We start from the raw sequence: 288,358 nt of genomic DNA, 5'->3' as shown, positions 1-288,358 counted from the left end.
ACATTTCAAAGATTTTATTTATTATATATAATTATAAAATTATAGCTTATCTCCATAAAAGGACCTAGATACAAAATTTTCAAAAGTTCCTAACACATTGAGTGTGTCAAAGTCAAATAGCACAAGCAAATTAAGCATATTGCAACATCATAAAATGATAATGCAAACTACCACATTAATAGATTACATGGCAATACCCAATAATAATACTAATAAGCATAAAATTAAAGGGAGACACCAAAAAATTAGGGAGAAAATTTTCCAACCAGACATCATATGCTACCAAGTAAATCCTCACTGCCAGAAGTGGGTTACATCATAGACCTCCGTAAATATCACAGGTTATTGACAAGTCTGTTGCTTACATCTATAATTTAATTGTAGGCCCTAGTGTTGAAGACACTATTTACTTATATCATTGAACATGTAGAAACTGAGATGGCACATATCAGAAGCTTCAGACCTCATTGACAAGCATTCATTGTGCTGGGAGCTATGCTATATGCCACTAGAGCACAAAAATTATCATCAATATTCCCTGGTTCCAAACAGTAGCCTGCCTGCAATATAGATTAGTGTAATAGTGATACAGCTGTTGTGGCAGTAACCAGCCACTCCTAAAAACTGGATATTTTCCTTTTATTTATTTGTTTTTAAAAAAGAAAACAAATTATCTTTTTTATTAAACATATCAATCCAAGTTTCCAATCCCTCTCCTCTTCCTATTCCCTTCAAATACCCTCCCACCCCACCCCCATCCAATCCTCAGAGAGGGTAAGGCATATCACCTTCAGAAAGGTTCAAGGCCCTCCCTACTATATCTATGCTGAGCAAGGTATCATTCAAAAAAGATTAGGTTCCCAAAAAGCCAGTACGTGCAGTAGTGGTAAATCGTGGTGCCACTGCCAGTGGCCCCCTGTCTGCCCGAGCCATAACAACTGTCAACCACATTCAGGGGGACTAGTTTGGTTCTATGTTTGCTCCTTCCAGTCCAGCTGGTGTTGGTGAGCTCCAACTAGCCCAGATTGCAGTGGCTAAAGCCTCATGATCTTGACCCCTTTGCTAATATTCTCATTCCTCCCACTCTTCAACTGGACTTTGGGAGCTTGGTTTAGTGCATCCATGAAGGTCTCTGCCTCTGTTTCTATCAGTTGCTGGATGAAGGTTCAATGGTGATATTTAAAATATACATCAGTCTGACCACAGGGCGAGTCAAGATCGGGATCTCTCTCCTCTATTGCTTAGGATTCTAGCTGGGGTCATCCTTGTGGATTCCTGGGAATTTCTCTAGAGCCAGATTTTCTGCTAACCCTATAATGGCTCCCTCAATCAAGATATCTCTTTCCTTGCTCTCATCTCTGTCCTTCCTCCTTCTCAACTATCTCATTCCCTCAAGTTCTCCTCACCACTCTTTTGCTCCCCTCCTCTTCTTCTTCCACCTTCCCTTCTTCCCCCACTATTTTGTCAGGAGATCTTGTCTGTTTAGACTTCCAAGTGGATCTATATATATTTTTCTTTGGGTTCGCCTTATTACTTAGCTTCTCTAGGATCATGAACTATAGACTCAATATTGTTTATTTATAGCTAATATCCACTTATGAGTGAGTACATACCATATTCATATTGTTGGGTCTGGGTTACCTCACTCAGGGTAGTCCTTTCTAATTCAACCACTTACATGCAAAATTCAAGATGTCATTGTCTTTTACCACTGAGTAGTACTCAAATGTGTAAATGCACCACATTTTCTTTATCCATTCTTCAGTTGAGGGGTATCTAGGTTGTTTCCAGGTTCTGGCTATTACAAATAATACTGCTATGAACATAGTTGAGCAAATGCCTTTGTAGTATGATTGAGTATCTTTTGGGTATATACTCAAGAGTAATATTGCTGGATCCTGAAGTAGGTTGATTCCTAATTTTTTGAGAAACCACAATACTGTTTTCAAAAGTGGTTGTACAAGTTTGCTCTTCCACCAGCAATGGATGAGTGTTCCCCTTACTCCATATCCTTTCCAGCATAAGCTATCATTGGTTTTTTTGATCTTAGCCATTCTGACAGGTGTAAGATGGTATCTCAAAGTTGTTTTGATTTGCATTTATGCATTTCTCTGATGGTTAAGGATGTTGAACAATTTTTTAAAGTATCTTTTGGCAATTTGAGATTCTTCTGTTGAGATTTTTTGTTTAGTTTTGTACCCCATTTTTTAGTTGAGTTATTTAGATTTTGATGTCTAATTTCTTGAGTTCTTTATATATTTTGGAGATCAGTCCTTTTTCTGATGTGGGGTTGGTGAAGATCTTTTCCCATTCAGTAGCGTGTCTTTTGTCTTATTGACTGTGTCCTTTGGTTTACAGAAGCGTCTCAGTTTCAGGAGGTCCCATTTATTTATTGTTGCTTTCAGTGTCTGTGGCACTAGGGTTATATTTTGGAAGTAGTCTCCTGTGCCCAAGTATTGCAGGCTACTTCCCACTTTCCTCTCTATCAGGCTCAGTGTGGTCAGATTTTTATTGAGGTCTTTAATCCATTTGGACTTGAGTTTTGTGCATGGTGATAAATATGGATCTATATTCATTCTTCTACATGTTGACATCCAGTTATGCTGGCACCATTTGTTGAAGATACTTTCTTTTTTTCATTGTATAATTTTAGCTTCTTTGTCAAAAATCAGGTGTTCCTAGGTGTGTGGATTAATATCTGGGTTTTTGATTTGATTACATTGGTCGACGTCTCTGTTTTTATGCTAGTGCCAAGCTCTTTCATTACTGTAGCTCTGTAATATAGATTGAAGTCAGGAATGTGTAATGCCTCTGGAAGTTCCTTTATTGTACAGGATCATTTTGGCTATCCTGGGTTTTTTTGTTTTTTCATATGAAACTGAGTATTGTTCTTTCAAGGTCTGTGAAAAATTCTGTAAGGATTTTGATGGGGATTGCATTGAATCTGTAGATTGCTTTTGATAGGACTGCCATTTTTGCTATATTGATCCTACCTATCCAAGAGTATGGGAGATATTTCTATTTTCTTATAACTTCTTCAATTTCTTTCTTAAAAGACTTAAAGATCTTGTCAAATAGATCTTTCACTTCTTTGATTAGTGTTATCCCAAGATACTTTCTGTTATTTGTGGCTATTGTGAAAGGTGATGTTTCTCTGATTTCCCTCCCAACTTCTTTATCATTTGTATATAGGTGGGCTACTGATTTTTTTTAGTTGATCTTGTATCCTGTCACATCAATGAAGGTAATTATCAGCTGTAGAAATTCTCTGGTAAAGTTTTTGGGGTCACTTATACATATTATCATATTGTCTGCAAATAACAAAAATTTGACTTCTTCCTTTTCAATTTGAACCCTTTGATCTCCTTTTGTTTTCTTATAGCTACAGCCAGGAAGAACTTCAAGAACTATGATGAAGAGATATAAAGAGAGTGATCAGCCTTGTCTTGTTCCTGATTTTAGTGGAATAGCTTTGAGTTTCTCTCCATTTAATTTGATGTTGGCTGCCAGATTGCTGTATATTGCTTTCATTATTTTTAGATATGTTCCTTGTATCCCTGATCTCTCCAAGACCTTTATCACGAGAGGGTGTTGCATTTTGTCAAATGCTTTTTCAGCATCTAATGAAATGATTATATTTTTTTTTCTTTCAGTTTATTTATATGATGAATTACATTGATAGATTTTCATATGATGAACCAGGCCTGCATCTTTGAGATAAAGCCAACTTGATCATGTTGGATGAGTTTTTTGATGTGTTCATAAATTCGATTTGCCAGTATTTTACTGAGTATTTTTGCATCCCTGTTCATGAATGAGACTGGTCTGTAATTATCTTTCTCAGTTGAGTCTTTGCTTAATTTTGGTGTCAGAGTAATTATAGCCTCATAAAAGAGTTTGGCAATTTTTTTCTATTAAGTGGAACACTTGAGGAGTATAGGTATTAGCTCTTTTTGGAAGTTCTGGAAGAATTCTACACTAAAACCGGCCCTGGGCTTTTTTGGTTGGAAAGTTTTTGATAACAACTTCTATTTCCTTGCAGTTTAAAGTTCTATTTAAATGGTTCACCTGGCCTTGAATTAAATTTGTTATATGGTCAATCTAGAAAATTGTGCATTTCTTTGATATTTTCAAATGTTATGTAGTAAAGGTTTTTATAGTATGTCCTTACGATTCTCTGAATTTCCTCAATGTCTGTTGTCATGTTCCCCTTTTAATTTCTGATTTTGTTAATTTGGATGGTCTCTCTTTGCCTTTAGGTTAGTTTTGATAAGGGTTTGCCTCTCTTGTTAATTTTCTCAAAGAACTAGCTCTTTGTTTCATTGATTCTTTGTATAGTTTTCTTCATTTCTATTTTGCTGATTTCAGCCCTCAATTTGATTATTTCCTGTCTTCTACTCCTCCTGGGTGATTCTCCTTCTTTTTGTTCTAGAGTTATCAGGTGTGCTGTTAAGTCATTGATGTGAGCTTTCTTCGTTTTCTTTATGTGAGCACTTGGTGCTATGAACTTTCCACTTTGCACTGCTTTCATAGTTTCCCATAGGTTTAGATACATTGCGCCTTCATTTTTAATGAATTTTAGGAGATCTTTAATTTCTTTCTTTCTTTCTTGACCCAGGGGTGGTTCAGTAGTTTATTGTTCAGTTTCCATGAGCTTGTAGACTTTCTAACAGTAGTACTGTTGTCAAATTCTAACTTTAATACATGGTGATCTGATAAGACACAGGGGTTACTCCAATTATTTTGTTACCGAGTATATGATCTATTTTAGAGAAGGTTCCATAAAGTGGTGAGAAGAAGGTATATTCATTTGTGTTTGGGTGAATGTCTTTTAAGTCCATTTGATTCATTATATCTGTTAGTTCTGTTATTTCTTTGTTAAGTTTCTGTCTGGTTGACCCGTCCCTTGGAGAGAGTTGAGTGTTGAAGTCTCCTACTATTGGTTTGTGGGATTTGATGCGGGATTTAAGTTTTAGTAATGTTTCCTTTATATATGTGAGTGCTCTTGTATTAGGGGCATAGATGTTCAGGATTAAGAATACATCTTAATGGATTGTCCCTGTTATGAGAATAAAGTGTCCTTTTGCATTTCTTCTAATTGATTTTAGTTTGACATCTACTTTGTTAGATATTAGGATAACTATACCTGCTTGTTTCTTAGCTCCAATTTGATTGGAAAATCTTTTCCCAACCCTTTACTCTGAGGTAGTCTCTGTCTTTGAGGATTAAAGTGTGTTTCTTGTATATAGCAGATGGTTGGATCCTCTCTTCATATCTACTCTCTTAGCCCGTGTCTTTTTATAGGTGAATTGAGTCCATAGATATTAAGAGCTTTTCATGACCAGTCGTTGCTAATTTCTGTTATTTTTAGTAGTAGTAGTGTTTGTGTGTTTCCCTTCTTTGGGTTGTGCTGGTGGGGGTTATCTGTTACCTGTGTTTTTGTGGGTGTAGTTAGCTTCCTTGGGTTGGGGTTTTCCTTCTAGTGCTTTCTGTAGGGCTGTGTTTGTGGATCTATATTGTTTAAATCTGTTTTTGTCATGCACTGCAATCCTTATTCTTTGGATTAGCCCAAAATTTATTGAAAATAAAACAAAAAGCATTTTTACAATAAAAAGTATCAATACCCAAATTTTATTAAAATTATTACAAATATCTTCTTTCAAATACACAATATTTCAAATAATATATACAAATTATAAAATCCCATATGACAGAGAGTATTTTTAATTCATATAATCCATTAAGAATATCTATTAAAAAGATACTTTGAAAATTCTCATAGATTATTAAGATATTAAACATTTTTTTATTTTTTAACTTTTTAGTTTTAATATAATTACATATGTATCCTGGTTCTTTTTTTGTCTCCATCCCCTCCTATGGAACTTCTACTCCTGTGTTCTCTTTCAAATTCGTGGTGTACCTTTCTTAAATTTTAATTATATTATATGTTTTTAAATATATAAATACAACCTCCTTAGTCCATACAATTTTACTTTCTTTCATGTATGTTTTCATGGTTGTCTATTTGGTATTAAGTTTGTGTCTCCTAGAAATGTCAGAGAAGCTACACTCAAAGTCTCTCCAACATGACTGCCTAAACATGATTAACGCGACCTCCTAAACATGATCAGCATGACCGCCTACACATGACCTGAAAGAGAGTGACAACAGCAGTCACACTAACATGAAAGGAGAAAATTCAGGAGGCTTCAGCCCTAGACAAGAAACTACTAACAAGAAAGGAATGCTGAGGTCAGGGGAAGTAGTCTTCCCTAGGGAAAAGCACAGAAATTAGTGACCCAATACCAAATCATTTTTAATTATGCAAAACTAGTTGTAAGATGGTATGCACAGAATATAAGCATATGAAACCATGTTCCCTGTCAAACATCATAAGGAAACCACAAACTTGTACCAAAGCATGCTGCTCGAATGCAGAATTCATAAAAAACGTAAAATGCTCACTGCATACAGCGCTGGGAAGGAGGTGAAAGAATCGAAATTTCCATTACTTCCTATGAACTACTTCTGGACAGGATTCTAAACTCGTTCATCTCTGCATCACCAGCAGGTGGCATAATGACCAGGTAAGGGCATTTACCCCACTTACATCTGCTTTTATCTTAATCATAGATAAGCACTGATTTTCATTATAATCAGAAAATAAATATTCAATTTCCTATGCTCAAATAAAAGTTTTTTTATTATTTAATGTGAATTGTGGTAAACATTAAGTTCTTAAACAAGATTTGATACTAGATGAACAAATTTTATTCAAATGTGAAAACATGTGAATACTACAAGAAAAAAATGTTGAATGAAATTAATACAGTAGAATTCATACCATTCTTAAATTTGATTGACTTGACTCACCACTGGTATCTTTGGAGCTCATTATGAGTTAAGACTCAAGCAACCTGAGGACTTTTTATTCATAAATATTTTTTCTTTTCTTCTTTTGAAGGCTACACCACTTTTTAAAGCAAATTGCAAAATGAAACAGGTCATTTCATCACTGCATATATTATATCCCTGAAGTAAAACAAATTGAGCTTTTAATATAGATGTGCTGCAACAACTAATAATCTTAACACACAACATAAATAAAGTGTATGAAGTGGAATGAAACAAAATGCTTACTTCACCCAGTTTGCATAATGCATTGCTAAGGTAACCTTTGGCTTATTGATTTGTTATCTGGACTAAAGAAAAAGTACATAGTGCCACCTCCTGGCAGACAGGATGTCCCAGCTTCTTATAACATCCAAGTAAGCCCCTTACTTACTAAGATATGTATACACACACACACACACACACAGATACACAAACATATATACAGACACACATATAAATAACACACACACATATGTCGAAATGTTAGGGTATGTGAAAAGACACCTTTATTTTTCCCTTAATAGCAATATTATTTCTGAAGCAAAATAAAGAATAATTTAGTCTACATAAGATTATTACATTTCTACTGCTTATCACATTGTCTCAACTTGCATTGTGAATTATTTCAATTTTAATATATACTTGAAGAATTTATCTCTATATAATGCTACTTATACTTAAATATAAATCATAAACTTATTTATATTAATTATGAATCTATTTCAGAGTTAATATAGTCAATTTATATTAGATTTACTGAGGATTCAGAATGTACTAAGCTTACAGGAATATATTCATGGATTTTTCTCATGGTAAAATACTTACCTCCTGTCTAAGCCAATAACAAAAATCCGTATGTCTTGAACGGATTAAGCTTTTCTTAATCTATGTAGTATCTAGGATTTGGAAAGTATTGGAAGGGAAGATGTGAGAATTGCTACTGAAGCTCTGGAATCCTTAAACCTAACTTTTCTATGCCTCTTTAAAATTTTTCCAGTGGAAAACTCTTAATGCTATCTTTACAAACACATTTTAATGGTTCTGATTTCTTTGAGGTTGATAGTGATGATGAGCCCTGTGGCCCTACAGGCTCAAATTAATGCACTGGGCTCTGTTATATGGGAGGATTCCAAATTATCTTGACCTACAGCTTCACCCTTTCTTCTGTGTTCTGAATCCTTCATTTTCTAGTGAAACAAACTTTTTTTTGTTTGTTTCACTAGAAACAAACATCCTCTCACATACATTCCATTCTCTGCCATTTGCCCAGGTGAAATCCTTATCCAACCATGTCCTTCACTTTAGCTCCTATCTCTTCTCACCACATCACCTCTTCTCTGAATTATCTTCTGATTCTTGTTGTGAGTTTTAATTATCCGAGAATAGTAGACATATATGTAGCTTGAGCAAAATACCAGTTTGCTGTTTCAAGCAAATAAAAGTGTGGGCACAGTTCCCAACTTAAGGTAGATTCGGTGAACTGAGTTGATCCAGAGGAGTCTATCTGGGAACTCCCAGTTAGACGTTGTTCAGCACGGGACCAGTTATTGTATCACCCAGAAACTGGTTTCCTTATTTATATACTCAGAACAATAGGACAAAAACACAGAGTTCATTGAGCATTGACTGATAGCAGAAAAGTGATTTGACTAATGCTTATTCCTGCTATCCATCACTATTATTAAAATAATTCTTCATCACCAAGTGAATAAAAACCAGTTCTCTCAATCTTCTATGCTAATCCAATTGACATGTCCCTGAAAAATGTATAGCTCAATAAAATCAAAAAAAAGAAAAAAAATCAACTTTGAAATTTTAATGTGGTCTAAAATTCACCATTTTAATGGAAATATGAAAACTGAAGGAAATAATAGATTAATGGATATTAATGTCCAACAAGCTATAGGTACTAATATTTTTATTGGTTTTTTTATTGAGCTCTACAGTTTTCTCTGCTCCACTCAACACCTCTCCCATCCCCTCTTCAACCCTCCCCCAAGGTCCCCATGCTCCCAATATACTCAGGAGATCTTGTCTTTTTCTACTTCCCATGTAGATTAGATCTATGGAAGCCTCTCTTAGTGTCCTCGTTGTTGTCTAAGTTCTCTGGAATTGTGGTTTGTAGGCTGGCTTTCTTTGCTTTATGTTTATAAACAACCTATGACTGAGTACATGTGATAATTGTCTTTCTGAGTCTAGGTTACCTCACTCAAAATAATGTTTTCAAGCTCCATGCATTTTCCTGCAAAATTCAAGATGTTGTTATTTTTTCTGCTGTGTAGTACTCCATTGTGTAAATGTACCACATTTTCCCTATCCATTCTTCGGTTGAGGGGCATTTAGGTTGTTTCCAGTTTCTGGCTACGACAAACAATGCTGCCATGAATCAAATGGACCTAAGAAACAAGCGGGTGTAGCTATCCTAATATCCAACAAAATAGACTTCAAGCTAAAATCAGTCAAAAGAGACAAAAAAGGAGTCATTTTATATTAGTTACAGGAAAATCCATCAAGAGGAAATCTCGATAATGAACATCTATGCCCCAAATACAAGGGCACCCTCGTATGTAAAAGAAACACTTCAAAAGCTTAAATCATATATTAAACACCACTCACTAATAGTGGGAGAATTTAACACTCCCCTCTCACCACTGGACAAGTCAGTCAGACAAAAAAAAAAAAAGAACAGAGAAATAAGAGAACTAACCGATGTTATGACTCAAACGGACTTAGCAAACATCTATAGTATATTCCATCCAAACAGAAAAGAATATACCTTCTTCTCAGCACCTCATGGAACCTTCTCAAAAATTGACAAAATACTTGGTAACAAAACTAACCTCAACAAGTACTAATATCTTACAAACAGAGATGGTCTTAAGTTTCTATTTTCACCTGATGGGCCTCTAAGTTTATTTGATGATAGAAATGGAATTTTACATTTTATCTGATGTAAAATGTCACTGAAATTTTCCATTGGATTCTCTTTATGTTGCTGTGAGTGCCAAATATCAAATGACAAAGGAGCAGACCGAGCATGAGTGGACAGAAAACGCTAATGCATGAACCTAAACATTTTTTGAAAAAAAATTAAAAAGATTAATTTACTACTTAAAAGTACTTGAAACATGAGAATTCCAAATAATAATAATTAAGCATAAAATCTTCACATTGGACAAGGTGAATGACACCACAAATACACCACCACTTTTCTTTAATTGTTTGAGTTCATGAATGTAAATTGTCAACCACTCTTAAAATGTGAATGTTTGTGAATAGAAATAAATGTTCACTTCCAAGATTTAAATGTTTCAAAGACACATCTTCACTGTGACAGCTACACATAGGTGTCTCTTATACTGATTACAGATATGTTAAAATATTAAAACTAAAAAAGGTGCCTAGTGCAGATCATTTCTCATTGTTTATACTTTTGAGAGGAGATAGTTTACAGCTGTATTAATTTCCATCACCATATTCAATAAATCTGAAATGGGAATGGATAATTGAGAGTGATTAAAGCATATTTGATAATATGGGATGATCTGAAGAAAAAGATAAACCAAAATTGATGTATTTTTTGTTATTGAGATAAACAATCTTGAAAAAATAATTTTAATTTCACAATTCCTCAAACTATCATTTACTAGTTAGTGGAATATATATACATAGGTGTATGTGTAAACACATAATATATATTTGTGTAAATATATATATAATGTATGTGTAAACATATGAGGTTTTACTTAAGTTTTACATGAGTAGTCTTATGTAGGGGCATTTCATTTGTATTTTAATAAATAAATCTTTGCTGAAGATCAGAGAGTAAAACAGTCTCAATGGTCAGACTTACAGACAAGATAGTAAAACATGCCTTTAATCCCATTAGCCACACTAGTTGCCATAGAAACTGGGCAGTGCATGTCTTTAATCCCAGTGGTGTATGCCTTTAATCCCAACCCTAGAAAGGATTTTAAAATGAGAGGAGAGAGTTCTCACTCTCATTCTGAGATTCCTGGAGGCAAGGATCACCATTTTCAGACTGAGGTTGAGGTAAGAACCAGTGGCTGGCTGTTTTGTTTTTGGATCTTCGGGTTGAATTCCAATTTCTATCTCTGAGTATTTATTAATCATGCTTCAGTCTTATACTTAAGGAATTCTTCTGCAAACTTCCTTCTGTTCTAGTGAGCTATTAGCAGTAGCAGTGGACAGCTGCTGGGAGAGGGAGAATCATTCCTTATTTAGGATATGGACACTGATGTGTTTCCATGCTCCCCTGGATGGCCTTATATTCATGAGCATGTGTGGCATATGGGCCACAAAACTGAAGTTAGGAGGGGAGCTGGAAGAGGAGATATCAGGAGTTGGTGCAGGAAGTGGGAAGTAGATCTGATCATCTTCATTATATACATGGATAAAATTCTCAAAATGAAAAATAATTTTAAAAAGGTTGGAGTCTACAGTACTTTTTCCTGTAGTCTGACTGGAAATCCTTGTAATCATATGAAAGCATATATCTGGGCTACAGAGATAACTTAAAGGTTAAAAGCACTTGTTGCTCTTACAAAGGAGGCAGGTTCCATTCCCATTACCAATATGGCTGCTCAGAACAGTGTATACCTCCAGTTCCCAGGGATGTGACACCCTCTTCTTGCTTCTGTGGGTACCAGGGACATACGTGGTGCACTTATATAGCTGCAGATAAACAAGCATACATAGGAAATAAAATTAAATCTTTTTAAAATGATGTTTCCACTGTAACTTCACTAAGACAGCAACATAATTTGAATTTGTTTGTCATTTTAATACTTTTGGAGCATCTCTACAATGATCTACATGAATTTTCTGTATCAAAATATTAAATTTTGATTCACATGAGGTTTACTGTTTTATATATTCGGTTATTAATAATTTTTAGAAAGACATGCTAAGCAAATATTCATCTCTATAAACAGAACAAAATATTTAAATTTATGCTCATTCCACCTAGAATTTCCTTGACGTATGTTCATTTATGGAAGTGGGACTCTGAAGAAACTAACTTTTTCAATATCATTTGAATAATAGGTGGAAACTGTCTTTCTCCTTTAATAGATGAGTTTCTCTCCATTCCATACAAATTTGTAATTTCCTTGGAAGAAAACCTACAACCTCTATGCCAATAGATGAATCAATTTGATCCATAAGATACTCAATGCTTCTGAAAATCATATGAACATTATGTTTATTCTATGGACTCTGAGCCAACCACAGAAAGCCAAATGAAGACTTTCTCTAAGCCAACCGAGCCTGGGGTCCTGCTTCTGGATCAGCATACTTCCAAATTCCTGATGCCAGCAACCTTCAATCACAGCACCCCTGGAACCCCCTCCTTCCACTTTTAATTTTCTCACTTCCTGCTTGCTTTTGGGTTTCGTTTAAGCTCAAGCAATTGCATTTTTCTTTTTGCCTATATTTTACTTCTTTGATCATAATTTTCAGAACCTTAATGTCTTTTAATTCTCTAGAGAATCATCTTTTTATGCTGCTCCTTTGTTTCTCTACAGAATGAATATAAACTTGAACATCGCAGAACCCTCAAATATATGGGTGTATAAATTTTTTCCTAAGAATCAATACTAAGTCAAGAAGTAGATGTTCCAGTGTGGAAACAGTGTTTTTCAAGTCTTGTTGGTCTCATGCTGAGCACCAGTCATTGGACATAAACACACTCCACACTGTTTAATAATGCTATGTATTTCATCTTCAACATACAACACAATCAGGTCAGTAAGAAATTGTTCTTCTACAACAAATTCTGAGGGTCAAGGGTACCCTACTTAAGTGGTAAATATTATAGCTGAACATAATGTTTGATAGTCTTCAGGGAAATTATTGCTACAGAACCAAGAAAATGAAAACTCTTCACAAGTCAAGACATGTCAACGGTATGAGCTTCAACTAACAATGCAGATACTCACTAAGGTATATCCTTCTTTCTGACAAGACGATGCTCCCCCTTGGTAGTGAAGACAGATTGGAGAGGGAAATAAGGGAAGATAAATTCTCTGTGTCTCTATCAGTACAAATGAGAAGGACTCAGGTAACAAAGGTAAAAACATTTAATTGAAAGCCCTGGAGACAAAGAGCGAAATAAAATATCAATCAAGTTTTGTTTTGTCCTTTGAAGAAATTCTGTAGTGCTAAACTACAAAAATAAATACAAATGATCTCTCTGTGTTGCCTAGAAGATGCCTTGAGCTAAACTTCCAGAATGTCTATCATGATTCTTTAACATAACTTGGAAAAGTGTTGTAACAATGAATTGTTGGGATTGACATTAAGTCCATTCTTTTTCTTATTAAAAAGTGTCATTAGGAAAATGTTAATTCAAACATATGTGGGACTAGGCACAAATTAGGGACCTCCACCCAAGTCAGAGACTTCTGCAAGACCCAGTGCAAGTCAAGGACCTCCAACAGAACAGGACCAAGCAAGAGACCTCTGCCAGATCAGGGCCAAGCCAGGGACATCTGTGGGATGTCCTTCAGAGCAGGCCTGAGCCAATGATCTCCACAGGAGCAAGGACAAGGGAGTCACTGCTGAGGGTGCACTTCTAAACCAGAGACCTCTGTGGGAAGGATATGATACAAATCAGGAACCTCTGAGGGAGCAGGCCTGAGCCAGCGACCTCTGCCAAAGCAGGCCCAAGGCATCAACCTCAACAGGAGCAGCCCCAAGCAAGCAACCATTATAGGAGTAGGCCCAAAGGACAAGGGGATTGCAAAGCAAACCCCTGGAGCACTGAGCAACCTCTATGAACACAGAGTGACCTCCATGGTAACTGGAACCATGGCCTTGACTGCACCATGAGGAAAATCATCTTGAGCCTTGGATCCACTGGCACCTGGAAGATTGACCACCAGAGACACAAAACTAGCTACATCAGAGGAAAAGTTGGATAGTCAAGATAAGAACACACTCAACACCATAAAGAGTAACATGACACCAACAAAAATTAGTGGCCCTACAACAGCAAGACTTGAATACCCAGATATAGATGAAGCAGAAGAAAATGACCTAAAAAAATAACTTTAGGATAATTTTTAAGGCTTTTAAAGAGAATTTAAAAATTCACTGACAGAAATGGAGGAAAAGGAAACAAAAAATTGGGAGAAATCGACAAATTCCTTAAAGAAAACCAAGAAAAAGACAATCAAACAAATGAAAGAAACAATTCAAGACTTGAAAACTGAAAAAGAGACAATAAAGAAACCACAAACCAAATGATTTATAGAAATGAAAATTATGATAAAATAATCAGGAACCAAAAAATTCAAGCATAAATAGCAAAATAAAAAAGAAGGAAGAGAGAATCTCAAGTGCGGAAGATACAACAGAGAAAATAGGCCCATTAGTCAAAGAAAAGATTAAATCTAACAAAAGCTTAACACAAAATATCCAGGAAATATGGGACACCATGAAAAGATCAAACATATGAATAATAGGGATAGAAAACGGAGAAGTACAACTCAAAAGCAAAGAAAATATATTCAACAAAATTATAGAAGAAAACTTCCCCAATCTAAAGAAAAAATGTGCATATAAAAGTACAAGAAGCTTACATAATACCAAATAGACTGGATCTAAAAAAATGTTTCCTCACCATTTAATAATCAAAACGCTAAACATACAGAAAAAAGAAAGAATAGGAGCTGCAAAGAAAAAAGAACAAGTAACATATAAATGCAGACCTATCAGAATTATACCTGACTTTTCAATGGAAACAACGAAAGACAAAAGATTCTGGTCAAGCATTATGAAGACATTAAGAGACCAGGGATGCCAGCTCAGACTACTATATCTAGCAAAACTTTCCATCATCATAGATAGACAAACAAGATAGTCCATGACAGAACCAGATTTAACCAATACCTAGCCACAAACACAACCCAACATAAAGTACTAGAAGTAAAACTCCAACTCAAGAAAGTTAGCTACATCCACAAAAACACAGACAATAGATGATCACACAGCAGCAAATCCTAAAGAAGGGGAAGTACACACAATAACATCACCAACATTTAAAATTAAAATATCAGGAACTAGCAGTCAGTGGTCACTAATACACCTTAAAATAAATGAACTCAGCTTACCTATAATAAGACACAATCTAACAGAATGAATATGAAAACAGAATACATTTTGCTGCTGCATACAAGAAACACATCTCAACCTCAAAGGTAGACATGGCCTCAGAGTAAAGCGTTGGAAAAAAATTTTCAATCAAATGGACCTAAGAAACAAGCTGGTGTAGCTATCCTAATACTTAAAAAATAGACTTCAAAAAACTCAATCAAAAGAGATAAAGAAGGCCATTTCATATTAATCACAGGAAAATTTATCAAATGGAAATCTTAATACTGAACATTTGTGCACCAAATGGAAGAATGTAAAAGAAACACTACTAAAGCTTAAATCACACATTAAACCCCATACACTAGTAGTGGAAAACTTCAATACCCCACTCTCACCTCTTGACAAATTTGTCAGACAGAAAATTAACAAAGAAATAAGGGAACTAACAAATGTTATGACTCAAGTGGACTTAACAGACATCTATAGAACAATCCATCCAAACATAAAAGAATAATATACTTGCTTCTCAGCACCTCATGGAACCTTCTCAAAAATTGATCACGTACTAGATAACTAAGCAAACCTCAACAGATAAAAAAAATGGAATAACCCCCTGTATCTTATCGATCACGGTCATGGCTTAAAATTAGAATTCAATAGCAACACTAACTCCAGAAAACCCACAAACACATGGAAACTAAACAGTACTCTCCTAAAGCATCAATGGGTCAAGGAAGAGATAAAAAAATAAATTAAAGACTTCCTAAAAGTCAATGAAAATGGCCACACAATGTACCCAAATTTATGGAACGCAATGAAAGATGTGTTAAGAAGAAAGTTCATAGCATTAAATGCCTACATAAAGAAGTTCGAAAAAAATCCCACACTTCTGAGTTAACAGAACATTTGAAAACACTAGAACAAAAAGAAGCAAATTCACTAAAGAGGACTAGAAAGCAGAAAATAATCAAATTGAGAGCTGAAATCAATAAAATAGACACAAAAAACAATAAAAAGAGTCAATGAGATAAAGAGTTGGTTCTTTGAGAAAAATCAACAAAATAGACAACCCTTTATTCAAACTAAACAAAAGGCAGAGAAAGAATATCCAAATCAACAAAATCAGAAATGAAAAGTGAGACAAAACAACAAACATAGGAAATACAGAGGATCATCAGGTCATTTTCAAAAATCTGTACCCCACAAAATTGTAAACTTAAAGGAAATTGACAACTTTCTGGATAAATAACACTTTACTTACCATCATAAAATCAAGACCATATATGCAAATGAAATAGACCTATAACTGCTATCATCAAAAGTCTCCCAACCAAAAATAGCCTAGGGACAGGTGGTTTCATTGCAGAATTATACATGATTTTCAAAGAAGAACTAATACCAATGCTCCTCAAATTGTTCCACACAAAAGAAACAGAAGGAACATTGCCATACTCTTTCTATGAGGCTATAATTACCTTGTTACCCAAACCACTGATCTCTAAAATATACAAAGAACTCAAGAAATTTGTCATCAAAAGAACAAATAATCCAATAAAAATTGGGGTAGTAACCTAAACAGAGAACTCTCAACACAGAAATCTAAAATGGCTGAAAGACACTTAAGCAAATGTTCAACATCCTTAGCCATGCAAATTAAAACAACTCTGAGATTCCACCTCACACCTGTAAGATCAAAACAATAATGACAGTTTATGCTGGAGAGGATGTGGGGTAAAGGGGACACTCCTGCATTGCTGGTGGGGAGTGTAGACTGGTACAGCTGCTTTGGATATGAGCATGGTGATTTCTCAGAAAATTAGGAAACAATCTACCTCAAGAGCCAGCTATACCACTTTTGGGTTTATACCCAAAGGATGCTCAGTTGTACCACAAGGACATATGCTCAACTATGTTCATATCAGCATTAGACAGAACCTAGAAACAACCTAAATGCCCCACAACTGATGAATGGATAAGGAAAATATAGTATATTTACACAATGGAGTACTACACAGCAGAAAAAAATAATGACATCTTGAAATTTGCAGGCAAATGGGTGGATCTAGAAAACATCATATTGAGTGAGGCAACCAAGACTCAGAAAGAAAAATATCAAATATACTCACTCATAAGTGGTTTTTAGATATAAATCAAAGAAAAACTAACCTGCATTTCACAATCCTAGAGAACCTAGACAACAATGAGGACCCTAAGAGAGACATACATGGATCTAATCTACATGGGAAGGCAAGATCTCCTGAGTGAATTGAGAGCATGGGAGAAGGTTGAAGGGGAGGAGAGAGGAAGTAAAGAAAGCAAAAAAAAAAAAAAATACATAGCTCAATTAAAACAATTAAAAAAAGAAGAAAATAAAAAATAACTCTTTTATAAAAGGAAAGTATTATTAGAGTCAAGTAGAAGTTATTGATTTTTATCTTCTAAAAGTGCTATGAATTTCTAATTTATACAAATTATATATATATATACATATATATATATATATATATATAAAATAACACACTCATTAACTTAGACCATGAAACCCAAAATAATAAAAAATATGAAATTTAAGCTACTTCTTTGAGGAAAATAATTGTGTTTCTCAGACAGTTGAATTTTTAGCAAAAAGAAAAAGAGTGGAAAAAAAATTCACGTAGGCAACAAGAAACAATGCTAGGGGCTATACAGCCTAGCAGAATAATTGTTAGCATCAGACCCTAGGGGAATGTGGACTTAGCTGGAAGAGGCATGGTAGAGTTCCAGAAAGGAAATGGCCATGCAAAAAACAGAGCTACAGATACCAGTGTGCAGACTCTCTTGAGTGTTCGCTCAGTATCAACAAGACTTACCTGGAGTTAAGCTCACCAAATGAACAAAATGCCGGTGTTAACTGTATAAATCCCACACAGTCTACCTCTCTGACTGCCAGAATGAAATCTACCCTTCTTCCCCAAGGACATTAGAATATCCACTATAATCCCAGTAAGATCAAAGAAAGATGCACTAATTACATTGAATTATATTAGTATATGCATATAAACATATCATGCTATGGTAAACTCATTTATACAAATAAAATGTTATATGTAATATATATATATATATATATATATATATATATATATGGACAGTATATGAATTTGGTATGTATATGTGTCTACACATGGACATTGGGGAGAGAGAGAGAGAGAGAGAGAGAGAGAGAGAGAGAGAGAGAGAGAGAGAGAGAAACAGAAAATGAGTAGTTTTCGATTTAATCCAGTATTCAAAACTTCTCTAGATTGCTGACTTCCTTCTCATTTCACAGTTGTGTTTATAGTTTCCTTATTTCTAACAAAAGCTCCCCTGGGAAGTACTATGTAGTCATTGACTCCATGGCTTACATGAACTTCTATGATGGTGGAGAAGGACTCTAGAGATTCTGGATCCAGCCAGTGATTACCCTAAGATTCAGTGAGGATTAATCTCCCCAGTTCCAGAATATCTCTCTTCAAAGCATAGGTTTAGCTGTACAAATGTGCTTAAATTACACTCATTACTAATGAAGAGACTCTAAGAATTTCAAAGTGCCACATAATCAATTGCTAATTTCTAAATGGAGTTTTAACAGCATGCAGTCATTAAGATTTTATAGTTCTTAAATTAGCTGAAAAGTGAACAAGTCATCTCATGGCTATTTTTAATGTGTGAATGCCAGTCAGGCAGACTGATAGTTTTGGAAACAAATAACAATTGTTTTGGGTTTCTCCCAAAGAAGTATTTCTTGTCTCTCGCCATCTAGTGTAATCACCCTGGCTTGAAAAGAGAATGGAGACCATTTTCTAGGAGCTGATAAAGTGATTATAAGTCATACAAATGTTCACTGCAATTCAAGTCTAAGTTTAAAATGACATTTTCTAAACAAATATTTACAAAGCATTTGCTTACAAGTTAATAATTACATTAAATGAAACAACTGACTAATTACATTATTTGTTGAGTATGTTGAGTGACTGGCACAATTCTAACTCAATTACAGTATTCTAAAAAAATTATGTTTTCTAAGTGGGGAAACTAAGATGAGAAGATTTTTAAATAACGCTGGTCATTATCACTTTGCACTGAGTACTCGAGGATGTATCTGTGGCATTTTGATTTCTCGGCATTTGCAGGATTTTTTTTTTTTATTCTGATAGAATCCTCAGTCTAGAAATGGATAGCTTTTAGTTCTGTTAGAAGATAGATAGCATCTAACCTACAGCTAATCAAATTTAAAAGTGGAAACCACAGCGTGGTGTTTTTTAAATCGGCTTTCTATAAGTCAATCCCAGGCTGCTTTTCACCCTCAGGAAACCCGCAGTACAAGGCATTCATCATAACTATGCAGGGAACTTTTGCAGGAAGTAAAGTCTCCCTGGCTACTCCTTAGGTTAGAAACACTTCAGGAAAGGCTACCCCGCCTCTGCCTCAGGAAAAAAACAAAACAAAACAAACAAACAAAAAAAAAAAACGCCTGACTAATGAATCCTAACCCTAACCCTAAATGCCCTTACCCACCCCCATGGAAGGGGCCTTTTAAAATTTTATTAAGACAGTTTCTACCAAATATAGTCCTACCTATTTTTCGTACGTGTCTTTATTTGTGTATCAATAACAGCATAATTTAGAGAAAACAAATTTTGTAAGCACCATAGTAAATCTGAAAATTTTTCATTAATTTCCGTGCAATCAAGCAACAGCCATGTAGCTAGTTAAATTCTGGATGCTTATTTTCCTTTTGTTTGTTGTTTGTTTGTTTATTTTTCTCAAAGTCTCAGATAACAGACCGCCTTTCTTAATAAACATCGTTATAAACAAAAGTAAAATAAAACTCACGTACTATAAGCAAGTTTCTGATATTGCCATGAAAATTTTTGTGACAGGGTTTTAGCAACTAGCTTCAATATTTAGCTTATACTTAAATATTAGGCAATTTTTTCCTAATTTTTTGGGACTCGAGTTCCAGACTGACTTGAAAGAGCCTACAACTTGTGCATGTTATGGGCACTGTTCAAATTATAAAGTAATCCTTCTCCATCTCACTGTCAAAGCAAAGACGATGTGGTGGTACAAAAGAGAATGGCCGCATAGGCTCAAAGGGAATACCACTCATTATTAGGAAGGGTGGCCTTGCTGGAATAAGTGTGGCTTTGTGGAGGAAGTGTGTCGCTGGGGGCAGGCTTTGAGGTCTCAGAAACTCAAGCCAGACCAGGACTCACAATTTCACTTCCTGCTGCCTCAGGATCCCAATGTAGAACTCTCAGTTCCCTGTCCAGAACCGTGTCTGCCTGCATGCTGCCATGCTTCCCACCATAATGAAAATGGACTAAACCTCTGAAATGTAAACCACCCCTTACTAAATGTTTTCCTTTAGAAGAGTTGCTGTGGTCATGGTTTCTCTTCACAGCAATAAAACCCTAACTAAGACTGATGACTTAGTCCAAATGCCACTTTAAGGGCTGGCTTACTACTGACATGCCACAGCTGATCTGAATTGCATCTGATGAAACTATGAGGAAAGAGGAAAGACAATCTAATTAGCTTGTCAAAGCCTTCCTCGCAGAAAGCCTGGGAGAAAGCAAATATCACTTGTAAACGGCAATCCCCCTTGCACAAAGTAGTTCCTCTTTATATCAAGGGTCCATTTTCTTGCTTCTGATTCTGTTTCTGAAGCTGTTGATAATAATGCCAACTGTCTGGAAATACTAATGTTACAATAGAATTTTTTCATAGGGAAATGGTCTTATAAGCAGTTCTGATATATCTATTGGAGAATTCAAGATAACATACAGTACTATCCAGATATAAGTATGGAATGCCTACTAAACACTGATAAACTGTGATCTTTATGTTCAAATAAATTAATTTCCAATTGGTAATATCCAGAATTACTTGCTATGAACTATTATAGACAATTAAGACTATAAAATTTCAATCAGACTGCAAGTTATCAATAACCTTTTGTTTAACTTAGTGTTTTTTTAATCATTTTACCTGAAGTCTTCAAAAGTATTAAGAAAATTAAGCACTGGAAAAGTTTTAAAAAGAACATTTGCATGACCATGAAAAGACAAGCTTACCAACCAAATAATTTATAAATGTATACTAATAGAGATCATATTTTTGCCATTATTCTTCAAGCTATAGTCTCTATTAAATGACAATTTTAACAAATTGGACAACATTCTTTGAGATATTCAACTTTCTGTTTAGCTTTAAATCATGGTCCAAGCAAAATTAAACCTCAAGAAAATCAATTATTTAAATTTCTAATCCACTCTCTCCTATGTCAAAAAATCTAAATTGAAAGAATACAGCAGAAAAAATTAAGCAAGTAGACATCTTTCTGAAAAAGATATACAAAGAACAAACAAGAGCGCACATACGCACACACACACACACACAAATGTTCAACTTCACTATTTATTAGAGAAGTATAAAGTAAAATCATATTGAAATGTCATCTTAACCCAATTAGAACATATATTTCAAAAACATAGCCATTGCAAATCAGAATGTGAAAGAGTGGTCTTACACAGTATCAGTGAGAATGCAAATTAAAAGATGTGTAACTAAGCTATAGAGCCTGATAAGTGTGTAAATTATAGACATTATGAAGTGTTACTCCCCCAATAAAGCAAAAACATTCAATCTAGAGCTGCTATATCATGTCCCAATTCTACTCCTGAGTACAAACTAGAGGGTTTGAAGTTCATGTTAAGGAAACTCTACCCTTCCCATGTGTTTTATAACACTCTTACCAATAATCAGGTATGGAATGTTCTCATTTACTAGTAGACATAATGTGGTATAAATGCACATTCAAATATTATTCAGTCATAAAAAATAAATGTTAACGTTTTCAGCAACATAGATGAAACTAGAAATCATTATAATATTACAAATACGAAACAGCATATTTTCATTTGTAAATGGAAGCTAAAAATCAAACTTCAACAGAAGCAGACAATAGAATAGTAGTTTTCAGAGCCTGTGAAGGGTCAGGAGAAGGGAAAGGAAGACACAACAGGCAGTGGATACAGTAGTACTGATGGACCAGAGGACTAACCTCTAATAAGCTATACTTATATCTGACAATAATTAACCAAATAAGCCACTAGAGAAATTCAAAATGTTTCTAATCTGAAGAAATCATTGCTGGCTGTTTGAGATGGTAGCCATCATCCACATTTATGGTGGTTGATGTACAGGTTATGTGCATGCTATGTACATTTATTGAATTACCACACTGAAACCTAAAAATAGACACAGATACTGTATGTTGATTTAAATTTTCAAACGCTTTTTTTTTGAAAAAATGGAAGTAGACAGGCATGGAGGCCTATACCTATAATCCCAGTAATCAGGAGGCTGAGGCAGGAAGATTACCAAAAGTTTAAAAGCAGTCTGAGGTAAAGTGTGAAATCTTGTCTAATTTTTTTTTTAAAAAAAGGCAGAAACAACAATAAAAGAAGCAGCCATAGAATAGTGAAGAAATAAAGTGGACAACCAAAATAGTATGAGGACACATAATGCAACTTCACAAGTGTGTGTTCTAGCTAGTATTAAATTCTTTGACGGTTTAAACAAGTGCTTTTATGGTGTATAGAATATTCCACGTTAAGTGGGTTTGCATGTTGTGGTTCTCTCACTAAAGGTACCAATACTGCAAAAAGTCACTAAACGTGTGGTAGGCTGGGGGCTTAAGAGGTGACAACGAAGAATGCCGTGCATCTGAAGGAATCCCAGGGAGGTGAAGGGCAGTGAAGAGAAAAGAACTCAGAAGAAAACAGACAGAAGGATATGTCACCTAATGGAGGACCCTAAACTTGAAGTCAACCGTGTCCGCAACTCTCTTTTCCACAAAGATGCCCGTGAACATCTGTGAGCGACTCAGTAGATTTCCACGCAAGAAAGTTTTGTCTCTCCACCACACCCGTGCACAGTGCTCAGCTCCTGTACCTGTTAGTCTACATTCTAATCTCTACAAGAACACTGAGAGAGCGGGATAGGGTTGGTTATGATTCAGATTTCTATGCCCACCATATATGCCAGTTGCTAAATATTTCCTACTAAATGAGAAAAATAGACTTGGCTGAAAAACTATCCTTCACATTCGCTCAGCCCTCAACTTTATCTGAATGTGTAAAATAGAAATAGGGTTAATAATGTCCAGTTCAGTTGTTCAGGAAACAGTAAAAGAAAGGGATAGCAAGAGGGAAGGGAACTGAACAGAGCAAAAAGCAATCTAGCAGTTCAAGTGACTTTCAAAATTGGAAAGCTCATACAACACCGGCTTCTCAGCCACACTCACAAGGTTCTGATTCAGTACATCCAGTACATCCTCTTAGGCAAGCATTCTCATTTCCAACAAGCTCCAAGTTAGCCTTGATATTTCTAGCCAAGGAATTCTATAGAAAAGCATGACCTTAAGGGAGTGGAAGGTTGGTCTAAGGTGAGGGGGAAGATTACACCAGGAGAATTATAATTTTACTGTAGGTAAAGAGGCATTGCCTTATAACTGGTGCCAAATATATCATGATTAATAAGAAAACAGAAACTGATTTTTGGGTTCAACCTGAATGTCAGAAAAGCAAAACAGCCAGCTACTGGCTCTTATTACTACCTCAGTCCAAAAGGCAATCTGGTGTCCAGGAATCTCAGAATGAGGCTGACTGAGAGTTGTCTTTTCCTATTTTATATTCCTCTTTAGTGTTGGGATGAAAAGTGAGTACCACTACCACCTAATTTCTATGGCAAACTAGTGTGGCTACTGGGATTAAAGGTGTGTGTCATTGCTGCCTGGTCTGTAAGGCTGACCATGGTGCCTGTTTTACTCTCTGATCTTCAGGCAAGGTTTGCTTATTAAAATACAAATGAAATGTCACTACAATATACTCTTGGAATGATGGAGACAATGTATTGTTACTTTGAAATTGTCTAGTATGTGTTCCTGCCTCTATTTTTTAAAGCAAGTAATTAAGATGAATATATGTCTAGATATTTCTGGGAAAGTGTTATTTTTTTTCTTGTAATAGCACAGAATTGATAGTATTCTTGTTCTTAGTCTCTCTCTCTCTCTCTCTCTCTCTCTCTCTCTCTCTCTCTCTCTCTCCCAAATGTCCCAATTAGAACACTAAATATATATGATCCATTTTACTTGTAAGAATGAAATACAAAGGATTTGCAAGCAAAGAAATGTTTGTTCTTCTGTTCTGAGCAAAAGCGAGACAGTGAATGAACTGGTAAAAGAAACAATGAATATCTGCATCTGCTTTATAACTTTTCAAAAGACCTTTGGAAAGTACTGAACACCAGACACTGTCAGCACAGAGTGACAGTGCTCTGTAAACTAGGCAGAGAGGGAAGCAGGTGCCAAGTCGGCAGCCAGGGCAGTTAATGGTTCTTAGCCCAGAGAAAATGTGTGACTGTCAGTGGTGAGGCTTTCTAAGGACATGCCTGTAGGGATGAATAAATATTAATGCCCAGAGACTCTGACTAAAGATGACGCAGAATGAAATTTTCTTTCTGCAGGCATCTTGGGAAATTCAGATACAAGCTATTTATTGACTACAATTTGAAAAATACTTTAGGATGAACAGGCTAGATTTTTACATGTTACCATTTCTGCTGGCAAAGACATTTCAAATCGTAACAAGGAATATTTTATAATGAAATATGAGACTTAGCAGTGAAGGGCATAGCACTACTCTTACGAAGGACCCAAGTTCAGTTCACAGCACCCAAGTTCAGCCAGTCACTACCATCTGTAACCCCAGATGTTGGGCTTCTGATACTTTTCCTGATCTCTGCCAACACACACCCATACACACACTCTCTCACACACACATACACACACTCACACACATATACACACACCCATACACACACTCACACACACATACACACACCCATACACACACTCACACACACAGTTTTAAGAAATAAAGCAATTCTTATACTGAAGAGGTACAAAAAGCTTCTGAGTCCACAGTGTTTCTCTTATTCACAGAGAAAGTCCTACAATACAGTTCAAGATGTCAATTTAGTGTTTCCTGTGCTTGACAGAAGTGCTTCAGATGTGCTGAAGCAAAGGCCTGAGACCTTAACCAGTTTAATAATTTTAACTTCATCAAAAAACTAAAAGTTCCCTGATAGTATCAGCAAGTCATGATAGAACCTGTAAATTACCCCTTCAGTTTCAAAGGCATGATGTTTTGTCAATGAAACTGGGGAGAGCTGTCTTGGGATGTAGAACATGGAGAACATCCTACAGTCTGAAGGAAACTTGCCTGTTGTAACTTGGAAATTTCCTTTATTTAGTAGAATTTTCAAAACCTGTACCAAAAGAAAATTATGATTCTATTCATTTCCTCTTATGCATATGCATTTCTCATAATTTATGACATAGTTGTACTGAGTGTATCCTTGACATTGTATCACCTTCTTGGTCTTGCCTTGACATTATAATGCTATTTACTAAAAAGAAATGCATTGACATCATCTAAGTAGTGTGGCAGTATTTTGGTTGTCATCAGAGTGAAAGATGAAAGCAAATACTGACATATAACACTTGCATAAAAAAGTAAGATTTTTAACATAATCACCATAGACCACAGATACCTTTCTAACTATGAGTATACTAGTTAGCAGTTTATTCCAGATAAATGACAGATTAGGAGATGAATTTCTTTCTCACACATTATAGGAAGAAGATTTAGCTATCTCATAAAGTAGCGGATGCCATAAAACAGCCATGCTAATCAGGAATGCTGGATGCGAAAAAGAATTTGCATATGACAAGAACGTTAAGAAATGGGATCACTCTTTGCAGTCTACAGATGAGGAAACTAATCCTGGAAAATAAGAATAACATTTCTAAAGACATTTGCTCATCAAGTTATGAGGTAGTATATGAACGAGGCTGGTTCCAGTGACTATGGTCTATTTTCAAAAGAAAAAAGAAGCAATACCAGGTGAATGTATATGTAAATGCATATTGCATGCATGTGTGTGACAGCTATCTGCAGATGCTTTATCCTACACTATGTTGCCCACTCTCCTCAACCAGATGAAACTGGGGTGGATGTTGAGCATTTCCTTAAGCGTCTTTCAGTCATTTTAGATTACACTGTTGAGAGTTCTCTGTTTAGATCTGTATTCTATTTTTATTGGATTATTTGATGTGGGATTCCCCCTTCTGTATACTGTGATTACCATTAATGAATAAAGAAAACTGCTTTGAGCCTATGGCAGGGCAGAACAGAGCTAGGTGGGGAAAACTAAACTGAATGCTGGGAGAAAGAAAGCAGAGTCAAGGAGACACCATATAGCCCTGCTGGAGATGGAACTTTGCCTGGTAAGCCACACATTTTAATGGAGATGGGCTAGTTTAGGATATGAGTTAGCCAGAAATTCGCTTAAGCTATTGGCCAAACAATATTTCAAAAAAAGTATGGTTTCTGTTTGATTATTTCTGGAGTCTGGGTAATCGGGGAAGAAATAAGCAACTCCTTACAACAGATTGGCTCCCTACATGGTGACTACCTTCACACAAAACCTGAGAAAGCTTGAAAGGAATTCTAGAGATAAAAAAACAAAGTTTAGCTACATTTTTTTTTCAGTTGGCTGTGTAATTTCCTTAAGGGAGATTTTCCTGATTCAGTGGTAGCAAATAATAATAATAATAATAATAATAATAATAATAATAATAATAATAATAATAAACCATGACAGCATCCTGCTTCACCAGCACAAATGGCTCTGACTCCAGGGTGGTCTGGCTACAGAGCATTTCAATGGGTTCAGTGAGCAGAGTGCTACAACTTGCTTAATGGCAGCATAGACCCACTGTGTGCCTAAAAATGAGGCAATGTACATAGGTCTCAGAAGCAGCAAACATGCCTCCACCCTGCTGGACTGGGCAAAGCAAGCAGGCAGGGCCATGTTGGCCCTAGCCAAGGTTACTTAGCATCAAAAAAAGGTGCTTCCGACCAGAAAATAATTACAAAAACACAATTAAGACAGATTCAGGTTTTAAAAAAAGACCTTTAAATGGGTGACAGTTTTTGATAAATGTAAATAAGCTTGGGAGAGAGAAGAAAAAGAGTATAGAGAGTTGTAAAAAGAAGTAAACTGTTTTAAAAAAATAATAAATCTTTAAAGAGACAGTGTACAGACAGTCATAGTTTGAAAAAATAAAGAAAAATAACCACATAAAGATCGAAAAGACACAAAGAGTCAGGATTATGTCTGAATTATGTATATTATTGTGTTTTCTTTAAATTTTTTGACTATGAAGGACCTAAGAGCAGAGAGGCATTTCATTGTACAGGCTGCTAAACTAAACCAACATATATATCTTAAAGGTTTCTTGACTTCAAAATATGGGTCTAAGGATATGTTGCTTTGGAAAAGAGGTTCTTGTGTTTCCACAGAAGATGTGAACATGTGGGATCCTTCCAGACTATGTGGTTTGATGGACCAAGACCCCCAAGAAAGGTCACCATGAACACACCCAAAAATTACTTCACCTAACGAAAAGCAGGAAGCATTTTAAAGAGAACTACACCCAATTTCCCAAATATTGTTTATAAATGTTTGCATACATTTAAAGAGGGATATTGAAAGACTCCCGTGGGCGTCTTCCCTCAGGAGAGGCCCCCCATGCCCAAAGATCAGTCGAAAACACGCAGCCGGATGCAAGCAGCAAGAGGTTTATTGGGAATACACGGATACCCGGGGCGACCAAGTCTCTCGGAGGACTTGCGCGCCTGCAGGTTGGGGGTGAGGGGTATTTATAGGAGAGCAAAAAGCGAGGTTTACAGAAGCAAGATGCAGGGTGGTAAATTCTTAACCTAGATAACAATGAGGGGACTACTCAGTGATTTACTGTTTCTCTCATCCTGCCCCCCCCTTTCCTGGCTGGCGACCAGATGTCTGATGGCACAGCCCCTGACTCGTGACGAGCCCCGCTGTATACGTGACTCAGGCCTCGCAATCCTTTCTTTCTTTGTTTCTACGACCATTCTATAAATCTCCTGTCTCGCAGCCAGATAAGGCTGTCTTTGCTCAGGTGTATCCCGGAGGCACTGAATTCCGGAGGTCTTTAATGGAGCTTGTTATTTGTTCAGCGCCCTGAACTCCGGAGGCCCTGGGCTTGTTATCTGTGAACCTTTGCAAAACGGTATAACTGTGGTTAAATCGAGTTAGGGTCCTTCAATATGATATAGAGAGGAATACTTTGCATTGGTATAGATCTTGGCCTATTCACACAAATTTAAAGTTAACTTTGTTGTATTTATATTTCTGCTCTTAATTAAGGTATTGTGTTTGTGCAGCTTATTTAAAATGTAATGCATAGTTAATAAATATAAGCTAATAGAGAGGCAACTATAATAGTCAAACTTGTAGTCATGTTAGTTAGATTTTCTAGATGTACAGAGATATATTTCAGATGAATAGTTATTCTTCAAACCTTTCAAAGACTAACAGAATATGACATTTAAAATGTTTTAAGAAATTAGGACTTTTCATGACATCAGACACATCTGCTCCTAGCAGCACCAATCTACTTCAAGAGGATGATGGGCATCAAAGAGGCTTCTTATGGAGTTTGTTAGCCACTTGGACAAGAAACTGCTCTTGTCTGGACTGCTTGATGTTATGCTGTATGAACTGGACATGCAGAACCCACAGAGAAATGACTGCTGAAATTTGCTCTAAAGGTGAGATGGTCCTTCAGGGTTCCTGCTTCATGAAAAAGTCTACTAGACATTCTGTAGGACACAGAAGAGAGTGACTGACAAATTGCCAATATAAGCATAACTGTCTTTGAAATTTCCTGCTTCATAGAAAAGTCAGCTAGATACTATGGGCCTGTAGGCTAAAGATGGATGTTCCAATGATTCATAAGATACAACAATACAGAAGAACTTGGGTGACTGTCCAGGCAGCGAGATTTTAAAGTTTTGGAAGTTGCTTACAATGCAATTCTTGTTTACTTAGGTGATGTTATATTCTTCTGGAGTCTTAGATGGAATTGAAGAATAGATGGTTAAAATTATAGTTTTCCTTCATTATGATAAAAAATAAAGTAGATATAAATATGGTAACTATAAATCTTGTTCAATACCTGTTTTGTTATATGTAATTTTACTATGTTAAAATTAAACCTTCCTTTTCATTTAGACAGAAAATAGGAGGTGATATGGAATTCTCCTCTGTGTGCTGTGATACCATTAATGAACAAACAAAAAACTGCTTCGAGTTTACAGCATGGCGGAACAGAGCTAGATGGGCAAAACTAAACTGAATGCTGGGAGAAAGAAGGCAGATTCAAGGAGACACTGTATAGCCCTGCCAGAGATGGAACTTTTTCCCAGTAAGCCACAGCCACGTGGTGATATACAGATTAATGAAGATGGCTAGTTCAGGATATAAGAGTTAACCTCAAATATGCTTAAGCTACTGGCCAAACAGTATTTCAAATAATAACGTTTCTGTGTAATTATTTGTGGCATCTGGGTGGCCAGGAACAAATAAGCAGCTCCTTACAACAATTATTTGTTCTTTTGATGGCTAATTTCTTGAGTTCTTTGTATATTTTAGAGATAAATCTTCTGTGTGATGTGGGATTGGTGAAGATATTTTCCCATTCTGTAGGCTGCTGTATTGTCTTGTTGACCTTGCCCTTTGGTTTACAGAAGCTTCTCAGTTTCAGGAGGTCCCATTTATTAATTGTTTCTCTCAGTGTCTGTGCTACTGGGGTTGCATTTAGGAAGTGGTCTCCTATGCCAATGTGTTCAAGTGTACTTCCTACTTTCTCTTTTATAAGATTCAGTGTGGTTGGCTTTATGTTGAAGCCTTTGATCCATTTAGACTTGAGTTTTCAGAGAAATGCAAATCAAAATAACTCTGAGATTCATCTTATACCTGTAAGAATGGCCCAGATCAATTCAAAAATATTGATTACAATTTATGCTGGAGAGGATGTGGGATAGAGGGAACACTCCTGCATTGCTTGTGGGAGTGCAAGCTGGTATACACCCTTTGGATATCAGTATGATGATTTCTTAGAAAATTAGAAAACAACCTTCCTCAAGCCCCAGCAATGCTACCTTTGGTTCTATACCTAAAGGATGTTCAATTAAACCACAAGGACATATGCTCAACTATATTCATAGCAGCATTTGTTATAAGTAGAACATGGAAACAACCTAAATGTTCCACAACTGAAAAACGGATAAGGAAAATTCTGTACATTTACACATGGAGTACTACACAGCAGAAAGAAATTATGACATCTTGAAATTTGCAGGCAAATGGATGGATCTAGAAAACTTCATACTGAATGAAATAACACAGACACAGAAAGACAAATACATGTACTCACTCATAAGTGGCTTTTAGACATAAAGTGAAGAAAACCAGCCTACAATTCACAATCCCAGAAAAACTAGACAACAATGAGGACCCTAAGAGAGACATACATGGATCTAATCTACATGAGAAGTAGAAAAAGATAAGATCTCCTGAGTATAATGGGAGTATGGGGACCATGGGAGAGGGTTGAAGGGGAGGGGAGAGGAAAGGGGGAGAAGAGAAAAATGTATAGCTCAATAAAATCAATTTTTAAGAAAGATGCATTAAAAAAGGAAAGAAACAAAGAAAGAAAGAAAAAAATTGGGGTGGAATTTACCAGTCCACTTCTAAAAGGAACTGCATACATGTACATGTCAGACAGCACCAGCCAGGCTTTCCAGGTTGGATCACAATGAGTCACACAGATTTACTTAATGCTTGATTATGTGCAGCTGTCTTGGTTTCTATTCCCGTGGATGTGACAAAATCCCCAGACAAAGACAACTTAAGGAAGCGTTCAGTTTGGCTCTCAATTCACTTCACTGTATGTTATGATGAGAAGTAAGAATATCAAGAGCTCAAAGCAAATGGTCACACTATGTACTGATTGAGACAGAGAGCAATGAATGCCTTTGTGAAGCTCACTGTTTCCATTTAATACATTAAAGGATTATACCCAGAAAGCTGTTCCACCCACAGTTGGTAATTATTCTTACCTCAACAAACGCAATCAAGGAAATCCTCCATCATCATGTCTAAAGCCCTTCTCCCAAAAGATCCTTGAGTCCTTCAGGTTGACTGTGTTAACCATTACGGCGGCTGTATTATCCCAAGGATTCTAAAAAATGGAAGAGAGCCATGAGTCTATATGTTTATGGCATTCAAAAGTATTTGTAAGAATCTTTTGTACTAAATGAAATTCATCCAAATGGTTTTTAAGTTGTTCTTTGAACACCAATTACTTCGTTTCCGTCAAAAAATTGTTATTTGCTGAGTGGCCAAGGGATATATTAACAAGTATTTTACCTGAACTTATTCACCAAATTCATGCTAACTTGGTTCTTTTTAAATAATTCCATACTATGATATAACTTCCTCAATACATTTAATCTGCTCAATATTGGCCTAAGGAAATTGATGTGAGCTTTTGGCATACCAAAAGAATTACACTATTGGCTTTCAAGGCAAATTGTTCCAAACATTTACTTACTAGATATCTCCTCCTAAAAGAATCACTCATTTGCATTATTTTTCAATTACAAATTAAGGGGGTTCAATAAAACAAGTGGTTCTCATGGCACTTTGAGCTAAATGAATTTAATAGTTTTGTTGAAGTAAGCAATATACGTGAGGGTTGGGTAATTCTCAATTTAAGAAAATGTGCTACCAATTTGTTGCTTTTAATTTAGTGGGTGAATGTCATTTCTTAAATAATTAACTTAAAGACAGCTGTCATTTAAATCCCTAAATCTACTACTTGAAATAGTCCTGGTAATTTATGTGTACACTTAATATAATAAGCATATATGTCTATAACTATATGTAAAATAAAATAAAGATAAAAGATTTTTCTGTGTTACATATAACTTTACAAATGTAGCAGTTTTCATGTTAGCAGAATATAGAATAATCAAAATACTTATATATATATATATATATATATATATATATATATAAACATGTGGCTAAAGGGCACAGAAAACATTAAAGTAAAAGATAACATGTCATGCCTTGGAATTCCCCTTGTCTCTGATCATTCATCTGCCTTCTTCAAAATTTTTCTAATTTTTTTTAGTTCTTTGAGTGATTAAATTCCTTTTCTAAACAATTTTGTTTTAATGACATTTTATTGTGTTATCAATTTTATAAATTAAATATTGAATTTCTAATATGATAAATAAGAGCAATCTCTTGTAAGTTTCTCCTCATTTTCTTCTGCTGAAATTATTTTTTCACTGACCTAGTTGGTCAACTGTGCACATTTAAATAATGCATTTATAGAATCTTTTAACCCACAAGCCACAGAGAGTATCTCTTGACTTCTCATTTATTAAGATGGCATGGTGCCTCCAAGGGTCAAGTAGAAATTAAGCACATAAATTACTTCCCTATAAAAGAGAGCTTGAATTATACTTCCTACTTATAGTGCCAGTGTATAATGACTGTATTCCACAAAGGGGAAATCTTAAAAATCATCTAGTTTAGTGGATTTAGTCTACCACCATTTTGCCTCTAAGTTCTCAATCCTGAAATAATCCAATGAATCTTCTTCTGTCCCAGGACTTCTCTATCTATCTATCTGTCTGTCTGTCTGTCTGTTTGTATGTTTATCTCTCTCTAGATGGATGGATGGATGGATAGATAGATATTTATATCTATATAAATATATAGATATTTCTGATCTCCTACTTGAATCTCATTTTTCTAATATTTATGACAGCGTTTATTTCTTAGATTTTTGGTCTTTTTTCAAATTGTATCATTTTAAAGGCTTTTTGAGGTATAATTGGTATATAATTACACACACAGTTAAGGGTTTTAGTTTTGGAGTAATTTTCACCTACAGAAGAATTGAGATACAATGTAGGATCTTGCTATTATTTCACCTAGGGTTCTCTAATGTTAAATTAAGACTACAATTAAGAAATTAGCATTGATACAAGACTAAATTAGCCAGGGTTCTCCAGAGAGATAAAGTATATATCACATAACTGACAGCACAATAACAGAGGCCGAGAAGTCCCACAAGTTAACACATCTGATCTGGAGAACCAAGAAATCAAAATACAGTGCAAGTACAGAGGAGGTGATGCATTTCTCAGGGAAGGACTTGAGTACTTAGAATCTTCTGCTGTGAGTCTCAGTGCGTGAAGTCTTATTGTTGATGAGTACAGGCATGCAAAGACAAAAGATGGAGCTCAAAGGAAAAGGTAATTCACTGTCTGCCACTGGTTAGTTTATTTTGTTTTGTTTTGCTTGCAGTCTCAGTGAATTGGATGAATCTCACACATTGATGACTATCTTTGATGCTAATTTATTGATTCGCGCTAATCCCTTTGAGCAAAATACCTAAGTGTCACACCCAAGATAATGTGTCATCTGGTGTCTGAGCATGCTTTAGTTCAGTGAAGCCCAACAAAAAGAATTGTTGACAGACTTCAATTCCAACTCCTGCCCTTTTCTTTTTGAAATGTTAATATATTGTTTAGTTAGGCAACAAGGAGACTGTCATGGAGTGTGGGGAGAGGACAGAGGACAACTTGCAGAAGTTGGGCTTCTCTTTACATCCTATAGGTCTGAGATATTGAGCTAAGGTCACAAGGATTGACAGTCAACATCTTTACCTGCTAAGCCATCTCACCTTCCCTAATGTGTTTTTTGTATTCCAGCTCACACAGTGTCTCTAATTACTGCCTTTCTCCCACAAAAAAATGTTGGCTTCTGAGAATTACCTTGTCCTCTATGATTTAAACACATTTAAAGAGCAGTCGTCTGGGATTCTGTAGGCAGGTCTTCAGTTTGGGATTTCTTGGGATAGCTCTGTGGTTAGAATTGGGTTATATATCTTGAAAGAAATGAATATTACTTTGGGTAGAATATTCACGGAAATATTTTGAAACAGAAATGTACTAAAATATACAACAGTGCTGGTGATATTAAAATTGGTATTGATGGTGGCAGTTGTTAGAATTTTATATGTCTGCTCAGATCTTTAGCAAATTCAAAAATAACCTGAGTTGTTTGTTTTCAAAGTTTTGAGGATAGTACTAAGTCAAGGTAAAATTTTTTAATGGATATTTGATTTGAAATATTTATTGAGCCTTTGGTTTACCTTTTTGTTTTAATACAGTATCTAACAAAGAGTTTTAAATTTTGATAAAGTAAAATAATTGAAGTTTTACTTTGTAGATAGCATTTTTTTCTTCACTACGCTGGATATGCTTTTGATGTTTTATCCAAAATTCTTTCTCTACTCCAGCAAAATCCAAACTTCAACTAAGGTTACTTCTAGAAGTTTTACAGTATTTATTTAACATTTAGATCAATATTCATTTGTAATTAAATTCTTTGAAAGTGACAATCCTTGTGTTGATTGTGAAAAGTTTGTAAGTGCTCTTCAATTGGGGTATTACCATTTTAGTTATTGCTATGCATAAGAATCTTTTCTCACATAAAGTGTGCTTCCTTTGTTAAATATATACAATACAATGCAATATGTATATCCTCTCTCTCTCTCTCTTTCTTTTTCTCTCTCTCTCAGTTTCACTCTTGCCAAAAGGAGTGAGACAAGGTTCATGCTGAGCCACATATGATTATTACAGATAAGGATTTAGGGTGCCCTGAATAACATGCTTCAACTTGAAGAAGGTGCATGAATTTGTATTACTTATGGAATAAAATAAACAAATCAAGACATAAAAAAGTACATACATGAAGACCACAGTTGGGTAGGACAGCACATCAGGGGAATCTCTGTTGCAGTTTCCAAATGTTCTTTGAGGAAATTCTTAGCTTTTAGTTGGTGAAAGCTAGTAGCCTGCTAAATAAATATTTGTCTCTGACATAGAACTGGGTGGGTGGCTATTAAAAAAATTAAAGACATCTTAAGATGCTTTGGATAAACAACATTCCAAGTCATCTATAACCACAAAGTTGTAATCTGACTATTAACCAAACAATCTCAAAGAACCTTTACCATGAGTGTGATTTTTGAGAAAATAGCCAGAACTTCAGTTTTAATTCTGTAATTCAAAATTACTTTATCTCACTCGGTGCAGTTCTTGCTAGCCTGAATGTTCCTGTTGCTCTCTCCTGAAGCTAAGGTTATGGCTCTTAATGAAGAAATGGAGATTGTGTTAGAACAAAAGATTACTTCAAGTACTTTTCTCCACATCCAATAAACCTTTCTCACACCTTGAAAATAAATCAACACATGTAAGTGAGAGAGTAAGTCAAATTAAAATGTTTCCTAGAACTTATAATTTTGCACTTATTCTAAAGCATTGAATACATTAAAACTTCCAACATACTACTGGTGTGAAAATAGGCAGGCTAATAAATGACTGACAAACTGTAGAATGCCCTACTTAATTATAATGTAGTGGGCTTAATTTGGTTACACTTCTGTGTTTTACACACACACACACACACACACACACAATGAGAGAGACAGACAGACAGACAGACAGGGAAAAAGAGAGTGAGAAAGCATTGCATTATGAAATACATGCATTTATTGAGATTTCAGTATGAGCAAATTCCTGAAGGAAGAAACTTGACATTTTTCCATAAAAGAATGCAGAATATGACATCTCAAAATATGACACTTTAATAGTGGGATTATTTTCAACTGAAAGCATTTGAAAAGAAGTTGCCTACATTCATCCCCATATAAATAGGAATAGAATTCCCAATCACTGGGAATAATCCTAGACTCATCAGACTAGAGAAGAGCCAGTGAAAGTCACATATTCCTTAATAAACTAAGCCATATTTTCCCTTAATTTTCTCATCTATTTAACCTCCCAAATCATGATGGTGGCTATTGGTTTGTCATATATAGCTATTATTGAGTTGAGATATGTCCCCTAATCTCTCATCATGAAAGAATGTTGGATTTTGTGAAAGACATTTTCTGACTCAACTATTAAAACCCTAAGATTTCTGTCAATTTATATACGTTAAATGATATCTATATCCTTAGAATGAAGCCAGTTTTATCATGAAAATGGTCTTTATACCTTCCAGAATTCAGTTTTCAAGTATTTTGTTGAGAACTCTTGGAACTATTGGTCAGTGGTATATTGTAGACCCCCAAAATAACATAGGCTATGACCATTGCTTTGGCTTCCCTCTTCCCAGATGACCCAGGGAAGTATCAAATTGACAAAAGCTTACTGCTCAGAAGCAATCACCTATTTTCTGGTAGATTTTAAGGTCCACTACACAGGAGAAAACATATGCCTAGTATTTTAAATGGGAGATGAACTCATGGTTGCAGAGCTCTGGACCTCAGGGATGAACTTGCTGTCATATTGCTAAAACTACATAGTGTCAAAACCACCCTCTACGTTTTTATCTCTATATCTAGGTTACGCAACTCTTGAAACCTCTGTAAAATTGTTTCTTTGTGTAGCGGATGTTGCTTCACAGAGAAGATTACAAATGAAGAGAATAAATGTCTGAAGAGCGCTCAGCCAGAAATGAGACATTTGTTACTCAAGGTCCCCTGATGGACAAGAGACCAGAAAGGCTCCAAGAGTCAGAAGTCAGAGAAAACCAGGCCAGAGCAGTATCTTTTGCATACAACAGAACCACTGAAGTCATAAACTCACAACAATTTTGATTCCTACTCAATGCTTGTACAAGACCAAGGCAGCCAATAGTCTAGCATTGAAGGCAAGGGAATAAGGAGTGGAAAGTTGGTGGCTCTAAAGGAAGGAGAGTCAGTTTTATTTAAAGGTGTGGTCACTGGCTGGTAGAACCTTCTCCAGAGGAGGACAGTCAAACACTTATGAGTACATTAACAATACAAATTGAAGTGTGCTGATTGCTTTGTTTTTGTTTTTGTTCTTTTAAGTTTGAGGAGATGGGAAGGTGGGAGAGAGTGGAGCTAGATCTGGGTGGGGGTAGAAGGACTAGTAAGGGTAAATATGATCAAAATACCTTGTATATAGGTATAAATTTTTCAAAAATGATGAAAATAATGTTTTAAAATGTAGGGAGCCAAAGACTTCTTCTCATAAGTCTGTGCCTACTCCTCTGCCTATATTGTTCTGTCCTCTGATACAGTCAGCCATAATCTAGACTCAGGAGATGGCCAACTAGGTAAGGTCCCAGCTTAAAGAGAAAGAAATTCAGAATTTCATCATCTTTAAAGCTGTGTCCTTTTAGAGACAGATGTTGGACAGCATCAACCTTCAAGGTTGATTCTGGTGATTATACATTTGTGCACCTGAAGTTGTTCAAAGTTCTCCCTCATGAAAATAAGTCCTTGACCTTGTCTCCCATCCGTCCCAACAAAGACCAACAAGACAGGTTGGCTCCTGTGTCAAACACTTCATCCTTTCATCTGTCTTGGTGGCCATGAAATAAATTTCCCTTTGATGTGCCGTCAGGATGGAAGGAATACAGCTGAGCACTTCTCTTGTGATTCAAAAACTGCACCGTGTTTTTCCTTCCGGACAACTATTTTCAGAATGTAAATATGATCTATTGCTAACCATATTGTTTTAGAATCTATGCAAAAAAAAATCAGTCTTGGGTTGAAATTATTAGCCCTGGGCAAGGGAAAAAGCTTAGCGAGTAAAAGTGCTTGCTGCGCAAACACAAGAAAACTGAGATTGAATCCTCAGCATCCATGTAAAAAGCTAAGCAAGATTATGCAAGATACCCATGGCAAGGAAAGCAGAAACAAAAGGATCAGTGGGCATGCTGACAGTAAATCTAGCTCCTCGGGGAATGAAAAACACTGCTTCAAGGAAATAAGGCAGAGAATGTTAGAACAAGATTCTATCATCATCCCCTGAGCTCTACGTGGATACACACACACACAGACACACAGACACACACACACACACACAAACATACACAACACACACATATACATACACACACACACACACAAATACACATACATACCTACAAATACACACAAAGTACACACACAAAATCTTGAATAGCATTGCAAGTATAACTTTTACTTTTAATTATTTGATTTATATATAGTACTTGTATATATTATGACACATAATATGATACTCTGATCTGGATAATAATAGAGACACCTTACTAAAAAACAAGGAATTCCCAAGGGCAGAAGTGGGCTATTGTATTGGAAAAAGAAAATAAATCAAATGTTTAACTCTTCTTACACACCAGAATACGAATTATTATGTCAACTGAAATAGCAACTCATCTGCTGGTATCTTGGCTGAATAACAGAGAGCATATAGAAAATCAGCTATTTCACAACAATAGCAAAAGGACTCAGAAAGAGGGATAAAAATATCCATACAATTCTATTCAAAATTTGTATTAATAAAATCATTTTCTGCAAATCTCATGAACTGCTCTATTCATGTTTGTATGAAAGCTCATACAAAATACAAAGAAGAATTTCAAATTTATTCTGCCACCCTTAAATTCCAGAAGCTGTTCAATTTGCTTTATATTTCCTGATAAATGGTTCTGCATTTTAACTATGAGTGGACACTCATTCTACAAAAACCAGAAAAAGATACTTTGCAAATATATGAGGGCAAAAGAAATTTGAAGTCACAATTACTATAGACATTTTTGTTTGATGATAAACAACTTACCCTGTTTTCTCATCTTTGTCTCTTACACTTTTAAAGATATTACTGCTTTTGATTTTGGCAAGATTGTCCCCAAATTAAGGACTATCATTAATCTTGAAACAATCAGGTACTACCACATAGATCTATTTATCATGCATGTATTTCCATTTGACATTTTGCTGTGAAGAAATATTAGTCATAGACAAGTAAGGTGGCTCAGTAGGTACAGACACCTGCTCCCAAACCTGATAACCTGAATTCAAATTCTGGATCCAACATATTAGAAATATCAAACAAAGGAACTCCTGAAAACTGATTTCTGACCTTCATATGCACCCACATCACACACACCACACACACACACACACAAAACACATATGCAACCTGCATAAAAATTAAAAATAAATATAATTTTAAAATGTTTAGTATCACACATACCTTGACAGTAAACAATAAAAATTCAGAATAATTGAGTCCAGTCCCAATGGACGAATCCACAAAATACTCCTGTATCTAGGGCTCAGAGAACATTGTAAAAGTTAAGGCAGAAAGATTGTAAGAGTCAGAGGATCAGAGAGTTTACTTTAAGATTATGTTTCCTAGGAATGTCAGAAGCTACACACATGAAGACTCACCAACAAGACTGCCCAATTTGAACTGAGCAGGGATGACACCAATGGATATGCTAAAGTAGACACGAAAAACCTACAGGGCCTCAACCCAGCATAAAGAACTATAGGCTACTTAGAAAAGCTACCAGTGGGGCTGGAGAGATGGCTCAGCCATTAAAGGCTGGACTCACAAGCAAAAATATAAACAAGAAAAGCTATCAGTGGGAGAGTTGGTCTTCCCCGGGGAATCACATTCCAATTAATTGTTGAATGACAATTGATTAGGCTTAAAACATACATACAAGCAACATTATATGGACTGAGTAGGTATACTTAAGAATATATATGAATATATTAAATATATTCAACATGTAATATGAAATACCAATGAGTGAGAAAGGAGGTCACATATTTGAAGACGAGAAAGGGAGAGCATATGAGAAGGCTTGTAAGGTGGGAAGGGTGATGGGAAAATTCTATCAACGAATCACATCTAGGTAGGGTGTGGCTTCCTGAGGCCCAGGTAGAAAAACTGGGAGGAACCAGGTTCATGCTCTCTCTGCACGGTGCCCGTTGGACAGATAGGACGTCAGACCTCCCACTCTTGTAGCATGAGTTTCCCCTTTTTAACCATTAAAATATAACTGTTATTCTTGAGCTGGCCTGGTTATTTATCATACCAACCTAATTCACAACAGAAGGGAATGAATAAAGGTTGGACATTTTATTATAATCTCAAAAATAAAAACATAGTCAAAATATCTCAAAATCAGGAGAAGAGTAACAAATGAATTCTTCAGAATGATGGTTTAATATACTGATTACACCATTTAATAGTAATTAGCACACTGCCAAACAAACTAAAATATTTGACTGTATGCAGAACCTTAGAATATTACTTTACTTGGAATTTGAGTCTTTGCTGATAAAATTATTTAGTGTGAGGCCATGCTAAATTTGAGTGAGGCTGAATTCAAGACTGTGCTCATAAAAAACGAAGAATGAAGGTGATTTGCGCAGAGTTGGGAGTGTGGGATGCAGAACATCATGTTAATAGATGTTGATGGAGGTGATACACACCTGAAAGGCTAGCAATGCAAGGGACAGTTGGTGAGCAGAAGCTTCAATACATAGGTTACATTCTGTCTCTCGAAGCTCTAAGGCAAAACCAACCTTCCGCCATATTGATCAGAGACTTCTAGCGTCCAAAGTCAAAAGAAGAAACATTTCTGTTGCTTAAGCCTCGTTCTGTATGGATCTTTGTTACCTGCATCTCAGGACATTAGTACACTGATTACAAATCATTTCACTCTAGTAGTAAGGACATATTTTATGCCTGATCACCTGATTTGATATGGCTTAATCTTCCATTTTTGCATAGATTTTACAATTCTGCATTTCTTTTATTCTGATCAGTGTTCTATCAATTATTCATGTTAGTAAGGTTCTATTAATAGTTTCAGTTTTTAATACAGCATTTTTTTCTGGTGATATGGTGATATGGTTTCTATTATTTCAACACTTGTCTCCTGGTCCCCTTATTAGTCTATTGATTGTATATTTTGATTTTTGTTTTGTGGGGTTTTGTGAGTGTAAGTGTGTGGCAGTTTCTTGGTTTTGTGCATTTATTTTTCAAAAAGAGAGAAAAAAGGAGTGGAGTTGATTGGGCAAGAGATAGGAAAGATCTGGGAGTAGTTGTGGGAGGTGATCAGAGTATACTGAATGAAACAAGTATTTTTCAATAAAAAGATAAAAATATTCTCATCCAAAAAATTATCATTCATTTGTTAAGGTGGAAAAAAAGGAAAGAAGAAATGAATGAAAAAAGGAAGGAAGGAAGGAAAGAAGGAAATAAGGAAGGAAGGAAGGAAGGAAGGAAGGAAGGGAGGGAGGGACGGAGGGAGGGACGGAGGGAGGGAAGGAGGGAAGGAGGGAAGGAAGGAAGCAAAGTCAAGACTTCATAGCAAGAAGCTCTTGCCTACTTATCTTTCTGGAACTGTTTCATTTCTGCATTACTCATCCTGAAAGAGCTCTGTAAATCTCTGCTTTAGTTACCTAACGAGTCTCTTAGGATAACAGCTTTGACACAGAGTCATGTGTGTGTGTCTGAGTCTATGTGTCTGAGTGTGTGTGTGAGTGTGTGTGTGTGTGTGTGTGTGTGTGTGTGTGAATGTATATGTGAGTGTGTGGCTGAGTGCCCGTAAGTCTGAGTGTGTATGTGTATCTGTGTGTACCTGTGTGTGTTTGTATATTGCATGCATATGTGGCTCTATGTGTGTCTGTGTATGTGCATATATATGTGTGTATGTGTATGTGTGTATCTGTGTATGCTTATGTGTATGTGTACATATGTATGTGCATGTCTGGGGGGAGTGTGCATGCATGCACATTATTTCTTCCTGTGATTTTAATACGACAACAGGGAAGGTAAGGGCTGTTCTCTAGAAATACAATCACTTCCTTTCTCTGTGTAGTTGGTTGACTTTAAAGAGTCTTGTTAAAGATCACATTGAATTTATTCCAGGAAAATGAAAAACCAAATCATTCATCAACCTTATTATTTAATTAATCATTTTCCTGGAGACTATCAGTGTAGGGAAAATCACACAATTCTTAAAGCATAAAGTTAAAAAGTTACTAGTCAGATACTTTTAAATCTCAGAGGTCGTGAATCTGAAGGAGAGCAAAGGGGTGTATGGAAAGGCTAGGTGGGAGAAAGTGGAAGAGAGAGATAGAGTAATCTATTATAATCTTCAAAAAGAAAAAAAAATAAAAGCTGTAAGAAAACATAGAAAAGGTACACTTTCAAAACTGTGGCTGAATCTTTCACACAAAAACAGCAGAAGGATGGGTTTGGACTAAGCTGTCCCATCAAGAGTAGGAGGGAACTCACTGGCTTTTGAGGACATTTGCATTGTAACTTTATGTAAGCACCTCAAAATCTATAAGCTAAAAGATAATTCCCTCTCCCTTAATTCTAACATTTGTTTATTTAATAGAATTATTTGATACCTATAAATCATATGCATTCGATATGACCATCTCCATACAATTTGCCTTTTATTTTATTTTTTAAAAAATAATATTAAAAATTGTTAATCAAGAAATCACACACCAAAATTAACAAGAGCCAAGGTCTGTATCTCCCACTGAACCTCGATCTAGATGGAACAGCCTTTTAGAACAGAAGTTAGCAAGCAAATTGTTTCTCCAGGTCTGATACGGATGTTTAGGTAGGAGTGTAAAACAATATTTATTTAATAGTGAAACTGTAAAATCCAGCATAAAACCGGTTTTACTTTTAACTTACTACATACTTGGTAAACAAGAAAGCCCCAGGTAGACATATATTCCAAAAGACCATAGGGCATAAATATTATGGCATTTGGAGACACAGAAAATCTATTACACGGTTTATAAATAAAATATACTAATCACAAAGATCTTAAACCCATCTTTCATGAGCATCCCAAAACCCTGACAGAGATGCAGCCACTATAGAAAGAACTCTGCAGAGTTACAGATTGTACAGCTAAGTATTTGTACCCAGAGTCATGTGGTTTTAATGTATTCTCTTATTAATCTCCCTTCCTCACAGAGGAAAGTGATCGCTTACTCACCATATTTATTTAATTCTTCTAATGATATGGACTATGTCTATTAATTAAGCAGAAAATGATTGAAGAAGATGTGGAAGTGTTGGATTTTAAAATTAGATGAAAAATTAGGTAATGAAATTCTAAAATATAATGAAAAGCAATTAAAGATTCCCATTGCTTAAAAAATAATAATAAATTCCTATAGACTCATTCTCCCAAGACAAAGCATGTGCTGTTCTTCTAGAGGACTCAACCTTGGTTGCCAGTCAGATGGCTCACAACTGCTTGTAAACTTAGTTTCAGGGGAATTCATTGCCTCTATTGCCTCTAACTTCTGAGGACACCTGTACTCGTGTGCTCACACCCATACATAGTCACATAGTCACAAGTCTCTCCCTCTCTCTCTCTCTCTCTCTCTCTCACACACACACACACACACACACACACAATATTAAAAATAATAAACCTTTAAAATTAAATTTAAAAGCCCTAAAGATAATGTTTTCTAACAAACACGAGTTTTAATAAATATGCTCCTGAGGGAAAGAATCATAAAGAATATATTGATAAGAATTATTTTTTGTTAGTATAGTTTTATTCTGTTTTGACAGCAGACCTCTCTAAGTAGTCCAGGCTTGTCTTCAATTCACCATCTCACAACCTCCCCTCCCCTCCCACATAGTAGGATTACAGCATGTGCCACCACACCTACTTTAAAAATTCTTTACAATCAAAAATGATACGCCTTTAATTCTCAAGCCGTTGGCTTCCAGTTTCATCAAAAACAAAACGAATATCATTTAGAGAATGAGAGAGAAACAAACTGTTCTTTACTCAAAAGCTATTAGGACAAAACAAAAACTGATAGCATAAAATTAATATAGCTAAAATAAGCAAAATAATTTGGTAAATTGGTCATTTGGTAAACTGGTTTTTGGCTCATTGGTATAAATGCATTTGTGTATAAACCTGACTCTTTTAAAGTGACGGTAGTCAAAATTTTAATAGAAGTCGGTAGAGCCAAGTCATGCTTCAATTATATAAATAATTACCTTCTCATCTACTCCCCCATTACAATATATTATGATGTAAGCCTCATTTAAACTTTTTTATGTATTTCTCTTTCTTTTTCTTTTTGCCACTTAATCATCAACTAATATTCTTCTAAGAATAAACTTACAGGCAGAATTGTATCAATAATCTTTCTATCCATACATCCAGGAAATTTATGTCATTTATTCTATCATTTCACATTCTTTGAGCATAGTAGGCTCCACCCACTAGTCATATAGATCATTGTTAACATGACTAACTTCATTTTTGTCATTTGCAAGTTTTCATTACCCATTTTCTAAATTCAGTTTGCTCAAAATTTATTTCTTATTTGTTCAGCAGGAATTGTGCTAACTCTTCATTACAAAATGTATCCTGGTTATTGAAACATTTGGGCACATTCATCTTTATCTTCTCATTTCTACCACTCTGCTACACATTGCAATCCTAATAGGAATTCCTAAAGAGGAATCTGTCTCCAATTAGGTTCTTAGACACATGAGCTAGCTTTATCAAAGACAATACACTGCCTAGGTTCTCCAGTTAATGTTTTAACAATAAATTGGTTTTATTTTTTCTCTATGTCTTCAGGAGCCGTATTTCAAGAGCAAATTATAAGATCATATTAGCTGTCCACCATCATTGTTTTGAAGATACAGTGAAATTTTTCAAATAACTTCTCAATTTTCAGATGAAAGTGATAATATTACAGAATATAATTTTTGGATTGGGGATATGGCACAATTGGTATAATATTATCCTTAATAGCATACAGACATGAGATGGGTCTCCCACACACAGTAACCTTAACCTACAGCAACAGCATTCACCTACAATCCCAGCAACAGAAAGTGGAGACAAGAGGATCCTTAGGGCTTCCTGATCAACCAGTCTAGCTGAATTGTCAGGCTCTGGGTCCTCTAAATTCAGTGCAAGACTCTGCCTAAAGCAATAAGTTGGAGAACTGAAGGAGACACCTGCATCTGATCTCTGTATATATAAACACCCACATGCACATGTCCTCAAACATACACACGAAAAATTAGTTTCCATAGAAAAAGAAAAACTAGATACAGTCAAGGTTTTTGTTTAGAAACCAACTAGGTAGTTGCACAAGAAGTGACAGCAATAAGAATGGCACCAATAAATAAATGTCATCAATGAACTGTGAAAAATGCTTAATTTGCTGTTAATTATTTCTAACAGTCTAGTAGATAACATTTCCAAGCATCTGGAGGAGGAAATAGCTCAGGCAGTTACACCAAGGGATAACTCCCTGCTTTGCAAGCATGAAAACTGGAGTTCAAACCCCAGAAATCAAAAATTTTGAGAAAATTCAAATACGATGTCACACGCATGTATTTGCAGCTACGGGGAGACAAACATCTCAATATATACATAACTTATATGCACTGTTTAAAATGTTTAGCACTGGGATTTCAAGGTGCTTTTATTCGTTTAGTGCCAAGGGTGCAAGTATTTCTGAAATAAAAACAGGGAAATGTAAGTAGCTTCTCCACACTGTGAGCCTACGCAGCACAGCTCCCTGTGAAGCACCCCAAATTCTCTAGGGCGTTTTCTCAGGTTGTGGAAATGAGGTGTTACGTATTGCAGCATCCTGCACATCTCCCGGGACTTGGTCTGACTGGGGTGGTCTGACAGAGAAAGCTGGATTCTAGTGGTATGGGCTCTCTGATGGAAGAACTTCAGCACACCAAAAGCTCAGAGTATGTGCTTCTGCGCAGATGAATTGGAGGTGGGGTTATCACATACACCTGAACAAGGAGATGGACTTAGCCAGCCTCGGTAGGAACAGTCTATATAACGGATCAGGCTTATCAATGGGAAGTGATGGTGAACTCTTTCTGCACACACTATCAATATCCACACTTGGACCAAAAGAAGACGTGGCCATCCATTTGAGACTCATGGGAAGGGTGTGAGGTTCTCACCACTTTGATGCGTCTAAGGCTATGGATCCTCAACACGGACGTGGCAATGTTAACAGCACACATTCACTCAATATATCATTAACACAGTGTTTTCTCCGTTCCCCACAAATTATAGACTTCAATAGGGTTAAACACATTCTCCATGCTTTCTTTTCTCCAATGTACACGTAGAAAACATGTAACCAAAAATTTGGGACTTATTTACTACAATATGTATACTATAATATCTTAAAGAAATTACCTTTAATTCAAGCTGAAAAGTATTTTTTTCTTCAGTGTCTGCAATGACAAAAGTAGTATTTGATGCTAAGACTCTTGAGATTGTAAGTAAAATAAGTAGAATTATGTAGATGAACTAAAATTATGGAATATGGATTCAAAATCTACTAGCACAGACTTTAACATCATTGAAAATATTGGAAGTGATTTAGTTTCCATCACCAGCTTTTCAGTTCCTTGTACACCAGAGAATTGGCAGGTCCCTTAGAACCAAACCAGTGTTGGCAGATGGTTTTCTCTATGGAAGAGACTTACTCTGACACCAAGAAATAAGAGGTAGTGTAGTGTCCTGAATGGAGGAACTTAACATGTTTTACATAACTTGCCATGCTTTACACCTACTGGTGGTCTTAGAAAATTCTATTTGTTATCTAAGCTCAGACTTATGTAACCGCACGTGGAATAGTTTCACTGCCGGGGAGATAGCCCAGTGGTTAAGAGCACTGGGTGCTCTTCCCGAGGTCTTCAGTTTAATTCTCAGCAACCTCATGGTGGCTCACAACCATTTATAAGGGGACCTGGTGCCCTCTTCGGGCATACAGATGGACATGAAGACAGAGCACTCATGGGCACTAAAAATACATAGATAAATGAATCTTAGATAACTAAGTAAATAAATGCAGCTGTGTGCTGGGCATGATAGCATACACCAATATTCCCAGCACTAGGAGACAGAGATAGTTGGATCTCTGCGAACTCCAGACCAGCCTACACTACGTGTGAATTCCAGACCAACCAAGGGTACATAGTGAGACCTTGCCTCACAAAAAAAGAAAAAGAGATGCTGTGTTGTACATAAGGCCTGCCATCATGCCATTTACTAGAGACCAATAATCCCCCCATCCCAAATCTTCTGAAAGTTCTGTATCTACGCCTTGTATATAGTTTTTAAAGGGGGTGGCACTTATCTGTCATACTGTATGTCCTCAAGATTGGGACACTCTAAATATGTATTAATGACCATCACATTTAGGCAAAAATTAGGCAAAAAAAAATGACATAGCTTCTCACCTTCCCTCATAACAACACTTTCTGAGGTCTTCAGAAGGTCTGGCATTTTACCTTGCATCTCAGTGTGTTCTCTGGCTTCCTGCTCTCAGGAGTCCTATTTGGCTCTATCTGGCCTTGACTCACACTCTACAGCCTGAAAATATTTTCTGCTATAAAATATTCATTAGATTGAGGAAGAAAAATTTCCCCTATGGTTTTCTTTTCCCAAAAACATTGAAGCAGAAAGCTGTCTTCTCTGGAGAATTTAATCACCTTCCTTTAGAGAGGAGCAAAGTACAAAACCAAAGTAACTTACTTCCCCCAATTTCCTGGGGAATGTTTTAGGCATCGGGAAAGTAACAGTGACTTCAAATCAGAACGCACGGCCTTGAATCCGAAAGCTTACACTTGCTTGTTGAAGATGCTTCATTTTTTTAGCCCAGGTTTGGGTTTTATTCACTTTGACATGTAAAAAGGAAATTTACCCCCATTATTGTGATAAAATCAAATTATGTAAAAATAAGGTCTCTAAGTGAAGTATCAAGTTAAGAGATATAATTTTCCTGATTGAGGCTATTGACTTTCTAATTCCACAGAGTTCCAAGCATGTAGTAAAGTTCATTCAAAGTACTGAATATCTAGAGAAATAAAAGTCAATATGGTAACTGGTAATTGGAAACTCTCTGTTGAGTATATTAAACATATGCTGCTTATAGCACTTTATATATGGAAAACTTAGCAGAAATTATCAGAGAAGTGTTATTTCCAAAAAAAAGATTTTAAAAAGCTAAAAAGATTTATTTTCAAAATTCCCTATTTTATATTTCCTCAATTAGAAACAGGCACAAAATTCTTAGCAGTAAAATTTAACAATTACATATTTTTTTACCTGTAAGCTACAAAGAACTTGAACCTCATTAGAATTTTTTTTTTTATCTCTTGTTCTCTCGGCAGACCCCATAATTTCCTTCCTGATGACCCCAATCATCTTTAGTCTTCATGGTTATGAAATGGCACGAATCAGGTCTAACTTTTGATGATGAGGTGGCCATATATTTTTAATGTAGATATAAAATGTTCTTGATAGTAAGAGATGCCTGCTTTATCTTTCTTAAAGGAAATATAGTCCCCTACAATTATACCACTAAAGTGCACAGATGGGGGAAAGTAGGTGACTGATTTATTCACTAAACTAACAAACTGTTTCAATAAGATGATACTTCTTATGAAGTTGTCTTTTACATATATGAGTATTTATGTTAGCATTTCAATAACAGTATAAAGAAAAAAGTATTTTCCATTGAAAATTCTAGATAGAACAATTTCTGTATCCAGATCTATCAATTCTGGAGAAGCCATGGCTCTTAAGTGTGGCCAGCTTAATGAAGCTGAAAAGGGCACTAAGGACTTTCATGGGTAAAATTTAAATAATGGACGACACAGGAATCCTTTAGTGCACTTACATATTTATAAAATGAATGTATTGGCAGTAGAGATTCTTTTTCATTATTAATGCAAACTGTTTTTCTCTTGCGGAATAAGTAATAAAGCTCCTAGAGAGTTAGAGGACTCTGAAAATACTCACAGTGAATTGAACACAATACTGGGCCCAATCTAAAAGGATACTACATAAACTTTGCAAATATAAAGCCCAGAAAAGAGGGACCAAGAGACTGAAACCTAAAGGTGATGTAGAAAACAGATAACTGGGAAAAGTCATCCAATGTGAATTTTGTATGTCATTATCTCGGTCTATCAGCATCTGTCTGGGAGGCCCTAGTATATTTACATGAAGAACAAAGTAAAATCATTATTCTACCTTAACTGGAAATTTCCTTCAAATTTGAAAATAATTATTTTTTTATTCTAAGAAAATGTGATGCTACTTCTGTATTGGCTGTGAGTGATGTAGTTCATCACTCGCCTACGGAGTCTTCCAGAGAACGCTCTTCTGTTACCATGTCCACCTGGCATCTGTCCACAATGTATGCTCATATTACCTGGACAGATACTTACCAAACCCTCATCAAGTGTATATGGTGACAGAGACAGGCCTAGATGGCTATCGTGAAAACAGAAAACCTTTCACAGGTGAAAAACACTAAGTTCAAGATTATCTAACCAGTCATGTTTTGCTAACTTGATGCAAATATGGCCACTTAAAATCAATAGTCTATAAGTTAGGTCTTTCTGGAGACTAAACCAAATTGCCTAACAATGTTCAGCAGAAGCCAGAAAATACCCATTCCCTTGATGAATTGTAAAATGGGTTTTTGTGTTTCAAGTCTGGTATAGCACTCTCCAAACAACCTTAATCAAAAGATTAAAAATAAACTATTTGCCGATTACTCAGCATATGGTACCCATCCCCACATCCTACTAAACATAAAGAGATTTTATTTACTTCTTTCTTGTGTTTATTTAGTTCCCGTTAAACCAACCCGACTATGGATAACTGCCAAAACTGGAAAGGATGCAGAGAGTGCTTGAACACCCAGAAAGCTGACCATCCACAGACTCTAATGGTAGCATGAAATATAGAGATGCAATTACTAAAACAACTTTAAACTTAATAAAAAACACAATTTATAAATTTGACAAATATTAAGATTTCCATCATCAAAATTATGAAGTGAGAAGTCCCCCATATTTTTCCTATGATGTACATTTCAGTGAAGCAACACACGGAGAGTATTACTTTCTTCTGAGAAATCTAGAAAGCATTTGATAGGCTCCCTTGCCCCAAATAACTATAAACACAGCCACATTGGCACTGGGAGGAAAAATCGAAGCATTTTCCATGTTCCTACCACAATAACTCAGAATCGAAAGGGAATGAAAAGCTTCTCCAGTGTCTAACTTTTCTCAGAGCAGCTAAGAAGTTGGAGTACCCTTGTAGCATCTTAACTCCTGTGGGTGATACATGAAGGACTGACTTCTAGTTTGCCATTCTCAAAGGGACCCAGACTCCTTCCTTGGGATCTACAAAATCAAAACTTTCAATTCTAGCTTATGCCTGCAGAGGGAGAGAAAAAGCTGTACTAAGAACTCAGTGAACTGACTTTTCATGATATTATAATGCTAAGGAGTAGGTACCGTCTCTCCTTTCTTGGAGCACAAATGAAACTTAACATATATGAGACCACCAGCCCTCTAGGGAACAAAGTGTTATTTTGATTAAATACGCTGACACTCACCTCAGGTCCTTCACTAAGCTTAACACATAAAAAGTGTGTGTGTGTGTGTGTGTGTGTGTGTGTGTGTGTGTGTGTGTGTGTGTGTCGCGATAAAGAGGGAGAGGGAATCAGAGGAAGAAGGGACAGTTGATGGGAGGGGAAGAGAGGAGAAGGAGTAGAAAAGAGACATAAGGCTAGATGATGAATCTTTACTCCCATTCTCTATGGAGAAATAGAAGATTTAAGACAGTACATTCAATGCTCAGCAATGTGAAAGTTTACCCACTTTAAAGTAGACTGATATCCCCAAATTGAGGAATTCACTCATAACTCCATAACAAGAATCTTACACCTAGCATTAATCAGTGCTTTTTTTAAACTTGAATTTAGGATCATATAGAAGGTTATTAGCCTTATAGAAGAAGTCCTTGCTAAGAAGGCCATCTTGTGAGCTCAATTTCATATACCAAGGTGGCAGATCTGAAGAATTTGCTCCTGGCTCCACACCTGGAAAAGGTCTTACTCCTCGAAGAGTAAGACAGCCTCGTTTGACCTTCAGCCTGCTCTCAAAACAGTCTGCCAAGGGATCTGGGGAGAATCACACTGTTATCTCGGCAACCAGGCCTGCCAACACTGTTCTTAAAGTGGACCTGAAAATCCTGTCACTCCTTTCCAGCTCTCTGATCGCCAGTCTCAAACTAGTGATGTCACACAAGGAGTCTGGTCATCTAGCTCGCAAGTTGTCTTGAGAACTTCCAACTCACAGTAAATACCAGAGGGTCCTTTTCTCTTGACTCCAGCACCCCTCTGCCATAAAACCAGAATCATTCCAGCCATGAATATCATTCTTAGGAAATAAATCTATCTAAACACTTAGAGCAGGTTTGCTCCTTCTGACACATAGAAGATTCTGAACAGACCCAATTTTCATTTGCGTGTGCTCTGGAGCAATGTGCCTATATAAGGGACTTGGCTGGCATCTCCCTGACAGGCATAATAAAATCAGTTTTGTAAACAACACTCCCAAGGCAGATTCTGAAAAGCCCTGGAGCTCAGCTTCAAGCCCTCTCTGGACTGGTTTAAAAGTCTGCCAAGTCCTTCAGGGAGTTACATAGTCTGAGTTTCTGTTACAACAATGAGCACCCCTGTTCAGTAACAGATCCCCAAGAAGATCTTGATCTCAGTCTTGAGTCCACTTTGATGTACACTAGGAATAGCTCTGTCTTGCTGGGAACCCAGAGGCAAGGTATATATAGCAAAAGTCCTCAGACAGAGACTCAACTCAGTCCTGCTGTTACTCTTGAACAATCCCTTCATAGTGGCTGTAACCTTATAAAAGACCTTCTAATCAAGATGTCACCGTGAAACTGTGGTCTGTTGTTCAAATTTAGATTCACCAGTATATGGATCAAATTATATTATCTAAAATTTTGTAGGTAGCCAGATAAGACCAGGGACCTAACCACGAAAAGACTTCAACTTGTAGAGGCTGTTTTTTTTCAATACTGAAAGAGGTTCTCATGCCTGCAAATGGCCAACCCAAGACTACACAGAAAAGGAAGAACTTGGACAATGTGATGCCACCATAACAACCCAACAAAGGTCTAATCATTCTTCTAAAAGGGCCCGGGTAGTGAACTAGTGGCTGCAACTTTGTGAGTCATTAAGGGGAGAGTCATGAAAAAAAAAAAGAAAAAAAGAAAAAACCAAACCAGTATAACTCAAGGAGTTTCCAAAATCCACAAGGAAGTTGAAAAAAACAGGAAAAAAACCCCACACACATCACAGAGAAGCCAAATGGTCTCAGCCGCGTACAGTTCTCTGGTTGGAGTGGGGATGTGGGGAGCAGAAGTGACTTCTGGGGGCAATTCAAATGAAAACTGAGCAGTCCAATTCTCTAGCAAGCCCATCATGTTCACATGCTGAAATCTACTTGCAGGTTTCAGAGAGAGAGAAAGTGATTTCTCCGGTGGACAGGTCAGTGGTGGAGAGAAATTCCATTTTGTCATGCTGTATGAGAGAGGGCAGCAGCCAGGCAGAACCTTAGAATCTATTGTAAAACCTTCAACTTCCGTGGGAGCCTGAGATCAGGAAACAACCACAGGTCAGGGAGCCTCAATTTTGCCTGTCCAGAGATGCTGTTGTGAGGAGCAATAAGGTCAGATGCTGAGGAACCAGATGGTATAAACAACACAGGGAGAGATAGACCTGTCTTAGAGGGCCAGGAAAGATTTTTATCAAGCAAGAATAACCCTGAAGTTTGATAACTCTTCATCTGTAATAACTTGCTTTCCATCCCGGTGCACTTGGGAGATACTACAGCTAAGACGGCCACCCTTGGGGGCATAACCTGAGAGGTCTCTGGCAGGTAGAGACCAGAGCAGAAGATAAAATACAAAGTAAATGGCATCTGAGACAGCCTTGAGGAACATGAGCGACTTGTCTCAGACAGACTCAGTACCAGCACAGCACGGAAAAGATGTGAGCACCTAAGTTCACTGAACCACACCCATTCCATGCACAGAGCTGGGTATTAGTCAAGGACCCAGAAGTGCCACACAGGTTTTTTTTTTCTGTGTTAATACACATATATATGAATGTTATATATATTTATATAATTATTTATATATATTTATATATAAAAAACAATCTAACTCACTTACACTGGGTATTTTGTTGTGGCTGCTATTGTTTCTCTTTTGTTTCTGTTTTCCATTTGTGGAAAAATTTTCTTTCATTAGTTTATGTTTTTTTCATTTTCTGAAAACAGTTTTTTGTAAATATATTCTGATTATGATTCCCACCCGCCTACTCCTCTCAGTTCCTCCAAAATTTCCCACCCATCCACACCCATACCCATTCTGCTGTCCTTCCTTATAAAATGAACAGACATTTAAAGAATAATAATAAAATAAAATGAATAAAAAACAAGCAAATCAGAATATGACAAAAAAACAACCAAATAAGAGAGAGAAAGAGCCACAGGAAAAGCACAAGAAATACATATGGATACAGAGACACACATGTAGTACACGCAAGAATCTCCTAAAATTTATAATCTTGAAGCCATAGTTATATACTTAATGAATTTGTCAGATTTAAAAAAATAGGAATAAGTAAAAAGTCCTGGCTTAACAGTCTGAAAAAAAAGAACCTTCAAGTTACCGTTGAATTCTTCTGTATTTGATGTCTTCTGCTGAACATGGGTTCTACCATTAAGAGTGGTTTGTTTATCCAGTGAGACTCCTTTGGTTAAAACCAATTTTTCATTTGCAAGTAGCTGCCAGTTGGAGGTAGCTTCTGGTGTAGGGTGGGAGCATGTCTCCACTTCTCTCAGCTCTAGGACCCCTCCTGATGTAGAGCCATGCAGACCTTGTGGATGCTGCAACCGTTTCTGTGAGTTCATACGTGTGCCAGCCCTGATGTGTTTAGAGGTCTTAATTCCTAGCGGTCCTCATTCCCTTCTGGCTCTTACACCCTTTCTACTTCCTCTTCCCTGAGGCCTGAGGGGATGAACTCAATGGAGAACCCTTTTAGGGCTGAGTGTTATACCTTTCTCACTCTCTGCCATTGTCTGACTGTGCGTCTCTGTATTTGTTCTCATCTGTCGCAGGAGGAAGCTTCTTTGATGATGGCTCAGGCTCTGCTTTTTCTTTTTGCCTTCTGTATTTTCTCTGTGTACTATTGGACTGGGACTAAAGCATGACCTGTGACTGATAAAAAGTCAGCACCATAGAAATGAGACATCCGGTGTTTCATTGGAAAAACAGGAAAATATTTCCTCAGTTAACATACAGAAACTGATAGAGTGCCGGGCTAAAGGAGCCAGGCTACAGCTCAGAGCTTGGTGATGAAGGTATCCACATGGTCGTACTTTTCAAGTCCTAAACTGTCATGGAAAACAAACCAAGCAACATGTGACGGTTTCATTTTCTTCAAGAGACTGAGCAACTCTTAGTGAAGGTGACGTCTAAGTGACAGTACAATACCTAGACGTTTTGAGATAAGTGTACCATGAGACATCTGTCAAAGTCAGCTGCAAGTATGGAATGGAGCTGAAACAAGAGGGAAGCCTTGTGTCTTACTAAAGATGGCAGAGCTGGAGACATGGGACCACCTAAGGCCTTTGAAACCCATAAGATTATTATCCCATGTAGAACTTTGAGATGCAGAATTTGGGTTTCTACTGATGGAGTTTGGTTTTGTTTCAGAGTGATTGTTTTATATGCTGTGCATCCTGTGTGGAATTAATATGCTTAAGGATGCAACTTTTTTTTTAGACCCACATTTAAGAGGCTTTGGACTTTTAAAGAAACTGTTGACTTTTAGAGTGTTGGAGTTTTTAAGATTTTTGGGAGCTGTACTGTGTTCTATATTATGAAAGAAAAGTTAGTCTTTGGAGACAAAGGGTAAAAAGCTATGGCTTGAAGTGGCATGATTGTGGGTCAGGGTGACGAGGGATGGCTTGTGCTCCTTAGTTTTCCCTGTCAGTTAACACAATCTGGAATACCTGGGCTGAAAGTCTGAGAGGTTTTTAGCAGGTTGGCCTCTGAGCATGTCTATGGGGAATTGTCTTGATTGTTATTTGATTTGAGCAGACCCAACCGGTAATTGAAGGCAATATTCTCTTGGCAGGGGGTCCTGAACACTGCAAGAAAGGAGAAAGCTTCTGAGAGCAACCAATAAGCAAAGGTATATATATATATATATATATATATATATATATATATATATATATATACACACATTCCCTCTCTTTCTTTGCTCTTCTTGTCTATGACTTTGGTGTCACCAGCCTCTTGCCCAGACACTCCCAAGATGATGGCCTATAGTGAGTCCTAGAAACCTAAACCACACCAAACATTTATTCCCTGAGAGTCCTATTTCCCAGAGTATTTGTCACAGCAATGAATTGAAACTAGGACATTATCTGAGCCGCATAAGGGGAACCTCTGCAGGTTTTCAGGATTGAACTACACTGCACTACAGTTTGGTAGATTAATTTTTGTGTGTTTATTAATTTCATGTTTAAGCACATTACCTGATGTTCCCTCACACAGACGCTTTTCCCACAAGCCCTTTATTCTAAAAGTCATTAATTTAATTTCTTTTTCTCCTTTTTTATTTGCATAAATGGACAGAGAGACAGAATACAACTATAGATTGGTAGAGAGAAATTAATTTTTTATTCATAGTTTCCCAAATTAAGTGCTCAGTAACTGAAACAACAGAATATTGCGTATAACTACTTCTGTGTATCACTAACATCTAAGAAGCTATGTTTTAACTTTGAGATGGTATCTTATGTTTAAATTGTTTAGTGTCATGAAGCATATAATGGATATTTTTTAATTTGTCTATCACTTCCCAATGCTTTGTGTTTTGCTACATATTTTCTGTTAATTATCTTTCATTTGATATCACTAGCTATAATACAACTTAGAGGAAAATATCCTCAGACTAGTCTTTGCTTCAAATATAGTTCCCAAAAGTTTAGCAGTGCAAAAAGAACAAGCACTGAGCATCATTTCATTTTATAAAACGTCGGGAAAGGAAAGGTGACAGGCAGCAGCAAATTTCTCGAAGACAGCTCCTTCCAAAAGCAAAGTTCCTGTGTCGATGTGTTTGCGACAGCCACTCTCTGTGAAGCATGTGTCTGTGTCCTCGGGACAGCACTCGGAGATAATACTGCCACTTGTGCGTTTTTCTTTTTAGCATCTTGTTGTCTTTTCTTCCTGCCTCCTCATTTGCTGCCTGCTGAGCAGAATCTTTCATGTTTGCTCCTCACGGCTTGTAACAACATGTGTGCTCCAAGTGATTTATGATTTAGTTCAGTTCATATTACCAATCTCATTACCACTCTGATCCCCCCTAATATGTGCTCAACCTTAAGACAACCAGGAAACTACAGGCCCTCTTTCCCACATATTTTATAAATGATGGCCTTTGGGCTGATCCCTTCTGTGACCCAGCTTTGCACATCTAAGGCTTTCCAAATGTCAGGGCTTGTGCTCAGATGTTCTCATATTTTCACCATGTCCAACAGCACTGCACATGCGATGACCGCTTCCTTCCCTTCTGAACATTTTATAAAACCTTGCTCCTAGTCGTTCATAAGTACCCAGCTACCACAATCCCTTCTGTCAACATTTGGTGCCATTCAAGTTTCAGATCACTTTATATTACTCTTTATATTACTTCCTTATTCTACTGTTCTTGCTATTGCCATCCAGAAACACGTGCTTAATCCTGAGCAGTTTCACAAAATTACCTGTGAGTTCCATTAGCACTCCTTTCCTCGCTTCAGGAAAACTGTTTCTAATGGAATTCTAGGCATAGTGTAGTTTGCGAGCAGAGCAGATTTTTCGAATCTCAAATGTGCATGAACGCTTACATGGGCACAGTTTACAATAGTCGATGATTGTAAAGGGATAAATATACTTCAGTGAGTTAATAGACAGACTGACAGATCCACACAAAAGTATGTTCTTTAATAAAAATAATGCTATATATAAATTGATTTACAGGCATTTTATGACTGAAAAGCCTAAGTCTCAGAAGCTTGTACGACTTGTAGCTTTGTTAATATTATATTCTGGAGGGGACTAAAACAAGGGATGAAAATAGAGAACAAATCATTAGTTACACAGGAGGAAAAGTCTGATGAAAAGGTCAATGTGAGGGAATTCTCCAGGATGTTGCCCTTGTTTGGTTTCCAGGTGGAAGAATGTTAACAAAAATTAATGTTGATCTTAAAAATAATAAAAGCTTTAAGGTAAAAAAGTGAGCTTTACTCATCTGCGGAGCATTTGTATTAAGACTGTAGAAATACAAGGGGAAGCCAGCTTCAAGGCTGCTCACCATCATCAGGTAGCATGAGACAGCTCACGTGCTAGCAAATGGAATGCTCCCCACCCAGTTAAGCAATTTGTGTATCTTTTGCCTAAATCAAATATCCTGATGATAGTCACTATTCTCACAATAATTTATGAAATGACAGTAACTTTAGAATGGTATGTATCATCATTACTAATTATTTAATCCATCAGCCAAAGCTGTATATTCTTTGCAAAGTTGTCGTGTTCGACCTACTTCAGCTGTATCTACTATATTCAATGTATGTATTCCAAAAAGTCAATATCTCATTTTTATTATTTAGTTCACTAAATTAGAAAATACTAAATTCTTACTGTAATAATGCTGAACAAAATCTAAGAACTCTGTACGTATTCACTATTTGGTGATTTATTATGGTTTTCTTTGGCCATTAGAAAATTCAGATTTTGAAGAACCTTGTCCTGAGATAGATTATCACTTAACTCATAATACAGATTAAAGGGTTCTTTCAGGTTCAAAGGTTGTTGTTGCTGTTGTTTGCTTGTTTATTTGTTTGTGTTATTGCTGTTTTTCTTTGTCCTTACTATTTAAATTTAAATAGTTGTCTCAGCTTTTCTACATAGTTTAGTGATTTTCCTTATTCTTATAAAGCAGGGAGGAGCAACACAGCAACTTAATTAATAGAATGGTGGTCAAACTTTACTCATAAATAATTATTTTGGTCAAATGTTTATAGAAATATATAGGTATATATCAATAAATGAATACCTAATAATGGGTAATGAGTTAAGTCATTATTAAGTGTTGATAATCCAGACTCTAAACTATGCTGGAAAAGCCATTTTGTTCTGATGTTGTTGCTATAATAACAATTTGTTTCCTTTCTCCAAAAAGTATAGAAAATTGAGCCTTCAAGAGAAGGCTGCTTACTAAGAGGAATCAAATGTAAAACCAAGCCAGTGAATGTGTGGACCACAGCATAGAACCACAAGAAGTATGAAAAGGTCAAGCACCATTATTTTCACAACAGTTAATGAATCTAATAAACAAATTCAAAGATGCTAAGTTAGATAAAATACCAAGGAATATGCATATCTAGATTTAAAAATTATTGAAGACCTCACAAGAACTCAAATACAAAAACAGCTGTTGCGAAGACATTAATTCAAGACTCTGAATTCAGTCCTGAGATGGGATAGTCTACAAAGCTAAAGAACATCAGTAGGGGTGGGGTGGGGAATAAAAATCATGAGAATAAAAACTCAATTAAATAACCAATGGAAGCTGACAAATTTGAGGAAAATCAGCATCATAAATCATAGATGATATGAAGGGACTTTCATGTTAAGGTGCCAATAAAGAAAAATAGCCATTGTGAACTCTGAAACATGATTATGTGAACAATCACGGTATTCTTTGTGGTGGAGGCAGAAGTCAAGAAGCAAACTGAAGACACGGACACACACACACACACACAGACACACACACACACACACACACACACACTATTCAATGAAATCATATCAGAAATGTTCCCTAATCCTGGTAAAGTTATTAACATCTAAGTATGGGAGACATTTCTAATTGTAACCATGGTTACCATTTCTACAAAACTTATCCTTTAAACTCAAGGAAGAAATAAAGTCAGTCCTTGACAATCAGAAACAAACAAACAAAAAAAAAAATGTATGACCTCTAAGTAAGCATTGCAGAAGATGGAGTAATAGCACTGAGATAAAAAGAAAAAAAAGATACACAGAATCATGAGTACTTGGGAAAGAATAAATCATATTAAAATATGTAAACAAAGCACACAATAAACCATTATTAATTCAATAAACAAGCAAAACTCTAAGCCGAAGGAAAAAGAACCACATAACCGTCAATAATCACTCTCAATATATTTAGTTTTGATCTCCAATTAGAAAACACAGACCAGCTAAATGGATAAGCTATTTTAATCCATCATAATTCAAATATTTGCTGCCTTTAACAGACTCTCCTCCATGACAAAAGAAAACAGAGACTTAAAGCAAAAATATGAGAAACAGAATTACAATACAAGCGGCAGCAGCTTTATTCATATGTAACAAAACAAATTTCAAGCCGAAATTAGACCAAGGGAATAAAGTGGGCCACCACATAATAACTATGAAACATGCTATACAAAGCTACAGTCATAGCAAATATTTGCATCTTGAATGATAATGTGTTCAATTTTTTTCAAGAAACACTACTAGACATAAATAAAGAAAAATAATACTCCCCAAATTAGATCCTTCTAAAACACACCTTAGGAAAAAATGACCTCTACAATTAGACTATCAAAAAAATCTATGAAAATGTTTAATAATAGTACCAAAAATGAAAAAATATACTATGCTTATAGGTTGATAAAATTAATATTATGACAATTGACTTATTATTAAAAATTATCTACAGATTTGGTGTTACCCTTTCAAAAATCCAATAACATTCTTTGTAAAAATAGGTAAAGTATTCTTAAGAATCCATAGGAAACCACAAAACATACTGAATACCCAAACAGACATGAACAGAAAGATCAATACTGGGAATAACACAATACCTTTCTTAATAGTACAGAGACATAATAACAAAGCCTGCATGGCATAGACATATAAAACACAAGAGTAGGGCAATAAATTAGGAAAGGAGAGGACCCTGAAATAATTCCACAACCATCTGATCCTGACAAAGATGCCAAAAACAGACAGTAGAAGAAAGTTGGCTTTTCAGTGATGCAGAGGAAACTGATTATACCTTTTTAGCAAAGGAATATTGTATTCCTACATCTCAAGATGCACAATAATCATCTTGACATGAATGGAAGACCTTACTGTCAGACTTAAAACTTTGCACATGCTAGAAAAAAAGCATGCAAAGCCTTCTAGATACAGATACAGATAAAGACTCTCTAAAAAGAAATTCAATATCTCAAGAACTAATATCAAGAATTAATAAATGAATCTGAAGAGATTGAGTCAGACGCCGAAAACACATGTGAAAAACTGACTGTGGTAGCTGGCCTGTAATCCTAGTTCCAGTAAGACAGAGACAGAAGGATGTCTGGGGCTGGCTGGCCAGTCTACCTAGCTGAGTCAGTGAGCTTCAAAGCCGGTGAAAGTTCTGCCCTAGAAAAGAGTAATATAGACACTTGATATTAACATCTGGCCTCCACATACTTGTTCATACACATACATAAGAACATGAATACACACACATCCTATATATGCATGTGCATTCAGAAAACGGAACAAAGTCTTGACATTTGTGAGAAATGAATAGAACCGGAGATCATCATATTAAGAAAGCTCTGCCTCCAAAGTCAAATACAGCCAGTTGTCTCTCTTATGTTAGATGGTGATAAGTTTTAAGACGTGAAAACAGGATAAGGATTATTGAGAAAAAGGGAGAGGAAGGAGATAAGAGAGATTAGGTGAGTGTAAATATGCCCAAGTACATTATATGCATGCATGAAAAGGGCACGGTGAAGCACACTAATAAAATGGGGAGGGAATTATCCTGTAGCTAATAGTTTCAACTGAGATCTACATCATATTAAAAGTAGGATTTCCAGGTAGAATATAAACCAAGGAGATGCCCTATCTAATATAGTAGATGCTAATAACATGCAACTTTTTAATTCAAATTAACCAAAGGTAAACAGTTTGAAAATTCATTTCTCTGTTCACATTCACGCTAACCACATGAATCTAAATGTAGAATATTTATTTCCATGATTACAGGAAGTTCTTTTGGAGTGCTAAAGATAAGTGACCCTGAGAATCTCTAAGTGAACATGCTCTTCTTTCTAGGAAATCTATTACTTATTTCATAAATTGCTTACTTTTGGATATTTATTCATAATATTTTACTAAATATTTACAACAAAAAAGTATATAAGAACTAAAACTAAAATTGACTTCTACAGCATTTTTCCATCACATATTGAATAGCTTATGACTAAAATTTTTTCAAGGAAATACATTAAGAACTCAAGAGCTTCCAGTGATTTTCTTTATTTCACTTATTAGCTCTGTGTGTGTGTGTGTGTGTGTGTGTGTGTGTGCACATGTGTACACTGTGGCATGCATGTAAAGATGAGAAAATACCCTACAGGCATTGGTCCTCATCTTCTAAGACCATGTGGGCCTGAGACTGAAGTCAGGGCATGAGTCTTTGAGGAAAGTGCTTTCACACAGTGGGCCATCCCTGGCCCCTGAGTTTCCAGTATTTTTGAAAATATTTTTTACTGCAGTTTTAGTTTAGTCCAATGTCCTTTTATCATGCACACTTGACAAAAGGTATTATGATCAAAACTGCCCTAATCAATGCCAATAAAGACAAACTAGAAGAGAAATCATACATATTTTTTTTCAGTTAGGAAGAATAACTTGCTTTTTCTAGATTACTTTTACATGGTAAATTGTCCATTATTTCTTTGTCTTTCAGTTTTTTGTGCTAGAATTTGAATCCATGGCTTGAGCCAGCAGAACAAGTGCTCTACAACAGGGTCAACCTCTACCTCCTCTATCCTTCTTTGTTATGGTGACTTTTTCCATATCAAGAATTATAACAAAAATACACACATACATACACACATTTATGTACACACACACACACACACACTTGGAATATACATATATATAATCTTGGAAATTTTTATTTGAATATTGAGTAATGAAACATCATCTTGAATTCTTGGTAATTGGAATAGAAATAAACTGGAACATCCATTTCAACTCTATATAAATAATGCAACTATTAATCAGATTGATTTCCCCAATGAAAAGTAATTTTCAAAGCTAGTTTCAGCGTGTAAAGTTCTAAATCTGGTTCAACCTTTTCAAGAAATGTGTTTTATGAACTTTCAAAAGGTTTAAAGCATTACCTAACCTAGATGAAAGTATTTACAAATGTAGTCCATCATCCATCCACTGAAGTAAATCTCATGGGGTTTCTACCTAGAATTATCTTACTAGTTAAAAGGTACACATGCCCTTGAATCCTACAGTGTTCATTTTTATATGCTTTCTAAAATTTTATGTTTCATTTCAGTGTAAAAAAATTAACCTGTCCAGCTCCAACACAAAATTATGAGTTTTACTGTAGTATTGCACAAACTGAATAAATGCTAAGGAGGGTGATCATAATGGGAAATACAAAGTATATCATGCTAATAAATTCATAAAGCCATTTTTCAGATATGACAAGACAGATATGGCATCCCAAATGACTAGTGGCTATTTTTTAAATCATCATGATTTTTTGTTGTTTATTACAAATGTGAGTATTGACAAAGTTATACGATTTTTCCAATTGAGGATGATAAATACACCCAAAGAGAATGAAGGCTTAGACGTGATTATGAAGCAAAGTTTGGACGTTGCTAATCACAAACTTTTTAAAACTATCTTACATCATCAAAATAGCCAATTGTTCACTATGCACATATATTTACAGAAGGATTTCTTTGGTTTGTTTGTTTCTTTGGGGCTACTTCTTAGTAATAATACACTAAAATCATAATAGCATCATTATTGGAGTTTTATATTTATATATTTACTATTTTCAGATCTTACCAACAGCTCCTTGCAGTTAATAACCCTAATTAGGAAAGTTCAAATCCTAGAAGCACTTACCTCCATAGGTCACCAGGGAACTCTTTTCAGAATCCTAATGTTTCTCTGTACCTTTATCTCACTATAATAAGATGTTTTACAAACATATAGTTCACTATAAATATTTGGTCTCCCTTACATTTCTAAGACATGCTGTATTCATGTGGTCCAAATATGGCTTATTCATTATAGAAAGTATATTTCTTCGTGTAGAACAAACAAAAATACTTATCATCATACTTCTGAGCAATACCTGACTAAATTATCTTATATTGAAATAACTGTACAGAGCCAGTTAGGAAAGTATAAACAAGTGAATGAATGAACAAGATAGCAAGACTCCAATTTTAAGACTAACACGATTCGGAGTTCTAAAGACCTCTGGATACAAGGAAAAATATCTGTGGTCAATCATTCGTGGAGCCAAAATACAACACCCTGTGACCTCTTATCTCAAATTCACTTAATCATCTGAAAAATGGGGCTCATTTGGGCATTTAACTTTCATCTGTTTCAAATTAAATAAAATTGAAATCTTTACAATAGAGATGCATAAGAAATGATGCAAGTTCGTGACTAGGGAGGATAAAAGTAGAAAAACAACATATTCCAGGGTTTTCACCATCTGGTCCCAATGTAGCTTCTAATTATTTTCCATTAGTGCCCAATCTATGCTGTAATAAAAATGACCCATGGCTGTGTTTTAAACACCCTCTTTTTGTAAGTTCTTTTGTAACCCTCTCCATCTGTAAAATAATCAGTCTGACTTGTTTATTGTGAGCATAGCCTAGTATAATAATGTATATAAGGATATATAATACATACAAATCAGTGAGCACAGTGATGGGAATGTAGAAGTAACTCTTTAAGGCAGGAAAAGTCACTACCACTATTATTGTTGTTGGTTTGGTTTATATTGCTATATAGTAACTTGAGTGTTCATAAAACCTTCCTTATTACCAGAAAGGAAAAAAAAAGGTCTTCTCACTCAGATTTTAGTGAAAACATGAGTCTCATTCCACAAAGCATGTTTGAAGGTTACTTATCTTACAATATTGTCTCGGGGTTTTTCCTTTTTTATTTCGTTATTTTTAATTGTGATTTTATTTTATTTATATTCCTTTTTTCTCCATTTTTTACCTTACAGGTCCTTTGCATATATATTATGGCTTTCAGTTTAATGTTTTCATGAGATTCCTGAGTGTTCAAATGAATGAGTCTCCATTTCTTGTGCCTTCTCTTGAACTCTTTCTTTTTGTTTTCTCAAATTCCAATGTGTTCATTTTTATTTTACTGTATTATATTATGTTTTATTATTGCCCTTTAGAAGCATGTTAGTTTTCTAATGAGCCACAGAAAGGAAGTAGATCTGGAAGGGAGGGAAGTGGAGAGGAACTAGAAAGTATAGAGGGAGAAGTAACTATAATCAAGATATATTGTATGAGAAAAATATATATTTTTAATAAGAAGAAAAGAAGGGACAGAAAAGGTAAAGATCTATGTTTATTCAATACAAAATACAGTCTCATCATTTTTAAAACCACAGACAGGGGATAGTAAAATATATTAAATGGTGAAATTAGTAGGTAAATATAGAAATTAAATGCAATATACACTTCCAGCAAAGTATTTTTCCATCCAAATTCTCCATTGTATAAGTCATACATTTTATTATTAAACAAAAATCATCATATATCAATGACTTAGGATCTTGAATATAATTCTTCTACATTTTCATACCTCATTGTAAAAGGGTTGAAGAACCACATAGAGCTATTTTAAAAAAATGTTCAATACATATATTCAAAAAATTGAACATAGTCTAATTTAGTACTTGGAAGCCCACCCTATTTTGGCTGCCGGTGGGGTACAGTATCAATTCTCCAACTCTCATGGTCTCAGAGCTAACTATCTCACATACCACAGGTCACAAGGAGCAGAGGAGGGGGGAAGTCATCTCGTGTGGCACAGTCCACCCTATGACAGATCAAGGGCAGGACCAAATTTTCCATGTATCAGCTGTATCACCTGGGCCTTTGTCAGTGGGGTCAGCTCTACCATGCTGCCCAGACTAGGTGCAGGCCCACTCTCTCGAGTGCTGCAGGCAGTGAAGAACAGAATTAACTCTCCCATTCTTGTGAGCCCTGGACCAGCTTTTCTGACACTGCAAGATGGCAAGGGGCAAAGGGTGAGGAGCAAGGGGGTTATTGCTACCTCTTCCATGGCACTGTGTGAAATACCATGGGGCTAACTCTCCCATTCTTGCATATTCATTCAGGGTTAGCTCACCTGAAGCCCCATCAGCAGGGACAACTTTACTGTGCTGCTCTGGGAAGGTGCAGGACTTACTCTCCAGAGAGGTGCAATTGGTGAAAGGCAGGACCAGCCCTATCCTCATTTCTTTGGGTGGTAATAGGAGTTATGAACATTAACACAAGACTGCAGCTGCAGCAGGACCAGGGACACAAACATGGCCCCTGGCAGCAGCCCAAGCTCAGATGTCAATATGGTCCCTGTTGGTAGCACATGTCATTTAAATCAGCATTGACTCAACAACAGTGAGGTCCTGAAACCCTGACATGACACCAAGTATGGGCCCAGATCCCAGGCTTCCATACTGCCATCTGTAGGTGGAGGCTATTCATTTATTACCAGTCACCAAGACTTGAAATAACCACACAGAAACTGTACTAATTGCAATACTGCTTGGCCAGTGACGCTAGTGTATTCCTAGAAAGCTCTTACATCTTAAATTCCTATTATTTTATATTTTACCATGAGGTTCATGGCCTACCAGTTCCAGGTGACTCACGTCTTTCTCCTCTGGCAGCTATATGGTGTCTCTCTGGCATCTCCCTGACTCTGCCTACTCTCTGTGTATATATCTCTTCCAGCCTGGCTATATTCTATTAAGTCATTGGCCAAAAGCAGCTTCTTTATTAACCAATAAAAGCCACACATATACAGGACTTCCCAGACCAGCCTTCAATGATGACAGGCGCCCCAGATATCAGCACAGGTCCTATCTGTGGCAGAGCCCCTAAACCACTCTGGCCCCGGGTGGCAATACAAGTTACTTAGGTCTGTATGAGCCCAGCAACAGCTCAGCCCCCAGAAACCATGGGAGGGGCAGATCCTGAAAATCAGTGTGACCTTTGGTGGCAGACATAGGCCAAGATATCAGCAAAGACTCAGGCTGCAGTTGAAATATGGACCCAGACATGATCCTTGGCAACAGCCCAGGCCCAGAAGTCAACGTGACCCTAGTTTGTATTGCAGATTGCTCAGATTTGCATCGCCAAAGTGGCAACATGGTCCCCAAATGCCAACATGTCCCATGGTGGCATTCCAGACCTCGGGTATCTGCTCAGCCTTCCATGGTAACAGGATCCACGGAAATTGACACCGACCTGACTGTGGTAGAGACACAGACATGGCCTATGTATACAGTTCAGGACTGGACAACCTCATTGCCCCAAGTAGAAGTATGGGCCACCCAGTTCTGTAAGGTTCCCGTGACCGCTTAACCCTCTAAAATCAACATGGCTTCACATGTTGGCCGGTAATTCAGGCCTCTGCATGGCTTTCAGGGTCAACAAAAGCTGTGGACATCAACTATGAGCCCAGCTCAGCAAAGCCACAGCCCCAGGCATGGTCCCTCGCAGCAGTCCAAGCCTGATGCCCCCATAGTCCTGGGTAGGAGTGCAGGAATTCTGGATTGTCATGGCCCCCGTGGAGTCACATCCCTTAGATATCAACTTGATCACAGGTAGTGGCCCAGACTTCAGGTGTCCACAGGGACCTTGGTGGCAACAGGAGCCACAGACATCAACACAGACCCCCTCAGCTGCATTGGGGTCACAGATCAAGTCACGACCTTTAGCAGTAGCCTGGCACCAGAAGTACTAGACAGTCTCTTGGGTAAAATTCTTCCGACTTCAACTCTAAAGACCTGGGATGGAATTGCTCTTGTCCTCCAGAGTTCACCAGGCCCAGAAACGTACATTTCCTTTTAGAGAATGTTAATTAACATGTACTTAGTTGCAAAATGCAAAAGATGAAATTAAGTAGAATGTAGAAGACATTGAAGTCATTGAGCCTTTTGTTCTTTTACTTGTCTTTGGCAGACAATGTGTCAAGGGATTGTGGGTGCATTGGTTGGAAGCAGTCACCTTTTAGCCTTAGTATTTTTTTTCTTAGCTCACTGCAAATGGACAAAAAAAATGGTATTTGAAAATTTTCCTGAATAAGTTAAGAGTGAGGTTCTCTGTTTGGAGCAATCATTCTCGAGTTAGGGTGAGCCTTTAAGCATAAAATCTCACATCTCGTAATTGTTCCCATGCAAACGAGGTCAGTGTTTGATCCTGGGTGGAGACTTTTCACAGGGCAAGAACTCTGTGCTACTACTGAACTGTGGCTGGTCTCGGTTGGTGTGCCACAGCAAGAGACCTTTTGCAGTTTTCTCTCAAAAGAGCCCAGTTTTTCTGTCCAAAGATCCTTTCTGGAGCAGGTTTGCCTTTCTGATCTTTCAGACATGGCCTCCACAGTAACTATATATAGGTATCATAGATTCTGTCTATAAGTGTGGTCATAGGTGTCCCAGGAGAACTTTGAATATGACCCAACACATTTGTAGATTACAATGGCGTTTCATAATATCAGTTCGGGTAGCTATCAAGTGGGATCTTTTGTCTGTCTCTGATGTCTGACATTTTTATCCACCGTATTGCAGAAATTTAGGTCCTATGAGCTATTACTTAGAAAGCACTTGGAGGAAAAATTCCAACAGCAGTAGTGCTTACAGCTTCAGTCCATCTCATGGTACACAAGGTTGCTTCCACATGTCTAGGTGCTTCGGAGGCTACCCATAGGAACCAATAGTCCATCTGGCTACTCTGACTGCTGATGGGCATCACGTGTTTCCTCTAGTAAACTCTGATTCACGAACTCATTTTCCCTTGTATTCAGGTTCTGGGATGGAAAACAAACCATTGTAACCTGTAACTTGCCATATAATTTTTATGAACTCAACAGTTAAACAAATAGAATTCTGTTGTGTCCAAAAGGAAACGTCAAATGTTCACAAGAGGAAAAAATGACTTAGAACGACAGCGTCTTGGTGTGTGCGATTCATTGCCATGTGTACATCAACTCCTCAGGACACGGGTGATGGAGCAGCTGGAGCCCAGGGACCTCCCAAGGGCATTGTCAACCCCCAGTGGGATTTCTTGCTGGACACCCTTCACTAAACATGATCTACCAATTTCACTTCAAATTCAGAACTCTTTCTACGTGTCTTTCTTCTGATCTAGAAAGTAAAAATAATTAGGGTATCCTCATTTGATAAAAATAAGGTGATCAAAGAAATAAAAGTTACATTTTATGATTATCAAAAAGTAAAAAGAAGTGTGGTGATTGGAAATCAGGAAAAATATCGATAATAATAATTTACCTGTATTCGGGACCAGGAGCAAGGCATCCTAAAGATGAGAATCTGCAGGGATTTTTTTTTCTGACATGAAAATGGCAGGACAAGGAGTTTGCCATTGAGATGGTAATGCATGACTTTGTAACAGGAAGGAAGAAATGTGGCTTTAACTGAAGAGCATTTATGCCAAGAGAAAAGCAGTCACTCAGCCCTCAAGGTGAGAAAAAGTAAAAACCCTGTTCTAAATAGTACAGGAAGAAATAACCTCGGATGTTTGTGTAACTAAAAGAAAATGGCAAGCAAAGTAATTTTTAATCTTCTTCTTATCCCTCCCCGCACAGAAAACACGTGTTTAAGGACTGAAGGCTGCTTATTCTGATTCCATGCCTAAATGCTTATTAAGTTACAATTATGGTTGTTCACTAATTTGAAGAAAATCTTACTAATTCCTCCTTAGGTTAAAAAAAATCTATTGAAAGATTATAGATTTAATTACTACTCCAGTTATGAAATCATTTATCCTAATTAATCTCTAAATGATAGAAAGGTGTGAAAGAAGTGTAAAAATATATCCAACCTAAAAATAAACAGAAAATTAAATGAAAGTGTAAATTTGTAGTGATTAATTTCATAGAATAGTATAAATTATGCTTTGGTCCAAATGACATAGTCTTTACCAATGTTTTTCCAAGTGTTGGTGTTGTGAACTGGAAACAATTTTTTTCTAGAATACAGAAAAGATAAAATATACTTTTAATACTGACTGTTAGAGCAACATCGACTACCTTACCAGGGATTTACCAAATCTGTAAAGCTGACTGGCAGACATAATAGAACATTTGCCCACATAAAGGCAGGCCTTCTGAAATTCAACATACCCAAAGTGTACAGTCAGAACAGAGATAAGAATTTAGAAGTTATAAAGAAATTGTATTAAACACAGACATAAAATTTCAATGACTGCATCCAGTGACAGGAAGCTCTGCAGACCTAATTTATAGGATAAAGCACTCTTTTTAGTTATTCAGGGGGACTGGCTGATTTTACCTGTCTCTCATCAATTTATCTTTGTCTCCTACAATTCTCACACACAGGTCCCCAAACTCCATGGGTACCTGTCCACCTTCCAATTCTTAACACTTTACCTCTCAAACAGGAATCAGGTTTCCTTCCACTTCCCACTAGGTAAGTCTACATTTAACTAAAAGTTGAGAAACCATTAGCCCATAGTAGAAAAACGTACTCCAAACCTGGGAAGATAATTCAGTTTATATAGTCTCTTCCATGTAAGCATGGCTACCTAAGTTCCAACCTTGGCATCTATGAAAGCAACCCAGGTACTGAAACATAGACCTATAATCCCAACCTAGAGAAACAGAGACAGGAAGTTCCCTGAGGCTTGCTGACCTGTCAGTCTAGTTGAATTGTGAGCATCAATTTCGGCGAGAGATACTGTCTCAAAGAATAAGGTCAAGAGGAAAATATTTGACATCTACCTTCAGCCTACACACCCAGGTACCAATGCATCCACACACTTACGTGCATGTGCATGCATGCATGCATATACATACACCAAAAGCTACCGTTGCATTTTTCAAAATGATAATAAAAGAATTTTATAGCATGTAGCAGACCAAAGAGATAAAATGTTCATAACAGAGGAAATTTAAGGAAAAGTACTCAAGATCAAAAAGTGTTAGAAGAAAGCTTTGCTTTGTTTTTGTTTTCAATACATCTGGACCACAGTTTCTCCTCCATCCACACTTCCTGGTCTTCATGCCCTACCACTACTCTGATTCATCCTCCTCTGTATATCAACAGAATACAGATTAACAGGTTATAATGAGTTTAAGGCTGAACAAGGCAACCTCGTAGGAGGAAAAGGCTCCCAAGAGCATATGAAAGAGTCAGAGACATCCCCACTTCCAGTATTAGAAATCCCACAAACACACCAAGAAAACAACCATAACTTATTTGCAGAGGACCTAGATCTGAGCCATGCAGGCTCTGTGGTTGGCACTTCAGTCTCTGTGAGGCCCAATGAGCCCTGCTTAGCTGATGTCTGTTGGCTGTGTTCTTCTGGTTTTCCCCACCCCTCCGGCTCCTATAATTCTTCCTCCTCCTTTTTCGGATGGTTCCCTGAGCTCCAAGTGGAAGAACCCAATGGAAATCTCCAATATTGGCTCTGTCTAATGTTTTCCAGGGGAAACCTCTCTGACGACTGAAAAAGGCATCAATCTATGAGCATAGCAGAATATCATTAGGAATCATTTTACTGATTTTTTTTTATATCCTAGGACTCTGGGCTTTCTAGCCTCCAGCTCCTGGTCATCCAGGCAGGGTAAAGTACAGACTTCTTCTGTCATTCACCAGTTAGCCACTTCCACAAGTTTTGTGTCTCCATTGCCCCAGCAAATTTAGCAGGCAGAATAGATTGTAAGTTGAAGGTTTTATAGCTGGGTTTGACCAAGTCTCACCACCTGAAGTCTTGCCAGGTTATAGAGGATGGTTAGTTCAGACTTCATATCCTCCATGACTAGAAGTCCTCACTAGGATCTTTCTCAAAGAATCTGAGGAGTTTCTACTACATTAAGTCTCCATATCAACCCACAAAATGCCCTCCAATTCCAGTCTTCTCTCCCCATACTTTCTCACTTCATTGCTTCCCCACAACCCCCACCACCTGATTAGTACAGTAGGTGGCACATCAGCTTTATTCCCATGGAATTCAAGCTTTTAAATTTCACTTTGAAATCTCTTTCTTCTCCCTGCCTTCTATCTCATTACATTCATAAATTCTATTATAGATTCGTTCTATAGACTTCCTTTAGCTCTTCTCCTTGTCTTTGATATTCTTTTCTATCCTTCACAATGCAGAGAGGATCAAATATTCTAACAAAACTAGGCTACATATTCCTCTACATTCCCACTTGATTCTTCATTTAACATCTTCATTGGTTTCCCCATTATGTTTTTAAGCCAAGCAATCAAATTCTAGACATAACAGCTGTGGCCTTGTATCCTCTGGTCCAACTGAAGTAGCAAATCTCACAACATTAACAGTCTCACATCCACATTCCACCAGGCAAGCTACCTGCTCAGAAACACTGGGTACTTCTGGTGATTCATCCTCTGCCATTGTAAGTTCTAGCCCTACAGAAGAATATATTTTTACCTTTCAAGAGTGCCTCACACAATGGTGTTGTCAACCTGATTTTACTTTTTATAGGCATCCTTATGACAGCATTTTACCAAAATTTAAGGGCAAGCAGTGTTCAGTATGGTACCATTTGAGGCCATTTGATGATGCTCTTACCATCTTCAACCTGAACTCCTTTCTATTTTGATTCGCAAATATTTTAAGTCAAATGTTTTCCTAGTGCTTTCATGCACTTTTCTCATTAGATATTGTCTGCTTATTTAGCTGGTCATGACATGTGGACTGTTTTTGTCATTTTACCAATCATACAATCCATCTCCATCCATTCCAAAAATATATACCACTCATTTTCCGCTTCAGAATCCTCAAGTCCAAGTCTCAGGAGAAGGTGTCATTCTTAATAGTATTTTCCCTTAGGAAAATCTGCATTTACAAAATTTTTATAATCTTAGGGAATAGTATGGACTCTTCCCTGCAAAAAAGAGTATCAAGACTTTCAGTAAGAATACAGTTAACTTAATCCTCCAACGTACAAATCAGTACTTTATTTGAATATTAAGTTAAATTTTAAAATAAAAAATTGAGACGCATCTAAGCACTGTCAGGCTAAAGGACTGAACACACAAAGGGGCATCCTCTTGGCTCGTGCACCATTGTGTTACACTGAAAGAGGAAGAGAAAGACACATTGACTTCCGGAGATTAGCGGATTCCCTCGCTGCTTCTGATGCACCTGCTGCCTGTTAGTACATCAGTGATTTCTGCTGCTATGGTTATCTTCTTCATCCCTGAAAGGTGAAAGCACCTGGTGGCACATTTGTAGTCATCCAAAGCGGAGGGCTAGATGCAGTCTTTATATTTTGTGCTCAGGGATAGGATGGATGGCCAAGCACTGCTGCCGAGACCTTGTCTGTCATGCTACTACTTAAAGCAGTCTGGAACAATATTTTATATCTTGACAGATTATTCCATAAGCTTTCTTTCTCAAAACAATGTATACATTTTAGCACATAGAGAAATAATTAATAGAATAGACTAGTAAGCTAATATAGAGAAAAATACCGCAGTAAAAAATATTTACTATAAAAGGCAGCAAAGATTGTATTACTACTAAGACAAACAATGATAGATGAAAAGCAAATACTATTTTAATTTCACTAGAAATGGATGGATGAAGTACTCTAATTAAGAGACCAGAAATTACCTGAAAAACAGTCACAAAACAAATTTAAAAAGGAATTTTCTTAAATCGTAAATGTAAGTAAAAATGAAAGGACTAACGCTAGGTGGCCAAGAGGAAAATTTATGAGTGGTTGTTTGCAAAAATCAGAGCAGTCTCAAATAAAGAACAGAGTAATGCTTATTTTTGTAATAAGAACACAACAAACCACAATGTAGGAGATTGAAAGAAAAAAACAGAAAAGATCAAGACAGAAACTAATGAAGTCAATGATAACTAATTGGATTTCCTACGTTTTCTATAGAGATTCTCTGAATAGTTTTACTATTGAAAATTTGAAAATCTCTCATATAAACATGTTATGTTAAACTATAACAATTAAACTCACTAATATTGTATGTGCTTAAAGTATCTGTCTATGTAAAGACAGTTTGCCAGGAAACTATTTAGTCTTATAAGCCTACTCAGTTTACTGCATACTATCTTTAAAAATCACAGGAGACTTACCACAACCTCCAGCAAAACAAAAGATTATTTATCAATCTTCAGAACTTTTCTTCTCAAAGCTATTTTAAGACTTTTACACTTTATTTGGGGTGGGGGACTAACATGTGTGGAGGACAACATTTGGAATTCTGGTCTCTGTTTCTACCATGTGGTTCCGGGATCAAATTCAAGTCATTACCTTTCCCCAAAGAGCTATCTCACTGGTTCAGGGCTATTTCAAACAAAGGAATCTTTAGGAAAGAACACTGATGCCATGAGCAAATCTTAAGCCTTGGGAAATAAAATTAATTTTTAAAATTAAAATTTCAAATTAGAATACAAAGTAATGGGCTTCATTATGAAATTTTCATACATATGCATCATCATATTTTGTTCTCATTTATTTCCACTTTCATATTCCCAAAACTAAACAAAAAAAATAATGTCAACAAATTTTTAAGAAAAGTCCATCAGATTCAAAATTGGGGAACTTAAAAAAAATACTTTTGCTCATTCACTGTACAATTCACAAGCCTTCCCAGTAAGAAATCGTTCCGCACACTTAGAGATTAATAAAGCAAGAAGCTCTTTAAGAATGTGTGTCCTACTCTGGCTAGTTCTTGAAGAGGAACCAATCACAAATAAAATATTTTACTACATGTCCCTCAAGTCTATGCATTCCATATAAGGGTATTATCCTTAAATCTCTTAGGTCCCAGTCCCACATCACAGTGGACAATTTAACAGACAGGAAACTGCAAGTTTGACCACTGGGCAGAAAGGTGAGGTACACAACAGAGAGAGTATCAGAAAAATTTCCCAGGTAGACCAGAGTTGCTATTTTCCAATAGATGTTACCCAGAGTCATCCTGCACACCCAGGAGAATTACGCTTTTCCTGATTAGAGCACACGGTAGTTAAGGGCAGACAAGGACTTATTGATAATAAGGACCCTGTGCTGCCCCTTTAAGCCTTCTGTGTAAGGCCTCTTCTTGGGAATGGGGAGGAATCAAATGGTTGAATGCAGACCAGGGTTGTCTCTTAGTTATGGGAATGGAGTCTGATATTGGTAGATAAACATTAGCAGAGACTCTCTCAGCAACCATAAACTTCAACTATGCTGCAAAATTTTCTTTCTTACAGTTGCTAACAAGCCCAGCTCGTTATATAACTAGTATATGCTTCTCTTCTAGTCATATTGGTGGCAGCCCCCCTACAGCCAAATTCTAGGGTACATAACTTAATATTACCTAAGCAAGTTGGCTAGTAAATCCTTTGTAGTACCAATTTCATTACTTCAAGGGTGTGTCACATTCACTTTGAAAACCTAAGAACACAGTGGTTGCTCACAACTCTATTGAGTGAGATTACATGAAAATACTTGCTTCATGCCTTGTCATCACCATCACTACCATCAATTATAACTCATTACACTCGTTCTAAGGAAAAAAAAAACCCTGCTCTGAATGCCGACACAGCTGGGAAACACTGGGTGGATTTGGCATGCCAAACACAGACCTCATTTCTGTTGCCTTCTATTGAAGAAGTTTTATAGCAAGATGTAATGTAATAGATGTACTTAACATAGCCATAAAGAAGACTTAAATTGGAGTTTTCTTGTCTTTTGGAATGAAGTCTTTTGGGAATTAAAAAAGTACTTTTTATAGTAGGTTTTTAAGAAATTTCTTTAGAATGAATAGTTTTTTTATTAGCAAACTAAATGTGTTAGATACAAAGTTTATTGTCTCTAAATGCAGGAAAATCTGTTTGGATACATCTTTTAAAATATTAGCTTTTGAAGAACTCATAGTTGCTTCCATTTAAGAAAATTACTTTAAAATGCTGATATTTCAAATTTTAAACTTTAACTTTTTTACACTTAAAAATTGAAAATATTCAACTTCCCAAACTTATTCTTAAACTCTGTTAACTCATTTGAATTCTCAGGTGTGATAGAACAGGAACATTACATATGAAAATATTCACAAAGAGCAGATACATGAATAAACTAAGTCTGTAATCATTTCTGTTTAATCTAACATTTGCTCTCTTGTTGGTGGAGGCTGCTTGTTTGTACCCGGCTGCCCATACCATGAAATAATCACTCAGAAACTATATTGATTGAATCACTGCTTGGTCAATCACTTAAGCATCATTCTCGCTAACTCTTACATCCTAATCTAACCTATTTCCATTAATCTGTGTATTGCATGTGGCTGTGTAAAATTCCATCCAGCATTCAACATGGCTTCTATAGTGGAGTTACATGGCTTCTCCTTGACTCCACCTTCTCTCTCTCTCTCTCTCTCTCTCTCTCTCTCTCTCTCTCTTTCTCTCTCTCTCTCTCTCTCTCTCCATACATACATACATACATACATACATATATATTCCAGCCTGGCTACATTCAGTTAAGCCATTGGCTGAAAGCAGCTTATTTATTCATTATCAACAAAAGCAACACATATACAGAACTACTTCCCATACCATTTCCCCTTTTCTGTTTAAGTAAAAAGGAAGGCTTTAACTTAACAATGTAAAATTACATATAACAAAACAGCTATCAAACAAGAATTACAGTTACAATATTTATATCTACTTTATCTTTTATCATAACTAAGGAAAACTACAATTATCTATTCTTCAACTCCATCAAAGACTCCAAAAGGATATATTACATCTATATAATGTATATTACATCTATATAAGTAAACAGGAAGTATATTGTAAGCTACTTCCAAAACTCTAGAACTGACAGAGTCATCTTGCTGCCTGGACAGTCACCCAAGTTCCTCTGTAATGTTGAAGCACCCATCTTCAGCCCACAGGCCCATAGTATCTGGCAGACTTTTCCATGAAGCAGGAAATGTCAAAGACAGCTCCACCTATCTTGGCAGTTTGTCAGGCACTTTCTTCTGTGGCCTGCAGAATGTCTGGCAGTCTCTTTCATGAAGCAGAACCCTGAAAGACTGTCTCACCCTTAGGCAACTTTAACAATCATTGTTCTGTTGGTTGTGCATATCCAGTTCATACAGCATAACATCAAGCAGTCCAGGCAAGAGCAGTTTCTTGCCCAAATGGATAGCAAACTCCATGAGGAGCCTCTGCAATGTCCATCATCCTCTTGAAGTGATGCTGCCAGGAGCAGATGTGTCTCGTTTTCATGAAAAATCTTAAGATCTTAAACATTTTAAGATCATATTCTGAAGGTCCCTGAAAGATTTGACGACTATCTAGCTTACTGAAAAATATCGTTATGTATCTAGAAAACCTAACTAACATGACTGCAGACTTGACTATTATAGATGATTATCTATTAACCTATATTTCTTAATTATACATTACATTTTTAAATGAACTACACAATTGCAATACCTTCATCAAGAACAGAAATATACAAAAAACAAAATTGACCTTAAATTTGTATCAATAAACCAAGACCCATGCCAATGCAAAGTATTGATATCTATACTATATCTTTTTAAAAATGTAAATGAATAAACAATTATTTAGTGAATTTGGGTGTAGTTTTCTCCAAGCTGTTTCCTGCTTTTTGTTGGGTAAAATATTTTTGGTGGTGTTCCTGGTGACCTATCAAGGGGGGATATTGGTCCATCAAACCACATTAGTCTAGAAGGATTCCACAGGTTCTCTTCTTCTGTGTAAACAAAAGAAGAATCTCTTTTCCAAAGCAACAAATCCTTAGACCGAATTCTGAAGTCATGATACTTTTAAAATATATATGCTGGTTTAGCTTAGCAGCCCACACAATGAAATGTCTCTCTGTATTTTGCTCCTTCACAGTCAAAAAAAAAAAGAAAACACAATAATATACATAATCCAGACTGTATATATGCCATTTTATGTGACTTATTTTTTTTAATCTATTACTTTTTCTACAAGTTTAAAATTTATTATCTTTACTTCTTTAATCTATAGCTGACTCTATGTTTACTGTCTCTCTATTCCTTTTCTTCTCTCTCCCAAGTCATGTATAATTTTTTAAACACATTGTGTCTCATTTAGAGGCCTTCTATGTCTGAATCTGTCTTATCATGTATCTGTACTCCTTTTCTGTCCAGGAGCACTACTTAAAATGGTAAGTGGCCTTACTAGGACTAAGGCTGCTTTGCCTTTTGGCTCCAACCAGTCAAACATGGTGGAGGCATGTTCACCACCTCTGGAAGCCACATAAACCACCCCACTTCCAAGTATGTAGTGGGTCTATGTAGAACCATTAAGCAGTTTGTTACATGCTGCTTATAAATCCCATTCATGTGTTTGCCTCCTAACAGAGCTAGAGTTCATGCTGGCAGTGCAGCCCAGAAAGCCGTTTTGAAACCACACAGGGTTTGGGGGTTTTTGTTTGTTTGTTTGTTTGTTTGTTTGTTTGTTCTGCTACCGCTGAATCAGAAAGACCTCTCTTAAAGGAGCAGCTTTAAAAGAATCTCCCTCAAGATCTGTTCCATGGAGCTAAAGAGAAATTGTTATATTATACTTCCTAATTGTAGAGAAATCCATTGGTGCCTTTTTACAGTGTTGAATGAGTTTCTGTATAAATATGACAAAGCAGAAACATAGAACTTTCACTATGTGTGAACAGGAAAATATTAACAGTATACCTTACTTTTACTATGATATCATAGCAGCCTATTTTAGAACATTTCTCTAAATGTTCTCTAAATAGCCAGAGGTTATTTTCTGCATCTTTGAAACAAGTGGCACCACCTAAAGACAATTTTTGTTTCTTGATAGGAAAAAGAAGTTATTCACTGGAATACAAAGAGCACAGACTGAGAATGCCATCAGAAAACATCAGTGCACTGTGTGGCCTCCCAAAGCAAAACATCAGACATCCTATATACAGATCATGTTGCAGATAAGAAACTTTGTTCCAGAGTAAGAAAAGTCAAACTCCAAAGCCAACTTAATCTATTATTTATAAGCAATAAAACTTTTGATAAGATGATGATATAAACAACAACCAACACCCAAAAGTGTGATAATGGAAGCTGCAATAAACCATTCCAGGCATATGGATTCGTAGGCTTTCTCAAGCCTATGAAACAAGAAAATAAGTTATGCTTTATATATAAAAAAAAGTTAATACTCTTAACAAGAAGACAGAGTATGCCAGCAAGAAGACTATAGAGATTGTCATTGCTAAGGATCAAATTAGGAGTGCACTTTTATTACCAAAAGAATTTAGAAGTTGCATCACAGGACTTTCATGATTTGGGCACAAAAGAACTGAGGAGCAAGAGCTACCCTGTGGGTCCTGTGTCCAGCCAGATGAGAAACATTTTTGAGGTTACCTCACAGATTCTATACAGGCTAGTAGCTGGTATGGTGGTTCACTCATTCAAAAAGTAAAACACCTTTCTTCGGTCCATAAGATCCTAGGTCCTAGGATCAAGAATGAGGCTAATAGATAGATGTGAGGAAATGGGTGAAATGACACCAAGATGAAGTAGACTGGCGCTTTCATTTAAAGAATGTAACCATTTCTAGTGTATCTCTGTTTTCAGATAAACAACCTAAAATTGCTTATTACCAAAGAGAAAATTCAAAGGATTTTCTTTGAAAGCAAATCAAACAGGTAAGAAGCACGGTGAGGACCAGCGAGGAATAGAGAGAGAGAGGGGTGTGAGCGTGTTGAGAAGGCAGGTCCCGAGCAAACAAAAAGGTGATTCAGAGACTGCTTTGTGATCAGTCAAATTTTGCACCCAAAAGCAAACCCAGTCTACACATTAAACAATGCAACAACAGTTCAGCATTTTCAATAGACTCACTTAATTATAATTTTGGATCCCCATTGTCCACACTGCTAAAAAAAAATTCAGCCAGTCCCTCTTTGGGTTCCTCACTACCCAATAAAAGTTGCCCATGGATAAAATTCGCTGTGGTTACTGGCTACTTCTCTGAATCTGACCAGACACTCTTTTAGTCTTTTCCTCTATACTTTGTACATTCTATACTTGAGGCATTAAAACATTTATGGAAAATAACAGTTTGGCACCTACTACCTCCCTGAAATACCGATTTTGCTCAAAGACTTCCACCCTCCACCCAGTCTCTCGGATCTTTACTTATACCATTGTATTCAATCACTTTATCCTTCAGTACATCTCCTTTGTATATCGCCTTCAAAGGGTTTAGATTTTTGTCAAAGGAAATAATATTTGAGTTCAGGACCTTTCACTTTCCACGTACGCTAATCTATGAGATAAGGAACGGCCAAACCTAAGAGACTACTAATTCTGAGAGCAAAGAACATGTTAGCGAAGACATGTACATAATAATTTCAGAGATTTTTCTTTTACTTATTGTGTGTTTAGAAACGTACTTAATGAGTTTCACATGTAGCTATAACTTCAGTATGTGAGCTCCACCAGGTGGTAAAAGCAGATATAGTCACAATATTCGAATTTCAGTGTTCCAGTCACTGACATGCTGAACTGCAGTATGTTCAGATCTGTGACTTCCTCTCAAATCATCAGTGTAATTTTGCTCCCTTAAGAGGAATTGTTGACCTCCAGAGGGCCAGTCTGGATGTCACTAAATCAAATTAGTGATTAACTGACAACTGTTATTTTTGATGACACTGTATTAAGTCTTCTCAAGTGAAACTGGAAATCATAGTTAACAAAATACTCACTGCTTTTCAGATCATTGAGGATGTGACTCTGGAGTAGGAAATGTGTATAATTTCTTTGGGAAAAAGTAAAGAAAACGAGTCTTCTGTGCAATATCCAGGAGAGATAGAAAAATGGATTTCTGGGTTTCTCGTAATTAGAAATACAGCTTTGTCATTGGTCACCCAGGTAACCATCCTGGGATTTCAGAAGAAGTACTTCCACTGCTAGGCCACCTACTTCTTCCAACTCCACAATAACCAGCAGCCCTTAAGCCCTGTTCCACAAAGACTTTCAGGTTAACGTGTGGGTGGAAAGTAGGAAAACTCCTCTGAGAGTATTATACAGTTTTATGTATACTTCCCTGCTAGACCATGCTCGATTACCACATTGATACCATTTCTCCTGATCCCTGCAAGCAACCTCCTCAAGGAGCAATCTCCATAACCATCACATTGTTAGACTCTCTCTGACTACAAAGGTCAAAAGCTTTTACTTCCAAAGCTACAATGCCACCATGAACTTTAGAAGATGTAAATAGGTGTTTGAGAATTGAAGCACCATGCAAGCAAACTTACTAGAAGTACCTAGCATCCACTGTAAATCTCTCCCCCACAAACCACCAAGCCTAGCTCACTACATTCTGGTTTGAAGAACCTCTTTAAGTATTGCAACGTGGAAATGCCTCACAACTGAAAATGTATTTGAAGATCATACTATAAAAAATCATATAAAAATATTACAGGCTATTATATTAAAAATTTATTTTCTGGGTTTAGTCCATCTACCCTATCTCAAATTCACTTTCAGCCCTTCTGTATGCCCTGACTCATAGCCTACACTTAGGAGACCTGCAGGTTGCACTTTTCCAAACAGTTCCTTTATGCATTCAGGATACCCAAGGTATCACCATAATAGGAGAAAAATAGGTATGGATTCCTCTCTCTGTCTTTGAGTGGTTTCCCATAAATTTCTACAGTTTTCATTCTGCACCTCTAGTTTAAGGAATCCATCTCTCTTTGAGCTGGTAAATGCATGTAGATAGGATTAGTTCTCTGCTTCCTTATTGTTTCTTTAATCTTATTTAAGTCTCTACATTCAATTTTCATTGAAGACTCGTCTGTGAGTTTTTTTTTTCTTTCGAGAATTTAGATTGTTACAAAGAGTATGCTACATATTATTCATACACAGGTGCATTTAGTCCCAGCACTGATGTAACAACTTGGTTTCCTCAAGCCAGAGTAGTAGCTGAAATGCACCATAATAACCCATTTCAGAAAAGGGCCTGTCTAAGAACAGCACTCTGATACCCTCCACCATCACAGTAGCTATAAATTAACATTTAAAGCACCAGCTTACACATTACTAAGATTAATAAGACACACGGCTTACAAGATCTCTTAAAACTTTTTACAACATAAAACACTCACCAACAGCAATAACATTAAACTAATCTTTAGTAGTAGATCATCTCACATTAACAATCATTCCTTCATCTGATGTGTCTGTCATATTGCTGTGTTGTTTTTGATGTATTGCTGGACTGAGATTCATTACAGAGTTTACAGCATGGGCAGGTTATGCTGGACTGGCAGTTTTACCAAGCAAAAAATATTACATGAAGGCAGCATTTGTATTTTAAACAAAAAGCCATGCATATTTCCCTCTTACTTAAATTTGCTCACGAAACCATTTTCCACACATAAATGAGCAGTAAAAGAGTTTGGAATATGCTACTCCATTCTTATCCAGTGCAAACAAAATGAGAACTGTGTTTTCATAAATAAAATGCAACAGACCATGCCCTGGCCTTCCCTTTCCCGTGAGTGTAATGTGTGGTAGTATAAGTCTGTTTACACGGGGCAGAGAAATTGAATATTGATGGAATTTACTGTCACTTTAGTGATGGAATGTTGCAGCATAGAATACAAAAGCCATGTTCCTCCTGAACTTAGTAGGCTTAATTTGATCTGATCAGTTAAGTATAAATATAGTAATCACAAGAATAAGTCAACTAAGAAGAAAAATAGAATAGAAGAAACCCATATGATATTTATTTTTCAGCCATATTCTTTCCCAGGAGAGACTTTATCAGAATCACCAATGAGTTAATTATACAAGGCCTTTCATATTGAATTCAAATTTTAAAATAATTTAATTTATCATATTTTTAAGAATATAAATATATTGTTTGAACAGTTTCAAATGTTTTGATAACTTATGGATGTCATAAGGTTAGAAATAAAAGAAATATTGTTGAGGTAATTCTAAGACTACATAATAAATGGTTGGGTTATCTCTACTGTTCAAGAACTTTCTCCCTCACTTGTTTCAAATGTTAATGACTTAGGAAAAACATTTTCATGCATTAATTGGAAATAGTACCTATAGATACAGTTCATTTTCTTTTCATTTGTGTGGGATTATGGAATATGTGTGTATGTGTGTTTTACATACATGTGTCCAGTATACATGTCTACAGAGCCTGCATAACACAGAGGATGTAAGGTGTCCTACGAAATAACTTCACCTTATTTCCTTGAGGCAGTCTATATCCATGAACCTAGACCTAGGTCAGTATTACTTGTAAATACAACTGACTGAATGCATTTAGCATTGCTCTTAATTACCCATGTCCAGGGTTGACCACTTGAGATGAGATAACCTGTGAAATATTCCACTTGTTCCTAGAGGAAATTAATTCTAGTTCTCTAACAGTTACCGATCACCTATAGTTCTTTACCTAAGGGTAGGACCTCATGGAACTTCTCCTGTCTACGTTGTCATGTCAACTGACAGCGTTATGATTGTCACAATCAAGCAGCCATGTTATTGAGATTTCATGGGTGCGTTTTCCCTGTCATTTCTAATGAACACTCTCTAGCAGGTGGTGCCCTAGTCTTCTGGTTCTTAAAATCTTTCTGACCCCTCTTCCAAAATTCTCCCTGATCCTTGGATGTAGAGATTACATTGGAGATGTATCAGCTGAGGTTGGGCAACCCATGGTCACTTAACCTCTGCATTTTGACCAGTCATGGATCTCTGTGACTGTTTCCTTCTGCTGCATAAAGAAGCTTCTTTGATGAGGACTACATTTAGCTATGCATATAAAGTTAAGTTTTATAATCCAGTGAGAGATTGCCTTCATTTAGAATAATTGTATCAGTGGCTTCTTCTCTGGTGTCTATGACCTTTGCAGACACAGGCTGTTATCTGGGTTTTCAGTACTAAGCATGAATTCTCTCCCAGTGAGTGGGCCTCAAGTCCAATCGTTATTGGTCACCCCCAAGGTAAAAGCAGCACTATTTCACCACTGGGGATATCTTACCAAGCCAGTCGCTATTGTTCATAGGATTCATGACTGGGCAGGATGACCATTTTGCTCCCCTCTCTAAAGAGCTTGTATAGTACCTTCTGATCCTATTAGAGCAATTTTTAAAGGAATTGGCTTCCAAAGACATTCCAGATGTATTCCTCAAAGTTCTGTGTCTGAAGTGTGTGGTCTCTTCATCACTAGTGTCTAAGCTTCAAGTTCTGGAAGGCAACCAAGTACAATAGCAATAGTTTATACTGTTTAGGGAAACTGACATGAAGGGAGCATTCCCCTGCCAGACTCTTGAGATTTTTGTAGATGGTAAAAAGATGACTCTTGGAGGAGCTCCTTTACCCAACATAAAATAACTTTATATATGTATGCATGCTCACACATTATATTTTAAGTAAGCTTATTAAATAATGTTTCCCTTAGGTTCTTTCAAACATCTTCAGTGTTATTATTTCCCCCTTTCTCTTCTTCTGGATTCCCTTTCCTCTCCACTTGCCAGTTAAAGTATCTTCCTAGTTTTCCCATTACTCCCTTCATGCTACCTATTTCTTACTATTGTCCTCTCCAGAATTCCTTTTCCATTTCTAATTTCCTGATTTCTGTATTTACTTTAAATTATATGCTAAAATCTAAAGTTAGGATCCACAATTAAGAGAAAAGAAGTAGTATTTCTCTTTCTGGGTTTGGTCTACTTCACTCAGTACAATAGTTTCCAGTTCGATTCATTTACTTACAGATTTCATGGTTTCATTTTTCTTTATTCCTGAGTAGTATTCCATGGTATTTAGTTACCACACTTTCATTATCCATTCATCAGTTGAAGGATATTTAGATTGTTTCCATGTTCTAGCTATTGTGAATAGAACAGGAGTGAATATGACTGAGCAAAAGTATGGAGTAGGATGTCAAGTTTTTTGGGCATATGCTCAGAAGTGATGTAACTGAATCATATGGCCAATCTTTAGCTTTGCTGAGATTCTTCCACTCTGATTTCCAGAGTGACTATACCAATTTGCAATCACATTATTCTTGCCAGTCTTTTTTATCAGATGTTTCCTTGATTTTAGCCATTTTGACAAAGGTCAAATGAGAACACAGAGCAGATTTAATTAGTTTTTCTCTAATTGCTAAAAGTACTGTATACTTTTAAATATGTCTCTCACCATTTTATGTATTCTTTTGAGAACTCTCTGTTCAGAGAAATAGCACATTTTTAAATTGGGTTGCTTTCTTGATTCTTAAGTTATTTTGATTTTTGTGATTATTTGTTGTAGGTCTCTTTCTGGAATAAACACTCCAACATCAATGAGAGTGGAAGAGAGGAGATGGAGATCAAATAAAATAGTTTCTGAAAAACCTTGGTATTTGGTCTAGTTTGCCTTCCCGTTTATACTTTAAAACCACATATAAAACCACAAACTGGGGCAAGCCAGCAAGCTAGTTGTTCAGGTTGTTAAGGGCAATGATGGCTTTTTTCAGCTAATTCTCCAGGTCATTCTGTTCCAGTACAAATGAAATCATGCTTGGCAACAGACAGGGCAACCAGGTATTTACATGAATCACTAAATAGATCAATAAGTCACGATCTAATGCTTTATCCTTGTTACTTTATTCTACTTCATATTATTAATCTTCTATCAAATGAATAGCTGACAAAAATTCTCTCCCACTCTGTGGGCTTCCTCTTTAGTCTACTGTTTGTCTCATTTACTGTTCAGGAATACTTTAATCTCATGAGAGCCTCCCTAAGAAAATGGAGTCCTGTATATAAAGTCCTCTCCCTGTACCTTGAGGGTATTCTTTTAATAACAGTAGATTTACATTTGATTCATTTAATACTTTCTTTCACAATCTCATACATGTACACTATATATTCTGGTTTTTCTCTCCTATTGTCTCTCATATCTTTCCCACACACCCCTGCACCCACCACACAGTAAATCACTTTAACTTATTTGTAAGTTTGGGTTTTGTTTCGTGTCCCACAGAGTTTAGTAATAGCTCTCTGTGTGAGCCTGAGTTTGCAACTATCAGAACTGGGTGGGAACACCATGAAATACAATTTTTAACCCTTTCTTGGAATAAATAGGTTCACAACAGTTATGTAGTAAGTGGCAGAGTGCACTAAGTTATTTGCCTTCTGTACCTGACTGTTAGGAGGGACCAACTCTGGTGGACCTACTGCCAGCTAGCACTTGGTTTTACCTTATGTCAATGCAACTAAGCAGCTTTAAAAGATGTATTAGTAAATCCACATTTTATTGCCACGTATTTCCAAAGGGTGCCAAAATCTTTGTGTTAACTTTAGGATGATATATATCCCTTTAGTTAATCAATACTTATAAAGTACACTATGACAAATATTATATAAATTAAATTTTAGATTGGCTTGAAACATCCATTTCCTAATACAGGAGTATGAATCATCAACTGTATTTTTGAAACTTGGATGCCACCTATTGTTCAGAGAAATCAATGCATCATCTTTCATGCATGTCTCTAGGCAAAGATGAACAGTTTCTGTGTAGAACAGAGCTCTGTTTTCTAATTAAGGAAGGCAATGAGCAATTTCAAGGACATAAGACTATCAAGTGAAGCTGTTTGAAGCTTGTATTGTTATATGACAAGGTAATCTATCCTTCAAAACTCACAACTTCTCTACGCTGATTTTTGTACTCATAGGACAGGGGCGATGGTTCAGCAGATAAAGCATTTGATGCACAAGGGTGAGGAATAGCAGACAAATCTCAAGAACCCACATAAGGCTAGTATAGCAGTCCATGTCTGTAACCCCAGTATTAGTGAGGAGCCATGATACAGACAGGAGAATCCAAAAACTCACATACAACTTAGTCTCAAACAAGATAAAAGGCTCAGACCAAACTCAGCACACTGTTTTACCTCACTCACTCAGGAACACGCATATAAGTAACACACACACACACACACACACACACACACACACACACTCAATAAAATAAAATATGAGTATAGGTTTTAATTAAATTTTTATTATCATTGTCAATTACCACATTGTTGCAAAAAATAATACAGAGACATTTTTCTTCTTTACCCCAATTTTCCTATTAAATAATCCAGATATTGAAATTGCTATAATCAAGAAATAGAAAGTTTTCATCAGTGAGACACTATGAAGCTGCTGAAGAAGGAAGACACTGGAACCTTACTGGTGGGCCACAGCCTCATGATCATATACAGATTAATAGAAATGGATTAATTTAAGATGGAAGAGCTAGCTGGGAATACACCTAAGCTATTGGCCACACAGTGTTGCAATTTGAAAAAAATTAAGAAGGCTTAAGAAAGAAAGAGGGCTTTTAAACACACAAAACCAAGTAACCAAGCTCAGCTTCTTGGTAGCCACATTATTTTCACATAAGCTCTGTGTGCTGGTGGTGAGCAGTAGCATAGTTTCTTTAAGAGCCAGCTTCCTGCTTTGTCCTGACAGCATGAAAGATTCTGGCTCTTTCAGGAGGTCCAGCTATGGAACATTAAAATAGGGTTTTTGAGCAGAGTGCTACAAGTCGCTTAATGGTGATAGAGACCCCCTATGTGTAGATAGCTGCGCTGGCTTCTGCCTTCCACCTTCCCTCTTCCCGAAGGTGAGTGCTCTCAGTCATAAACAACTCCATATATGGTTAACACTAAGGATCTGGCTGGCTTCCGCATTTCTGGACCTATCTGCATTTCCCACATGGCTTGCTGGGGTTGACTACCCCGAGGTTATTTAAGCTGTGGGCTGGCTTTCCCCGGTGGCAAGAGGTCAGAAGGTTGTTCAAGGTTTCCGAATAAACCACAGAAAGAAGAGTCAGTGTCGCATCTTCCTTGCTGGTCGCGGTGGGGCGCGACACCTAGGTACCTAGAGCTGGGGCAATAAGCATACCTCCACCATGTTGAATGGGGCAGAGCCAAGAGGCAGGGCAGCTAAATTGTTTAGCTACATCTGCTTAGCATTAAAAATAAAAGAGGGTGCTGCTGGTCAGAAAATGATTACAGATATGCAATAAAGACAGATTCAGACAAAAATCAACCCCTGAACAGGTCACAGTTTATTTTTAAAATGTTCATAGGCTTGGATGAGAGAGGAAAAAGAGTATAGACAAGAATACAGACAGTCATAGATTAAAAGAATTAAGATAATAAAATAGACATTAAAAAAGCAGTAGAGTTAAAAATAAGCCATATAAAGATGTACTGTATACAGAGAATCTGGATTATGCATATTATTGTGTTTTCTCTGAATTTTTGACTGTGAATGAAGTAAGTATAGAGAGGTATTTCCTTCCTTTTTAACTAGACAGAAGAGGAGAGATGATATGGATGTTCCTTTGTATATGTATTGCTTTTATTAGTTTATGAATAAAACTCATTCAGCCAATGGCTTACAGACTAAAGCCAGGTGGGAAATTTGAACAAAGATATACAGAAAGAGTAGGCAAAGTCAGGGAGATGCTATGTAGATGCCAAAGGAGGAAGATGTCAGAATCTTACTGGTAGGCCACAGTCTCGTGGTGATACAGAGATTAATAGAAAAGGATTAATTGAAGATCTAAGAGTTAGCTAGGAATATGCCTAAGCTATAGGCCAAACAGTATTGCAATTAAAAGAAAAGAAAATTTCATCATGAGAAGTCCTTTAAATTTCTTCTTCATAGACATTTCCAGTCTCTCATGCTTCCCACCTCTTTAACCCCTAGCACCACTAACCGGTTATCTATGTCTGCTTACATCATTTCATGAATATCCATAAATGGATTCATTTAGTACATGACCTTTAAAAACTTGTTTTTTCTTTCACATAGACTAACTCTAGAGAAATTCACCTAATGATGGTACATATCAGTGATCCATTCTGCTTCATTACAGATCAATATCCTACATTATTCATATGCCTTATTTACCACTTGAGGTCCATCTGATTTGTTTCCAGTTTGGGGCTATTACAAGTAAAGCTTCTGGGCCACTAATGACCAGGTTTTTGTATGAATATTGAGGATATTTTGTTGCCAAGGCAAAGTTGGTATTTATTAAGAAAGGTTTCAGTGAAGATTTAAGCATGGGCCTCAATGTCAAAATATAATAGAGCTGGTATCTTCAAACAGTTTTAAAACTTATCAGACTACCAGAGTACCTGTGGTGACTTGAATAGGAATGACCCCTATAAGCTCATATATTTGCATGCTTGTTCGTAAGGAGTAGTGTTTCTTGACAGGGATTAGGAGCTGTGGTCTTGGTGGGGAACTGTATAACTGGGGATGAGTTTTGGAGTTTCAAATGCTCAAACCAGTCCAAGTGGCTCACTCTCCCTGTTGCTGCCTAGTCCAAAGTGGAACTCTCAGCTCTTTCTACTGCACCATTTCTGCCTGCATGCCACCATGCTCCCTGCCGTAATGACAATGGATTAAACCTCTGAACAGTAAGCCAGCCCCAATTTAGTATTTTCCTTTATAGGCATTGCAATCATAAAGGCATTTCTTCATAGTAATAAAAATCTTAACTAAGACACCACCTTACAGGTGAGAATGAAACCTAAACAAAGATGGGTCAATGGTGGGCAGTACCACACCATGATCAGAATTGCTTAGATGTGTCTATCCTTGGTGCTCTATTTAAACTTTGCTCTCTCTTCAGGACTTGGAAGATGAACTTAAGGAGTCTTTTTAGGAGATCTTTGTCCCTCTTACCAATGTGACCACACTAGACAAATCTTTTTTTGCTTTCTACTATCAGAAAAGAAATATGATTGCATCTAAGTGTTGTAACAATAATAATAAATAGGCATATGGGTAGGTTTATAGATACATAGGTAGATTATCAATAGATATGTAGATAGTTTACGTTAGATAACAATATACACATAGGTGTGCTCTTTTCATTTTTTGGCTTTTGAAGTTAAAAGTCAGCCTTTTTGTATTTCTCTGGAGTAAGTTCCTACTAGTGTAATTATTGGTTTCCATGGCAGTTGAATTCATTAGTTCAACAACAACCTAAGCTAATTAATTTTGACTTCCTAAATTATAGGAATACTTGTGAAAATATTCTTGTACTTTAGATATATATCAATGGTATATTTGATTTTCTTTATTCAAATTATAGTAAATAATGGATTTTCTATCTTAAAGTATTGAATAATTATTCTGTAAATTGCAGCATTTTACATGTGCATCAGCAATATATGACAGCAATTTTTTTAAAATTTTTTTGTGATTGTGAATTCTTTTTTTTTCAAAGTTTATTAAATTATAAAAGTTTCCATTTCCGCCCCTCCTCCCAACACCCTCCCACTCCCCCCACTCCCTCCCCTCCTCCCTCTCCATCCCTAAGAGCAGTCAGGGTTTCCTGCACTGTGGGAAGTTCAAGTTCCTCCCCCCTCCCTCCAGGTCCAGGAAGGTGATCATCCAAACAGACTGGATCCCAAAAATCCAGAATATGCAAAGGAAACAAGTCCCAGTGTCATTGTCAATGGCTTTTCAGAAAGACTCCGGGCCAGCCACATTCAGAAAATCCGGCCTCATTCAGAGAATCTGGTTGGATCACGTGCTCGCTCAGTCCCAGTCCAACTGGCCTTGGTGAACTCTCATTAGATCAGTCCCCTTGTATCAGTGGGTGATCGCACCCCTCGCGGTCCTGATTTCCTTTTTCATGTTCTTCCTCCTTCTGCTCCTCATTTGGACCTTGGGGGGGGCTCAGTCCCGTGCTCCAATGTGGGTCTCCGTCTGTATCGCCATCTATCGTCGGATGAAGGTTCCCTCTGGTCTTGCCTTCTTTGCTCATGTTCCCTTTCCTTCTGCTTCTCCTTTGGACCTAGGGAGTTAAGTCCAGTGTTCCAATGTGGGTCTCTGTCTCTATCTCCATCCATCGCCAGATGAAGGTTCTATGGTGATAAGCAAAATATTTATCAGTATGGTTATGGGCCAAGGCCGGTTCAGGCACCCTCTCCTCTGTCCAGAGAACAATCTGGGGATCTCTCCTTGGACCTGGGATCCCATTTATAATCAAGTCTCTTGTAAACCCTAAAATGACTCCCTTAGTTGAGATATATTCTTCCCTGATCCCATATCCATCCTTCCTCCCTCCCCCCATCCCAGTCCCCCGAGTTTTCCCCATTCCTCCCCTACTCCCTTCTCTCTAACCCTCTCCCCTTCCAACAACCCTCCCACCCCTCCATGCACCCGAGGTTACCTGGCCCTCTTGTCTATTTCCAATCTCCAGGAGGATAACTACATGATTTTCTTCCGGTTCACCTTCTTATTTAGCTTCTCTAGGATCACGAATAATAGGCTCAAAGACCTTTAATTATGGCTAGAATCCACTTATGAGTGAATATATACCATATTCCTCTTTTTGGGTCTGGCTTACCTCACTCAGTAAAGCGTTTTCTATTTCCATCCATTTACATGCAAAATTCAAGATGCCATTGTTTTTTACCGCTGAGTAAAACTCTAATGTGTATATGTTCCACACTTTTTTTAACCATTCTTCTATTGAGGGGCACCTAGGTTGTTTCCATGTTCTGACTATTACAAATAGTGCTGCTATGAACATAGTTGAACAAATGCTTTTATGGTATGATAGGGCATCTCTTGGGTAGGCCTGATCTCCAAAATATACAAAGAACTCAAGAAACTAGACACTAAAACTCTTATTAACCCAATTAAAAAAATGGGGTGCTGATCTGAACAGAGAATTCTCAACAGAAGAACTTCGAATGGCCAAAAGACACTTAAGGTCATGCTCAACATCCTTAGCGATCAGGGAAATGCAAATCAAAACAACTATGAGATATCATTTTACATCGGTCAGATTAGCTAAAGTCAAAAACACCAATGATAGCCTATACTGGAGAGGATGTGGAGAGAGGGGAACTCTCATCCATTGTTGATGGGAATGCAAACTTGTGCAACCACTGTGGAAATCAGTGTGGCGGTTTCTCAGGAAACTGGGAGTCAACCTCCCTTATGACAGCAATTTAACACTGCATGTTCACTAGGAAAAACCACTGTATATCTTTTTTGCTTTGTTTCAAGAGAAATTTTTAATTCTTTTCTTTGTATTGAAATTGACTGTTTCAAAAATGACAGCTCATGTTATGAAGGATATAGTGCAAGGGGAACACTCCTCCATTGCTGATGGAAGTGGAAATTGGTATAGCCACTATGAAAATCAATATGGTGATCCCTCAGAAAATTGGGAATCAATCAATCCACCTCAAGACCCACTCAGTCATACCACTCTTGGGCATATACCCAAAGAATGTGTCATCTTACCACAAAGACACTTGCTCAACTATATTCATAGCAGCTTTACTCACAATAGCCAGAATGTGGGAAAGACCTAGATGTCCCTCACAAAAGAATGGATAAAGAAAATGTGGTACATTTACACAGCAGTAGTAGTCAAATGACGTTATTCATTAAAAAGAAATGACACCATAAAAATTTCAGACTAGTGGATGGAACTGGAAAAATCATCCTGAACGAGGCAACCTAGACCTAGAAAAGCAAACATGGTATGCATGTACTTACAAGTGGATATTAACTATTAAGTAAATGATAATTATAGTGCAATCCACAGATCCAGAGAAACTAAATAGCAATGAAGGTTCTAGGGTGGACACATGAATGTCCCTGGGAAGTGGATTTCATCTGATTCTGCAGGTGGGCTGGGGGCAAGTAGGGATGGAAACAGGAGGGATCATGTGGAGGGGGAGGGATGGAGGGAGAGAATATGGGGAAAGATAGCTTGTATTGGAGGGCATTTGAAGAGGCTGCTATGGAAATCTAGTGTAGTGGAAACTACTAGAATAACCCTAGTGAAGACTCCTAGTAATGGAGGATACTGAGAAAAAAAATGTCCATCTTCTATAACCAGGCAAGGTTTCTAATGGTGGGACTGGGAAAGCAATTCAGTCACAAAACCTTCTCCCTATAGTCTATCCCAGCCACAAAACCTTCTTTCTGCAATAGATCCTGCCTACAAGATGTGCTGGGGGGAAAGTGGCACAGAACTTGGCACAGAATTGTTTGACCAACCAATAGGTCCACATCACAAGAGAGAGTTCATGCCCTATACTGCCTGGATGACCAGGATCCAGAGTCTGGATAGCCCAAAGACTTAAGGCAGAACTGAATATAACTGACCAAAGAAATAAATAATAAGTGAAATGGTTCCTAATGTTATCTTTATGTACTCACAGATCAGTGCCTAGCCCAGTCATTATCGGAGAGGCTCCCTCCAGTGGCTGATAGGAGCAGATGTAGAAACCCACAGCAAAACATTAGTCAGAGAAACAGTCCAGGTTGGAAGTTTCCACCAGGTTCCTACCCTTGGAGCTCTTGGAGTTTGGGTACACTGTGGAGAAAGGAGAGGAGGAATTGTGGGAGTCACAGGGGTCGAGGATACCAGGAGAGCATGGCTGTTCAAATAAACTAAGCAGAGTTCAAGGGGGCTCACAGAGACTGAAGCAAAAATCACCAAGCCCGTATGCTCTTCACTAGGTTCTCAGCATATGTATTATGGTTATTGACTTGTTGTTTTGTAAGACTTCTGACAGTAGGACTGGGGATGTCTCTGACTCTTTTCCCTGCTCTTGGTACCACTTTCTTCCCTCCCCAGCCTTGATGTGAGAGTTTGTGTTTTCTTTTTCCATGCTATATTTGTTTTGTGTCCCTAGGAGGGCTGTCTTTTTCACCCCTGGGGGCAGATGTGGAGGGAGGGACTAGATATGGGAGGAAGAAATTGGGAAGAGTGGAGGGAGAGGAAGCTATTGTTAGGATGTATTGTATGAGATATAAATAAACAAGAATAAAAATGACAATTTTACATCCATCTTTGATACATATTAAACAGATGTATAATTCTAGTTTGACTTTTTCTTTCAAAAGTTGAATTATTTTCTAGGGGAAATTTCTTCATTCCCAGGGCATCTTCTGCCTTTTGATACTCAAAGACTTAATTCGAAGACTATTTATGATCTTTAAATTTGAACAAATGTATAGTTATTGATATCATTTACAAGTGGTTCATGTATCATGGCTATGGTGGTATACAAATAAGATTTTTACCACAACAAATACAGATAGGAAGATAACTACAGACACATTTGCAGTACAACTCTTCAGAAAATATACCTCTTGCTAGCAATTCCAGATAACGTGAAAAAGAATGAATTATTGTGGGGCTAGAAAAATAACTCAGCATGCTTTGAAAGCATGAGGAGCTGAGTTTTAATCCAAGCATTCACATAGAAATATGGGCAGTGTTGCCGGGCGGTAGTGGCGCACGCCTTTAATCCCAGCACTCGGGAGGCAGAGGCGGGCGGATCTTTGTGAGTTCGAGGCCAGCCTGGTCTACAAGAGCTAGCTCCAGGACAAGTACCAAAGCTACAGAGAAACCCTGTCTCGAAAAACCAAAAAAAAAAAGAAATATGGGCAGTGTCACACATGTACCTGTAAGCCCAGCAGTGTTGGGGACAAGGACAGGAGGAAGACTGGAGCTTGCCATGGTCACCAGTCCTGCTGCTCAAACAAATAAGCTGAAAGGCTGCAGAGTGGTAACAGGACATAAGATGTCCTCTGCTGGCCTACACACACACACACACACACACACACACACACACACACACACACACATGTGCATTTGCACACAATGCATCTATACCACACATTCATATATACACATTCAATGGTTTTTCTTTTTCTCTTTACATAGGTTTCTAATTATCAATTTAATTAGTTATTTGAAAATGATAGAAACTGACTCCCTTCATGATATTAAATCTTACTTCTCATTCACTATAAGTGTCCCTAAAATGAAGGAGGAACCAAGATGTATATTTTTGCCATACATGTACACCTTTGATTTTACTCATACAAAGTTTAGGGTAATATACAAGTTATTAAGATAAATATTATTAAAAATAATATTATTTTATTATCTATTTTATTTTATGAATTTCAGCAGTTAAAATTCAATATCTACTTATATGCGCCCATTATGTCCACTGTAGGTTGGCTTAATACTTCATTCCATATCCTGTACCCCAAAATCAAAGTCAGAAGCAAAGACACAGCAAAGCATACTATCAAACATAGTGCTGCCTAGTTTTTGAAGCTTTGACAAAGAAATAGAAAGAACAAAAATCTGTATCATGAGGGAGAACTTGTTGGAGTTTATGGTCCTGCCTGGTCCCCACAGTCCTTAGGTCCCAAAGAATCACACAGAAGGTCTACATAAGTTATAAAACTGATTGACTGTTGGGTCCCTAGAGGACAGGCCTTTGAACCCCACTTGATCGGTTTTGCACTCTTGCACTTTGTTGAAAACTGGAACAAAAACAGGAACAATCTGTTGTTTTCAGCAATGTTTCTAAGGATGTTTACCCCTAAGCCATTGAGTTACGGTGGTGAGCTTCCTGCTTTTGCCGTCTTAGCCTCCCCTGCTGAGGGCTAGATATACTGTGTGAGAAAGTGGAATAAAGGTTTGTCTGCAGAACCTGAAGTTGTGTTGCGTGTTAATCCCAGCATCCCTCGCTCAGAAGAACAAAAATTGCCGTGCTGGGTCGGCAATTGACCCATTAGCTCAGGCTTTGTATTAGCTCTTATAATATATATTAACCCATTATTCTTATCTATGTTAGCCAAATGGCTCGGTACCTTTTTCAGCAGGGAAGGTTACATCCTGCTTCTATGGTCTGGGAAGGACAGGGGGAAGAGCTTCCTTCTTCCCAGAATACTCCTGTTCTCATTGCCCCACCTCTACTTCCTGTCTGGCTAACAGCCAATCAGCATTTATTCAAAACATTATTGACAGAATACAGATAATTCTCCAGCACCAAAAATCTTCCAGTTAATTAAACACCAACTACTCTTTAGAAATTCTATGAAACAGATAATGAGAATGCTGCTAAGAATATAATTAAAATGAGAATTTATAAATATTTATGGACTTCAATTACCTACAACTTCACAGATTTCTTTCAAAGTATATTAGTTAGGTATATTTGAGCCATGAAATGTCTGGTGTGGTGGTTCATTGCTTGCTTACAGTACAAGAACATGGAAGGGATAGGCAAGACAATAGAGTCTGAGGCCAGCCTGAGCTATATATTGAATTTCAGACCAACTGTATGGCAAAACTCTGTCCAATAAAATAAAATAAAATGAGTGTGAGAACATATAACTTTTATCATTCAAAACCAAAGCAGAAATTATATGCAATAAACACAGCAATGTATTGTTTCCTTCTATAAGAATCTCAGCTGTAACTTTTTTAAAAAATCATGTTGATTTAGATGTATGGGTGTGTTGTCTGCATATATATTTTCACTCACCTGCCTGGTGTCTGAGGAGGTCAGGAGCCCCTAAAGCTATAGTTGCAGACAGTTATGAGCTACCAAGTGGGTTCTTGGATTCTAACCCTGCTCCTGTAGAAGGGCAACTAGTGCTCTTAAGTGCTGAGCCATTTTTCTAGTGCTCAGTTGTAACTTTTAAAATACACTGCAGAAACTTTTAGACTGCTTAATTTTCAAAAAAAAAATCTACGTAATTTTTTTTAAATTCTGCCTCAGCTTCCTTTTTCAAGGCTGGATGTAAATCCAGACCTTGTGTATCCTAGACAAAGATGACACCATCGCAGGAGAGACTCCTCCTCCAGTGTAAGCAAGGGAAGGGTTTGCCTTTGTCATGGAAAGTCGGACCATGACAGTAAGACACTCAGGCAGCCAGGAGATCATGGAGAGAACAGCTGCCTTGCTAAACTATGTTTGGTGGCACGAATATGTTAAATACAGTTTTAGATTATGGCATTTTAATCTGTTTTCAGAACATAGCTCCACTTTAAGCAAGGAATAAAACTGAGCAAATTAGTTTTCAACTGTGGATCTTAAACGCCACATGGCTAGGAGCAGGATGATTTATCTATGATAAAGTTATCTCATGTCTCTAATGTTAGTCTGTAAGAAATAATCAAAATAGAGATGAAGTAATTTAATACTATGTAAGGTAATCTGGCACACACTGACTGAGGCTATGTCTTAGTTTACTTTCAATCTGTCTCTGTGACTTCTACAGGGTCCTCTGCACTCCACGTGAAGCAGCACTGGGCTTGTCCACTAGATGGCGAACAGTTTTTTTTTCTCAAAGTTTATTAAAATACAAAAGTCTCCATTTCCGCCAATCCTCCCAACACCCTCCCACTCCCCTCACTCCCTCTCATCCTCCCTCTCCATTCCCAAGAGCAGTCAGGGTCTCCCGCCCTGTGGGTAGTTCAAGCTCCTCCCTCCTCCCTCCAGGTCCAGGAAGGTGAGCATCCAAACAGACTGAATCTCAGAAATCCAGTATATGCAGAGGAAACCAGTCCCAGTGTCATTGTCAATGGCTTTTCAGAAAGACTCCGGGCCAGCCACATTCAGAAAATCCGGCCTTATTCAGAGAATCTGGCTGGATCACGTGCTCGCTCAGTCCCAGTCCAACTGGCCTTAGTGAACTCTCATTAGATCAGTCCCCTTGTATCAGTGGGTGATCACACCCCTCGCGGTCCTGATTTCCTTTTTCATGTTCTTCCTCCTTCTGCTCCTCATTTGGACCTTGGGGGACTCCGTCCGGTGCTCCAATGTGGGTCTCCATCTGTATTGCCATCCATCATTGGATGAAGGTTCCCTCTGATCTTGCCTTCCTTGCTCACGTTCTCTTTCCTTCTGCTTCTCATTTGGACCTAGGGAGTTAAGTCCAGTGTTCCAATGTGGGTCTCCGTCTCTATCTCCATCCATCGCCAGATGAAGGATCTATGGTGATAAGCAAAATATCCATCAGTATGGTTATGGACCAAGGCCAGTTCAGGCACCCTCTCCTCTGTCCAGAGAACAATCTGGGGATCTCTCCTTGGACCTGGGATTCCCTTTATAATCAAGTCTCTTGTAAACCCTAAACTGACTCCCTTAGTTGAGATATATTCTTCCCTGATCCCATATCTATCCTTCCTCCCTCCCCCCCTCCCAGTCCCCCGAGCATTCCCCATTCCTCCCCTGCTCCCTTCTCTCTAACCCTCTCCCCTTCCAACAACCGTCCTACCCCCCCCCATGCACCCGAGGTTACCTGGGACTCTTGTCTATTTCCAATCTCCAGGAGGAAAACTACCTGAATTTTCTTCAGGTTCACCCTCCTATCCAGCTTCTCTAGGATCACGAATAATAGGCTCAAAGACCTGTAATTATGGCTAGAATCCATTTATGAGTGAATACATACCATATTCCTCTTTTTGGGTCTGGCTTACCTGACTCAGTAAAGCGACGATAGCCTATGCTGGAGAGGATGTGGGGTGAGGGGAACACTCATCCATTGTTGGTGGGAATGCAAACTTGTGAAGCCACTGTGGAAATCAGTGTGGCGGTTTCTCAGGAAACTGGGAGTCAACCTCCCTCAGGACCTAGCAATTCCACTCTTGGGAATATACCCAAGAGATGCCCTAACATACTACAAAAGTATTTGTTCAACTATGTTCATAGTTGCACTATTTGTAATATCCAGAACATGGAAACAACCTAGGTGCCCCTCAATAGAAGAATGGTTAAAGAAAATGTGGAACATATATTCATTAGATTTTTACTCAGCGGTGAAAAACAATGACATCTTGAATTTTGCATGCAAATGGATGGAAATAGAAAACGCTTTACTGAGTGAGGTAAGCCAGACCCAAAAAGAGGAATATGGTAGGTACTCACTCATAAGTGGATTCTAGCCATAGTTAAAGGTCTTTGAGTCTATAATTTGTGGTCCTAGAGAAGCTAAATAAGAAGGTGAACCTGAAGAAAATCATGTAGTTATCCTCCTGGATAGTGGAACTAGACAAGATTGCCAGGCAAACTCGGGTGCATGGGAGGTGGGGGGTGGAAATAAGGGAAGATGGTCAGGGAGAGGGGAGAGGGGAGAGGGGGAGGATTGGGGAAGGCTTGTGGGAATGGGAGGGGGGGAGGGAGGAAGGATGGTGGGGGGAGCTGGGAGGTTTATATCTCAGCTAAGGGAGCCATTTTAGTGTTTGTAAGAGGCTTGATTCTGGAGGGGTTCCCAGTAAAAATTAAATAAAAAAATAAAAAATAAATAAATAAATAAAAATTAAAAAAAAAGAAAAGAAAACGCTTTACTGAGTCAGGTAAGCGAACAGTTTTTGACAAAATGTTTTTTTTTTCAATTTTATTATAAAGAAAAGATAGGGTTTTTTATTTAACAAATCAAATAAAATATCCTTAGGCACCTCAAATCTTTATCTTTCCCATTACTGTCACCTTATAGTGTTTATGAACCAGAAACTTGACAAAAGAAAGCTGGGCAGAGAAGGGATGGAAGAAGTATGAAGGGAAAAAAGTGGGAGATAAAGGAAATCCTTCTCGGGCTATCTCAGTAAAAATAGAGAACAAAAGCAAAGGTTTAATATATGGCCTGAGAACAACTGCCCAAGCTAGAGACAAGGAGTGTCAGCTACCACAGGGTATTGTACTTCTCTCCCCACAAATAAGCATGGTGAATAAACAAAGGTTGAAGTCAGCAGGTGAAAGGACAATTAGTATGAACACTTTTTAAAGAACAAACACAACAGAGGCAGATATTCCTCACGTTAATCCTACTACTGAATAAGGACAAAATTCCAAGTGTCAAGCAAAACAATTCCTCAAAACCAGTTCCAAGAACTGAAACTTCTACCATTGTAGATTTTACATAAGATCAAAATAGCAGGACTTAGAGTACACATTTCAGAACACTGACTTGACAGCACTGAGAAGTGGCTGCAGTACATAATAATTAAAAACAGGAACAAAGAAAAATTAACTCCAAAACTACAGAAAATATCTAAATATGAAAATACAAGAAAAGTGCTCTAGACACAAATGTCCCTAAAAAAAATAATCCAGTAATATTTCCATACATGTAAAGCTTTAATATAAAACTATCCTACACAATTGATAGAAGAGCTGAACCTGTGGGTTAAAGCTGCACAACCTCTACCTAATGAATGGAATATAAAAGGCACTTCTCGGGGCTGGAGAGATGGCTCAGAAGTTAAGAGCATTGCCTGCTCTTCCAAAGGTCCTGAGTTCGATTCCCAGCAACCACATGGTGGCTCACAACCATCTGTAATGGGGTCTGGTGCCCTCTTCTGGCCTGTGGGCATAAACACAGACAGAATATTGTATACATAATAAAAGGGGAAAAAGGGACTTCTCAAAGAGCAGAGAAGCAAAGATCCATGAGGACATGACTCTATTCATAATCTACAAAATGCTATTTGACCTATTTATTCCATTAACTCACAAGACATTAAACTATGGCAAATGAATATGTGGGTGTGCATTTCTGGGATGCGGATTCAGAAACACATAAATGAATTCAGGAAAACATAATACTGATAACATATGGCAGCAAAGTCACACAATAAAGATGTAATCACAGGGCACAATTAAACTCAATTTCAAAGACTTTCTATCCAACAACAGAACCATCATTTGCCAAAAAGAATCCACCAGAAAGTAGAAACTGAAAACCCGTGACAAACACGAGCAACATCTGATCACTTTGCTATAAAAGATAAGGAAGACAGGATAAATAAAGTGCAAGACATTAGTAAAGCTTTTGGAAGAATGTGAATGAACTCTGAATGTTCTATGTCAACATGACACTAGCATTAACTCAATGATTTATATGGCTTTGCTGTGGATATACCTGGTAAAACTATATGCGAATGTCTCAAATGTAAGGTTGGCTTTCACAGTTAATTCAGAAAAATACAGGTATTTGTGCTGTAACTTTTCTGTAAGATTGAGATTACCTCAAATTATTTTTCACCTGACAAATAATTCCCCCCAAGAGATACCTTGGGGTGGTTTGAATAAGAATGGTTCCATAGGTACATTTATTTGAATGTTTGATCCCCAGTCAGTAGAACTGTTTTGGAAAGATTAGGAGGTATGGCCTTGTTGGAGGAGGTGAGTTGCTGAAGAATGTCTTATAGATTTCAAAAAACTCATCAAAAGATGGGGTCAACCCTAATGTTCTCCTTTCTTCTCTTCTCCTCACCTCCCTTCTTGTCTCCTCTTCTAACCTCTCCCCTCCTCTCCGCTCCCTTCCTCTCCTCTTCCCTTCCCTCCCGTTCCCTTCTCTCCTCTCCCCTCCCCTCTCCTCTCTCTTCCCCTCCCTCCTCTCCTCTCTTTGCCCCTCCCCTCTCCTGTCCTCTTCCCTCCCCTCCCCTCCTCTCCCCTCATCTCACTTGGTCTTCTCAGCTGTCTATCTGCCTCTTACTTTCAGATCAGGATGTTAGATCTCAAATGTTCCTGACACCATGCTGTTACTCAATCATATAGTCCTCTAAAACCATATTAGCCTAAATAAATTTTTGCTTTTATAAGTTGCTTTAGTCAAGGTGCTTTGTTATAGCAATATAAACCCTAACTAATACACTTCTACTGTAGGAAAAATAATCCCAAATACATCCACATACTAATGTCCTAATGCTGTTTTTCCTGATGAAAGGGGCTTAATAATGAAACATGAAGAGTCTTTGGATTCGGGGTAATCCACGTGGATCTAATATTGGGACAGCCTCTTGAAAGTGAAGTGGGGTGTAAGAGAGCCAAAGAAGATCTGTCCACATAAGCTCAGATCACAGATGTGATTTTTAGGGTCAACGGGCAAGAAACATTTTTCAGACTTTTTCTAAGAAGACATGAACAAATGTCTTCCAGGTAAGGGAACTACTAATGACAATAGAAATGGTGCCACCTGAGTCCAGCTTGGTGAACAAATTGTATTACTGAATTTGCTTGCAGGAGTACAGGCAAGTGACTACCTAAGGAAGCACAAGTGAATCAAAAGCAGTTGCATCACCATAAAGTCCATACCAGCATGAGTACTCACAAAACATGTATCCTTTTAGAAGCAGGCACAATTGTAAGTAGAAAGTCTAGAAGATAATTAATTTGTGTTGCTCAAAACCACTATATTTTGCTACCGGGACCAGGCAAACTCCTCAGTTATACAACTCCTTTAGAAGGTGATACTTTTAAGACCAAAAGGTGATAATATGCACAAGAATCATTTGCTTCCCAGAAAAGACAACAGAATAAAAGCTATTATGTAACACATATTGTGTATATGTTATGAAATGCATATATTATATAACATGTTATAGAAGTTTCTTCCTCTTGCTCTATTAAAAGTATCTTTGTGAGGGGGGTCCTTGTTTCACCAGGCATGGGCAATGCACTGCAAGTGAGATGCATGTGGTAGCCCTGACAAGCTCTCGCAAGTTTCCATCTCGTGGTAAAGGACACTGGCAAAGATACAAGACAGAGAAACTGTGTGACAGATTCATGAAGAGAAGGATCTGAAACCCTGGTAGGGAACAAGGAGTGTCTCTCTTCTCAGTGCTGTGTTGCTGCACAATCAAACAGTAGGATAGCTCTGAATACCACATGCTCTGACTCTCTCCTTCAGTTATTACTTAGCTTACTGTCACAGCGATAAACAATAAACTAAGTTGGTGCGAAGCAAAAAGAGGTCAGGAGAGAAAGTAAGTGTTTGCTAAGCCACATGCAACTTTTATTCTCATAAAACTTTAATCTGGAGAAGGACAAACCTAGTACTGTGTGAATTGTGGAGAGAGCTGGTGAGGTGAGTTTTGATTTAAACCCAGAGATAAATAAAAATGATGAACTCTATAAATAAAAATAAGAGCAAAGGAGAAAAATGGGTTATGATGTCATTTCTACTCAGAGAAGTCATTATTGATAATCAGTGTTTTCTCTGCCAATTTCTCTGAAATTATTCTGTGAATAATTTCATTCAAATTTACTTTCAGAAGCTTTTTGAAATAGGATAAAAGATTCAGGAGAATTATATTTTCCCTCCTAGTCTCCTATATTTTGTATTCCAAGACAGAAATTCTAAAATGTATCTATTGGAGAGCTGGAAAGGGATTCTGCATAGAATAAGCTAGCAGAACACGTAACTCATAATACAAATGAGGGCACCCAACCTTCAAGTTAGGGAAGTGGCTTAGTTTGTGTTTCTCTTGCTGTGATGAAACAACATGACTAAAAAGAAAGGATTTATTTGCCTTATACTTCCATATCCTTGTTCATCATTGAAGGAAGTCAGTAAAGAATCTGGAGGCAGGACCTGATGCAGAAGCCATTTAAGAGTCCTGCTTACTGGCTTGCACAATTCACAAGGCTAGGTGTATTCGCTAGTCTTCAGTATACACAGGAATCCTGAAATAGGACACCTCTGATGTCAATGAAGTACCGGAGATGCTAGCAAGGTGAGGGCAAGCAGGCAAAGAGCAAAAGCTTCCTTCTTCTGTGTCCTTATATAGGTTTCTAGCAGAAGGTTTGATCCAGATTAAAGGTGTTTCTTCCTGCCTCAAGAGCCGTATTAAAATCCTGTCTTTTCCCAGTTTGAACCTAGAATAAGGTGTGTCTTCCTAACTCAGAGGTCAAGATTAGAAGTGGACCTTTCTACTTCAAGTTTAACAGAAAAGAATTCCTCACAGGTGTGTCTTCCATTTTGGGATTTTGTTTTTTATTAATTTTTTATTATACATATCAATCACAGTTTTCCTTTCCTTTTCTCATCCCATTCCCTCCCCCGCCTCCTTTCTATGCCCCCCATCTACTCCTCAAAAAGGGTAAGGCCTCCCATGGGAATCAACAAAGCAAGGCATATCAAGTTGAGACAGGGCCAAGCTCCTCCCTACTGCATCAAGGTTTAGTGAGGCATCCCACCATAGGAGAAAGGTTCCAAAATGCCAGTTCATGTGCCAGAGACAGATACTGGTCCCACTGCTAGGAGTCCCCCAAACAGACTAAGCTACACAACTGTAACCCACATTCAGAGGCATAGATAGATCCCATGCAGGCTCCCTAGCTGTCTGTCCAAAGACCATGAATGAGTTTGGATAAACTGTCTCTGTGAATTTCTCCATCATGATCTTGCCCCCACTTGCTCACATACTCCCTCCTCCCCCTCTTCCACTGGACTCCCCGAGCTTGGCCCAGTGATTAGCTGTGGGTCTCTGCATCTGCCTCCATCAGGATGAAGGTTCTATGATAACAATTAGATGGATCGCCCTGAGAAGGGGAACTAGATGAGATCTCCTGGTTAAACTGGTGGGGGAAAAGAGGGTGGTTGGTTGAGGAGGGGATGGGGGATATGAACCTGAGGGATAAAGATAGTCAAGTCAGGGGATGGATGGAGAGGGATATCAATTAAAGATATATCTTGATATGGGGGTCCATTAAAGGGTTAGGGAGAAACCTGGTGCCAGGAAAACTCCCAGGAATCAACAAGAATGATCCCAGAGAAGACTCCTAGCAATAGTGGAATGGGTACCTGAACTGGATTCTCCTGTAATCAGTTTGGTGACTACCCATTTTGAGGTTTTAGTTCCAGATGTAGTCAACTTGAAAACCAAGAACGCCCATCACAGGAAGGATTAGATTATGTGGAAATAAGAGTTAAAACAAACTAGGTAGGTTTCAGTGAGGTAAACAACAGATGCTGGGTCAATAGCCTATGTGACAGAGCTAGACAGAGCCACCACCTGCTCACAGAATGTCTTTGAAAATCAGAAAAATAGGACCTCTGTTTCTTCCACAGACCTGAGTCAAGGCTTGTGATTTATCCAGCCCTAACCAACACCTCCAAAAAAGGGCTATAAATTTACGATAATTGTGCAGGCACAGATTAGGGAGGGAAAGAGGGAAAGCTGATGGCTAAGATGGAAACAGAGGCAGAGACCCACATTGGAGCACTGGACTGAGCTCCCAAACTCCAGCTGAAGAGTGGGAGGAATGAGAATATGAGCAAAGAGGTCAACACCGTGATGAGGACACCCACTGAAACAGTTTACCTGAGCTAATGGGAGCTCACCAACTCTAGCTGGACAGGGAAGGAACAGCATAGGTCCAAACTAGTCCCTCTAAATGTGGCTGAGAGTTACATGGTTAGGGTAGACTGATGGGCCACTGGAAATGACACCAAGATTTATCCCTACTGCATGTACTAGCTTTTTGGGAACCTATTCTCTTTGGATCGATACCTTGCTCAGCCTACATATAGTAGGGAGAGCCTTGGACATTCCCCAAAGCAATGTGTGTTACCCTCTCTGAGGAGTGGATGGGGGTGGGGTGGGAAGGACTGGGAGGAGGGGAGGGAGCAGAAACTTGGATTGCTATTTTTTTTAAATCTAATAAAAAAATAGTGTATTTTCTGGCTAATTTGAATAATGCTGCCACAAACAAAGTTGTTCAAAAATCCTTGTAATATGGGCTCACATTCTTTGTATATATGTCCAAGAATTCTTGGGTCTTGAAGTAGTTTGGTTCCAAATTTTCTGAGAAACTGCCTGGAGTTCAGTCATAGAGAGGAAAGAGCTATATTACGAGCAAAGGGGCCAATACCATGATGGGGAAACTCACAGAAACAATTAACCTGAGCAAGTGGGAGCTCACTGACTCCAGACAGACAGCTGGGAAACCTGCATAACACCAAATTAGGCCCTCTGAATGTGGTTGATAATTGTGTGACTTGGGAAGTTTGTGGGGCCCCTAGCAGTGGAACCAGTGTTTATCCTTAGTGCATAAACTGACTCTTTGGAGCCCACTCCATGTGGAGGGGTACCTTGCTCAGTTTCGTTCTTGTTTTCATTGTTGTCAACTATCTGATGGTACCTGCTCATAAACAGAACATACATAAACTGCAAAATTCATAAAGATTTCAATTCATGTTATCAAATTCAACCCCTCTCCAGGATTCCTGCCCTCAGTATCTTTCTGACATCACCTCTGATAATAGGCACCATTTCATTTCGTATGGTCTCAGGCTCTACCACCCCAATCACAAACATGATTTTTAAAAGTGGTCCAGAAAGTAGAAACAGCACTAAGGCTGCAAATCATCATTTGTGTGCTCATTGGATTGGGTTGCGCAGCAAAGCACCAGCCATGGTGCTTAAACGGGAGGTTTGATTGCATTTGCTTTGGTCGGGTCTTGTTTGGTTTGGATTTTTTTTCAGCTGTCTACTCAGGACCAAGAGTAGATGTCAGTTTTTATGCCATGAATCACAAAGAAGCAATGAGATGTTTTAAAAATATTTAATTAGTAAACAATAAATACCTGATTGTTCTCCACAGTGATTTTACAAAAGTTACTAAAATGTTAATATAGGGCTGAGTAGGTAACTCAGTCAGTAAAAGTGTTTGCCTTACAAGCACAAAGACCAGAGGTCAATTCCTAGAACCCATCTAAGAAAAGTAGCAGGTTGAACAGCTGGGAGACAGAAATGAGTAGACCTAGAGCTCTCCTTGGTCAGCAAGTCTAGCCTTATTGGTTAGCACCAGGCCAATGACAGACCCTGTGTGAAGGAGGTAATATCAGTCCTAAGAAGGGCACTGAAAACTGTAAGTCTGTTTTGGCTTACACACACACACACACACACACACACACACACACACACACACACACAATAAACTAGATGAAAGAAGACAGCACAAACCTATAGTCTACCACTGGGGAGGATGTGCAATAGGAATCAGAAGCCCACAATCAGCTTGGACTAAGCCTGAGTTACATAGAGAGAGAAACAGAAAGACACAGAGAGAAGATAAATAAGAAAAGAGAGAGCAAGAACAAAGAACACAGAAAAATGAGAGGAGAGGGAGGGAAAGGAGAGATCAAGAAGAGGGAGAAAAATATGTATTATCTAAATTTTTCTCTAAAGTAAATGGCTATACTTATAGCTAAAAAAAATACTTTACTATGTGAAATCTCAGTGTAGTAAATCTCAGTATTTTGTATCCTATTGTATCATTGACTATTAGAAATCAGAATGCACATTTTCACCTGGGAATGTTTGATAAGTGTAATGAGAATATACTCCAGAATTCTGAGACATCAGATTGAAGTTACATAGTATAAAAGTAATGGTAAATATTCCTAACATACAGTCTTTTCATTATTAAAGATAGATATCATGAAAGGAAATTAGTATGTTCATCATCTGTTCTTTAGCTGTACTAATTAAATATTTTATTAATGATTAACAGAAACCCTGTCCTGGCATATTTTATTTTACTATGCCACTGTAGTTCTGTCATGCATCCAACACATAAATCTTACACTGATTCTATAAATGTGGAAATGAAGGATCTCTGGGAACATAATTCCAGGGTTTATACGTGATTTTTATTATTAGTCTATAAAGCTGTGTTTGGGGGATTCATTCTGTATACTTCATACAGTTACTAAAAGGCATAAAGTATCACTTACATAGTGAAGCCATTACAAGAAGCATATTCCTCGCTATAAATCCATGAGCATTTGCAAGGTAAGTCCATACCTTGCTGAAGAAGAAGTTTTATGGAACTTGTTGGTTCAACAATGAGAGCAAAATCATAACAGCTGTTCTGAAACAAGACATAAACAAATTTAATCTTTTGAACTTACCATTCAAGCATAAGGCCTCTACTCTTACAGAATCAGGAAGAGAACAGGAAATGTTGGGTTGGTTTGCTCAAAATTGCACAGCAGCCAGAGATCATGGGACGGCACCTAAACACAGACAGGAAGAGCTAATTTATTGGCTTTCACTCTCTGCTTCCTGGAAGCCTCCAACTTTCAAGATGTCTCAAAATTTCATGAGAGGGACTATTGGAAGCCCTAGGTCTTCTCTCCAGTTAACTACAACATTAGCTTCTGTGTAAGATTCCAAAGTTATAAATGATGATAAAAACTTAAAGCTACTTATATGATTAAGCAGTTAGATTTTATACTATACATTGAAAAAAAGGACATTTGAGAAGTATAGGTAATTTGCCCAAAATCATATCATATGGCTAAGATATATTAATATCTTAATAACTGAGATATATTAATAACTTAAGATATATTAATAACTATGTGCATTTACATGGTCTTATGAGGCAATTGCAATTATGTGGCATCTTACTTAGCTTTGCTTATTATGCCTCTGCCTGTGATTGTTAGCTGATGTATTTACATCTGCTCCTTTCTTTAGGAGGAATTTTACTATATTTTCAGTTTTTTTCAGCAATGGCAAGTAAAAGCAGAGTGTAGCCAACCTGTGAAGGTTATTTCAAAATAGTTAAACAATTTTTACTTCTGTGCCTTTTAGGTTTAAGTGCAATTTTTAAAGTATGCTCATAAGAAACACCTGAATGTATTCTCTAACTTTTGACATATTTTAATATCTAACATAAATCTCTGACTCTGAATGTAGATGGGCTGCTACATTTTTAAAAGCCAAATGGTATTCTAGGCTTCATTCAAAACATAGGTATAAAGTGACTAAGTTATGAATACCTATCACTTAATGTAAGTTTTCTATACCATTAATTCATATGTACCTAAAATTATATACAATTGTGTTTCTATAGTTTTATTTAATAATTTCCAAGACTATAGTATACACAAAATATCAACAAATGAAGCGACTAGATGCTTTTTCAAAATTTTTTTAGTTATTTACTACATTTCAAAAGAATAATTAGGTTTAGCATAATAACTAATCTTTAATTCAGTTCTATTATTATTACTGAGAAATAAAAACTTCAAATGACATTTATTATTCTATACTATCATTAGTTTGTGAAGAACTCAACCTGGCTTTACTTTGCTGATCATTGGCTGAAATAGCTTTATTCATTAGCCAATGAAAGGAACACATACAGTTATAAATCTATAACAATTTATAGAAATACTTTATATCTAATAGTTTTTCAGGGCTTTTTACCTCTCTTTCCCTCTGTATGTCCTAATCTATGTCTAGCTGGCTGGCAATTGCTTGGCTGGCTCCAGAAGTCACCTTCTCTTCTTTCCCCGTTTTTTCTCCTCTCCCCTAAAAGCAACAAAAGCACATAAATCCTCTGTGAATCACCTTTGAATATTTATTGCTCGTGCTTTTAGGAATTGTGCTCTGTTTAATTGAAATTAATATCTTTGCAGCCCACATAAATGATAATAAAGAGTTAACCTTCGTGGTTAAGGTTTGTTGTTAAATTAGTCATTTTTCTGTCTTGTACAATTCTCATTTCTAATACTTGATATTTATTTTTAAAATTTTTAATTTAAAAAATTATATGTGTAATCTTGTATGTATGTGTGTGTTTTTGTGTGTATGCGTGTCTGTGTAGGTTATTTGATAGCTTAAGGTCAGACTCGGGTTATCAGGCTCGCCAAGAACTGTCTTTAGCCCCTGAGCTATCTTTCTCTGCTTATTCAGATTTTTTAAATATAAAAATCAGTTTATTGTAATGAACTCACAAAAAAGATTATACAGCTAGATTAATATAGCCATTCAGACAAATACTTGCCCAAACCAAACTCTGTGCATCTCTTCTAGGAACTTGTATTCTGTTAGAATGACCATTCTGAGCCACGGAACTTTGTTTAGTGTTTAACACTTTTACCCTCAACCACATTTTTATGCACTTACCTACCAACACTACCACTACACACACACACACAGAGAGAGAGAGAGAGAGAGAGAGAGAGAGAGAGAGAGGCAGGGAGAGAGAGGGAGAGAGAGAAGGAGGGAGGGAGGGAAAAGTTCATGACTTGATTAAAAGTAGAAAAAGCATTAACTTTATTCCTTCGTTTATGACTCCTGTTCTTGTTTACATTCCATCATCTTTCATTACCACTAATTTACCTTTTCTTGTCTCCTTTCTATGTGTCACATTGTAGCTACACATCTGTTTGTTTGCATAAGTAAATGCATAAATTATAAACAGTATCTTTAGGGAGGAGAGCACATGGAATTTTTTTTCTTTCTAATATTGGGTCTCCTTAGTTATTATTACATGTTTCCATCAGAATTTGAACAACAAAAGAATTGAGATGCATTACTTCTAGAAATAGAGGTAGTCTACCTCTCTTGATTGAAAGCATCATTTTAGTGTTGTGGTAAAATCCTGAGGTAGTTTTTTACTGGAATCCTAAAATGGTCTTACTTATAATTGTTTCCCTTTCTTTGTTTTCTATTTGGTTTTGAGTCGTTGATTCTTTGAGCCTTTATTGTTTGCCTTTTCTTTAATCCTATTTGTCTCTCTCCCTTTGGTCTTCTTTCCCTTAGCATTTAATATTTTCATAGTTTATTTATATAGCATGTTTTATTATACATTTTGCAGCTAAATAGTATTCCTTTACATTCGTTCATATATTCATATCTTGGTAGAGGCATTTGAAATCTGTCTTAGATCGTGGTGAACAGTGATGCTCTGAACTTTTATGCACAAATACTTATTATTAGCACTGGTTTTCATTTCATTGGAGTGTATGCTTGGGAATATTAGAGTAATTAGTTTTCAATTTTTTGATGAATGGCCAGATTGATTTTTTTATGTTGTGTTAATTGTTGAACGGTCACAGTGATAAGTTTTTGAGGATAAGTAAAACCAAGCACTAGTAATATTTTTTTTCCTAAAAGCCACAGGTGTCAAATTCTCATAACCCCACGTCAACAGAAGAACAGCAGCTGTATTGGGCCAAAGGTTCTGGCTTTGGCACAGGTTCCACAGCATCAGAATGGGACGTAGAACAAGCCTTAACCAAACAGAGGCTAGAAGAGGAGCGTGTGACTTGTCTTCTGCAGGTGTGTTTGCTAATTTGTTAAACTGTCAATGATCATCATTAAATTATTTTTATTTGGTCTGTTTTTTAAATATTGATGACTTAATCAATCATTCTTAAGTACATTTTTTTCTCCTTTTGTTGAGATGTTTCGTGTAGTTTAGGCTGTCCTTGAACTGCAAATCTTCCATTTCTTCACCTTTGGAGTTTAGTCATGACTGGTGTTCACCAGCATTCTTATCTATTTCATGCTCACTTTTGTTTTCTTCTCTAAATACATTATAAAAGCCATGGGTTAAAAAATGGTCTTTCATCCATGCTTGTATTCTAAATACCTTCCCTCTTAATTAGCTTCTCACCTGAAAGAAACATGAGGGGAGGCAATTACCCTGTGACTTCAAGATGCTATCTGCCTGCTAGTCACCCCTTTGTCTCATCATAGAGTCTCTGCCCTCCTGTGTTAAAAAATTAGCATTTATGTTCATTCTGTGCTGGAACTGAACCCAAGACTTTATACCTGTTAACTATATACTTAACCACTGAATTGTACCTATAGCTCATTTTCAATTCTCTTTTCTAAATTGTGTTATACTGTTTCCAGAATGAAGCAAGTTTAAGGTTGGAGAGAACATTTATATCATATAAACAAGAAGTTGCTCGCCTAAATTGGTATCGTTTTTTAAGTGTTATTTTCCATAGTTCGAGGATGGTATGCTCATAATAGTACAGAATTCTAAGATTGCAGCACTCTCAAAGTGAATCCATCCAACGAAACTCAACAGTAAGGACTGTGAATGTAAATCAGTGTAATGTTTGCCTAGCATTCCTGGAACCCCTTGATTTGGTCCTCAGTACTACTTAAAATATAAAGAATGGTAATTAATGCTTGTAATCCCAGCCCTAAGGAGGTGGAGGCAGGAAGGTCAGAAGTCAAGTTCAGTCTCAACTACAGAGCAAAGTAGAGGCCAGAAGAACTACTTGAGACTCTAAAAATGGTAAAGAAAGCCAAAGGAAATGATCAGTAATGTTTGAGTTGCTGGCAGTGGTGTAGTCACTAGCACCAGTGTGTGAAGAGTCAAACTAAAATGTCCCTTTTTAGCCAGGTTTGATACCTCAAGCTTGTAGACCTAAACTCAACTCAGGATCACTGAAAAATCCAACGGCATCCAGTTAGAAAACCTGACTTTGAGGTTTGCCAGGGCCACATAGGGAAAAGCTGTCCCCAAAATAAAAAGTAAATAGTCAGAATATATTGTATGAAGAAAAAACAATCTATATTCAGTTAGAAAAAATAGGGTCTTCTATTCAGAATGTGGTTAAGTAGAAAATACATGTCTTGAGTGTGCTAAGATTAAATACCTAATTATAAAACATCATTGAAGTATATGAAACTGAACTCCAATGTGTTTTCAACAATTTAGGTTCTTGCAAGTTATATAAACCCAATGAGTGGTTCTATAAATGGCGAAGCCCAGACGTCTCATGAGAGCCAAGGACAGAACAGTAGCGCTCTGCCTTCTGTGCTTCTGGAGCTTCTCAGTCAGTCCTGCCTCATCCCCGCCATGTCCTCCTACCTGCGAAATGACTCTGGTAAATCACCTTATATGATAGACTTACAATCTTTATTATGATGCGCTGGTGTGAATATGGTAGGATTCTCTTTGCTCTACTTTCAGGAAAGTATAAAATTACATACAATGGTAGCTTGAAAATAAGTTAATGAAAAATTTAAGTCCATGATACTTGCTATAATAAGGTGATGAACTTTTTGAAATTAGTTAAAATGTACCATAGGCACTTATTTTGTCAATATGCAACAGATTAAGGATTGTTTATCATGGGCTTTCATATTGTTACATCCCTCTCTTGTCTCATTCCTGTCTCGCTCACACTGCTCCCAGTTCTTCCCAAATTGCCCTTTTTCTATCTCCATGTCTTTTTTCCTCTACATAAAAAAGAAAAAAAGATTTATTTACTTGTGGATGCATGAAGTCATATGTTTGTACATGTGTGCACAAATATACATACATGCCAAAGTGCACCTTTGAAAGTCAGACCAGGAGTCAGTTCTTTTCCCCATGTAGGTCTCGGGTAGGTTTTTAGGACCTTATCCATTGAACCATCTCCCTTTGTAGTCTTTTGATTTCTACTTCCTTGATGGCTAATCATGGGGAAAATTGTGTATTTGTTGACCATTTATGCCTCTCTTTTAGTATTGATTCAGTTAAGTTGTTCATTCGTTGGCTGGATTCTTTGAATTTTGAGTTTAACTTTACCAGTTCTTTATATTCTTTATATTAATATTGTGTCAGAAGGATAGCTGAGAGCCTGGTGTTAGAGGAAGCCATTGTTAAATTTGTGTTATAATCATTAATCATCTCTCAGATCTTTTTACTTGTAGTGTAATACTGGATATGCTAATGTTGACCCAATTTAATTTTAGATTTTAACTTTTATTTAAGAAATTTAAGGTTAGTAAATGGGTTTTAAAAAACATGGAAATTTATGCAGATTTAGTTTTGTTCAGTTAGATTCTGAACAGTTCATCTTCTTTAGCAGGAATGCTTAAGGAATTAATTTTTTCCTATTAAAGCCCTTTAATACGTTGGTTCTTTTTTGCCTAGCCCTGTAGTAGGTATAAAGGAAAATTTATTTTTATCATATGTAAGTAGAACCATACTTCTAAGTGTTTGGTTTCTGTTCATCTCAACAGCAAATATAAGTCACAATATTTAGCAAATCTCACTGAAATGAGGCAGCCACTCATTTTGGTTTTATTTGTATTCTGATGATGTTCAGGTTACTTATTTATGCTCAGAATATTGTTTGTTACTGAGTTTTAAATATTACTGGCCCTTTTATATTTACTCTTACAAAATGTCTTTTTTTAAAAAAAATTGGATCACTTGGATTTTTTGCATTGAGTTTACGTTTTATAGTTATTAAATTGTTTGCGGAAGTTTTGCTTTCTGTACTTTGCCTCTTGATCTTTTGGTAGTTTGTTTTGCTGTCCATAGGCCTCTTGGTTTGATGTATAGTACATTCATTATGTAGGCTTCTTATATATGAAGGGAGAGATGGCTCTGCAGTTAAAAAAGTACTTATCGCTCCTGCAAGGCACTCGGGTTTGGTTCCCAGCACCCACACGGAGGCTCACAGCAACCTGTAGCTCCAATTCTAGGGTATCTGACACCCTCTTTGGTCCTCTAAATGCGTCAAGCATCTATGTGGTGCACATATATGCATACATGCAAAATAAGATAAATCTATTCTTAAAATCTCTAAGAAATTACTCTATGATCTAGAAATCTCACTAATAGCCAGGATACAACTTAAATAAGATAGGTATATAAAAACAAATACTACACGTTCTCATTCATTTGTAAACGTTAAAAACATGGAGCACTTGATGCTAGAGAAATGACTTAAGGGTTAAAAAGCACTACTGGCTCTTGCAGAGGCCCTGGGTTCGATTTCAAACACCCTTGTGGCTACTCAGAACCATCTGTTACCCTAGTCTCTATTGATCTGATACCGTTTTCTGGCCTCTGAGGATACCTGGCACCCGCATTTGTTCTGGGAGAATTGTAGTGTTTCATAACACTTGGCCAACCTAGTCTGCAGCAGTTAAATTACAAATTTTAGACTAAACAAAAGAATTTGAAAGATCCCAACATGTATAGCTAATTCATATTTTGGAAATACAAATGATAATTGCTCAGCCAGTGAAATGGTTCAGCAGGTAAAGACACATGCTACCAAAATGGAAGAGCCAAGTGCAATCCCTCAGACCTACAGGTGGAAAAAGAAAACTGACTTCTGTATGTTGCTCTCTGACCTCTAAGCACGCGCTTTCCCTCTCACCTCATAAATGAATAAATGTTTTTTAAAAAGAAAAGTGCTAATTGTCTTCATTTTTAACACCATCTATTGTATATACTCATTATGATACTGTACATAGTAAATTGGAGTGCCATATGATAAAAATCTAATAAAGAGCTGGGTGGTGGCGTTGCACACCTTTAATCCCAACACTCAGGAGGCAGAAGCAGGCAGGTTCCTATGAGTTCAAAGCCAGCCTATGTTACAGAGCTAGTTCCAGGACAGTCAAAACTACACAAAGAATCCTGTCTCAAAAAGCAAATAATCAAGCAAAAATACAATGAACAGAAAAGACAGTTATTTTTGCTAGAAATTTCTTTTTTTTCTTTTCTTTTCTTTTTTTTCTCAAAGTTTATTAAAATACAAAAGTATCCATTTCTGCCCCTCCTCCCAACCCCCTCCCACTCCCCCCCACTCCCTCTCCTCCTCCCTCTCCATCCCTAAGAGCAGTCAGGGTCTCTGGCCCTGTGGGTAGTTCAAGCTCCTCCCCACTCCCTCCAGGTTCAGGAAGGTGAGCATCCAAAAAGACTGGATCCCAGAAATCCAGTATATGCAGAGGAAGCAAGTCCCAGTGTTATTGTCAATGGCTTTTCAGAAAGACTCCGGCCAGCCACATTCAGAGAATCCAGCCTCATTCAGAGAATCTGGCTGGATCACGTGCTCGCTCAGTCCCAGTCCAACTGGCCTTGGTGAACTCTCATTAGATCAGTCCCCTTGTATCAGTGGGTGATCGCACCCCTCGCGGTCCTGATTTCCTTTTGCATGTTCTTCCTCCTTCTGCTCCTCATTTGGACCTTGGGGGACTCCGTCCGGTGCTCCAATGTGGGTCTCCATCTGTATCGCCATCCATCGTCGGATGAAGGTTCCCTCTGGTCTTGCCTTCTTTGCTCACGTTCTCTTTCCTTCTGCTACTCGTTTGGACCTAGGAAGTTAAGTCCAGTGTTCCAATGTGGGTCTCCGTCTCCATCTCCATCCATCGCCAGATGAAGGATCTCTCTGGATAGAACTTCTCAGCACTGCAGCAGGGCTACCTGGTGTTTCCAGGACCCAGGAGACAAAAGGGCGGCCTAGAAATTTCTTAGGTAGATAGGAGAATCTTGTACGAAGAATATGTTCATGTTCACTCATGCATTTTATACAATGCCAAAATGCATTTGTTGGCCAGTATCATTTTAACAGGTAACGTTTAGTTAGCCTGCAGTTACCTCACTTGCCACCAGATGGAAGTACAGTGTCACTTTTAGTGATGTTTGTAAAAAGTCTACAAGCAGAAGACTTTCTTATCCTTAAGATTACTCTCATTTGGGGGGGGGGGGAGGAAACCAACATTGTCATGTCCCCTTCCTCCTGAAAATAATATAGTAAGTCTTGTAGCACATTACGTTACTTGATATTCACTTAGTGGGGCATGCACCTTTTAGTTCTGGTTTCGAAACATGATTTTTTTTTTTTTTTTTTTAGAGTTGAAAGATAAATTAGAGCTCTTCTAAGACGTATTTGTGTTTGTGTCCAGGAAACAGAGAAGAGGGTCTCCCCCAAGGAGATTACCCCACAGAATATGGGTAATCATCTCAAGTGAAAAATTGCACAGGGGGGTTGGAGAGATGGCTCAGCGGTTAAGAGCATTTCCTGCTCTTCCAAAGGTCCTGAGTTCAATTCCCGGCAACCACATGGTGGCTCACAACCATCTGTAATGAGGTCTGGTGCCCTCTTCTGGCCTGCGGGCATACACACGGACAGAATATTGTATACATAATAAGTAAATAAATAAATATTTTTAATAAAAGAAAAATTGCAGAGGTATTTATGTAATCCATTCATGAGGTTGATCTTTCACTAAGAAATTTTAACCCAATTCTTGTATAGAATCTAACTTTATAGGCTAGCTAGTCATAGTCCCATGCTCCCCCGTCTTTAATGTCTTCATTCTTGGGACAGCAGTGTGCGCAACCATCTAGGCTCCTTGCTTGGGGTTTTATTAAGCCTAACACTCAGCTGCACATCCATGTCACAGATAATGAAATTTAGAAGGAGATTTTGAAAATTAAGAATTAAGTTGTGAAAAAAGCTAGAATTTAGCCGGGCGGTGGTGGCGCACGCCTTTAATCCCAGCACTCGGGAGGGAGAGGCAGGCGGATCTCTGTGAGTTCGAGGCCAGCCTGGTCTACAAGAGCTAGTTCCAGGACAGGCACAAAAAACTACAGAGAAACCCTGTCTCAAAAATAAAAAAAAAATAAAATAAAAAAAATTTTAAAAAAAAGCTAGAATTTAATATAACTAGGGTTTATTTTGCCTTTAACTTTACAATAATGTTCAATTTATAGCATAGTTGTAAAGCAGTGTAGTCTTACCCATCAACCATTTCTCCAGGAATGCTGCCATTTTTGTTTTGTTTTGTTTTGTTTTTCAAGACAGGGTTTCTCTGTAGTTTTGGAGCCTGTCCTGGAACTAGCTTTTGTAGACCAGGCTGGCCTCGAACTCACAAAGATCTGCCTGCCTCTGCCTCCCAAGTGCTGGGATTAAAGGCGTGTGCCACCACTGCCCCACCATGCCATCTTTTATAGCTATAACAAGTTATCAAAATGAAAGATTTGACATTAGTTCAGTGGTTAACATATATAGGACCTTCTATCTTCTCTCTCTTCTTTTTCTCCATGACTGATTTCTATCTTGGTATCCCATCTGGAATAGCTTGTTGCTTTTATTCATTTTCTCCCATTCTCCAGTGTCTATTTCCTTCTGATGTCTTAGTATTATTTTGTTTATTGTGATCCCCTCACTCTTTAAGAGAACTGGTTTGTTTCTTTCAAGACTTTCCAATTTCGAGAATCCTTTTATCCTGATTAGACTAGGATTATGGGTTTGGATAGAAAATACAACAAAAGTAATAGTTATACACTCAAAGAAAAATCAGTTCCTCTTCCTAACACCCAATAGTTGCTATGAGCTCCTCAATAGGGGAGAAGTCTCATCGACTTCTCCTATATAAATCTTGGAATGTTAAGTGACTGTCTTGTGCAGGTGACCATACCTGTTGTGCACTTCTGAGTACAATGAACATGTCATCTCAAAAGACAGCTCATAGTTCTCCCTTCTTGTGACTCTTACATTCTTCCTTTCCTTCTTTCATGATGTTACCTAAACCATGGGAGAGTTAGTGAAGATATACCATTTAGAACAGTCACTTATTCTCAGTACTTTAGCCACTTATGAATCTTTTTTTAAATTTACTTATTTATTTATTTATAAGAATTTCCACCTCCTCCCCTCATCCCAATACCCTCCCGCTGCCTCCACTCCCTCTCCTCCTCCCTCTCCAGTCCCAAGAGCAGTCAGGGTTTCCCGCCCTGTGTGAAGTCCAAGTTCCTCCCCCCTCCCTCCAGGTCTAGGAAGATGAGCATCCAAACAGACTAGGATCCCTAAAAGCCAGTACATGCAGACGAGACAAGACCCAGTGCCATTGTCAATGGCAAAAGTTTAACTTCATCCTTTCCAATTCAAATCCCCTTGATCCCCTTATGTTGTCTTGTTGCTATTGCTAGAACTTCAAGCACTATATTGAAGAGGTTTGGAGAGAGTGGACAGCCTTGTCGTGTTCCTGATTTTAGTGGAATGGCTTTGAGTTTCTCTCCATTCAATTTGATGTTAGCTGTCGGCTTGCTGTATATTGCTTTTATTATATTTAGGTATGATCCTGTATCCCCAATCTCTCCAACACCTTTATCATAAATGGGTGTTGAATTTTGTCAAAAGCTTTTTCAGCGTCCAGTGAAATGATCATATGGTTTTTTTCTTTCAGTTTATTTATATGATGGATTACATTGATAGATTTGTATATGTTGAACCAGCCCTGCATCTCTGGGATGAAGCCCACTTGATCATAATGGATGATTTTTCTAATGTGTTCTTGGATTGGGTTTGCCAATATTTTATTGAGAATTTTTGCATCGATGTTCATGAGTGAGATTGGCCTGTAATTTTCTCTCTTGGTTGTGTCTTTGTGTGGTTTTGGTATTAGGGTAACTATAGCTTCATAAAAAGAGTTTGGCAATGACTCTTCTGTTTCTATATTGTGAAATACATTAAGGAGTGTAGGTATTAGCTCTTCTTGGAAGTTCTGGTAGAATTCTGCATTGAAACCATCTGGTCCTGGGCTTTTTTTGGTAGGGAAATTTTTGATAACAGCTTCTAGTTCTTCACGACTGACAGGTCTATTTAGATTTTTCACCTGGTCTTGGTTCAACTTTGGTATATGGTACTTACCTAAAAAATGTCCATTTCTTTTACATATTCCAATTTGTGGCATACAGGCTTTTGTAGAAAGATCTAATGATTCTCTGAATGTCCTCTGTGCCTGTGGTTATGTCCCCCTTTTCATTTCTGATCTTATTAATTTGCATGTTCTCTCTCTGCCGTTTGATTAGTTTGGATAGGGGTTTGTCAATCTTGTTGATTTTCTCCAAGAACCAGCTTTTTAGTTTCATTGATTCTTTGGATTGTTTTCTGTGTTTCTATTTTGTTGATTTCAGCCCTCACTTTGATTATTTCCAGTCTTCTACTCCTCCTGGGTGAATCAGCTTCTTTTTTTTCTAGAGCTTTCAAGTGTGCTGTTAAGTCTCCAATGTGTGCTTTCTCCGTTTTCTTTAATTGGGCACTGAGTGCTATGAACTTTCCTCTTAGCACTGCTTTCATAGTGTCCCATAGATTTTAGTATGTTGTGTCTTTATTTTCATTAAATTCAAGGAAGACTTTAATTTCTTTCTTTATTTCTTCCTTGACCCAGGGGTGATTTAGTAGTTGACTGTTCAACTTCCATGAGTTTGTTGGCTTCCTGGGGGTAGCATTTTTGTTGAATTCTAACTTTAATCCATGGTGATCTGACAAGACACAGGTGGTTACTAATATATTTTTGTATCTGTAGAAGTTTGCTTTGTTACCGAGTATGTGGTCAATTTTTGAGAAGGTTCCATGAGCTGCAAAGAAGAAGGTATATTCTTTCCTATTTGGGTGGAGTGTTCTATAGATGTCTGTTAAGTCCATTTGATTCAATACCTCCAATAATTCTCTTATTTCTTGTTTCTTTTGGCATTTAGCTAGTGAATCATTCAGGCTGGCATTAGCCCTCGGTCAGCAGTAGCCTAGTTGATTTCTGGTTGTAAAGCAATCATGTGGATAAATTCCTGACCATGTCCTCAAATTTGACAAGGTGTGCGCTTTAACACTGCACCTTGATGCTTTCTGCAGTGGCCAATGAAACGAGTACCTGAGAGGAAAGCAGGAATAGCGGACTCTGAGAGAGGTCTGGATTTGAATTCTAATCCTTCTGTTTGCTTTGTGTGCGACATTGAGTCACTTGGTCTTGCTGGCCTTTAGTTTTGTATTTATAAAATGGAAACAATAGTCATTAAGAAACTGCTTGTGTGGGGGGAGGAGAGTGGAAAGCTGCCCAGAAAGGTGAGTAATAGCTCATGTGTGAGGTTTAGAATGTGCTAGTTTTGTTTCTACTTCTTAAGAAATCTGAGGTAAAATGATAGGTACTGTGGGGAAAAAATCATGACAAAAATCATTTGTTGTCATGAGAGATCTTTCTGTTTGCTTCTACCAGATGGCTATTCCTGTGGCATAAATAAGATCCCCTTCAGGAACTGTGACATTGGTGGGAAGAAATCAGATAGAAGCACTGCAGAGTTTAGAAAGAAAAGTCTTGACGTCAAGGTGATGGTAAATTATTCAAAAAACAATTACCCATGTCATCTGGGAAATGGGAATTAGAAACCGGCCTTAGACGGGCTATGGGTGGCAACACCACATGTAGAAGTGCTTTAGGAGTGATGCGATGCTATGAAATGTATATTCTTCTATGGTAGATAGTACAGCAGAGGAAGCATGTACTCTTATTTGTGATGATGTATTAGAATGGTATTGGGAAGGCATCTACCAAGGAGTTAGGAAAGAATCATTTGAAACTCAAGTATGTGATATAAAGCTTAACCATTTCAGAAATATTTCTGATGGCACCATGGTGTCACCATGGTATTTTTTGGAAAGAGCTCTATAGTCATTCCTTTATTGCTATCCAAAAATAATAAAACAAGTATTCAATTTAGCAGAGCTTGTAAGTCCTTATGTGCCACAGTGTGTAGAATCTAGAACCAAAACAGCAGGTACTCATAATTGTAACTGGGTGGAAATTAATTAGCTCTCAATGTGGGATTAACCTTTCAGTTTGAGAAAGACAACGATCATTTGAATTGACTTATTCACCTCTAAAGTAGCAGCTTTCATTTAGAAGTCTATTAGGAATTCATGCACTCTCTCCTCCAGCTCCTTTAATATCCAGGTAGAGTTGATGTGATTTGTTGCTATGTATTTGTGGTGTAGCACCTCAAAAATCAAAGACCAAAAAGACCCAATTACTTTTTGGTGCTTAGTATCTAGACAGGAGTATGTTTTTATAATTTAAGTGTTAAGTACATTTTTTTTGCTTCACTTATTCCTCAGATTCTACTGTCTTTATTCCCCTGTCATTTTTGGATATGTGTGTGTGTGATATATTTATGTGTCTGTGTATAATGTGTATGTGTGTGTACATGTGTGTGTGTGTGGGTGTGTGTGCATGGCATATTTGTGTGTATATGTAAGGTGTGTGTGTGTGTGTGCATGGCATATTTGTGTGTATATGTATAGTGTATGTGTGTGTGCGTGGTATATTTATATGTGTGTGTGCTTGGTGTATTTGTGTGTGTATATGTATAGTGTATGTGTGTACATGGTATATATGTATAGTGTCTATGTCTGCTGCAAGCCCGAGTGCTGGGTTACATATGTGTGTCTCTGGGTCAGGCCTTTATGTGGTTGCCACGGATCTGAACTCATGCATGTTCATACATGCTTACCAAGCATTTTACTCACTGACCCATTTCCCCAGGTGTCCCTCACCCTATCAGTTTTTGAGGGTATATTCTCTCCATCCCTAAATATTTTTCCAGCTTTGCTCCCCTTAATCATTTATTTAAAATACGTTTGAGTTTATTTTTTATTAAACCTATTATTTGAGGCCATATTCTGAGCATGGGTCTCATGTATAGACCTGACCAGTATCCATGGTCCTGACCAGTAGTTAATAAAGCTTACTTCAAATTTGGCTAAAAATCTATTATTTGAACTTACCACTTAATTTATTTATTATTAAAATGTTACTGAATACTAAGCATATGTTGAATGCATTTATTAATGTGAGACTTTTACGTTTTAGTCTTGTTGGGGAGAGTTCATGTATACAGGTAATTACAGTCCACCATGGAAGGACTTATTAAGAAAGGGATTCAGCCATAAATGATGTCTAGTAAGTAATACTTGGTTGTGTTTGCTTTAGAGTTTGTTGTTGCCCATCAAGAACTTTGTCCTCATGGGGACTGGATAGAGGGCTTCCTAACTCAGCTGTATGTGTTTTGTGTGTTACTAGGAAGGAATGTTAGGGAAAGCTTCCCTGTCATTAAATACCATAATGGCTGGTTTCATGTCAACATGGTACAAACTGGCATCATTTTGGAAGAGATTGCCCTGTCTAGATTGCCCTGTGGACAAGTCTGTGCTGAGTTTTTTTTTTTAATTTTTAATTTAATTTTATTTTATTTTGGTTTTTCGAGACAGGGTTTCTCTGTGTAGCCCTGACTGTCCTAGAACTCACTCTGTAGACCAGACTGGCCTTGAACTCAGAGATCTACCCGCCTCTGCCTCCAAAGTGCTGGGATTACAGGGGTGTGCCACCATGCCCAGCTACATTTTCTTAATTGATGATTGATATGGGAAGGTCCAGCTCACTGTGGGTGATGCCACCCATGGACTGGTGGTTTCAAGTGGTACAAGAAGGCAGGATGAGCAAGCCATGAAAGCAAGACAGTAAGCAGGGTTCCTCCACGACATTTGTATTAGCTGCTGCCTCCTGGATCCATCTTGCCCTGAGATCCTACCATGACTTCCCTCAGCAATGGAGTGTAACCTGAGAACTGTAAGCTGAAACAAACCCTGTCCCACTAAGTTTGTGGTCACCGTGTTTCAGCACAACAGTGGAAATCCTAGCTGCGACACCATCTTAACCGTAAATGTTATATGTAAAATCCTGGGACTTTTACTTCGTTTACTGTGATAGCAATTGCCTCCTTCCTAAATTACTTCCTATTCTTATTGGCTGGCTTACTGGTACTTTATTAATACCACTTCAGTTCCACTGACATCTCCTTTTGTGTTCAGTATTTCAGGACTTCCTATGGGCTGGAACCAGGACTATGTATTCTGGTCAATAGACAGGAGTCTTCAACGGATCTTCCAACATTTGGAAAATGCAAGGTCAGGAAACAGAGTTTCTCGGTAGGGGAGAGAGAGGGAGTAAAAGGAGGGAGGTAAAAGAAATGTGAGTTTGAGCAATGGAGAACAATATTTTGAGCTTTATTTATTCCATGTTTTATATGGGTATTTTACTTGGATGTGTGTTTGTGCACCACATGCATGCCTGATGCCCACAGAGGCCAGAAGAGGGCATTGGATCCCCTGGCACTGGAGTTACAAATGTTTGTAGACTACCATGCGGGTGTTGGTAAGCAAACTTGGGTCCTCTATAAGAGCAGACACTACTCTTAACTGCTGAGACATCTCTCTAGGCCCCACAGTGTATGTACATATGTGTGTGTGTGTGTGTGTGTGTGTGTGTGTATTTTTGTGCATATGTGCACATGTGTACCACATGTACATGGTGGTCAGCATACAAGCCACAGGAGTCAGTGCTTTCCTTCTAACATATGGTTCTTAGGGATCGAGCGCAGGTCTTCTGGCTTAATGGCAAGCACAGGTTGTGTGTGTGCGTGTGTGTGTGTGTGTGTGTGTGTGTCTGTGTGTCTGTGTGTCTGCAAAACTTGGGTGTCATTTCTGCGGAGCCATTCACCTGGATTTTTGAGATAATGTCTCTCACTCGGACTCACTAATTAGCCTTGGCTGTCCAGTGAGCCCCAGGGGACCCACTTTTCTCTGCTTCCCCAGCACTGGGGCACTATGTCCCTTTATTTTCATGTGGGTCCTGGGGATGGAACTCAGCTTCTCTCTTTGAATAGCATGTACTTTATTGACTGACTCACACATTTTGCTCTTGGTGGAGGGATTCTTTACACAAACAACTGATGTTTGTAAATGCAACCCCTCCTTTCATCTCTCCCTTAGACCAAAAGTGTTTTAGAATTGAAACAACCACTCTCTCTCTTCTTACTGATTTTGTGCCTACTGATTCCAAAGAAAATGAAGACATTTCTTTTTGTCAGGTCAACACTTATGGAAATGAGTTTACAAGAGTCCCAAAATTTTTCTTCCTCCTCTGTCTCTGACATTGTGGATCGGGAGGCTAGCCCATCTTCTTGCTACTGTAAGATGGGAAACAGTTCTTCTGACTCCAGTATGTCTGTATCATCCAGCGACAGCTCAAACCCGTCTTATCTTCCAAAGTGGAAATTCCGGAGCCGTAGTTTACTTGCTTTCTCCCAAAAGGAACTGTCCACATCCACTCCCAGAAGCCAGGGCTCATCCCTGCCTACTTTTCAGCTCTCTCCTTTAGTCAGAGGAGAACTGGAAGGACACATTGTAACATGATGGGCCGGGCCTGCTTGTTGGGGGTTTTTCTGTCCTGCCCACCCTCAGATGTTTAGTCCCAGAGAAAATCACACACAGGACTCCGAAAGTTATAAAGCTGATTGGCCCATTAGGTCAGGCTACTTATTAGCTAACTCTTACATCTTGATTAACCCATTTTTCTGATCTATTTTAGCCATGTGGCTCAGTACCTTTTTCAATGGAGCAGCTCACATCCTGCTGCTTCGGTGATCTGCGCAGGAGTGGGAGGAATCAACTTCCTCCTCCCCAGAATTCTCCTGCTCTCCTTGCATCATTTCCACTTCCTGTCTGGTTTTCCCACCTACACCTCCTGCCTGGCCAATCAGCATTTATTTAAAACATGATTGACAGAATACAGACAATTCTCCCGCACCAACACATATGTCAGAATGTTTCTATTTTGAGGGCACAAGTGGTGCCTCTGCCCGGGAAGAAATCCTGGGAAATACTCAATCATTTAATGGATGTACAAGGAGCCCCTGAACAAGGGCTCCCCAAAACCCAGTTACCTAAACTCATCCCTCAGAGTGCTGAGCAAAATACCAACCGATCTCCAGATGTTCCATCGTTTCATGTCCATGTGAACATTGGGGTGAATTCTGAATTAAGCAGGACAGAAGTGGCACAGCCGCTTACCTCAAACAAGCAGTTACAGTCTGAGAATGACCGCCAGGTTCTTAGATACAACCCTTTAGTTATATCAATGGGCACTCCATCTCCCATTAACATAGTTCAGGAAGAAAACACTGTACTGAAAAAAGGATTCAAAGCATGTGTTAGAGCTGAATATAGATCAGAGGGTCCTAGGTCTTCCAGAAAAAAGGATTCAGCCACAAAGGGCACAAGTAACTGATGTGGAACTGACAGCCCAGGTACCATGCTCAGCGATGGACAGTGTAAAGGTCACTCCAGTGGCATTGCTTCAGGTTATGGGCTTGATGGGAATGATCCCAGAATCACACGCTCAGGTGAGAGATGACATGGGGTTTCCCCCGCAGCCATCAAATCAAGCAGAAACAGCGAGTATAACTCCTGGGCCATTAAATCAAGTAATTGAACCAAAAACAATAACAAGTGTTCTGCATCCAGCTATGGAATCAAAGAGTATGGCCTCGGTACTTGTGGCCTAGATGCCGGCGACTCTGGTCCCTCCTCCTTTCACTTCCTCCTGCCCCTTGGGACTCCCGTGGGACCCCGTTTTGGGTACAGTGATGCCGGGAGGGATGTGGACGCAGGAATTGGCGCTTCTGAGAGGCTTCTCCATGGAGGCAGAGTGGTTGTCCTTGAAGCAGGCGGGCCTCTGTGGCTCAGGTGGGAGAGGGGCACCCTGGGGGAGTTAGGTTGGCGCCAGAGTGGGGAGGGTAAGGGGTGGCGGCCCTGGATACAGAGGGGGTGTCTGGAGGGAGGAAGTTTTGTTTAATGATCTGAGATCCAGTGCTTTGGGAAAGTTCCCGAGGGACAGACTTCATCTGATGTTTAATTTAGGACTGACAGGTAAAGACAATTCATCAGAAAAAAAAAATCGCGGTTGTAAAGTGTTGAGGCAAGTATGAACTAGGGAATCATGAGAGAACCGGTGTGTTTGGATTGGCCTCCTGCAGGGAATATTGAACGTGGGACTTCAGCAAAGGAAACTTTTCTTTGTCAGCTAAAATTTTTGTGGCTTTCCCGAAGAAGGGTGATATGCCTGTTGTTATTATTATCCTCAGTGTTTCTGTGTGTGACCTCTCCTTTGCTACTCATCGTCACTGTAGGTACCCTGTAACTCTAGATGTTGGTAGAATGAGAAGGATTTGCTCAATACTTAGTGATTAATGTATAGTCAGCATTCTAAGTTTATACTGTTTTGCATATTGAAATATTTATGTAATGGATTAACATTTACACTTAAATTACCGGACCGATTTTTTTCTATTACAGATGTTGGAGTTTTCTTGGACTTGCTGTTAGAAGGGAGCTATGAGACCATGTTCTTACATTCAGTGACACAAAATATTTTAAATTCAACAACGGTGGCTGAAGAAAAGATTGACAGCTACCTGGAGAAACAGATAGTAAATTTCTTGGATTGCGCTACGGATTTGGAAGAAATTGAAAGGTAGAATTGTATTTGAAATTTTCTCAGAGAAACACACTTTTGCAGGAGGGCTGGAGAGAGATGGTTCAGTGATTAAGAGCAGGTTTAGAGGACCCAGGTTCAATTCCCAGCAGCCACTTGGCGGCTCACAACTGTACAACTCCAATTTCAGGGGATCCAACACCTTCTTCTGACACCCATGTGCACCAGGCACACATGTAGTACACATATATACATCCAGGCAAATCACTCATATGCATCTAGTAAGTAAATAAACTTTTTAATTAATTTCTATTTTTTATTTTTTAAAAGATTTTATTTATTTATTATGTATTCAGTGTTCTGCCTGCATGACAGAAGAAGGCTTCAGGTCTCATAATAGATGGTTGTGAGCTATCATGTGGTTACTGGGAACTGAACTCAGGATCTCTGGAAGAACAGCCAGTGTTCTATACCTCTGAGCCATCTCTCCAGCCCCCACAAATTTTGAATACTTTTATGGCACCTTGGCACCACCATAAGCCCTGCTATTTAGCAGTTGATAAACCTGGACTCATGATATGACAAGTAATGTAACACAAGGTCTCTAGCCCAGAAGATCTTCCAGAATGAAAAATGACAGTGATGTAGGATCAAAATGAGTTTTGTATTTGAGAATAACACTTGCTTGGTAGTCGCTGCGAAAATTCCCAAAGCTTAGGTTTGATAGCTTAGCTATCAGCTTGTTCCCTTTTATGTTTCTTCTTGTTTTTTGTTTCACTTTGTAGCCTTGTCCTAGAACTCACCATGTAGACCAGGCTGCCCTCAAACTCACAGAGATCCATCTGCGTCTCTGCCTCCGAAGGGCTAAGATGAAAGAGGCGCATGCTTTAAAAGGTGGCTCATTTTCTTTAACGTGTAGACATAACTTGACTCCTGCTGTTTCCAGGCTACTGAGAGATGCTTGCATTTTCATTTACTCTGTTTCAGATTGTTATCTCTGAAGAGATTAGAGAACTGCATGTGTTAATCGTGGAACCCTCAGTTTACCTTTCTTCAATTAGGATGCCTGCACACTAGTTAAATCTAAACCTTCTAGAGGCTGCTCTTTTACTGTCCTGTGTTTGTTAGCATGCTTCCTCTTCTCATCCATCCATGACATCTGTCCAGAATTTTTAACCAGCTCCAAAAGTCATACAGTTTCATTCTGTCCTGTTTTTTAGAGAATAATTTCATACAGTCGTTTGAGGAATAAACCAATTACCTTGTTAGGCTGTGAAGATAAATAAGACAACACATATTCATAACTAGTTCACTGATGAGCATTATTATTTATTATTCTTTTCTTTTCTTTCTTTCTTTCTTTCTTTTTTTTCTTTTTGGTTTTTTGAGATGGGGTTTCACTGTAGTTTTTAGAGCCTGTCCTGGAACTAGCTCTTGTAGACCAGGCTGGCCTCAAACTCACAGAGATCCGCCTGCCTCTGCCTCCCGAGTTCTGGGATTAAAGGCGTGCACTACCACCGTTCGGCTAGTATTTATTTTTCAAGCTAATATAATTCCGTTTCATTTTTTTCTAATTTCCAATAGTGTCAGTCTTGCTTTTGTTATTGTTGTTGTTTGTGACTATGTCTTGTATTACACATTTGGCCAGGGCTTGCAGTAACCTCCAGATTGACCTCAAACACATAAACCTTTTGCCTTAGCTCCCCAAATTTGGGGATTGCAGTTATATATCACCATGCCCAGGTCATTTTTGAGTCTTTTTTTTTCCTTCTTCTCTTCTTTTGTCACTTGGGATTGAGTTTAGGGCTTCTCACTTACTGGGCACACATTCTACCATTGAATTGTATATCTAACCCTTTTTTATACTTTTTATTTTGAGGCAGGGTCTTACTAAGCTGTCCAGGGTATCTTTGAACTTGTGATCCTCTTGTGTCAGCCTCCTGAGTAGCTGGGATTGCAGGCTTTGGTCTTGATTCTTATTTGCTGGCTGATATGTTTGTACTATAGTAAAATTAGCCTTGTGGTACCCATTCCCATCTCTCCTCTTCCTTCCCCAGCGCCACTTGCATGCACACAAATGCACTGTTCATAGGCGGACCAGAATTGTAGTTTAAAAGAGGCACTTTGTTTGGCCTGTTTTAGGACACACTCTCCAGGAGACTATTTTGATGATGGGCATATTCTGTGTCTCATGTGGTCAGTAGGGTAGTCACTTTTCATACTGAGCTATTGAGTACTTGAAATATGGAGTTTAAGCCTAAAGAATACAGTTTACATTTAAGTTAGCTTAGATTTACATTTATGTTAAATTTTTAAAAAGATTTATCTGTTTTTATTTTGTATGTCTGGTTATTTTGCCTATACCAAAGCACACCGTGTGCTTGGTCAGAAGCACATGTGGAGGTCAGAAGAGGACGGGAGATCCCCTGGAAATGGAGTTACAGACAGTTGTTAGCAGCCTTGTGCATGCTGGAAATATAACGTAAGTACACTGGAAGGGCAGACAGTGCTCTTATCTTCTGTGCCATCTCTACAGCCCTAGGTTAAATTCAATTTAAAACTACATGTGGCTGGCTAATGGATTTATTAAACATTACAGATATAAATTGTACTGTATTAGGATAGTTTCAACTATTACTTGGTGGTTTCTTTTTTTCTTTGTTTTTTTTTTTCCAGACAGGTTTTAGCTGTGTAGCTCTGACTGCCCTAGAACTCATTCTGTGGACTAGACTGGCCTCAAATTCAGATCTGCCTGCCTTTGCCTTCTGAGTGCTGGGATTAAAGATGTGCACCACCACCACTCGGCCTAGTTCTTTCTTTTTAATTAAACTGAAATTAAGTAACATGCATGCAAGTATATGGTGATAGTAGTTGATATTTGTTCATTTTCTGTGCTGGTTACTTTCTGTCAGCTTGACACAAACCTAGATATATCTGAGAACAGGGACTATTAATTGAGAAAACGCCTCCATAAGATTGGCCTAAGCAAATCTGTAGGGCATTTTCTTGATTAATGATTGAAGTAAAAGGGTGCAGCTCACCATGGCCACATCTGGGTGGATAGTCCTGAATGGTATTAGAAAACAGGCTGAGGAAAACCATGGAGAGCAGGCAAGTAAGCAGCATTCCTCCCTGGCCTCTGCTTTAGTTCCTACCTTCGTGTTCCTGACTTAAGTTCTTCTTGATTGATCTCACTGCTGGCTTGTGACCTGAGGACTGTAAGCTGAAGCCAACCTTTCCCTCCCCAACTTGCTTTTGGTTGTGGTATTTTTTTTAAATCACAACATAGAATCCCTAACTAAGACATTTACCATTCTTGTTTTCAGACAGCAGCTGGTATTCCTACTTGGTGTGAACAGCTTGCCGCTTTTTGTTCAGAGTAACTGGACTGGGCCTCTTGTGGACTTGCACACTCAGGATTTCTTGCCACCTGTTCTGCTTGAGCAGTTTAGTGAGGTATGCTTCTTGAAAATGTCATATACAGTTTCTTTTTTTTCTAAATGCGATTCTTTTCAAACTGGTGTTTGTAAATTGGAGTTAACAGTAAGGAGGAAATAGATGACATTGTAGTTTGCACAAACTACTGAGAATGTTCATTGCTCTTCTGACCCCCACATGTATGCTGTGGCATTTACATTGATTGATCCATATATATTGCACACTTTGTAACACATGTACATCACATGCATGCACATTTGCATGCACACCAACAAAGAACATGCCTCCGTTGCACTCAGTATCTAGTTAAGAGAGTAAACATGATCATTGTCATAGAATAGAGCTTCTGATGGCTTTCCCTAGACCTTGATTCCTGTCTTGATTTGGTGGTTATATATGGTGGGGCCAGTGAGGTCCTCTCAGCTCTTTTCTTGTGGGCTTGCAGCCTCCTCGATTTGCCGTTGAGTTCTATGAACAGTTGTATCCTCTTTCCTATTTCAGTTGTACTGGGAATTGAACCCATGGCTCAGCATGGTAGGCACATATTCTACCGCTGAGTTAAACTCCCATCTGATTTCAACAAGCCTGGGCATACTGCATTGGAAGCCCCCATGCGCATCCCAGTAGTACCTTCTGACACCCACTTTGCTGCAGCACTTGACACATTTCCTATTGCTCATTCTGTGCTCTTCTTCATGTTCACGTTTCCTTAGGTTACATGCTCTTTAGTGTTGCCTGGTTATGCCCAAAAGTCAATGAATGTATGGATTATTTTTTGACTTCTCTTATTTGTGATAATATTTGAAATTATACTTCTTATTATTGTTGTTATTTTTGAAATTGAGACAGGCTCTTACTATGTAGCCATGGCTAGTCTGGAACTCATTATGTAGACCAGGCTGATCTTGAACTCATAATGATTGTCCTGTCTGTGCCTCCCAAGTGCTGGGGTTAAAGGTGTTGTCACTACACTTGGCCTTGTTAATTTTTTTAAAAAAGAAATTTTATATGTGTGTGTTTGTATATGGAAACGAGGCTGCACATGTGCATACGGAGACCAGAAGACAACCTTGGGTGTTGGTGCTTGCCTCTCACCTTGTGCGGGACGGGATCTTGGGATCTCCTGTGGTTTGTGCTGTGTATGCCAGGCTAGCTGGCCTTTGAACTTCCCAGAGTTCTTCTGTCTCCACTTCCCTTCTCGCTTTTGAATACTGGAGTTACAGATGTTTGCTACTGCAGCCAGCTTTCCCATGGATTCTGGGATCCAAACTCAGTTCCTCTGACTTGTTCTACAAGTGCTTTACTTTTTTGTTGTTGTTGTTGTTGTTGTTCAAGAACTGGTTTATTGCTTTCAATTTCACTGCTAAAATGTTAAGTCTTATTATGCGACTGCTTGAAGTCAAAAGTATTTCCCAAGCCTGGCCCCTGAGTTCCAGCCCTGAAAACTCCAAGACTGTACACACACACACACAGAGAGAGAGAGAGAGAGAGAGAGAGAGAGAGAGAGAGAGAGAGAGAGAGAGAGAGAGAAAGAGAGAGAGAGAATTAGTAAATAAGAATAAAAAGTACCAAGTGTTGAACCCAAGGCCCTGGGCATGGAAAGCAAGCACTCTGGTACTGATCTACACCCCTAACCTCTTGGGAGGCATTTTTATAAGTAGTAGGTAACCTCCGAGGCAAATAAGCTGGCAGTCAGACAGAATAAACCATAAAATCTCAAATCAGGCCGGCATGTCTAAAAAGGCTCACCATAACTCTCTCCCCCTCCCGCCCGCATTTGGCTCTAGCAGACTGACCTCCAGTCTGGTTCCCCAACATTCCACACACATTCGGTCCTGAGTCCCTCTTCTGGTCTTGCTGTTCCTGCTGTCTGGAGCGCTCTCAGACACCCTAACTCACATGATACCAGCCTTCGCTTGAGGCCACTGCTTGAAAATGACTTTTGAAGTAGCCTCTCTCTGCAAGTGCTCTACTTGTTAAGTGGTCTTCTCAGCTGGGTTGAAACTTTGATCTGGGGACCAGTGCTTCAGTATCTTATTGCTGTTATTTGCCTAGGTTGATTTATGTTTAAATATTTGCAAGTATGCTTTGTTATAGATAGTTCCCAAAGCAAAGTTAATTTCCCCTGCTTTCATGTATGATTTTGTCATTGGTAGAACTGTTTTCTATCCACTCATTGGTGCTAATCAGCCCCAGAGGGATAGTACTGAAAGCTCATGTCAGATCAGGGGTCGCCTCTGACACTGGAAGGTCGCCCCTCACACTGGAAGGTCAACTTTTTGCACACTGGGAGCCATCCTGCACACTGGGAGCCATCCTGCACACTGGGAGGCCATCCTGCACACCGGGAGGCCATCTTTCACACTAGAAGGTTATTCCTAGCACTAGAAGGCTGTCCTTTGTACTTGAAGGTGTCCCTTCATAGTGGAAGGCGACCCCTCACACTGGGAGGTTTCCCTTCACAGGGGAGCTTGTCCTCATGTAATCTGGCTTTATAAATTTAGCTCATAATCCCAGATGTTACGTTTCCTGTGCTAATGAATGTATATTTTCTGTCTTTCTTGGGGAATTGTTTTGTTTTGTTTTCCCCTTTACTTTGTCTTTTACTTATTTTTTTTCGAGACAGGGTTTCTCTGTGTATCGCCAGCTGTCCTGGAACTCACTCTGTTAGACCAGGCTGGCCTTGAACTCACAGAGCTCTGCCGGACTCTGTCCCTGCGTGCTGGGATTAAAGGCGTGCACCACCCCCTGCCTGCCTTGTTTTGTCTATTTTTATTGAAAATATAAGTAATTCTTTTAAAAATGGGCTATTTCTCCCCTCCCCCACTCTTGAAGCATCACAGTTAGAATCCTGCTGTGAAGCCTGTATTGTGTACAGGGGTGAGAGCTATGGGCAGCACTTCCCACACTGTGATCTAGGGTAAGAGAGGACAAAAACTTATCATTAACATGGCCATTCATTCATTAATTCACTGTATGCCTGAGAGTTGGGCATTTGGTGTGGGAAGTCCTTCTGTCTGTCTTTTACTTTTATTGGTTAATGAATAAAGCTGTTCTGGCCAGTGGCTTAGCAGAATAGGGCAAGGTGGGAATTCCAAGCAGATAGAGGAGAGAGTAGGTGGAATGAGTGAGAAGCCACGTAGCTGTCTGCAGGAGACAGACACTCTGCTGGAGCCCACCGAAACTTTGCCAGTAGGCCCTGACCTCATGGTGATATACAGATTAATGGAGATGGGTTAGTTTAGTATATAACAGCTAGCTAGAAATAAGCTTAAGCTATTGGTCAAACAGTATTGCAAATAATATAGTTTCTGTGTGATTATTTCGAGTCTGGGCAGCCGGGAATGAACGAACAGCCTCCGTTAACAGGCATTGAATTGTAGGCCTGGGAATTGCTATCAAGACAATGATATCATGGCTGTCTTGTCTTGTTACCTTATTAAACTGGTTGCTTGTTATTTGTATGTAGGGGTTTTAGGTAGAAGACAGAGATAGAACTTCTCATCTCAAAGTGAGTGGATGATTCCCCTTAGAGCCTGTCTTACATCTTCTTGCTCTTCATCAGAGTGACTTGGGCCTTAGGAAATATGTCCTGGTAAGACATGAGCTCTGGTCTGATGTGAGGAGCACAGGTTAACCACTTGAGTTCCTGTCTGATCTAAGAAGAACAGGTTAGCCACTTGAGCCAGTCTGGTCGGAGGAGAACAGGTTAGCCACCGAGTTCCAGTCCGATGTGAGAAGCCTAATCTAGTCTGAGGAGCACAGGTTTGAGTTTCTCTCCAATGATATGGGATTCCCCCTCTATGCTGTGAATACCATTAGTTAATAAAGAAACTGGCTTAGCCTGATAGGGTAGAACAGAGTTAGGAGGGGAAAACTAAACTGAATGCTGGGAGAACGAAGGCAGAGTCAAAGAGAAGCCATGGAACTGTCACCAGAGACAGACATGCTGCAGCCTTGCTGGTAGGCCATGAGCCTCATGGTAAAATATAATATAATGGAGATGGGTTAATTCTACATGTAAGAGTTAGCCAATAAGAAGCTAGAACTAATGGGCCAAGCAGTAATTTAAATAATGTAGTTTCTGTGTGATTATTTTTGGAAGTCTGGGTGACCAGGAAAAAGAACGAGCGGCCTCTAACAACATTTCAATTTATCTATCCCTCCATCCATCCATCTATCCATCCATTTATCTATTTATTTGGCATGGATTTTGCTATGTTGCTCAGACTGGTGTTGATTCTGAACTCCTGGACTCCAGCCACCTTTCTGCATCAGTCTCCTAGAGAGCTGGGACTACTTCAAGCACCATCATGGCTGTCTTGACTTTTATGGATCTGTTTCCTCACTTTCTAAAATTTATATTTTTACTTATATTGTTTGTGCATCCTCTTCTGTGTATATGTTTGTTTGTTTGTATGTGCCTGTATGGTGCACATCTTATCAAAGCCTGAGGTTTACTTTGAGTGCTTTCCTCTCTTCTACCTTATCATTTTTATTGTTTCAGTTTTTAAACTTTGTGTGTGAGTGTTTTCCTTGCATGTATGCTTGTGTAGTATATGCATGCTGAGTTGGTCAGGAAGGGTTGAATTTCTTGGAACTACAGATGTAGATGGCTGTGAGACATGATACGGATACTGGGACCCCCCCCCCCAGGTCTTCTGCAGGAACAAGTGCGCTTAGCTCTTAGCTGCCAGCCATCCCTTTAGCCCTTCTCACCTATTTTTTTTTTTGCAGCAGTCTTTCACTGAGAGCTCATTTTCTGGAACTCATTGACTTGACTAAAATGACTGACCAGGAAGCTAGTTGGGTCCTCCTGGCTCTGCACCCTCCGCACTGGGATTACAGATACTTTCCACTAAGCTGAGGGCTTATTATTTTTCCTAGGTGGGTGCTGGGATCTGAACTTAGGTTCTTATGTTTGTGCAGAAAGCACTTTACCCACTGAGCCTTCTCTGCAACCCCAAGCCTTCCTCTTTGGGGATCCTTCTATTAACTATAGCCTGTACTAGGCTCACCGTTTGATGTGACCAACCTGGTTGTTAATTGTTGGAAATTAGGGAATGGATGTGCTGCATAATAACCTTTGCCATGGAGTGAATTTTAACTGAAGATACATATATAATACATATTTTATATAATACATATAGTACTTATATTTTAAATAAACAGTATACTCTTCGTGGAGGGTTACTTCATGTTTTGAGACTGTCTGGAACCCACTATATGGACAAGCCTCAAAGTCAGAGATCTGCCTGCTTCTGCCTCCTGAGTACTAGGAAGGGCATGTGCTCTACTTACATACTTACTTACTTAGGATTACTTACTGAAGTGGTATTTTGAAGGACATGTGAAGTAATAATACTCATCCATCGCTAGCATTTTCAAAATTCCCCTTTCCTTCTGTTCTTTGTTGACACAGGGTCTTATTGTATTGCTTAGGGTTTGCCATCAACCTTTGACCTTAAAATCTAACCATGCTTTCTTTCCTTTAACAAATATAAAAGAGACCCTGTCCCTAACCACATGCATACACCTGTTTACGGCTCTGGAGGCAGGGACTGGGAGAATGGAGTTGATAAATGAGGTGGGCCAAAGTCTTTTGCAATAGCTGACTTTATTCAGAGCATCAGACAGTTTATACTCTAAAGGTTAAGAAGAGTCACGTGAGTAATACATCCAATCACAAGGGCGAGCTGCACATGGTGAACAAGTCACATGTGACTGAAACCTGTTTTTCCATAGACATAGAAACAAACAACAGCCCGTTGTAATTAATAATAATCTGAAGCAAACTCACTCCCATCCGCTACAGAGTGGTTTGAAAACACATTCCAAGAACAACTCTGTGTCTTAAAGAAACAGGTCACAAGATTCTTGTTTTCTTGAAGTTTTCTCACAAGTACTCGGAATTCTCCTCACATGAGTCCCTTCTTAGACCATGTTTGGATATACATTCATTTAAACTTCTGGACTCAAGTGAGCCTCTTGCCTCAGCATCTTGGGTATTTGGGTTTATTGATGCACCATATGTACCCAATCAATTAAAACCTTTCTTTAACATTTTGATTGAGTTTCTGTATCTTTGAATTTAGAGCATTTGTGTGGCTGTCTGACAGGGCAGGATGGATTTGTAGGTCTCTAGTGACATTTATAAGGGTGTAGACACTTCTGGTGTCTATTACTGTGTAATTAATGAAGGTTCTAATTTCTTAGCTGAATTAATGGAAACATCTGTGTATTATTATGACATGCAACAGTGACTATTTTGTTAAATTGTGTAATCTTGCACACCTTTTTCAGGTCAAAGGACTGGATGCTATTATTCTGGGCCTGCTCATTCAAGATGGTGAATCTGTCTACAGTCTGACCTCAAAGCCCATACTGCTGTTAATAGCACACATTATCCTAGTGAACGTCAGACATAAGTTAACAGCTCTCCAGGGAAGGCAAGGGAAGGCTCTGAGCATTCCACACAGGTCCCTTCTGTGCCTTTTAACGTCAGACTGATTTTGTTTTCTGTATCTTCTTTGAGAGACTTAGAAGTCTCATGAAAATAAGAAAAAATATTTTCTTGTGAGATAAATCTTGTATAAGATCAGTGTGTATGGAGCCTCTTTAGTAGGAGTGTGTGTGTGTGTGTGTGTGTGTGTGTGTGTGTGTGTGTGTTTTCATTCTTTGAATTTTAAATAAAGCTTCTAAAGTTCATTCGTGATCTGTTACAGATTTGAGCTAATGATAGCCAATAGCAGTGGGAATGGAAGGGATCTGAATTACTAGCTTCTGGTTTCTTCTTTCTTTTTTCCCACCCTGAGACAGGGTTTCTCTGTAGCTTTGGAGCCTGTCCTGAAACTAGCTCTTGTAGACCAGGCTGACCTAGAACTCACAGAGATCCTCCTGCTTCTACCTCCCGAGAACTGGGATTCAAGGTGTGTGCTGCCTCTGGTCGGCAGGCTTCTGGTTTCTTTGTGTTGAATGTAGTAGAGCTATCTGTTGTGTGGCTTCTTTGGGTTGTATACACCAGTGAGGAGAAGCAATCATGCAGGAAGTTGGTAGTGCAAAGGTCTCAGGTTTAGGTGGAGGTTGTCAGCTGTAGAACGTGTAGTCGTCTTGGTGACTGCTTAGCTCTAATGTATGGAAGTATAAAGAAGCAGAGAGGGAAATCAGAGAAACATCACCTTTCACGATAGCCACAAATAGCATAAAATATCTTGGGGTTACTCTAAGGAAGTGAAAGACCTATTTGACAAAAACTTTAAGTCTTTGAAGAAAGAAATAGAGGAGGATACCAGAAAATGGAAAGACCTCCCCTGCTCTTGGATTGGAAGAATCAACATAGGAAAAATGGCAATTCTGCCAAAAGCAATCTATAGATTCAATGCAACTCCCATCAAACTTCTTCACAGACCTTGAGAGAACAATAATCAAGTTTATATGGCAAAACAAAAAACCCAGGATAGCCAAAACAATCTTATACAATAAAAGAACTTCTGGAGGCATTACCATCCCTGACTTCAAACTCTATTACACAGCTACAGTATTGAAAACAGCTTGGTATTGGCATAACAACAGAGAAGTCGACCTATGGAATCGAATAGAAGACACGGATATTAACCCACAAACCTATGAACACCTAATTTTTGACAGGGGAGCTAAAGGTATACAATGGAAGAAGGAAAGCATCTTTAACAAATGGTGCTGGCATAACTGGATGTCAACCTGTAGAAGAATGAAAGTAGATTCATATCTATCACCATGCACAAAACTCAAGTCCAAATGGATTAAAGACATCAACATTAATCTGTCCACTTTGAACCTGATAGAAGAGAAAGTGGGAAGTAGTCTACAAGATATAGGCACAGGAGGCCACTTCCTAAGTAGAACCCCAGTAGCACAGACAATAAGAGAATCAATGAATAAATGGGACCTCCTGAAACTGAGAAGCTTCTGTAAAGCAAAGGACACTGTCACTAAGACAAAAAGGCTACCTTCCGACTGGGAGAAGATCTTCACCAACCTCTCATCAGACAAAGGTCTGATCTCCAAAATAGACAAAGAACTCAAGAAACTAGACACTAAAACTCTAATTAAGCCAATTAAAAAATGGGGTACTGAACTGAACAGAGAATTCACAACAAATGAACTTCAAATGGCCAGAAGACACTTAAGGACATGCTCAACCTCCTTAGCGATCAGGGAAATACAAATCAAAACCACTTTGAGATACCATCTTACACCTGTTAGAATAGCTAAACTCAAAAACACCAATGATAGCCTATGCTGGAGAGGATGTGGAGTGAGGGAAACACTCATCCATTGTTGGTGGGAATGCAAACTTGTGCAGCCACTGTGGAAATCAGTGTGGCGGTTTCTCAGGAAACTGGGAGTCAACCTCCCTCAGGACCCAACAATTCCACTCTTGGGAATATACCCAAGAGATGCCCTATCATTACTACAAAAGTATTTGTTCAACTATGTTCATAGCTGCACTATTTGTAATAGCCAGAACATGGAAACAACCTAGATGCCCCTCAATAGAAGAATGGTTAAAAAAGGTGTGGAAGATATACACATTAGAGTTTTACTCAGCGGTAAAAAGCAATGACATCTTGAATTTTGCATGCAAATGGATGGAAATAGAAAATGCTTTACTGAGTGAGGTTACCCAGACCCAAAAAGAGGAATACGGTAGGTACTCACTCATAAGTGGATTCTAACCATAATTAAAGGTCTTTGAGCCTATAATTCGTGATCCCAGAGAAGCTAAATAAGAAGGTGAACCTGAAGAAAATCATGTAGTTATCCTCCTGGATATTAGAAGTAGGCAAGATTGCCAGTCAAACTTGGGTGCACGGGGGCGGGGGGGGGGGTGGGGGGGGGTGGAGGGGTGGAAGTAAGGGGAGATGGTTAGGGAGAGGGGAGAGGGGGAGGATTGGGGATGGCTTGGGGGAATGGGAGGGGGGAGGGAGAAAGGATGATTATGGGAGCAGGAAAGTTTATATCTCAACTAAGGGAGCCATTTTAGGGTTTGCAAGAGACTTGATTCTGGAGGAGTTCCCAGGCCCAAGGAGAGGTCCCCAGATTGTACTCTGGGCAGCAGAGGAGAGGGTGCCTGAACTGGCCTTGTCCCATAACCATACTGATGAATATTTTGCATGTCACCACAGAACCTTCATATGGCGATGGATGGAGATAGAGACAGAGACACATATTGGAACACTGGACTTAACTCCCTAGGTCCAAATAAGAAGCAGAGGGAGGGAGATCGTGAGCCGTGAGCAAGGAAAGCAAAATCAGAGGGGGCCTTCATCCGACGATGGATAGAGATAGAGATGGAGACCCACATTGGAGCACTGGAAGTCAGGACCGCGAAGGGTGTGTTCACCCACTGATACAAGGGGACTGATCGAATGAGAGCTCACCAAGTCCAGCTGGACTGGGACTGAACAAGCATGTGATCAAACCGAATTCTCTGAATGTGGCTGACATGGGGGCTGACTGAGCCCCCAAGGTCCAAATGAAGACTGAGAAGCCATTGACAAAGGCACTGGGTCTTGTTTCTTCTACATGAACTGGCTTTTTGGGATCCTGGCCTGTTTGGATGCTCACCTTCCTGGACCTGGAGGGAGCGGGGAGGAACTTGGATTTCCCACAGGGCAGGAAACCCTGACTGCTCTTGGGAATGGTGAGGGAGGAGGAGAGGGAGTGGTGGGAACGGGAGGGTATTGGGAGGAGGGGAGGAAGTGGAAAGAGTGTTTTCGGATACTTGAATAAACAAGTCTAACGGAAAAAAAAAAAAAGAAAAGAAAAGAAAAACCAAAAATCGAGAGAAGGACTCGTGGCTACGGGGCTCGCGCCTTTGTCAGTGCGGCGGGGCGCGCGAGCGGCGCGGGGCGCGGAGCCAAGGGAAGCCGAGGGGGCGGAAGCGGTGGCGAATGTAGCGCGTGTGCTCAGGGCTCCTCACGAGGCGGCTGGGGCCCGCCTCCTTCCGCCCGCCCGCTCGCTCGCTCGCCCTCCGCGAGCGGCCGCGCAGTCGCCTTCCTCACCGCGCGGCTTCCTCCAGACCTAGGCGCGGGTGAGCCCTGGTTCTAGAGACCGTTGCTGCTGACCCTGTAACCCTAAGGACAAAATAACTGGCTAAACTTATTGATACAGGTGGATACCATGTCCTTGAAGATTCAGACCAGCAATGTAACCAACAAGAATGACCCCAAGTCCATCAACCCTCGGGTCTTCATTGGAAACCTAAACACGGCTGTGGTAAAGAAGTCAGATGTGGAAACCATCTTTTCCAAGCATGGCCGTGTGGCTGGCTGTTCTGGGCACAAAGGCTATGCTTTTGTCCAGTATGCAAATGAGCGCCGAGCGCCATGCCCGAGCAGCAGTGCTGGGAGAGAATGGACGGGTGCTGTCTGGACAGACTCTGGACATCAACATGGCCGGAGAGCCTAAGCCCAATAGACCCAACGGGCTAAAGAGAGCAGCAACTGCCATATACGAGGCCGCCTTTCTCCAGTGCCTGTGCCCAGGGCAGTCCCAGTGAAGCGACCTCGTGTTAAGGTTCCTTTGGTTCGCCTTGTCAAAACTACAAGACCTGTCAAGCTCTTTGCCCGTTCCACAGCCATCACTACTGGCTCAGCCAAGATCAAGTTAAAGAGCAGCGAGCTACAGACCATCAAAACAGAATTGACACAGATCAAGTCCAACATCGATGCCCTCTTGGGTCCCTTGGAACAGATCGCTGAGGAACAAAAGGCCAACCCAGATGGCAAGAAGAAGGGCGACAGCAGCAGTGGTGGTGGAGGTGACAGCAGTGGTGGAGGCAGCAGTGGCAATGCTGGTGGTGGCAGTGGTAGCTGCAGTAGCAGCAGCCGGCCACAAGCCCCACAAGAAGACACAGCTTCTGAGACAGGCACACCCCAAGGAGAAGTCCAAACTCGAGATGACACTGATGAGGAGGGACTGCTAACACATAGTGAGGAGGAACTGGAGCACAGCCAGGACACAGATGCAGAAGATGGGGCTTTGCGGTAAGCAGGAGAAATGGCCACCAGCAGAAGAGCATCACTGTCTCAGGCCTCGAGACAGGCACCCATCTCTGGATGCCAGTTTGTAGCGGGTACCTGAGGAAAGCTGACAGTGGGCACTCCTCTCCCCATGCATCCCAGCCAGTGAGTGCTACATCCTTTGCAAGTGGAGTTACTGGCCTACCCCTTACCCCATGCACTCTTCCTGTCTGCACTGCCTGGGCAAAGAGGCAGAACACATTCTGCCCTTTTTCCCCAGGGCATTCCCAGGCTTGGGGTTTTTCTATAGGTTTGAAAGTAGGGGTGGGGGGTTGGGATGGGTGGGGGGAACCTGAGAATAAAGAGATTGAATCCAAATATACTCTGGGAAAAAAAAAAAAGAAAAACCAAAAATCAAAAACAAGCAAATTCATCTTTTTCCATGTATGGATATTTTGCCTGGCTTCATGCTGTACCACTTGAAGCTGCAGCCCTCTGGAAGCTCCGTGTATTTATTTTGTGCAGCTGAACAGGAGGCGGGGCTATTGCATACAGTTGAGCAAGGAAACTGTTCAGCTAATATTGGTAGGAGCAGTCTCTGTAGGGAAAGCAACCTTCAGGCTGTAAACGTGGGTATGGGTGGGAGGTGTGGGAGTTGTGGGAAGGTTGCCATGGACATTTTCTGCACATAGTGTCAACATCTTCACACAGACTAGGGAAGCCATTTCTCTGAGCCTCACCTGGGCTTGCCAGTTTCCAGAGGTCTAAGGCATTGGGGTTCCTGATAGGGCTATGGCCTTGTCAAACAATACACATTCCCTCAGATTCTACATGCTCCCTATGTGAGTGTGTACCACATGCATGCTGGGTGCCTGCAGAGGCCAGAAGAGGGTGTCAGATCTGGAGCTGGAGTCACAGATGCCTCTTAGCTGCCATATGGGTGCTGGGAATCGAACTCAGGTCCTCCAGAAGAGCAGCTAGTTCTCTTCTTGATCTTGGAGCCCTCTCTCTGCCCTTCCCCCATTTTTTAGTGTCATGGTGAATATTTACAATACCCTCTCTTTTTATAGACTTTATTTTTAATTATGTGTCTGTGTCTCTGGGTGGGTCAGGCAGGTGAGTACACATGCCAAAGGAGGCCAGAGGTCTGAGTCCCTTTGCCGTATTTGTGGATCCGTGTGAAATACACACTCTCCCCTCTTCCCACCCTGTCTGCTCAGTCTGTAGACGGGAATTAATAGCACGTACATGCTGAGTAAGTCTCAGCTTTGACATCAGACCACAGTTCTCTTGTCTTTCCTCAGTTGTGTGACCTGAGGCCAGGTGTTCTCTCTAGCTGACAATTGCCTAGCCTGGTGAGACTCTAGGATCAGTGACCAGCACTGGGGGAAGAAAAGAGGAAACCTCAAACAGAATGAGTTCCTTTTTGACTGTTTTACTGAGCCTCCTTGGAGAAGGTTTTTTACTAAGTCTGTGTCGACTGGTCAGTGCCTTAACAGGAGGTAAGGCTGTCGGTTTCCATTTTTCAACACCTCAGCTTTTCTGCTATGTACTTCTTAGCAGATGAAACAGGCCTTTGCATTTCCCCGTAGAGCGAAAGGGAAAGCCCCTGATGGACTCTGCACTCCTACCTGTCACAGACCCTCACTTCAGGGTTAAAATCATAGACCCCATCTTAGCGAGCTCAGCGCCTTAGGTCATGTTTTCTTAACAGCTCAGTCCTTTTGACTGGAGGCAGCTGAATTCCCTTGTCTGGAAAGGAAAAGAGCAAACTGCCAGGCCTGACTCATCGTCCTGGTGGCAGATAAGGGAGGGGGTGAAGTGTAGACCGACTTCACTAGCCTCGGTGACTGGAAAGAGGAAAGTAAGGCAGCGCCTCACCAAATTCCGCTAAAGTAAACTGATTTGAACTTCCTTCCTCTTAGATAATCCCGTTTTCCTTCTCTGGACTGAAAAGCAGCATTAGTAATGTAAAAGGATTTCGCTGTAAAGTCAGAAATTCACGTGTAACTTCAGTTATACTCGTTGCATGTAGCTGGTCGGAAGGGGACCCTTGCCCTTGTCTGTGGTATTAAGGATTGAACCGAGGGCCTGGGTCGTGCTGGGCAAGTGCTCTGCTCTTGAGTTGTTGATTCTCCAGCCCTCTCTCCAAGCTTTGATCCTTCTGTTTCAGTGTCCCAAGTTCAGTCTGGGAGAAAGGCACTCCTTAATCAAATGACATATTAAATTCAAGTAAAAAAATGCTTTTGATAATTAAGCGTGATCTGTTAGTAACTATTGCTACTGAAAAATAAAAATTAGTTTCTTACACAGTCATGTAATATAATTCAGGGTAGCAGTTGTTTTTGAGATGAGATCACAAGGTAGCTGAGGCTGACTATCTTAACTGCCTGATTGAGATTGCGATTCTCATGCTTCTGCTTCCTGAGCGCTGAGCCTGTGGGTATGAACCCTTTGCCTGCCTAACTTTAATTTAGATGGCACAGTAAATACTCAACCTTTTTTTTATTGGTATTTATTGAGCTCTATATTTTTCTCTGCTCTCCTCCCTATACTCAGACTTTTTAATAACCCTTTTAAAATATGTATTATGGCTTGCACCGATATACTAATAGAGACATGAATACATAGAGAAGACTATCTATGTTAGTAATCATGACCTTTTCTAAAGGATGACAGGATTGAGACAGAAAAGAGAGACTGTGTGTGTGTGAGGGGGGTGTAGGCCAGGAGTCAATGTTAGGTGTCTTCCTTCATTGCTCTACATTTAATTTGTTTTTGCTTTTGAGACAGAGTCTCTTTATATAGCCTTGGCTGTCCTGGAACTCACATGTAGATCAGGCTGGCCATGAACTCTAGACATTCATTTGTCTCCACCCCACAGTGTTGAGGGTGCAGATGTGCACTGTTTATACCACCTTATTACAGCTTCTTGCTCTGTTTCTTCTTTCCCGTTCGTCTGTCTGTCCATCCATCCGTCCATCCATCCGTCTATCTAATCTATCGTGTGTGTGTGTGTGTGTGTGTGTGTGTGTGTGTGTGTGTGTGTGTGTATGGGTACCTGTGTGATTCATGGAGTCCAGAGGAGAATGTCACCTCTTCTTGTACAGCCTCATTCCCTCAAGATGGCGGCACTGGCTCTGAAGCGCTGGCTCTGCTAGGCCCACTGGTGAGTTCCTGAGATGCTCTCTGTCTGGTCCCCAGTTCTGAGTCATAGTCACGTGTGGTGTTTTTATGTGGGTGATAGTGATTTGTACTCTTGGTCCTTATGTCTGTGCAACAATTGCTCTTACCTGCTGAGCCTTCTCCCTGGTTCTTGTTCTCTCTTAATAAGGATGTATTGATAAACAAGAGGAAGCATGAGTGAATTAAAGGAAAACCTGCTGTGTGCTCAGTTTGTACCTCAGTTGAGTTGTTTTCCCTTGGGTCGTGAAGGGAATGGAGCACCATGGCAGAGCAGGGCGCTTGGCGTAGTCATTGAAGGGAGGTGGTGACTTCAGAAAGCAGGAAGGGAGACAGAGCAGCTGCTTTTGATCCTGGCGAGAGCATAGCATGCGTGATTAAGCTTATCTAGGAATGAATTTCCTGAGTGTGAAAATGATCCAAGAACTAGTCTCAGTTAGTGCAGTGTTTTTCCTAAGGGTCTCTTAATTTCAACTTTGATGGTGCTTTTTTCTAGAGCTTGCCGTGGTGGACTCTGAGGTATGTGAATATTGACCAACAGTTGCTTGAGGAGCGTTCACCTCAGCTTTTCGCTCTTGCTGAAGACTGTATTGATCGAGGTATGTAGCATATTTTTAAAATACTTATTTATTTACACATGTGCAAACATTTATGCATGTGAAGGTCAGGGGACAACTGTGGAGTATCCACTTTCTGTTTGGTTGTGAGATATGGTTTCTCTGTGTGGCTCTGACTGTCCTGGAACTTGCTTTGTAGACCAGGCGACCTTGAACTCACAGAGATCCTCCTGCCTTTGCTTCCTGAGCGCAGGATTTAAGAGGCACACCACCACCATCCAGCTTGGCATAGACACTCTCATTCCACCTTTTGTGGAAGCTGCGAGTCAAGCTCAGGTTGCCAGGCTCCCGTGGTGAACGCCTTTCCATGCTCAGTCACTTTGCTGGTTGATTGTTTTGGAGACAGGTTTTGCTGTGTAGACCTGGCTGGGCTAGAATTCACTGTATAATCCTAGTCTGGCCCCAAACTCATAATCTTCCTGTTTCAGCCTGTGTTTTAGATGCTGGCTGCTGTGCCCGGCTTAGAAGACTTTTCTTTGATACAAATATGTACCCCATTCTAATTTCTTGTCTGAGATGTTTCATTTGAATCTATTCTTTGACTTACTTTTGTGGCTTCTTGTATGAAGTTGTTTCTTTTTCTTCTGGATGGGCACTCATGAATTACTAGGTGTCTGAGTGCTGAATCCCTTCTTTTTGTTTTCTGCAGTATTGAAGACCAAGCCCAGGCCTTTGCACATGTAGGTGGGTGCTTTGCCTCATAACAGCATCTCTTTCTCACCTTTTTTGTCTTTTGAGTTTTCAAAAACAAGGTCATGCCGGGCAGTGGTGGTGCACGCCTTTAATCTCAGCACTTGGGAGGCAGAGGCAGGTGGATCTCAGTGAGTTCAAGGCCAGCTTGGTCTATAGACAGTTCTGCATATCTTACTTTCACTGCTTCTCTATGGCTGACTGGTGTCTGCCTAGCTTCTTGCCCTAGGCATGTCCCTCGTTCTCTCCTCCTTATCTCGTTCTTTTCTCTTCTCTCTCCAGCCTAGATTTCTCTTACTTATTCTCTTGCCTAACAGCTAGCTATTAGCTCTGCAACTTTTTATTAGATCAGTCAGGTGCCATAGGCAGGCAAAGTGAAACAAATGCAACACTTTTTTTATAATTAAACTAATGCAGCATAAACAAAAATAACATACAAAACAGCTATAGTAATAGTCTGTACATAAACAAATGTAGCACATCTTTGCATAGTTAAAATAATATTCTACGAGATGGTCCTGGGTAATCAACATTTCTTACTTGATCTAATGGCTTGACATAGACATTATAGCTATGTCTAAATTGTTCTGTAATATTTCATAAGTTATTTTATTTAAAAGATATTTTATTTTGGGATCTGACCCAACCAGTTACAGCTGAGATACCATGTTCAATGTCCTGAGGAAGATATTATATTTGAAATATTGCCCTTGAAGGACCATTAAAAATTGACAGTAGTTTTTTCAGCCTGTGAGACATAAGCAAAGGGTTTTGTGAACAGCTAAGATTGTCTTACTCTTGTCCAGGAATGTTACGTTAGTGAAATAGAGCCTATTGTAGCGACAGCTTCAATTTGCTGGGCCTATCACATTTATGAAAGGAATAGGTTAGAATCTTGAAAAACGTGTTTCTCAGTTCAGCATGGGGCATTCTTTGGGATGTTGTATTAAATGGAACCATAATTTCGTAGAGACCATTTATGGGCCCACGACTGCTTTTGGCTCAGATACTGAAAATGCATTGCATGCAGGGCGTGAGGTGGAATATTGCAATTTGAAGATGAACTCATGAAGTCACTGCCTAAGAAGAAACAGGTGAAAATATTTTGAGAGCAAGTTCTAGAGTGTCTTCTCCCAGCAGCTATATGACCCTGAGTTAGATTGTTCTCACAGCCAAAGACTGATGTATTCAGTGATTAAATTTTTTTTTGATAATTTGGAATGAATGTTATTAAATGTATATCATTTTAGTACAGCATTAAAAAAATCTCATGGGAAGATATTTTGGGTTTAGTTCATGTTTTATTTGTACTGGTTGACATTTTGTCCAGAAGGTCATGGATATGAATTTCCACGGAGAACTTGCATAGTATTAAAATAATAAATGTCTGTCTATTGGATCATCTTGCTCCTCTTTTATTTAAGCCTGAGTCTTCCAGAGTTGAAATCTTTTTCTCACAGTTGTCTCAGTGTCTTTCATTGTATCTCTAACTGCTTCTTGAATCTCGTTAGTTCTTCCCCAAGGGTTTCAAATTTTTCTTCCTTTCCTTTTCTGCACCAATTAGCCTTGTCTGAGATCTTTGTTTTGGAAAGACCCTGTAGAGATCATCTTGTGCAGCTAAGTCATCAAGACTCAGGGAGTTGCTTAAGTAACAGAACGAAGACCTGGGCTTCCCAGCTTCAAACCCTCTCTCTGTTCCCACTGCTTTTCTCCAGGAAATTTCTGGTTCGTATTTTGGTAACCAGCAATGTACAACTAATATTTCTCTCTGCATACCACACCAAGTACAGCTCTGAGTTTTTAGCTGTGTTAATTAGTGTCTTTTTTATAACTCTGTGAGGTGGAGCTGAGGGTCATTGAGCAGTGGGTATAATATAAGTGGATTTAAAAAGAATTAAAGGTGGCATCTTGTATTGTAGTTCAGATGGCCTCAAGCTTACTGTGAAGATCAGGCTGGCCCAGAACTCTGTGTGATCCTCTTGTTTCAGCCTTCTGAGTGCTGCATTTATGCTCAAAGCACCATGCCCTGCACTCAGGTCCTCTGCAGGCCAGCGTTCTGTCTTAACTCCCGAGCTGTATCTCCAAACCTAAAAAAGACCTGTTTGAATGATTGTTGTGTTATATACTGTGGATATCTGTGAACTCAGCGAGTTAGTGTCTGAAATACTAGTGGGGCAACAAGGACAATAAAGAGTAAAGAAAACACAAGCTAGACAATGTGATTAGCTTGAACGTATGATGTCAGAAGTTTTATCCAGTAGTCGATAATAGGATGAAATCTTGAAGCACAAGTAGGAGTGTTAGGAGGGCAGTGTGTGTACCAAAAGCCACAGACTTGAAGCATTGTTGTGGGGTTGACAGTGCCAGTATCTAGAATGGCTAGAGCAGAATGAAGGTGTCGGGTGAAGGGGTTGAGCAGGGAGGTAGGAGTTAGAATTTGGGAACATTGGGTTTCTGTCTTGTTAGGATCACCTTCAGAAGGCCTTATTCAGACTAAGTGTCTTTTTGAGCACTAGCTATGATAGGTTCCAAGTTACTGCTATTTAATGCTTTTTACTGTTACTGTTAGGTAATGCTTTTTAAGTTTTCACTTACAGTCGTTGTCCCCTCTGGACACAGTTTCTCTTGTGTCACCCTGGTTGGACTTGAGCCCCTGTGTTCATGTGATCCTCCTACCTCAACCTCCTGAGTAGTTGGGACTATAGATACGCACCACTGTCCCTGACTTGCGAATCCCTTTACTGTTTACTTGTAGTATTGTAATATGTGAATAGTTCATTCACCTAGTCCTCTGTTGATAGACATGAAGTCTTTGGACTCTTTCCCTTCTTTTACTGCCAAATTTTGATCCTAGAAGGTAGATAGGTTGAATGATAGAGGCAAGACTTGGTTTCCATAAGTAGCAAATTATCAAATTTGCACCTGTCCCTTGTTCTGTCCTTTGGTATCATCTGGAAGTTTTGTTCCGTCTTCTCAATCATAAAATTTTGCTGCCAGGTTGTAGATACCAAGGTTTTTCCCTTCTCCTGGCGATTCGCAGGGCCGTGTGACCTCCGGCTTCCTGGAGACTCTGCACTAGCTCTGGCTTGAGGGGATAACTTAGCAAGAACCTGGTTCTCTTTGTTATGGTGATTCCACTTGTATTCAAAGTCTTAGCAGTGGGCCCATAGCCTGGCTCCCCAGCTGATCCTGCTCCAGGCAACGGGAAGCTTTAATCTTCTCCTTTTGCTCCTGGATGGGAGGAGGCCTTGCATTTTCGATCCTTCTAGCCCACTGGTATAAATACCCGACTTGAGTTTAATAAAGTGGCCATTTACTCTGGTAAATGAGCAAAGGTCTCTTTTGTGTGTGTGTCTCTTTTTCAACCCTCAAGACAATCGTCCATTCTCGTGGGCTCGAGTTCAGGAAAGCGCACATCCTGAACCGGGTGTGGGTATCCATTGGGAAGTGCAGACTCTTACACCAGGTGAAGTCAGCCCCTCTCCCTCAGTAAGTTGCAAAATCCACTTGTTTTCAGAGGTTTTTTTAGAAGTGCTACAGCTAGATTCTAGAGTTATGGTAGAATCAGGTAAAGATTGTCTAGTGGGTTTGGAGATGTAGCTCGGTTGGTAGAGTGCTTCCCCAGCGTCTGTCTAGTCCCCAGCACATCAGAAGCCTGTAGTTCCAGCATTTGAGAGGTGAGGAGGGAAGATTAGGAGTCGAAAGAGTTCAGGATCATTCTTAACTATGTCAAGAGTTTGAGGCCAACTTGAACTATAGGAGATTCTGTCTTTTTGTGTGAGGATGATGGGATAGACTTGATAGACAACTGTTTTACCACTGGTGCAGAAACTGGTACATTGGCAAACCATAAAGGCTCAGAGACCCGAGAGAGTGTAATTGGCCTGAGGGTCCAAAGGAAAGTCATTGTGGCTAGAGCAGAGGAGGTCTGGTGGGCAGTGGAAGTCCAGCACTGTGCAGGACAGGATGGGGCAGCTTGGGGAGCTGTCTTCATCATAAGGTGAATCTATTTGCCATAGGTAAAATCACAAGTGCTGTGGGAAGTCTTTCTGTATATATGTTGCTTTTATTGGTTAATGAATAAAGAAGCTGTTTCCGCCAGTGGTATCTGAATAGAACTAGGCAGGGAAAACAAAACTGAATGCTGGGAGAAAGAAGTTGCAGTCAGAGAGAAGCCATGTAACCCTGCCAGAGATAGATGCTGGAACTTTACCAGGTAAGCCACAGCCTTGTGGCGATACATACATTAATGGAGATGGGTTAATTTAAGATATGATTTAGCCAGAAATATGCTTAAGCTATTGGTCAAACAGTATTGCTGGCTTTGCTGTGGAACAGCCGAGGTGGCCAGTCAGTCAGTGGGCTGTCTGAGCTGTTAGGGTCCCACTGCTAGACAGGCACCCTGCCTTGGAGCTCTGTTGAGTGCTCTGCTCCGGACTGTACTGATTTAAGTGGAGATAGCATCCTCCTCAAAGGCAGCATTGTGAGAACTTACACACTCACTGAAAGTACCCAGTGCTAAGAGGAATAGCTGTTTAGTAAGTGTGATTTCTCTCTCAGCTTGAGAAATTCATCCCTAGTGTTAGGATGCTTGAGGCATACTTCCCACCCTTTCGTTTCTCATTCATTCTCATAGACTGCTTTGTCAAAAACTGAAAAGCCATTACTAAAAATAGCTTAAAGACCAGCTTGTCAGGGATGTTGTAGTAGAGAATATTCTTCTGGGGTACCAGTTGGATGAACATCCTGCTATATGAGCAATCGTAAACCCTGGTGTGTGTAACAGTATTATATTCTTTAGTATATATAGTTATTTTTGATGATCATTTTATCTCAGATGCTTTGTTGTTAGATTATTATCCTTCCTTTATTTATTTTAAAATTTTAAAAAATTGCGTTACATTAAGTAATTAGTTTCCATGTCTGCCTGTGTGTGTGTAACGTATGTGCAGGAGCCTATTTGATACTCATTTTCACACACATACATGTTTCTTAAGGAAGAAAGTCTATATTTTCTATGACATGAACTCAGCCAATCTCCCTTTCTTCAGATTTTTCATGGTGTTGAATGTCCAGGTTTGGTTTGGCACTTTGTATCAGCGTCTGATGTTCCTATGTTTCTGGCCATGTTTTTGTGGGATGGTTAAGACAGGCACCTGGGAAGGATCAGTGCTGTGAATGGCATCTGCAGGACTGAATATGTGGGTGCAGAAGGCAATGTGTATAAAGTCTTAGCTGCGTCTTTGGAGCATATAAGTGCTTAGAGAATGCTGGCTGTTAGCTGCTGTTGTATCTGTGTTCTTTTATGTGTTTAAAGTTCTTCAAAATTTTAACTTAAACTATACATACTTCAATATTTTGGAACTCTGTTTTACTCATCTTAATTTTTAATGTTTCATGTTTTGTCTCACAGTGGTGAAACTAGAGAATTTATTTAAAGGCGATTCAGGTCGACTTTTAGCTATTCAATTCCATCTGGAAAGTGCATATGTATTTTTATATTATTATGAATATAAAGAAGCAAAAGACCGATTCAGTACTGCTAAAGACATCAGCAAGTTACAGGTTAATCTGACAGGTAAGACTTTACTTTTCATGGGTAACTGAATGTATGTATGTATGCTAGTATGAATCGAATGTGTGTATTACATTAGTATGTATGTTGGCAGTTTGTATTGCATTTTGGCTTTTGATCTTTTTTGTTCTTGTTTTTGTCCTTTTGGTTGTGAGGCGTAGCCTTTATTGGCTGAGCCATCTCTCCATTCTTCTTGATTATTATTATTTCTTATGTAGATTTTATTTAGATTCCAGATTTTCTCTATGTTGCCCAGGCAGGCCTTGAATTCCTGGTACTGCTGTCTTAGTCTCTTTAGTGTTGGCATTTGGGATGCTCTAGCATACTTAGTCTAGTATTTAATTTTTTTAGAGCCTACCTATTTTTTTTATTTGACAGTACATTTAAAAGATTTTATTTAGAGTTTATATTTCAAACAAATTTGGAGTTACATTTTTGTCATAGAGTACATTTCTTGTTCTAAACTAGTTAAATATTCGGTAGTAGTAACAGCCAGGCAGTAAATAAATGGACCTTGGATCATTTGGTTTTGGCATAAACCTCCAGAGAGCTCTCCTGACTCCCTAGTTTGGTCCCGCCCCATGCATTGCCCATTCTTGTTAAAACGTTGTGTTGTTTCTGTCCTGCTTTGTTGGATTGCATGTTGTGTTTCCAAGGGGACATTTCGTAAGTGTATCTTCAGTGTGTTACAGAAGTTCTCCTAAATCTGCTGTTGTCTCTTCCGAGTGCCATGTGCTGCACCCTCCCTAATCTGAACAGTATAGTTAGCCCTTCAGTATGAATGAACTAATGGGGCCAGACATCACAGGTTTAGGGGGCCAGGCTGAGCATCCCAGGCTGTGACACCTGCCTGTGCATTCAGTGACTGACACTTTAATCCCATGCTAGGCCTGGATCATTTCCTAGACCTTTTCTCAGCCCCAGTGTTCTGTGCTTCTTATTGAGTCAATGCTAATTGATAAAATATTCTAGCTGTACTGTGAGTCAAATATGGCTTTATGGAATCTTAGCCTTCTTTTATTAGAGTGTTCGTGTGAGAAAAGTTATTTGATATCTGGCTTATAGGTTTTGGAACAATGCCATGAATAATTTGGAGTCTTTTCTGTATTTGAAAATGTAGTTACATGTAATAAACTTTTGAGGTTCATTTCAGAGAATTTTTTTCAAATATTTTTGTTTTGGGAGGCTTTGGGGGGATTATTTAAATATTAATGACACAGTGCTTTGTATATTCAGCTTTAACTGGTGGTGTATTTAATAGCTATCACAGTTTTTTATTTTTTTCCCCAAAGTTGAGATGAAGAACTTAAAAATAGAAGTGTGTTCCCACATTAAAAAAAAATGAGACCCAGATTATGATTTTTTTCTCACTCAGCTGTAGAGTTTCTATAAAAAGTAAACTGTTAAGCCACTTAGGTAGCCATCTTGATGTGTGTGTTCCCAGGGTTGACAGGCACTCATGGTCAGAGTCATCGCAGTGCGGGAAGCTGATTTCTCAGGCTGGTCTTCGCCATCGCACCACGTTTCCAGACAGTGGATGTGGACACCTTGCTTCTCTGCAGAGCTGTCTGAAAATACGCATGCGATCTCCGAGACATAAGGAAAAGCTGTTTGTGTCACGTGGAGCCAGACGGAGTACGCGCCTGGGCCGTAGAAGCTCAGGCCCTGGCTAAATGTAGGCTTTAGAGCAGGGATCCTGAATGTGTGAGGACAAGTGTTCAGCCTCTGTCTTCCCATGTACATTATTCACATACACATTCTGTATGTATGCATGCATGCATGTATGTATGTATGTATGTATGTGAGTGTATATGCGAATTCTAGCCACAGTACTTAATAGGTTATTTACTCAGAAGAGACTAAAAATGAACAAAAGTAGGGATTGAGAGTCTAGTGTCAAGTCCTGGGGTTGAGCCTTGGCACCATGGTTCCTTGGCTTCAGGGAGTCCTTGAACATCACTGGGCCTCTGGTTTCTCGTGTGGATGGAGAAAACCTTTAGCACTCTGGAAATATTAGTCATCGCCGTCGGACTGTAAGTCTGACTGCCGGATCCACATGGAGGATTGTATTTTAATTTTCAGGAGCATTGGGAAAAAGGACACGATTCCAAGAAAATTATGTGGCACAGCTGATTCTAGACATCAGAAGAGAAGAGGACGCCCCTTCCAGTCATGAGTTCAGCCCAGCACCCACCCCCTCAGGAATACCTTACCAAGGTAGGTTGATCTGAATTGTGCAGTTGAACAGCATAATCAGTAGGTGACTCTCACAGAAGCTCGGAGTGGATGAGAACCCTTGTAAGTTCCTTGTCCCTGTTTTCAGGTAAAAATTATCAGTATCTTTCTCTTAAAATTTTCACTTACACAGAGGCCACGCTGCACCCACAGTCACACAGGGGCCACGCTGCACCCACAGGCACACAGAGGCCACACTGCACCCACAGTCACATAGAGGCCACGCTGCGCCCACAGTCACACAGAGGCCACGCTGTGCCCACAGTCACATGGCTGCCACGCTGCACCCACAGTCACACAGAGGCCACGCTGTGCCCACAGTTACACGGCTGCCATGCTGCCCCCACAGTCACACGGCTGCCACGCTGCGCCCACAGTCACACAGAGGCCATACTGCACCCACAGTTACACGGCTGCCATGCTGCGCCCACAGTCACACAGAGGTCATACTGCACCCACAGTTACACGGCTGCCATGCTGCACCCACAGTTACACGGCTGCCATGCTGCACCCACAGTCACACAGCACAGTTCCCTTACAGTGGAGCAGTTACGAGTTAGCAGTGCCGCCGCAATGCCCCTTAGCATATAAAAGAGACAAAGAGGCTTTCTTTGTTTATTTTGTTTTTTGCCTTTTGAAGCAGTCTCTAGCTGTATAGACAAGGTTGGCCTTTAGTTCCTGCTCTCCCAAGAGGCTTGGGTCCTGGAACCCTGCGTAGGAGTGTTGAGGGAATAGAGACACACAGACATACACACAGTAAAGCTGGGTTCAGGCGGGCGTCTCCTACCTCTGTGACCTGGAACTACAGCATGTTTATTAGGTACAGCACGGGCCTGGGGAGTGCTTAGCTAGTCTGTGTAGGAAGTCTCTGTCTGAATCTCCATGTCAACAATACTCAGAACTTCACTCACTCAGGGCTCCCTCTGCTTCCTATACTAGGATTGTAGGTTTGAGCCACCGTACCCAGCTCAGTATTAGTCCCTTTACTTTTGTCTTCTGTGAATATTTAACATTCAGAGACTTGAAAATTCTCTGGCTTCTTCTAAATACGTAAACCAGCAAGCAGTCCTTTCCTCTTATTTTACAATCTGCCTTCTACTCTGTCATTATTGGGTTGGTTGGTGCTTTAGTATGCTTTTTGGTATGTCTAATGAGTTCTTTTCTTGTGGCTTGAATTTAAGATTCTTGAATGCTTGACTTCCTAGGCCTGTGCAGCTGCTTCCATGGGGCCCACAAACATGTTTTCATTTTCCAGAGATTCCCATACCTACAGTTTTATATGCTAATTAAATTTTTTAAAGATTTATTTTTCTTTTATGTGTATGGTGTTTTGTCTGCACATATATCTGTGCACCACATGTGTATAGTGATCACAGAAACCCAAAGAGGGAATTGGGTTCCTTGGAACTGAGTTATAGATTGTTGTGAGCTGCCATGTGGGTGTGGGGAATCGAACCTGGTTCCTTTGAAAGAGCAGCCTGTGCTCTTCATTGTTGAGTCATCTCTCCAGCTCCACATCTACCGTTTTTCATTGTCCTTTTATTGATTTCAATGTCTTTAGCCCCTCTGCTTCGGTACGTGTTGTTTTAGAACCTATAAGTAAATTTACCTTAAGTAGACTTAATACCAAACTTCTATTATGTTCTGAGAGTAATGCCAAAGGGAGAGACTAGGGCTGAGGGACAAGGAGGCACCATCATTCAGTTTGGTCTGAGGAGAACCTATGATAAGAATGCAGGTGGGTTCCAAGTTCACTGTTTGCTTTTATGGTAACTTTAGTAAGGGGCAGCTGTTAGTTCTAGAAGAATAAATAGAGGAGAGAGGTTGCAGGACCTAGCTTTACTTCCTCAAGGGTGTGGAGCTGTGGCCGAGCCAGTGCATGTGCTGCTGTGATTAGCACTAGTCAGTGAATGCATAGTAAGTGCAGGCATCTTTAATTTCCTCCTCTCTCTTCTCAGTCCTGTTCAAGCCCCTCATTAAACTTTAGGTTGCCCGTTGCAGTTTGGTCTTTAGGCAAACAGTATCTTTGAAAAGAGATTTAATTCGGAAATCTAAGCACACAAAAGTTAATGTGAGTTTGAGTTTCTTTACAGTTGAGTAGGCTGAGGCAGCAGATACCTGCGAGTTTAAGCTAGCTTGGTCTACCTAGTGAGTTTTGGCAATCCAGGCTTACATGGTGCGACCCTGCCTTAAAAACATACAACACACACAACTAACCAAAGAAACAAGAGCCCTCCAAGGTAAATCAAAATTAAAGTAATGTACCCCAGCCTCCCTCCAAAAACTCATACATCGGTGTCATCTCCTTTAGTGGTATGTTGCATGAATGAACAAAATGTAATTTTTGGTCTAAATAGTTTCTCCTGTGTTCTACCAGAATCTTGAGCTCAACGATGATACTGTTCTAAATGAAATAAAGTTAGCAGACAGTGAACAGTTTCAGATGCCTGACCTGTGTGCTGAAGAGCTTGCTGTCATCCTTGGAGTCTGGTATGTTAATGGCTGACTTGGCTGAGTTGAGGATCTTGACTGGTGTTGCCCTGCATTTGGGAAGGTCTTCATCAGGACCTCCCCATACAGTCGGAATCTTGTGCTGCTTATGAAGGTGGAGAATTCTTGGACAGCGAATTAAACGGTCAGAGGTTCAGAGTCTGTTGAGTTTGTAGATTGTTCTTCTCTTTCCTGTATAAGCAGATGTCTTTGCTATCCTCGGCCGGGTGTAGAGCTCTAGTAACAGAAGAAGTAGAGGTGAGAATGACTGAGAGCTGCATGGAGAGGCTGGGTGTCTGTGGGTGGTTTTCACCGGCTCTCTAGGTTATCCCCTTTTCCAGGGTTTTCACTGAACCTGGTGCTCTCCTGTTCACTGCCCAGTGAGCCCTGGGGATCCTGTCTCTGTCCTAGTTCTTTCCCCGTTTATTTTGTTTTGTTGTCACCAACAATAAAAACAGGTGCAGGCCAGGTACACAGCACATTCTTCAGAGCTCAGGGCCAGCTTAGATTCTAGGCCATCTAGGGCTCTATATTGAGACCTGTATTTAAAGAAAAAAAAAGGTTGGGGGTTGGAGAGATGGTTCAGTGCTTAAGAGCACTTGCTGCTTTCTTGGAGCACCTAAGTTCAGTTCTCAGCACCCACACCAGGTGTCTCCAGGTTCAAGGGATCTGATGCTTCTGTCTCCTTAGGCACTTGTACTCATATGCACATACTAACATGGTGAAAAATACATAGTTAATTAAAATAATAAAAAGGAATCTTAAGTAGGTTCAGTTAAAAGTTATTACATAAACATTTTGATGCTTATAAAATTTTTAAATAATATTGAAAATTAAAGGAAGTATTACAATTTTATAGGATTATGTTTTCATTCTTTTTTAAATGTTATTTTTTTAGATTTATTTTATAACTATTTTTCTTGCGCTTATGTATATGTACTACATACACACCTGATGCCCACGAGGTCAGAAGAGGGTGTGGGATCCCCAGAACTGGGGTTGCAGATGGTTGTGAGCCACCATTTGTGTACTGGGAACAGGACAAGAGTCCTCTGCAAGAGCAACAGGCTCTTCCCACTGAGCTAGCTCTCCAGCCCAGAGAAAATGCTGTCCTAAGTTTTGTGTTTGTTCTTTTCTGGCCTCTAAAGATATGTTTGCTCTTACATTTTGTATCCATTCAACCTGAGGCCTCCAGTTGCTTGTTTTCCTGCTTTCTGGAGTACCCTGTGATTTATTTCTCCTTGCTTTATTGTGTTTCTGTGGTTGTGTGTTTGTCTGTAGCTGCAATGTAATTTGAAGGGTGGCACTCCACTGGGAATATGTCACAGTTTGTCTGTTTTCTCTTTGGAGGTTTTGATTATTTTCAGTTTTTCTATTACAGTGAATGTTTATATGTATCATTCCTATTCCATTCATTTGCTGAGTTTTGGGGCTCTGTAATTGAGAATGGAATTGCTGAGTTGGGGATATATTAATGTTTACCTAACTTCAAGTGTGGCACTAATTAGACTCTGTCACCAGTGTCTTAGAGTGCCTGTTGTCCTACCTCTCTGGTGACTTTACTGGTTTTAACTGTCTGGTGGTTATAATGCAATTTGTTTGTGATAGAGGTCTTGAAATTGGGACTTGGTGCTGTATTCTTTCTACTGTCTGGTTGAGTGGCATCACTTGGATTTATTTCTCTCTCTCTCTCTATCTCTCCCTCTCTCTTTTACCATTTACTGTTGGTGGGGTACATGTCATGGCAATCATCTTTACCTCTTCAAGCATCCTGTAGCCTCTGGACTTCTTCTTTTTCCTAATATGATAAATTATTTTGACATAAGCCATTTTCTTTTTATTGTGGTCTTTTGAAAGCTTGTTTCTATGTCTGTATATATTACTTAGCATTGTAGTATTGAGTTAAATATGTACTTTAAAAGGTAGTGATTACAGCATGTATTTTATGATTAATTTAGCTTTTTTTTAATTAAAAGCACAAATTTCCAGAAGAACAACCCAGTTCACAAACTAACGGAGGAGGAGTTACTGGCTTTCACATCCATGAGTAAGGGCGTCTCCCTCTCCAGTTCCTTTTTTCCTTTGGTGTATTGTTGCTCAAACTGAAACCCTACTAGCTAAGAAAATGAGGTGCTTACCCTTATCCTGCCCGTTCTCAAGCCACACATTTCCTGCTGTTCCTTTAAGAGGCCTGCTTTTCTTTGTCTTTGGTTAGATTTGAAGACAGTGACCATATTCTCATTCTTTTCTGTCTCTCTCTCTCTTTCTTTCTTTCTCCTTCATTTCTTCCTTTTTTCCTTCCTTCTTTTTTTTGACTCCATGACCTACTGTGCATATAACAGATAATAACGGTTTGTTGCCTGAATGAATGAGTGAACTAGTGCCCAAGTGTTCACGAGTCTTTATGCATAAGAGTGAGGGCCCATTTTGATGCCTACCTGACTGTCTTGACAAAGGGGTTTGTTTGTTTGTTTGTTTGTTTGTTGGTTTTCTGAGACAAGGTTTCTCTGTAGCTTTGGTGCCTGTCCTGAAACTAGCTCTTGTAGACCAGGCTGGCCTCTAACTCACAGGGATCTGCCTCCTGAGTGCTGGGATTAAAGGCGTGTGCCACCACCGCCTGGCAACAAAGGGTTTTGAGCAGGGCCAGGAGAGCAGTGGTCAGGGAAGGAGATGGCATTGGGAACAGAGGGAGCTTGTTAACATTCCACACCATAGGACAGACGAGTGGATGGAGAAATGGCTGTGGGATTTGACAGTGCGTGGCTGACCTGGAGCACTGTTTGAGTGAACTGTGCATCGTCACCTCCTAACAGCAGACCAAAGAGGAACAGTGACAGACAGATGAGGACCCAGGCTGGAGAGAACAGAAATGAAAGGGAAATATGGGAATAGATGTTGGAAGATTTGAGATCAAAGAAAAGAGACACATGCCACAGAGGACTCAGGTGGTTTGGCTTTGTGAGTGGAAAAGGGTTCACGTGTTCTTTATATTTTGTAAATGTGGTCTCTTTAAATGGCACTGTAGACCAGGCTGATCCTCCTACACTGGACTCAAAGGTGTGCACAACCATGCCCAGCTTGCTGCATACTTTCTTAAATGAATCAAATTCCTCATGACTCTTCCAGAGGCATCCTTATCAGAGGAGTTGGAACTCCGCTTTCTTTCTTCCTTTCTCATTTTTCAGCTAAGACAAGAGAGAGAACTTGGATCCGGTAGAAAGGAAAGCTGGCTTGTTTGCACTGTAGTAGGGGCTCTCCTACCCATTCTCGAGATCAGGGTAGGTGCTGATGCGGGAGCCCTCTGGGTGTCCTTTATCTTCCCACTCTTCCCGCTCCTCAGTGTCTCGGGTGTCACCATACTATGGAGGGCTTTGGCTGACTGTATGGAAATACCTTATTTACTTATGACATGTACTATAAAGAATTTGGCAAGCCAAGTGGCAAAATTGTTTTCAGTGCACATAAGATAACTTTTGTACCTTTCTTTCACTCAGCTAGTAACTATGAAATATTTACCATTCACAGGTGTTGTGATCCTCGTTGGGGATACAATATTGAGCTGTGTCTTTTTTGTTCTAGAGTTTTAATTAATTTACATTCCTGAGGGGGAAATACACAGACAAAGTGAGAAATAGCTATTTAATTGAAGTGCTAAGGAGGGCTGTAAAGCAGGGATGGGTGTGGTGTAGCGAGGTGGTCTGGAGTATCTCAGTGAGAAGGTGATTGTCTACCCCACTGAAGTGGGGCCTGGTGGAGGACATGGAGGATCTGGCCTGGCTGTGAGCTTGAGGGAGTACCGGAAGTAGAGGGCTAAGTCTAGGTAGCAGGTGGCTTGAGGCTTGGTCTCCACCGATCCCTGAGGCTAGCTGTGATGTGGTGGATGACAGGGAGTGTTCTCACTGGGCTCTGTGGTGAGGTGATCAGTAGTAACATTGTCATTGTGGGTTGGTCTCATACACATTGTCGTGTGTATCATTCCCAGTAACCGCGTGAACACTGCGTCACAGTTTGTGAAGGAGGGAAGATTTTGTTCTTGTCTTTGGATTCTGTCCTTTATCTGTTCTCATTCCTCCGCCATGAGGCACTTGTGAGCTAGTTAGCTGGTGGTTCTGATGTGGGTAGCTCCTCCCTCCCAGCTTGCAGTGAAGGTCATAAATTCGAGTTTCATACTGTCCCCACAAGGGCTCTTTGCTGAGGATTGTGCTCTCTTCTTTGGCTCTCCTCCCAGTCAACAATGGCCTGAGTGCTGATCTCTCTGGAGAGAGCTTTGTGACTGCAGAGACTAACCTTCCCAAGTCTTCCCAAGGAGACTCCTTTGTTAATTCCCAGTAAATGTGTCTTTCCAAGAAGTACTGCAGTGGGTTGAGGCTGTGGCTCGGTTGGTAGAATGCATGCCTGGTTTGCCCAAAACCCTAGGCTCCGTTCCCAGAAGGGCATAAACTGGGTGTAGGGGATCCATCCAGCCCAGGATTTGAACTATCGTGTGCGCAGTCTTCCTGTCACTGTTCCCTAAGGAGCATGGAGTGACAAGCTGTGTGGCAGCTACTTGGGCTGAGGCTTTACAGTAGCCTAGAGGTGCAAGGAAGGACATGTGTTGTAGACTGGATGCAAATACCAACCCGCTTCATGTCAGGGCCTCCTTCAGTATTGCCAGTGACACCTGGACCCCACCCTCAGATTCTGGGGGACAGGTGCAGGCTGTGTGACTCCAGGTGTCTCTGAGACAGGATGGGTGAGCACTTTCAGGTACTTCCCACTTCTAAACACTTGACCTTGTTTTGGGGTCTCTTTTAGCTTAAGGATAGGTACATTTTTTTTTCATCTTCCTTCTGTTGAAACCTTGCTTTCGAATGTGGAAAGTACATAAAAGTGCCCACGGTAAGTAAAGGCTGCTGTCCTCAGCATTCAAAGATGAGCCAGCTTGCTAGTCCTTGGTTTGAAGGAGGACATTATAGTCAGAGCTTTATTTGTCATAGCAGTCGCTCCCAAATAACCACAAGGGACTTGATATTAATTATAAATGCTCAGCCAATAGCTTAGACTTGTTGTTTAGCTAGCTCATATAACAAACTCATTTCTTATCTATCCTTTGCCACGTGGTGGCACCTTTTAGCGTTGTGTGTTCATCTTGCTTCTCTCTGGGTGTCTGCTCCTGACTCCCTAGACTTGCTCACACACACTTGGCTTTTTGAGGTAGGATGCAGTTATCTGTCACAAGCTGACCTTACACTCACAATCCTCCTGCCTCAGCCTCCCTATTTCTGGGAGGTTTTTGAGACAGGGTTTCTCTGTGTAGCCCTAGCTGTCCTGGAACAAATGCTGTAGACCAGTCTGGCCTTGAGCTCACAGAGATCATCCTGCCTCTACCTCAGAAGTGCTAGGATTAAAGGCATTATCCACCACTGTCCATCTTTTTTTTTTGACAAAGTTTAAAAAATGCCCACCAATATATTTACTGATGATTCTCAACCAAATAGTTGACTTATTTTAGTTCTGTATTTTATTGAGTTTAATAATTTAAACATTTTTTTCCAAAACAATGTTTAGATCTCTCTTTGTAGAGAAATTTTTGCCAGTGATGTTGTGTTGGTGTAGCATGTTGAAACATATGTGAGGCTATTTTTAAATTAAGCCTACAGACTGACAGCTTTCCTATGCCTTTTCCATACGTACATGAAATATCATAATTCAGCAAGCTAAATCTTGTTCTGGAAGCCGTAGCTCTCCATGTTTAAGACAGTCATTATGAGATGCTGTTCTTGAGAAATCATATCTACACATTTCAGGAACATCGAGTTGTAGTAAAAATAACCAGTATTGTTTGAGAGAACCATTTATGTTGTATCTATCAGCTTGATAATTTAAAGTTAGCTGTAATAACTCTCATTTCCACTCAGATGAGCCAAGTTCGTGACACTCGTAATGCTTTTCATTTCCTTTCTTTGTTGAAAATACAAACAATTTAGTTCTTACAGGTGTTTCAGTTTTCATTGGCAAAAGTTTTGTTCAAGTGTGAATTAATGTTGGCAGCTTGCCTTCCAACTAGCGGTTCCAAAGTCTCCATGAAAGAAGGAAAGAGTCCTTTGAAAGTTTCACATTATATTTTATGTATTTTTTCTTTCTGGTATTGATCCCCTTCTCTCTCTCCCCTTCCCTCCCTCCCTTTCTTCCTCTCAGTTTTCTTTGAGATGAGGACTTTGATTTTTGAAACAAGGCCTGAGGTACTTTACGGATGGCCCTAAACTCACTGTCCTCAGCAGAGGATAACTTTGAACTTCTAATCTACTGACTTCCTCCTCCCAAGTGCTGGGATTTCAGACAGAAGCCACTAACTAGCCCACCTTTGAGATGGAGGGATTTTTAAAATTTTATTTTTGTGTTGATCTAGTTGATCTCAAATCCCTATTAAAACTGTCTTTTTACCTCAGCCCTCTGAGTACAAATGTTTATATAAATCGCTGTATCAGATACTAGTGGATAAATACTCCAAATAAAATTCAAAGATTGCTCTAGTGGAAAAAAGGCAAAATGTCAAAGATTAAGCTGGCCACGGTGGCATACACCCTTAATCCCAGCAGAATCAGGAAGATCTGGTCTCCAGAGTGATTTCCAGGACAGCTGGGGCTACAGAGAGACAGAAAAACGTCAGAGATGTCTTGATGGAAGCAGAGCAGAGCTGCAGAGATGCTCTGAGAGACGCATCGGAGACTGCAAGTACCGTGATAACACTGTCCAAACAGATCAAAGGGCACGGTGAACTTGAGTATATCTTAGTGTATCAGATACATGCGCTAAAGAGAAAACTGTGTTATTTAGACCTATTGTAGTTAAGGTTAATCCACTTATCAAAATAGATCTGCCTGTTAATACAGTATTTTTTGTCACAAGTACAACACAAACTATTCAACCACCATCATGTATTAAGTGGAGTCAACATTAGTACAAAAACCCTATGTGAAATTGCTCTGTGTTCACATTTATGATATTTATCCCTTTTCTGTGGCAAAAATCAGAATAGTTTCCTCAAGATTTATGAAATGTGTTAGTTGGATATGGTTGCAAATGCCTTTAATCCTAGCACTTGGGAGGTGGAGATAAGTGAATCTCTCTGAGTTCAAAGCCAACCTGGTCTACAGAGAGTTCCAGGATAGCCAGGGGTACTCAGGGAAACCTTGTCTCAAAGAAAGAAGAGAAGAGAAAGCTAGGTGCTGTGTAAAGTTGTAGTTAGGGTGTATGCCAACCTTAGCATTTACACACATTATTGATGTTGGAAATAGTTTGTCCAGTTCCCTTTCCTTTCCTGATGATTGAGAGACAACAGGAATGGCCAGCAGGAAGCTGGCTAAGATGAGTGGGTACTGAGGACAGAAGTCTTGAATATTAAATAGTATAGGTTAATTGACATCCACTAAATAAATGGAATCTTTTTTTTCCTTTCTTTTTTTGGGTTTTCAAGACAGGGTTTCTCTGTAGCTTTGGAGCCTGTCCTGGAACTAGCTCTTGTAGACCAGGCTGGCCTTGAACTCACAAAGATCCTCCTGCCTCTGCCTCCTAGTGCTAGGAGTAAAGGCGTGCGCTGCTGCCACCTGGCTAATAAGTGGAATTTTAATACATTAATAAAGTAATAATTTTCAATCAACTTCTTATGTTAACGGACATAATTATTATGATTTAATTATTTTAAATCTCTAGACACACAAGCACCCAGAAGCTGGAGCTAAGGACAGAAGCCAGCGGGCAGGCACCTGAGCCCTAGGCAGCAACAGCTGGGAGGGCTGGAGTCACTGGGGGGGGGGGTCGACGGAGGTGGGGTGGGGTAGGGTAGGGTAGGGTAGGGTAGGGTGGGGTGGAGTGGGGTGGGGTGGGGCAGGTGGGTGGGTAATAACACTTCCACTGAGTTAAGACTGTGAAGCAAGCCTGAAGTCACCTGAAATTCGTGTGCTGCCCAGCCTATGGCTGCCACACACGGTCTTCTCCAGGGGAAAGTACTCCTGAGCCCATGGTTAAAGGAAGGCAAGAACCTGTGCTGAGAGCGCAGAAGTGACAGCAGCCTACGAAAGCTCTGCCTAACTGGAGCTCACTGACCGGAGTGTGGGGAGCACCACAGGGTGATTTAAGGGAAAAACGTGCAATTGTTTTCCTTTCCTTGTTGGACTGTCGTGGTTTTGGAAGATTGTAATTTACAGAAGTGATGTGAAGAGTGAACAGGAGAATTAAAGGCTGGTTAATCCGTGCTCTGTCACTTCGCTGACCGAGTGTGGCATCAGGAAGCTGTGCATCGCCGATTCGCCAGACAGCCTGTTCTCAGGTACCCGAGGGAAGCTCTTCCCTCTGCATCCGTGCACACATACAGAAGTGTTTCGTAGTTGCCTGCGTTGTGATGGCGAAAGCTGGAAGCAGACAGTTGTTGGCAGGAGGGTGGATACCTGAATTGTGACTTTGTTGTGATTATGAAACACCCTGCAGCAGTAAGGTTACAGATGTGGCAAACTAGAAAGCTAATCCTACGTGCCTGGGTTTGCAAGGTGTACTCCATAACTTAGGGTTGCTTACTTTGAAATTCTGTGTACAGTATGGGAGAAATATACTGTGGGAAAAGTAAAGGAATGAGCCATGGAACTTACCTTAAGAAAATTTTATTGTAGATCTGATCAAATAAATTCACAAACCACCAGTCAGGCAGTTTGAAGATTATGCAAATTGATGGTCCCAATAAGCAAATTACCTGGTTACTGAAAAAGGAAGAACACATTTAGCACTGAGCATCAAAAAAGGCACTGTTCCTTAGGGCAGTCTTTGGGGCTGGCTATGGAAGGCAGACAGGGTTTCCATGGTCCCATATGTCACAGGCAGAGTCTAGGCAAGTCCTGTCTAAGTGCAGGGTCACTGGCAGAGTCTGTGAGGGCAGCCAGGGAGTCAAAAGGAAAAGCAGGCCTAGGACAGACTTGAAATGTTCTCACAGCAAAGCTAGAGGGTTTGGACTGCTGTCCCATTTTCCGGAACAATTTATAGCTTAAACTCAGAATTTAAACTTACCGTCTCTTGGTACTAACTTAAAATAAATATTCTTTTAAGTAGGTCATTTAAAGCAGGGAGATAGTTCTGCTTTTTATAGCATTTTTTTGTTGTTTGCTCCCTCGGTCAGCCTGACCTGGGTGGGCATCATCCCTTTGGCCAAATAATCCTGGACCCAACAAGGAGAACTCAGAGCTCGCTTTGATTTACCTGTGGAAAAGCAGCTGTCTGAAGCACATTTATGTCCAAAGGACTGGACCGCCTGTCTGCTGAGTGAAGATACTGGTGACCTTTGGAGGAGTATTCAAAATGCGCACTTAGAAGAGTGAAAAGGGCTTCGTTTTTAGTAGGAACATACAGTACTCCAGATCCTGTCTGATAGTGCTAAAAGTCTTGTTGCTTGTCTCTGGCATGAGGGGCATGTTGCAGGTGGTAGAAAATTGTTAGCTGCGTAAAATAGCTATACATGTATCCTTTGCACGCATAAGGAACGTTTTCTGCCTAGTGTGAGTCTAAGTTTACTGTCTTTTTAAACTTAATCATTATTAATGTGTGTGCGTGTGTGTCCGTATGTGCGTGTGTATGCATGCACTTGTGTGTGTGCATGTGCATGCACATGTGCGTTGCATGTGTGCATGTGTTTGCATGCTTGCATACTTGGAATAACTTTCAGGAGTTACCTCTCTCCTTCCTCCATGGGTGCTGGGGATTTACCTTGGGCTGTAGACTCTCACAGAAGTCACTTTTGCTTGTGCAGCTGTCTCTCCTGGTGCAGCCGTCTCTCCTGTCTCTCACTGACGTTTCTATTTGAAGCTGTTGGCAGTTTGCTCAGATAGAGTGGAGTCTGCACACTGACTCAGGTGCATGCCTCAAAGGGAAGAGGAACTCTGAGCTGGCTGAAAATCCTCTCCGTCACTTGTAATATAACCGGGTCTTCTAGAAGAGCAGTCAGTGCTATTAACCGCTGAGCCATCTCTCCATCTTCTTGTTAGATTTATTTTTACACTCCTGTTTTTTCCAAGGTATAATTTGCAGTTGTTTGATTTTGCTTCCCTTAGGTAACAAGAGTGGTCAGGTTCATAGGCACAAGGAGTAGAATGTTGGTTTCTCAGCCTTAAAAGAGGGAAGACGTGAGGATCTCTTGTTTAATGATACAGACTAGGGTTGCAGTTGAGAAAAGATTCTGGGGATTGGATGCACAACAAAGTGAAAGTGAAAGTGAACTGTGCATTTAAAAGGTGATTTGGTGATGAATTTTATGTTCTGTATATTTTTATCATAATTTTAAAAATGTAAAAGGAGAGAAGAAAAGACGCTATTTATGGTAGTGTCGAAACCCATCCCATTCCTAGAACTGTTTGAGATTGGGAGGCTCTCAAGTACTGAAATCTGCAGAACATTACTGAGAAGTTAAATGAAAGGAGGCACACATTTGTTCCTGGGTGGCTCAGCCTGTAACCTTTCCAGCCTTTCCAGATTAGCCTGTGTTAGTCAGTGCAGTCCCTGATGAAGTCCTAGCACTTTGAATTTGCTGATATTTTTGCTGGTGTTTTCTTTTTCTTTTTTTAATGTGTGTGGTAGCACTAAAGGTGACTTTTTCAAAAGCTGATTTTCAATTTATATAGAAAGGCAAAGAGTGAAGAATTTCTTAGGCAGTCAGAATTTCTTAGGCAGACCCACACTGTGTGACTCTGTCCTGACTGAGGCAATGCTTATTAAAATGTGGTGCTTGAGTGGCAGCCAAAGCACCAGCTGTGTCCCCCCCACCCCCAGCAATTGGATCTTCCTGGCTCCACCCCAAACTGATAGAGACTCCCTGGGGCTGAGGACTGGAGTCTGCATCTCAGCATGCCCTCTGGTTGTTTTCATACACTTTAAAGCCTAGGAAACACCTGAGTCAAGACAGAGGCTCTCCCGGAGCCTCCAGTGGGGCAGGTGGTCCAGAGGAGAGCCTTCAGGATGTTAGAGGGGCACTGCAGCACAGTTGACTTTTCCAATCTTAGATAACTTATATGGCCATATGGAACAGGTATCTAACCTCAGGCCATCCCACATTAAAAAAAAGTCAGTTCAGACAGATCTACTATATAATAGAAGGCCAAGCTATAAAGCCAGAGAGACCTTAGGAGAGTTGAGCAGGTTTAATAAAGTCCTTAGCATAGAAATGATAAACTGGACTCTATTACTAACAAGCGTTTGTTTTGGTAGTAGGGATTGAACCCAAGGCTCACTCATCACAAGCCATTGAGGTCCTTGCCCACCCAGTTCAGAATTGTCAGATCTGTATCTTGGGCACCTGAGCAAATAACTTTTCTCAACTACTTCTGCCACTTCTAATGAACAGTAAAGAACTCTGTGAGATATATGAAATCTAAAATAATTTAATTCAACTTGCTTCAGGATACAAAACCTAAAATTCAACAAAGGAAAACATGGGCTCATGATGTTTTGGGATTTTGGAAGTGGCATAAACTAAGCTAAGTTTCATCCATTTTTTTCTTCCCTGTGAACATAATATCTTAGTCTTTGATTCCACTTTTTAACGGATACATAAGCAATGGCTGAGAAAGTAGAGGGACTTAGGCTAGGTTAGGAAAGAATTTGCTTTTGAGACAGGGTGTCACGTATCTTGAGACAGGGTGTCACGTATCTCGGACTGATTTTGAAATCGGTTTACAGCTGGAAATGGCCTTGAGCTGCTGACCCTTCTTCTTCCCGAGTGCTAGTTTACGGAAGTGTGCTGTCGTTGTCTACGTTGTGTTGGAGCTGAAGAACTGCAACAAGGGTGCCAGGCCAGCCCGCTACCAACGGTCCCTTTGCAAAGCATCTTAAATGACTTGGAACCTTTCTGTGTTGTCATTTACCACAGGACAGATGGAATTTTATGAAAACAGTTTTCAGAGCTGAAAGCATTCTCAGATCAGCGTGTATCATCACTTAGATGAGAAAAATCAGGTCTAAAAGTGGCAGACATCTTTCTCAAGGGAGCGAATGGCAGAGTTTGGACTGGTACCCAGGTCAGTTTGAGTATGTTTTCCTGTTTTCTGCCAGTTCAGAATAGATTTGTTTTCAAACAGCTTGTAAGGCTTTATGTGGCATTTAGAGCACAACTGTCTTAAAGAAAAACGAGTTTAAATTTCTGGGTTACTCCACAGTGTATGCTCAAGCTACAGATGATCTGATATATAGTAATAAACATCTTTCAAAGTAGCTACTTGTCGTTTATAGTACTGTGTCCTTGCTTGAGAATATTCCTAGTGCTATCTAGGGAATGTTATAAAAACATTTGTGAGTTTTAAGCTTAAATTGAACCCTCCCTCACTTCAGGGAATTGAATTTGGGGCCTTAGGTATGCTATACAAATGTTCCACCGCTAACACATACCCCCATTATCTGATGGATTTTTTTGTTTGTTTGTTTTTGTTAGTAACTTTTTTGAGAATTCCATACGTAAGAACTGTATATCATTTCTACTCTCTCTCCCCATTCCAACCCTTCCTCTGTACCCCACTCCCTCTCAAATTCATGTCCTCCTCATTAATTATTATTGTTACTTATATGTACATGAACATATACATCATGTACCAACAACTGAGTCTATTTAGTGTTGCTCCTATGTGCATGTGTTTAGGGTGACTACTTGGGATTGGAGAACCTATCAGGGGGTTCATTCCTGGAGAAACCTGATTGTCTTTGTCGTAGGAGACAGTGATTGCCTATGACTCTTCATCTAGAGGTGGGGTCTTGGGAAACTTCCCATGTCTATGTTGACATGTCAGCTGATAAGGTCGCCATGTCTATGCAACCGTTTCATTGAGATTTCATGGGTATAGCATCCTGACATGTTTAGAAGACACTATTGTTGCAGAATATTTAACTATGCAAAGATGGGTTACATTTGTTTAATTATGAAAAGGTGTTGCCTTTGTTTAATTATGTAAAGATGTGTTGCTTTTTACCTTCCCTGCCTAAGGCATCTGATTGATCTAATAAAAAGCTGAACAGCCAATAGCAAGGGCAGAGTTATAGGCAGAACTTCCGGGCAGGGAAAGTGTAGTACGGAGCTGCGGGCAGGCCTGCTTTTTGCCTCACCCAGTTCCCGCACGGCTAGCTTAGTCCCAGAAATAACAACACACAAATTGTATTCATTTAAGCACTGCCTGGCCCATTATCTCTAGAGAGTTAGTTACTGACTAACTCTCATATCTTGATATTAACCCATTTCTAATAATCTGTGTAGCACCACGAGGTGGTGGCTTACCGGAAAAGATTCAGCATGTCTGACCTGGTGGCTGGCTCCATGGCTTCTGCCTCATAGCCCTCTTCCCAGCATTCTATTCTGTTTACTCCGCCTACCTAATTTTCTGTCCTATCAAAGGGCCAAGGCAGTCTCTTTATGGACCAATGAAAATAACACAATAGACAGATAACCCTCCTCCATCATTTCCCCTTTTTTTGTTTAAACAAAAAAGAAAGGCTTTCATTTTAACATAGTAAAATTACATATAACAAAACAGTTATCAAGCAAAAATTAAAGTCACAATATTTATAACTATATCTTTATCATAATAATGGAAAACTATAACTATGACTATTCATTCTTGTACACTTCTACCTCTGATTAAGATACTTATATATTATTTATGTATTGATATATATATTTACCATATTGCAATGTATACTTGCACATTGTTTATATTTGGAGGTCACATTGTCCTCATTTATTGCACAGTTGTTTATTATCTCAGTCTTTAAGTTAGATAGATATTGAGAATTATATAGATCAACAGTCATCTAAGTTTGTCATTTATAATTAGACTAATCAGGTTCTTTAGATACATAGAGATATGTATTATACTATATATATTATATTATAATAATAATATATATATAATAATATATGTATTATACTATATATGTATGATACTATATTCAGTATAGATAGATAATCTTCAACCTCTTCAAAGAGCTGTAGAAAATGGCCTTTAATCTAATTCAGAGTTCTGTGGTAGGGAGACACAATCGCTCCTGGCAACACTGATCTATTCCCGAGAGAATGTTGAGCACCAAAGACACTCCACCTGGAGCATTTCTTCTTGGCAGAACTAGCCTTTGGGTAAAAAAATGCTCATACCTCAACTACTGACAGAGTTACAGAATATCCGTAAATGGATAAAACAGGACTGTCATATCCTGCCAAGACAGGGTAAGATAGTTTTGAAGTTTCTTGCCTTTGAAAATGGTATGTCAGTTGCATCAGGCCTTAGCCAAAGTTGGTTGCTTCAACGCTGCAAACGTGACTTTGGGTGTTTGTCCAGGTAGCCAGTTGTCTCTGCGATTTGTTACATGTTCTGGAAGTTGTTTGATTGCACTTCCTAATTACTCAGATAACATTATTTCCCTTTTCAGATCTTCGATGGGATTGAAGATTATATAAATGTAGTTACTTTCCTTTCATGACTTGGCCAAGTTATTTGTTATACAAGACTTAAGCTAGTTAGAATAGGATATTTGTATTTATTGTATATAATTTCGTAGGTTTGTACTTATTGTATATAATTTCGTAGTAGGCTTAGAACTCTCTTACTTAAACAAAAGGGGGAGATGCTGTGGGAGTTCCTTCCGCTCCTTCAGCCAATCGCCGCTGAGTTACCAGCCCATTGGGGCGTGGTCTCTCTCTCTTTAAAAAAAGCAACGGCTGTCCTCCACTCCCTCTTTGGCTTCCGGCTCCGCTTCCGGCTCCTGGACTCCTTTCCTGTTCGCGCGAAGGGGCTCTTGTCTGGGACGGTAATCTGTAAGTTTTTTCCCCTTTGAATAAATGACCATTCTATTAATCATAATTCCAAACTGGTGTGGGATTGTCTATGACTTACGCCTTCATCAAAGTAAGTAGGAGAAGGAATTTAGTCTGGGGGAAGAAAGAAGAGGAGATGACAGGGAGATGCCACCGGCCAGCAAGCCAGCCACAGAGGAAGCAGCAAAGTAGGGCATCCAGAAAGGTCAAAGAAAGGTCAGAAGCTCCGAGGCAAAATGTAGATGAATAGAAACAGGTTAAATTCAGTTAAAAGAGCTAGTGGGACAAACTTATGCTAAGGCCAAGCATTCATAATTAGTAATCTGTCTCAGTATCTTTATTAGGGAGCTGATTGGTGACCCAAAGAAAATTCCAACTACACACTGTTTCATAGGTAGCTAGTGTCCTGGTTCTCTGGTTGTTCGCATTCTTCCTCTCCCTTTTCTACAATAATCCTCAAGCCGTAGGCGTAGGGGTAATGTTGTAGATGTCCCAGTTGGGACTGGTTTCTGCATGGTCATTTATTATTTGCATTTGACCAATTGTGGATCTCTGTAGCAGCCTCATCTGCTGCATAAATGAAGCTTTTGGTGAAGGTGAGAAATAAATCTGTGGATATAAGGATACGTTTTTAGGACACAGTCAGAAATTCTATTGGTTTAGGAAAATGGCAGTAGTGGGTTCTCTAGGGTCTGTGACCTCTCCAGGCACACGTAGTTGACTAGGTTTACAGCACCAGACTTGACTTTCTACCTGTTGAGTAGGCTTTAGTTTTTTATAAACGCCACCATTGTTAATTATACTTGTGTATACCTCTCTCTCTGCCAAAGGCAAGTAGTATGCCCCATTGGCTCCTTTCCTCTTCCTTGTGTACCTGCAGTGAGTCAAAGAGTTCTGCTCTGTACCATACTGGATGCAGTATTGGAGAATCCCTTTGTGAAGATGGAGTCACTTAGATAAGGCAATCCAGAGTAAGGTAGCTGTTAAGCTGAGGCAGAGTCGGCCATGTAGATAGGTGGGTCATCACTGCTAAGGTTCTAAATGGAGTGGAAATATGAGCCATGACCTATGTGACTTAGTGAAGATAGAATCACTTTTTCCCCTATAAATGTGTAGATTTGGGCTTGATTTTTTGTTTGTTTGTTTGTTTTTACTTTACTATTGCCTGCTGCCTAGGCAGTGGGTTGTTCGCACTGTTTGTCTTGATTGTAGAAATATAAATTTAATTCTCTGCACAAGTCAGTAGTGCGTGTGTGGAGCTCCTGTTTGGTTTTCTTTTTCATTACCTAATGCTGCACATTAGGATTTATTATTACTATTATTTGGTTGTTTGAAATAGGGTTTCTCTGTGTAACAGACCTAGATTCCTGGAATTGGCTTTGTGGACCAGACTGGCCTCGAACTCAGAGACCTGCCTTTTCCTGCTTCCCGTGTTCTGGGATTAAAAGTGTGCACCATTATGCCCAGTTTAGGAGTGATTCTTACCTCGTGGCAGTGCTTCCTCATGGCATGCTGACTACAGTGCATTTTCCTCTATGGAGGATAATTGCCCTCTTCACTGACATTATCTGGTTAATCTCTTTTACAAATTCTTCAAAACATCCATTTGTCACATTGCATTTTGCTTTTGGTGTTTAGTGGGAATGGTTTTCTTGACACCACATAAAAGTCTAAAGGCTTCTCCTGTCCTCAAGCCTTTGGTGTGTAAAACATTAAGAGTTGGTGCATCCCTAAGCCTCTCTGTTGTGCACATACTGTTTTGTTGGCAAACTGATGGAGTAGCTGGGAAGAGAGATGCCTGGTCTGCTGCCCTGGTGGGTGACTTTCTGTACATCAGCTAAGCATAGGAAGAGAGGTCCTGGAGGCCTAGAAGCACCCCAGAAGCTGCTCTCAAAGGTTTCTGAAGCCCCCTGCTCATATTTATTTCATGTTCACACTTCTGACATGTGAGGAGGGTTCTTCTCATTTTAGGGAGGAGGAAACAACGTCCCAGAACCAAATAGTTGTTAGAGTGGAGCTGGTATTCTAATCCAGCCCTGGCTGGTTTGGAAGACTTTCCCTACTGTGTGTGCTCTCTTCTTGTTACTGCGTGTTTACAGATTGTAACCTCAGAGGTGGGTGGAAAGGAAAGTCAGTCGCTGTGCCCCCGAGTGCGGGTGCTAGAGCCAGGTTTGCAGGTACACCGCATTTTGAAACGTGTGCATTTTAAAGAATTCCTTTTCTGATTAGGATGTAGCTCAGTGGTAAGAATGCTTGCCTAGCATGTGTAAGGCACAGAGTTCAATTCTCAGCACTGTTGTGTCCTGGGAACTAATTTTTAAATGTCTTCTGTTTTGTCATTCATGGTGTTATAGTGACAAATATTCCTGTTCATGTTGGTAAATGTTTTCTCTTTGTAGGACTCTTAATGAAGGAAGGTTATATACATGTCTCTTAGAAACTGTATTGCAAGCAATAGATAAAACATTTAGTTACAAAAGTTAGTTTGGAAGAAAAAAATTTTTAATAAGACATTGAATTAGGACTCACATAAGATTTCCGGGTGCTGAGACTCATCTGCATTGCTTGCTGCTGCCCCTGAGCCTGTGTGAACAGTTCCTACACAGAGTGAGGCTCAATGCATTAATGAACAACTTCAGGACAATCTCATCCCTTTGCTTTGCTTTTCTTTGTGCATTTCTGTTTCTCTGTTCACTGTCTCTCAGATTCTTCCATGAGAGGTTTTTGAGAATGTTTTTTAAATGTTATTCTGTTCTTTAGTTTTGACTTGGTACTATCATTAGTTTCTGAATGGCTATTATCTTAAATTGTTCACTTGAATGTGCATAATTTCATTTGGAAAATTTTATGAAGTGATGGAGTGTTGCTTTGGGACAAAATACTGCTATCAACTTTTGTTGGTATCTTAATTTTCTTAATTGCAGCGAGATTGGTCTAGATTAAGGGTTAACACTTGAGGTTTCTTGAAACTAAGAAGGGGACCTTGAGAAGGGAGGAGAGACCCCTAGGGAGGGGTAAGAGGAGAGCGATGAGATGCACTTGATAAGATGGCGAGAGGGGAGTCTCCTGGGGAAGGAAGGGAAGCAACTGGAGAAGGTTGGGGCCATAGGGAGAGCAATGGGGCAGCAGCCAAGGAGGATAAGGTAATTGCACATGTGTGTGGAAGCACTCTGGTGAAACCTAGTATTTTTATGCTAACCTAAAAAGTTTTATTATTTTTAATGAAATGAAATAAAAGGCAAAGCCACTTATGAGTAGGATGAATGGTGAATGGAGAAGGCAGGTGCCTGTAGGGGCAGGCAGGTGATTGGAGTGAATGAGCGAGTGAGCGAGTGAGCTGGGCAAGGGCAGTGAGGAGTTCTAGGGCTTTGGTCACTAATATTTCATTGACGATTTTCATGCTAACCTCTAATGAACATTGTGCATTAATGGATAAATTTGATCAGAGACAAACGTGTGTGACTTTTACCTAATAGTTCTTAAAGATGACTGTACTTAAGCATTACCTATGGAGCACTTCAAAAAAATATAGATGCCCAGATCCTCCTCTTCTCAGAAATCTGCTTAAAGTTAAGCGCTTCCCAGGTGCTTCTAATGAGCAGTCAGGCTGGGGTGACTAACTGGGTCCTGACTAGGGTGCTCTCTGCACCTGGCTTCCAGAGACAAGCAAATGCTTGTTTAGAAACAGCCAGTGCGCACTGAGGAAGGATGGCATCACCTTTCAGACAGCTAAACAAGCCCTTTCTTCATAATGAGCCTTAATGAAGGTTGTTGTTGGGATGGCCACCCAGGGCCAAGTCTGCATTAAAGTGTGCCCGTTGTGCCAAGCAATCCCCATGTACCACTGTATACTCTTTTCCTCAAACTTTGTCTTTGTATCCCTGGTTCTAGTAAAGTTTCTGCCTGCGCTCTGTTTGAGGATATTTATTTAAGTTTCATTGTAGGTGAGTTTCCTCAGGATGCCGCTTTTTTTAATAAAAAAATATTTATTTATTTATTTATTTATTATGTATACAATATTCTGTCTGTGTGTATGCCTGCAGGCCAGAAGAGGGCACCAGACCTCATTACAGATGGTTGTGAGCCACCATGTGGTTGCTGGGAATTGAACTCAGGACCTTTGGAAGAGCAGGCAATGCTTTTAACCTCTGAGTCATCTCTCCAGCCCCCAGGATGTCCCTTTTAAGAAAGCATTTTGTCTGAAGTTAGGGCATATAACATTGAGGATGCTCTACAGCTAAAAGAATTCTCTTATGTTTAAAACAATGTTCTGTAATGTGAGTTTTAAGAAGATGAGAGCCTTCCCACCCAGCTCCACCTTTTTTGTTTGCTTATGTTGTCATACCTGCATTTGGCTGGACTGTGTTTTTTTCAGTGGGGGCGGGCAAGTCTAAGAGTTGCACCTCTGACTCACCCCTTCTTTCTCTGCCCTCTCCTCTCTTCCACCAGTGTTTACTTTCACAGCCAAAGTTCTGGGCCATTCAGACATCAGCCTTGATCCTCCGGACGAAACTGGAGAGAGGAAGCACACAGCGAGTGAAACGGGCAATGAGGCAGATGCAGGTACCGTGGTGGCACTCTCTCCCTCTGTTGCTGTAGTAAGTGTGTGCATGAGGCAGACGCAGGTACCCAGGTACCGTGGTGGCACTCTCTCCCTCTGTTGCTGTAGTAAGTGTGTGCATGAGGCACTTGCAGGGGCAAGATGCCTATCTTTCACTCACGTTTTGTCGTTACTTAGGTTACAGGTCTAGAATTTGATTTGGCTGCAAAGTTCAGCTTTGTCACTTTACTTTATAGCTCTGTGACCTCAGCGCTTAACCTGTGTAACCCTGCATCTCACTGTATGTCATGCTGGCCTCAAACTCACTATGCACCTTCTAAATGCTGGGATTGGCATGGGCTGTCAGGCCCAGTTTTTGGTGTCAGAACGTGCTTTGAACTTTGCCTGGGGAGCACAGATTTAAAAGCAGAGTGATGCTACTCTGTTTCTCCTTAGGCCATGCAGGGGTGGCCTCATCTCCTCAGCCTGTGCCACAGTAGGAAGAAAGCTGTATATTTCTACTTGAGGGACAGCACTGGGGAGCAGCTGTTATTGCTGCCTCTGCAGGGCAGTACTTTGGGGGAGGGGTGTCCTTTTATTCCCTATTTCCTGAATTTTGGAAATTAGATCATGTGACAGGATGAATCCATAATTTGTCTAATTTTCTGTCTTTGTTTAGCCCCTTAGCTCACACCCTGAACTTTTGCCAGTTCCTCTGATTCATAGTGTGGTGCCTCAGTGTTTGTTAAAATGACTAAATCTCTCAAGAGTAAGGGAATGATTTAAAATAACAACTGTATATATAAAACAAAGGGTTTTTCTAAATTAAAAATTTTAATTTCTGTAAAGGTTGGTTTCCTTCCAACACTGTACAGTGCTAAATGATGAAGTGTTAAAGTTGGGGGGGGGGTGGCAGGGAACCAGAAGGGGCTCTAAGGGAGGGCCCAGTCATGCCTGTTGAAGGACTGCAGGTGTGCTGACAGTCCACGTGGACTGTAACTTAGTGAGGGCTCCAATGACAGGCCCTGTGTCATGGTGAATTTTTAAATGATAGATACCAAAGTTAAGAAGAAAATGTTGTATCATACATGAAGGTAGATAACCTAAGATTCTAAAAGCCACAAGAGAGAGGAAATTACAAACTCAGGAGAAGTTTAAAAACAATCTAGTCTATGAAATCTTCTAGGCTGAGTGTTGTTGTCTATGCAGGTTAAGAGTGAGGTCAGATCATGATGGGGAAATCTACAGAGACAACTGAACCAAGCTCTTGGGAAGTCACAAACTCTAGACCGACAGCTGTGCAGCATGTATGGGACCGAAGTCGGCCCTCTGCATGTGGGAGACAGGTGTGTTGCTTGGTCTATCTGAGGGGCTCCTGGCAGTGGACCAGGATCTATTCCTGATATGTGAGCTGACTTTTTGAAGACCATTCCCTATGGTGGGATGCCATGTTCAGCCTTGGTGCAGGGCTTGGTTCTGACTCAACTTAAGGTGCCAGACTTTGTTGATTTCCCATGGAAGGCCTTACTCTTTAGGAGGAGTGGATAGGGGATGTGCTGAGGGAGAGGTGAGGAGGGCATGAGGAGGGGGTATGATTGGAATGTAAAATGATATTATAAAAGAGTGTAGGTGAGGATAAAGTCAGTGCTTGTGGAAGCACTGTTCACTGTAATGCTTAGATTTCTAGCTGAGTATATCAAAGCGCTGATGGTTTGAATGAGAGCGGCCCTCATAGGGTCATGTATTTGAATGCTTAGTCACTACAGAGTGCACTATTTGAAAGGATTAGAAGGATTAGGAGGTGTGACCTTATTGGAGTTAGTTTGTCGCTGTGGGGTGGACTTTGAGGTTTTAAAGCCCTGACAAGCCCAGAGTCTCTGTGCACACAGAACAGGCTGTGGTTCTCAGCTGTTGTTCCAGTGTCTGCCTGAATGCTGTCATGCTTCCTGCCGTGATGACAGGGACTAAACCTCTTAAATGTGGGCAAGACCCAGTTACATGCTTTCTCTTACAACAGTTGAACAGTGACTGAGACGGTAGTCATACTGTCCTTTTTAATTTTTTTTGAAAGTATAGCTTTCTATTGTCATTCAGCTTTCTCAGCCTTATCAGAATAAAATCTTTTTGAGATATTTCTTGGCTATTTTTGCTTCTTATTTTGAAGTCTTTATTCAGATCCCAAGTCCATTTTTTGAATAGGTTGTTTTGTTTTTTAAAGTTCTTTATAGATTCTGGATTTTAATCCTCTGTCAGATGATAGCTGGCAGAGATTGTCTTCCTCTCTGTGGGCCTCCTCTTTTCTTGTTTGTTTCTTTATGTGTGCAGAAGAATTTTAGTTTAATGAGGTCCCATTTGTCAATTGCTGGCCTCAATTCCTGGTCAGATGGGTCCTATTCAGAAAACCCTTTCCTAGGCCTCCGTCCTAGGGTTTGGCCTGGGTTTTCTGCTGGCAGTTGCAGTGTGTCACATGTAGGTCTCTCATCTCTTGGGGTAGTTGTTGTACAAGGTTGCAGATATAGGCTAATTTCACTCTTCTGCATGTGGATGTCCAGTTCTAGTACCATATGATGAAGATTCTGCCTTTTCTCCAGCTTTTGTTTTTGTCTTCGTTGTCAAGTTTTGGATGGCCATAATTACGAGTACTTAGCTATGAGTCCTCAGTCAAATTCCACACAGCTTCATGTGGTAACTGTTGAGTGATCCTAACACATGGAAGCACAGCATGTTCCTGCCTGTGGCAGGTCCTGATTCCTGTGTTGGGGGTTTGAGTGCCATAAAGAATGGTCAAATACTGGTCTCAGTGTTTCTTCAACAAGAAGCAGCATTTCATTTCACAGTCTGGTCATTGTCGCTGTGGGGATGAGATAAGATGTAGAAGCTGCCAGCGCGGCTCCTCTGCTCCACAGTCCTGGGACTTTGACCTGGATTTTATTTCTCACAGGTACCATTTGCTAATTATTATGTAATACTGGTTCAGCATAGGTTTAAGTTTATTGAAGCTTAGTAAATTTTAATTCTATCTCTCCTTAACGTGGGGAATTTTATTCTTCTTGAGAGTCTGAAGTGGCAGTCTGTTTGACTGATCAATTTGTAAATCACTGTCAACTTCAGGCTCCTGTCAGAAAGAAAGCTCTTTAACCCAATTGTTGATATGTTTGCTTAAGTGCATATTTTAATTTTTTTAATAAGTCCTATCCCGCACACACAGACATGTACAACGATTGCACAACAAAGCCAATCAAAGGTGATCTGGTAGGTAATGAGTCAGCCCTTTCAGATTATTAGCTAGTCTCTGTTGGGCTCAGCAGGCCCCCAGACACTTTGATATACTTCGAGTGAGAATGAATTGCTGTCGGTGAAAGGGAAGGCCCTTTGGGACCAGCTGCTCCTTTGAAGATGTATGGCCGTACTCTCAGATATAAGCACACTGTATCTGAATCATAGCAGACCTGGTGCAGAATCGTCCTGCATACTAAATCATCCTCTGGGTAACTGTAACTTCAGTCTTGATCTTCTGGAGGGCTTTCTGGGAAATTCTTTCCTGAAAAAAAGGCACCAAAAGGAAGAGACACGTCTTTACATTTGGAGGTTTCACCCTCCTATACCCATTCCATAGAGATACCCTCCGACTCATGAAACTGCAGCTTCTGGAGATGTGGGTATTGTTATTGTGGGGCCTTGGGAGCTCCATATGCACAAATACTTAGCTTTTAGAGTCAGTTTAGGAGAAATGACCTTAAAACGAAGTTTTAAAACTTGAAAACAAGCCAGTTCTAGTGGTATGTATCTGTATTCCCGGCATTTGGAAAGCTGAGTTGGGAGATCTGCAGGGTTACCTCTGAGTGAGAGGAGACCCCACCTTTGGACACCTGGCTTTGCTAACAATTAACCAACTTACCGTAAATGTCTGAAAAAAATGAAGTTTTTGGCTCAGTGGTTAAGAGCACCAGTTGCTCTTACAGAGGACCTGGGTTTGATTTCTTGCACCCACATGGTGGTTCACAACCATCTGCAACCCTAGTTCCAAGGGATCTGATGCCTTCTGAACTCTGCAGGCACTGGGCACACAAGTGGTGCACATAAATACATTTAATGCAAAACCACTTGGGCATGGTCTCTTAAAGGCTATTGGCCAAAGGAGCTCCCACAGCACCACATAAATAAACTAAAGCTATACAAATTAAGATTATTTTAAAACAACAACAAACCCACCAAAGCTTTCTTGAGAAAGCCATCCTTATAAATTTACCACAAGAATTTAGTGCAAGAATTATTTTAAAAATCCTCAAGGATGAATGCCTCTGGTTAAATGATCACTTCCTTGTGGGTAGACCTGGAAGAGAACTCAGGTCATTGTAAATGTCAGCCCTGCTTTTCCTATTTCCTGTGCCTGTGAGAACTCCAGTTTGTTTGACTGTGGGAGAATTTTTTCAGAACTTGCTAGAAATGAGCTTGCTCTGAAAAAATCTAGTCACCCACTGCTACCAGCGAGGTACCTCACCTTCCTGTGTAATACCTCCAGCTGGAGCCCAAGTGTTCAAATACATGAGTCTGTGGAGGATGTTTCGCATCAAACCATGACAGGATTTTGTTAGGATGTGTTTTTAAATTAGCAAATAAAAAGAGAGTACTTTGAACTCAGTGGAGAGAATAGCAGTGTACCACCGCCCATTTTTGTGTATTAGTTTAATGTTCTTAGTTTTATTGGTAGCTAAACCTTACTTAGGTGATTGTCATGCTTAAGACAGCAAGAAATACATACTTGTAGGAGAGTAGAAGATGGGTGTTAAATTAATCTCTACCCATGTGGAACCAATTCAGCTTTTGTAGGGTGCTCACTTAAGTGGTTCCCAACCCCCGGGTGGGTTGTGACCCCACAGGTTGTATCTCAGATATTCTGCTTATCAGATATTTACAGTATGATCCATAGCAGTAGCAGAACTACAGTGATGGAGTAGCAACAAAATAATTTTATGGTTGGGGTCATCACAGCATGAGAAATTGTATTGGAGGGTCACAGCATTAGGAAGGTTGAGAAACACTGCTCTAGACAGTTCCATGCCTGTTGGCTCTGTTATTCCATCTGGTGTACTTTGCTGTTTCAGAGAGCATCCAAGTCCATCAGACACAGATATATATAAGTCACCCAGAAGTATTTGGAATGTACAAACAATTATTAATAAGTCAAGAACAACTTACTGAGTACTTAATGTTCCTTAGTCATATTATCAAACAACATGGATTTTGTTGAAAATAAGATTTCACATGTAACTAGGGTTTGGTAAACTGTATGATATTTTAAATTTTAGGTTATTAAGTAAAAGCTATTTTTTTTCTTTTTGAAAGTGTGGTATGTTGGTTAAAAAAAAAAACGCCTTTCTTTTCATGGAGGAATTCTGTGATCTTTATTTATGTATTGTGACCATATGTCTTTAGCCAGAAGTTGCTGTTCATTCTTTGCCCTTCCTCCCTCAGTGAAATAGCCCTGGCTAGAGGCATGCAACCTTTTTGCTATTAAGTTTCTGTGTAGCTAGGTCAGGGAGCTTTGTCAAGATGGTTGAGGAGTGTGGTTATGTCTCAATTTGTTCTGACTGACTTTGATTGAATAGAATCTTGGGCTGTCCAAGGAGTTTGTTCTGACATGTGAACTCATTCTGTGACATACTGAACCAACAAGTGGTTCTCCTCCTTCACACATGACAGAGAAAGAACCACAGCTTCAGGCTGTTGTGCCAATTAGGAGCTGGCCTGTGTTTAGCTCTGTGGTACTTAACTGTTCTCCTCTCTGTAATAAAATACCCAACTAAGCAACTTTATTTTGTCTTCTAGTTGGGTAGATTTTTAGTTCATCATGGCAGGGAAAGCATGGTGAGAACAATTCAGTCTGTGTCGGTGGTAGTGTCAGGCAGCATGACTGTTTCTTTTGGCCACCCAGGATGCAGAAAAGTCTAGATCTTTTTAAAGGCAGGTATAACCTTCCAAACGTCGCTCCTGGTCACCTGCTGCTGCATGCTAGCGCTCTTGGTTCAAAGGTTCTGAAACCTTCCAATATTGCACTCAATAGATGGGGACTAAGTGTATTTTTGAGTCTTTGGGGGTATGTCACATCAAATTATGGCAGGATTTTATCAGGTTAGATTCCTGTCCTTACCGTTCTTCTGAGGAAGTTTATTCTTGATTCTTAAATTTATTTTTAATTTTGAGCTGAATTTCAAAGAGAAAACACAGGGACCACTGACCTGAAACCAGACCTTATTCAAAAACATCATTTTCTTATAATATTTTTTTCATTCCTGTAGGATGGGCAACTTAAAACATATTCTACTTATTGTTGAGTGCATTGTTTACTGGCCCGCACCTACTTTGCTTGCTCATCTTGATCTTCTAGGGCCTGTGGAATTAAGTGACTGAGATTACTAGTCTGTATCTAAAACAAGTAGGACTGCTTGAGACAGAGCCTGAGATGCCCTCTTGTGTAAAGAGGAAGCATAGAGGTTTTAATGGTGCCTGCATTGCTTCCTCAGAGCTTTAAACACTGGTCTGTGGGATGTGACCTTTGCAAATCAGAGCTTCTCATGGAAGGAATCTTTAGATGAGAAGGAAATAATTGACTTTATTTTTTTCTTTTTGAGTTCTGATATCTTAAAAATCTGATGCATTGAGTATTTTGATCAGTTTTTATTTTGTTTTTAGTACTTCATTGCCTGTAAAAAAAAAAAAAAAAAAGCTTACTGAAGTAAGTGTGGTTCTCACAAATTCCTAGGTAGTAGACGCTGAATTTCATAAATGGTGTATGTATTACAATAAGCAGCCCTTTAAAAGGCAGGTTGGATACTGGGCAAGATGGGTTTGCTTCCTGTCGAGGAGTGTTGATGACTCTCATTTGTCTTTCTAGCGCCAGCTTGCAGGTTTGCTCTTTGAGTTGGGATGTACCACTTCAGCCCTTCAGATATTTGAGAAGCTGGAGATGTGGGAAGACGTGGTCATCTGTGATGAAAGGGCTGGGCAGCATGGGAAGGTACGTGACAGGCGTGTCTATGTGGTGAGAAAGCCCGGTTCTGACAGTGTTTACTCCAGTTCCTCCTTTCACTTAGGACTTTGCAGCGTTTGCTCTGATTTATGTTGGGCAGCTTATTTCATGTCTGTAAAGAGAAGCAGCCTGAAGTTGATATGACATTGGCATTTAAGAAAGAATAATAAAAACTTTGAATTTTGATCGATTTTTCTTTCGATTCTTCTATAGGACAGCTTTGAAGTAAATAACCAGGATTAATTTAACTGTCTTTGGCATGCCTGATGATTAGAGGCTGTGGACATGATGGAGTCATCTAGGAGGCTGAGTCTGTTTGAGAAGGTCTGTGTGACCCCTGCATGAAGTGTGTGATGCAAATTTAACTCCACTCTTAAATTGGGTCAACAGAGAAAATGTACTGTTTGCATCTGTTATAAATCTGTTGTTTCTTCTCCTCATATGCGAATCATATGTTAAGACTTGTGTCTCCACATTGTGAGTAGCCATAAAACTGGATACACTGAAATCATATGTTGATTAAAACAACTTATTTTTATTTTATGTGCATGAGTGTTTTGCCTGTATATGTATGCGTACCATGTGTGTGCTTGGTGCCCATAGGGGCCAGAAGAGGGTGTGAGATCCTCTGGACCTGGAGTTACAGGTGGTCATGAGCCCATACCTGTAGGTGCTTGGAACTGAGCTGAGTCCTCTGCAAGATCTACAAGTGTCCTGAACTCCAGTGTCAGCTCTGCAGCCCTTGCTTGTTGATTCTAATTGCACTTTATGTGACCAAGTAGAGCCCATAACGACTACAGCCCTCAGGGTGGTTTTACTCTCACTTTTACCCTTTCTGTTGTTATGAAGATGAGGAACAGTGGTTCAAGTACACAATTTTCTTATATAGCTTCCCAAGTGTGAGTATTAAAGAGCTGTGATCAATGACAATGACATGAATTGGTCAACGACAGTGAAGCTCTTTGAGTTGTCCAGTGTAGGGAGAAACCAGTAGTGTCACCAGGAGATTCAAGGTCCCTTTCATAGGTTTTTTAGTCTTTCAGATAAAAGACTTTGGAGCTGGCTTACTGTCTCTGCAGGTAAAAACAATTGCCCATGCGAGCCTGGCAACCTGAGTTCCCCTGAACCTACGTAAGACTGGGGGAGAGAGCTAACGAAGTTATCCTTTGACCTCCTTGTGCATACTCCCTCATGCATATACGTGCAGTAATTCAATTTCAACAAAGCATGGAAATGGACTCAGGAATACTCAAGGACACTCATATTGGAGCTTGAGAATAGAAACCACAGAGGAGGAAAATGGAGATCTTAGCAGTGTGGAGGAAGATGGAAAAGAGAAAATGTTAAACTTTTTAAGTTAGAGATCGGGAAATCAGGTATGGTGGTGCTGTTACCAGCTACAGATGTACCTCGAGTGTGGGTGGGGTCAGGGAGACTCAGGTTGCCTGCAAAGTGAGAAGGAGCAGGGTTGGGATTCTGGCCAGTGTCTATAAAAGGGAAAGAAAACTATACTTTGTGAGTTAGAACTCAGAATAGAAGGTTTGGCAGGGAGTCAGCCAGCAATCACATTGAGTGTGTGTGTGTGTGTGTGTGTGTGAGAGAGAGAGAGAGAGAGAGAGAGAGAGAGGAGAGAGAGGGAGAGAGAGAGGGAGAGAGAGAGAGAGAGAGAGAGAGAGAGAGAGAGAGAGAGAGATATGGTGGTGGTGGTGGTGGTGGCTTCTGGGGTATTCAAGTAGTTATCTCATTTAGGAGGTAGTTCTCACATGGTGCCAATGTCACCACAAGTGTATTATGATTATTCTCATTTGACTCCAGACTGTCCTCTTGAGCTCATAAAGCAACATCTTCCCCCTACAGGTTAAAGGAAAACTCCTGTTGTCTACCTCAAAGGTATCAATCCCTGGCTAAACCCTTTGTGAAGGAGGGTGCTGACTCTTGACCATGATATTTGTGTCAGATCACATCACCATGTCTGTACTCAGGTGTCTCAAAGGGTCTTCAAATGTGCAAGACAGCCACCCTTGTGGAAAGGTAATTGTGTGGCAGGAAACTGGCATCGCTGCATTGTGTCCCATGGTGTCTGTGAAGCAGCTAGCTGCAAATGGCCCTCCTTATTACCCTTTCCCAGCAAAGCATTCTTTTCCAGCAGGACTCAAGTTTTTCTGTCAAGATTCCATAATATCTTGATCCTGGAAAAGAATGCCACTGCTGTCCTCTCATTCCCTCCGACTCCACACCAGCAGAAGATTCCCTCTCCTTAGGACTCAGCTTGGGCTGCAAAGTCTGCCACCGATCACCTGCTCAGGAGGCAGCATGGCATGATGGTTAAGGGCAGCTTCTCGGGACAGCTGCCTGAATTCAGGTGTGCACTTGCTGTCATGCCAGCTTTGTGATGTTGAGCAGCTTGCTGTATCTACCTTGTCTGTTTCCCTGTCTAGAAGCTCACATCTGCTTGGCTTCTAGGTATTCCCATGGTAATGTGTGTATCCGGAGTGGTACTTACCTAGCTGTGCTTCGTGAGTGTTTGATGTGGTCCCAAGCATGTGTCTGTTTCATTTTGGTATCTTTGAAGTGACAATGTTATCTGCAGTCAGAGATGTCTCTCAATTTCAGTCAGTCTGTTGACCAACCCATGAGGTGACCCATACTTTGTGTCTGTGCAGGCTGGCTATAGTGTTATTTCAGTGGTGTTAGCATATCATTTGTTGGGTTTAATTGCCATCTAAAATGAAAAGATAATCTCAGTATGATTTAGCATCAAAATAAAAAGCTGTTAAGTTAAAACTAAAACCAAACAAACAAAAAACCAAAGTAGAGAAATAAATATGGAATTTGTGAAATAAACATTTGCCATTTATTGGTGAAGTTATCAGAATTCCACTGACCTACCTTTCCTTCCTTCCTTCCTCCCTTCCTTTTCTTTTCTTTTTTTTTTTTTTTTTTTTTTTTTGGAGACAGTTTCTCTGTGTAGTCCTGGCTCCGTGTAGTCCTGGCTGTCCTAGAACTTGCTCTGTAGACCAGGCTGGCCTCAAACTCAGAGATTTTAACATTTCTTTAAAGTAATAACCAAACGCTTTGTGAGAACTTAAAGGGGAAGATCCTCAAAATAGATGAAGGCTAGGTGTGTTGGAGAACATCTTTAATCCCAGCACTCAGGAAGCAGACACAGGTGGATCCCCAAGTTCGAGGCCAGCCTGGGCTACATACTAAGAGCCTGTTACTTTTTTTTAAGTTTTTATTCACTTTACATACTAACTACAGTTCCCCCTCTCTCCCCTCTTCCTGCTCCCCCATCACCTACTCTCTCCCCCATCCACTCTTCAGAAAGGGTAAGGCCTCCCATGGGGAGTCAACAAAGCCTGACATAGTCAACTGAAGCAGAACCAAACCCGTACCCCCTGTATTGAGGCTGAGCATGACATCCCACTATATGGAAAGGCCTCCAAAAAGCCAGCTCACTCACCCGGGATCCTGGTTCCACTGCCAGGGGTCCCACAGACCAGGCCCACGTGCAGAGGGCTAGGAGGATCCCGTGTTTCAAACAAAACAAAACAAATCAAAAGTTGATAAAACTTTGTTTTGTACTAAACTATATAAACAGAGATTGTCATAGAAATGCCCCACCATGTTCTGAAGGCAGACAGAATTGTTAAACTTTACTGGATAGATTAGGGGGAAAGATCAGAGCAGCCAGAGGCTAGTGTGAATTAGTCAAAGCATTAGGTCATAATCAAAGCACTTTCCTCTTTCATTAAGAATTTGTCAATATTTTTTAGCGTCTATTGTCTCAAATGTTTGTTTAGAGAAGGAATGAGCCATCACCTGGCAGTGGTGGTGCACGCCTTTAATCCCAGCAAAGGCAAGAGGAGGAGCTCTGTGAATTCGAGGCCAGAATGGTCTGCAGAGTGAGTTCCAGGAAGTCTGCAATCTCATGGAGCTCCATCTCATCATCTTACTGTGTAATTCTTTTACATTGGTTATCAAACAATGGCTATAGGAAATATTGTTACCTTTGAAATAGTAGTTTTTTAAGAATTATCTTATTTTATGTGAGTGGGTGTTTTGCCTACACGTGTATGTGTGTACCATGTACATACCCGGAGTCTGTAGGGGCCAGAAGGGTGCTTTGGATCCCCCGTGGTTAGATACAGTCATAAACCACCATGTAAATGCTGGGAGTCACACTTAGGTTCTCTGGAGGAGCAGCCAGTGCTCCTTACCACTAGGCCGTCTCTCCGGATGATACAGTATTTTAGAAATTTGTTTTGATGTTTTGATTTTTTTTGTTTTGTTTTTTTTTAGAAAATTAAACAAGTTGGTGAATCAAATACCCAAAGCATGCTTGAAATAAAATATTAATTTAATTATTTTCAGAAAGTATGGGAAGCTGAGATGCCCTGATTGGGAGAAAAGCGTATAATGCATCCATGCACATTAGGGAAGGGCTTGATGCTTCCCCTAATAACCATAATATTATTGTTTCCAAGATTTGTGCATGATCTTGTAAGAATCATCTTAATGATAAATGCTTCTGTTTCTAAATATTCTTGGAAATGTACATATTTTAACCTTTAGAAATTAGTTATTTATTTTGTTGTACATTTTTGTAACTTACTACTTAAAAATGCCATCTTGATTTTTTTTAAATTCTTCTTTAGATTTATTTTTCACTTTATGTGTAAGAACGTTTTGTGTGTATGTATGAATAGCACGTGTGCCAGGTGCTTGCAGAGGTCAGAAGAGGGTTTGATTCCCTGGAACTAGAATTATGGATGCCTGTGGCCACTGTGTGGTCTCTGGGGATTAAATCTAGTCCTCTTAAGTACCAAGTGCTGTTAACCTCTGAACCATCTAACCAGCACCCACCCCATCTTGAGTTTTAAAAATTGGTTTTTAACAATTTATCTCATAGAAGCCTTGTTCTTTTGGTTTTTTAAAGATTTATTTATATTTATGTGAATGCATATTTTGTCAGAGTGCGCACACCAGAAAAGAGTATTTGATCTCCTGGACCTGGAGTTACAGGTTGTTGTGAGCCTCTCTGTAGGTGTTGGGCACCAAACCAAGGTCCTCTGCAAGAGCAGCAGGTGCCCCTAACTGCTGAGCCATCTCTTCAACTACCCCATCCCTGCTTTTCTGTTATATTTTCAGATACTTTTAGCCATAGACCCCCAAAAAAATCTTGCTTAAAGTTGGAAGCAAGGGCTTTCTTCTTGGAAGAGTTGAGCTTCTGTCTTGACCATGTGCTGGTGGTTTTCACTACATTTTTATTTCACTAGATATATGAAATTTTCATCCTTGTATTTTCTGCTTAATGAAATAATTTGTTTTTAAAGGGCTAATTTAGGGAAATGTCCGAGTCTAATTATTATTGTGATGCCCATGTTTATTCCTTGTCCTTCTAATTTAGAATACTGCTTGTAGACAGTCTTGCTGTTTAATGGCTGTTGGCAAAACATCTAAGATTAATTTTGGTTGAGCCTGGAATCAGAACTGGTTCTCATCTGTTAGCATTAGTTTTTCAGATATTTGACTCATTTGTCAATTGGAGTTTCCTCCTGCTGATGGCAAAATCTCATTTTGTTGAGCAAACCTAATTTGATCTCTAAATAAGCAACAATGACTGAGCTGGCATCGCCTGGAGGTGAGGCTAGAAGGTGAGAGTGTGGGGAGAAATAAGGATTGGTCCTTATTTCCTTATAGGAAGCCAGGTTTGCCTGAGGTCACGTAGCTATGCTACATTTGATTGTGCTACATTTTCAAATAACTGCAACCGTGGATTCTTACCATTTTAGGGTACAAGTAATCGTGTTACTTTGAAAGCAGTGGAGTCTTTAGTAGTCAGTTTAGTTTTTCCGGAGGGTGGGGTTCCAAGATAAGAGTTTCTTTATGGGATTTGTGAGGTTCCTTGTAAGTCCTTTGCCAGAGCAGTGACTAACCACGGCAATCCTGCTCACCAGTGATTCCCAGGATGAAGAGTGAATGGTTGCAGGTGCATCATGCTCTGGCTGTTTCTCGTGGCCTCATCCTCGTATTTTCTTGTCCGTGTTACTCCCATGGCTCCAGGAGGATGACGCTCCTGTACTCACTTGGCTTGGTGGCATGCTCTTAGTTCAGGTTCAGTGTTGATGCTCTTGTGTCTGGAGCTCTTGTCCCTCGTCGTCGCTACCTCTTGCTTGTTCTCTGTTTCTCCCTTGGTGTTTACAGAGCTTCTGGCTCTGCTTCCTCTTGGATCTATATAGACCCTTCTCAACTTCTCAGTTCCCGAGACTACTCTACTGTCTTATTCGCTGGCTCATTTCCTCTGCGCTATCTACTCTATGTCATTTAAAGCTGTGTTCCCAGACACCATAGGCCCCACACAACACATAGTTGAAAATGTACTAGGAAGCAAATACCCCAGTTGAACCCTCTTTATGGATGACTGACCATTTGTTCTAATAGAGTACCCACCCCCACTTCTGCTTTAGCTTTAGAAATAGAAATGGGAACCTTTAGGAATCCCAGTTCTCACACAGTGATGTTAGATGATGTGGTTCCTAAGTGCTTCTCGTGGATTATTCTTTACTTGCTTGGTCTGTAATTATTACATACTCCTTGTAAGAAACTACAAAATATGAATTGGTTTTGTCAGTTTGTCATACTGGTTAGCGTCAGTAAATGGCAGGTTTTGTCTCCTAAGAGCCATTTCTGCTAAAGCCTGTACTTTTCCCACACCTGCCCACCTTCATGGTTACTGTTACTCCCTTAAAAATTAGAGATTAGGTTTTTAAGGCAAAGTAATTGAAAATGCTCCACAGCTGGGTAATAAAATAGGAGGTGACCAGCTAAGCAGATAAGTAGGCCTTTTTAAAATTACTCTGTTTTATCTTGGACTTGGAGTGTTTGTGTTGGCAACTACTCTTAGAATAACCAAGCCAGGGCCTGGTGTTGTCACACACATAAATGTAAGAAGCAATTAGTGAGGAGCTGGCTCGGAGTGTCTGGCTGGGGGAAGCACCACACAGGTCGTGAGGCTGGGAGGGTCCAGCCAGGCGTGGAGCCTCTGTCGTTTCACTTCTTGGGTATGGCTCATGTGAGCATCCTTCGTCCTTGTGTCAGGGGTATAGAGCACCTTCCAGCGGGCAGTATCCATCTCTGAGAGCTAACTTACACAGTGAAATCAGCCACGTTTGTTCTCTGCTTCAGGGAGACAACTGGAATTAGAGGAAACCCGTTGTGTGAGCCCCTGCACATCGCATGTGTACTGTTGCCCCTGGACACTTGCATGCCTTGGTAACCCAAGCCTATTGCCAAAGGCCACCTCTTTGTACCTTTTTTTTTAGTTGTTAAAAAATTGTGCTCATATATATGTGTGGTGTGTTCATGTGTGTGCACATGCATGTGCATGGAAGCCATGCTGTGGGATAATGCTCTTGTACACTGTAGAGATTTGTCTCTTCTTTTGGTTTAATAAATGCTGATTGGCCAGTCGCCAGTCAGAAAGTATAGATGGGGCAACCAGGTGAAGAGAATCCTTATAGAAAGGCAGAGAAACAGAGGAGGCAAGATGAGAATGCCTTACTGAGAAAAGGCACCAAGTCATGTGGCTAAACATAGACAAAAATTATGGGTTAATTTATGTTGTAAGAGCTAGTTATAATTAATATAAGCCTCTGTATGTTTCCTTGGGACTGAATGGCTGTGGGACTGGGTTGGACAGAAACTTCTGTTTACAAAGCCAGAAGAGGGTACCAGATCCCCGGGAGTCACAGACAGTTGTGAGCTATGTGTCATGGGTACTAGGAGCTATACTCCAGTCCTCTGCAAGAGCAAGCACACTTAACTGAGCCACTTCTCCAACTCCTTAGTAGCACCGTCTTCAATCTTGGCCTGTCTCCTTTTCATCCCCTTCGAGTTGGTTGTTAGGCGTTGCCTGTCATTTCTGTGGTCCTCAGAATCATCACAGTCTACGCTTGTCTCTCATTGTCAGTTTTCGCTGGGAGGACTTCCCAGAGTTGTTGTTCTGCCAATTCCTCTTGTGTGCTGACCAGATGCAAGGCCAGATGAGGCTTCAGTTCCTCCCATTAATCCACAGTAATCACAGCTCACAGCCAAGAAGACTGTTTGAGAATTACTTCTGACTAAAGTACAGAGAAAAAAACCTGGAGTGTTTCATCTCTTTTTTTCTTAGAGATTGAACTTAACTTTTATCCATGTTCCTTATTCCAAACTCAAGGCCTGTCCGGGTGTTGTCTAGGATTGAAGGAGTAGGGTATGGCCTCTCCCTTTAGTCTCGGATTTCCCATTAACAACTTAGAGCAACATACTGTTTGTTATAAATGTAAGTGAACACTGAGGGTCCCAGGTCATGTGCTTGTCCTCCTTGTGGTCAGTTCTACCTGAACTACACCGGGAGTGGCAGGATTGATTCCCCAAAGTACTAGGAGTTTATGGTCTGAATTTGAAGTTGCAAGTTGACAGTTTGTGGGTGAATGTAGGCCAGCAAGATGTTTTGTCTGATTTTCACAGTGTTTGAAAAAAAAATGAGAGTAAAAATTTAGGTTTTATCTTTTAAAAACTCTAGATTTTTTTTGGCTTTCCTTAAAGACCCAAAAGATGAAAACAAAACAAACAAAAATAAAAAAGCAAAACAACCCCAAACCAAGAGCCAAAGCAAAACTCAACAACCAAAGGAAAGCAGGGTCCAAATCCTATATGGTGTGCTGTAGTGTGGATTCTAAGTGGACTTAATAATAAAAACCCAGAGTCAGATATTAGGGGATGAAAACTGAAAGATCAGAGAAGCAGAGCAGCCAGTCACTAGTTCTTACCTCTACGAAATCCTAAAACCGAATGGGGAATCCTCAGACTGAAGGCTGTCTATGAAACCTCAGTCTGAATGAGCTCCTGTCTCTTCCCACCTTACAGTCCTCTCTCCTCACAGCTGTATCACTTCCCTCAGTCTGAATGAGCTCCTGTCTCTTCCCACCTTACAGTCCTCTCTCCTCACAGCTGTATCACTTCCCTCAGTCTGAATGAGCTCCTGTCTCTTCCCACCTTACACTCCTCTCTCCTCACAGCTGTATCACTTCCCTCAGTCTGAATGAGCTCCTGTCTCTTCCCACCTTACACTCCTCTCTCCTCACAGCTGTATCACTTTCCATCTCCACCTCCCTGGTGCTGGGATTAAAGATGGGAGCCATCACCACTTGGCGCTGTTTTTCTTTTAGACTGAGTCAATGTCGTGTAGCCCAGGGTTGCCTTGCACTCACAGAGATCCGTTTGCCTCTGCCTTCCGAGTGCTGGGATTAAAGGTGTGTACCACCACTCTGTGGCACTCTGATCTTCAGGCAAATTTTGTTACAGCTCAAACAAAATATGTCTACAATGTCCTAACTGGATAGTGAGGGTTAGTGGGATGGATCTTTCCTTGGGAGAGTCACTTTACAGCCTCCCTTCACTGTGTCTCTGGGCATGTCACAGTACCCCTTGGACTAAGCAGTATAGTTTCCCTATGTATTATTTTAACTGTAATTTCAGGTTCTGCTTAAGTCCTGGCTGTAAGTTTATGTTGAGGTTCACTGTTTCTATGTAATTTCATTAAGAAAAGTAATTATGTGGTGTAAAAATAAAATAGATGAATAAGCATCCTTTGCATATGTGGGAATATAATTTTATCTTATTTAATAGACATTTAAGTGACTAGTTTTCTTTCCTGTATCTTTATAAAAATGTGTATCCGAACTATGTGTCATCCCAGGATTGAGGAGGCTGAGGCAGGAGCAAGCTAGCTGAGTTTGAGGCCAGCCCGGGCTCCAGAGGGAGACCTTGTTTCAGCTCCTTCCCCCAGTCACCTCACCACCAGCATTTGTATTTTCCTGTAGGGAAGAGCAACTTGTAGGTAGCTAGGAAGTCGTACTCCGAAGACTCCCAGTTGATCACATTTTGATCTGCACAATGATGTCGCAGGGGCTGTGCATGGTGTCCAGTTTAGTGGTTAAGTGAAGAAGGAAGGATAAAGGATGAACAGACCAAGGGATGCAGTGTGACTAGTTAGAGAAGGGAATGGACTGCCTTTGAGCCATGCCTGGGGAAAGAGAAGTCTCTTGACAGGAGAAGGAAGTGTCAAGCTCAAGGAGGAAGAATTAACTTATCTAACACAAAAATGCAAGGCATTAATTTGTGGGAAGAGGTCGGTCCAGACCAGGCAGGGTCACTGCTCTGGTGTCTTCCCCTTCTCTAGGAAGCTGCTTCACTCTGACCCTCCACACCCATCTCCCAGTTAATAAAACATCCACAGTTGATGGAACTTGGCAGTGACAAGTTGTATGTCACCCACTATGTCCCTGGTTCTTAAAAAGTTTTGGTAGGGGGAGTTGGAGGCTGAAGTACGCTGCCAATCCTTGACCATTTAGCATTCCTTAGTGTGCACATTTTCCTGCTTTCTGCTTCCCCTTGGTTTTGTAGGTTAGGATCACTGGCTGCTCTTGCAGAGGACCTGGGCTGAGTCCCAGCACCCACATGGTGGCTCACAACTGTCTATATCTCCAGTTTCAGGAGATCTGATGTCCTCTTCTGACTCTCTTGGGCACACATGGTATATACACAGACATATATGAAGGCAAAATATCCATATACATAAAATAAATTTTAAAAAAGATGTTAAGGATAGAGGAACAAGGGTAAATGGGGTTTACTATACATTTATTACAGCTTTCATAATTACTCCAAAATAAAAAGTAGAATTCCTGCCAGGCAGTGGTGGTGCACGATTTAATCCCAGCACTTGGATGCAGAGGCGGAAGGATCCCTGAGTTCAAAGCCAGCCTGGTCTACAAAGAGTTTTAGGGTGGGTGGGGCTATACAAAACAAACAAACAAACAAACAAGCAGCAGAATTCCTGACTATAATAGCATGTTATGCGTGGGAAAGGCTAAATGAGATTAAATGATCTAAGGACCCTGAATTATGCATAAGAAAATAAATGTTTGATTGATTTAACACTCTGATCAGTGTATGGCACACTGTAAATGATGCCCAGGGCTGGTGAGCTGACTCAGCAGGAAAAGCCCTGGCTTCCAAGCCTGGTGGTCTGAGCCTGATTCTCAGAAGGGGAGAGCACAGGGATGAAGAGCTGGCTCCGTGGTTAAGAGCACCCACAGGCAGCTCACAAGCATCTCTAACTCCAGTTCCAAGAAATTTGATGCCCCTTTCTGACCTCCTTGGGCACCAGGCACACATGTGGTACAGACATATACAGGCAGACAAAACACATAAAAAGAACTAAATCTAAAAATATATATATTTGAAAAGAAGGAGAAAGTTGACTTTATCAAGTTGTCCCCTGACTTCTGTATGTAGGAGTCAAGCCACAGTCAAGTACTCTCTCTCTCTCTCTCTCTCTCTCTCTCTCTCACACACACACACACACACACACACACACTCTCACCCCCCCCTTCTCTCTCTCTCTCTCTCACACACACACACAAAAACAAGTGATAAGTGTGATTTGTTAAAAGGCACTCACTAGGGTAGGGGTAGCTAAGTAGTCAGGTCCTTGCCCAGCATATATGAGTCCCTGGTCTGAAACTCTCAGCACTGGCGGAAAAGATATTTACTAAAGGCATATAAAGGTTTCCTATGCTGCTATATATAAATAGTATATGCTATTTACTAGGCATATAAAGGTTTCCTTCAGCACAGCTACTTACCTGTGACAAAGTGACATGGAAGCAGCCATAGACACTATGCAAGTGGACCGAATGGACATATAGAAACTGTATACATCCCAGGCATGGTGGCTAAACAATTAAGAAAGAAAGGATATCTTTTCTGTACAGAGTAGGCGGTTCCTTGATCAAGAAAAGAAGTTTATTTTGGTTCTGAGTTGAAGTAGTGTTGAAAGGCCACATCTTGTGACCTTTCGCTGGTAAAGTCTAAATGTGGAACAGAGAGGGTTGTCACATGGCAAGAGATAGGGAGCACATGTGTGTACATATGTCCATTTTTATCTCTTCCCCTTCTAAGGCTAGCAGTCTTTGGTCATGGGGGCTCCGCTTGCATAATTTTATGTTTAATCTCCCCGGAAAGCTCCCAGTTTTAATCACCACAGTTGAAGTCAGGCTAGTGGTGCTTACGTTGCCCTTCCAGCACCTGGATGGTGGTGGCAGTAAGACCAAGAAGTTCAAGGCCCCACATAGGTCTTCTGCGTGTGTGTGACAGTTGTGTAGCTTGTTCTGTGTGTAAGGCTCCTAGCGGTGAGATCAGGACCCGGGCCTGGCCCTTAGCTGGATTACCTTGCCCAGCCTTTATGCAGGGGGAAGAGCTCGGTGCTGCCTCAGCTTGATGTGCTGTACTGTGTTCAAGCCCATGGGAGGCCTGCTCTTTCTGAATGGAGAAGGAGTGGTTAGAAAGGGGGTAGAAGGGAGTTGCAGGGAAGGGTGTAGCATGACGGCCGGCTTGTTGGGGTATCTGCTCCCGCCTGGTACCCCACAGCCGGCAAGTCCCAGAGAAAATCAATCACACAGAGATCTCTATAAGTTATAAAGCTGATTGGCCCATTAGGTCAAGCTACTTATTAGCTCTTATAACTTATGTTACCCCATTATCCTTATCTGTGTTAGCCACACGGCTCAGTACCTTTTCCAGTGGGGCAGCTTACATCTTTCCTCTTCGGTGGTCTGGACAGAACTGGCAGAGGGAGCTTCCTGCTTTCCAGAATATTCCTGTTCTCATCACCCCGCCTCTACTTCCTGTCTGGTTGACCCACCTATACTTCCTGCCTGGCCAATCAGCGTTTTATTAAAATACATGATTGACAGAACACAGACAATTCTCCCACACCAGGAGGGGATGGGAGGGGAGGAGAGAAGGGAAGGGAAACTGTGGTTAGTATGTAAAATAAATTTTAAGAAATTTTAAATAAAATTTAAGAAAGGAAGAAGTTCAAGACCAGCATTGGCTACATAGAGAATTTGAGGCCCAACTGGGTCCTGTATCAAAAATGTTAAGTAAAAATATTAGATAAAATAGTAAACATTATTTTATTTAATAATTAACAGCTATTTATGTAGTTGAATTAAGTTCCTACTTTCTTAATGCCTCACTATGGGATAAAATTTCCCCCCCATGAACCCTTAAGGGACACGCTGACATCATAATCTGAATGACAGGGCCTAAAGGCTCCTTGTTAGGGCTGGAGGTGGCCCAGAGGTGGGGAATGAAGACTGCTCTCGCAGAGACTCATCAGTACCCATGTTGTGTGGTTCTCACACACCTGTCCCTGTAGACACCCTCTCGGCCCCTCTCCACAGCACCCGCACTCATACGTGTGTATGCATACACACATGATTTAAAATAGAAAAGTAAATCTTTAAGGTTCCTGTTGAACTGCACACAAATGTTTTAAGAACCCGAAGGGATATTTCACTGCTAATTATTTCCCAGAGCTCCAGGCTTTTATACCCTGGTGTACGTACATACATGCTATGTGGCTAGTACCTGCCCACTGTTCAGGGTACAAGCCAGCATTCTTTATAATTAAAATCCTTATAGAAGTTGAACAGTGCTTCATAAAGCACGCACACCATATATATTTATTCTTTTTTTTAGTGGGATTCCCAAGAATATGACTTGCGCTGCTCCTATAGACGAAAGACCCTGTGGGGAAAGACCTAGTCTGTCTTCTAAAACAGTGCCTACTAGGCAGTAGTCCGTTAGTGTTCCTAGATGGAAGAAAGCATTTTTCTTTATCAGTGATCACATCAATATTGTTCGCACTGCATTGACTCTAGGGAAGATGGAGTGATGGGTGGCTTAATGACCAAACTGGGCAGTGAGACCGTCGGTCCTCTCTTAAGGCCACTGCTCAGTGTGATGTGTGTCAGGGCAACAGCAACTAGGAAATATGGAGACTTGTAAACCTAGAAAACCAAGCACCTCCATGTCCCTGAGGGATTCCACTTGATCTGTCCCAGCTCTCTTAGATTCCACCTGGTTCTGTGTTCTAACCTGCAGTTTGTGAGTTGTGACCATAGACCCAGTCCAAACTTGACAGTGACCAGTGACCGGCTCCAAAGAAAATGTGAGTCAGAACAAGTCATTTGGGAAGACCTTTGAAAGTCTGCCTCATCACGCCCCCCCCTTAATGACAAGTCTGTCTAGCTGAACCCTAGAAGATTCACAGATAGATTCTTTCCTGGGCTTTAGATACCAGAGCTCTCAGAGCCACAGGCAGACACAGGGAAGGGCAGCTGCTGGTACCTGAGCACGCCCCCAGACTGGCTTTCCCTGACAGTGCCTATTGTGATGTCATGGGATCTCAGTATAAAGGCAGGAACTGTAGCTGAGAGGAGCATAGGCTTGAGAAATGGCGCTAATGTGGGGCCTCGCTGCTCCACTGCCAGTGTATCTCAGCCTTGCGTTACTTGGTTTTTTAGTCTATGGCGCATGGGTACTCTTTTCTAGGTATCAGAACCAGGGCCAGGTGGCAGCCAAGACACAGGTATGTGAAACCACTCTTTCTCGGGTCATTTCTCCCCATGCTGACGGCCTATAGGTTTGTCTAAATACCTGTTCTCTGGGCCATAGGAGGACCTGGATGGAGGGCAGAGGGGAATTGAGACAGAACTGATAGATGCTTCCTCTTTTTTTTCTTCTTGTTTTGGATTTTCAAGACAAGGTTTCTCTGTGTAGCCCTGGCTCTCCTGATTCCTGTAGACCACGTTGGCCTTGAACTCACAGAGATTCTTTTGCCTCTGCCTCCCAAGTGCTGGGACTAAAGGCATGAACCACCACTACCCACCTGTCTTTCTCTTAATTCACTTCAGGAAGTCTTAGGATGGGTTTGGTGGTGCATACCTTTAATCCCAACTTCGGAGGGAGAGGCAGGAAGATCCCTGATTTCAAGACCAGCCTGGTCTACATAGTGAGTTCCAGGACAACCAGGACTAAGTAGAGAGATTCTGTCTCAAAAAATAAAGAAGAGGAGGAGGAGGAAGAGGAAGGGGTGGGATAAAAAAGAAGGGGGTGGGATGGAGGAGGAAGGGGTGGGATGGAGGAGGAGGGGGTGGGATGGAGGAGGAGGGGGTGGGATGGAGGAGGAGGGCGTGGGATGGACTAGGAGGGGGTGGGATGGAGGAGGGGGAAAGTGAGGAGAGGGAGGGGGGAAAAGAGGAGGAGGGGGAGGGGGAAGAGAAAAGAAGAAAAAGAAGAAGAAGAAGAAGAGGAGGAGGAGGAGGAGGGGGGTGGGGGAGGAGGAGGAGAAGGAGGGGGAAAAAGGAGGAGGGGGAAGGGGAAGAGGAGGAGGAGGAGGAAGAAGAAGAAGAAGAAGAAGAAGAAGAAGAAGAAGAAGAAGAAGAAGAAGAGGACGAGGAGGAAGAGGAGGAGGAGAGGGTGGGGGGAGGAGGAGAAGGTGGGGGTAGGGGAGAAGAAGGGGGAGGAGGAGGAGGAAAAGAGGAGGAGAGGGAGGGGGCAAAGGAGGAGGGGACAGGAAAGAGAAAGAAGAAGAAGAAGAGGAAGAGGAAGAGGAGGAGGAGGAGAGGGTGGGGGAGGAGACGGTGGGGGTGGGGGGAGGAGAAGGGAGGAGGAGAAGGTGGGGGTGGGGGGAGGAGAAGGGAGGAGGAGAAGGTGGGGGTGGGGGAGGAGAAGGGGGAGGAGAAGGAGGAAAAGAGGAGAGGGAGGGGGCAAAGGAGGAGGGGACAGGAAAGAGAAAGAAGAAGAAGAAGAGGAGGAGGAGGAAGAGGAAGAGGAGGAGGAGGAGAGGGTGGGGGAGGAGGAGAAGGTGGGGGAGAGGAAGGAGGAGGGGGAAAAGAGGGAGGGGGGAAAGGAGGAGGGGAGGAGGAGGAGAGGGTGGGGGAGGAGGAGAAGGTGGGGGAGAGGAAGGAGGAGGGGGAGGAGGAGGGGGGAAAAGAGGGAGGGGGGAAAGGAGGAGGGGAGGGGGAAGAGAAAGAAAAAGGAGAAGGAAGAAGAAGAAGAAGAAGAAAAGGAGGAGGAGGAGGAGGGGAGGGGGAGGAGAGAAAAAGGTGGAGGAGGAGGAAGAAGAAGAAGAAGGAGGAGGAGGAGGAGGAAGGAAGAAGAAGAAGAAGAAGAAGAAGAAGAAGAAGAAGAAGAAGAAGAAGAAGAAGAAGAAGAAGAAGAAGAAGAAGAAGAAGAAGAAGAAGAAGAAGAAGAAGAAGAAGTAGAAGACGACGACGACAAAAAGGAGGAGAAAAGAAGAAGGAAGTAGTTTCAGTAGCTTTAGGATCTATTATCAAATAGACACTGAGGAAGAATTACTAGATATAGAGGAAGTGCTGTCTAGACTTCCAGCTGAAATGGAACATTCATATGACTTAACTCAGGGGAAGTTATGGAAAAGAATGTGGTAAGTAAGAGTGGTGTGGATATTGTCCATTGCATGGATAGGAGGCAGATGGTAGAGAGAGCTTGTCTTACAAAGATTTATAACCATATGACAAAACAAAGGTCTCAGGAAGTGAATTGCAAGTGTCGCTTGGTTGGGGAGTTTCTATTTCCAGTGGGAGAGGGGTTGTCTGAGTACATGGTTCACGTGTTTGAAACATCAGTAGATCACGTCTCTTCTGAGTCTTCGGTCCTTTGAGCATACCATGAGTGGCTGGCTCTCCCACAGTCCTGCCATCTTGCCCAGACTTGAGATGCCTATCTCTTTATTGAGTCGTTCCAGTGAGTGTGTAGCATCTCACCTCCCCACACTGCCCCCCCGATGAATGACATTGAGCAACGTCTCAGGTTTATTAGTCGTTTGGAAATTCTCCTTTGTAAACTGCCTATTCAAGTCATGTGTGCATTTTTTGTTTGTGTGAATTTGTGTGCGAGTGTGTGTGGACGTGAGTGTGTGAGTGTGTGTGTGAGCATGTGAGTATCTGGGTGCCTGTGTGTATGTTAGTGAGGATCAAATTCAGGTCATTGCTCCTTCCAGGCAAAGCAATGACTTTACATTTCTGGTGCATTTTTTCCTTTATTTATTTATTTTTGTTGTTGTTGTTGTTTGTCTGTTTTAGGTTTTTTGTTTCTTTTGGTTTTTCAAGACACCGTTTGTCTGTGTAATCCTGGATGTCCTGGAGATCTTTCTGTAGATCAGGCTGGCCTCAAACTCACAGAAATCTTTCTGCCTCTCTCTCAAGTGCTGGGAATAAAGGTGCATGTCACCACCGCCTGGCAAGCAGTATATTTCTATTTATTAGTAAAAATTTTTGTTTCTCATTTTACATAACAATCCCAGTTCTCTCTCACTCCCCTCCTCCCCTTCCCTCTACCTCCCCACATCCACTCCTCAGAAAGGAGTCCACAAAGTGTAGCACATTGCTTTGAGTCAGGACCAAGGCCCTCCCCACTATATCTAGGCTGAGCAAGGTATCCCTCCAAAGAGAATGGGTTCCAAAAAGCCAGTACAAGCAGTAGGAATAAATCCTGGTCTCACTGCCAGTGGCCCCACAGTCTGCCCCAGTCATCCAACTGTTACCCACATTCAGAGGGCCTAGTTCGATCCTATGCTGGTTCCCTCACTGTCAGGTCAGAGTTTGTGGGTTCCCATTATCTCAGGCAAGCTGTTTCAGTGGGGAACCCATCATGGTCTTGATCTCGCTCCTCATAATCTCACTCCTCCCACCCTTCAACTGGACTTTCGGAGCTCAGCCCAGTGCTCCGCTGTGGGTCTCTGCTTCTACTTCTGCTTCCATCAATTGCTGGATGAAGGTACTGAGGTGATATTTAAGATGGTCATCAATCTGACTACAGGATAAGGCCAGTTCAGGTCCCCTCTCCACTATTGCTTAGGGTCTTAGATGGGGTCATCCGTACGGATTCCTGGGAATTTCTTTAGAGCCAGGTTTCTTGCCAGAATGCTTCTTTATTCTAATCTACAAAGTCTCTCTTTTCTTTAATAATGTTATTTAAATATTGGATAAAAGGGACATTTCTCTAGATTTTACAGTCAACATTTTGTTGATCAAATACCCATGCTGTGTAGCCATGCACATAAGGACAATGCTAATTGGATTTAGTGGGTTATAAAAAAAGGCAAACATGAGGCTGGGAGTTGGATATATTGTGGGATGTGTGGGGGAAGTTGGAGTGGGGAGGGGTGGGTATCATTAAGGCTTATTGTATGCATGTATAAAATATTTTGTTTTGGTTTTTTGAAACAGGGTTTCTCTGTGGCTTTGGATCCTGTCCTGGAACTAGGTCTTGTAGACCAGGCTGGCCTTGAATTCACAAAGATTTGCCTACCTCTGCCTCCCAAGTGCTGGGATTAAAGGCGTGCATCACCACCGCCTGGCATAAAATATTTTTGAATTAGGAAAAATTATTTTTAAAAAACCCTCCATGTTGTGATTTGATAAATTTTGCTGCCTCTTGTACTTTCTGTGAGTTGGGATTTTTCCAAAATTCATGTAGAAATATATGCATTTTCCAGGGAACAGGGTTGCAAAGTGTGACCTTCAGGAGGGATTCCTTTGCAGACTGGGTAAGGTCTCCCAGGCATGGCCCCTTACTCTCTGAGGACTGTGTTAGCCACCACAGGAGTCGGAACCCTTTTGTCTTCCGCACGCAGCCCCAGCTCCTCCACTTCTGCTGTGAGTTGAAGCTGTACAAAGACATCAGGCAAAGCTAAGGACATGGTAGCACTAGGCTCTTAGACTTCTGGAACCATGAAACCAACTAAACCCTTTCCTTCAAAGATGAGCTGATGACAAATATTCTATTTTTTTGCAACTCAACATCAACTAGAACCAGGAGGAATTTGTTTTCTGTTGAGAAGAGAGGACATACTTAATAGGTCATGATAATCATCAGGAGGCACACATCTTCCATCACCTATATCTATCTTTTTATGTATTTTTAGTGCTAGGAACCAAATTCGGGGTCTGGTGAGCTAGGCAAGCAGTCTACCACTGAAGTACATCCTCAGGCCTGGTATACTGGTTTAATACTGTAAATAATGTTTCTTTCCTCCCCTCCCTCCCTCCCTCCCTCCCTCCCTCCCTCCCTCCCTCCCTCCCTCCCTCCCTCCCTCCTTTCTTTCTTTCTTTCTTTCTTTCTTTCTTTCTTTCTTTCTTTCTTTCTTTCTTTCTTTCTTTCAGGGGAGGGGGTTAAGACAGTGTTTCTCAGAGTAGCCCAGGCTGCCCTGGAACTCACTTTGTCACTCTGTAGACCAGGCTGGCCTACTCACAGAGATCCACCTTCTCCTGTTTCCTGAGAGCTTGCATTAAAAATATGTGCCACCGCTGCCCCTTGTAAATACCATTGTATAAATGATGCTGAAGCCCACAAATACAACATTTTTCCGTAAGGATCTGCTTAGAGGACCCTGCTAAGTTTATCACTTTGAATCTATTCTCCTGTAGGAATATTCTCTAAATCATGTTATGTGTAAATAACAACAGTTTTATTACTTATTTTCCAGTTCTTATTTATGACTTTGTTTTCCTTGCCTTCATTTATGAATATGACTTCAGTACAATATTCAGGAGCAGTGTGTTGTGGGCATCTGTCTCTTTTATTAAGTCAGGGAATGTTTTCAATAATTCACCAGTTATGTATAATGTTTTCTGTAGCTTTTCAAATATTCTTTAGCAAATCAAGGAAATTTTAGCAAGAATTGATGTTAATTTTTAAAAAAATGTTCTAAAATTTTAAATTTAATCTTTTTGTACTGGGTGCTAAGTATTAAGTATATTTTCTGCCTCTATTTAGATGATCATTTTTTTTTCTTGTTTGTTCAATCAATGTACCAAGTTGCATGAGAATGTAAGATAATAAATCAACTGTGAATTCCTAGGAAATGTATAATTTATTTGTAATTTTGTAATGTTGGCTCCAATACTTTAATTAGTTTTATTGGATTCAGTTTTCTAATATTTTGTTTGATACTTATGCAACTTTGCATAAATATATTGAGTGGACAGGTCTTAATTAGATTTTAGAATGGTGATTGTTTCAGCTTTCTCAATTAAAACAGAAGCAAATCCACATTTCCATCTCATTAATGGAACAGACTCCCTCAATGCTCATGGAGTTACAGGGGTTTTGGGAGTTCGTACTAAATGTGGGCAGCATGGGTCCAGGGACTTTGGTGTCAACGAGCTGAACACCGCCACTCACCCCTCTCTGACTAGGGCCGGAATGTGACCAGCTAAAGCCCGCCTTCCCCACCATGATGGTTTGACCCACAGACGGGAAGTCAAAATACAGAATACACCATTCCTTCCTCTTTCCTCAGTCTGCTTTAGTGCGGCTGACACAGCAATAGAAGTAACTAATAGAAACTGTGAATCACCTCATCGGTCTGCAGTGACTTTTCAGTGTGAAGCCAAATCCGCGGCAGTTTCCAGGGCCTAGGGATATGTGGTAAATTTGTCATTGAGCACTTCTAAATGAGCATGTGGGGTGTCTTCTGCTGGATTAAAAGTGATATTATTTGGTGAGATTGCTTAGTGATTAAGAGCACTTGCTGCTCTTGCAGAGGACCTAGGTTCAGTTCCCAGAATCCATATAGTTGTCACAACCATCTGTAACTCTAGTTCCAGGGGACCTGACACCAACTTCTGAACTCAGAGGAGCACCAGGCATGCATGTGGTTCACATACATACAAGTAAACACTCATAAACATAAAAATAAATGTTGTTTGCAAATACGTATTTATGAAGCATAATATGTTTTGCTTCATGCATTGCATAATAATTAAATCAAGCTAATTAATACGCTTTTCAGATTTTTTTCATGTGTATGATAAGAAATTTAAGATCTATCCTTTTAGCAATTACAGTTTTTAAAAAGTTTTCTTTCAGCCGGGAGGTGATGGTGCACGCCCTTAATCCCAGCACTTGGGAGGCAGAGGCAAGTGGATCTTTATGAATTTGAGGCTAGCCTGGTCTACAAAGCAAGTTCCAGGACAGCCAAGACTGTTGTACAGATAAATCCTGTCTCAAAAAACAAACAAAAAAGTTTTTTTAATTAGTTCATTGCCCAAGGTGGTAGGACTTTTTAAACACACACACACACACACTTATTTTTTCTGTTCCAGTCTTTCACATCTGAATTCTTTAAAATTCCCATTACTAGCCGAGAGGGGGGTTGGAGGGCTGCCTTTAATCCCAGCACTCAGAGGCAGAGGCGGACAGATCTCTGAGTTTGAGGCTAGCCTGGTCTACAGAGTGAGTTCCAGGACAGTCAGAAACCCTTCTGTCTTGAAAAAAGAAAGAAAGAAAGAAAGAAAGAAAGAAAGGAAGAAAGGAAGAAAGAGAAAGAAACAACAAAAAATTCACATTGTTTTTCACATTTGATTTTTTTTAAAAAAATTAAGAATTGTTTTTATTTTCCATGTATGAGATTTTTGCCTGCCTGTGTACATGGCAACACGTGTTGCCTGGTGTTCAGGGGTCATAAGACAGCATCATGTCCCCTGAAACTGGAATTACAGTTAGAAGACACTGTGGGTGCTGGGAACCAAACCTGGGTCCTCTCCAAGAGCAACCAGTGATCTTAACGATTGAGCCTCTTCTCCAGCACCCCACATTTGAATTCGCAATCCTCTTAGAGTCCGTCTCTGAATCCCATATTGAGAAATGTACACTTTTATTTTTCTTTTTGTTATTTGCCACTGTCTTAGCTCCTTTCCCGTCGCCGTGAGAGACTGCTCTAACAGAAGTGACTTAATTGGGGGAAAGGTTCAGTTCAGGTCAGTCACCCAAGGTTATGGTCCACTGGGGAAATCGTGGCCGCGGGAGCTTAGGGTAGCGGTAACATTGCTTCTGCAGTAAAGAAATCAGCGAGGAGTCCAGACTGCAGCTCGCTTCTCTTTCCCCACGGACCCAGTCTGGGTTCCCAGAGAAGGGCGCCACCCACAGTGGCACCCCAGGTACAAGACGGTTCCCCATGGGCGAGCGTGCTCCAGAGTCTCATCTTCCCGTGAGTCTAGATTTTTCTCAGGTTGATGACGTTTCTCATCACAGTTATGGAATCCTTTCTTGTCACTGTGTGGGGCTCTCTTCAATTAAGCTGCCACACATACGTGAATTTATTTCAGAGCTGGGTTTTGGGGGGTTTGTTGGTTTATTTTGAGACAGGTCTCTCTATATAGTCCTGCCTGTCTTAGAATTTAGATCAAGCTGGCCTCAAATGCACAGAAGTCCTTCTGCTTCTCCCTCCTGATTGTTTCAGAGATTTTTTTTTTTAAATTCAAATCCCACCTGCCTGCTCCCGTACTTATGAACTGGTTTTGTAGGATGTCTTAATTTTTAGCTCAGCAAGTTGCTCCCTTACACTTCTGTTTCTGGCTACTTTTGGCAATGAGCAGGCCTTTATATTGCCACATAAGGGTTAGAGTTTACAAGTCTTGTAACATTCCAAGAGATACATGGATTAAGAATGCCCTAAAGTAGAATTTAAATTGGGGAGGACTGACATGTTTGAAAGTAAAATCATCCCAGTTAAGAGCCTGGGATACCTCTCTAATTATTCAGATCTTTATTTATGTCCCGTGTTAAATGTTTATAGTTTTATATAAGAAAAACTTCTGTATTGGTTGTTAATTAACTACTTTTTAAATTAATTAAAATTTTTATTAATATAAAGAATATAGTTTGTTACTTTAAACGTTATAGAGTTTTTACTGAAATAAAAATGCTCCTTCTTAGTCCCAAATACTGGTATTACAGGCATGTGCTGCTATATGCAGCTGCAATAAATAATTTATAAATTGTTTTGGATTAGGGAAATTAGGGAATTTGGTGCCTTGTACTATATGCACTATATATAGCTTGGTCTGGTAGCTACATAGTAAATTCAAGGATAGCCTGGGCTACATGAGACTGTCTCAAATTTAAAAAAAAACAAACACAACACAATATACGTATTGTATAAATATATTAGATTTGTTGGAGATTATCTATTATTGCCATTGCTTACTGATCCTACTCAAGTGATCTATAGTTTTGCAAATTTTGGTGCAAAAATATTTTTCTAAGAATTTAACGATTTTGATCAGGTTTCAACATGTAGTTATTCAAACTATTTTTTCTTTCCTCTTCTACTTTTCTATTTCTAAGACTTACAGTTCCACCTGCAGAACATTACCACCTAGGGTATCTGTCAATACGGTGAACATCAGTTAGAATTCCAAACCGATGTGAAGATAGACTCACTGTGAAATTCTCAGACAAGGTCCTTTTACAACCTTGCTTTAGTTTCTCACAAAACTGTAAGGAAAACTTACAGGGAGAGAGGTTTAAACACTCGCAGTTTCAGTCCTGCGTTGGCTGGTTCTGAGCCAAGGTGGAACCATCATGGTGAAGCCATCTAATGGCCAAGGGAAATAGAAAAGAGGGTAGGGAAAAGGGACCAGGGACAAGGTATACCCTCAAGGGTAAGGTTCTAATAACCTAACGGGTTCCCCTCCTACTGCTTTCCAATAATGCTACCTTGGCACCCTCGTAACCCGGTCGCTTCTGGATCACTTCGCTGTAGTTCCATCTCTGAATGTAGCATTGAGGATGAAGATTCCAGCAAGAAGCCCTTTTAAAGGTTGCTTTTGTGGAAACACCCAGAGCTCACTCCTCCTCACCTCGTGAACAGGCATTTTCTAATCACTATTGACCCGAATAACCATCCAAGAGGGGAGACTGGGAACAACAGCACTGTAGTGAGAATAAGTCTAATATAGTACAGTATGGCTGGAAGGAAGACACCGAGTCAAAGGAAAGCTCTTAAAGGCAACAAATGAGAAATGTATGCAGTCCGTTCGGCAGGGGTTGGCATCAGCTCATTGGTGGAAGGGCTGTCACTAGGTAAATGTTGTGTTGGGAATATCTTGACTGAAAGTCTGCAGTTTTAAAGACCGTTAAAGATAAACCTGTGGAATTGTGGAATCCGTGGCTACATATGGAGGCTTACGGCACACAGGGTTCATGTAGAACAGTGGTTCTCAGCCTTCCTAATGCTGAGACCATTCAATACAGTTCCTCTCGCTGTGCTGACCCCCAACCATGAAATTTTCCTTGCTACTTGTAATTTTGTAATTGTGCTACTCTTATGAATCGAAATGTAAATAGCTGTGTTTTTGAGTGGTCTTAGGTGACCCCTGCGAAAGGGGTCATGGCCCACAGGTTGAAAACTGTTGATGTAGAAGGATGCCTCTCTCATTGCACAGGTAGAAAGTCTATGGCACTGTATTTATCTCCAGCAGGCAGGAATGAACACTCTCTTTGGCTCTAATGTCGTGTCTGACATGACCAATTTTAGGAGTATCGGCAACTTCTTACCTTGTTTCCTCTGAGCATGTGACACTTTGAGAATCTTTGGTTTTGTTTTGTTTTGTTTCGTTTTTAAATAAGGTCTTAGTTACTTTATACAGGACATTCTTTGTCCCGACTTTTTTGCTAAACCAGATTTTTTTAGAGTCTGACACTGGCGTGACTTAGGACTTCAGGGTGGCCTCTGAGGTTTCACTGTTGCTTCTTGGGTTTTTATTTTGTTTTGTTCCCCGTGCAGGATTTCTCACTCTTTGACACATGATAATCAATTCAGCCCGAACCTGTAAAATTAAAAGAACTTATTTGAGTCCTATAAGTAGCAATCCAAGAAGCATAGGTCCAGGAGCCTTGGGTTCATGTTCTAAAGAAGACGGGGGAAGTAGGGATTTGTACGGGCAAGCAGCACTGACTGTTGAATGCTGGGTAAGAACAGGATCCATGTAACCAATAGAAGACAAAGAATAAGAATCTGCATATCTAGTAAAATGTTCATAAAACCGAGTTTCTCGCCTAAAAAGCCACTGACTCTTTGATCTCTACCACAAATGGCAATTCTTCCATTCTTTCTTAAGAAATTAATTATGGTCTTTTGTGTTTGCTGATATAGTTCTCCTTTCTCTTTCTTTCTTTCTCTCCTTCTTTCATTCTTTTTTATTTTCTGTTTATTCTCTTCTTCTTGTCTTCTTCTTTTCTCCTCCTCCTCCTCCTCCTCCTCCTCCTCCTCCTCCTCCTCCTCCTCCTCCTCCTCTTCTTCTTCTTCTTCTTCTTCTTCTTCTTCTTCTTCTTCTTCTTCTTCTTCTTCTTCTTCAGACAGGGTTCTCTGTGTTACTCTGGCTATCCTGGAGCTCACTCTGTAGACCAGGCTGGCCTTGAACTCATAGAGATCCACCTGCCTCTGCCTCCTGTGTGCTGGAATTAAAGGTGTGTGCCACCACAGCTCAGCTGATATATTTCTATGACATTTATCCCATTCCCCCATCTATATTTATATATTTAAAAAAGAAAACAAACTATCTCCCTTCATTACACACACCAGTCCAAATTCCCACTCCCTCTCTTCCTCTCACTCCAACCACACACCCTCCCACCTACCCCATCCATCCTCAGAGAGTTTAAGGCACATTGCTTTGGGGAAGGTCCATGGCCCTCCCTACTATAACTGGGTTGAGCAAGGTATCCATCCAAAGAGAGTAGGTTCCCAAAAAGCCATTACATGCAGTAGGGATAAATCCTGGTGCCTCTGCCAGTGGCCCTACAGTCTGCCCCAGCCATACAACTGTCATCCACATTCAGAGGGACTAGTTTGATCCTATGCTTGTTCTTTCCCAGTCCGACTGGAGTTGGTGAGCTCCCATTAGCTCAGGTAGACTGTTTCATTTGGTGTATCCATCATGGTCTTGATCTCTTTGCTCATATTCTCATTCTTCCCACTCTTCAACTGGACCTTGAGAGCTCAGTCCAGTGCTCCGATGTGGGTCTCTGCCTCTGTTTCCATCAGTTGCTGGATGAAGGTTCTATGGTGATATTTATGACATTCATCAGTCTGATTACAGGGCAAATTAACATTGGTGCTCCCTCTCTACTGCTTAGGGTCTTAGCTGGGGTCATCCTTGTAAATTCCTATATCTAGAGCCATGTTTCTTGCTAACCCCACAATGGCTCCCTTAATCAAGCTATCTCTTTCCTTGCTCACATCTCTGTCCTTCCTTCACCTCAACTATCCCATTCCCTCAAGTTCTTCTCACCTCTCCCCTTCTACCCTTCCTTCTCCCCCCACCCTGTGCTCCCAATTTTGTCAGGCGATCTTGTCTATTTTGACTTTCCAGGTGGATCTGTATATGTTTTTCTTAGAGTTCACTTTATTACTTAGCTTCTCTAGGATCACGAATTATAGGCTCAATGTCCTTTGTTTATAGCTAGTATTTGCTTATGAGTAAGTACATACCATATTCATCTTTTTGGGTCTGGGTTACCTCAAAAAGATGCTCAATCATACTTCAAGGGCATTTGTTCAGCTATGTTCATAGCAGCATTATTTGTAATAGCCAGAATCTGGAAGCAACCTAGATGGCCCACATCTGAAGAATGGATAAAGAAAATATGGCATATTTACACATTAGAGTACTATTCTGCAGTAAAAAATAATGACATCTTGAATTTTGCATACAAATTGATGGAATTATAAAACACTATCCTGAGTGAGGTACCCCATGTTTTAAAAATTACATTTGTAAGCACTCAGTAGGCCGAAGTTAGACCCTTGTGAGTTCCAGATCAGCTTGATCGACAAAGCAAGTTCCAGGACAGCCAGGTTGCTCAGAGAAACCCTGTCTCGAAAAACAAAAACAAAACAAAATGAAAATTATATTTGTATGTGTGTGTGTGTGTGTATGTGTGTGTGTGCATAGGGCATGGGGCCAAGGGAGTGTGGAAGTAGAGGACAACCTGAAAGAGTCAGTTCTTTACATATACCATACCGGTCATAGGGATTGAACATAAGGTTGCCAAGGTTTGGCCACAGGTATCTTTAGCCACTGAGTCATTTTGCTGGCTCCCATATGGCATCTTACCTGTTTAGTTGGCTATTTTCCTTATGAATGCAAGTCTCTAGAGTACAGGACTCATATTTATCTCTAGAGTCTCAGTACTACACACAATAATCTAGGACTAATTTGTATGTGTGTACATCCATGTACAAACGCCCATGGCATGCATGTGGAGGTGAAGACGACTTGTGAAAATTGCTTTTGTTCTTTTACTCTGTGGGCTCCAGAGATGGGAACTCAGATCATTAGGCTTGGTGTCAAAAACCTGTGCCTACAGGGCCACCTTGCTGGTCCCTTAGTATATTTAATAAATTATTCACACATAATTAGATGAGAAGGTAACTAATAATATGGTTACAGATGACAACCGTGTTGATACCTGATATAAAATGTGTCAATAACCCATAGATAAGGTGAGATGTTTTGTCCATAAAACCCACAATCTAGAGCATAAACCTGACTTTCTTTTTGTGTGTTTCTCTAGATTTCCAAGCGACACGTAAAACGAATCCAGAAACTCACAGGTCAGAATGATTCTCTCCCTTGCTGATCAGCTCAAGGCTGGTGACTGATCTGTGGGCCATGCTTTCAGACTCTAGTCTTTAGCAGCGGGTGGAAGAAAGTTGAAACAGAGGGTGTCCTGAAGAGTACCCCCATCTTTCTGACATCTTCACTTCCAAAGTCATGCAAACAGCTCCATAATTTCTCCACTGTTTGCTTTCCTCATGCTTCTCTGTCCCATATATTTTCATGGGAAGCCCAAAATATAGGAAAGGAGAATGGGCAAAGATTAACTACCAAGAGTTTGGTGAGGGCGGTCCATCAGCTTTATTTCTCTACCAAGGATGTGGATGTGGGGTAGACATCTTTAGAGGAAAACATGTATCAGGATCTCCATGTCCTCCACTGCTGCGTTCTGGGGTCACTTCTAGTACACGATGAAGACAGTATAGTTTGCTTACAGAGCAAAGTTTGATGGTTGGGCTGTACCACTCATCAGCTTCATGATGTGACTTCATCTTTGTTCCCCTAATTGTTAGATGATGTCAGTATTCACTGTGCTCACGGTCTCTTTATTCCTGTTACAGTTTCACAGAGGGAAAAAGCAAGAATGACGAAAATTGTTGAAACTAATCTAACATGGTAAGCAGAGTTTGTCTTCAGACTGTCCTATGACAAATACCATGATGGCTGGTTTCATGTCAACATGGTACAAACTGGCATCATTTTGGAAGAGATTGCCCTGTCTAGATTGCCCTGACGACAAGCCTGTGCTGTATTTTTTTTTAATTTTTAATTTAATTTAATTTTGGTTTGGTTTTTCGAGACAGGGTTTCTCTGTATAGCCCTGACTGTCCTAGAACTCACTCTGTAGCCCAGACTGACCTTGAACTCAGAGATCTACCTGCCTCTGCCTCCAAAGTGCTGGGATTACAGGTGTGTGCCACCATGCCCAGCTACATTTTCTTAATTGATGATTGATATGGGAAGGTCCGCTCACTGTGGGTGATGCCACCCATGGACTGGTGGTTTCAAGTGGTACAAGAAGGCAGGATGAGCAAGCCATGAAAGCAAGGCAGTAAGCAGGGTTCCTCCATGGCCTTTGCATTAGCTGCTGCCTCCTGGATCCATCTTACCCTGAGATCCTACCATGACTTCCCTCAGCAATGGAGTGTAACCTGAGAACTGTAAGCTGAAGCAAACCCTGTCCCCCTACGTTTATGGTCACCGTGTTTCAGCAAAACAGTGGAAATCCTAGCTGCAACACCATCTTAACCATAAATGTTATATGTAAAATCCTGGGACTTTTACTTCGTTTACTGTGATAGCAATTGCCTTATTCCTAAATTAACTTCCTATTCTTATTGGCTGGCTTACTGGTACTTTATTAATATCACTTCAGTTCCACTGACATCCCCTTTTGTGTTCAGTGTTTCAGGACTTCCTATGGGCTGGACCCAGGACTATGTATTCTGGTCAATAGACAAGAGTCTTCAACGGATCATCCAACATCTGGAAAATGCAAGGTCAGGAGACAGAGTTTCTCGGTAGGGGAGAGAGAGGGAGTAAAAAGAGGGAGGTAAAAGAAAAGTGAGTTTGAGCAATGGAGAACAATATTTTGAGCTTTATTTATTCCATGTTTTATATGGGTATTTTACTTGCATGTGTGTTTGTGCACCACATGCATGCCTGATGCCCACAGAGGCCAGAAGAGGGCATTGGATCCCCTGGCACTGGAGTTACAAATGTTTGTAGACTATCATGTGGGTGTTGGTAAGCAAACTTGGGTCCTCTAGAAGAGCAAACACTACTCTTAACTGCTGAGACATCTCTCTAGGCCCCACAGTGTATGTACGTGTGTGTGTGTGTGTGTGTGTGTGTGTGTGTGTGTGTGTGTGTCTGCAAAACTTGGTGTCATTCCTGTAGAGCCATCCACCTGGATTTTTGAGATAATGCCTCTCACTCAGACTCACTAATTAGCCTTGGCTGTTCAGTGAGCCCCAGGGGACCCACTTTTCTCTGCTTCCCCAGCGCTGGGGCACTATGTCCCTTTATTTTCATGTGGGTCCTGGGGATGGAACTCAGCTTCTCTCTTTGAGTAGCATGTACTTTATTGACTGACTCACACATTTTGCTCTTGGTGGAGGGATTCTTTACACAAACAACTGATGTTTGTGAATGCAACCCCTCCTTTCATCTCTCCCTTAGACCAAAAGTGTTTTGGAATTGAAACAACCACTCTTTCTCTTCTTACTGATTTTGTGCCTACTAATTCCAAAGAAAATGAAAACATTTCTTTTTGTCAGGTCAACACTTATCGAAAGGACTTTACAAGAGTCCCAAAATTTTTCTTCCTCCTCCGTCTCTGACATTGTGGGTCGGCAGGCTATCCCACCTTCTTGCCACCATATGATGAGAAGCAGTTCTTCTGACTCCAGTATGTCTGTATTATCCAGCGACAGCTCGAACACATCCTTTCTTCCAACGTGGAAATTCCGGAGACGTCGTTTACCTGCTTTCTCCCGAAAGAAACCGTCCATATCCACTTCCAGCAGCCAGGGCTCATCCATGCCTACTTTTCAGCTCTCTCCTTTAGTCAGAGGAGAACTGGAAGGACACATATGTCAGAAGGTTTCTACTTTGCGGGCACAAGTGGTGCCTCTGCCCGTGAAGAAATCCTGGGAAATACTTAATCATTTGATGGATGTACAAGGAGTGCCTGAACAAGGGCTCCCCAAAACTCAGTTACCTAAACTCATCCCTCAGAGTGCTGAGCAAAATACCAACCGATCTCCAGATGTTCCATCATTTCATGTCCATGTAAACATTGGGGTGAATTCTGAATTAAGAAGGACAGAAGTGGCACAGCCGCTTACCTCAAACAAGCGGTTACAGTCTGAGAATGACCACCAGGTTCTTAGAAACAACCCTTTAGTTATATCAATGGGCACTCCATCTCCCATTAATATATTTCAGGAAGAAAACACTGTCCTGAAAAAGGATCCAAAGCGTGTGTTAGAGCTGAATATAGATCAGAGGGTCCTAGGTCTACCAGAAAAAGGGATTCAGCCACAAAGGGCACAAGTAACTGAAGTGGAACTGACAGCCCAGGTACCATGCTCAGCCAAGGACAGTGTAAAGGTCACTCCAGAGGCATTGCTTCAGGTTATGGGCTTGATGGGAATGATCCCAGAATCACACGCACAGGTGAGAGACGACATGGGGTTTGTCCCGCAGCCATCAAATCAAGCAGAAACAGCGAGTATAACTCCTGGGCCCTCAGATCAAGTAATTGAACCAAAAATAGTAAAAAGTCTTCTGCATCCAGCTACGGAATCAAAGAGTATGGCCTCAAGACTGAGTCAAGTCACAGATAATATGAAGGTAACTCCTGTGACCTTGTTTCACATCATGGATTCCAGGGGGATGGTAAATGAATTACACCCACATGTCGTAGAACCAGCAGGAATAGCCCCAAAGCCACAATACCAAGTCGTGGAATCGCCGAAGGTGGATACATTGCATGGCCACCAAGTCATACAACCAGGAGATAAGAGTCTAGGGCTACAGCAATCAGTTCTGGGATCTGTGGAAGTGATTCCCCAGCCTCAGCATAAAGTCATGGGAACACCGAACATGACCTTGGGGTCACAGAATCAAGCCATAAAACACATTGGAATTACTCCCGGTCCAACGCATGAAAATATATTGGAAATTAGCTCAAGTGAACTTCCTAAAGCCATTGATTATACAAAAGCAACTCCAGTGGCACAACAAACTATGGATTCCATGCAGATAATTCCACCAGGACAGCCACATGTTACAGAACCTAGGGCTTTGATCCAAACTCAAAATCTGACCCCACTGCCAGCGCAGCCAGATGTTCTGACTTCTACCGTCCCAATAGGAGCAGCAGAGTCTAGAGGTGTACCATTGCTTGAAGATACAAAGAGTCTGTTGGTAGAAGGTAGGAGTTTAATTCCTGAGGCACTGGTGGAAAGTGTGAACCTTAGTGAATTGGTCCCAAGCACACCCCTTAATGCGCTAAAATCCTTAGAAGTGAACCCCGACCCAAGTTATCATTTCCTGGAACCCAAAGAATTGGTCCTACGGTATCAAGCCCCAGAAGAAAGAGTGGACTCTGACATTCGTCATCAGGTGGAAGAATCTGTTAAGCTGACACAATCATCATTAGGAATGACTCCGGCACCATTGAGCCAAACCTCAGACTCTATGGAGACGTACTCACCACCACTCCAAGAAACTCTTGAAACTAGGAACCAGGTTGTAAAAGGGATGGAAGAGACTCCAGAATCACAAGACGCAATTAAAGATGCTCTGGAATCAGTGGTGATGGCCCCAGAACCACAGCCCCCAGATGTGAAGTTTCTTCGTGGAACTCTAGAATCATGTTCAGACGTTACTAACTTATCAGAAATAACTCTGAGACCAGAATACAAAGACAGAGAGACTATCAGATTGACATTGCCTAAAGTTGATGATACTCAGGGGGCCATGACAGAGCTATATTCAGAAGTGGGATCTCTGAAGTTGGGTCTAGAACCAGGAGTGCAAGGTAAGAAATCAGAGTTCTTGGCACAACACTTGAAATCTGCAGAAGTAATCGGTGAACCTCCTGTACTAGCTGTAGAGCCTATGGAACTAGCTACAGGACCCAAACCACACATTAAAGATGTGATCCCAGGGCCCCAGCTCCAGGAAGTAAAGCCAGGAAAAATAGATACAGAATCACAGTTGCAAAATGAGAAATCTGCAAATGTAATACAACAATCATCTATAGAAGAGGTAGGTCCTGAAAAAACAAAGCCAGAGCCAGGGCCACAAAGTCCATCATCAAAGGAACTGATTGAGGAGACATCGCCCCCAAAAGTGAAATCTGTGGATTTAAATCTAGGCCCAGAGCAGCTAAGCATCAAACCTGGATTGATTCCAGGGCCACAATTGCAAAGTGTCAGATGTCCAACGTTATATCAAGGGCTGCTTCTTCAAGGGGGAAAACCAGGAAATTTTATCTCAGGTCCCCCACATTATGATGTGAAATCTGATGAGGCACTATCACGTTCCCCAGTACCAGAAATCAGATCGTCAGATTTTATCCCAGGGCCAAATCTTCCAGAACCAAAACTGCAACATGTGAAGTCTATGGAAGTAAATGTAGGACCATGCTTGCAAGGTGTGAAATTCTCTGATCTGATCCCTGAGCCCAAGCACCAAGGTTTCAAATGTACACAGGTCACGCCAGGTATTCAGTTTCAAGATAGGAAGTCTCAGGGACTTTCACCAGAATCATTTTTGCCATTAAGCCAAGAGCCACAGGTTGAAGATAGGAAGCTTGTTCTACCTGTGGAAGTATCAGAGTTTCGGAGCAGGAAACACACAATACCAGCCTCTGAACTACAATATCCAAGTGGGATATCTGAGGAGGTAAATCCGGAACTGCGGCAACAAGATACCAAATTTTCTGAGTTGGCTTCTAGGCTAAGACTTCAAAGGGTCACATATGGGGAGGAAACTCCAGGACCATTGTTTCATGGTATGCAGTCTATGACTCCAGAGTTGGGGATACATAATCCAAAATTAGCAAAGATGACTCCAGGGCTCCACGATACAAAGCAGGCGAGTTCTAACTCGGGGCCGTGCCTGCAAAATGTCAAATTTTTTGATGGAACACCAGGAACTCAATCTCAAGGTGTCACAACTTCAGAGTTACACTTGGGGCCACAGTTGGAGTGTGTAAAAATGTTTGAGTTTACCACACAGCCAGAGAGGCAAGGGATGAAGCCAGAGTTAATAATACAGGAGACACTGTTTGGAGATAGAAGATACATCACAAGGAATCAAGTACCAAGCTTTGAAGGTGAGATGTCTTATAAGCTACCATCTGAGCCACAGATGCCCATGGCAGAATCAGTGAGATCGACTCCTGGGACACACCTAGCAAGTGTACATGATTCTGAGTTGGTTGGAAGACCACAGGCACAAGGTATAGAACTTTCTGAATCGATCCCTGGACAGCATTTGGGACATAGAAAACCTGCGGAGAAGGTCACAACCTCAAAGCAAGAAGAGTTCATGCCAGGGCCTTATTTGGGAGATGTGAAATCTATGGAGCTAAGGTCAAAGTCAGAGCTGGGAAAAGTCAAATCTATACCATTAACTCCAGGGATAAAAGCAGGAGATAAAGAACCTGAGGAGCTGCCCCTGGGCCCCAACTTGAAAGGTTTAAAATCTGAGTTACTACCTTCAAGACCACAGTTAGAGAATAGGAAATCTGCAGTCTTAACTCTAGGACAATGTCTAGAGAGGATAAAATCTACAGTGGTATCCCCACGTAGTTCCCAGTCAGATGGTACAAAAACTGTGAAGTTGATTCCAGGTTCAACAACTCAAGATTTGAGGACTGTGGGACTGGACCGTGCCACACATGTTCAAGATGTAAAGGCCATGGGTTTGAAACTTGAACCCAAGAAGCAAGAAGAGAGTCCTGTGACTTTTGTACCAGGGGTACAGTTTCAAGATGAGTTTATGGAGGTGTTGCAAGGGCCTCAACTACAAGGTATAAAACCCAAGGAACTGACTTCACAGTCACAAATGCAGGAAAGTAAACGTGTAATTATCTCATATTTGAAGCCACAAAGTCTAAAACCTGTGAATATAGCCAAAACACAAGGAATCCCAGGAGAAAAAATTGTGAATTTAGTCTCAACACAACCGTGTCGAGGAATGATACCCACGGATTTAACTCCCAAGCCTGGACAGGATGACCAGATAACTGTAAGATCACCTGAGTGGAAAGGTGGGATTTTAGACCAGGTGAGCAAACATTTTCAGTCAGAAGATGTGTTGACCATGAAGTCAGGTCAAGAAGCCAAACCTGCAGATAAAAAACCCAAAGAGATCAAATTTAATCAATTTAAAGATATACCATCATTTGAATTGACTCCTGAACCAGTTGTTCACAGTGTAAAACCTGAAGAGGTCCAAGATGAATCACAGGTGCCAAGTATGAAACCGTGCCAGGTGACTCCAGAACCACAGGGGCACCAGGTGAAAGTCTCAGAGCCAATGTTAGAGCCACCATTTCAAGATGTGAAAACCATGGTGCTCACAGAGCCACAGATTGGAAGTACAAAATCTGTCCGATGGATACCAATATCTGAGTTTCAAAGTGAGGAATGGGTAGGGCCAGACTTTAGGTTGCAATCTCAAAGTGCCAGACGTACAGAATTGAAGCCATCTACACAATGGAGAGGTGTGATGCCCTCTGAATTGACTGTCAGGTCTAAAATAATTCAAGAAGAAAAATCTGTAGGGTTTAATCTTGAGCCACAGTCACAGCAAGTAAAAACCTCTCCGTTAGCACTAGGGCTTCAGAAAACAAAAACTTTTGACTTAACATCAGAGCCACAACCTCAAGGAATCAAAACTGTGGATCAAAACAAAGATCCACCAGCTGGAAGTGTAAGATCCGTCCAGTGGATACCAGGACCTGAGTTCCACAGTGTAAAGTTTTTAGGATTAAATCATGGGTTACAATCTCAAGGTGTCAAACCCACAGGACGGAAACCGTCCATACAGTTGGGAGGTGTGAAGCCATCAGAGACGACTGTAAGGCCAAAACTTCAAGGAGAAAAATCTGTGGGTTTTAACCTTGAATCACAAGTACACCATATGAAGATACCTGAATTGTCCCCAGAACCAGAGTTACAGAAAGGAGAAAATGTCACATCCACTTCAGAACCACAGCCTCAAAACCAAGATACACCAGTTGGAAGGGTTAGATCCATTCAGTGGATACCAGGACCTGAGTTCCATGGTGTGAAGCGTTTAGGGTTAAATCGTGGGTCACAATCTCAAGGCGTCAAATCTACAGAACAGAAGCCATCCATACAGTTGGGAGGTGTGAAACCACCTGAAACGACTGTAGGGCCAAAACTTCCAGGGAATAAATCTGTGGATTTTAACATTGAGCCAAAAGTACAGCACATAAAACCCCCCGAGGCGTCCCCAGAACCAGAGTTACAAGAAGGGGAAAACTCAGAGCCACAGTCTGAGTGTGTGAAAAGTATGGCATTACACCACGGATCAGAGCCACAGGCTGAGTGTGTAAAAAGTGTGGCATTACACCGTGGATTACAGCTTGAAAATACGAAATCTGTTCAGTGGATCCCACTGTCTGACTATAAAGCTAAGAAATCTACACTGAATCTTAGGTTACAATCTGAAGATGTCACGGCAAAAGAGTTAAACCCTTTGGCACAACTAAGAAACGTGAAGACTTCTAGTGAGTTAACTACTACAGGGCCGGAGTTACAAAGTAAACAACCTTCAGGGTCAACCCCGGAACAACAGTCTCACAGGTTCAAAACTATTGATTTTAAATCGGAGCTCCAGTTTAGAAGTATGAAAGGAGGTGACCCACACTTAAGGTCAAAGATTAACAATATAAAATTCCCATCCAAACCCAGGTTTCACTTAAGAGGCACAGGCTCTCCTGGATTGAACCCTGGAATGCAACCACAAGAAGTGAAACTCTTAGGGTCACCCCCAGGAACACAGCCTCAATCTGAGATCAACTCTGGGCCCCAGTGGCAAAGTGCAGAATGTTCTGACTTGACACCTGAAACAAAGTCCCAAAATATAAAATGTGTCACGTCAAGTCAAGGTAAGCCATTTGCCAATCAAAGTGTCCGGCTAGACTGTAAACATGGGTCACAGTGGCAAGGTACAAAATTCAATTCAGTTCTGAGGACAAAGTCCCAAGAAATGGAGATGGAAGACTGTGAATCAGGCCCATTGTTACAAGATCTGAAATCTTCAAGGACAATCATGGGTATAAAGGTCCAAGATGTCAAAGCTATGGGCTTTACTCCTGGACCACAATTACAAGGTATGCCATCTGAAGTCCTTACAGAGAAGAGGGTTCATGGTGTGCGATTGGTAGAAAGCAAACCTACTTCAAAGTTACAAGGTAAGAAACCTGATTTCACCCCAAAGATGTCTTTGGGCACAAAATCAATAGAGCTGGACTCAGCGCCCCCTTTACAAGATTTGAAATATCCTGAGCAGATCTTGGGTATGAAACTTCAAGGTGTAAACTCAATGAAACATCATGTTGCAAGTATAAAATCTTCCAAGCTGGCAACACATATAAAATCCCAAGGTGTAAAAGCAATGGACCTTAATTCAGGACCACAGCCACAAAATAAAAAGCCGTCTGAGTTGGCTCATGGGAAAAAGCTCCAAGGTATGGAATCTTTGACTGTGGAGTCAAAGTCTCCAAGTGGGGACTCTGTGGAGTTCAACCCGGGCCCTCAGTTACAAGATGAGAAATCTAAGTCAGTTCTGGCGATAAAGCATGAAGATGCAGGACCTACAAAGGTCAGTTCTCGCCCATACTTGCAGGGTATGAAGACTTATGAAGTATTTCCAGAGGACATGCTTCAAGGAGAGAAACCCATGGGCTTTGAGGCCCAGGCGCTGTGGAAGGATGTAAAATCTCTTAGGAGGACTTGCAAGGCACTTGACAGGAAGATTTTGCAGCTGAAAACCCCTCAGTTCCAGGAAGGGAAACGGTCCATGTTAGCCCCAGAATTATATCTTCAAGGTATGGAACCTGAGGCAGTCAAGACTGGATCAAAGTTGAAAGGCATGCAACCCGAGCCTACAAATGTCCAAGCAGTGAAGGATATGGGGATCAATCATGGTGCAGAATTGCAGGTTGTGGGATTTGCTGAGCAGGACTCGGACTCAACAATCTATAGTGTGGTACCTTCTGAACTCAGTGCCGGAAACCTGAAGCAAGATGGGAAATTTCACAAATTAAATCAAAAGCAACAGCTTCAAAGTAAAAAACAGGTAGTCTTCAGTCATGAGCCACATTTGCAACATATCAAGTCATCAGAAGTATGTACAACACTTCAAGACCTGAAGTCTATGGACAATTCAGAGCAACAGTTGCAAGAGATAAAAGTTCCTGAGGTGTGCACAGAGTCCAAGCTGCCAGATGAGTCATCTCTGGAATTCAAACATGAGTTGCAAGGTAGGACATTCTGTGACTCGAGTCCAGGGCCACAGATTCACTGTAAAAATATCATGACATCCAAGACAGGAACACAAAATGTACAATCGTCTAAGTTGCACCCTGATCTAGACCTTCAAGGCATAACATCTAACAAATTCTGCCTTGTATCACATTTGGAAGATGTGAATTCTACATGTACTCCCAATGCAAATTCTCAGTATACAAATTCCAGTGAATATAAACCTGGGCCATATTTGCAAAACACAAATTTCTCTGCATGCATTCCAGAGCCAGACCCTCGATATATAAATTCTGAGTGCAACCTTGGGCCACATTTTAATGGAATGAATTCTGTGTGTATTTTAGGACCAAAATTGCAATGTGTGGATTCTACTGGGTACAATCATGAGCCAAATTTGCAAGATGTAAATTCTTCCGTATGCACCCCAGGACCAAGTCCTCCGTGTGTGAATTCTTCCGTATGCACCCCAGGACCAAGTCCTCCGAGTGTGAATTCTTCCGTATGCACCCCAGGACCAAGTCCTCCGTGTGAGAATTCTTCCATATGCACCCCAGGACCAAGTCCTCCGTGTGAGAATTCTTCCGTATGCACCCCAGGACCAAGTCCTCCATGTGAGAATTCTTCCGTATGCACCCCAGGACCAAGTCCTCCGTGTGTGAATTCTTCCGTATGCACCCCAGGACCAAGTCCTCCGTGTGAGAATTCTTCCGTATGCACCCCAGGACCAAGTCCTCCGAGTGTGAATTCTTCCATATGCACCCCAGGACCAAGTCCTCCGAGTGTGAATTCTTCCATATGCACCCCAGGACCAAGTCCTCCGAGTGTGAATTCTTCCGTATGCACCCCAGGACCAAGTCCTCCGAGTGTGAATTCTTCCATATGCACCCCAGGACCAAGTCCTCCGAGTGTGAATTCTTCCATATGCACCCCAGGACCAAGTCCTCCGAGTGTGAATTCTTCCATATGCACCCCAGGACCAAGTCCTCCATGTGTGAATTCTTCTGCATGCACCCCGGAGCCAAGTCCTCCATGTATGAATTCCACTGAGTGCAATCCTAGAGCACATTTGCAAGGTGTGAAGTCTTCTGCATGCACTCCAGGGCAAAACTCTCAGTGTGAACATTCTAATAGTAATAATCTTGGACCACTTCTTCAAGGTACGCATTCTGGTACAACATTTCCAGCACCACAAATTATGTGTGTAAATCCTGTTTGGTGCAATGTCCAAACACATTTGCAAAATGTGAATTTTTCTGCATGTACTCGAAGACAAGAATCACAGTCTGCAGATTCTATGGGATACAACCCTGGGCCACATTTAGAAGCTCCTAAACTTCCAGGTATGACGTTTTCTGAGTTGAACCCAGGGACAGGAATTCAAAGAGAGATGCCTGTAACAGTTAACCCAGGACAGCACTTGCAAGATTTAAAGCTTGAATTAACTCCAGGGTCAAATATTGCAGGTATAGCACCTGTAGAATACAACCCTGGGCCACAGGAACAATGTGTGAATTTTTCTGAATTGAATCCAGGATTAAAATTACAACCCATAAATTTAGTGAAGCTTGGTTCAGGGCCACAGTTACAAAACATGAAGTCTCTTGAATCAGAATCTCAGTGTACAAGATCTGTTCTATTGAACCCTGGATCCCCTTTTCAAGGTGTGAAGCCATCTAACTTAATGGTAGGGGCAAAGTTTCAAGATATCCCACTTTCGAAGAAGCAGTTTGGGTCACGGCAGCAAACTGCACAACCCGTGTTGACTCTGAAGCCTCAGTCAACTGGTGTGGACTCTGTGGAAGTTTTACCAACACCACTGCCTGAAGATAGAATGTTTCCAGAGTTGAACAAACAGCCATTGCTTTGTACGAACTCTGTAAATCTGACACCTGGCTGTGGTCTGCAGGACTTGAGAAGTGAGGAATTTTCACCAGGACCTTGTTTTCAAGCAGTTAGAGCTATGCATGTGAAGCCAGGGTCACAGTCTCAGAGTGGGAACTCTTCAGAGTTTGCTCCGTGTCACAGGTCTCAATATGTTCAGTCTTTCTTTGCTCCAGAGCCGTGTCTTCAAGATACAAAACCCACGCAGCTGAGGCTAGGATCCCAACAGCAAATTATGAATCGCCAACAGATTGCTTTAGATGAGACGCCAACGGTAGTAACATCAGAGTCCACCAGGAAGTCCTTGGCAGGACCAGCCCTGACAAGTGTCAAATTTTCAAATTTAATTCCAGAATCGCAGCCGCAATGTATGAAAGCATCAGAGCCAAGGGGACAAAGTGTAAAACTTGTGAAATTATCATCAGTGTCCCTGCCACAAAGGGGAAACTCCGTGGGCTTATCACCAAGTCCATTCCTTCAAAATGGGACATTTGGGAACCAAATTCCCCAAACAAATGATCAAATCACAGAACCCTCTAAGGCGACGTGTAGACCAGCACACCACCTGGTGGACTATGCAGAGATGAACACGAAGATAAGGTACCAAGTCCCCAAGTCAACGGATAAAGTCACAGAATCATCAGGGATGCCTCAGCCGCTAGGGCTTCAAGTACCAGAATTTGTTGATCTGACTCCAACACTAAGTGATCAAGATTCAAACTTCTCAGAACTGACCCCACAGAAAAACTACCAGAGCCTAGAAACTCTGGAGTTTCTTTCTTGTTCGTGGACTCAATCGAAAGATTTCAAGCAGTTACAGACCCAACCAGTCACAGGATCTAAGAGAATGACCCCCGACCTCAAGAATCATGTCACAGAAATGACAGTGCTAACTTGTAAGGCAAGGCAACAAGGAAAAGAATTTCTTAGAGTGACTTCAATGCCAGTAAATAGAGAGACTGAATGTGCAGAAAAATCTCCAAGGCCATATCCTCAAGGCTTAGGACCTGTGGTGCTGAGCTCTGAGAAAAGAACCCCAAGGGAACAATCTGTAGTACCGCCACCAAGGCCATTCTACCATGTTCCAGATTCTGCTCCAGGGATAACACCAGGACCTCAGATTCCCGAATCTAAGCTATGGTTGCAAAGGGAAGAATTCTCAGAGTTGGCCGCCCAGCCAACCAATCAAGTTGTGGGAAATACAGCCTCTGTCAAGCTGGCGTTTGAGGAATGTCAGACAGAAGAGGTAGTAAGGAGTCTAACAAAGCCCCAGAATGAAAGCATTGGAAAAGCAAGTGTAACTCCAATAGAATCACTGGATCAAATGATAAACTTTCTAAGGATCAGCCCAAAGCCACTCGATCAAGTGACAGAATCCGCAAAGACACAGCTTCAAGTTCCTCAAGTTTCTGAATCTGTGACAGTGATTCCTGGACCACCACTTCAAGTTATAGAGTCAGTGATGATACCAGAGCCGACCTCTCAAGGGTCAAAATATGTTGATTTGACTCCCAAACTGTGTGATGCGATAGTTTCAGAGTTTGCTCCAAGACTTTGGCTACAAAATGTGCAATCTAAGAAATTAATCGCAGAGCCAACACATCAGATTTTAGAAACGATAGAATTATCGGGCTTTCAAGTGTTAAAAACTATATTGCGTCCCAAGCCACTGCTTCTGATTGTGAAATCTGAAGAACTGGCACCAGGACCAAGTCCCCAGGCTGTAGAACCAATAGGAGTTGCCACAAGATCAAGAATTAAAGTAAAGGATTCTTTGAATTTACTATCAAGACCACATCTTCAAGACAAGATAAAACCTAGAGAACAAACTCGAAGGGCAAATATTCAAGAGAATTTTACAGAATTAATCTTAGAGCAAACATCTCCACTTGAGGAACCTCCAGTATTAACTCACAAGCAAAGGCTTCAGGCTGTAAAATCTGTAGGAATCAAAAGAGAATCTCCTAAAGTACTAGAAATGGATTTGAACCAAGGACAGGTGTGCCAGAATAGAGATTTGGAAACAAAAACATCAGAAAAGTTACAAGCAGAGAATTACTTCTCTAGGTTCATAAGCAGCCCTCCAATCCCATTTATTTCAAGCTCTGTCAAAACAACCGAATTAGGGACCCTTCAGGGTTCTGGAATGCCAGAAGTGCCAAGAACCTTGAATATGAAGAACTTTAATGCTGGCATTTTGCAGTCTCCAGAATCCTATACAGACACTATTATACGGTCATCAGCTCTTCCCTTGGTCCTTCCCTCTGATAAAACAGGGAACTCTGTGGGATCACTATATCCTGAGATCTGGGAAATGGATGTCTTAACTAAGGAATCAACCGAAAAGAAGCAAATGGAAGAATTTGGGAATTCACTGCAGAGCTATTCTCCGTATCTACTGAGATTACTACCCTCAGAGTTTCAGGCAGGATTAGGATCTCGAAGAAACTCTATCCGTTCTTTCCTGGGCAGACAACTGAACATCTGGGAAAGTCATGTCTGTAGGCAGCGACTACCCAGGAAATATCTCTCTAATATGCTAATGCTGGGGAATGTTCTGGGAACCACTATGGGAAGGAAGCTTTGTTCTCAACCGTTTTTAACAGAAGGAGCCACTATGGATATCTGCCGATCTATTCAGAATTTATTTGGGGTTCCAGCTGAACTGATGGAATTTTCTCAGAGCCTACTAGAGAGGGGTCCAAGGACGATTTCACAGACTTCAGTTGTCAAAAACTATATTCAGAGACATATTCTATGTCGTGGTCACGAGAAAAGAATGCCCTTAAAGATATGGACACGCGGATCCACATCCTCCATAATACAGCAGTACTCTGGTACCAGATTGGGACTAAAAACAAACTCAAAACTCGGTGATATATTCCAGGAAGTCACTCAGCACGTGCCTGTCTCATGTCCAGGGGCCCAGTTTCCCGTCTTAGGAAAGCCAGAGTCTCCTCTCGGGATACTTTACGATAGGGAAGATCCTGTTTCCTGGGAGCTGAGTGACATCTCCCAGAGCGATTCACAGACAAGAACTTTTGAGTCTCACCACTCCCTCACGGCAAGTGATTTTTCCCAGACCAAGACCGATCTCTCAGAAGAGCTCCTAAAAGATCTACAGCTAAAGATAGCGGCAAAACTCTTACGGAGTCAAATATCCCACAACGTCCCTCCACCCCCAGGGTCAGGTCCTGTCCTGAAATACCCCATCTGCTTGCAGTGTGGCAAATGGTCAGGATTTGGGTGCGGTCATAAGTTACAGTCTGCTTCTGGGGCTTACCTTCTCATCTACCCACAGATGCACCTTATAAGAAACTCTGAAGGCCATGGTGAGATTCGGTTGCATCCTGTGTTTAGGTTGCACATTAGAAAAAGACCTCAAGTCTCCAAGTCTCGTGGGAGAAACAGAACAGACACATGGAAGAACCCTTCCTCACCATCACAAAGGAAAGTTAAAATCTATACTCCGGCTTCCAAGAGCCCAACTTCTACAAGAGATTTCCAGTCCAGATCTCCCCAGTCTTCGGCTTCTGTACCAGTTCCCAGGAGGCAAAAGCAATGGGGCAGCCATGGTGTGGCAGGGAAGACAGAAGCCAAAGACTCTGGGCAGTGTGAATCCTGTGAGGTTCTCTCTGTGTCAGAGAGTGGCTTTGAAAGTAACCGGGATGAAAAATGGGCTAAATCAAGACTCAGAAAGACCTCAGACTTAAAATATTCAATGAAGAAAATCACCAAGGAACTTAAAACACAAAACACAAAGCTCTACAAAAACAGTAGAACCACAGAAGAGAGTCCTTCTGGAACACGGACAGATCCATCGAGGAGCAAGAGTAGCGAAACCGCTCAAACCAGCACTGTTTCTTCAAAGAGACAACCTAAGAAATCCATCCAGCCCAAGTTCATCCAGCTGCTTTTTCAGGGCCTAAAGCAGGCATTCCAAAGAGCACACAGAATTTTGACTATTAATAGACAGAAGCCTGAGGACAGGTCTAGTCTAGACAATTTGTGGTCAAGCAAAAACTTGTACCCCAAAGGAAAAGATGAGGATGATTGCTTTCCAGGAGGTGGCAAATGGGCCAGTACACCCGTTATCAAGCAAAGGTTCACGGGTTCCACCCCTAAGCAAGAAGGAGATGGCAAATGGGCCAGTACACCCATTATCAAGCAAAGGTTCACGGGTTCCACCCCTAAGCAAGAAGGAGATGGAAAATGGGCCAGTACACCCGTTATCAAGCAAAGGTTCACGGGTTCCACCCCTAAGCAAGAAGGAGATGGCAAATGGGCCAGTACACCCGTTATCAAGCAGAGGTTCACGGGTTCCACCCCTAAGCAAGAAGGAGATGGCAAATGGGCCAGTACACCCATTATCAAGCAAAGGTTCACGGGTTCCACCCCTAAGCAAGGAGGAGATGGCAAATGGGCCAGTACACCCGTTATCAAGCAGAGGTTCACGTGTTTCACCCCTAAGCAAGGAGGAGATGGCAAATGGGCATCTTCTGGGAGAAGGCCTCACAGTTCCTCAGAGAGTACTCGTAGTAGCTCTCCAGAGAGACGGGGACATAATTCCTCCCCCAAGGGTTGGCTCCATCTCTATGGGAGTAACCAACATAGTCCCCCTTTTCAGAGATGCCGCAGCCCCTCAAAAAGGAGCCATCTCAGTCCCATCCGGAGGACATGGACGAGTTCTTCAGAATGGAGCCATGATACTGTCTCTGAGAGACCCCCTTCCAGACCTTCTGGCAGGACAAGGCGTAGCTCTTCTGGAAGGGGTTACCGCAGTCCCTCTAAGTCCAGGCTACACAGGCCTTCTTCCGGACTCCACCACAGTCATTCTCAGAGAACTCACTACAGCCCCTCTGAGAGCAGTCGTGATCATTCTGAGAGGAGCCGATGCTTAGAGAGGAACCAGCAAGGTCACCATACGAGATTCCATCACAGCCCCAAGGGGAGGCTCCGGCACAGTTCCCCTAAGGAGAGCCCCAGACATAGCTTGTCGAAAGAGTTCAAGGCTTATTGAACTCTCCTAGGGACCACACCCCAAACCCCCAAAGTTGGGCAAGTTTGGAGGCATAAAGTTAATAGATAAGGAGAGATCTGCCCCTATTAATTATATCCATATCCTGCAAATCTTCACCTAGCTGCCCCTTCACTCAGCCACTGCCTGCACCCTCAGCAATCAAAGAGCTATCTGGGAGGGGAGTGAGAATGGATAAATGGATAAATTTAAAATCAATAAAGGTAATAATTGAACTCTCTTTGCTGTCGTAAGATCACTTGTCGGGAGAATGGGACTAGATGTGCAAATGCCCGGAGCTCAAGGGTTGGAGTTCACGAGGACCCCTGAAATCTTCAGGCTTCACCCACTTGCCCCAACCCTCCCCCGCCCCACGGCCTCCCTAAGCCCTAACTTAGGTTCTAACTTTTCTTGCTGTTCCTGCCCCACCTGTCTCTCTAGAACCACTGATAAAACACCTCCCTTCCAAAGATATCTCTCTGCTATGTTCTCTTTCTTTCCTTCTCTCTCTCTCTTTTGATACAGGGTTTCACTATGTAACCTTAGCTGCCTGACCTGAGACTCACTCACTGTGTAGACCATGCCAGCCTTGAACTCATAGAGATCTACTTGTGCCAGACAGTGATGGCACATGCCTTTAGTCCCAGCACTCAGGAGGCAGAGGCAGGCGGATCTCTGAGTTCAAGGCCAGCCTGGCCTACAAAGTGAGTTCCAGGACAGCTAGGACTGTTACACAGAGAAACCATGTCTCAAAACAAACAAACAAAAAAACCCAACCACCAACAGTGACCAAAAAAACCCCCAAAATTATGCATTATTATAATGTCTGGCCAATTTTTCACTCTTTAGTTTGTTTTGTTGAAGCATGATATCATATAGTCTAGGATGGCCTCAGACTTACTATGTAGCTAAAGCTGGCCTTGAACCTCTGATCCTTCTGCCTCCACCTGGAAGTGGCAGGATTATACACTGGCACCACCATGCCTAGCTCACATGTTTTTACTTCTGCTTCAGCTTTTGAAAATACTTTTCAGTTTGCATGTCAGTTTTCCTTATGTGTGGGCTGCTCTGAGTGGGATGGAGCTGAAGGAGAGGAGACTGCACTGAGACCCACCAGTTGTCAGCAGCATGGTCAATGGCAGCCTCTAGAAGTCCCAGCTTGTTAAGCAGTCTAACTGCAGCCTCTCCTCCCAGACTCTTCGCCCACAGATAGGCCATGTGTTTGTGGGCATTGGCTCCTCTATGAGATTGGCCACCTGTAAAGTAAAGTTGTTAGAGCATTGCCCACTGCACAGTTGCCCCCTGTCTCCTCTGGCCTCCTGCTCCAGCTGTGATGAGGATCAGGATCCTGCTCCAGATCAACACTGAAGAGGACCAGCTCCCAGGTCTCTTAACATAGGGTCACAGTATTTAGGGACAGAGGATGGCTTCAGGAAAGCCATAAACCATTAAAATTATAAGTAAATGCTATATAGACAGGTATGGCTGTACTTCAGACAGAAATACTCAGGTCTTTGTGACTTTAGTTAAAATTTGTCATGTAAGACCAGGAAAGAAGGATGCATGAACTCCTCACCCGGTAGGCCTCCTCCCAGAGCCCACTGGACCGGTACATGTTCACAGTTGCCTTCCATTCCTGGGCTTCAAGGTAGTGATACTCAGCTTCCTGCAGTCGACCTTCTGCCTCCAGTTCCTGTGGGGTAGTGCACTGTAGAGAGCTGCGTGATGCCACTCCTTAAAGATGGCGCTGGTTTCCGCCTTCCACCTTCCCCACGGTGAGTGCTCTCGGTCGTGAACAACTCCATATATATGGCTAACGCTAAGGATCTGGCTTGCTTCCGCGTTTCTGGACCTATCTGCATTTCCCACGTGGCTTGCTGGGGTTGGCTACCCAGAGGTTATTTAAGCTGTGGGCTGGCTTTGCCAGGGGCGAGAGGTCAGAAGATTAATCAAGGGTCCTGAATAAACCGCAGTTAGAAGAGTCCAGTGTTGCGTCTTCCTTGCTGGTGAGGCAGTCGCGACAGTGCATCATGATGGAAGGGGTGACGGACACTGGCTGGTCCAGCTCCTGTGGGGTAGTTCATCATGATGGAAGGGGTGACGGATACTGGCTGGTCCAGCTCCTGTGGGGTAGTGCATCATGATGGAAGGGGTGATGGATACTGGCTAGGAGGCATGGGAAGGGGTAAAAAGGCTCACCTCGCCCAGGTGAAGGTGTGTGTCACTGAGTAGATCTGGGTGGTACTTCCCTACCAGGCAGATCATATCATCATACAACTTGTGCTTTTTGAACATGGTGATGGCTAGGTCAGGCTCCTCCACTGTCACATACAGCCTGAGGACAGGGGATGCACCTGGAGCCTCCTACAGCTAGATCCCTGCTGCCACTGCTTCTGGGAGGAGGCCACAAGTCCTCAGCCCCATCCCTTCTCCACACTGATGCCTCAGCCCCATCCCTTCTCCACACTCACCGTTCAGCCTCTCGGTACTTGCCCTGCTTCTCCATTTCCTGGGTCAGGGTGATGACACATTCTCTGGCCGCATGCATTTCATTGCCAGCTGTGAACATGGAACCCAGAGGTTCAGGTGCCAGGCCATATGGAAACTCTGAGTCCGCCCAACAATCACTGGCATTTAGTTACTGCCACTCTCAGTCCAGGCAATGTCATGCCTATCAAGAGCCCATAAAGAGCTCCATTCTGCCGAGGCCTGAGAGACAGATATGTAGGACACGCTGCATTACCACGCCTCTGCTTACTCTACTGAGGTCTGCAGTGTAGGGGAGATGACAGCAGTATCAAGGGACCAGGGCCTTTGGAATGGTAGTTCAGAATGCCTGGCTCCCTGGTCCACAAGCTGAAGTGCGGGCTAAGGGACAGGATCCAAACTGTCAAGGCTGTATTTTAGTACTTTCTTAGCTTTCAGGGAACTAGTAAAAGAGGGGTATCGGAGATCAAGGAGTGAGACAACATGGTGGCCACTAATGCAGAGTTCTTTCCTCATGGACACTGCTCATTCATTACCTTGTGGGCTTGCTCCCAGCGGCCAGCCTGGGTCTACATGTCTGTAGCATTTTTGGTCCGGTCTCCTTTAGTGTAGAGCTCCTCAGCAATCTGAAATTGCAAAGATGTCAACAGGGGTGGTGGAGAGCCTGGCTCACCACTTTGTAGTGATACTGCAGGAAAGATGAGTACAAGAAAATGTGTCTCTAGGAGAAACACTAGATCAAAGCAGTGTGTGTGTGTGTGTGTGTGTGTGTGTGTGTGTGTGGTGCACGTATGTGTGGTGTATGCACATGTGTTAGGCACACACATAAACACAGGAGCAAGAGCACAGAGTGTTAATTCTATTGCCCTCTGCCTTGTTTCTTTGCGGCAGGTTGGTCTCTGAAGCTGGAGCATGTGTCTTTTAGCTAGGCTGGTGGCCAGCAGGCCCCAGTAGGGCTTCACCCCCACAGCTCTGGGGCTACAGGCATGTGTGAGACCAAGTGGGTTCTCCCAGTTGCACACAAGTATTCTCAACTGCTGAGCCACCTATTCAGGTGGAACTTAAAGGGCCTCACATTTCTGCCACATTGGGCGATCTACACTAGCTATGCTAGAGTCAGTCATGAAGAATCATTTGAGCTGGCACAGGAAAGGGAGCTAGAGATCATATTTGTGCCATGCTGGGATGATGGTAGGGATGTGATGGCTGCGCTCCAGCAGGAAGAGCTTGGTGAGCTGCCCCATATCTTGTTCTAGGGGATGTCCTTACCACCCTGCACTGCACTGCTTCAGAGCTGCAGAAACGGGACTTCTCCTCACCTTATACTCCTGCAGAGACGCATGGTGCTGGGCCACACGAGGATAGTATTTAGACGCAGTGTTTCGGTCCTGGAGATCTAATATATAAATTGCCTTCTTCCACTGGTGAGCACCCAGAGCAGCCTCAATTGCTTTAATGGAGCACCTGGCATAGTCAGGGAAGACATTAGTATGTATGAGGAGAGAGGAGGATGGAAGAATAGAGACCCCAAGCACATCCTAACCTACATTCTGAGATTTCTTCCTTTTAGGCCGTGCCGTCCTCCTTCGCCCACAGTTTCTCACGTCATGCCCAGATCCCTGTGCCCTGTGCTGCCATACCTGGCTTCAATGTAGTGATTGATGGCTGCATCCAGCTGCTTCTGCTGCACCAGGTAGTACCACCCCCAGGCCTCCTCCAGCGTCACAACCTTCATGGGAAAGCCAGTTGTGCCAGCTCAACTGCTACCACGGACAGAAGAGGCACTTGGCTCAGAATCCCAGGGATGGGACCCAGGGAAACAGAACAGGGAGATGAAGTACGGACGGATGGGTGTAGTGAAGAGCTGTGGGCAGGCCTGCTTTTCGCCTCACCCGGCTCCCGCATGGCTAGCTTAGTCCCAGAAATAACAACACACAAATTGTATTCATTTAAGCATTGCCTGGCCCATTATCTCTAGAGAGTTAGTTACTGACTAACTCTCATATCTTGATATTAACCCATTTCTAATAATCTGTGTAGCACCACGAGGTGGTGGCTTACCAGAAAAGATTCAGCATGTCTGACCTGGTGACTGGCTCCATAGTTTCTGCCTCATAGCCCTCTTCCCAGCATTCTGTTCTGTTTACTCCGCCTACCTAATTTTCTGTCCTATCAAGGGGCCGAGGCAGTCTCTTTATTGACCAATGAAAATAACACAATAGACAGATAATCCTCCTCCATCAGATGGGTGACAAGTGGAGGAATGCAGAGGAAACAAAGCCAGTCAGCCTGAAGAGATGTCCCCAAGGAGATGCTGGGATACTGGGTGGACAGGAGTGTCCAGTGGTAAAGACAGCGTACCTTTCATGAATACATTGCCTTTACAGTAGCACTCAAGGGCCCGCTGTGGGTTTTGAATCTTCTCAAAGAGATCACCGGTCTGCCAACACATGACTACAATGAAACTCTGAACACAGAGTCAGGAATCAGCTCCCCAAAGAAGGAATGCTGGCAGTCAGGGAGAGTTATGGACCCCCAGGTCTCCTTGGGTGGATAATGACCGGGAAGAGGCAGCCCACATACCCTTTTGTAGCGCTTCCCCTTGATGAGGGCCATGGTGATGTGTTCTACCAGCTCCGTGTTGGCCAGCAGCTCCTCGCAGGTCAGCACCAGCCACGCAGCTTTAGTAGGGAGCCCAGCCTGGAGGTAGAGGCTGATGGCTGCCAGCCCATCCCCTTGACTCTCCTGCAGTTCACCTGCTCGCTCCTCTTGTTGTGTGTCCATTAACCATTGATAGTAATCCCTGCCCAGGTTCTCCAGGGCTGGGTGTCCCTGGACATCACAGAGGGAGCTAGGGATTCCATGTTTCTTCTGCTCCTCTTCTGGAACAGTGTGGCTCCTCCCATTCTACCAATATGTTAATCCCTCACCTTATCAGCCAGCCCCAGCCCCATCCCAGATACTATGGCTTCCTTAGAAAGACAGCTAAAATTGGTGATGCCAAGTCGTGAACAATCACGCAGAGAAGACAGAACAATACCTTGGCCTTGGCCACAGCAATACACTCATCCCAGCGTTGTAGCTCCTGGTACATGTCCATGGCCTCCTCCACTGCATTCTAAGGGTTAAGAGCATTCACGCAAAAGAAAGAGGACCCTGGGAAGGCAGACCATCAATATGTCCTGCTCAGACTGTCTAAGATGCCAGGCATGAACATGCTGTGCGTGTGTGCATCGAAAACTGAACTGAGTGCTTTGCACATTTTAAGCCCAAGATCAACCACTGAGCTATGCACCTGACTCAGTGATAAATTTATTATAGACTACTGGGCTCCTTGTTTGCACAGGTACTCAGAGCAATATATCTTAATGAAGGCTCCTCAGACTATGTGTTTTGGGTGCCACAAAAACTTGGATCTACCTTGTGCATAAAATTGCAAAGACCAATAAACAAACAAACAAATAAATGAAATAAAAGGTTGCAAAGACACGTTCTGGAGTAGATAAGAGCTAAGATACTTTTTGAAAGGAAGAAGAAATTAAAACCAAAGAAGGATGTTTGCCTAGATGGCGCACACCTTTAATCCCAGCACTTGAGAGGCTGAAGCAGGTGGACCTCTCTGAGTTTGAGGCCAACCTGATCTATAGAGCGAGTTCCAGGACAGGCTCCAAAGCTACATAGACAAACCTTGTCTTTAAAAAAAAAGACTAACAGAGGAGAAACTGAAAAACCTAAAGAAGGCATGGGATGAACTCTCTAAACCTAAAAGTTCTCTCCCAACTTTTGGAAGTCTTGGTCTTTCATCCTTTTTCCCCTCCCAAATCCCCTCTTCCATCCAGCTCCTCATCTCCCCTTACCTGTTCCAAGAAGATCATCTCTGCCAGTTTGTAGTTCCTTTCCAGCATGGCCAGTCGTGCTCGGACCTGATAGAAGTCAGTTCCTTCTCCACCCTACAGGGAAAAGGAGGTTTGGTCATTCAGCGCAGGTGGACACAGGGAGGCCAGGAGGACATGGGGGCTAGCAGACTTGAGAAGCTAAGGATCTTTAAGAGACTTAGCAGCCTGAGGTTTCACAGGCAATTCCAAAGTGGGTAGGGTGGAAGCTAGAGAGGCTGGGAAAGTAGGAATCAGGAAGAAAACTAACAGAAACTCCAGCTTGGGAGACTGAATGAAGCAAGAGGACGATACTTGCATATTCCCTGGACACCTGATCTGCAGTCTCATTGGTCTCATGCAGCAATCGAGCTTTTGCCACATGACCCAAAGCAGAAAAGCACCTGCGGCACAGAGGCAATGATACCACGTTACAGTAGTACAGGGCTGTCATTCAGTCAGCACAGAGGCAATGATACCACGTTACAGTAGTACAGGGCTGTCATTCAGTCACTGGTTCAACAAACAGGTAGTGGCATCTAGTGTGTGCCGACACTGCTGACTGTCACAGAAAGCCCACAGAGGCACAGGAACATAAAAGCCTTGCTCTCAGGGAGAGAATGAAGAGTAAAATGAGCAGCTGCCACAGGGGCCGAGACCACTGAAACTGGCTGGGACCGGAACACAAGAAGCAGCTAGTCACTGGCCAGGCAAAAATATGCTCACTGCTAAAGTGACAAGTCTGTTAATGAGGGAACCAAGGGTTTTCTCATTGGATTCCAGGCTTGCCCTGTAAGAGGGAATTCACATCTGGTGCTGTAAAACTGGCCCAGAGTCTGTGATCGGGAAGTCACAGGCCCTAGCTGGGAAGTGACTGTTGTTACTTTTTGCTAAATGGACATGATGTGCTCACCAGACTGCCTTCCAAATAATTACGTTTATGCCCTCGATTGGTGCTGCGGTCAGCATTGGTCAGAGGAGCTTCTTCGTGTAGTGGCAGATGTAACTGCAGGGACATAACTGGTCAGAATAATGAGGGTGGGGGACTGTTGAATGCTCATCCTAAAATGGCACATATGTATCAAAGTTCAGGGGACATCATGGAAGAGGGAATGGGAAGAATGTAAGAGTTGGAAGAAAGGGAGGATGCTGTCTTCCAGGTATGACATGGCTCTGCCATGTGGGGACTGACATAGCCTGTTATGGGGATGGAGACACTCAAGAGGTCCCAGCCCTCCCTCAGGATCTAAGGGCAGTTAATGGTTGGTGGGGAAGGGAAAGACACATCTTTAGTGGTGTGGCTACTGGTAAGGTGCCCACACTTCTATAAGCAACCCCTCACCGACCCACACCCCTGTAAGTAACCCCTCACCCATACCCTTGTAAGCAACTCCTCACTCAAACCCCTGTAAGCAACCCCTCACCCACCCATACTCCTGTAAGCAACCCCTCTCTCACACCCCTGTAAGCAACCCCTCACCCACCCATGCTCCTGTAAGCAACTCTAAAAGAAACTCACGGAATCATTAAAAGCCAAAGGTAGCAGAGGGGCTAGCTGGGAAGAAGGGGATCAGAGGCAGTGAGAGGGGACAAGAGAGGGCAATGGGGTGAATATGGTAAAAATGAATTACACACCATAAGGAAACCCATTAGTGTATATGCTTAATCTATGCCAATAGAAAAAAAGTTAAGGGAGTTAAGTCATGGAAGGATATGGCAGAGCAGATGGCTGTGCAACACACGCCCAGCAAGGATGAGGAGGGCATGCTCAGAGCCAAGGGGTACAATGTGGCTAGAAACTGCTGGGGGAGCAAATAACTGGCCTAAGAAAGAAGTAGAGGCAAATACTTGCACCCCTGGCCACAGCAAGCATTCTAGGTTTTATATGGAATATAAGAGTAAACTACTGGAAAATTCTAGGCAAAAACAGTTATACAACACAGCGGGTTTATGGTTGTTGTTTTATGTACAGGGTCTCATGTAGCCCATGCTGGTCATGAACTCATTATATAGTCAAGGAGTTTCTGATCCTCCTGCCTCCACTTCCCAAATGCTGAAATTATAGGCATGTACTATAATGTCTTGCATATGTGGTGCTGGGGATCAAAGCCGGGCATCACGTGTGCTAGGCAAGCCCCAGGCCTCTAATTGATAGTCTTTTTTAAAAAAAAAATTGTTTATTATGTATACAGTATTTGGCCTGCATGTATGCCTGCATGCCAGAAAAGGGCACCAGATCTCATTACAGATGGTTGTGAGCCACCATGTGGTTGCTGGGAATTGAACTCAGGACCTCTGGAAAAGCAGCCAGTGCTCTTAACCACTGAGCCATCTCTCCAGCCTCTAATTGATTGTCTTAAAAATTATTTTAGTTATTGTTTGTGTGTATGTATTACATGTGGGTGAATGCAGGCATGCCTGTGTTATGCTGTGTTTGTGGAGTTGATTCTCTCCATCTCTTGTGGGTTCTGGGGATTGAACGCTCATCAGTAGTAGGCTTATGCAGCAAGACCTTTTAACCACTGAGCCATCTTGCTGGTCCTATATTGATGGTTTAAAAAATTGTTCATTTTATGTGTATGGGCATTTTGTCTGCATATATGACTATGTTCCATATGGTCTGTACACCACATGCATGCCTGGTTTTCCCCAAGGCCAGAAGCGGGCACTGGATCACATGGACTGGAGTTACAGAAGACTATAAGTTTCTAGGTGAGTCCTGGGAATCGAATCCTGGACCTCTGGAAGAGCAACCAGTGCTCTTAACTGATGAGCCATCTCTCCAGCCCCTTAGTTAAAAAAAAAATAGGTCAAATGTCATGGCACAGGTTTTTAACCTAAGCACTGGGGAATCTGAGAAGATCACTGAGTTTGAGGTCAACTTGGTCTACACTGTGGGTCCCCACTGTGTGATGGACAGATGTTGAAGGACAAGGCTAACATCAGTAAGGCTAAGGAAGAGGCTTTTGTACGACTGAGGGTGGGAGATGCTGGTGGTCTGCACTGGTGGTCGTATGGCCAGGCCAGATATCAGACTTGGAATATGTGTGAAAACTAAGACCTAGGCTGGGGTGTAGCTCAGTTGGTTGAACACTGTAGTGTTCACTAAGCTCTGGGTTTGATTCCCACCACTGAATAAACTAGGCGAGGCAGTGCAAGCCTGCAATCTCAGCACTAAGAGGAAGAGGCAGGAGGATCAGAACTCCAAGGTCACCCTTGACTATATCTGAAATTTGAGGCCAGCATGGGCTACACAAGACTTTGCTTAAAAACAAAATCTGAAAAAACAAGACAAAAAACAAGACTAGGGCTGGAACGATGGTTTAGCAGTTAAGAGCATTTGTTGCTCCTGTAGAGGACTAGAGTTTGATTCCCAGCACCTACAAGGCGGCTCACAACCATCTGTAACTCCAGTTTCAGGGGATCTGATGCCCTCTTCTGACCTCCATGGGTGCCAGGCATATATGGGTACCTATGTAAAGCAAAACAGTCATACATGTAAAAAAAAATACACCTTAAAAGGTAAAAAGTAGACAAATAGATAGAGAGAAAGAGGGAGGGAAGGGGGAGAGGAGGGAGAGGTAAATAGACAGACAGACAGACAAGGTAGAGTCCTTAGGACTTGCAGACAGTTTACATGGGGTCGAGGGAGGAGGGGTGTATATGAAAAAGCTCAAAATGTTTCTGGAAAGCAGCTGACATTACTGAGCCCTTACATCTAAGTCTTTTGCAGATTTTCTTGTTCTTCACCACCATTACCATTACTACTCTCCTTTCTAATACTGTGTGGTAAATGCTGTCATCAGTGCCCCCAGTTTATTTGAAGAAAACCAAATCCTAGGGTTGGAAAGGATGAATGACCTAAGTGTATACAAGATGAAAAGTTGAACCAATGTTTGATCTCAAGGAATCTGAGGTCCCAAATGTGTTCATTACCTCTGTGCCACACCCAGGAAAGACACAGAGGTACGTTGAAAATGCTTGGGCAGGCTGCAGAGATGGCTTAGTGGTTAAGAGTGTGTACTGCTCTAGCAGAGGACCTGAGTTCAATTCCCAGTACCTACATATGAAGGCTCACAACTGCCTGAAGCTCTCGCTCCACGGGAATCCTACACCTCTGGCCTCTGCAGGGACCATCATTCATGTGGTCATACCCACACATGGACCCTCACACAGACACATGTGGCAGTGTAGATGAGACTGCCTCCCACAGGCTCAGATGTTTGAAGGTTTGGTCCCCAGGAGGTGGAACTGTTTGGGAAGGATTGGGAAGTGTGACCTTGTTGGAGAAGGGGTGAGGGTGAGGCTTTGAGGTTTCAAAAGCTTTCTGCCATCTCCAGTGCTGTGTTTGCTGGTTCCAAGATGTGAGCTCTCAGCTGTCCAGGCCGCTATGCCTGCACTGCACCCATCATGGATTCTAACCCCATGGAACTGTAAGCTCATTTCGTGCTTCTTTTATAGGCTGCCTCGGTCACGGTGTTTTGCCACAGTAATAGAAAAGTGACTAAAACACACCCAGCTCAAAGTAACTAAATCTTAAAAACATAAAACCTTAAATATATAAACAGGAATAATACAAACAAGAAACAACCTGTTAAAGGAAAACTTTGTAAAGGAGAAGCTAAAACATTAGGGCATATTCATATTAGGGACGGCTCTGCAATCAGCAGTGTGGACTGCTCTTGTGGAGACTGGGGTTTGGTTCCAGCACCTTTATCAAGGTGGCTCAAGACCACCTGGAACTCCAGCTCCAGGAGGTTCAACACTCTCTTCTGACCTTGGCAGGCACTGGCACTCATGTGCACAAACCCACACATTGACATTCTTATTCACAGAATTTAAAACTATTTTTTAAAAGCTATATTGATCTAGAGTAGGAGGATGTTTGCAGGAAGTGCACCAGGGAGGCTCATACTGTCGGTGGGGTGTGGGGGGGAGCAGTGCCCACACACAGGACAGAAGCAGCCCATAGGTGACTACCCACAGGCCTCCTAGTTGCCAGCATTCAGTTCCATGCACTCTCACCTCTAAGCAATGTGGAGCTGCCTTACCTCCAGGGCCAGTATGCTCAAGGTTTTCCACATTGTTTCTGTTTCTGGGGCCATCTCCAGGGTCTCCAAGAAGGCTGTTGCCCTGGAGAGGGAGGGAAGAAAGCACCGGAGTGAAGCAGGATCTCAAGGAGCAGAGAGGAACCCTGGTGCTGCTGGGGCAGCAGGAGGGGGGAAGAAAGGCTCCTCCCATGATTGCAGGGTCCCACTGAGCAGTCACTGCAGGCATCCCCTATGCCCACATGGCTCACCACCACACTGGTTGTCAGCAGCCTCTCACTGGGTGTAGTTGCCGTCATCGATGGCTGCTCCAAACTCAATCAGGCCCTCGTCCAGGGTGTAGGCCACAGTCGTCACACCCTCGGTCTTCCTCTGTCTTCCCTCCACCTCACTCCAGACCTATGTCACCCTGCAACGTATACAAAGAGTGGCATCCAGTTCTTCAGTTGTAAACAAACTAAGGGGTGTGTGTACATGCACAGACTGTGGGTGCTCGTGTAACTGCGTGTGTCCACATGACTGTGCTTGTACATGTGAGCAGGCCAGAAGACACGCTCGGGTGTCATTCCTCAGCTGCTTCCACCCTTTCTTTCTTGAACCAGGATCTCAGGTTGGTCCTGGAATTTACCAAGTAAGCTGGGCTGAGCCCGAGGGGTCTGCCTGTCTCTGCCTCTCCAGTTCTGGGATTTAAGTGTGTAATGCTTCACTTTCTTGCTGAATGTTCTGGGGCTCAAACTCAGGTCCCTCTATGGAACAGCAAGCACTTTACCAAATGAGTTATCTTCTCAACTCTTAGACTGATATTCTTTTTAAAGTATATTATTTTGTCGGGCAGTGGTAGCACACTCCTTTAATCCCAGTACTCAAGAGGTGGATCTCTGAGAGTCTGAGGCCATCCTGGTCTACAAAGTGAGTTCCAGGATAGCCAGGGCTGCACAGAGAAACCCTGTCATATATATCTATATAATTACTTTTTCACATTTATTTATTTATCATGTGTTTGTCTATTCATGTGGGCTCTGAAGACTGAACTCAGGTCATCAGGCTTGGCAACAAGCACCTTTATCCATGGAACCATTTCCCCAGGCCCCAGACTGAGATATTCTTGAGGGTCCTCCAGTTAAATTACAACTTGAACCCAAACCCAGAACATACTTCTTCTTTTCATGCACTGCTCAGTTCATGCAATGAAATCACTAAGAATGTTCCCCACCTCTATGCTACCCATCCCTCTTTTAAAAAATTTAAAAAGACAAACAAAACAAAACAAATCAGTAAAATGACATTTTTTCGCCGGGCAGGTCGCAAGCCTTTAATCCCAGGATCTCTGTGAGTTCAAGGCCAGCCTGGGCTACAAGAGCTAGTTTCAAGACAGGCTCCAAAGCTACAGAGAAACACTGTCTTGAAAATCCAAAATAAATAAATAAAAAATTAAAAAAAAGAGAACAGACAGAAGAGCAAAGGCCAAGAAGTTAAAATCTGAGCAGCAGGAAAGGGGGTGCTGCTCTGAAGGCAAACACATGAATCCGAAAATGAGCCTCGGGCCCTTCAGCACGTGGATGGGCTGAGTCAGAGTCTCTGAGTAAACCCGGCCCCCGTTCTGTAGCAAAGGGCACCAAAGCAAGTGGAGCACAGCCTTAACATGGATTCTGACTGCTACAGAAGCAAACAACCATCTCAGCAGGAAAACAAGTAGAGACTGCCTTCAGAGTGACATGTGGGTGTATGTGTGCAAGCACACGCAATATAACACAACCAGTATGAAAGAATAAATTGTAATTATAAACAATAATTTTAGGTCTTTAAGCATTTTAGATATTAAAAATAGCAGTTATAGATAATGTTTTTTAATAAAATTAAATATTACATATTTGAAGATATAAAGATGACATGGAAAATTAACTAAGGAAAGACTGGAGTGGCTGGGCACACTGGAAAGAGAATCAAATCAAATCTTATGGGAGTGAAGCCTGTGACACTGAACAAGGACAAGTTCCTCTTGTGGCATAAGCAGCAGACAAGGAAAAGAGTGAGTCAGTGAGCTCAGGATGGATCTGAAGATGTCATCTAGAATGTTCATGGAGCAGGAGACACAGAAGAAGCTGGAAAGGCAAACAAGACGGAACAAGAAACGTAGCAAATGCTGAGTTAGAATTCCTGGGAGAATGGCAACAGCATTCCGAGAGAGTGGCTGAGAAGTTCCCAAGACTGAGCACGATGTGTGTGTTCGGAACTACATGAAACACAACATAAGCTGCATGGGATTCATGTAAATTCATGTAAAAAGGCCGGGGTACAGCTCAGACTAGAGAATTCACTTCTAATGCACAGGTTCAGTCGCTAGCCATCCACTGCAAAAACAACTCCCAAACCCTCTAACCCGATGGGTGGCCTGTGACTACGGTCCCTGCCTCTAAAGAGGCAGGGCAGGAAGACAGCCTGAGCCCTGAAATTTGAGGCCAGTCTGTGCTATATGGCAAGACCCCTTCATAAGGAAAAATACTATGTACAAAAATTGTAGTCAAGTGTCAAAACATCCCCCCCCCCAAAAAAAGTAGGTTTTAGGAGCAACCAAAGGGGCTAGAGTGGACAGCTCAGAGATTAAGAACACTGACTGTTATGACAGAGGGCCCAAGCTTGGTTCCCAGCATCCAAGATAGGCACTCACAGCAAGTGGCCTGTAACTCCAGCTCTGAGGGATCTGGTGCCCTCTTCTGGCCTCAGCAGGCACTGCACACATGTGTACAACATGCAAGTTATCTATTGGGATAACATGTTACAAAAAGCTAAGAAAAGTTAGCTGTCAGTCTGAAGTTGGGTACTGAGTCCCAAAGTGCTTTTTAAACCAAAAGCTAAACAAAACTGCTTTCATATTATCAAAACCTGAGAGAGTATAATCTTCCACTAAAGAGACCCTCATCAAAGGGATTTCTAAGTGATATTCTCCAGGCAGAAAAATAATTCCTGACGGGAGACCAACACTGCAAGAAGAAAAAGTAGGAAGAAATGTGTTGGTCTTATCTGGAATGGTAATTTGGGAAATTATTACTGATGGATATGTTTCTTTTCATATCAGAATGAGGGTCTACAGTGAAGTGCAAGGAACATTTTTATCAGATTTTGATAACCTATTTGTCTTTCAATTCAGTTTGGTAAATTTCATTCTCTCTATGAAGATATAAATTTCTGTTCCATGAAGTATCTAAAATAAATACACTGTTTAGCAGCTTTTTTTAGAAAGAAAAAGAGACAATCTTTTTATTAGAATTGGTAACAGACCTACTAGCACCACTGCTTGAATTGCCACCACCATCATGAGATCTAGAATTGAAGGTGTGAGAAGAGATGTGTGCCTCAAAGGACCACAGATGGCAATGCAGCAATCAAAAGCTACAGCCAATAGAAAACCGGACTCCACGCACTGCAAGATGTGCATGAAGAACACCTGGGCTAGGCAGGCATCAGAGGCCATGGAATAAGCTCTAAACTAAAAGATTGATGCGGGAGAATTGTCTGTATTCTGTCAATCATATTTTAATAAAACGCTGATTGGCCAGGCAGGCAGTATAGGCGAGAAAACCAGACAGGAAGCAGAGGTGATGCAATGAGAACAGGAGAATTCTGGGAAGCAGGGAGGTTCCTCCGCCACTCCTGCGCAGACCACCGAAGAGGCAACATGTGAGCTGACAGCTGAAAAAGGTACCAAGGCACGTGGCTAACATAGATCAGAATAATGGGGTAACATAAGTTATAAGAGCTAATAAGTAGCCTGACCAAATGGGCCAATCAGTTTATAACCTAATGTAGACTTTGTGTGATTTTCTTTGGGATTTGCCGGTTGTGGGGTACCGGGCGGGACAGAAACCCCAACGAGCCGGCCCTTCATGGTACAAAAGATGGCCAACATTCTGGGGGCAATTGCTGCACAGAGACATACCTGCTAGCATGGCCAGAGGGGATGTACAGGGGCATAGTGCAAACTCCACTAAGCTGGAATGATGATCATAAATGACATTTCCCAAAAGTCACTAGATACACTGCACAGAAGAGAAATCCAACTCAAAACTTCACATGCTCCAGTCCGGGAATTCCAATCAAAATTACAGTTCTGAGGTTCATATATGACATGCTGGGTTTCACTGAGCTCAGTCAGCATTCTGTCTTCTCACCACTGACCATGACACCTTAAATTTCTGCTTCAGAAGCTGGAAGCAATAACTTGGACTTCCTGTGGAAGGTTGGGGCTCTGTTTTCTCAGGTGTTTGAGGAACAGGTGTTCCTTCCTCCCAGTTTACATTCATGCCTTGGATAGTTCTGAGGCATGAATACATATTTTCTTTAATAGAAGTTTACCTTATTTTTAGCTTCAAGGTTGGCTTTGCATTCAAGCAATTTATTGACTAGTGAGATATTTAGCATAATGGAGTGCAGTATTACTATCAAAATCCACCAGGTTTGGCTCTGTAGAGGAACAGTGGCACAAATCTCCTCTGGACACTGTACTGTCTATCAATCACAACAATAAATGAGAAGCCAGTTTCCTATTTCAGATATATAAACTAATGTTTAATATTACAATTTAAAGCATGAAAATCAATTAAATTTAACTAGGATAAATACTCAAACACATTTCACTTAAGAAGAAAAATGTAACCCACCTTCATCAATGGGGTTATGTTTTCACTATTCTGAACATTAATTTTGCATGGATTCTTAATTAAGAGACACACAATATTTATGTATCCATTAGCACAGGCCAAAAGCAAAGGTGTTCTATTTTGATATAATAAAACATGAAGTTAGAGATATATCTCAATTAGTTGTTTATTATGCCCTTCAGCAAGCAAGATTAAATATTAAGATATTTTTATGCATTTGTTTGCATTTATGAAAATTTATACTGATTAAAATTGATTTTCATGAGCTTAAAAGTCTAAGCAAATATCTTGAAAAATTAAGTACCACTTTAACAAAAATTTGGCTCTGTGAAATTTAAAGATTTTTCCCGATTTATCTTCAGAAGAGATGATAAAATAAGATAACCCTATCACAATTCAAACTGCTCTCCAAAACTCAGAAACATGTATAAGTAACAGAAAAGGCAATGTCAAAGGCATCTCCCCTATTGTGTGTGTTTCTCTGCCCACCCAGTAGAATTGACATTTCCATCTAAAGACAAAAATATGGGTAAGAATTTAAGAACTCACTAAATTGTACATTTTATGTTATCATACTTATTGTTCTTTTAAAAATACCATGGACGGATGTCCCGGGCAGCTCGCAGAGCAGCTGCGAGTGGCAGCGCCATGCGGCGGGGGGGAGTCAGGGTCCCCAGGCGAGCAGCAGAGTCAAGCGGCTGGATACGGTGGACAACAGAGTAAATAGACATAAGACTATACATAAAGCTAGACATTTATTACTTAAAGAAAGAAAAACATAGACAAACATAGAAAAAAGACACATATACACACATACACACACACACATACACACACGCGCGCGCAGGCACCCACACACACGCGAGAGAGAGAGAGAGAGAGAGAGAGAGAGAGAGAGAGAGAGAAGATGGCGGCCGGAGGAGGGTCAAAAGTGGCTGGGATGGGCGTGGTTAGTTCTTAAAGTGTCCCAATGGAATAACAATACTAATTTTCACTTCTTAAAGGACTACGGGTTCAGCGGTTTTACATTTTATGTTATCATACTAATTTTCACTTCCTAAAGGCGGTTTTGTGGTGGCACACACCTTTAATCCCAGTACTCAGGAGGCAGAGGCGGAGGATCTCTGTGAGTTCAAGGTCAGCCTGGTCTCCAAGAGCTAGTTCTAGGACAGGCTCCAAAGCTACAGCGAAATCCTTGGGGGGGGGGGAGAAAAAAGAAAGAAAAAGAAAAAGATATTCCACGTGATCCATATGAAATCTCAGATGTCATGTCCCCACTTCATATCTACCTAAACAGACCAGTATTAACCTTCAGGAGCAGGAAAAGTAATTACTCTCAAGAGACGGCTTGAAAAAATGATAACATTCAACAAAGATAAACTAATTAAAGCTCTTACACAATGATGTAAATAACTACCTATGGTAGTGAATTTTTAAAAGCATAAAAACAGTTTTGAACAATCTGATGATTCCAGTTCAGATCACTTACTGAAGCTACAGAGGGAACGATAGTAATGCAACTAACTAACTACATTGAAAGTCAGAACTCTGATCAATTACACTGTTCAGCAGATGAAGACACAACAGTCGGGAGGAGGAGTGTCCAACCGTGGACTTTATCTGTTTGTTTGTTTGTTTGCTTGCTTGCTTGCTTGTGACTGTGTAACAGCCCAGAAAGGCTGGGACTTGCCCTGTAGACCAGGCTGACCTTGAAACTCACTAGAGCGCCTTAGCTGCTTCTGGAGTGCTGGAATTAAAGGCTTGGATCACCAGCCCAGCTTTAGAACACAGAATGGAACCAGGTCGTTCACACTGAACTAACAACCTCTGTGTTTGGTGGGAGGGAAAAGAGAGAATAATGGTAGAAAATGTGATTTAAAAAACCTGTATGTAAATCGATATTAGTAGATATCAGCAGATAGTTAAAAAAAAAATCACAAAAAAAGATCAGCTAGGTGTAAGTCCCCGTCTCTGGCCTCCATGTTTGGAGGTTCCATCCCTGTGTCTGCCAAGCCTTGACCTCTCCCCAGAAGAGAATCAAGACAGCCCACCAAAATCTTGCCCCCCTCCCCCCCGTTTAAACTGCTTCCCTGGAAAGTTTCCTTGTGGTCTCTTTCCTCTCTCCCCTGTGGTCTTGTTCAGGGCTTCCAGGTTCCCCCTGGGACCTCCCAAGACTGCAGGAATCCCATTAAGCCTGTATATTTTTTTAATTTGGCTTGTTGTGATTTGGCTTGATTGGGATTTTTGGGTTGGCAGAGAGCTCGCGTTAGGAAAATTCCTAACACAAGGAAGAAGTATTAAATACATTGAGTAAAAATGAAAATTATTTTTAAAGAAAGATTCTAAATGAAATCTGAATAAATGGAACGGATACTTTGTAATCATGGAAAACACTACTTTGTGAGACAAAATGATTTATACATCATAAACTAGATAAAATGATCCCCAAACTATCTTTCCTATTATTCCCTCCTTTGAAGCAAACTTCTAGTGACTACTGATCTAGTTCCTTAACAATATTGATATTATATTGCTAACTTCTTGGTAAAAATCTGTAATTTGGCTCAAAATGAACTTCTTTAAATAAAAAGTTCATCTAGCATTCAACACAAATACAGAAAGCTACAGACTTTTAATCCTGTCTATGATAATTCATTGAAGAAACACATCTATGCATAAGTGTGGGCATATATGTAAGTGTATATTTATACATATCTACATATACATGTAAAATTTTAAGAATTTACTGCTAAGGAACTTTGATGTTTCTGTCCAAACATTAGATTTATCACTGCCTGCTTTCTACAAAACTAGATTGCTGATTTTCTTGTTATTGTTATTTTTTTAATTACAGACAAATACACGGACCTCTGTGGGGTTGAATTTCTCAATCAAACAATCTGGAAATGCTGGGAACTTTCTGAGTTTTGTTCAGTAGTAATGAATGTGCTTATTGGTTAGTTTAGCAAGTTTATTTACTTTATCACAGATTCTACATACTGCCTGGTTTGCATACTTATATATATTTGAAGCATATATTTGTTGAGGAAATTAATTCAAAGCTAAGCAAATGAGTGCTAAAAAAAGGTTGCACAGTGGAGTTGGAGAGATGACTCAGTCATTAAGATCACTAACTGCTCTTGCCGAGGACCTGAATTCAGTTCCCAGCACCCACATCAGGCAGCTCACAGCTGTCTGTAACTCCAGATCCAGGGGATCCAGTGCCCTCTTCTGCCCGCGGCAAGGAAGGAAAATATGATGTACATATATTCAAACAGGCACACATACAAATAAATAAAAAATACTTTTTAAAAAGAGATGAATGTGTAACAAAACAGAAAAACAGTCATTGTTTAGTCAAGAAGTTCGTTACTTTATGCAAAGTTACCAAACTTCTTTTCACAGAAAATATGTTGTTTATTTTGGCATTCCCAGGCTTAAAGTCTTAGTAATTTCATTCTTGGTGATTGCCTCTCCTATTTTTTTTTGTTTTCACATTAGCAAAATATAAGCATTAAATTGTTGGCCACAACGCATACCAAGAATCAAACCAGCAAAAGGTCGAGAGAAAACAGTGTACAGTGAGGATTAAGGGGAAAGGAGAAGGCTCCAGCACCCAGACAAACATTCACAAGTTAAATTAGAAGCCAAAAGCTCAGGTGTGGCCCTGTGCGAAAGACAGTGTCTCTGCTCAGGAAAACCCACAATGACATCCAGTCTTAAGCAGCCCTGACCTGCTAACGCCCTTCTAGATCCTGGCCTCTGGTCATCTCTTTCTTTTGTCCCGCGCATTCACATCATGCTTCTTGTGGTCAAGATGCTTCTTTAACTTCTGCACATTGACCACTGAAGCAGCTTTATGAAGCTTCTTAATGTGCTTACCCTGAAGGTGATGCTCCTCACCTGCGGAAGGGCTGGGGACGGGACTGGCCATGCCGGTGGACAGTTCTGAAGAGCAGTCGTGGGGAATCGTCGTTCTTTCCCTTCCCCCAAAAACTGAATAACTTCTTCGTGGTGACAAGGTCTTTCATTCTGTCTGAGATGTTCCTGGGACTCCTAACCAACAGCCCTGGTCCCCTGCCCCAACCACTTCATTGACAGCTACCTCCTGACCTGACCAAATTCTGAGGAATCTTTGCCTGTCTACATCCCGGGACTAGAGCAGATCTCCGGTACTTACAAACTGCTCGGGGCTTTCACTGCGCAACCTCGGTTTTAATTGTGAGCCAGTTCGACCCAGTTTTTATGTATAACTTGCGTTTGGCTTTACTGTCACACACAGAATCTTACCATTAGACCCTGAGCCTTGAAAATAAATCTATTAACTTACAAAGAGTCCATCTTCCCTTGAGGATAGATTTACTAGCCTGAACTCTAACCAAGTGAGAGTTCCCTTGTGGCTATGCCCCTCATGCTCCACCTTACCTCATCTAGTCACAAAGTTGACAATTGAACTCACCATTTATTTTATCACTTTTTTCGGACCTCACCCACCTTTCACTGTGCCCTCGCTCTTCTGTTTAACTAGACTGAATTCTACATCCATTCACTAAAATCACTTCCGTGAAAATGTCCTTAGTAAATTCCCCTTCATTTCTTCTGGGCCTAAGCCAAAGCCCTAAGCAAAATTGAAACGTTTGTCTGCCCTGAGACTCTGAATATGGCTAAAGAAGAAAAGCCCATCATGACGCTGTTAATTTTCATTTTGAGTTCAAGAACATCACCTTAAGGAGACTGGCACTCTGTCCAGCAGCACTGAACTCTGTCCCTGGCCCACCTGATGTCTCATTTCCCTCCACTGTTTAGTATGTTCTCTCTTCAAGGCTCCTTGGCTACTGACATTGCTTCCTAATTGTTTGAGAATGACAATAGAGAAATTCTGCAGGAGGCTAATAAGCCTTCATAATTACCTGCATCTTACTAAAACAACAACAAACATTTTACCATCTTCCTCATGGAGAGTATGTATCCATAGTCCTATCAAAAGCCAGTATCTTTCTTAGGTGTCCTAGATACTGTAGCCTATCCAAATACATTGCTTACGGAAAATCTCCCCTGCTTCCCTTAAGTATCTTAGAAGTTTCCTTTACTGTTCACTAATTCTGACTAGCATAAATACATGTGAAGATATGTCCCATCGAGAACCAAAACATCCTGGGCATGGTGGCACATGCCTGAAACCCCAGCATTTGGAAGAAGGAGACAACAAGATCAGAAATTTATGGTCATCTTCCTTTACATTAGGAGTTCAAGGCCATCCTGGGCTACATTCTTCTATGTCAACAAATTATAATTCCCTTTGCAGTCATGACCTTTTACCCTTATCATTCTGTTGACATTGCTTTTAAACAAAATTGACCATTGTCTCCATCAAGTCAAATCCAATAGTTACTTGAATTTTCATATCAATAGAACAACATTTGGCATGGGCAATCATTTCTTACTCAAAAAAAAAAAATAACCTTTTATTTAGGGCCAGCAAGCTGGTTCACTGGATAAAGTGTTTGTCACCAAGCCTGACAACCTAAACTTGATCCCCCAGAGTCCACATGGTGTAAGAAAAGTACCGACTACTTAAGTTGTCCTCTGACCTCTGCTTGTGTATTGTCGCGTAAACTCTACCCTCTCCAAACAGAGAGACACACTAAATTACCAAAAATGTCATTTTAAAAAAACAGAACAGTTGCCTATTTAGGCTTTACCTTTTTTATGGTTCATCCTCACACTAATTTGTTTGTTGTTCTTGATCTCCAATAAACAACCATCAACAATGCCTCCATCCTTGAAAGCGCTCATAAAACTTTATACCTATATTGAAACTGAAATCACACCAAATCTAACTCAATGAACCCAGAATCTATTTTGTTTTTTAAATCCTATATTTTTACTATATTCATTCAGTCCTGTGACTGAAATACCATTCCCAGGTTTTTGAACTCCCAAACTGAGAATCCTGTAGTCATTAATAAAATTCCCATGCAGTAACTGGAAAATACCCAGAATTTGAAAACTACTTGCAATGCAATGTCTACTGGCATCATTTCTCTTATGTGCATTAATATTTTTTAAGTAGTATTCTTGCTGGTCCTCACATTTCTTCCCTTGTTGTACTTCACTCTTTTAGAACTATTGTAAATCCACCAAGCTAAGTGATCTGAATCGTTTCAGGTAAGGTCATTTCTCTGTTAAATCTTTCTAATATCTTCACAACTCTTTTGTATTAAAAGCTGGCTTTCTTATAATGAGCTGCAAGTCCTTGACCCCAGGTTTCCTTCCCTCCACTTGATCTCAAGCTCTCCAGCTTAGGGGAACTCGACTGCAACAACCACCTTCAGTGTTTTCTCAACACACTGTGCATGTTTAAAGATTAGATTACCGTGTGTCCTTTTTCTAGGGTTTTCATCCTGCAGCCGTGGCATCATCTCGGAGCAGAAAGCAACCTCTCTGTGCTTTATGATTTACCTCAAAACAGGGAATAACCCTTGGGTGACCACAGGAAGGTTAGGGATACTTACCCTAGAATAGTTGTCCAAAAAGACAAAGAGCCAGAGAGAATGAGGTTAATAAAATCCTTAATGAAATGACATTTTGTGAAGAAAAGTATATCTTAAAAGAAGGAGTCAAACCAATAAAGGAGCAAAGTATTAGAGACCCTGAGCCCCGTTGAGGCTTTCTATAAGATGGGACATGAAAACTGAACTCTGCCCATCGTGAGAAAAGCTTTAAAAAATTTTAACATACTATCTTTTCTATCACAGGGTTAAACAGGACCAAGCTCCATTTTAAGGTTCATTTTTAATGAATCACTGGCAAGCATTTTAAAGCAGGGCGTGTCAAAACCAAACAGAAATGAACTTTATTGGAATGTTTACCCCTTTCTCTTGACTCATCTGTTTATAAAGAATTCTTGGCTGCCTCTGGTCAAGGTGAGTTGAGAAAATGAAAGTATCAGTAGTTGACACCAATTGAAGAGTTCACATTTTCTCCCAGGTCAAAGGTTTCTGAATGCTGACTATTACATAAGATGCTTTCCAAAGCCCCACTTAACCATTAGTATTAAATGCTGATAGTCAGCACTGTCATATATTTCATGAGAGTTTTTCTCTCTTAAGTGTAAATGCTGTGTGATGAGGAGACAGCTTCCTGGGTTGTTGAAACTCCCACACTGTCTATGTTGACTGCTTACCGTCTCTACCTGTCTACCACTCTAATTTTGCTTTGTTTCACCATGGAGAAAAGAGATCTTCCACACATTTTCAGGACCACACTAGTCTTCTTGCCTGACTGTCCACTCATTGTTTCTCTTCTAGTAAGGAATAAAAAGTTGCCAAGTAGTCCAGCCCTTAGCAAGGTGACCACTTCCTACTTGTAAACGATGTTTATTAAAGTTTTCATCATTAAACATGCAAATCAATGCTTCTATACCTTTACAAAATGACTAAATGTTGGAATCCCATCCCAGCCTTCATCCAGGCACACCTTCCACTCTTCCACCCATCCCCCTGGGGTCACAAGATCTCCCCAGAGCTGCTCCCTTGCACGCTGAGCCTGGGCTGTGGGCTCAGCCCGGCAGGGGCAGTTCCTGTGCATTGAGAGCCTGCCTGTGCACAGGCAGACCCTGTGTCAGCTCAGACACATTCCTGGCCAGCAAGAGACAGTGAACTTCTATCAGACATCCATTGGAGGAGGGGTGAGTTTGCTCCTGGCCCAAGGGCTTTGGCTAGGAGGAATTCAGACTTTCCCCGCCCCCCTCGACTTTCTGGTCACCCAGCAGTGCTGGCCCCACCCTATGGAGCTCTCCCAAATCCCATTCCAGCCTTCATTCAGGAACACCTTCCTCTCTTCCCCCCAATCCCCTGGGGTCACAGGATCTCCCCAGAGCAGCTCCCTTGAGCGCTGGGCCTGGACTGTGAGTGCAACCCGGTAGGAGGGAGTCCCTGTGTTTCAATAGACTGCCTGAGGAAAGGTAGACCTTCTGTCAGTGAAGTCCCTGCCCAACAAGGGAACCTGACCTGGTACCAGAAGATCCAATATAGAGCATTTGAAGGAAGAGATGGGCAGATGCCAAGGAAACAACTCCTCCAACAATCTAAAAAACAACATGAACTCACCAGATCCCAACGACCCTACAATAGAAGAACCTGAACCTCTTAATTCAGAAGTGGAAAAAAGTGCCATTATGTAAGCAAAAGAGTCCCTTAAACAGGATATGAATAACTCCCTTAAAGAACTGGATGAGAAATACAACAAAAAGATTGAAGAAATGAGTAAAAAAATGGATGAGAAGTATAACAAAATGTTCGAAGAAATGAGTAAATCCGTGAATGATACACTGGGAAACCAAGAAAAATCAATCAAACAGGTAATGGAAACATTTCAAGAATTGAAAACTGAAATGGAGGCAATGAAGAAAACACAAAACGAGGGCCGGCTGGATATGGAAAATCTAGGTAAATGAACAGAGACTACAGAATCAAGCATAATCAATAGGATACAAGAGATGGAAGAACGAATCTCAGAGTCTGAAGATACCATAGAGAAAATAAATGCCCTGATCAAAGAAAACAGCAAATCCAACAAATTCTCATCACAAAACATTCAAGAAATTTGGGACACAATAAAAAAACCAAATCTAAGAATAACAGGGATTGAAGAAGGAGAAGAACTGCAGATCAAAGGCCCAGAAAATATATTCAACAAAATTATAGAAGAAAACTTTCCCAATCTAAAGAATGATATTCCTATGAAGGTTCAAGAAGCATACAGAACACCGAATAGACTTGATCAAAAAAAAAATCTGCTCGCCATATAATAATCAAAACACAAAACATACAGATTAAAGAAAGAATATTAAGAGCTGCAAAGGAAAAAGGTCAAGTAACTTATACAGGTAAACCTATCAGACTTACACTGGACTTCTCTATGGAAACCACGAAAGCCAGAAGGTCCTGGATAGAGGTACTGCAGAAACTAAGAGACCATGGATGCAAACCCAGACTACTATACCCAGCCAAGCTATCATTCACTATCAATGGAGAAAACAAAATATTCCAGGATAAGAACAAATTTAAACAATTCGTAGCCACAAATCCAGCCTTACAGAAAGTAATAGAAGGAAAATCGCAACCCAAGGAATCCAACATTGCCAACACTGCCTACAATAACTCAGACATCTAGTGACCCTTCACGAGCTTAACTCAAAGAAGGGACACATACAAACTCTATTAAACAAACAAACAAAAAATAATAATAACAGGAGTCAACAATCACTGGTCATTAATATCACTTAATATTAATGGACTCAATTCACCTATAAAAAGGCACAGACTAAGAGATTGGATACGAAAACAGGATCCAACATTCTGCTGTTTACAAGAAACACACCTCAACCACATAGACAGACATCTACTCAGAGTAAAGGGTTGGGAAAAGGTTTTTCAAGCAAACGGACTTAAGAAACAAGCAGATGTGGCAATTCTAATTTCCAACAAAATTGACTTCAAACTAAAATCAATCAGAAGAGATGGAGATGGACATTTTATTCTCATAACAGTAACAAATCATCAGGAGGAAGTCTCAATCCTGAATATCTATGCCCCTAATATAAAGCCTCCTACTTATGTAAAAGAAACACTTCTAGAACTCAAGGCAGTCATCAAACCACAGACACTAATAGTAGGAGACTTCAACACTCCTCCCTCACCAATGGACAGGTCAATTAGACAGAAACCTAACAGAGAAATAAGAGAATTATTGGAGGTATTGAATCAAATGGACTTAACAGACATCTATAGAACATTCCACCCAAATAGAAAAGAATATACCTTCTTCTCTGCAGCTCATGGAACTTTCTCGAAAATTGACCACATACTGGGTAACAAAGCAAACTTCCACAGATACAAAAAAATATTAGTAACCACCTGTGTCTTGTCAGACCACCATGGATTAAAGTTAGAATTCAACAACAGTGCTACCCTCAGGAAACCAACAAACTCATGGAAGTTGAACAGTCAACTACTGAATCACCACTGGGTCAAGGAAGAAATAAAGAAAGAAATTAAAGTCTTCCTTGAATTTAATGAAAATAAAGACACAACATACTCAAAACTATGGGACACTATGAAAGCAGTGCTAAGAGGAAAGTTCATAGCACTAAGTTCCCAATTAAAGAAAACGGAGAAAGCACACATTGGAGACTTAACAGCACACTTGAAAGCCCTAGAAAATAAAGAAGCTGATTCACCCAGGAGGTCTAGAAGACTGGAAATAATCAAACTAAGGGCTGAAATCAACAAAATGGAAACACAGAAAACAATCCAAAGAATCAACGAATCAAAAAGCTGGTTCTTGGAGAAAATCAACAAGATTGACAAACCCCTATCCAAATGAATCAAACGGCAAAGAGAGAACATGCAAATTAATAAGATCAGAAATGAAAAGGGGGACATAACCACAGACACAGAGGAAAGTCAGAGAATCATTATATCTTACTACGAAAGTTTGTATGCCACAAAGCTGGAAAATGTTAAAGAAATGGACATTTTTTTTTAGATAAGTACCATATACCAAAGTTGAACCAAGACCAGGTGAACAATCTAAATAGACCTGTCAGTCGTGAAGAATTAGAAGCTGTTATCAAAAATCTCCCTACCAAAAAAAGCCCAGGACCAGATGGTTTCAATGCAGAATTCTACCAGAACTTCCAGGAAGAGCTAATACCTATACTCCTTAATGTATTTCACAATATAGAAACAGAAGAATCATTGCCAAACTCTTTTTATGAAGCTACAGTTACCCTGATACCAAAACCACACAAAGACACAACCAAGAAAGAGAATTACAGACCAATCTCACTCATGAACATTGATGCTAAAATACTCAATAAAATACTGGCAAACCGAATCCAAGAATACATTAGAAAAATTATCCATTATGATCAAGTGGGCTTCATCCCAGAGATGCAGGGCTGGTTCAACATACGCAAATCTATCAATGTAATCCATCATATAAATAAACTGAAAGAAAAAAACCATATGATCATTTCATTGGATGCTGAAAAACATTTGACAAAATTCAACACCCCTTTATGATAAAGGTGTTGGAGAGATTGGGTATATGAGGATCATACCTAAATATAATAAAAGCAATATATAGTAAGCCGACAGCTAACATCAAATTGAATGGAGAGAAACTCAAAGCCATTCCACTAAAATCAGGAACACGACAAGGCTGTCCACTCTCTCCATACCTCTTCAATATAGTGCTTGAAGTTCTAGCAATAGCAATAAGACAACATAAGGGGATCAAGGGAATTCGAATTGGAAAGGATGAAGTTAAACTTTCGCTATTTGCAGACGATATGATAGTGTACAAAAGTGACCCCAAAAACTCTACCAAAGAACTCCTACAGTAGATAAACACCTTTAGTAATGTGGCAGAATACAAGATCAACTCCAAAAAATCGGTTGCCCTCCTATACACAAAGGATAAAGAAGCAGAGAGGGAAATCAGAGAAACATCACCTTTCATGATAGCCACAAATAGCATAAAATATCTTGGGGTAACTCTAACCAAAGAAGTGAAAGACCTGTTTGACAAGAATTTTAAGTCCTTGAAGAAAGAAATTGAGGAGGATTCCAGAAAATGGAAAGACCTCCCCTGCTCTTGAATTGGGAGAATCAACATAGTAAAAATGGCAATTCTACCAAAAGCAATCTATAGATTCAACACAATTCCCATCAAAATACCATCAAACTTCTTCACAGACCTTGAGAGAACAATAATCAAGTTTATATGGAAAAATAAAAAACCCAGGATAGCTAAAACAATCTTATACAATAAAGGAACTTCTGGAGGCATTACCATCCCTGACTTCAAACTCTATTACAGAGCAACAGTATTGAAAACAGCTTGGTATTGGCATAACAACAGAGAAGTCGACCTATGGAATCTAATAGAAAACCCGGGTATTAACCCACAAACCTATGAACACCTGATTTTTGACAAGGGAGCTAAAGGTATACAATGGAAGAAGGAAAGCATCTTTAACAAATAGTGCTGGCATAACTGGATGTCAACTTGTAGAAGAATGAAAATAGATCCATATCTATCACCATGCACAAAACTCAGGTCCAAATGGATTAAAGACATCAACATTAATCCGTCCACTTTGAACCTGATAGAAGAGAAAGTGGGAAGTAGTCTACAAGATATAGGCACAGGAGACCACTTCCTAAGCAGAACCCCAGGAGTGCAGACAATAAGAGAAACAATGAATAAATGGGACCTACTGAAGCTGAGAAGCTTCTGCAAAGCAAAGGACACTGTCAGTAGGACAAAAAGGCTACCTTCCGATTAGGAGAAGATCTTCACAAACCCCTCATCAGACAAAGGTCTGATCTCCAAAATATACAAAGAACTCAAGAAACTAGACACTAAAACTCGAATTAAGCCAATTAAAAATGGGGTACTGAACTGAACAGAGAATTCACAACAGATGAACTTCGAATGGCCAAAAGGCACGTAAGGTCATGTTCAACCTCCTTAGCGATCAGGGAAATGCAAATCAAAACCACTTTGAGATACCATCTTACACCTGTCAGAATAGCTAAACTCAAAAACACCAATGATAGCCTATGCTGGAGAGGATGTGGAATGAGGGGAACACACATCCACTGTTGGTGGGAATGCAAACTTGTGCAGCCACTTTGGAAATCAGTGTGGCGGTTTCTCAGGAAACTGGGAGTCAACCTACCTCAGGACCCAGCAATTCCACTCTTGGGAATATACCCAAGAGATGCCCTAACATACTACAAAAGCATTTGTTTAACTATGTTCATAGCAGCACTATTTGTAATAGCCAGAACCTGGAAACAACCTAGGTGCCCCTCAATAGAAGAATGGTTAAAAAAGGTGTGGAAGATATACACATTAGAGTTTTACTCAGCGGTAAAAAAACAATGACATCTTGAATTTTGCATGCAAATGGATGGACATAGAAAACGCTTTACTGAGTGAGGTAAGCCAGACCCAAAAAGAGGAACATGGTATGTATTCACTCATAAGTGGATTCTAACCATAATTAAAGGTCTTTGAGTCTATTATTCGTGATCCTAGAGAAGCTAAATAAGAAGGTGAACCTGATGAAAATCATGTAGCTATCTGTCTGGAGATTGGAAATAGACAAGAGTCCCAGGTAACCTCGGGTGCATGGCGGGGGTGAGGGTTGCTGGAAGGGGAGAGGGCTAGAGAGAAGGGAGTAGGGGAGGAATGGGGAAAGCTCGGTGGACTGGGATGTGGGGGAGAGAGGAAGGATGGTATGGGATCAGGGAAGAATTTATTTCAACTAAGGAAGTCATTTTAGGGTTTACAGGAGAGTTGATTATAAAGGGGATCCCAGGTCCAAGGAGAGATCCCCAGATTGTTCTCTGGACAGAAGAGAGGGTGCCTGAAACGGCCTAGGCCCATAACCATACTGATGAATATTTTGCTTATCACCATAGAACCTTCATCTGGCGATGGATGGAGATAGAGACAGAGACTCACATCGGAACACTGGACTTAACTCCCTAGGTCCAAAGGAGAAGCAGAAGGAAAGAGAACGTGAGCAAAGAAGGCAAGACCAGAGGGAACCTTCATCCGACGATGGATGGCGATACAGATGGAGACCCACATTGGAGCACCGGATGGAGCCCCCCAAGGTCCAAATGAGGAGCAGAAGGATGAAGAAAATGAAAAAGGAAATAAGGACTTCGAGGGATGCGATCACCCACTGATACAAGGGGACGGATCTAATGAGAGTTTACCAAGGCCAGTTGGACTGGGACTGAACGAGGATGCAATCCAACCAGATTCCCTGAATGTGGCCGGATTCTCTGAATGTGGCTGGCCTGGATTCTTTCTGAAAAGCCATTGACAATGACACTGGGACTGGTTTCCTCTGCATATACTGGATTTTGCGGATCCAGTCTGTCTGGACACTCACCTTCCTGGACCTGGAGGGAGGGGGGAGGAACTTGAACTTCCCACTGGGGAGGAAACCCTGACTGCTCTTAGGGATGGAGAGGGAGGAGGAGAGGGAGTGGAGGGAGTGGGAGGGTGTTGGGGGAGGGGTGGAAATGGAAACTTTTATAATTTAATAAAATTACTTTCAAAAAAAAAAAGACTAAATGTCTCCTCTAAACTGACCTCTGAGAAACGTTCATAGGGACAGATTAAGTAATCAGATTCAAGTAATGCAATAGATTCCCTAACCTACAGTTGTTTTTAGAGCTATGGAAATACTAAATTAAAAATTGCAAAATAAAGTCTATAAGCTTTAAATTGCATATCATCCTGAGTTATGTGATGAAATCTCTTTTCATTTTGTCTGTCTCACCTAAACATGAGCCATACATAAACACATTATGTTCCCTACCTGATGTGGGATTCCCCTCTGTATGCGTGAATATTATTGTTTAATAAAGAAACTGCTTCGGGCCTATATCAGAGCTATGAGGAACAGAGCTGGGCTGGTAAAACTAAATGGAATTCGGGGAGAAAGGAGGAGGAATTAGAGAGAAGCCATGGGTCTGCGGCTGGAGCTCGATGGAATTTTAGCCGGTAAGCTACAGCCATGTGACGATACACAGATTAATAGAAATTGGTTAAATTAATAAGTAAGAGTCAGCTAATAGGAAGCTAGAGCTAATGGGTCAAGCTTTGATTTAATTAATACACTTTCTGTGTGGTTATTTCAGGGCTAAGCAGCCGGGCACGAAACAAACACCCTCCTTACTACACCTACCCACTTGCATTCCTTAGCAACCATATTGTATAGACTATTGCATTGCTAGTTTAGCGCTGTCTAAATAATCTGCATATTACTTAGTACTGGTCCCATGGTGCAAGAGCTGCAATGAGGCAACAGTCACAGCAAATCCACACAGTGTCCCTTTGAAGTGACAAGGTAAAACAGGACAGTAAAACAATTGAGGGGTCATATTATATATCTTTACTATGTTACTTCAGCATAACCATCCTATCATATTATTAGTTGCCAATACCTTATTTGTCTAATTTATGAATTAAATTTTATCATTTGAATGTATTCACAGGAATAATGACCTGGGAGGTATATCTCAGGAGAAAGCTTATCCACATATGTGAAGCCTTATGCTTGCTTCCTAGCCCTGGAGAAAAGGAAGTAGGAGAAGGAATCACAGCTCAGCAATAGAGAGGGTGCCCAAACTGGCTTTGCCCTGTAGTCAGATTAATTAATATCTTAATTGTCACCATAGAACCTTCATCCATCAACTGACAGAAACAGAGGCAGTGGAGTACTGGGCTGAGCTCCCAAAGTCCAGTTGTAGCGTGGAAAGAGTGAGAATATGAGCCAAGTCAAGACCATAATGGTGATACCCACTGAAACAGTTTACCTGAGCTAATTGGAGCTCACCAACTCCAGACAGATAGGAAAGGAGCCAGCATAGGATCAAGATAGACCTTCTGAATGTGAGTGACAGTTCTATGGCTGGGGGAGATTGTGAGGTCACTGGTGGCTGAACCAGGATTTATCCCTACTGCTTGTACTGGCTTTTTGGGAACTCATTCTCTTTGAATGAATGCCTTGCTAAGCCTAGATATAGTAGGGAGGGCCTTGGACTTTCCCCACAGCAATGTGTCTTTCCCTCTCTGAGGAGTGGATGGGGTGGGGTGGGGGATAAGTGGAGGGAATGGGAGGAGGGGAGAGAGTAGGAACTGGGATTGGTATGTAAAATGAGAAAAGATAGTTTGTTTTCTTTTTTAAAAAATAAAATAAATTATATAAAAACAAAAGGAATCACAGTGTATATTGGGTGGAGCATCTTCTATATTCTTAGAGCATATCCCCAACAAACAAGGGAAAACTACTCAGTCTCCTAATGATCTTAGGGATGGATGTTCGATAACGTCTTAAAATTTTGAAACCTGGGCTTAATGATATTTAAGTAGATCTCTACAATCATAGATAACTGTAGGAATTCTAATTATCAGAATCCCCTAAATGGATAGAAAAGCAGTTGCGAACAGATTCTTTCTTTATTTCTTATATTTATTTCTCTTTCCAGTAAACTACAACTGTCAGCTAGTGGTAATGTCTGACATACTCACCCAGTTACATAAATCAATTCATTATTGGGAAATTAATGACTTGATTACAATAATGCATCATTTATAAATCTCAGACATTGAACTTAAATCTATAATGCTGGACATGTTGGCGCACAGCTTGATGCAAGCATTTGACAGATTAAGACAGGGTAATTGCTACAAATTTGAAACCCGTGGAGGTACGTACTGAAACCTTGCCATCCAACGCTAAATACATAAACATTTCCAAAAGAAATACTTAGCAAAAGGTATCTGCTATGTGTTACCATATGTTTTATTATTATCCTCCTGGGTGTTTTCAAGAGTTAAACCAATATTTAATATTGTTTCTGTCACAGCTCTTACTTTAGTGGCCTTGCTCTTTATCTCTCCCTTCTGTCTTTGTCTCTGTCTACTTCTGGTTTTCCTCAATAATTATCCTATGTGATTCACTTACCTCACACAACACACGGCCAGTGTCTACAGTGTCTATCCATGCAGGCTCTACCTGTCACTTTCATTTACAGTGTGCATTCATTTACAGCTTTCTACACCATATGCATGTGCACTCTCTTGTTCACTTACCACGATCCCACAGCATGTCGATGTGTCTTTTTTCTTTTACCTTTCTGAGTGGACATAAGCTTAATCACTTTCCTTTAGGTTTTTTTTTTTGTTGTTGTTGTTTTATTTTATTTCCAACTAAGGCTTGAAGGGTCAGTGCTTTTACCTGCTGAACCATCATGCCAGCTCCTAGATTTGAGTTTCTTAAAGGCGAAGACTGCCATTATGACACCACAGGCAAACACCATGTTTGTACTGCAAATTAGAAGCTGTGGAATAGGGGCCAGCTGGGCACGGTGGCATAAGCTTGCAATTCCAACATTTGAGAACCAGGCAAGTAATTGGTTTTCTTTTTTTCTCTCTTCTACTCTTTTGCTCTTTTGAGGGGCGTGCCACCCATCTCTCAAATAAGACACACAGTTTTATATTCTTTTTTTTTTTTTTTATAACTGTTTGGCCTTAGCTTGACTTGTTTCTAGCGAGTTTTTCCTAAATTATCCCATCTACCTATTAGTCACTGGGCTTTTATCTTTATCCTATATACCTTTCTTTACTTACTCTGTGGCTTTCTGTGTAGCTGGGTGGCTGGCCCCTGGAGTCCTCCTCTTTCTCTTCATCCCAAGTCTCTCTTCCCAGATTTCTTTTTCTACTTAGACTCTCTGCCTGCCAGACCTGCCTATCTTTTCTGCTGCCTCACTATTGGCCATTCAACTCTTTATTAGACCAATCAGGTATTTTAGACAGGCAACGTAGCACAGCTTCACAGAGTTAAACAAATGCAACATAAAGGAATGCAACACAGTTTTGCATCTTTAAACAAATGTCCCACAGCATAAACAAATGTGACACCTCTTCAACTAATATTCTGCAACAGAGGCAGGAGGATTTTGAAAGCTCACAGAGCAGCACAGACTACAGAATGAGACCTTGTTAACAGTCATCCCCATTCCCCCATCTCGAGTGAAAAACAGAAAGCAAACTGAAGACAGAGCAATCTCTACTGCGCTATCATGAGTTGTTTGCTTGTTTGGGGGAGAACTGACAAAGGAGGTGCACAGGGGTCTTTAGCTTATGCCTTCCTCCCAGTCTTACCCCTAATCTTTATTGGCTGTCACCTCCTCACCTAGACTTTTTGCTTATTGTTTAAGATCCATGCTTCTCACATGATATTCTCCAGAAGGCCACTCCTCTCACAATCATCTGAAATGCACTGTCTATCTAAAACTATAAAAATACGGGTGTGTGCCAGGTCAGAGGTGCAGATACTTTTTAATTTCATTTCTCAAAGAGAGGGTATGAGTCCAAAAAGAACACCCTACCTAGTCCAGGGACACCTTGTCCACTTGTCAGTGTAATTCTTTGGTCCCATAAGTCCTTCATATTCTGTACGCCCTGCAAGATGGAGGTTTGAGACAGTGAGATCTGCTTTATTTTCCTTGGGACAAAGATGGCTCAGGTGTACTGGTATATTTCTCCCAACCCATGGCTTTCAGATTTTCTGGAGAGTGGCTAGCAGTATGGCCTCGGGTTCCAGTTAAAAAAAAAAAGACTGTTTTGATCTAAGTTCCTAGCTCTTAGCTCAGTGTTGAGTGGATCTGGTGGACAACAGTTTCACATGTTGTCAGATATTGTTGTCCAGAGAGCTAGGTGGTGTGTGCAGCCGCATGGGAAGCATGCCTGATTCCTCTCTAATTTCATCTTCTGTACCTTTTCATTGTCATAAACTAGAACCATGACAGCCATATTTCTTAATTTTCTGAATCCTCATGTATCATCAAGCCTCAGGGTGGTCCTGGACACCACCTTACTGCCCAGATAAAACCGAATTTAAAATTGTAAAGGAAGAAGGAAGGGGAAAGTACTAGGACAAAGTTTGTTATTTACCCTTAGAGTAGCAGCAACCACAAGGCCTACACAGATCTACACCAGGTCCTCTGCATATATGCTATAGTTTTCAGTTTAGTACGTTTGTGGGACCCCTGAATGTGCAAATGATTCTTGTCATTGATTCTTGTGCCTTCTCTTGGGGCTCTTTCATTTTTCTGTTGACTTCCCTTGTCCAACTTGGATATGATAGTTTTTGTTTTATTTTATTATATTTCATTGTTACTATCTAGAAGCCTGTTCTTTTCTAACAGGAGACTGAAAGGGAGTGGATCAGAATGGCAGAGAAGGCAAGATGAACTAGGAGTAGTAGTGGGAGGGGAAACTATGCAGATTCTATTTTATGAGAAAAGAATCTATGTTTAATAAAAGTGGGGGAAAGCTACTTGGGAGAGGTCTTTTACACATGAGACAACTTGTCATTCATATCAATTCTGGGAAAAATTTAAAAATGAAGAATGCTTATAGTTTAATTTACTACTACCCTAGTGAGAACAGAGAAGTTACATCACATAGTATAAAGAATACTAAAGTAAGACAATAGAGTGGAATTTTGAGACTATTTGTGGCAATTCATCATCTGTGCTACAAAAACCTAAAGAATAATTAATAAAAGAATAATTTAGTTATGTGAAAAATACACAAAATACAAAACAGACCTAACTAACATAAATGCTAGCTTTTAAAAAAAAGTTTAATGTGAAATCGTTTCATCTTTGGAAATGCCTTGAAGACAACTCATCTCCTTGCATTCTCAACTCTTCCATCTCCCAAATGTTGCTCGTAGGTAGCAGATGGTTAGTTAGCCAATGCAGGAAACGCAGCTGCTGGGTTCTATTTTGCCCCCAATTGTTAGCATTATCCAATCTACAGACTTAGAAATTTTACTGAAAAACAGAAATGAAAAAAGAAATGATAAAGCTGAATTATATTTAATTTTAAAAAAGATGATTGTAGTAGATTTAAATGAATCCAGCCTCATGCATTAAATCTAATGATACCAAAAGAATTTAGCAAATTTATTAACATAAATCTTTGACTCAAGATGATTTGGTTGAGGTATCACATAGAAGAGAGCTTCACCAAGGCACAACATGCTTATCTTGTCCCCTGGCTTAGAGGCAATTATCAGTATTTATTAGCAACTTGACAAGGGTCCCTTGGTGTGGGAGAATTATCTGTGTTCAGTCAATCATGTATTTTAATAAAACACTGATTGGCCAGGCAGAAAGTATAGGTGGGAATACCAGACAGGAAGTAGAGGTGATGCAATGAGAACAGGAGAATTCTGGGAAGCAGGAAACTTCCTCTGCCATTCCTGCCCAGACCACCGAAGACGCAACATGTGAGCTGACAGCTGAAAAAGGTACCAAGCCATATGGCTAACATAGATCAGAATAATGGGTTAAGATAAGTCATAAAAGCTAATAAGTAGCCTGACCTATTGGGCCAATCAGTTTTATAATCTTATGGAGTCCTGTGTATGATTTTCTTTGGGGTATGCTGGTTGTGGGGTGCTGAGTGGGACAGAAACCCCAACAAGCCAGCCCCTCATGCTACAGTCCCTGATAACACTCCCAATTCTTTTCTTTTAACTTCTATTTTATTTATTTATTTATTTAGTTAGTTAGTTAGTTAGCTAGCTAGCTAGTGAGTTTTTTCAAGACAGGGTTTCTCTGCAGGTTTTTTTGGAGCCTGTCCTACAACCAGCTCTTGTAGACCAGGCTGGCCTCAAACTCACAGAGATCCACCTGCCTCTGCCTCCTGAGTGCTGGGATTAAAACGTGCACCACACCTACCTGGAAAACAATCTTTTTTTTTTTTTAAATTTTACATACCAATTGCAGTTTCCTCTCCTCCCCTCCTCCCATTAACTCTATCTTTCCCCCACCCCATCTCCCATCCATTCATCAGAGAGGGTGAGGCCTCCCCTGGGGAGTCAACAAAGTCTGACATGTCACTTTGAGGCAGGACCAAGGACCTTCCTCCCTGTATCTAGGCCGAGCAATGTATCCCTCCATAAAGGAATGGGTTCCAAAAAGTCAGTTCGTGCACTAGGGATAAATGATGCTTCCAGGGCCAGTTGGCCCCACAAACTGCTCAAGCCCCACAACTGTCAGCAACATTCCGAGGGCCCAGTTCGGCTTTATGCAGTTTCCCCAGCTGTCAGTCCAGAGTCAGTGAGCTCCCATTATCTCGGGTCAGCTGTTTCTGTGAGTATCTACATCATGGTCTTGACCCCTTTACTCATACAGTGACTCCTCCCTCTCTATGACTGGACTCCTGGAACTCAGGCCAGTGCTGAGCTGTGCATCTCTGCATCTGTTTCCATCAGTTACTGGATGAAGGCTCTATGATGGCAAAGTAGCCATCAATCTGCTTACAGGGAAAGGCGAAGGCACCCTCTCCACTACTGTTTTGATACTTAGCTGGGGTCACTTCCAATTCTATTTAAGTATACTGACACTTGGAAAGGAGGTAATGATCACTAGGCAGTATCAGGTCACAAAGAGCAACTATGCCCAGGTCACAGGGCTCTCACTACAGGAAGGAATGACAATCGCAGCAGCACTTATCAAGAAGAGCTCTGTTGAGCAGAAACAGGTATTTCACAACTAAATGAATGTTCAGCTGGTCAGAACAAAACACTACTACTACTCATACATCTGTGCGCAACTGAATGGAGCTAGTTTCCTTTTACTACTTCCTTCTAGTCGCCCATGGAAACAATGCAATTTTATCTCATTTGCCCAAGACTCAATTAAGACAGAGTACACAATTCTAAATGGGGGGGGGGGGACTCAAATAAATAAAATGGAATCTTAAAGACTCAGTGGGGTAGCCAGATGCCTGATTCATTTTAACAATTATTCCCATATGTTCTGTTATAGACGTAGTAAACCAAGATCAATGAGTAGAGCCCAAAAAATTTACAGTGCCTTGGGAGCTTTAATGAGCCCAGTTTAAGAGGGCTGTCTTTGCCAACCTGAGTAATGATAACCCATGCTGATAACTGTATTTTCAGGTCACGGGAATAATTACAAAATCCTGCATGAATAAGAGCTTCAGCGTTTCCATAAAAAGGTCACTACAGGAAGAGTCCAGCATTACACCTGGAAAATGATGTGTACTCAAAAATGCTACTAAATCCCAAAGGCCCAGAATATACCAGAGTGCAGGTGGAAAGCTGCTTTGTAACTGGCTACTAGGCACGCAGGTTTACTTAGCACTGTACAGGGAATGTCTGTATTCTTACCCAGAGTCATTCTTTCAGAGTATGGGCAGAAATGCTGGCACTTACCGTGTACTGGAGTCACACTTTTTATTTCTATGCATTCTCGCATTATAAGCTTTACATTTTGAGAATGATCTTCTAATGGTGTTTAAAAATAAGTACTGATAAAAATTTATCTTCAGTGTTTATGGCTTTGTAGTGTTTTATAAATTCATCTGTAGTATTTTTAAACCCAAACTGCCAGCATGAAGTTATTTAACAAACTGATTTAACTTAAAAGCATGTTATGTTGAGCTATTTTTTACAATAGCACTCATTCTTAACTACAAAGGAAATAAGCCCTTGCCCTCAATTTATAAAGTCCCGTTTTGCCCCCAAGCAATTTTAATGAAAGCAGCTTGCCAAGAAGGATTTTAACTCATTATCAGTAAGCAGGTTTTCAGTTTTGCTTTGAACCACAATGCACAGATGCAACTAAAGGTTAAAACTAACTTGAGGCTCTTTATAAATAGCGACTGCAGAACAAGCCTCATAAAGTAACATACAAACCTTGACACCACATAGAAAATAGTGGTTCCCGGACAGTTCTCAGCCAAGAGCAAAGGTGACACGGTTGTGAGCATACAAAGAGACGTGTACATCCAGTGACATGGTTGTGAGCATAGAAAGAGCCATGTACATCCAGGAACACTCAGGAAAACAACCATTTTCTAGTCTCAATCAGGAAATACAACATGACAGTTGTAGGGAAAGCTATGTAGACTTCACATGTAGTACTTGAACAAAGCTTTTTGAACAAGTATACATAGCTGACTTACTTTTTGGAATTGGTTTCAAAATTTAAAGTACTGAGTATTACGACAGCATATGTGGCTCACGGTCCCTAGTGCTTTATCCATTTTGCATTGCATCCATTTTATTAGATTATAAAAGATTACATTAGAGGCTAGGCATGACAGCTCTTCCCAACCTTTCCTAACAAGGCCTGTGTGTTTTAATTAACCCAAAGAATTGCATCAATTTTGACTATTAAAGTTTAAATAAACTCACCTCTGAGCTCTGCAAAGAACCCACTCCATAACTTACATGAACTGTCCACTATCCTTTCCTCCTTAAGGGATCTTAAGCCATTAAAATGATGGCATTTAGGCCAAATCCAGCCTGCCTGCACTGAAAGGGGCTCTGCTGGGAAAAGAAGCAAAGCTATGCGATCATTACCTACCGCCGCTTGTGCTGTCAGCAGAGGCAAGCAACCATTCTCAGACCACATGGCCTTTGAAGTCAAAGGTTTGCTATTCACGTCTTTACAGAAATTCTTGCACTTTTACTTAAAAAATGAAAGACATTAAAAAAAAAAGACTGATTTTATTTGAATTACAAGAAAATACACATTTTCTATTCTATCCAAAGATACCCATTTTGGCCCACACATAAAACTGTAAATACGTACAGCATGAAATCATGACCAGTACCACTGCTTCCATGAATTCCTTCAGACAACTTTATGTAAGGAGCTCAATGGAACGAGTGAATGGAGAGACACAGCAGAGCGCTGCCCTGGACGGAAGTCAATACCCACACTGAATAAAACTCCTTTAATGGCAGATATTCCCCATGCTTTTTTTTAAAAAAGATTTAGCAGCACAACAGTATTTAAGATACGCAGAATCTGTTTTCAGATACTGAATTCTGGGACCTTACTGGGCATCTAAAGATTTATCAACATCTTCCTGGTCACTCCTATTCATTTTCGTTGCAACTTAAGCTTGCAAGTTTTTCATTACTCAACCAAACTGTATATTCATGTCGCTTAGACCTTAGGATCGAGTTTTTCAACCACCATAGATCTATAGAGCAGTGGGATAAACATCTCAGGTATGACTCAGGTACTTGTAGAAGACAATTTACTGTCTAGTTATTTTCTTAAAAAAAAAAAGGTAGGAAATGTGACTCTTTTATTACTATTATTTGCATGTATAAGTTATAATAATAGCCCAAGTACTCTTTACAGCCAATTTTCCATAAATATTAAATTACCAAAAGCAATGGTATTTGCTAAGTTTTCAAAATGATCCTTAGAGTTTTATATCATTTAGTAGAAAAATAAACCAGGCAACCACATTTATTAATTTAGGCAATGTTTCCCAATAAAAATGTAGAAATATTTAAATTTACATATTACAGTGAACCAACACAAGGTCAAAATCCACAATTACACATTCATAAAAAAATCTCAACATCATCTTCAGGACAAGCAGTTTCTATACAGGATTTACAGACATCTAAGCACTCAGTCTTCAGTGTGCGACGGAGTTCAGAGGTTCTGCTCGGATGTTCCCCAAGTCAAGCGCAGAGTCCGTCTCCTCGTCAATTTCTCCAATGACCGCTCTATTATTAGCATGGGAAAAAGAGTTAAATAATGCTGAAATAAATTTCCATGCATTGCTAAAATCCCATTAACTACTGCATCTTATTTCATTCTTCCAAACATGTACTGAGACAGAGCGGTAAAAACATGAACCATTTCCTGACTCTCTGAATGGCCATGTAAGTCACGACACTCAGAAAATGATGTGACAGGAACCAGCAGTAAAGAGATACTGCAAAGCGTTGAACACCGGATCTTGTGAAAACTCGTGGCTGATCCACTGCATTTATTTACAGCCAAACAAAAGTCCCCATGGGAAAACCACAAGCTACTAACAAGATAGGAATCCATACAAACATTCTTAAAACTCTTAAGTGTTTTCACAAGCTCTTAAAAGCAGGCTCTAGGCCCTGCAGACCTGGGGTGAGTGTTCAAGTTTGGTATCTTTGAACATAGAGAGGAGGCACTCTTAAAAAGGAACGAGTCACACACCAGCAGTACAGGGTTTCTTCAGCACGGCTGTTGGCAGAGGATAAAACCCTTCTGCTCTAGCTCTTCCTTTACAACTCACATCATAATTTCACCTAAGTCATCTCCAGAGAACATTTCATAAATCATAAACCCAAATTTGATTAAGGAAGAATCAACCTACTTCCCAAATACAGACTTCAAATAAAGTTAAGAGAATAAAGCATATATCCATTTTAAGATAAACGTACAATATTCACTAATGAATTAAACTTAGTCTACTAAATGAATGAAGCATCCCTATCATCTTACATATCCCTTCAAACCACGCAAAATTACTATATCTTTTGATGTCCTCCAGTCATATTTTGACTCTTCACAGAGTTCTAGACACATTTAAATTAAATTTAAATTTTAGCCATGTAAAGCAGATTAGACCTACAGTACTAATACTTGGGAACCTGAAGGAGAATGAAGTCAGTCTGGCCTATGTAGCAAGCTCCAGGTCAGTCTGGGTTACAACTTTAAAAGGGGTGGGGGGAGATCACCAAAACAAACAAACAAAACGAAAGGTCCACAAAACTCCAAATTTAAAATTTAGTTCCTTGGTCACCAGCTACTTTTCAAATATCACAGCTACTCAAAGCAAGTAGATCTAATACTGGAAAATGTTGATACTTAAGACATCCATCATCAGAAAGAATAATTTTGAATAGCACCACTCAAAATGGCTACAGTCTTTCTCAAATTGCCTCCTCTAAGATATTCTCAAACTAGATTAAATTCAACAATACAATGGGTTTTCACGGGACATGTTGAGTATATCCACTTCACTAAAAACAATGGCAGCTAAATGAACCTGAATTATTTAAAAATAGCTCAAACAGGCGATTTTTAAAGAGATTTTCCAAAATGTTAAAAAGTTTCTTTAAGGAACAATTTGGTGTGAAGCACAGTCCTTTCTGGGCCTACCCAGGCCACCTTCCTATTAGAAACACATTTACGTGTGTGTACACACACTACATACGCACACAAACACAAAACACACACACAATAGTGGTTTAGGCTACTCAGAGGCTGTGATAAAAGGTGGATCTAAAGTTCAAGGTCAGTCTAAGCAACTTTGGAAAGCCTGGTCTCAAATGTAAAGAGAGAGAGAGAGCTGAAGAAGACACAGCAGGGACAGACCGCCTGTTCTGCACACAAGAGTTGAGGTTCAAAGGCCAACTCTCGATTAAGTAAGCACAAACGAAGTCTCCGTAGGTAAATGTTTGATCTGTTAAGTAAAGACTTCAACATAAAAAGAATAAATCAAATATAAGATTAGCTGTATCTACAAAACAGATGAATGCACAATTCTATTACATATGGATGACAACATGTAAGTTGGGGAAAATCTCTCTTCCACAACACAAGCACACCAGTAGTGAGAACGTAACTTCACTAAAATGACTTATTTTACTTACACGTTGTCACCTCTCACAATGTATAATCCTAAGACGACTTGTTCGACTCCTTGCGAAGAACTGAACACCCTCTCGTGGCTTTCGTCCAAAATCAAATTAATGGTCTGGTCAAAACCTTTTAATGTTCCCTGAAAAAAAAAAAAAAGCAGTAATTAAATAAATAATATGTATTCTGGTTCTGAATATGTAAATCAAACTTGCAACCATTTCAGTTGGCAGCTAAGTACTTGTGTCTTCATGTACGCCCACAAGCAGACACGATGTCTCTGCAGTGCAGTGCAGAAGTAGTCCAGGACACAGACCTTACCTCTTACTTGTTTTATGATGGGGAAAACCTGTACAAAGCTGACTACTGTACAGCTGCGAAGGACAGCCAGGCACTAGTATTTCCAAGTAAGGAAACTCACATAGTCCAGGAATTAGCACTAAGAACAGAAACTAAAACAGGACACGTTTGAGATAAAATGTTTTACTTTTTTTAAACTTAATAATAAGGAGAACTACAAACCAGCCAAGTAACAGTTCACTCTATGTCACTTCTTAGTGAAAAGCACTGGCTAAAGGAACCCACTGCACAAATCACCTCCACTTTCCTTCACCATGGAGACAGTGCTATGCTTTGCTCATTTCAAGTAAGGAAACTCCCTGATGCTCCAGAAATCAAATCATGGTTCAAGATTTCATGAACAGTAAATAGGAGATTCAGTAGAGAAAAACAAGACAAATTCCAGAGCCACATCACAAAGTAACAATGCTACTCTGTTATAAACAACACTTTTCAGAAATTAATCTAAAAATATACACAAAATCATATGGTAGCTACACCTAACATTTAGTACATCCTTGCTGCTAATATTGTTAACTTATACACATGTATTACTGAATTCTTTTAATATTACGATAGACATATATAGAACCGAAATAATCAGAAACTAAAGTTGAAGGAAATAATCAGGAATAACTGTATGGCCATAGCAAAATGTAATATCACAATTAAGTTTCTGAAGAAGTATCTTATTTTGGGCTTTGCTGGTTAATCTCTTAGGTTCACCATTAAACTCCCATGTTCTGAAAGCCACAATCATAAAGAATCAGAATGAACTAAAAAGAAGTTTGGAATCTAGAAATTGTGAAGAAACACAAATGAGATTATTTCCTATAGTAGTCAACAAACGGCAGTTATCATAAACCCCTATAAGTCCTCTTGCCTTCATTACACATGTAAAAGCTTTATCAGGTGACTACGCGATAAAGACAGAACTACTGAATGTCAACACAATGGTTCTGTTTAGATTTTCTATAGTCATTTTCTAATAGAAATAAGAAATTTAAACATGAGGATTTAAAAAAACAGCTCTTTGCAAATTACCTGTTAACAGCAACAGACTTCTTGCAGCGTTGAAAGTAGCATATTTCTAATTACATTTTCCTAAACGTCCAGTTGACAAAATTCAGACTGTGAACTCACCACCACTATCACAAACAACAGAAAACCTACACACTCGCTTCCCTTATTAAGAACAAGTAAGGGAAGTAACCTTGGTTTTGGAATAAAACACAATTTACAACACTCTATAGTTCTGTCACTTGTTATACTGAATCTCTGGGAAAGTAACTCTTTTTTCTATGTTTGGGTTCTCATCTACACAGTGGTAACTCTTCACAAGGTTATATGCAGACTAAGGAACATAAAAATTCCTAGCACAGGACATGCATCTAGTGTATGGCAGTCTATCCTTTAGACTGGGATTGTTCATTAAGGAGTAAGAAGAATCAAAAGGACTGAGAAGAAAAGGAAGTGGTTGAAGAGATGGCTCAGTGGATAAGAGCATATACTGCTCTTCCAAAGGATCCTTCTTAGCATCCACACAGTGTGGCTCACAACTGCCTGTAACCCAGCTCCAAGTGGATCTGACAAACGCTTCTTGGCTCCTTGTGTAGTATAACCAACCCCACACGCATGGCAGACACTCACAAACACACACACACATAAACAGGAGTAAAAAATAAATCTATAAGGAAAAACAAAATCAGGAACTGGAAAACATGGGATTAAATCAGTCTTGCAAGGAATACTGCAGAGATAGAAGATGAGGCAAGGATCTCAAAGATCATACCCAGTGAAGTCATAGTTAATTTAGTTTCTGAAACCACGCTCGTTATTTTTGAAGAACAGTAAAATCACGGAATACACATTCATCAGACTGGATCTCCACACTGTTAAGCAACCTACAAGAGCATATACATAATGTGCAAATCATTAAAGATCTCTAAATTAAAATAAACAAACAAAAGGAATGGAAATAAAAAAAAATCCAAGAAGAAAATGAGTCAGTTTATTACACCTCTGCATTTCAGAGTACAAGTCTTTAAGGTTTAATAGCGATGTTGGACTAGCAATCAAGAAAAAGGGTCTGTCAAAATAGCCGAATCATAAGAACACTAGAATCTAGATTATATTGTGGTACCTGAACATTAGATCAGAAATGGTACTTCAAATACACCCTCAATAAGCCTACAGGAAAGAGGAAAATGAAAACGCCACTCACCACAATCATTCTCCCATCAGAAGTGATAACAGCAACAGTTCCCGAGAACCGAGTTAAGGACAGTTATTTCTTAGACATTACAAACTGAAAACTTTCAGCCTGGTAAAGAAATGGTTTCAAATTACTTAAAAAAGAAAAGAAAAGTGGGAGAATTAAGATTCAACACAGCCGCTGCTCATATGGAAGAAAACTTTTTTAAAAAACTTGTTTCAATTCTACCTTGAAAACGGTTCATCAAATGGGAGAAGGGCATAGCCTGTGACGTTTGACCCTGGTTTAAACAACAAGGGTTTCAATCTGACACTGAGCAAGACAATCCCTTCCCTTCTCAGATCCATTTCTTCACCTTTGAAATAAAATTTGGATACATTCTCATCAACGCTGCATCATTTTAAGCATGTTAAGACCCTTCTAATCCAAGACCTGGTCATAATTGCTGCTATCAAGTTATAATCCTTACGTCATGAGAAGTTCTCTGTATTTAACTTGTTTTCTTCTTTGTACACATGCTCGATGTATTGCTTCTGTCCTGACTTTAAAGCAGAAGTTCTAATCCAAATCTTACATGGGCTCCGGAAAGCTACTTGCCTCTCCTCTCTCTAAACCCCATCACAATTACAAGCTTTCTTTTAACTCCATCGCATAGACAGTTAAAGTGGAGGCATGGGGCCCGAAATTCGAATTTGAGAACCATCTTTCTATTTCTACTACCCCAGAACAGCAAGCCTGCGAGTACCTACACATTGATAACCTGAGGAAAAACTTCGCCTTACTCCCAATGCTGGAACACACGAGCCTTAAGGACTCTGGAACAATAATCGGAAGGCTACTTGCGGGAAACTTCTAACGACACTGGGCTCTGGGATATGCGCGGAAAAGCGCCGGGTCCGGACGCAGGACCCCACCGCGGACCCCGACCCCGGTCCTCCCCGCTCCCCGCCGCGGCCTGAGCAGTCGCAGTCCCCGCCCGAGGATACGGTTGATGTAATTCTCCAAGGCAGACGTCATGATGCTGGGCCCGGACGTCCTGGGAATAAGAGACGAACCGGCAACAAGAAGACGAGACGCCGCCCGCCAAGAACACGTCCCGGTTCGCGCCCGCTCGTGGATACAAACATCGCGAGACGTGCGAGGCCTTAGCGGCAGCCAATCACCAATCGGAAGGAGCCGACCAAACAGGAAGCGGGGCGGTGCTGAGTAGTGAGCGTCAGTTTCCGCCGGACTTCCGGGTAGCGATCACTAGGAGGAGCCAGACAAAGGCGGGAGAGGCGGAAGTGGGGTGCCCCCCGTGGAGGGGGGGGCGGAGAGACGGGAGGGCGCGAGCCCAGGGGAAGGGGCCGAGGGGAAGGCAGAGCGATCCTTACTCAAGGTGGTGTGGGTAGACACGCTGTTCCCGAAGACGCCCGAGAGCAGATGTTTCCTCGGAGACTGGGGGAGGAGGAGAACTTCTTTGTTCTCATAGGCAACGTGGGTGCCGGGTAGAGGGAGCTCTAGCTCTCCAGCAGGAGCCAAAAAAGTTCAAATAGGCGAATGGCGCCGCCATACAAAGTGAGCATGTTGTAGTCACATGATGTACGTTTTCGGAGAGTCCAACTTCTTTTTTTTTTTTTTTAAGATGCTTGTGTATTCTGAATTTTAAAAACGAAATTCAAATAGGTAAAGGTGTATGAAGTAGACAGTCACCTCTCATTGATACACAGGATCAGCTTTCCCTGGGGTACAGTTCTATAAGTAAAGAACCTATTAGAGAAAAGTGTAAAATAAGCACAAGACTGGCTTCTAATTCTGTCCCCGATAACTGATGTCCCTGTTGTAAGTCACTGCAACTCTTCTTGACCCGAGTTTACTTAGATCCTACCATAGCTGTATCATTTTGTATGTCTTGATAAAAGTAGGAAACTCTTCCCTCCCTCTGTCCCTCATTCCCGCATATTCTCTCCCTCGCTCTTTCTCTCTCTTCTCTCTTCTCTTCTCTTCTCTTCTCTTCTCTTCTCTTCTCTTCTCTTCTCTTCTCTCCTCTCCTCTCCTCTCCTCTCCCCTCCCCTCCCCTCCCCTCCCCTCCCCTCCCCTCCCCTCCCCTCCCCTCCCCTCCCCTCCCCTCCCCTCCCCTCCCCTCCCCTCCCCTCCCCTCCCCTCCCCTCCCCTCCCCTCTTCTCTTCTCTCCTCTCTCTGTATAAAACAGGAGGTCTTGCTCATGCTACTCAAATTCTCAAAAGCTACATCTCCAGCCTCCCCCCCCCCTGTATTTCCTCCGGCGGTATTTTCACTTAAAGATTGGAAATTTTCATCTAATAATGGGAAGGGGGAGCAGTATTTTGTTGTTGTCTTTAAAAGTCTTTCTTAGCTGAAGAATTATAGCTTTGGAATGATCTAACTTTGTGGGCCTTGGTTTTACTTTCTGGTAATTGGAGAAAATGACAGTTATTGAATTGTCAAACTTGGAGAACTAAAAGAATTCATTTAAAGCTTTCTATACAAATTCTAGCTGTTATTATACAAGAAATTAGACTGCATCATAAGTAACTTTTTTCATCACCCCAAAACTTATTCATTTTGTGTACTATCATATTTTCTAATGGGAGAAAAAGAATGGCAGACTTTCTAAGTGCTTTATGGAATGGGTGGTATGTGGTGTGTCACAGTATTGCAAAGCTTACAAAGAGAAGATTTAAGTTAGGGCTTGAGGAAAAGTACAAACACACTTCAGGGAAATGGACTGGATGCTATTATTTAGTGAAGCTATGAACTGAAATTAAGCTTTCAGGAGCCCCAGTATGAGTTCTTGGTTCACTGCAGTAACAATAGGAAGTGAAGGAACTGTAGCCAGCTTGAACAAGGTAAAAGTGGCTCTGGCAGGCCTTGCCCTTCTTCCTGTTCCCTCTGCCTTGCTAAAAACCATTAGACTACATTCCTAAAGCTAACCCCCAAGGTCCATTCCTTTATTTGGCCACTTCCTCCTCCTGAGGCTGACTATCAAGGTTCAGCTGTCAAAGTACTGAAGTGGAGTAATCAAAAGCCTCCTTTGGCTCACCTCATTAAATGCCCAATGAAAATTAAGCACCTCATCCTAACAGGGCTTCATTACCTTTATAAATCACCCTTTTCCTATGAGCCACATCTATCTCCTCTCTATCCAGAGACAGTCTTTTGTTCCCCCTCCCAAAAAAAACCCTCTGCCCTTCTCCATAGCCTCTTTTTCCCCTCTCCCTTGTTTCTTTCCCCTTTCTCTTCCTCTATCTCCTGTCCTTTATCCCTGCCCTCTGTCCCTCTGGGGCAAATAAATCTCTTTTGTAGGGAGAACTTCTTGGGGTGTCTTGAGCCAATTTCAAGGTTCCCTACAGGAATGATAGAAAAAAATATGTGATCAGAAGACAGAAGATAAGAAAGGAAATGCTGTATCGGTATGTGACAGTTTATGGCTAGTATGGTAATAGCAGTTGATGAACCACAAGGTTAGAAATAAAAGATACAACTGTTAAAGTAGATAGCCTATAGAACTACACAAATGTCAGTCAATCAACAATATATAGCCAGTATTTTCAAGTGTGTGTGTGTGTGTGTGTGTGTGTTAGAGAGAGAGAGAGAGAGAGAGAGAGAGAGAGAGAGAGAGAGAAGTCACAGGAAAAACATTCAGAACTCAATTCTCTCCTTCCACCTAGAGACCACAAGAACCAAACTCAAGTACAGTAAACACTTTGATCTGCTGAGCCATCTCCTCAGCTTCTACCCTGTGTTTTCCGTTGGTTTTGTCTCCATGAGACATTTTGCTACTGTCAGAGCTTTTGATTGCAGTCAAGCACCATTGGGCACCACTGCCATTGCCAGTGTTACCCATGACAAGTACTTAATAATGTCCCTGAATTGAAGCATGTGATCTAGATAAAGGGTGCTTTATGACCAAGCGTACTTAGGCCCACACACTTTCCTGCGATTGCAGGTTAGGACAATTACAAAGCAGGAGAGGCAGACTCTTTCTGGTGCATTTTGTCAGTTTCTTCTTCAGTGCTACATATTAATGTTATTGTTGCTCAGTTTCTCTAATGAGAATTGACAAATTATAGTATGTAGCCAGATTTTTTTGGTAAACACATTTTGCTGTCACAAAGCCACAACCATTAATATTTATGCTATATGTGGCTGCTCCAGGGCTTCAGTAACACAACTGAGTAATTCCAGGAGAATTACATGGTAAACCTAAAATATTTACTAACTAGCATTGGACAGAAGGTTTGAAGATCTCACTTCTGACCAACAAATGAAATTCTTAAGATTTTATGACTTGTATTACCAAAGCCACTGCTCTGATCTGCCTCAATGCTATAAAGCTTGCTTTTAGCTGTATTTGAGATAGAATTCCTCCATTCTTTTGAACCTAGCATCTTGCACCAAGAGTAAATAAACACATCAAGCTAGACTTTGAAAGAATGACTGTGTTATTTCCTCCCTCTTTCCTTCCCTGTTATTGTCATTTCAAGCAAGAACATGCAGATATTTTTCCAACTCAATTATCATGTAATGACATTTTCTCATGCTTGAATACGATAGAAAATAATGATCTTTATTTTAGCTTATGCACCAGAAATCTAAATTAAAATCACAAATCATATCATAACAATGCAATGAATTAGAACAATTTCATAGCAGACATTTAAAACACAAATAAGTAATTCAAATTTAAGCCAGCTATTTGTGGAGATCATTAAGGTTCATTTTTCAGGTATTCAACACCTGAGCCACCCCCGCCCCCTGTGTCTCTCAGGAATTCTCTATAATTTAGGTGGGAGAAAAAACTCAATGTATCATGCATTCATTTTCTTTGAGTTTTCTTGTAATGACAGTCTTGGATTGTGCTTAAGACTACTCTAGACTTTTACTTGGGTACTAGTGTTGCAAACAACAGTACATACAGGCAACCTATTCTATTATGCACATTAGTCTGGCAACAGCAAGTTCATAATATGATTTTAGGCAACAACAGAGATTTCATTCAAAAGTTCTTGATGCTGTCAGTTGTGACTCCATTTTTATCCTTGTAGATCTTTCTTTCCCTAGGAGCTAGACTTGTTTTTGTACATAGCCTTTTTTATTCAATGACAACATTAACTGATCATGAGACAGTTGCTTCTCAAACTGTCCACAGAATCTTCTTGGAGCTTCTATAGAACAAAGAAACTTCATTCATAGAAGTCTTTAGGATATTGTTCTTGTTTACTTGTCTGATATATGGCAAATGCCCATTTCTGAACCAGTCCCTTTTCATAGGTTCAAAGATCTCTTTCCAGAGTTCAACCTAGGAATAAGGGCTGTCTACACAAACCACATAACTGCTTTAAACAGGGAATAGATGAGTTCTAAAGAAAACCAGACTCCTTTCTGTTGGAAATAAAAGGGAACAGAGGCTGAGGAAGCAACCAACAAATACCTACTATTAATAAGATATATTTGAACCTAATTGAATATAGGTCTGTGCTGGCTAGTTTTATGTCAACTTGACACAAGCTAAAATCATCTGAGAGGAGGAAACCTAAATTTAGAGCTTCCATAAGATTGTAGACGAGCTTGTAAGGCATTTTCTTAATTAGTGATTGAGGTGGAAGGGCCTAGCTCATTGGGGGTGATGATCATCCTTGGGTTGGTGGCCCTGGGTTCTATAAGAAAGCAGACTGCGCAAGCTGGGGAAGCAAACCAGAAAGCAGCACTCCTCCATGCCATCTATATCAGTTCCTGCCCTGTTTGAGTTCCTGACCTGACTTCCTTCAGTGATGAATTGTGATGTAGAGGTGTAAGTCAGATAAACCCTTTCGTCCCTAAGTGGCTTTTGGTTGTGATGTTTCATCACAGTAACAGTATCCTAACTAGGACAAGGTCTAAGGTTAAGATAGTTAAGTAGTTAATCAATTTAGGTATACTGGGTTGAATCATGTTCTGTGTGCATGTGCATATGCATGTGTCTGCAATACCTACAGTATTGCTAAATTATATTTTCTTTTATATTAACTGTGGTTGAGGTTTTGTACATAAATAGAGCTTAGCTCTAGTCTGGAAATAAAGATATTAATATACAGCATAGAATTTCTAGTCTTTTAGCTGGAAGCACTAAGGTATTATCATTGGGAATATAATAGCTATCCTTGGAGACTCAAGCCCATGAACATTCTGGACAAGAGAATTAGCCATAGTCACTGCTGACTCAGAGCACAGAGAGGCTTTCCTCCAGTATCTAAGGCAGCGGTTCTCAACCTTCCAAAATGCTGTGACCATTTAACACAGTTCCTCATATTGGGGTGCCCCTCCCAACCATAAAATTATCTTCATTGCTACTTTATAACTGTAATTTTAATACCATTATGAATCATAATGTAAATTTCTTGGAGACAGAAGTTTGACAAATGGGTTGTGACCCACAGGTTGAGAACCACTATCCAGTGAGCCTCACCAGCTCACCATATTTTCCAACAGATTCTGCAAGAAAACTGTCCCTTTCTTTGTTGACAATGTAATTCCTTACCATTTTCCTTTGAGCTGATCATCCCCGTGTCTTACAGTCCTATATAGATTGCATTGAATGAACTGTACAAAATAAACACTGTGTTGCAAATTAAAAAAACTATACCCTTTTGTGTGTAAGAAGTGTTTTATAACTTACCACCTACACAAGTGTGTGGTTTAATGATAGTGTTTGTGTGCTCCTCAGAACTCTGTGACATGAAAGACAGGTTGTTTGCATGAAAATTGGTTTCATTTAAAAGGCATTATTCGAAGGAATATTGCTTATGAATAACTGGTATTCTATAGCCTTTTAGTTTTAAACGTTGATTTGGTACCTATCTTAGGTATTATGTCAGAGCATTGCTAATAATATAATGCGCTAATATTTCTTCTGTCTTTAGTACCAGGATGGGACTACAGATCTGTATTAAAATTTTCATGAGAAGATACAAAATAGTATGTTGCACTTTAGTGTCCATGATAATAAACAGTAACGTGTATCGATGTACAGTGATATTGAAACAAATAGATCATAGTGGTGATGCCATGATATCGGATTCCCGTGAGTGTGAAGCTAAGCTTGTTTATTTGGTGAGTTTCAGGCCAACTAGTGCTGCATACTTAGGGCCTCAAAAAAATAACAATTACTTCACTTGTTATCCTTGTGGTTTTGTAGTTAATGTGTCTGTTGTTGTTATTTTGTTTATTTGTTGTTTTTGTTTTTGGCAAACTGATGACTTTATTGGTATTTCTTACAGGAGTATGAAGGAGAGGTTACATATAGAGGTGAGAGTAACTTAAAAATGGTGTTATCAGAAAATCCACCCTAGGACGGGTTATGATGTCACTGAAACTGGATCGTAGACTCTCTTCTTGTAGAGTTCTCTGTAGACTTCTGAGAACAGGATAGATTGAGGTAGTATTAATTGTAGAAATTCAAGGTATCTTTCAAAAGTTGATTTAAGTAAAGAAAGTCTGTTTGAAAAAAACGTAATATACAATGAAATTATGTGTATCTTATAGATAGTGAAAATAATGAACATTGTTTGCTTATGACTAATTTGAAGGAAATGGACTTTATCTTTTCGTATGTACTTGTGATCTTATAAAACAAAACGTGGTTATTTATATTGAAGGGATCACAGGAGTTCTTAAAGTTGAACACCGGCATTGGTAGACCATGGGATACAGAGAAACAGCATCATTTTCACATTTCTGTTTGTTTCAATGGCAGGAAGTATTAACATTCATAAGGCAGGGCAATACATTTCAGTAGCATGCTCAGAAATGAAAATGTGGGAGGAAATTGGTAAGAAAGTGCCTTAGCCTAAGGAGAAATGTCCTGCTAGGCAGAAGCAATAAGCTACTTGATCAGAATATTACTATTTCAAAGTTTGTCATGTCAAGGTCAGATGGCACTGAACATTCCTATAATGTAAGTCTGTGTTCAGCCTTGGTCATCAAATGCCCTAACGACAACTGGCCTCACTAGTCATACTGAGTCTAGACTGTCTGACAATCAAACTCTTTATTGAACTAAGCACCTTAAATACAACATGGTGATCTCTGTGGGTTAATGTGACAACTTTCTTTTTTTTTTTTTGAAAGTAATTTTATTAAATTATAAAAGTTTCCATTTCCGCCCCTCTTCCCAACACCCTCCCACTCTCCCCACTCCCTTTCCTCCTCCCTCTTCGTCCCTTAGGGCAGTCAGGGTTTCCTGCCCTGTGGGAAGTTCAAATTCCTCCCCCCTCCCTCCAGGTCCAGGAAGGTGAGTATCCAAACAGACTGGATCCGCAAAATCCAGTATATGCAGAGGAAACAAGTCCCAGTGTCATAGTCAATGGCTTTTCAGAAAGACTCCGGGCCAGCCACATTCAGAGAATCCGGCCAAATTCCGAGAATCTGGTTAGATCACGTCCTCGTTCAGTCCCAGTCCAACTGGCTTTGGTAAACTCTCATTAGATCCGTCCCCTTGTATCAGTGGGTGATAGCATCCCTCGCAGTCCTTATTTCCTTTTTCATTTTCTTCGTCCTTCTTCTCCTCATTTGGACCTTGGGGGGCTCAGTCCGGTGCTCCAATGTGGGTCTCCGTCTGTATCGCCGTCCTTCGCCAGATGAAGGATCTATGGTGATAAGCAAAATATTCATCAGTATGGTTATGGGCCAAGGCCGGTTCAGGCACCCTCTCCTCTGTCCAGAGAACAATCTGGGGATCTCTCCTTGGACCTGGGATCCCATATATAATCAAGTCTCCTGTAAACCCTAAAATGATTCCCTTAGTTGAAATATATTCTTCCCTGATCCCATATTCATCCTCCCCTACTCCCTTCTCTCTAACCCTCTCCCCTTCCAACAACCCCCCCCCCATGCACCCGAGGTTACCTGGGACTCTTGTCTATTTCCTACCTCCTGGCGGATAACTAAATAATCTTCATCAGTAATTAACCCAATTAAAAAATGGGGTACTGAACTGAACAGAGAATTCACAACAGATGAACTTCGAATGGCCAGAAGACACTTAGTGACATGCTCAACCTCCTTAGCAATCAGGGAAATGCAAATCAAAACCACTTTGAGATACCATCTTACACCTGTCAGAATAGCTAAAGTCAAAAACACCATTGATAGCCTATGCTGGAGAGGATGTGGGGTGAGGGGAACACTCATCCATTGTTGGTGGGAATGCAAACTTGTGCAGCCACTGTGGAAATCAGTGTGGCGGTTTCTCAGGAAATTGGGAGTCAACCTCCCTCAGGACCCAGCAATTCCACTCTTGGGAATATACCCTAGAGATTCCCTAACATACTACAAAAGCATTTGTTCTACTATGTTCATAGCAGCACTATTTGTAATAGCCAGAACCTGGAAACAGCCTAGGTGCCCCTCAATAGAAGAATGGTTAAAAAAAGGTGTGGAACATATACACATTAGAGTTTTACTCAGCGGTAAAAAACAATGACATCTTGAATTTTGCATGCAAATGTATGAAAATAGAAAACGCTTTACTGAGTGAGTTAAGCCAGACCCAAAAAGAGGAACACGGTATGTATTCACTCATAAGTGGATTCTAACCATAATTAAAGGTCTCTGAGCCTATTATTCGTGATCCTAGAGAAGCTAAATAAGAAAATGTGACAACTTTCTGAAAGCTCTTGATTTCATTCACACTGATGAGCTTGTTTCTCTCTGTGAAAAGTTGTCCCAGCCCAGGACCTAATGGCTTCATGGAGATGCACACCATTTCTTTGGAATCAATCTACAGTTGCTGTATACCTGAAAACTTTGTGTCTCATGGCTCATGTTTCTCATGTTTGGCAACTACCACTTATATTATTTATGTATGCTTTAATACCGATGCTTAAATATTGTGTTATGTCATATTAAAATCTTTTGTAGTTTGGAACTTTTCCCTTAAGGAAATAGATTTTTGCTTAAGTCATTTAGTTCTGCTAATATGAAGATTCAATATTTGGGGGGACAGGTCTCACACTATGATGTAAACTGGCCTTACACTCAACAGCAGTAACCCTGCATCAGGCTCCCAGATACGGGGATTATAGGTATAAGCTGTCACAGCCAGCAGAAACCTCAGATTTTGAAGAAAAAAAGATGTGTAGTTATTTGAGTACCTATCTTGATTTAATTAAAGTTATCAAACAAATCAAACATTTCTTATTTCTTATTTAGACTAGCTCTCTCTCTCTCTCTCTCTCTCTCTCTCTCTCTCTCTCAGTGTGTGTGTGTGTGTGTGTGTGTGAGAGAGAGAGAGAGAGAGAGAGAGTTTTATCTAGATATAGCAAAATAGTTGAGACAAATAACTTTAAAAAGAGGATAGAATTCTTTATCTGTCACTTTCAAAGGTTTCATCCTACTGTCACTTGGCCATGGTTGCCTTAGGCCTGTGGCAGCATAATCCTCCATGATAGAAAAGCCTTTTAAGAGATGCTGTTCACCACATTACCATCAGGAAACAGAGATAAAGATGCTAGAGTGCTGGCTGTCACCTTCAGAAGCCCCTTCTTTAAACAAACCTCCTTTCTGCTGCGTCTCACTTCCTAAAAGCTCATCACCTCCAATTGCTCCACGTGAGTATTTGGGAGGCATTCAAGACTCAAAACCTAACACTCTCTTCATGTTCATTTATTGTCATCTTTTCTTTCGAATGAGCCATTTGTTGTCACTGCCTCACAACTTTGATGCCAAGTTCTTTCTCCCCACTCCACCCCCCACCATCTGCTTCCCATTAATATGCTGAAACCTTCCCCAGTATCTTACTGATGATAGACAGAGTTGCTTAATCCTCCTTTTGACTTGTGGCACTGGATGATGCATTTTTTACTCTCCTTTTAAAAGATACAATCTTCCTTCTCTGATGACTAGGACCAGTTCATTCTCCTCTCCTTTTTAGTGTCATTTGTCTGCAGAAGCTTTTTACGAGAGAGAGAGAGAGAGAGAGAGAGAGAGAGAGAGAGAGAGGAAAGAAAGAAGAAAGAAAGAAAGAAAAAGAAAGAGAGAGAGAAAGAAAGAGAAAGAAAGAAAGAAAGAAAGAAAGAAAGAAAGAAAGAAAGAAAGAAAGAAAGAAAGAAGCAATAGTGTTGTGGAATATTTAACTATGTAAAAATATTTTATGTTTGTGTATGCCGCAGAATATTTCACTATGTAAAGGTGGGTTTCTTTTGTTTATGCAACATTTGTTTAAAAATGTAAAGATGTATACCGTGTTTTTTTTCACCTTGCTTCCCTAAGGCACCTGATTGGTCTAATAAAGAACTGAATGATAAATAGCTAGGTAGATAAAGGATAGACAGAGCTGGTGGACAGAAAGAATAAATAGAAGGGGAAATCTAGGCTTGAGAGAAGAACAAGGAAGGATAGAAGAGAATGAGGAGAAGACCAGGCATTCAAAAGCCAGATTTGAGAAACAGAGAAAGTAAGATACACAGAAGGAAAGAAAAGTAAAAAGCCCTGAGGCAAAAGGAAGATAAAGAGAGACAGGTTAATTTAAGTTAAAAGAGTTAGCCAGAAACAAGCCTAAATTAGGCCAAGTATTCATAACTAATAATAAGTCAAAGTATTCAAAACTAGTAATAATTTTCCGTATCATGATTTGGGAGCTTGTTGGTGGTGCAAAAGAAAAAGCTTGGTACAAAATAGGAAAAGAGATCAAGCTAACCCCCTTCCTTTTCTTTCTATTATTGCTGCTCTGAAGTTGTGTTGCCATTTCTACATTTCTATATTATCTGTGATACATACGCCTTTGGTTTTACATATTTCATATGCGTGCAGCTTGCATTCTAAATTTATCATTATCTGTTTGGGGAAATCGGTGATATATCTAGATTTAGCTGTTTCATTGACCTATTCTGTATCTCTATTATGTAAATTAATGACAAGTTAAATATAAATGGGGAGATCATATCTTTATTTTACATTTATTTAAGTGATTATTTTTAATATTACCTGCTACCAACTGTAGACCAATGATCCTGTATGACATTTAGCCTTAGAGATCAGTTGAGAGATGAAATGAAGAAGTTCATGCCTGTGTCTCACAATTATTGATCTTAGAATAAATGAATAACATCCTAGAAAGTTGTTTTCATTTTATTTCCACAGTTTATACTTGAAAACATTATTTACTAACTAGGAAATGTGGTCGTTTTATTAGTTTCTATTTGTTTTCCTCATATCTTTTTACCCTATCTAATTCTGCTGATTATTTATATAAAATTTCTCTCAGTTTTCCATGTTTGCTAATCTCTGAACCACACCCTGACTTGGAATAAGTCTTATTCTTATCTGAACCTAATACTATTTTCCAAATAAGTTCATGCATCGGATTTTTTCCTCTTGTGGTTATTCTTCATCTGTTACAAAAGTGTTTTCCTTAAATGAGCTGCCAAATTTATCTATAGAGAGATAGATGTTTGAGACTCTCTGAGCTAGGTGACCTTTGTGGCAACTCTTTATCTTTGTTATTGAATTAGGTTTATTTCCGCAAATGGCACATGGCTCTGTATACACTCTCACAAAACTTTATTTACAAAGAAGTATCAACCAGACAGATCTATGTCAGGATACTAGTCTACTGACAGCTAGTCTATAACAAACTGCATCATGGGTCTTCCTATCAAAGACTTTATATTTTCTATATGACAAATGGTATTTATGTACCATTTTTCAGAATCATAGAGCAATCTTACCACTTGTGGTTAGTTGTTTAAAATACAGAGGTTATAATCTGCATTCTAACTTGTTCTGTATAACCCTTATCATTATATAGTTGATATAAAATCCAAGTTACTGTATATTTTTATAACTTTTGGGCATTTAATACATTAACTTATATATGGATAAATGAGACGAAACCTTTTCATGTATGTACATAACATTCTAGAAGTATTTGTGAAAAGGCTTACATTTATTGGCAAAGGGGTTTAAATTAAACAACAAATCTTGATATATAAAATTGGCAGATTATATCTTACTAACATCTTAACTAATGTTATGTATGTTCTTTGGGTAGAAATAGAACATATGGTTCTTTTCTTCTCAGTAATTGAGATCAAGTCCAAGGTCTTGCACAAAGTAATCAAGTGCTCTGTAGAGGAAAATTTAATTACAGTTTTAAAACCTGTCATCCTCCATTTTTTTTTCTGGGACAGATCATAAGCATAAGGGAATTGCAAGGAAAAATGCAATGATTTCTATGTAAGAATATTAATTGCAGTATATTAATTATATGGTTTAATATACCAAATAATTGTCCAAAAGTAAGGAATTGTTTCCAAAGTACAAATGTTGATAATGGCAAAGAAAAACTATTATTCATTTCAGACATTCAGGATTTCTCTAATATTCAATTATCAATGTAATTCACTGCATAAATGAGAAAAGAATACTTTTCATTAAAACTGGTGATAAAATAATAGCTGGGCTTGCTGCCACGGCTATTCAGCATTGTAGTGGTGATCTTAGTGTACCAAGGTGGAACGAAGCATAGGAAGCATAGTGATTGAAAATGAAGAAGTTCAAGAGTGCTGGCTAGTTTTAAGGGGACAGAAACTAGAGTCACTGGCAAAGAGGGAACTTCAATTGAGAAAAGACCTCCATAAGGTCTGGCTGTAAGGCATTTTCTTAATTAATTATTGACTTGGGAGGGCCCTGCTCATGGTGGGTGGTACCATCCCTGTGCTGGTGGTCCTGGGTTCTATAAGAAAGCAGGGTAGCAAGCCACAAAAGGAAGCCAGTAAGCAACACTCCTCTATGACTTTTGCATCAGCTCCTGCCTCCAGGTTCCTGCCCTGTTTGAATTCATGTCCTGACTACCTTTAGTGATGAACAGTGATGTGGAAATGTAAGGCAAATAAACCCTTTCCTCCCCAACTTGATTTTGGGCATGGTGTTTCACTATGGCAGTCGTAACTCTGACTGAAACATTCAAGTACCCTGATTTGATAATGTAATGACTTTGTATGTAGACAACACAAAGATATTCATAAACTATTGGAGTTAAGTTGAATTTAGCAGTAGACAGCAAGTTCAACATATTTTCATATAAACTTGTTTAGTTTCTATATAACAATAACATAAGTGCCAAAATGAACAAATATTGGTATATCTGTATATCAAAATATTGTTAGTGATATACTAGAATAGTGTATTACTTAATTTGATATTGATAATATGCTAACAACGGGAAGTACAGAATAAGGAATATATCAACATTTTCTGTGTTTGTATGTTTCCAACAGTTTTGTGTCTCTAATACCTCTAAAATGTTTACAGCCTAAGAATTTACTGAAATAAAACCTTCAAAATAAAAATGCGATACCACTAAGACTAATCACAGTACACATCAAATACCTTTGGAATTTAATAATCAGACCTCCAAAACATTTATTTGTTGATTATTTGCAATTTGTTTGTTGGTTTCTTTGGTGCTGCTGAAGATAGAACCCAGGGTCCCATGCATGCTGAACATGGGCTCTACTCACTCAGCTATATCTTCTACCAAACAACCCAACATTTAACAAAATACGTCCAAAGGAGTCAAAGACCTAAACAGATGGAATGTTCATGGGCTGGAAATTTGAAGACTGTAAAGTATCAGTTTTCCTTATATTGTTTTATAAATTCAACACAATTTCTGTGAAGGACACAGTAGATTTATGAATCTTTGGGTGTATGTACATGCACCTCCCCCTTTCTTTTAAATAAGAGAGTTCCAAACCGAATACAAAACTATATATGCTAGGAACAGATATCAAGTATAATTAAAATTACAACCAGCATAAACAATATTAAGCAAGGAATGTATGCAAAATATTTTAATAAACATTCTATCCTAAGGAGTCTAAGTCTTGTATAGGAAATGGCTTGGCTAGATCATAAGAGTACAGTAACTACAACTATATAATCTTCAACCCCATCAAAGGCCTGGTAGCTAATCGTCTCTGTCATATATTGCTTGCTTTGGAAGCTGCTTGTTTGTACTTCCTGCCTGGTCAAGTAATATTATCTCACTTCTCAGGTTTTCGATAAAATGTTCTTAAGGTGTTCCACATAATAGAAACAGAAGAGTCATTGCCAAACTCTTTTTATGAAGCTACAGTTACTCTGATACCAAAAACCACATAAAGGCTCAACCAAGATAGAGAATTACAGATCAATCTCGCTCATGAACATCGATGCAAAACTTCTTAATAAAATACTGGCAAACCGAATCCAAGAAAACATCAAAAAAATAATCCATTACGATCAAGAAGGCTTCATTCCAGAGAGGCAGGGCTGGTTCAACATAAGAAAATCTATCAGTGTAATCCATCATATAAATAAACTGAAAGAAAAAAAAAAACCATATGATCATTACATTAGATGCTGAAAACATTTGACAAAATTCAACACCCCTTTATGATAAAGGTTTTGGAGAGGTTAGTGATTCAAGGATCTTATATCTAAATATAATAAAAGCAATATACAGCAAGACAACAGCTAATATCAAATTAAATGGAGAGAAACTCAAAGCCATTCCACTAAAATCAGGAACAAGAAAAGGCTGTCCACTCTCACCATACCACTTCAACATAGTGCTTGAAGTTCCAGCAATAGAAATAAGACAACATATGGAGATTAAAGGGATTCGAATCAGAAAGGAAGAAGTCAAACTTTTGTTATTTGCAGATGGTATAATAATGTACATCAGTGACCCCAAAAACTCTACCAAAGAACTCCTCCAGCTGAAAAACACCTTCAGTGATGTGACAGGATACAAGATCAACTCCAAAAAGTCAGTAGCCCTCCTATACACAAAGGATAGAGAAACAGAGAGGGAAATCAGAGAAACTTCACCTTTCATGATAGCCACAAATAGCATAAAATACCTTGGGGTAACTCTAACCAAGGAAGTGAAAGACCTATTTGACAAGAACTTTAAGTCTTTGAAGAAAGAAACTGAAGAGGATACCAGAAAATGGAAGGATCTCCCTTGCTCTTGGATTGGGAGGATCAACATAGTAAAAATGGCAGTTCTACCAAAAGCAATCTATAGATTCAATGCAATCCCCATCAAAATCCCATCAAACTTCTTCACAGACCTTGAGAGAACAATAATCAAGATTATATGGAAAAACAAAAAAAAACCCAGGATAGCCAAAACAATCTTATACAATAAAGGAACTTCTGGAGGCATTACCATCCCTGACTTCAAACTCTATTACAGAGCTACAGTATTGAAAACAGCTTGGTATTGGCATAAAAACAGAGAAGTCAAACTATGGAATCAAATAGAAGACCCGGATATTAACCCAAAAACCTATGAACACCTGATTTTTGACAAGGGAGCTGAAAGTATACATTGAAAGAAAGAAAGCATCTTTAACAAATGGTGCTGGCGTAACTGGATGTCAACCTGTAGAAGAATGAAAGTAGATCCATATCTATCACCATACACAAAACTTAAGTCCAAATGGATTAAAGACCTCAATATTAACCTGACCACATTGAACCTGATAGAAGAGAAAGTCGGAAGTAGTCTACAAGATATAGGCACAGGAGACCACTTCCTAAGCAGAACCCCAGGAGCGCAGACAATAAGAGAAACAATGAATAAATGGGACCTCCTGAAACTGAGAAGCTTCTGTAAAGCAAAGGACACTGTCACTAAGACAAAAAGGCTACCTTCTGACTGGGAGAAGATCTTCACCAACCCCTCATCAGACAAAGGTCTGATCTCCAAAATATACAAAGAACTCAAGAAACTAGACACTAAAACTCTAATTAAGCCAATTAAAAAAATGGGGTGCTGAACTGAACAGAGAATTCTCAACAGAAGAACTTCGAACGGCCAAAAGACACTTAAGGTCATGCTCAACCTCCTTAGTGATCAGGGAAATGCAAATCAAAACCACTTTGAGATACCATCTTACACCTGTCAGAATAGCTAAAATCAAAAACACCATTGATAGTCTATGCTGGAGAGGATGTGGAGTAAGAGGAACACTCATCTATTGTTAGTGGGAATGCAAACTTGTGCAGCCACTGTGGAAATCAATGTGGCGGTGTCTCAGGAAACTGGGAGTCAACCTCCCTCAGGACCCAGCAATTCCACTCTTGGGAATATACCCAAGAGATGCCCTATCATACTACAAAAGCATTTGTTCAACTATGTTCATAGCAGTACTATTTGTAATAGCCAGAACCTGGAAACAGCCTAGGTGCTCCTCAATAGAAGAATGGTTAAAGAAGGTGTGGAACATATACACATTAGAGTTTTACTCAGCGGTAAAAAACAATGACATCTTAAATTTTGCATGCTAATGGATGGAAATAGAAAACGCTTTACTGAGTGAGGTAACCCGGACCCAAAAAGTGGAATATGGTATGTACTCACTCATAAGTGGATTCTAGCCATAATTAAAGGACATTGAGCCTTTAATTCGTGATCCTAGAGAAGCTAAATAAGAAGGTGAACCTAAAAAAATAAAGTAGTTATCCTCCTGGATATTGGAAGTAGACAAGACTGCCAGGCAAAACTTGGGTGCACGGGTGGGGGCAGATGTAAGGGGAGATGGGTAAAGAGAAGGGACAGGGGGAGGATTTGGGAAAGCTTGGGGGAATGGGATGAGTGGGATGGAGGAAGGGTGGATATGGGAGCAGGGAAGTAAATATCTTAATTAAGGGAGCTATTTTAGGGATTGCAAGAGACTTGATTCTAGAGGGCTTCCCAGGCCCAAGGAGAGGTCCACAGATTGTTCCTTGGGCAGCAGAGGAGAGGGTGCCTGAACTGGCCTTGTCCCATATCCACACTGATGAATATCTTGCATATCACCATAGAACCTTTATCTGGCGATGGATGGAGATAGAGACAGAGACCCACATTGGAGCACTGGACTGAGCTCCCAAGGTCCAAATGAGGAGCAGAAGGAGGGAGAACTTGAGCAAGGAAGTCAGGACCACGAGGGGTGTGTCCACCCACTGAGACAGTGGGACTGATCTAATGGAAGCTCACCAAGGCCACCTGGACTGGGAGTGATGGAGCATGTGATCAAACTGGACACTCTGAATGTGGCTGGCAATGAAGGCTGACTGAGAAGCCAAGGACAAAGGCACTGGGTTTTGATTCTACCGCATGGACTGACTTTGTGGGAGCCTGGTTTGTTTGGATGCTTACCTTTATAGACCTGGATGGAGGGGGGAGGACTTTGTAATTCCCACGGGGCAGGGAACCCTGACTGCTCTTAGGACTAGAGAAAGAGGAGGAGGTGGGGAGGGGAAGGGAAAAGGGAGGCGGGAAGGAGGCGGGAAGGGAGGTGGAAATTTTTAATAAATAAATGAATGAATAAATAAAATCATATCTTCTAAAATGCAATTAGATCTTTCTTGTCTGTCACCACTGTGAGGTATACCTATAATATGCAGAATTGTTTTCTTTTACTAGAGACATATATGCTGGAGTGTTGTCAGTCTTAATTTGTACA

General features: G+C 40.3%; 3 protein-coding genes, 1 long non-coding RNA gene and 2 pseudogenes across 6 annotated transcripts; 4 read left to right on the top strand and 2 right to left on the bottom strand.

Annotated features, from left to right (window-relative positions):
• Positions 1-104,605: 104,605 nt before the first annotated feature.
• Positions 104,606-245,275, bottom strand: Ankrd7 (ankyrin repeat domain 7). The gene is given in 11 exon segments (XM_087901629.1): positions 104,606-104,783; positions 106,381-106,499; positions 106,502-106,517; positions 107,085-107,149; positions 107,151-107,192; positions 240,940-241,000; positions 241,002-241,050; positions 241,053-241,092; positions 241,245-241,359; positions 244,979-245,208; positions 245,210-245,275. Coding segments are annotated over 11 exon segments (981 nt in total).
• LOC148117839 (RNA-binding protein Raly pseudogene) lies at positions 138,774-140,066 on the top strand (annotated as a pseudogene).
• LOC148117838 (tetratricopeptide repeat protein 27-like) lies at positions 141,158-156,639 on the top strand (annotated as a pseudogene). Its single transcript, XR_015736615.1, has 7 exons — positions 141,158-141,245; positions 142,854-142,912; positions 143,423-143,525; positions 149,647-149,811; positions 151,891-152,025; positions 154,421-154,533; positions 156,510-156,639. The product of XR_015736615.1 is annotated as a tetratricopeptide repeat protein 27-like (transcript).
• Positions 173,790-181,455, top strand: LOC148117837 (uncharacterized). The gene is made up of 3 exons (XR_015736688.1): positions 173,790-173,905; positions 180,778-180,900; positions 181,126-181,455. It is a non-coding gene; the product is annotated as an uncharacterized LOC148117837 (long non-coding RNA).
• LOC148117836 (uncharacterized) lies at positions 195,263-225,434 on the top strand. 2 transcript variants are annotated; one of them, XM_087901829.1, is made up of 5 exons: positions 195,263-195,397; positions 208,198-208,237; positions 208,802-208,856; positions 209,645-209,740; positions 210,521-225,434. In XM_087901829.1, the coding sequence occupies exons 1-5, from the start codon at positions 195,263-195,265 to the stop codon at positions 225,180-225,182; spliced, it is 14,988 nt and encodes a 4,995-aa protein (XP_087757955.1). In that variant the 3' UTR covers positions 225,183-225,434. The 2 variants fall into 2 exon arrangements, with proteins under 2 accessions (XP_087757955.1, XP_087757954.1); XM_087901828.1 differs by lacking the exons at positions 195,263-195,397; positions 208,198-208,237; positions 208,802-208,856 and having other exon boundaries at positions 209,650-209,740; positions 210,521-218,277; positions 218,626-225,434.
• A 19,107-nt stretch (positions 245,276-264,382) lies between the features above and the next one.
• Lsm8 (LSM8 homolog, U6 small nuclear RNA associated) lies at positions 264,383-271,014 on the bottom strand. The gene is made up of 4 exons (XM_087901639.1): positions 270,866-271,014; positions 269,889-269,929; positions 267,340-267,467; positions 264,383-265,425 (listed from the first exon to the last, which is right to left on the bottom strand). Exons 1-4 carry the CDS (start codon positions 270,894-270,896, stop codon positions 265,335-265,337), a joined length of 291 nt encoding a protein of 96 aa, XP_087757765.1. The 5' UTR covers positions 270,897-271,014; the 3' UTR covers positions 264,383-265,334.
• Between the last annotated feature and the right edge of the window lie 17,344 nt (positions 271,015-288,358).

The sequence above is a fragment of the Myodes glareolus genome, chromosome 25 (genome assembly GCF_982192425.1).
Source record: "Myodes glareolus chromosome 25, mMyoGla1.1, whole genome shotgun sequence".
Lineage (NCBI taxonomy): Eukaryota > Metazoa > Chordata > Mammalia > Rodentia > Cricetidae > Myodes > Myodes glareolus.
This window is presented reverse-complemented; position numbering and strand designations above follow the sequence as displayed.

Excerpts from the sequence above, each read along its gene's own strand:
- LOC148117836 (XM_087901829.1), top strand. The coding sequence starts at position 195,263 with ATGGCGCTAATGTGGGGCCTCGCTGCTCCACTGCCAGTGTATCTCAGC. Across the intron at positions 195,398-208,197 it reads AGGTGGCAGCCAAGACACAG|ATTTCCAAGCGACACGTAAA; the intron begins GTATGTGAAACC and ends GTGTTTCTCTAG. Across the intron at positions 208,238-208,801 it reads ACGAATCCAGAAACTCACAG|TTTCACAGAGGGAAAAAGCA; the intron begins GTCAGAATGATT and ends TTCCTGTTACAG.
- Lsm8 (XM_087901639.1), bottom strand. The coding sequence starts at position 270,896 with ATGACGTCTGCCTTGGAGAATTACATCAACC. Across the intron at positions 269,930-270,865 it reads CTTGGAGAATTACATCAACC|GAACTGTTGCTGTTATCACT; the intron begins GTATCCTCGGGC and ends CTCGGTTCTCGG. Across the intron at positions 267,468-269,888 it reads CTGATGGGAGAATGATTGTG|GGAACATTAAAAGGTTTTGA; the intron begins GTGAGTGGCGTT and ends TTTTTTTTTCAG.